This window comes from Giraffa tippelskirchi, chromosome 3, assembly GCF_054371585.1.
Source record: "Giraffa tippelskirchi isolate mGirTip1 chromosome 3, T2T-mGirTip1v1.2.pri, whole genome shotgun sequence".
Lineage (NCBI taxonomy): Eukaryota > Metazoa > Chordata > Mammalia > Artiodactyla > Giraffidae > Giraffa > Giraffa tippelskirchi.
Genome location: NC_137277.1, coordinates 44,019,286 through 44,271,525, shown reverse-complemented (window position 1 = coordinate 44,271,525; position 252,240 = coordinate 44,019,286). Strand labels below are relative to the sequence as shown.

Below are 252,240 nucleotides of genomic sequence, written 5' to 3'. Positions count from 1 at the left end.
TAACTAATGGATTTGAAGACTCCATAAAAGCCAGAGGGCCAGTGCACCAGGGACATAAGTTGTCACACAGATTCCAGGCCCTCCCAGGGGGATAGGGGTGAGATTAATAACGAGCAGCCAACAACCCTCAGTGCACAACCCCCCAGGGCAGATGTAAGCTGTGGAGGGAGCAGGGATAATGGCCCAACAAAGTCTTGCTGGAGATGCCTTTTGAGTGGGGGTAGGTTCTCTTGGACGGAGAAGGCAATGGCACCCCACTCCAGTACTCTTGCCTGGAAAATCCCATGGACGGAGGAGCCTGGTGGGCTACAGTCCATGGGGTCGCTAAGAGTTGGACGACTGAGTGACTTCACTTTCACTTTTCCCTTTCATGCACTGGAGAAGGAAACGGCAACCCACTCCAGTATTCTTGCCTGGAGAATCCCAGGGACGGTAGAGCCTGGTGGGCTGCCGTCTGTGGGGTCGCACAGAGTCGGACACGACTGAAGCGACTTAGCAGCAGCAGCAGCAGCAGGTTCTCTTGGAAGACGAGTTAGGCTTCCCTGGGAGGAACTGGTGTCTGCATAGCACCCCCCTGCCCCAAGAGTACCGTGAGATCCAAAGGGGCAAAACATCCCATTCTCAGGATTCCTGTCGAGGAGAAACTGAACAAATCCGAATCATTGTGAGAGAAGCCACTGAGGCTGGGAATGTGCATGCACAGAGGCCAATAAAGAAGTCCCTCCCACGAGACAGTGATGGGCCTTCAAGGTGCCCTGGGCTTCCCAGGTGGCTCAGTGGTAAAAAAATCTGCCTGCAGACATAGGAGACACGTGTTCAATCCCTGGGTCGGGAAGATCCCCTGGAGAAGGAAATGGCAACCCACTCCAGTATTCTTGCCTGGAAAATTCCATGGACAGAGGAGCCTGGGGGTTACAGTCCATGGGGTCACAAAGAGTAGGACATGACTGATCGTGCGCACGCACACACACACACGACATCTCTATGAGGGTTGTGAGGTTCTCGCTGTGGGTTGAAAATCTCCTCTGTACCTCCCTGTAAAGCCATCAGTAAAGTTTAGAGCAAATGGATGCTTCAGTGGGTAGATGGCGCGAGGCTACGTGTCAGAGTGAGTTCAAATTGACAACAAGAGCAGAAGGAGGGGACTGGCAATGTCTAGGTTACATGTGTAACAGTCCATCATCTCAGTGTTTGTTCTCCCAGCTGAGAAGCTGGGAATGGCTGGAGCTAGACTGGGTTGGTACAGGAGATGGGCCTGAAAAGACAGGTAGGGGTCAAATGATGGCCATATGAATTCTGGCGAGGACCTTGGACTTTGTGTGTTGGTGGTGAGGAGGAGGACTTTAAGTATGCCCTGGCTGCACCTATAATGGGGTAGAGTGTGGTACGCTGGGGACACTGGGTCAGGCTAGGGGACTCTTATAAACAGGCCAAGAAGCTGGGCCCCTGAACAGTCAGGGAGGTGATGAGGATGGTGAAGGAATTTCAGAAAGCACAATCAGTACAATTTGGTGACCATCCAATGTGGTGGTGGGGGTGGGTGGGGAGTAGGAAGGAATTTAGGATAATTCCCAGGTTTCTAATTCAGCTGCATTGTTGGGGGTGGTGGTACCATGGGCCAAGGCAGGGGCCCAGGAGGGAATGCACTGAAATCCTGCGCAGAGATTAAGAGTTGCCGTTAGGTGGTGGGCTATCCAGGTCTGGAGGGGAGGAAGGAGGTGAAGTGGTGAAGATGAACCAGAATCACTTCACACAGTGTAAACAGATGAGAAAATTCAGCAACACAGTTGCAGGGTAAAGAGCTGCAGGTGAAGAGGCAGGTGGACGCAGTGCTGTCAGAGAAGGGGGCAGGAGGAGAATGAGGACGGGGAGCCAGCACCTGAGGGAGATAACAGCACTATGGTCAGTGCACAACCTTCACGAAGTGATGCACACAACTATGCAAATTTATAGGCTCCTTAATAGCCCGAGGTCCAGGACCATTTCCAATCAGCCTTGTTAACTTTGAAAGATTGTAAGCTGTGAGAAGAAATAATAAAGTCACAGTGAAGGGGTGGTGGGCGCCAGCGTGCTCTCTCGGAGTCCATGAAGTCGGCAGGTGCATCCTTGAACCGCTCTGATTCAGGTAGGCAAATATGCCCCTTGGAGGAAAAAATGAACCCAGCTCCCTAGAATCTAAATTAGGTAATAAGCTACCTTTTTGATACAAGGAAAAACACTAAGGTAAAAAGCATAGAAAGGATGGCAGTTGTTAATTTAATACCTGAATAAATTACACTACTACAAATACCTTTTCAGTAGAACTGAAAGTCAGCATTATCTACACCTCTTAAAAACAACTTGACTTTTTAAAGTAATAATAGTCAATGTAAAAGGCACTAAAATATAGAAAAATAAACAAAAACTAACCATAGTTATTTCTTTTCACATTTTTCTTATTTATAACTGTAGTTTCCTATGTGTAAAATACATTGATATTTTACATGATTGGGGATTTACCCTCATATACAGCTTTAAACTCTTGATTCTATTGAAAGTTTCCTCCCAAATTTAAATATTATTCTTTAAATCCATTTTTAAAGGGTGCATAAGGAAGCCCTTTTCATGAAAAGCATCTTTTCATGCAAAGATGGGCTCAATAAAGGACAGAAATGGTATGGGCCTAACAAGCAGAAGATATTAAGAAGAGGTGGCAAGAATACACAGAAGAACTGTACAAAAAAGATCTTCACGACCCAGATAATCATGATGATGTGATCACTCACCTAGAGCCAGACATCCTGGAATGTGAAGTCAAGTGGGCCTTAGAAAGCATCACTATGAACAAAGCTAGTGGAGGTGATGGAATTTCAGTTGAGCTATTTCAAATCCTCAAAGATGATGCTGTGAAAGTGCTGCACTCGATATGCCAGCAAATTTGGAAAACTCAGCAGTGGCCACAGGACTGGAAAAGGTCAGTTTTCATTCTAATCCCAAAAAAAGGCAATGCCAAAGAATGCTCAAACTACCACACAATTGCACTCATCTCACATGCTAGTAAAGTAATGCTCAAAATTCTCCAAGCCAGGCTTCAGCAATACGTGAACCGTGAACTTCCAGATGTTCAAGCTGGTTTTAGAAAAGGCAGAGGAACCAGAGATCAAATTGCCAACATCTGATGGATCATCAAAAAAGCAAGAGAGTTCCAGAAAAACATCTATTTCTGCTTTATTGACTGCACCAAAGCCTTTGACTGTGTGGATCACAATAAACTGTGGAAAATTCTGAAAGAAATGGGAATACCAGACCATCTGACCTGTCTCTTGAGAAACCTGTATGCAGGTCAGGAAGCAACAGTTAGAATTGGACATGGAACAACAGACTGGTTCCAAATAGGAAAAGGAGTACGTCAAGGCTGTATATTGTCACCCTGCTTATTTAACTTATATGCAGAGTACATCATGAGAAACGCTGGGCTGGAAGAAACACAAGCTGGAATCAAGATTGCCGGGAGAAATATCAATAACCTCAGATATGCAGATGACACCACCCTTATGGCAGAAAGCGAAGAAGAACTAAAGAGCCTCTTGATGAAAGTGAAAGAGGAGAGTGAAAAAGTTGGCTTAAAGCTCAACATTCAGAAAACTAAGATCATGGCATCTGGTCCCATCACTTCGTGGCAAATAGATGGGGAAACAGTGGAAACAGTGTCAGACTTTATTTTTTGGGGCTCCAAAATCACTGCTGATGGTGATTGCAGCCATCAAATTAAAAGACGCTTACTCCTTGGAAGAAAGGTTATGACCAACCTAGATAGCATATTGAAAAGCAGAGACATTACTTTGCCAACAAAGGTCCGTCTAGTCAAGGCTATGGTTTTTCCAGTGGTCATGTATGGATGTGAGAGTTGGACTATAAAGAAAGCTGAGCGGCGCAGAATTGATGCTTTTGAACTGTGGTGTTGGAGAAGACTCTTAAGAGTCCCTTGGACTGCAAGGAGATCCAACCAGTCCATCCTAAAGGAGATCAGTCCTGGGTGTTCATTGGAAGGACTGATGTTGAAGCTGAAACTCCAATACTTTGGCCACCTCATGCGAACAGTTGACTCATTGGAAAAGACCCTAATGCTGGGAGGGATTGGTGGCAGGAGGAGAAGGGGACGACAGAGGATGAGATGGCTGGATGGCATCACCGACTCGATGGACATGGGTTTGGGTAGACTCCGGGAGTTGGTGATGGACAAGGAGGCCTAGCGTGCTGTGATTCATGCGGTTGCAGAGTCAGACAAGACTGAGCGACTGAACTGAAAGAAGCCCTGTCAGTTTCCAGAAAGTGCTGAATGACTGTAGATGATTTAGCCAAAAAATCATCCATGTGTTGCCTCCAGGTGTTTTGGTATTATAAACAGCACTTTGATGACAGTCTTAGTTCTCCTATCAATTATTACCTAGACTGGACTCCTACATATAACATTACTGGGGCAAATGGTGTGGACATGTTTAAAGCTAATGATACAGAAAGATGAGGTCAAGTGCAGGAGTGAGTCCATCACACCACACTCTGAACCAGCACTGTACTAAAGATGTATGTACTCAATACACCTTTGCTAATTTGGTAGACGAAGATGGTATTTCCCCGTTTCAAGTTTGCAGTTTTTGTTTGCTTCGTTGTGTGATGACCTTTGCCATCATACAGCAATTAGCTATTGGTACAGCATTTCATTTCTGTGGGCTGGCTGTTCATGTCCTTTTGTCCTTTGCCCATTCCGGGTCGCCCACCCCCACCCCGCCCCCCGGCTTGGATCTTTTCTTAAAATTGACTTTTACGAATCTTTTTAAAGATTGTTTTGATGTGGACCATTTTAATGTCTTTACTGAGTTTTGTTACAACACTGCTTCTGTTTTGTGCTGTGGTTTTTTTGATCACTGAGGCATGTGGGATCTTAATGCCCCCACCAGGAATCGAACCTGCATCCTGTGCAATGGATGGAAGGCAAAGTCTTAACCACTGAACCCCCAGGGAAGCCCCTGAACTCTTTATAATGAGAATAATTTCCCTGTTTTCTTGGCCTTTAAATTTGGGTGTTTTTTTGAGAGGGGAGACAAGGGGATATTTCATGGGTCAGGTAGTGAGAGCGTAACCTTAAGGATTTTTTCCATTGCTTCTAGGTGTACGAAATCCTCCCCTATTGTGGGTAACAGGTTTCCCAGGTAGCGCTAGTGGTAAAGAACCCACCTGCCAGTGCAGGAGACTTAAGAGATGTGGGTTCGATCCCTGGGTCAGGCAGATCCCCTGGAGAAGGGCATAGCAACCCACTCCAGTACTCTTGCCTGGAGAATCCCGTGATCAGAGGAGCCTGGGGGGCTACTGTCCACAGGGTCGCAAGGAGTCAGAGAGGACTGAAGCAACTTAGCATGCACGCGCATTGTGGGAGTCAATGTTCTTGTCAACATTTCCAGCTCTCCTCCTCCTGGATGGAAGAAGACAGCTCTTCCTCACCCTCGAGATTTGTGGAGCTGTGTGATAAGTTCCGGCAAGTGACTGTGAGCAGAAGTGACTGTACATCTGGCCTCAGGCCTTTAATTGCTGATGTGAGATGCTCCAGATGCTGGGCTGTCCAATCCGGTAGCCACTAGCTGCCAGATCTATTTAAATTAGAATTTAAAAGCCAGTTCCTCAGTCTCAGTGTTCGCATTTCAAGGGTCTGACAACCCCGTGTGGCTGTGGTGTGGATATGGAACATCTCAATCACTCCAGGGGCACTGGGCGGTGCTTGTCTAAGCCCTCCTTCCCTCTGTCATTTGCTACGGCGGCTTATCAGTCTTTGGGGCTCAAGAAACTGTGGTGAGCAGAGTCCCCCTGCTGACCAGTGGTGGACATGCAGAGGGGTGAGGAAGCTTTTGAGTCAATGAAATTTGGGGGTTACTGGTGCTTTTTTTTTTTTTTTTAAAACACCATAACATAATCTGGATCTGTCTGTTCCATTCTATTTCTAGTTTAGTTACCATCATCAGTTTTAAATATTTAAAAATATCTTGTTTTATTATCTAGTAAGGAAAGTTTCTATGAATGCTTTTAATTGTATTTCTTAGCTGTGCTTTCTTGTCTATTTTATAAGATAAATCCTAGGATCATTTTGTTTGGATACACACTTTCTTCTGGTAGGGATCTTGACTGGAATTGCATGGGATCGGTAATTAGTTTGGGAATAGCTAGTGGTGGTATAGTCATTAAGTCGTGTCCGACTCTTGTGATGCCATGGACTGTAGCCCTCCAGGCTCCTCTGTCTGTGGGATTCTCCAGGCAAGAGAACTGGAGTGGGTTGCCATTTCCTTCTCCAGGGGATCTTCCCAACCCAGGAATCGAACCCAGTTCTCCTGCATTGCAGGTAGATTCTTTACCTGAGCTACAAGGGAAGCCCAAGGAACAACTGGCACTCTAATATTCATTCTTCCCATCCAGGTCCGTGGTCTGTCTCTCCATTTACTCCTCTCCTTACAGGCCGGGGCCTCACAGGCCTGTCTGCTGAGTTAACTGGGCAGACTGAATCAGCGCCAGCACGAGTGAAATAAAAGACAACACAGTGACTTTCCATAAAGCACAATCAAGTCCTTTTCAAGAACTGTATTTTTCATCTTATGAGTCCCTCTTTCCCTGTTCTGTTGAGGATTGAAATGCCCTATTATAAAGAGACTGTTCCTGCAATTGTTTGTTTTCTAAGTGCATAAATTAACAAAACACATCTTCAAAATTTTACTGGTGTGTGTAATTTCAAAGTCTGGATTTGCTTTCAACAGGTCTTTATATTAATACACAGGACATCTCCATTTTGGTAGGGATTTGTGCATGGGGCTGGCAGTTGTGCATGGCATCTTTCTTCCTATCCTATTTGTATAGTTCCCTGATAACATAGAGCCTTAGGTGTTACTCAGCAACCCCGGCTCCTTCAGCAAGCATTGTCCCTGTACTTGGGAGGCCCAGAGTCTAACGAGGGAGTTAGGAACAGTTGATGACCACAACACTGTAAGGAGAAGCAGTTATAGGACCAAGAGAAGGGTGATGGGGGCTCAGAAAGCATTTCCCAGAGGTGCTGATGCTGGAGTTCCTTGAAAACAAGGGGCCCAATACATGTTATCTGGATGAATGAATGCTGTAAACTCAAAAAGACTCAGTATTTTAATGGAAACTAATTAAGCCCAGATATGAGTATATGGCGAGTGGCCGTACTGTTTTTGCTTAAGGCTTAAATACCTAATCCTTTCTGCCTTCCATCCGCCAATTATCAAGTTGAGGAGGGAGCATCCCTCACCATCAGTTTCTCATCCTACTTTGACTTTGGCCAGGCTCAAAAATAGAAAGTACCTTTATTTTTGCTCTCTGGGGCTACAGCAGGTCTTCATGGGAGCTTTAATATTTTTATTTATTTGGCTGCACCAGGTCTTAGCTGTGGCACAAGGGATCTTTTTTAAGTTGTGTCATGAGAACTCTTAGCTGTGGCCTGTGGGATTCTAGTTCCCCTACCAGGATCGAACCCAGACCTCCTGCATTGGAAGCAACAGAAGCTTAGCTACTGGACCACCAGGGAAGTCCCTTCATGGAGTTATTAAATATGCAACATCAGGGTGCATTTCCCAAAGTGGGATGAAAAGAAAGGAGGAATATAAAAACAGAATGAGCCAGTCTCCTTTCTGGGGCACTGCCTTCTGCCTGGATGCATATCTGCTACACGTGCTCTCCGGGCAGTGTCGTCCCCCAGCCTCAGGGACACCCTATACATAATTCAAGACTTCACAATTCTGTTTTCAACTGCTCAGTGGACATGTCCATTTGGACACACTTCTTGGTCATTTTTCAGGGCCCAACTCCTCAGTCCACATCTTGCCCACTGTGCTCACTGGCTCTGTGGCTGTTGCCCTCTCTAAACTATGATCTCGCATAGGGCACAGACCAAGCTTTCTTCTTCTTTTCTTGGCACCTGCAATGCCTGGCAAAGGGCTTGGTATGATTATAACCAACTAAAAATGTTTCTTTCAACAAATGAATAAATCAGCTGCGGTTACCTCTGTTGACATTTTCTTCCTTGAAACATATTGTTGGGCAATGCTTTCTGAACTTTTGACCAGGAAAGGGCCCTACTAAGATTTCAGTGTGACTTTTCTATTTTATATGGAGGAAGTGGCCCCCTTGGGGGAAGTTCTGAACTACATAACTCCATAGGCTTCTCTTTATCACGACAGCTTGACTCACGGCATAAACACATGCTAAAGACCTAGAAAAATTTTGCAGTACAATCTTTTGGGGATAATATAAAAAAGAATAAAGGTAATTTGACCCAATTTAAATAAAATGTATGATGCTTCTTTGGAAACTTTAGACATACATGTATACACATACATGGTGTATAGAACATGTACATGCTTCCTTGGTGGCTCAGTAGGTAAAGAATCCACCTGCCAATGCAGGAGATGTGCATTCAATCCCTGGGCCCAAAAGATCCCTTGGAGAAGGAAATGGGAACCCACTCCAGTATTCTTGCCTGGGAAATCTCATGGACAGAGGCGCCTGGTGGGCTACAGTCCATGGGGTTGCAAAGGAGTTGGACATGACTTAGCGACTAAACAACAAACAACAATATGTACATACTACAAGGTATAAGTGGATTTTCAGAAGGTCAAAATTTGACTTAAAAGTCAAATCTATTAAAATTACAATTTCACATTATGAAATATCCCCTTCATGAATAGCTAGTACTTTTTAAAAGAACAAAATGTGAGATTCAAATCTACAGGGACTACATTGCTGCAGTGCGGCCTAGTATTTTTAGAAACATAATCAACACTGTAAGAGGGCTTCTTGTAAGCTGACAGCTAAACGGGTCTTACATGGAACTTACTTCAGTAAGAAGGCTGAGTCTCTAATGAAAACAGGCCTGGCAGGTTACTTGGGGCAACCGCCCTTGACAGAGCTGGGACGCTGCTGTGCCGGACAGTGTTCTGACAGGCAATGCGCAGGCCAAGTTTCACTGGTAGAAATCAAGGGAGAACCAGGGGTGAGGGTAAGTGTCATAGATGGGGTATAGGTGGGGGTGGGCTGGGTTATTTTCTGGAAAAAGGAACACTGTGAAGCTACCTCTTTGTTACAGGTTAAGTTTTTACTGCTTTTATTCCGGTACCTTTCCGCCCTTCCCAAACCCCTTTGGGAATCAACTTTTCTGGCCAGACAGTTCAAAACTGGCAGACTAGCCTGAGACTGTCCCAGAAAACAAAGCTTTGCAGACAAAAAGTGAGCATGAGCCCCATGAATGACAGATGATACTGTCAATGTTCTCGAGCAGCTTACTGACCAGGGATGCAGAGGTGTGGTCCAGATGGTCACTACCCAAAGGCATCCCTACTTTTGACTGTGATGCTTTCGTCTGGAGGGAATAGAAAGTTATTTGCTGTACAGCTGACTCTTGAACAAGGCAGCATATAATTTATAGTCGGTCCCCTCTGCATCTGCTGTCCTTCTTCATCCCTGAATTCAACCAACCATGGACCATGAAGCACTGTAGTATTTACTATTAAAAAACATCTGCATGCAAGTGGACGCTTGAAGTTCAAACTCTGTTGTTCAAGGGTCAATTGAACTTGAATTTTCTGGTCTCTACTCCAGTGGTCTTTAAGCCTCAGTGGCCAGAGAACTTACCTGAAGCTTCAAGAGTGCGTACACCTGTGGGTCCCCCTTCCCCCGACCTACCCCCTTCCCCCAACCTACATACAATCTCTCTCTCTCTCTTTCCCTTCCTCCCTCCCAGGACATACCCGGAGACTGCATATACTCTGCCTTGAAGGTTTGGGCCCAGACTGCTAGCAAGTGCTCCAGATGAAATTCCTCTGCTTCTCATATGTCTTCCCATAAACAGACCAGTACTTGCCTCAGACCTAACGTGTCTCCTTCATGGTCTTTTTAGCCCTTTGTCTAATTTAACAGATACTGCTGCCCTCGTAAGGATCAGCTCTGTCTTGGCCACAGGGTCTAGGCTGCGTTCTTTCTCCATCTGGGAGTAGCCTGCATAATGGGGTAAACAAAATGCTAAAACTCGCAGCAGTGGAGCCAAGGAGTGTTTGACAGTGCTTACACATGCTGTGTCTGGGAAGGTTCTGCTGGAGAGAGCTGAGAAGCTGGAGAGAATTGTGGGGTCCCAACATAAGCCCTCTGTTGATCTCAGGGTGTCCTGGCATTTCTGATTGCTCATTTTTAAAGAACTAAAGTCAGCCTAACTCGGAAAGCAGAATTAATCTTCAGTTTGGCAGGCCCTAAAAAAAGCATTTGATAGGGTTCAGGACATGCGATCTCAAAATATGCCACCTTGAAGGAGCTTGAGAAAATGGCAGAAGCAGGAAGGTTTCTCTGACCTTTCTCCTCCCACCCTTTCCTGAAACACACATAAAACCTTCACTTGAGAGGCCAGGCCATCCCTAACCCCAGTGGAAAGGAGCATCCAAATCTCTGAAGACAGAGGGACTTCGAGAACTGGAATAGATCTTGCTAGCTTTCGCAACTTGACTGCACTTACCTCATAGTCTGACCTATGAGATTTCTACGCGAATGCCCACTCTTCATCAAACCTAGGATAGAAATACTCAGGTTTAACTGTTTTTATTTTCGGGGGGGGCTTCCCATCTCTTTTTGAAGGCTTCTGTCATGAAAAATTTATACTAAATAGATGTGTAGGCTTTTCTCCTATCAATTTATCTTTATCAGTCTAATTTTCAGACTCAAGGGAAACTTTTTTCTCCCCTGTGCATTTCACCAAAATTATTTTACCTTTAGTTGAGAGAAGTTCTGGAACTAGAAAGGTCTTTCCCATGGGAGGGTAGGGGGTGGTGGTGGTGGTGATTTAAGAACCCAAGACATCCTTAAAAGAAAGGAAATGGCCTTAATGTTTCAAAAGATCAGGGAGGAGTAGGGGGCAAGTAAGAAAAGAGAGCTGATGCATGTGAAGAAATTAAATAACTCCCCACATCTTAGAGCAGATTGAATTTACATTTTACTTAAAAAAAGGGGGAGGAGTACATACACAGGGAGGAGAATGGGATGGGAACAACAGTGAGCTGAAATGGATTTCTACAGTTCTCCCCTACAATGGTGGATTTTGTCTGTTGGGCAGTATTTCTCCTGCTGGCATACAACTGCTTACAATATTAACGAGGCTGTAGACAAGGGAACTGCCAGAGTTTGGGCCTGAACAGAAAAGAGAGGAAGTTATCATATACAATGTAAGTTTACAATACACAGCATTTTCTTTAAATGATGTAACGCAGTCGCAGGAAGAAGTTAACAATACTAACACGAGAATAATCAAATTTTTTGTTTGTTATCCATGTACAGCAACTAACTGCTTTACAAAAAAGCAAAATAATACAATATATCATCACATGTATTTACAGTGTAGTAAATATACTTTTCTGTCAAATTTTACACAAACTATTTACAGGTGAATATACTGCATTAAAAAAAAAACTGTGTGGCTGACACTAAGAGTGAATTTTTGTATAAGTCCATTGCATTACATTGAATAAGACATGCCTCATTATGCCTGGGTTAGGGGTGGGATGTAAAAACAAAACAAAAAACAAACAGAAAAGCCAAAACGAAACTGAGAACCCTAAAACCCACTAAGCAGGGTGGGTTGCGGCTTTCATTCCGTCTCCCCCAGGACATCCCATGGCTGTTCTCCCCGGAGTCCTCAGCCCTGGCCAAGGACCTGCACGGAGGCGGCCCCCAGTAACGAGAGGTGCTGAGTGGATGCAGGAGAGAGCATTGGCATGTCCCCCAAAGCTAGAGAACCAGGTCTCAAGGCTGGCAAAGTAGTGTACACCTCTGGGACAGTGGGAGTGATAAAGCTGGGAGATCATGATAGAAAAATGGCGAGTTAATGTTTTCCTTTTTAAAAAGTCAGGGGAAACATCTACAAACCCAAAACAAATTACTTTATAGAACTTACATCAGATTATGCAGAATAGGCAACCTGCTGTAAACTTCAGAATTTCTTGTGCACGTTAGAAGTATGAGGCCTAAAAAAAGAGTTTCATTTCTCCAGGGGAAGCATATTGGTGAGATTTACCTCATGTTCATTTTAGTTTCTTGGAAAGCTAAATTTTCCTCAAAAGTCAGAAGTTCTTTAAACAAGGTGAACCTTAAACCTTAATAAGTTTTCAAATTTCCAGGATGTACTGGTCAAAAGTATTTCTGCAATTCAAAGAAGGTTCAGTTCTGATTTATGCAACACAGATCATTTCATGAGGTACTTCAAGTGAATTCACTCCCTTCATTACCCTAGAGGGAAGTTAACGAATAAATTTAAGAAATAACATACCCTGGAAAACTTGTTTATGGAAATATCAATATTTTTTAGTGGTAAAAGCTTTGGAAGTTTCTCTGTTTTGATGGGAGAAGCAAAATAGCATAACACTACCCACGGTCATTGAACCAAACCAACCAACAAAGAGGGAAAAACACAGAACCAAAATTATTAAAGGAGCCACGGTGCCCACCCCAGAGGCTCTGGGTTGTGGGAGGACACGGACCTTACCAGCAGCTTGGCATTCTTGGCACCAGGCTGTTAAAGATCTATTTCTAAACTCAGCTCTGGTCTTACTTCCCTATCATCTTAGTTGCTCTATTACAACATTCTATTCTAATGAAGCCTCTACAATAGTTAAAAGTAAAAGTTTAGCTAATTGCACATATCTTCAATATTTTCCACCAATTCAGGGTCAAAATAACTATCAGCACTAAAGTTTGTTTTTTCATTTTGGCAAATGGTTCTTACTTTTCCCAGGACTGTAAACAAATTAAAAAAATTAAATTCTTGTTATTTCTGAATATCAAAAGCAATTTTATTTACATTAACATATTACATTGTTACTGTGTGGATAAATGTGAAATGTGTTATATTATTAAAATCAGAACACTTAAATGTACCATTGTTTATTGATTTAGCTGTGGAATTTAATTTACTGAAATCCACTCATGAAACAGCACTTTAGGAAACTCCCCCTCCCCTAGGTTTCTTTTCCCCTCCCAAAGCCATTACATCTTAACATATAAAGGGAGCCCAGGAATAGGGGGATAATATCTTCTTGTAATAAATATGGTTTAGTCCTAAATTGGAACATCCAGATACTAATAAAGTCACTGAAGTCAAATTATTTTGCATACTGCAGGTACCACAAAGAAATTGGATCTGCATTACTATGGAAATTCCAATGCCATGATAATCCATACCATTCAGCATAGCAGCAACTCTTAAGGTCCCCTATTGTCATAATAATGCAGGTTGACCAGTCTTTTCACAGTGATTAAATGCAATTCTATCATATAGAACCGAAATGTTTTGCAAAAGAGATTCCTGATTTTTTGGAGGGGAGAGGAAAGATTACAAGACATTTAAAATACATCTCATCAAAAAATTTTTTGATAATATACACCATACTCTATGTTTCTGGGAAAAATATTAAACAAAATAAAAGCATCATCTATTCTAATAGTCACGTACCATTCCATTTTGTATGAAGCTAATGCAACCATCTACGAAATTACCTTCTAGGAACAATTTTCGACACTTTGTTCACTGATTACCCTGCTTGGAATTATTTAGGAAAGAAGAGGAGGAGGGGAAAAATGTATAATTACTATACTTAGTATAGTTTTGGCTTACAAAAACAAAAAAATGACTTTTAGCATATTTAAAGATTAAAAGATAATCAACCGGAGAAAAACATAAACTAGTTTGGATGACTGAGTTTGGATAAAGCCTCAGAACTCATCTCTTTAATTCAGTAATGTTAAGATATATGTGGTTATGTTTATTTCCTGTAATTATTGCTAATACTCAAGTGTTAGTATTTCTTAAGAATCCACTACAAAATTCTAAATCCCTCCCCCCTCCCCCCCACCCCAGAGTACCTTGCCTGTGGCTTTATGGTGTGAAGTCACTGAGGCTTGACCTCTATGGTTCTTCAGTTTTGTAAGGTAAAAAAAAGTCCACAGCTAAAAGTCAGATTAAACATACTGGGGTTATAATATTATTTCTCCCATAAACGTCTATCTTGAAAGTGTGTAAATAAGACTAACACTTTACTTTGTATGTTGAAAAAGGGGAAAACATAGAAGGCAGAGCTCTGTGCAAATGGCTTTCATAGCTGGCCAGTAGTAGCAGTGTTCAAGAATTCATCCTCTCTCACAATTGGGATGTTCTCAGTTCAAGTGTCCTGACTGCCCACTCTCTTTGCAGCTGTTCTGAACACTTGCTTAAACCAGACACACCGAAAGTAAAAACAAAAAACAAAAAACAAAAAAAAACGTTAAAGAAAAAAGCAGCATTAAATTTAGGCAATGCTTCCAAGAGTTGATCATCTGGCAACATGGCAGACTGGATGGGCTCGTTAGAAAACATGAAGTGCAGCATCACAGCACGGTGGTGAGGGGTCACTAGTGAAGAGCCCGTGTCAGTTAAGTCTGTTTGAAAAAGGAAAGAAAGAAAGCTTCACACGATCTTCTTAATGCTATTACGTTTGAAACTGCCAGCACTTCTCTGCTTCTGCACCTGGCTTGCGGATCCATGGCGAGTTCGTCCACTGTTACAGTGCCCAGTGGTGGGGGAGAGTTCAACGTTCTCCTTGTCGATTCCTGGAGAGAAACAAAGCAGCCAGTTACCCACCTTCTCCTCTGGTGTTAAGCTCCAGGATTGAATCTCACAATTTGTAAATGAGATACAACCTGGTCTATTGTTTTTGCATTCATTTTAACAGTCAACTGCTAGAGTGTTTACAAAGATCTTGAGGTTTACACACCTCACACTTTGTTAAGCAAAACTGGCTACCACAGCAGAAAAATAGCATAAGGGGGAAAAAACAAAACAAAAAACAGAGAAGTTGCAAGGAAAAGCCAGAGGCAGGCAGGCTTGAGCTGAATGAAAGAAAGGCTAGCAGTCACCAGACTAGAACACCTTCCTCCAAATCATACCAGAAGTTTCCAGCAGAAGGCCATGTAGCCTTACCAGTTGTTTATACACAGGATATAATCTGTAATTGCAAAAGCTACAGAAATGCGCCATTTCAAAGAAAGGGAGATGCTTTTTCTTCTCAAAATCATAGTGCCTACCCCAAAGGAATTCAAATATTTACTGAGAAAATAATATATCCCAAAGGTCATACAGCAGAATTTTTGCTTTGATCTTTTCAACTCTGCCAAGTCATTTTTTGTTCTACATCTTAACAGTTGCTATTTACTTCTTTCATGGAGATTAAACCTCCCAAAACAGGGCCCTATAATGTATTTTATAAATGATCTGATTAGTAACCTCATAAAGTGACAAGAAGCAAAAAACAGGGTATTTTTTTACTCATCAGATTAGTAAAGATTACAGATTAGGCAGGTCACAGGATAGTGGCTACCTCTGGGGAAGGAGTGACTGGAAGAGGGCATGAGGATGGTTTCTTATGGGTGCTGGTTAAGTTCTGTTTCTTGATCTGGATGCTGGATTTTTAAGTATGTTTACTTCTTAAAAGTTCATTAGGTTGTAAATTTATAATCTGTGTGCTTTTCTGTTATACTTTAATAAAATTTACTAAACTAATTAGACCGATTATACCCACCTTTGGCATAACTACTGGTGGCAAAGCAAAAAGTATTTTAGTCCTTTGTAGCAAAACTTAAGCCATTTGTAGCAAAATGTAACAAAATGTAGCAAATGATTGATATTTACTAATATAGAAAAATGGCCATAATTTAGGAGTAGGGGGAAAAGAAATCCACATACAGGAAGAAAAAAAAAGGCTGGGAAAACATCTGCCAAAATATATTATTACTGGATGGTATGATTTCAGGTAATTTTTAATTTATTCTTTTTATTATTTTGGCTGTACCACGTGACTTTTGGAACTTTAGTTCCTCGAACCCACGTCCCTTGCAATGGAAGTGGGGAGTCCTAACCACTGGAACGCCAGGGAATTCCCTACTTTATTCTTATCTGTACCATCTGAATCTTAAAATAAAGAGTAAATTTGAAAATGGAAAATCTTCTATTTTTGGACAAAAAATAGTACTTCAAGTCAAAAAGTATTTATGTAACTGAAAATATACAAAGATCCATACATCTGTCTGTTGGCTCATGAACAGAAAATGACTCTGTGATGACCTCCTTCTAGGAGTCACAGATCCTTCATTTGGAGTCAGCCTTGAATTCCACTCAGAGTATGAGGCATCTACAGGCACCTGGTCTGATTTACACAGACTCCCTAGAGGGTTGCTGTCTTAGTTTATCAAAGGAACATGGCACATGGAAAAGTGCACTGGGCTGGGAGTGTGAGTGCAGCATTAAAAATATCAGCAACACCTCTCTGGGAGCCAAGGGCAGTGAACCTGCATTGAATCTGTTCTAATCTAATCCTATGGGTAGAAAGATAAATGGAAGAAAATACACCGTGATGTTCAAAGAACTTTTCTCTGGGTAACAGAATTCTGGATAATTTTTATTCTCTTCTGTATATTTATCTGAATCTTCTCCAGAGCTATTTAGAAAAGAAATAACAAAATTGAAAGACGACTGCTTATCATCTTTTGAACGCACCTTGCACTCTGTGATGTGTGTGCAGCTCTTTCAATTGCCTTAGTGATCTCTACAAGATAAAGGGCAACCCGCATTTTTTTTCTCATTTCTGTTTCTTTCATGATGCATTCTCCCTGCTTTTATATGGCATTTATATTTTGTCTATATTGTCACAACTTCTGTATATGTCATATTTTCTCTACTAGAATAAAAGCACCTAGAAGGGCAAAGATAATTTATTACTCATTTTTGTTTTTCTCTAAGATCTAGTTGATGTCTTTTCCAGCAAACATTGGTTGAACAGAATGTTTCCATTTTTAAATGTGATGGCTGGGGACTTCCCTGGTGGTCCAGTGGTTAAGACTCCATGCTCCTCATGCAGGGGGCCTGCGTTCAATCCTTGGTCAGGGAGCTAGATCCCACATGCCACAATCAGAACCCAGCATAGCCAAATAATAAAAAAAAAAAAATGTGATGGCTGCAATTGGGGAGAGTCAAAAAGCATCAACCCCTCTGATCGTCAGTGTGGCTGCACCATATTTTTACTGGAAAAGACAATACTGTTTTCAGCTTCTTCTGTCTGAAAGGATCGTGAACTTGTCTGTGTATTTGACCTTCCCTTTCCTCAAATCTGCATGTGGCCTATAAGTTCAAGTCCAATAGTTCCTTATCTGGGGTTATTTCCTTAATAGGCAATAAGATTCAGGCAAAACTGGAACTTTCAAGATAGGAGTCTGAAACAATCAGGAGATGGTCATCAGGAGGGACACAGTGTCAACCACCAGAGAGCTGGTGGCCCTCTGCCAGCAATCTTCCACCCTGGGGCCCTTTCTTGTGTGACCACCTTTGGTGAAGCCACACCCCTGGCTAGACTATGGCTCTTTCTGGGGGTGGGGATTGGGGGAGCAGTCATCACACTGCAAGGAGGCAAAGCTTCCATCTGAGGACAAGGGCCTGTTCAGTTTAATTCTTAAGAATTAAAGTTATATAAATTATAATCAGAGTAAGTCACTAGGGTGAAGGTTTCTTCAAAGATATACTAAGAATATTTCATTTCCTATTTTGTTAAGCAAATAACCTTCAGACCTCTAAATAAAATTTTAAATGTTAAGGGTAAGAACAAGCAATAAAGTTTTATACCTACTGTGATCTCAACTACATAAAGAAGAGAAATTAGAAGGAGAGGCACTGAAATGTTAATAAACAGTGATTATCTTAGAGTGATGGGATTATAGGTGACTTTTTTCTTCTATTTTGCTGAATTGTCTAATTTTTTCCCTTTACGCAGGTATGTTCCTTTTAATTAAAAAAAATTTTAATAAGACTTAGGACTGTCACTTCTAACCCAAAGTTTCAATGCAATGTGAGAGGTGGATGTCCCGTTTTTACTCTCAAATTCAATTTGCATCTCAATTCATTTCGTGTTTTTGTGTGCGTGTTTTCTTCCTACTGAGTGACCCAACCCTACAAGTCACACACAGGTAAATGTGGCATTATGGTGATTCCTAAGTTCGATTTCACAGCAAAAATGTTTTATTTTAAGGATCAAAGGAGAAGCTGACATAAAAATCTTGGAGGCTTTTTAAAAATCAATTTTAAAAAGCATTATATTTATATCAAAAATAGCATCTTGAAAAAAGCCAAGTTAGTATGAAACAGAATGATCCTAGTATCCTGGTTTCTAAGCTTAATTCTCACTTTTGAGAATTTTGGCAGCATTCTTCTTTTCAAACCTCTTAAATTAAAACTAGAAACCTTTCTAGAAGCTAGTGAAGGATTTGGTCTTGATATTCTATAGGAAAAACTCTCAGATTATCAGCCCAATTGCCTAAATGGAGACAGATCCACTCTGGTTTGGTACACACGACATTTTATATTAGTGAGTAGATCTTGGTCCTGCACTCCCACTCATCAAAGCCTCTCAGAGGCTTTGTATCCTGGTCTCTTATGCTCCTAAGCACTGGCCTTCCCTTCGACTCTCAGTGGGGACAAAAGCAGAAATCCATGAAGCAACAAACTTGGAGGCCACCACTCAGGTGAAACAAAAGGTTAAAAACCCTGTAGTCTTGACTTACTAATTTAAATTCCCTTAGATATGCTGTTCTTAAACATGCAGCCAGTTACAAACATGCATGGCAGAAGAAACTGAAAATTTTTCACAGCAGTCTATTAATAAGCACTGTGCTTCAATGAACTGTAGTGGTTTCAGGTAAAGATGAAATCCTAAGTAAAAGGTGTTATTGGCCAAAATTCACTGAATTGAGTAAGTGGGAAAACAATCATTACACTATAGTTAAATAACATATATCCATTATGTATCTACCTCCTCTGCTCAAACATGAGTTCCTTGAAGGCAGGTATCAGGGTTTACTTTGACAACTAGGGATATAGTTCCGTCCTAACAAATAATAAATACTTAAAGTCACCTATTTTTTAAACACAAAAATGATCTCTCAAACTGGAATCTAATATTTTCATGAAAAAAATAAAAGGATCAAATCCTTTTTAGTTCTTGAGAAACTGAGGAGAAAATGAAAAACTTAATAATAATCCAAATCTCCTGCCACCTGCACAGGGCTCTAGTAAGGTCCTTGAATTTGCACTGCTTAGTTTATCACATGTATCTTATGGCAAACCTGTCAGAAAATTCTTATTCCATCTATGAGAAGGCAAAGGTGTCAGAGGGCTCATTTGTTACATATATAATGAGGCATATCAGAAGACCCAGGGTCCCGTCTGTCTGGATGAGAACTCTTATTTTGTTTCAGTTCTTAATCTGGCAATTAAAATTAACAGTAGATGTGCCTATTTCAAAGGATTGTTAGAAGAATCAGATAAGCTAGGTGAAGATTTTTTGCACATAATTACTACACAAATTAAGATGCTCCTAATAACTGGGCAAAAAAAAGTGAAGTACTGAAAGCAGTTTTACAACAAATGCATAGGACTTGAATTTTATACTGGAATTTTTTACTGAAGCTCATGTAAATAAGCAAGAAATACCATTAAGTATTCCTAGAAAAGATAACTATAGCTTATTCTTGTGTGTGTGCTGTGCTCAGTCGCTTCAGTGTTGCCTGACTCTTTGAGACCCTACAGACTGTAGTTCTCTAGGCTCCCCAGTCCATGCGATTTTCCAAGCAAGAATACTGAAGTGGGTTGCCATGCTCTCCTCCAGGGAATCTTCCCAATCCAGGGATTGAACCTCCATCTCTTATGTCTCCTGCATTGGCAGGGGAGTTCTTCACCACTAGCGCCACTAGTAAATACATTGATGGAGATGTGTTAATTATATATTTAGAATTATTAATCTTTTGAGCTAGATATACAAAAGATTAACTATAGGAACTTTAAAAATATTTGTAATGGATTTTCATCAATTGCTGACACCTCTTTTTCTATACAGGTCTAATCTTTCTGTATATTAATTACTGAAGAGTAAAAGAAAGAAAAGGTATCTTTTATAAATGAGACACAACTGCATCACACTTTTTTCTTCTTAGTCCTTTGAGCCAACTAAGGACCACATTCCTTCCTTTTTTTAGCACAGGTGATTAAAAAAGACAGCCAGCCTTAACTTCTAAGGAAACGCTGGGGTTGGCTTCATATTTAGGGAAAATAAATACTTCCTAAGCTAAAAATTCTTCCCCACACCACATAACCTCCTTGCTACAGTAACTCTCCCTGGAGTTTCCTGTTAACCTGCTTGTGTTAGTTCAGGGCTGGGACAGCATCTTCAGTGTTCAGGGGGAACCTGGGCAGCTCTTCCACCAAGACAAGTCCTGGCCCTGCAGTGCCGGAAGCATTCAGACCTTACAGGAATGGCCATATAAGTCCTTTATGTGCCTAAGCCAGACTCTGCTTACAGGGATTGGTGAATGAAGTCTCATGCCATGTGCCCGGGATGAGCGCAGGGTAAGCAGTAATTCGTGCAAAGATGACAAAAGTAAAGAATACCTTGATGAGGGAACAGCTGCATGAAAACTGCTGATTTAGAGCAAGGCAGAGAAGCTTCACAGATACAGAATGGAAGAGAAAACAAAAGTGAGTGATGTTCATAAGATTTTTAAAGGGTGAAATATGATTAGATACTGGATAATTATTAATTTTCTTGGTTTTTCAGGAGGATTCTAGTTTTAATTATTGAACTAATTTCCTAAATATTACCAGCTCTAAATATTAATAAATGGTAGAACTTACAATTTTACAGATAGATGTGTTTTTACCACCCTTATTAGAAGTAAGGATTTTAGTGTAAATCAAGAACTACATTAAAAAATGAAGTCGGAAATTTGCAGAAATTACACCAACCAGTTGCTCAGTTTAAAATGGTTTTTCTCCCTTAAATAGAAGGTGATAACAAAGAAAAAGAAAAATAAATCAGGAATATATCAAATAAAGGGTCTGTGCTACCATAAGCAGTTTCATAAAACATTAAAAAAAAATGGCTTTGGAGACTTTAAGTAGTCTCATGTCTCTTATGTTTCTTCTAAGAGGGAGACACATTAAACCTGGTAAACACAGCAGAAGTATGACTAAGTCTACTCTTTGCAGAAATGGTTTTGATGAACTGACCCCCTTTGCACACAGCTGTCAGCACTACTGGGGGATTGAAGTCCTTAGAATTCCTAGCTGATCCACCCAGCTTCCTAGGAAGGAGGTCTACCTTCCAGAACCAAATCGACTGAATAACTAACTGACAGTCTTGGACACAGACCCAAAACGAAATGAAAGAAGTGAATTTAAAATAAAGTTCCACTAACTAGGTCTTTGCTCTAAAAATATTCATGCTCTAATACTAACCGTAAAACAAGCTGATCAAAGAAAAAAATTAAGATTTTTTTTTTCAAGTGAAAAAAATATTTAAAATAGATCATAGGTTTATTTTTGCCAAAAAATGTAATATACATCTCACATATTTTTGAGGTAGAAAATATATTATTAAACTTTAGCCATAATTATCACCTGATTTTTCCAAACAGATGTCCCTTTGAATGATCAGAATACTTCATAGTTATAAGGTAAAATATAAGTACAAAAGGTCCCCAAAGAGGTTAAAACAGCACACTGGGCGTGCCCTGCCGTCTTACTGTTCTGAAATCTATCTGAGGGCAGGTCTCACGTCTCATTAGTGCCCCCAGCTCCCCCGGTTTAACAGAGTCCCTTGCATGTGCTAAACAATGAACATCTGTGATAATTCAAGACAAAATCTGGATTTGGGGTTATTTTCTACAGAGTATTGTAGTATTAATCTTGTACTTAAATATCAAAGAACTTGTGTACCCGAAGGACTTGGTAAACATGCCTCGGAAGGAAGTAACAACTTCAGCTGAAACTGAATACTGAGATCCACAGGCAAAAACTGCCAAGTCTCTGGGGAACAGGGTCTCTGTCATCTTTAAATGTTCTGGAGTACCTACTGAATACCTACAATATAGGAATTTGAGTGTTTACTGAATTAAATTACAGTGTGAAAAATATTAGGAGGTCTCAGTAGAGTATAAATTAAATTTTAATATACTGTGCTGCTGCTGCTGCTAAGTCGCTTCAGTCGTGCCCGACTCTGTGCGACCCCATAGACGGCAGCCCACCAGGCTCCGCTGTCCCTGGGATTCTCCAGGCAAGAACACTGGAGTGGGTTGCCATTTCCTTCTCCAATGCATGAAAGTGAAAAGTGAAAGTGAAGTCGCTCAGTTGTGTCCAACTCTTTAGCGACCTCATGGACTGCAGCCCACCAGGCTCCTCCATCCATGGGATTTTCCAGGCAAGAGTACTGGAGTGGGGTGCCATTGCCTTCTCCATAACATACTGTAGATGCATCTATTTAGTTTCTTGTTAATGAATACTATCATCCAGCAACTATTGCTTGTGTGCTCAGTTGTATCCAACTCTGCGGGCCCATGGACTGCAGCCCACCAAATCCATATAATGCCATCTGGATATTTATTTCTAGTATACTTGCTCTTTAACATCTGAAGAGGATACAGGAAGACTGTATTTGAAATGCATACTTAAATGGTTATAAAGCACTCATAACATGGTTTTAAAAAGGCATCTTTGGTTACCCTGTTAGAGAGCCACTTATGGCTTTCTTAAGCAAAAGAAAGTCCCATATACAGCATTTTTAGTAGATATGCTTTAATTTTCTAGCTCTAATCCTGGTTCTTCAATTCATGTCCAGCTCAGCTACACTAGACCAAAGAATGGATCACAATATCAAATTTGAAATATTCTTATTTATCAAAGAGTAAATGTGATAGATTCTCTTCAAGGCTCTGGTAATGGCATGTGGGAAAATCTGAAGAGACAAAGTTCTATGTTTATTTGGCTAAAAGGGCCACAGTTAACACAGTTTCATATGCAACGAACTCTGAGTACACTCCACTGGCTCCATGGATACCAAATTCAATTTCTGTGAAGAGTGGAGTCAGAAGACAGTCATTTATGTATTTTCACATATAAAAATAGAAAACTTATAAAACAATCCTCCTTGTGTTAAGGGGACAGACAAATGGCCTATGATTATCTGTCAAGAAGAATGTATTTTCAGAGATGCTGGCTTTACGTAAATGACTGCCACTTCCTCAGAAGCTGGTGACCTACTGAATTAACACCAAAATTTTTACTTAAATAAGGTTTAATGCTTGATGGGGAAGGCCAGGGAGTTCATGAATTTCTTATGTCGCTAATTTGATGGCAGAGAATATTGGAGACCAAAAGCAGATACAGCTTAGTGGTCAATCCTGCTAAGTACCAAAGATCCAGAAAGCAAAGTCTTAAACTGACGGAAAGTTTGAAGCAAAGTTTGAGCTGTATGCAGATCAGCATCTTTTGCTTTTTGACATAAAGCAACAGAGCTTACACCTGCTTAAAATTCAGTAGACCAGTGTAGGTTGATGTTGGGTAATTAACGGCAAGTAACATTCATGGTCCATTTCAGGGAGTGACACAGGGCTTCTTTAAACACTTCTGCTTAGCACACAGCTGATGAAAGTGGAGACAGGGATATATTCTGGTTTCTATACAGCTAAATACCAAAGTTGAAATGTTGGAGTGAGTTGTGAATCTGGATTAGATTCATTACTTCTTTTAGCCCTTTGATATCAGCAAACTCGGTTCCACAAAGAATTGAGGAGACAGGGATATAAGATTACAAGAACCTAAAGATATAAAACAGCATGCCTAGTTAGAAAGTATAAACTCTTATAAGAGGTATTACCTAAGTACAAATGAAAAAAACAATAATTAGGCAGATAGATAAATCAGGATCCTTTCATGGAGATAAATCCACAATTTAGAGATACAAATGGGCTTCATCAAAGAGTAAAGTGACTATTGAAAAGATAAACTCTTTCTCTAATAAAATGTAGTAAAATAATCTGGCAAACCAAAGGACATACAATTTACAATTTAGAGACAGAAAATGCTGAACACCATTATTCTAAAGAATTAATTCTATCACTTTTAAACTTCAGTTTCATTTCAGAATAGTCAGAGGTTTTCAGGGTTTTATAATCCATTCAAGTAGCCATCTTTGGAGAGCTACTGGAGGTGACACTGTAGGTTTAAAACTGTAACCAAAACCACATACGCTATTCTTTGATTTTTCTAGACAATTCTAAATAAAAGATTGCAGAATAGGACTATTTTTCTAAGAAAATGATATGGTTAATGTCCAATCAACACAGGACATGAACAGTTTATCAGTTACCAGAATGTGTGCTGGTATCTTTATTTTAATCTAATTATTTTATTGTCTCTATCAGAGGGTAAAAATAGGCAGAAATATCCCTGGTAGTCTGGATTAAAAAAACAAAAGTCAATATAAAAACAACTAATCATTCTGACAGCTTTAACATCTCTTTAGTAGTGCAAGAAGCAAAAGGTTGGTCAAAATGAACCAAACTTGAAAAAAAACAAGAGGATCAATACAGGCAGAGGCTACAGATTTTCTAATCGTGATCAACTTCAGTGGTTGACTAACCCAAACGATAGAGAGCTCTACAGAAGAAAAGGTGTGCTGGACTTAGGTAAGGCAGATAGAAATAATGAGACAGACATAAATATATGAAAGAAAAAGGGAAAAGCAAGGAAAGGGAAGGAAGAAAGATGGCAGATATGGAAGGCAATGAATGTGGTAGAAAGAGCACTGGCCTTGGTTCTAGATAAGACTATGTGATAAAGCAACTCACTTGGCTCTTCTAAGCCCAGTCTCCCCTTCATATAGGACATTGTGAGCTCAGAACTAAATTACCTCTGTAATACCCTCTAGCTTCAAAGAGCTAAGATTTTATCATGGGGGGCTGGGTGGGAGAGGGTGGTGAGGAGGGAAAGAGTGAAGTCACTGCAGTATCTACAAGACAGTAAAGTTTTGCCCTGGCTTTAACAGTTGAAATGCTGATAATGGGGCAAGATCCTATGCACACTCTAGTGTGTAAAAATCACCTGACTGTTTGTTAAAATGCTCGCTTGGCCCCCACTCTTGGAGTTTCTTGTGCAGGAGGTCTGGAGTGGGATTCCAGCAACCACATTTCAACAAGGTCCTAAATGACACTGAGGCTGCTGGTCTGGGACCACACTTGGAGAAACATGTCCTAGGGAGTAGGTAACAGAGGTCAAATTAACATGGTTATAGAGGGGAAAAGTTGGCATGATTTCTCTTATATTTTGAGGGGAGGGGAACCTAACTAGCTGCAGTAAGGTGACTGATAAGTAAGTGCTAGATCAAATAATTTGTTTCCTCTGCTGACCAAGGCTTAACAGATCATAGATGAATATAGTTGTTTAATATAATGGTTTATAATATGTATGAACTGGGCACTAGATTTGCCAAGTTCTTTAGAACCTTCAAAACTATGTATGTCTAAATATTCAGGCAAAACCAGGATTATAAACTGGAAATTCTATTTATGGATCTTGAACAATATAAAGTAGTTATAATACATTACTCGGCTTTTTAAAAGAAAATCCACTTAACACTTAACTACATCTAATAACTTTTCCTTATAGCATGAAGTGTTTCATAAGTAAACTTTTCAGATAATGGAAACTTAAAACACAAAATCTTTTTAATTTTAACCACTTTAGAAAGATATCTTTCTGAGTATAAACATGACCACAACGGAAGACTTCCTTCATTATTACTGTCATTATACCATACACAATGGTGTCAGTTCTGTAATGAATTGAGTAACACCTCCAGGGTTGACCGGAGTCATAAGAAATCATCTGCTTTGACACTGAATGAGCCCAGAGTTCTGTACATTTGCTGTTTCTGCCATCTTGCTTATCTTAGCCCCACTCGAGCTATTAGCTGTTTCTCAATGTATCCACTTGTTAGTTGCATATTGAATTGGTGTACTTTCCACACTTGGACCTAAGAGTGACTTCAGAGTAAGGAATATGCTTATGGGCTTTAAGATGTTTTGTTCTTGGTGTAGCTTTTTTGTCTGGTTGCTTGTTTACTCCTAGATTTTCAGGTTGTTGCTGGCAGTAGGGAATAGGGACACTACTATACTTTCCGGATTTTTTGGATCCAGTAGGCTGAATCAGAGACACAGAAACACTAGGGCAAGATTAGTATATCTAGTAAGGGAATTATAATTCTGTTCACTTACAGGGATTACCTGTTTCTGAGGTTACTTTTCCTGCCTAAACTCTTCAAAATGTTTCAACCTTGGATCACTGTGTAAACACTCTATAAACATGTCACTATTTTTGTTGAACTCTTTGAAAGTAGAAAGCTTTACAAAAACCAAAATTCAAATCAGCTACAAGATAAAGAAGAAATGTAAGATGAATTTCATGATAAAAAGGAGCAAAATCTGCTGTAAACTGATAACAAGGGAATTCCTAACGTTGTATAGTAATATTATTGCTCAAATTTATATAAAGAGTACATTTACTGACCTGGGGAATGCTGGGAAGTTGCAAGTGAGGTCATGGAATTAGAAAGGTTAAGGTTAGCAGTAATACTAAGCTGGCTCTGCACTGCAGGAGGATAAGGAGATGTGGGTGTCAGGAGGGACTCCTCACTGGTTTCTTCATCAATTCCAGGCAAATACGTGTCAATCAAGGCATCAAGAAACTTAACAATAAGCTCAGCATAGTCTGGGATTTGTGTTTGCTGTAATGGAAAATACGAAATTATTTTAGCTCTGTTCTTTCTTATTTTTTCTAAATCCCCTTTGAAGCCAAAAAAGAGTAATTCAATTTTTATTTTGGGCTTAATTTACTATTTTTCTTCTTACATACTACAGATCATTAAAAAAGGCAGGGGGAGGGATGAAATAATATTTATAGACTACCATGGGACTTACAACTGGGAATTTTATTCAGCTTACACTTACGGCTTCCAGATGGACCCGCAATTACTGGAGGCCAGTGTAGACAAAGACTGAATTAATCCTGAGACAATCCAATTATCAGGAATGATGTCTAGACTATTTTCCAAAACAGGGAGAATGAGCAGAGCATCATTCCAGCTGCCATTTAGAGATTCAACTAACTAAACACTCTGAAGAGAATGGAGGGTTGCTGGCAATCAAACCACACAAGTTTCTGCATGACACACTTATTTCTGTGACTTCAGGCCCATTTTGTAAATAATAGCCTTTGCATATCAAGAGACATTCAGTAATAATTAAATAAAATAAAACTAAACACTCAATTTTTAAAACAAACTTTACAGTATTTACATTGCTTTAGCACCCCTATCTCTAGAACACTGCACTAGGGGAAGAAATAGAAGTCCTGCCTTCAAGGAACCTCAATGAATTTGGAGAGAGAGCATATACAGAGAGAATCATTAAAAACATATTTATGCCACACTATATCAACTAATGCCAATCAAAGAACAAGCTGAATGGACCACATGAGGATATTTTCAGGGAAGAGTGAATCTAATGCAACAGCTTGGGAGGAAAAAAATGTTTTCACGAGGTAAATTTTTTTTCATTATGTAATTTTAAAAACCGGTTTAATTGACATATAACATTGTATTAATTTCAGGTCATGAGGTAGATTTCAGCCATATGTAATGCTCTGTCCTAATCATAAGATACCTAAGTGTGTGCCTTAAGGTCATCAATTACATGAGGGACTGAGGGCAGAAAAGTTTACAGAGGTTTATTATACCTTTCTGAAAAGAAAACCACAAATTTAGTTGATTTTTTTTTTTTTTGTAAAAGCTAGTATATAAACATATTAAAGGTACTGCCTCTTGGAAAGAATCTTGAGGCAGAAAACTTTTAATAAAAATAACATATGTGTTTGTGTGAATCATTCTGTTTTTCAGCACATTGTGTGTTCTTAAAACAGGTATACTTTTATAAATAAAATTTTCATTTTGTCAGTTGAGAAAAATATATTTTCTTACCTTTGAAAAGGGTCCTGCAAACCTCCATAAGCCATTAAAACCAAAACCTGCAACAAATCAAATGTTAGTCTTATAACAAGCATGATACTCTTTTAATCTTAATAGAAATTAAATAATTTATATAGCTGATGATATATAAAACCTACATGTACAGTAAAATCATTTTTTTTAGGATGAGTATCAAAGTAGACTAAAACTCACTGAAAGTACACTCAGTATAAAAACATACTTTAGTTAAAAAGTTGTCAACCAGTTATCATACTGAACACAACATTAAGAGAGTAAGAAAATGGCACATTAGAGAGCTATGAGCAAGCCTATTCCTCATAAGAAATTCTTCAGCTAGTATATTCTTTAGCAGCACGCCTGTGTCAAGTTCATCAACAATCCTCCTCCTGATACATTTATTTACTTTGCAGGTAAGATGTTTGGTACTGTGGTGGGGATTCTTCATGGTACACCACACTTTGCACAATTCCATGGATCGGATTTAACAAATTTGGATCTTGGCACAATGACAACAGGGTGTTGATCTTAGAGTCCAACAAATTGTGCCTAAAAAAAAAGTCAACAGAGGAACATCTTAAAGGAAAATTAAATGAAAATACATATGGAAAACATATATTCTTTCCTAGAACAACGTGATAAAAATGAAGGGTGATGAGTGCTTTTTTACTTCCTGGTGCTTTTCCAAATTTTCTAATATGAAGGTATTTGCTTTTCTGTTTTTTTTTTTGTTCTGTGTTTATAGTCATCAGGAAAAATATGGTAAAAGCAACCAATTAGTAATGTCACATAACCATGCTTAACTATACATGCTGACTGTTTGCTCAAGACAAGGCTGGCTACTATCAGCCACTCAGCATGCTTTAGGACCATCTCTTCCTGCTGATTACTGATATGTACCCAAGCGTTAAAACTAAATTTAGTATTAGTCAATGTTAATAAATGCTGAATCAGATCAAATAAGGAAAACAAAATTAGCTCGGAGGGGGTGGAATATATGATCCAATTCAAACTTACAAGGAAATTGACTATTTCTAACCCAGCTACACTCCATTAATAAAAATAACCAAGGGCCAAGTACATAAAACTCTGAAATTTATAAATAAGATTAAACAAAAAGAAAGGCTTCTCAGGTGGCTCAGTGGTAAAGAATCTGCCTGTCAATGCAGGAGATTCAAGAGACATGGTTTGATCCCTGGGTCGGGAAGATTCCCTGGAGAGAGAAATGGCAATCCAGTCCACTTGCCTAGAAAATTCCATGGATAGAGGAGCTTGGCGGGTTACAATCTATGGGGTGGCAAAAGAGTTGGACATGACTGAACACGTATGTGCACACATGCAGGGAACTAGATTCCACATTCTGCAACTAAAAGATTCTGTGTGCTGCAACTAAGACCAGACACAGCCAAATAAATATATAAAAATAAATAAAAAACAAAAATAAGGAAATAATGACACTACACAGAAGGCCTACATTAGGAATGGTGGTGGTGGTTTAGTTGCTAAGTCGTGTCCGACTCCTGTGACCCCATGGGCTGTAGCCCACCAGGCTCCTCTGTCCATGGGATTCTCCAAGTAAGAGAATTCTGCCATTTCCTTCTCCAAGGGATCCCAAATTTCTTTGGGTTATTTAGATTTGAACACTTTGAGGCTAATATGATTTCATCCCTTAAGAGAGAATAAAATTCATCTCCCAAATAAGAGGTCAATTTTGCTTTCACTCAACTGTGGATTAAAAAGAAAAGCTCGACTGAAAAAGAAACCATAACAGGTATGCTAATTTAAACACATTAGTAACAATCTAACAGTTTCCTCCTAAGTGAGGAAATAAATGATGCTCATCACAATGAACAATGTATGGAAACAACAAGATAAAAAAAATGTTCGTCCTCATTGACAGGCCAAAACAAATCTTAGGTCTCTAAGCTAAAATCACTATCCACTACCTCATGTTTCCCTCTCTACAATCAGTGAACACTACTGTGTGATACTTTTCCTAAGCTTTTATAAAATATTTGACTTCAAGACAGATACAAAAGTTAAATGCAGGTGGACATACTTACACAACAGGAAAAACTTTGGGGAAAACAACACTGGCTTCTGCTAAGTATTCATAAAGAATTCGCTGATCAAACTCATCTGTGGTGTATTTCACCAGTGTAGCCTGCAAACGAGTAAACAAAAAACATTTTATTTTGTGGCTGAATTGTTATCTGTTTTGGTGAGAAGCTGAATATGAGTTTCCTTTTATGTTTTTAATATTTAAGGGCCTTCTAAGAGTAGATCGGGGGGAAAAAAAACATAAAAAGCAAAAAATATTACCAGAACAGTAAGAAGAAGTGCTTGGATCTTCGGATCAGTAAGTACTTCTTCATCTAAAAGAACATTTGATTCAGAAACTGAAACTTTACGTAAATGTGGGTGCTGCTGTGATGAGGAAATCCTTTGGGTTTCTGTGGTAAGATATGGATTAACACAATCAGCTGTATTAATCGAATACATCACACTATATACTACTTCACCTGCTATATTTTAATGTCACTTCTATAATTCAATAGCTTTTTAATAGACACTTAAAATATCAACATAGACATCATACAAAATTACTGTTCATCTACATATAAAAGTTCTGGCTAGCTGTTTACGATGCTATTTGCAATCCTATGTATGATTACTTTCCACACGTATTTTGGTATATTTGTCATTTTAAGGACTGTACAGTTTATCTTCTGAAAAAGAGCAAATGTTTCTATATTTCATCCTAATGACACTAAGAAATGGCTGGAAAGCAAATATAGCTTTTAATGTACTCTCCTGCCTTACTTTCAATGATCTAGATTAATTATTAACTTTGTTTCTCACCCATTTCATAATCAGTTTCTGCTACTCTCCTCATTTTGGGGGGTGTTGTGATCCCTGATTCCATTTCTTGCCTTTTAGGAGCCTTTGTGTCTGATATCAAGTGATCAAAACTTTTCCTTGTTCCTATAAACAAAAGTTACAGAATATGGAAGTTCATTAACCACAGTGTCTGTGAATAGGAATATACTAAAAAGAAAATGTTTGGGCATAAAGTGTTTGCGTTTTCACTTAGGACCCAAAGCAAGCTCAAACATCCCTGAGGCAGAGTTCCTCTCTTCTCCGTATTTCTTCATCTTCTTAAGGAATTTTGGCTGAACAGCTGTGCTGTTTCAGGACTGGATGTGCCTTATTGGTCCAAATCAAACTGAGATTACATTCACAACACTGGAGGTAAACCAAACTACACCAGCAAGCATAATATTTAATAATAAGTACAGAGATAGGCACTATTTAGTAGCAAAGATCAATTATGTCTGAACCACCTCTTTTCAATTTAAGGCATTCTGCTGGTGCCAAAAATGAGTCATTAATATATGAAGAATTTCCGAATGAAGGCAAAATCAAACTTTGATTTTAGTTCTTCAAGCTCTGAAAAAAGGATCCGCATGTCTGAAAGTACTAAATAATAGATACACTGGGAGATGCTTCAAAAATAGCAAGCGGGACCATTCACTTGGCTTTGAATTTCTCTAATTGTGTTCTCTATCACTGTTGAAAAACTTTCTCTTAAAGTGAAAGTATTGAAATTATGTTATTTGGAACTTACATATTTCTGTTCTTTGTATTATAAGAAATTCTCTTATTTTTCTTGGTGCAGCTCTAAAAATAAACCTGGAATACTTGTGACAGTATTACTTTTTAAAACCCAGAACTGAAGCCACTATAATCACATCTGGACAATTGAACACTTGAGAAATTTAATCTTCTATTAACCTCAAGTTTTACTACTAATAATTATTCACAATAGTCAAAAAATCAAGGTCAAATAATTTAACAGCCCAAAGGATCTAGTCTAACTCTTCATTTTCTGTACTTATAAACTGAGGAAGCCATCACTTAAGAGATTAGCTTGAAGTCACAAGGCTAGACATTCAGTCAGTGACCAGTTAAAATATCAAATATCATCTTTCCTTTTTACTTTACTCTATGCATTCTTCCTGTGAGATCTCCTTTCACTCCCACAGCTTCAGCTCTCTAATGAGCTAATTAATTCTAAATGTGCCACTTGTCCACTTCTTTCTTCCTGATCTCCAGATGTATGTTTTCATTTATCTCTTAGATATACATCCCAAGAATTCTGAAGGTATCCCATACTGGAATGGGTAGCCATTCCCTTCTCCAGGGGATCTTCTGAACCCAGGGTTTGAACCTGGGTCTCTAGCACTGTGGGGGGACTCTTTACCTTCTGAGCCACCAGGGAAGCCCACATATAATATCAACCAACCTGAATTACCTTGTGCTATAAATATATTAGTCTCAATCTCTGCAAATGGAATCACTACCCAGACAGTTTTTGAAGCCAGAAACTTTTGACATCTTTCTCGGCCTTCTCCCGCCCTACCTGGCCCGTATAGTCAGGCCCTAGTAAACTCCAGGAGTTGGTGATGGACAGGGAGGTCTGGCGTGCTGCAGTCCATGGGGTCGCAAAGAATAGGACTGAAGTGAACTAAACTGAAGTCCCAAAGCTGATTCCTTTTCTCCATTCTTTCATTGCTCCTGCCTTAGGGTAGGCCTATGCCATTTTTTGCTTGGACTGCTGTAACAATCTCTTAAATGATTCCCTTGCCAAAAAACTTCCCTTTTTCCATATTGTAGCCAAAAACCTTTCTTAAAAATAAAATTTCGTAATGTCCCTTCCCTATTTAAAGATCCCTGCTGGATACACAATAAGGCTAAATTTCTTAACATGGCACAAAGTCTCCTATAAACTAGTTCCAAGCCTTCTCTAGCTTCATTTCCTACCCTACTGCTTTTCCTGACTTTGCTTTATCCACGCTATTCCCACCTCTCTTGAATGCATACCTTCCTTATCCTGTGTCTACCTGGCAAACAGGTATCAAATCTTCAAGACCCAGTTTAAATGTTACCTCCCCTCTGTAGCTTTTCTTAACTTCCCCCAATCCTCAGTTTTCCCTCATCAAGACATATTTAATGGCACCCAGGGATGCTGTTGCAAATGTATGATTATGTCTTAGCCATCAAACTATGAGCTCCTCCAAGGGCAAAGACTATAGTCTTTTTCATCTAGCTTTTTCATCTAGCACACGGGTTGAATGAATTCAATACTGCATTTTCTCTGAAGTTAGTTTCTTCATTTACAACGTCCTTGGCATGAAAATTGGGAATCACAAAACAGTAAGTAACCAGAAAACTCCTAGAACATTATTTATGGCAAAGTGTAAACAGAAAGAAACTCAAACAAAAGATAACAGTCCTATGTGACTAGTCATAGTGGTTAACATTTACAGTTTCAATTTCTCTCATGGTTTATTGGCAGGTTACTTATTTTACACTTCCTTAGCCAAAGCTGTATAAGAGCACCTTTGTATTCAATCTCTGGTGAGGCGGGATCAGTGGGTTCTCTCATTATTTATTTCAGCTTTTGAAAAGGGAAGGGGTCTCACAGCATTTTAGGTATATTTCTCATGGGCAAATGTTGATATAAAAGAACAGTTTTAATTTTCAAGAATTCTATCTTCTTAGAGTAATTAAAAAAATACAGTAATCAAAAACTCTTACCTTTTTGTTTTTTTAAGAAAAGATGGCAAATAGTATTATTACACTTCATAGCATATTGATGTATTCTGCCCACAGATGATAATTTTGGAAAATATATTGTTAAAGGCCCTGCATCTGAATTCTGTGAGACTCTTCCTTTTCTGTGAGTACCTAATGTCTCTCCTACTCTCATTTACCTGCTGCCTGGCCAAGGCAGAAAAAAACAAGTACAGCCACAATATTTAGTCTAAGAATCCCCCCAAACTGTTTCGAGATCTTATTCTCATTCCTCTGTCTTAACTGATATGGCTTAACTGATCTATCAAACTGTCTTATCATTGGCATTAAAAACTTTGCTGCATCAAAAAGAGAAAATTTTGATAATCTTTAAGAGCCTCAAATAATTTTCCAAGAGTGAAAGTATCTGACCATTTTTAAAAACAACTCTAAAAATTTCTACATAATTTAGATAAACTAACCAAGCAATTTCTTCGTGTTGGCCTGAGAAGGCTGCCCCATATCCAAGCTCATGGATTTCCTGGCTCGGGGACTGGTCTGGCCCGCAGGTGGATAGCTGGCTGCAAGGTACCCTTCAGAAGCTTTGGGAGAGGACCATGGCTGATGCTCCTTCAGTGTCCTGAGAGATTAAAACAATTGAGAATACTCAATAAACATGATGACAAAAACAAGCATTCTTGGCCCTTCTAATTGGCTGTCCTATTTCCCAATGGCAGTGATTAATTATTTTAAAACTGTACTTTTAAGCACTTTGGAGAACAAACTCTTAATTTATCCCCAGGAGGTATCCACTTTCTTGCCATGACATCTTATACATAGCAGGTATTCAACAAATGCTCAACTTAACCACACTGCATTCATTTTTTAATAAGAGAAAATCAAGTGTAAATAGGCAATTGTACCACTGGTTTAAAAACCAAGGGGAATACAGGCAAATTCACTTTTTACTTTCCATAACAAAAAGAGCATTATCTCAAATAAATATAATCATAGGAATGACTAAAGAGTAAGACTACTGAAAACCAAGTATGCCTGGAAAGCTTTTGCATACTTTGTTAACATCTCAGTTGGAAAATGCCAAGGGCTTTTTATTAAAAAGTGGGATGATGATAAATTTAATGATATAAGCTCCACAAATACATGATTATTTTCCTATGTTCAACACTGTACCTAACACTTAAAGGTACCATTAACTGAAAATATAAAAAAATTTCAAATGATGCCAATTTTATGGAATTTCTCTCTGTTTTAGTGAAAAACAAGCTACCCAAAGCCACACATGACAGCGAATATAATTTGATTATCTTATCTAAATCTGCACTATAGCAAAATTTTTAGTAACTTTAGTGTGATATGAGTAAATACATAAATATGTTGGCATGTGTATCTTTTTACAAATCTGTATACCTCAGTTTTCTATCATTAAGCTTGTAATGCTGCTTATATTTCACCTTAGGTTTTCCTAGGCCTTCTCCTACAATCTGATACTTTCAAGATCATCTCTTCATCATTCACCTGACTTGTGCTTAAAAAGAGACAAAGTAATGTTAACTAATTAGCACAATCAGGTAAGAAGAACTTTCTCACTACTAACTCACATAAAATACTGTACATTTATAAAATGAGCTTTGATTTACATTCTTTCTTGATTATCTTTAGTTTCCCTTCTATATTACCTTCTGGATTACTCTGCTGCTTGACTCCATTGGCATGGAAAATCAAAACCTGATGAAAATTACGTAATTATGGGAGGAGAAGCCCACTTACCTATAGCTAGGGTCACCATGATGAATCGGATATGTATCCATAGGAACATTTTCCATTGAAATATCAGTAAGAAGCAGAGACTTTCTATGTTTTAGGCTACAGCGACTTCGAACTTCCTCAGACACTGTAAGTAGAGCTAAAAGAAACAAGAAGGAAGATTTAACAATTTAATAAATCACAAATATGACTTACAATAGGATATACTTCTTACAAGCTCCTAAAGAGAATAACAGCTGTTAAACATGCATGTAAAGAGTCTTGGAGAGTATGAAGTTTAAGGGTATAAACCCTTAGGACAGATTTATCTTAAAGGGTTTACTATCTGTTGTTTTGGAAGGCTGCATGTAAACATTAAACAGAGATTTAAACAGTATCTATATAGTCCAGTGCTTTAATGTATATTTGACCTCAACAAACATAAAAGGTCAGCAGGCCAGGACTATAATGTCCACTTCTTAGGTAAAGAAAAATACTTTGAAATGTTAAATGATTTGCTCAAGGTCAAATGACTCAAAAAAGTTGCTATAAACTGAAGTCTGCTAAACTGAGAATCAGCACTTTCCATCAAATGACTATGTTTATACTCAATATCCTGTAATGACCTATATGGGAAAAGAATCTTAAAAAGAGTGAATATATGTATATGTATGTGATTCACTTTGCTGTACAGCAGAAACTAATACAACACTGTAAATCAACTATACTCCAATTAAAAAAAAAAAGACTATGTTCAAAAACTGTGTTACATGTAAGTGCTAAGTGTTGCTGAGAGGAGAAACACAAACTGGGCAATAGCAAGCGAGGATGGTATAATGGAAGGAGGGGAGGGGGAGACAGTCTAGGTAAAACAAATAGCATCAGGAATGAATATTAAAGAGACATAAAGGCACTTCTAGTAGGTGGCAAGCAGACTAGATTAAAATAGCCCATCCATTTCGAAAGCAAATAAAAAATGAGCCTGCGACATTTAGACAAAGAGGACAGAATCAGGAGGGCCGCTTCAGGGCTCAAGATGCTGCTGCTGCTGCTGCTGCTAAGTCGCTTCAGTCGTGTCCGACTCTGTGCGACCCCATAGATGGCAGCCCACCAGGCTCCTCTGTCCATGGGATTCTCTAGGCAAGAATACTGGAGTGGGTTGCCATTTCCTTCTCCTTCAAGATGCTAGGCTCAGGCATTTAGATTTTATGACAGACAACAGGGAGTTACATAATGTCGTGAACCAAAGATGACAAGAGAACCCATTTCATATACCAATGGAAATTCTTTTATAAGGAAAAATGTTTTGGCAAACTTTCCAAATTTTAACCAATACCACGGGACTGAGTTGTAAACTCTTTACTCTGCCAAGCAATCAGGAGAAGGATTCAAAGGTGTCTGTACCTTTTTTGAGGTCCTTAGATATATATGTGCATGCTAAGTCACTTCAGTCATGTCCTACTCTTTGTGACCTTATGGACTATAGCTCACCAGGTTCCTCTGTCCATGGGATTTCCCAGACAAGAATATTGGAGTGGGTTGTCATGCCTTCCTCCAGGGACCAAACCCCTGTCTCTTACATTTCCTGCACTGGCAGGCAGGTTCTTTACCACTAGCACCACCTGTAAGATTAATTTTGTCTACTTTGTGTTTTTACCTGCCAAGTAAGCCACGCTCTGTGTATTCACCTCAAATTTGTCACAATTTCTATGTTTATTAACCAGAGTTAGTAGTGTATGCAAAATTCTGACTGTTCTTGCGACAATGGCAGGTGAAGGATGCCTGTATCCTAGAAAAAATAAAAACAAACAAGAAGTTAATTCTTTCTTTCAGTAAGCATTTGTTGAATTCTTATTCTGTGCCTAGCAACTGTGCAAAGAAGAGAAGTATATAAGGGGTAACTCCTGCCTTCTGAGATCAGCCACTGGGGAAGGTAAAATATACACATATGTGAACAGTTAATTAATTACATATAGGATTAAGCACCAAAAATGTGCAGAAAAGAATAATGCTCCCTAGAATACTAAGGTACCTCAGGGAGAGGAAAATTAGGAAAGATGCTAAGTGTTTCAGATCTTCTATTCCCTACAACAGCACAAGGATTTTTAAAAAAACCTATTATTGTAGTTTGTCTTAAGATATGCTTTGAAAACATGGTTTTATCACTTAATTTTTTTCTAGTTAAAGGAAAAAGGCTTATGATACTGGGACTATATGCTCTCAAAGGTCAAAGAATTGGGTTGATTAGGGGGTAAGTTTGATCTTTGGACAGCTTTTAATCACTAATGCAACTCCATTAAAAATAGGGGATCTGTACACTGGAAATATTTCATATTCCTTTAGAAATACAGAATAAGCAAGCACTTGATCAGCCTAGTTGCAATTCATCTCTTGGTATCCTGTATTAAGTGTAGTATCTTTTGAGCAATCCCTATTCACTTTAGAGATTAAAACTGTCAACATTTTTTTGCAAAGATTTCATATGGTGGTGAAATAAAATGCATACATTCACACCTGTGTGTGTGTGTGTGTATGTGTGTGTGTGTGTCCCTGGTTAAAAACCTGGGGGAACCTCTATGATCCCTCAAGCCTAACAATCATTTAATTCATACAAAACTGAAGATTCAAGTTCTAGCTTGAGTCTCTAATTTTGGCTAAATCTAAAACCAGCAATTCATGCTAGCTCCTTATCCCAGGCCATACTTTACACTGCTTTTGCTTCTGACTCACCCTATATGCCATTTCTGTTAACTGCAGTTTTGGGCCATGCCTGTACCAGATTAACAAACCAAAGCTAACATTCAGTGAAGTCAGAAGTAGGGAGTAAAGTCAGGTGAGTGAGTGAATGAGCTGACTCTGAGGCATAACTGGAGATCACTGCTGTAAGTAATACGGAAATGTGGAGGTGGGAGAATGGGGACCAGAGGGTGAGGTCCTATGGTATGTAATAACAGGACTGAACAACAGTAAATTAGTAACAAGTTAAGACAATCTCTGGTCAAATCTCAAATTTCTAACATGAGTTACTCAAATAACATTTATTAATTTGTAATCTGTCTTATTTTGATAACCAGAAAGATACTTAAGTATCATTAACTAATAAAACAGCTATTAGAAAGTTCAGTACTTAGAAATTGTGTAACAATCACCTCCTTTGCTTTCTAAAGGAGATTTGGTATTTGATACAGAAATTAGGCTCTATTAAATTAGGCTCTATTAAAATACATACTAAACAAAATATAACTCACTAAGACATATAGTTTGCATTTAAAGTAAGACATATGAGCCAAATTATATCAAGCACTCAATTATTTTAGTTACTTCTGGCTTCTTGATATTATTTCATAAAAATATTTTGACACAAGGCCTCTACCTTTTAAGAGGTGTCCAACCAGTGCGAAGTTAAAGTTAGAGTTGAAATTGAGTCCAACAAAATGATCCATTTGTTTGCAGTGCCATTCCAGAGGGTTCCGGATTGCCATGAACACTTCCTCTGGACTCTATTAAAAATAATCATGAGATAGTTGATGGGGTTCACACAGGAAGGATCACTTAATTGGTTTTTGTTTGCATTCAACAGCTATGACAAGGTAAATAATCCTTTTAGGTTGAGAAAAATTATTTACGGATGACTACAACATACCATAGAACATTTAAGGTACTACAAATAAATTAGTGCAAGACAGTCAAGCATGTAGGGAATAAGGTGATGGAAGATACAACAGCTTTGATTTACAATGCAAAATAAGTGACTGTCAATTGATATCTTGGTGACTTTTAAAAAACTATACTGTTATTTTAAATAAGACCATGCATTGAATTGTAGCTGGAACTTTGTGTACTATGACTGGATATTCAAGAGAATGAAGAGAACTCATATATACTGAGTGCCTGCTGTATACAACAGTGTTAGATACATTATTGTACTGAAACCTTAAATAACAGATATTAGCTCCATTTTACAGATTGATTGATCAGTGAACTAAACAGACAAAAACTACTAGCCCTGGCGAATTTGACATTCTAGTGTGGTAAAACAAGGAACTGAAACTCAAAAATGCTATGTAACTTGACCTCTAAATCAAGGTTTTTAACAGTATTTCCTAAAGTGTGGTTTCAGGAGTATCTCCCTTAAAGTCACTGATGCTGCTTGTTCAAGGGTGGAAAGTACTGGGTTCCATCTCAGAATCATGGGAAGTGGTAAGGCCTAGGAATTTGCATTTTTTAAAAAAGAAGCCCTGTGATTCTCTTATACACAGAGATTTTATTTTAAAGCAAAAACTGAAAGTACTTAGGGTCATGTTCAGGTCTGTCTAGGTTTCTACCTCAAACAAACAAAAACATTAGACTATAAGATAAATGTAGAGAGATATTTAGAGTAGCATTTTCTATAATAAAAAAAAATAACAGACAAATCAAATATTCATTAATGGGCAAATGGTTAAATAAGCTGTGGCTCATGCATTCTATAAAATACTTTGCAGTCATGAGGAAGAATTATACAAACATACACATGAAATTTTGTGTCTGTGCGTGTGTATATATATATATATACTTTAGAAAGATATTCATATTGTTCAAAAGAAAAAAGCAAGGTGCAGATTACATAAATATTAAAGTATTAACTTACTATAAGTTCAATGTATATGTATTTTTTCAGCTTTATTGAGGTATAACTGAAAAAATTGTAAGGTATTTAAAGTGTACAATGTAATGATTTGAATAATGAATGTATATCCTTTCACATATACATTTCCCCCATTAAGTTAATAAACTATCACTTCACATATTTATATCCCATCCCCCTTTTTGGGGGAGAACATTTAAGTTCTCCTCTCTTAGCAAATTTCAATTATAATACAGTGTTATCAACTATAGTCATTAAGTTAAATAATAGATACTCAGACCTTATTCATCTTTCATTCTGGTAACAAGCTTTATTAACTAATTCCTAGTATCCTGAGGCACTGGAGTCAATATTAACTTCTGCTAATGGTCTATTTTGGCAATGAAAATGCCAAGGCAGATATTCCTAGACAAATACTTCACTTACAAATATCCTATATTCACACAAAAGGCCAATAGCTAGCCATCTCTCTGACCACCGCTGTCCCAAGACCACTCCAGAAAAGGGCAATGGGATTAGGAAAGAGAGATTCTAGTTCCAAATCAGATGTACAAACATGAACAAGTTACCTGACTTCTTTGTTCTTTTCTGTCCTATAAAATGGATGATAAAACTTCAGGATAACTTGTACATCTAAAATTCTGTTTCCATATTTCCCAGAGCCCCAGCTGTTCTGGGTCTATACTAAACTACTATTTGGAAGACAAAACAAACAATGTTTAGACCAGGCATCTTCACACATAAAACCATGCTCTGGTCTGTTTCTTTCTTCCCACAAGCTCTGTTAATTTTGCTTTTAGCAAATCTCTTATTATATACATATATCTATCTTAAAATTCCCCTCTTTTCACCTAGACTTTTCTCTTTTTTTCTCCAAAGACAAAACGAATATAATTTCTTACTATTGTATTTCTTTTACTATACTCTGCAAACCAAAATCCAATCTCAATCAAGACTAATAGGTGTTAAGAGGGGTGGTGATGATATTAATATGTTTTAAAGTGGGAGTAAGCAAACAAAAGACTAGCAAAATTAAGCATCCAAAAGTTTCCTTTAGACTCCTCCAAACTCCTTATCTGCTTCTAATTATACCTATTTCTCATTAAGTACCATAATTCAATAAAAGTAAGCTTAATTTTAGATTATTTCTTCACGAAGTGAAGTAGGGGTGGGGAATGCTAAACTTTACCCTTGGGTTATGAAATTACAATTAACGAATGTACAGTGCATAAGACAGCATAGAGCCTAGCAAGGTAGCTATTATTATTACTCAATATTTTTATCCTTATTCTGTTTACCAATATTGGGCAAGTACTGTTTTTTGCTATTTTTATATAAAAAAGTATGCAAAGTTTAAACCATTTTTATGAGCTAGTAAGGAATTATATTCACAACCAGTTGCACAGAAATTCATATTTAAAGATGGATCTCTTCTAATTTTAAAAGATAACAACAAAAAAAAGAAGGAGACGCTCTAACATGCATAATTTAGAAATACCAACCGAAAGCTTGTTTACCTTATCGTTGAATATCCGGAGACTGTCTAAGGTGTGCAGGTTTTGTTCCAGAAGTGCAGTGCCTGCCGAATACAAGTTGACCTCATCGAGCTGCAGCACGGCCACAGCAACCCAAAAGAGGGCTTTGTGCAGAGGGGAGTCCTAGGTAGGGGAGGCGCACTCTAGGTTAGTAAGATACACCACCGTCTCATCAAAACATTGCGGTATACAAGAAATCAAGTGTGTGCGCTCAGTCGTGTCTGACTCTCTGTGACCCCATGGACTGTAGTCCACCAGGCTCCTCTATCCATGTGATCTTCCAGGCAAGAATACTGGAGTGGGCTGCCATTTTCTACTCCAGGGAATTTTCCCGACCCAGGGATCGAACCTGCATCTCCTGCACTGGCAGGCGCTTCTTTACAGCTGAGCCCTTAATGCTGCTGCTGCTGCTGTTAAGTCGCTTCAGTTGTGTCCGACTCTGTGTGACCCCACAGATAGCAACCCACCAGGCTCTGCCATCCCTGGGATTCTCCAGGCAAGAATACTGGAGTGGGTTGCCAGTGCCTTCTCCAGCCCCTTAATAGAATTTATGTAAAAGTTCCTATCTCATTTACACTTTCTGTCCTTAAAAGTTTCTTCAGTTGAGTTACTTTCCTTGCTTACAAATTTGTAACAGATATAACAAGATTTTATTTAACATATTAAACCTAGGCACAATGAAAATATTATGCTTAATATTTTAAGCATGTCTGTATTAATTAGATCAATATTAATACCAGTTACTTAATACTGAATATTTCTTAATTCACGTGAACTTGAAATTCACTTAGGTTAATTTCTCTTGTATTTAGAACTGCTCGATTTGAAAGTGCTTATTTTTCTTTAGGCTGGTTAGGTTAGAGCTCATTTTACAAATTAACCTCAGCAATATTATCCAAAGACAAAGAAACATACTGAGACATACATATATCCAGACAGACACAATGAGAAATATACCTTCCTTTTATAAACTTAGTCATGAATCAGATATGACAATATAAAACAAAATGTAAGTAAGTTGGAATAAGAAAATTTAAAAGGCTTCTTTCCTTTTCCCCCCTCAGTTTCAGCAATTAACAGTCAGTCTAGATAAGTGATCCAGAGAGCTCCGGATCTCAAGGCACAGGGAGCAAAAATCAAGTTCTCCTAGTAGGAGTTATTTCCCTCAGGACAAGAATTCTAAAGAGAGATTTTTTTTCCTTCAAGCTTTCTCTACTGTTTTGAGGATTAAATTGGTTGGGGGTCAGTTAATTTTCTACTGGCATTGGGTAATAAAGTGGTGCAATTAAAGGTTCATAATTTTCATAGATACCCCCCCCTTTTTTTAATGGTTTTGAAAAGTTGATCAGCCAGTGTAACAAGAGTGTTTTGTGTGTAACTCAGACCAACCTAGACTGTCTTTTTGACAAGAGTAGCTAAATCTTCATCTAAGCCTTCTTTAAAGGTGGAGTTAAGCAAAAGGATCATTTTAGTTGTTAGAGAATGATTCAAATGTCAAGCCAGAATATTGCTTAAAACTTTTTTCCCCCAATCTTCCAGAATAGTTTGGATTGATTCATCTGATCTTTGCTTGCACTGTTGAATCTTTGTCCACTTACGGTTTTTGGAGAAAGCTCTGAGATAGGTTTGAGTAATTTCTGAGCTAATTCCTTGTATTTGGTGCAAGCTTCTGGACTATGTGATTCAAAGTCCTTTAAGGGGTATTTTCACCCTGCTTTCTCTAGTCATTCCCTTGTTTTGCTTTCAGAAATTAACAGCTGCATTAGTTGATACAGATCTGAAAACCTGGGCTCTTAGGTCCAGATGGTCAATTAAAATTCCTTAACAAATCCCAATGGATCCTGACTGGGCTTGGGAAATTCCTTAGCTAAAGCCCTAAGTTCTGTTTAGATCCAGGGTATATAGGTAAGCATCGAGGACAATTAATTTCTCCCTGTAATAAGCTTCTCCTTAAGGGAGCTATAATCACTTCTGATTTTTTTTTATCCTCCTTTGCTGGGGAAAGGTGAGAAGCAGGAGGCAGAAGAGCTAGAAGACAAAAAGCATCTGGGCCAGACGCAGTCTATTCAGTTTGACCTTGTGTAGTTAGCAATGCACAGCATCTTTTTCTAACTGTGCACACAAAAATATCAATTTTGGAATATCAAAAGAACCCCAATTTGGCCATTTTAGATTGTTTGTAGAACATATAGCTCAATACCAGGAACATACAGGTCTTTATTTCTCTGTAATCTCTCTCAATCTGGCATATCTTTGTACTCAATTCACAGAATACAACGTTAAGAGTTGGAAGATAATACTATGCCATTACTTAGTCCATTTATTAATGTGGAAACATAATGTCCAGGTGTTATACAGATGACCTGCCTGAGGTCACAAAGCTGAGATGAGCTCAGACCATCCTAAAACAGTGGCTATTATTATCTTATTCCCTTTAAACATTATCTTCACTTAGCACCCAAACTCCTTTAATTATCAGGTGTGCTTTACAGCAGCTTTACATTTCTCCACAATAGTGATCACCAACTAACGTATCATGTATTTTAATTACTTTATTATCTAGCCACTCCTCAACTTTCACATTCATTCCGGGATAAAAGTTCCATGAAGGCAGATAATTTTATTGGCTTTGTTCAGTATTATATCTCTAGCACCTAAAACAGTACTTGGCACATAGCAGATGCTCAGCTGGATGAAAGAATTAAGAATATATATCCATCTTTCCTTTAAGCACTGATCAGACAATACCCAAGCACTTAAGAACGTACCCTCCATGCTTATTCTTCCTCTAATGTAAATACAACAACTGAATTTTAAGGTAAGACGTTCTACTTTAACTATAGCTTTTTCTTTATAATTTCTCTATCCATCTTATTTTCTGAACTCTTTGAAAGAAAATAACATTTAACACCAACACCCAAAATAAATGCACTCATTTTCTACACAGTAATTACCTTATTAAGAAGTGGTTGTAATTTGGTTAGTGCTATTACTGTAGCTTCTATCAGAACTTGACTGTTGTAAGTATCAGGTCCTTTTAAGCAACTCTCAAGAGCCTTTTAGAGAAACAGAATTCTTTATGTTACTTTCATTGAAACAAAACATTTACTCCTAAACTGAATTTCAGAATTATTTCAGGAACAATTCCTTATTTAATAAGTGTGAGAATTATTTCCAATGCTGTGGTGATCTTGGTAGCTAGTAAGCACATTTGGAATCTTTTAAAAAAGTATTTCTATATTATATTCTAATATAGTAACTCAGGCATTATTATAGCAATTACAAATTACATAATTTTATATACGGCTAGTCTTTGTTGTTGTTGTTCAGTCGCTAAGTCGTGTCTGACTCTTTGCGACCCCATGGACTGTAGCCCACCAGGCTTCTCAGTCCATTGGATTTCCCAGATAAGAATACTGGAGTGAGTTGCCATTTCCTTCTCCAGGGGATCTTCTCCATCCGGGATCAAACCCGCCTCTCCTGCGTTGCATGTAGATTCTTTACCACTGAGCCACCTTAGAAAGGTAAGGCTCGTCTTACCATCTAGTTAAATGCTTATAATAAAATATTAAGTACCTTCTGCCAAAAGAAATACTTAATTTTTTTAAGATATATTCTCTAGAGAGGCTTCACTTCAAAGAATTATAATAAATAATCAAAATCCATTTTCAAAGATTCAATAAACAACATACAAGATATTTTATTAAATTCAAATTTAAATGTCCCTTAGAAAAATTCAAGATATACTTTACAACTTGGGAACCACAAATATTTGGGAAGAGAGGGGAAGTACCTTGCTGAGAATACGGATAATCTGCTTTATCTGCCCATGAGATACTCGTTTGCTAATACAGCCAAAGACAACAAGAGCTCTTGGTTGCAGGGATGGGTTATACTGGAATGCAAATCTGCAATTAAAAAATTCAAAGAGCTTATGAAAACCTTTGTGTTTATACATATACATATAAATACATAGAATAATTATTTAAAATATCAATTATGCAGTAATATCTATCTTTTCAACAGTATACATACTTTTGCAACTTAAATTTGGGACATACCTTTGCGCTAGTTCTGTCCATTGGTCCAGCCACTTGCATGTTGGAATATCTCTCATACATGCCTAAAAAAAAGATACTCTGAATATATTTATGTGTATAAATGTTTCTAGAAAGATTCTAAACACATTCTGTGGGAATGTTTTTATTTAAGCATTAGGTACAAAACAGAATAAAACAGTATTTCTTCTATATAGTACCAGTGGATTTTTAAAAATGAGTTTAGCTTCTTATCATTTTGCCTTCTATACCTCCATGATCTCCAACAAAGCCTCTGTGACTGTTTCCAAGGATGTCAAAGCAAAAGTCTCCCTCTCATAGGAGCCAGGAGAGAATGACCTGTCCCGGTAGCTGGAGCGGAAGGCGATGACAGCAGCTGACTTGACTTTGCTAATGCCAAACAGCAGGTAAAATTTGGGTAATGAGAACTCTGTCAAGCTGAGTCTCAAAACTTGCTTGGTCTCTTCTGTAAAAGAGAAAAGGAACAAGTAAAGACTTTAAAGATACAATTTTTAAAAATTTCTGAAGTGTCACATATTTTATTATGAATTTATAAAATTTGAATATCATATCAAATTACCTAACAGTGCTCCCTAGATCAACCCTCTGGATACATTAGCTTCATGCTCATCAATTAACTCCCTATCTACAAATTCGTACTAGGAAAGCAACACTGTCAACCAGTGCTGAGTTTTTAGCTTAGGTGATAACTACTAGAGTTTCCATGAAAAATGTGCATAGAACATCTCAGCTGTGGCTTGAGATGGAATGAAAGTAATTCATTGTTTTTCTTTTTGATTGTATTTCATGTCATTACTATAGATCTAAATAAGCAGCTTGGTGTGAAGGCATTGTAATATTAATAAATAAATAGGTAATCTAGGCTAGTCAGGTGGTGTAAAATGGGGAAAGGACTTGGTAAAAACACACACTGCATTCCTGGAACTTACCACTAAAATGAAGCTGTGAACAAGTACACAGAGAGTGAATGATGTTAATGACCAATCCATGTGTGGAAGCTCTTAAGGAGAGTGGCCCTGTGGCTACTAAGAAAGTAACAACGTGGAAGAGGTAGGGGAGATGAGCTGCCACGTCGAGGGAATTGTTGAAGGACAGCATTAGCATGTATCGAGCCAGAATGGCAATGTCATCCCACATAAGATGTTGCTCTAAAGTAGGAGTTGGAGATAGGCATGTCTTGTCAATTATTTTGCACATCCTTCCAATAACCTGCAAAGAAGCAAAATTTTTTTTAAAAAATGGGAGCTAAAAAGTTTTATCACAAAAAATTTTTTTAAAATGACTTTTATAAAACAAAAAACCTCCTGATAAAAAGACAGATATATCAAACTATAGCCCAGAAGGCAAAGGAGAAGTGATTACCTTGCTTGAAACCAATTTCACATTTCCAGAAGCCAAAGCTACAGCGGTATCTGCCATCACCTCAGCCTTTATTGATCCCAAGCCACCCGTTGCACTGGTTTTGATGAAACTGTCTAGTACAACATCAAGGAGGTCTGTAATCTAGTGGAAGAGGGAAAGATTAATTTATGTTTTAGCCATTCTACCAACTTAATTTTTAACTTAAAAATAATTCAAGGAGCAGTCCAATCAACATGAAAATTCTGTTTTACCTGAGGCCTCCAAAACACTAGGTTTTATTTAGAGACTTGTCAGAAATTTATCATAAAATATCCAGAAAAGGATGAGAACAGTCACTCAATTCCTTCAGAGACTGGTATTCAAAAATTTTAAATCTCTACATATATTATTTTCACTCACTTTTAAAGCACCTCTGTTCTCTAAGAGAATACTGTATCAGCAGTATAAAGTACAATTATTTTAAAATATAAGAAATGACATCAAGTACTGAAATGTTTTGTAGAGCTACAAAACTGGCTCCAAGGTCATTTAAAATAATGTGGAGGACTTGCAGCATTATCTGAATAAGGGTATTGCCTCCTTAAGTGATTAGTTTGAAGAAATGGGAGCATAATTCGTGTCAGATAGAAATTACATTATACTATTTTAATATTGGCATTCTTAAAATAGAACTATAAGTGAGAGCAGGAGGCCCAAATAACATCATTAGCAAACATTTACTGACACCTGTGGTATACAGGATACTGGAATATACTGTAATGTACTGCTTATCAGAAACAATATCAGATTTTCACAGTTAAATTCTACATGCAGCTGTCCCTTGGTGTCCGTGGAGATTAGTTCCAGGACCCCCTGCAGATATCAAAGTCCCTCACTTAAGAGATGGCACAGTACAGTTGGCTCTCAACACCTGTGCGCTCTGCACATCAAGGATTCTGTGGGGCGACTATAATAATGCTATGGAGAAGAGTGCTAGAATAATTAGTTTTTCTCTGGCTCTGAGACACAGACTCCTATAGTTCTGAAGTGGATCAAGGATTAGGTGGGTGTCTGGCATGCTTTTTGAAAAAGGGGACTGTCTTTTCTATAGCTATAGCCCTAGTGCAGTGCTTTGCACAATGTGGGTATCAGATAAATATCTGCACCAAGGAGGTACTAGATAAATATTTGAGCAAACTCAATACCTGCCCAAGGCTCCCCCATATTTTTGCTTGAATAGATGGATACATCTGTTTCTCGTTTATGGTCATTGTTATCAGCTTATCAAGAATTGCAGTAACTCTCTGTCGCTTGGCATCATCGTTGTGCTTACAAAAACGTACTAGATTTGATAGCCATGGAGTCATGTACTCCAAACAAAGGTGTTTCAATTCAATACCTGGGGGAAAAAATTACATTATTAGCACAGATGGTCCATGAAAATGACATCAACAGTTATTTCAAAATAAAAGATTGGGAGGAAAAACGGTAAAAGGTAAAGACCATACCTAGAATCAGGTCTGGAGAAAAGAGACTTGGCAAATGTATTACTGAAGACAGAGATGAAGAAAGAGAACAAGCCTTAAAGAAAGTAATCTCCAAAATCATTAAGCCAATTTTTGAAAAGTTTTATCTTATTTTTCTCCCTTTTAATAGCTTCTCTTCTAGTTAAAACTTTTCTCACTTTTTTCTCATTTAAAAAAAATTAGGGTTATGCTATACACAGAGTATGTTTTTTTTTAATTTATTTTTAATTGGAGGATAACTGCTTTACAACATTGTGTTGGTTTCTGTACACAGTATGTTGAGATTTACTCAACATTAAAAATTTTCCAAGGAAGGACATCTTGTAACTTTTTATTTTGAAGTAACTCCAGACTTACAAAAAGATACAATTAATGCAAAGATTTCTCTATATAACTTCACCAAGAGTACCCAAAGCATTTTTTAATCATGTTTATATATATATGTATATATATATATAGCATAAAACCTGCCATTTTAAAGTGTACAGTTCACAGGAATTAAGTATATTCACACTGCTGTGCATACATCACCACCATCCATTCCAGAACATTTTCATCTTCCCAAATTGAAATTCTGTACCAAAAACATTTTTAATGGCCTCATATTATTTCTTGATATGAATATTACATAGAAGAATAATGTAATTGATTCTTCAGGGTTTACTTTTAGACTGCTTCAGCATTTGGCTATTGTAAGTAATGTTAAGTGAAGCACAAAAGTATGTAAAATAAATCTCTGGCAACAGAGGTGATAACAGTGGTTACTGTGGGTGAGGGAATGGATTGCCTGAGAGGAAATTTCTGGATGCTGTAAAAATTAATCAAATTGTTTATTTAAGATTTTGGCACTTTATTGATAATAAGATACACCTGAATTTTAAAAAACTAAATAAAAAATAATGCTATGATAAACATATGGACATTAATTCCTTAGGATAAACTCTTTAGGAATTATGAGTCCCCAAAGCTGTAAACATCCTTAAGCTTCTCCATATCCATGTCCAAACTACTTTCTAGAAAAGTTGCACCTGTTCACAATTCCAAAGACATCAACACTGAATTTTTTTGTAATCTTTCTTTGCCAACATAGGTCCATATAGTCAAAGCTATGGTTTTTCCAGTAGTCAAGTATGGATGTGAGAGTTGGACCATAAATAAGGCTAAGCACTAAAGAGCTGGTGGTTCTATAACTGTGGTGTTGGAGAAGACTCTTGAGAGTCCCTTGGACTGGAAGGAGATCAAACCAATCAATCCTAAAAGAAATCAGTCCTGAATATTCATTGGAAGGACTGATGCTGAAGGTGAAGCTCCGAGACTTTGGCCACCTGATGTGAAGAACTGACTCATTAAAAAAGTCCCTGATGCTGGGAAAGACTGAAGGCAGGAAGAGAAGGGGATAACAGAGGATGAGATGGTTGGATGGCATCACCAAATTGATGGACACGAGTTTGAGCAGGCTTCGGGAGATGGTGAAGGACAGGGAGACCTGGCGTGCTGCAGTCCATGGGGTTGCAAAGAGTTGGACATGACTGAGTGACTGAACAACAATTCTTTCGGTTTGCATTTCTTCAAATTTGTTAGTGAACTTTCACCATTTCCTTTGTTTCAATCTATTACTTTTTTTGCTTCATAAGTCCTTACTCACCCAGAGAGCAGTTAAATATTATTCCTCTTTCTTAAATGGTTCCAGTTTTTATATTCAATTCTTAAAAATAGTTAGAACTTATTTGGGCATCATCTTGTGGTTTGGGGTTAAGATGAAGACCTAACTTGATTCATTTCTCAGCCTCATTTCTGAAGTGATTTAATCTTCCCCCTATTAGTCTGTGTTACTTCTTTATCAATATGCTTATCTTAAAGTGATCTGATTGCTGATTTTTGAATACTCATTTTAATTACTGTTCAGTTCAGTCACTCAGTTGTGTCCTACTCTTTGCAACCCCATGGACTGCAGCACACCAGGCCTCCCTGTCCATCACCAACCCCTGGAGCTGCTCAAACTCAGGTCCATTGAGTTGGTGATGCCGTTCAATTATCTCATCCTCTGTCCTCCCCTTCTCCTCCCGCCTTCAATCTTTCCCAGCATCATGGTCTTTTCTAATGAGTCAGTTCTTCGCATTAGGTGGCCAAAGTATTGGAGCTTCAGCTTTGGCATCAGTCCGTCCAATGAATATTCAGGACTGATTTCCTTTAGGATTGATTGGTTTGATCTCCTTGCAGTCCAGGGGACTCTCAAGAGTCTTCTCCAACACCACAGTCAAAAGCATGAATTCTTCAGCGTTCAGTTTTCTTGATGGTCCAACTCTCACACATCCATACTTAACTACTGGAAAATCCTTACCTTTGACTATAAGCCCCTCTCAGTTTTTCTTTCCTTTCAATATTTTCTTAGCTATTGTATTTTCAAGTGAAATGCATAGCATAATCATTTAAAGCTCTACCTCATTCTTAATCCTCAACTCTCACAGCTATTTTGAAGGGACTGAATTGAATTATAATAATCTGGTAAGAACTGTTCATCCAGGAACACAATACATGTGTCCATTCACTCAAACCTTTGTTAATATTTTTTTAATAAAGCTTTATACCTGTCTTGTTTTGTCAGTTTTACATGTTTTCTTTTTAGAGTTATAACCCTACATCTCTTGTTGTAAAAATACACAGTGATCTGGTCTTACTGAATTTCCAAAGATTTCAATTAACATAGAAAAGTCAAGAAATGTGTTTGAGTGTATTAAAAAGTTTTATGTATTATGGAGAGAGAAAGGGAAGAGAAGAAAATGTCAGGAAATAAGCTGGGAGAAGAGCACATTTATATTACTACAGGGTCTGAAGATGGATAGACATAAAGAATAGATATTAAATTTACATTTATGAAAGCCAATTCAGGAGTTGACTCTGGACCTTGTATTTTGTGCCACTGCATTCTCCATGAACTATACATAAACAATAAAATCACAGTTCAAAGTCAACCTGAAGTAAAGAGAAAATGACTACTTCCCTAAAATCAAGGAGACAACAAGGATATTTTACACATTTGGAAATAACCTGCTAAGAGAAATACGCTAATCTGAAACACGGTATGAAAAACACTTTGTAAGTGGTGCAGAGACACAGAAGATATCAAAATCTTCCCACTGTGCATCTATTGCCAAAATTTTTGTGGATTTCTCAATGTGATCTACTATGAAGTTTCTTCAGTAAGACAAAAAATAAAAATAAGAAGTTGAAATATACTAAAGATTTCATTGGCAAATTTTCAAATGAAAGGACTGTCTTTGAATCTTCTTAGAATCGTTGTTAGTATTTAAAAAAAAAAATCATTACTTACTAGATTTGCTAAATCCAGAAATACACTCTTCCAAAAATTCTAAGGTGAGGTGTGGCTCATTGGCTGCCAGGGTCTTACTAATAGAGACAATAAAGAGGGTGTTGTTGGCTGGGATACATAAACCTGACGTCTCTAGTAACTGGCCCTCAATTTTTAAATTAAAGGTACAAGTTAAGGCACACAGAAGATTATAGGCAGCTGACCTAGGAGAAAACACAAATTAAGTTGTTTTAAACTTTTTTCTTATAATTTCAAATTTTTCATAACATACAACTTATGATTCTGTTACCAAGCATAGATCAACTATTTTAAAATTTTATGATCAATCAGAGATAAGATTTTGTAATTCTATGGTAAATCCCAAATACCCTGCAATTATATTTTTTTAAAAGAAAATTCTCCATGTAATCAGAAGAGAACTCTGAGGCTCCTAACAACAGTGAATATAAGGGCTTTCTAAAAGACATTCCATTGGGATATAAAATGTAGAATTTTATGGTCTTAAGATCAATCAATATGAAGAAAGTCAGAATAAAGCATACCATATTTTCAGTGAGGCCAAAACTCAAATTGTGGCTTCCCGTCTCACTAGATTCAGTTATAACCAGGAGCACAAGAAATGAGATGGCCCTTATAAAATTAGAATGCTAAAATCTTTCATTAGAATCTACCAAATTTCTTTCTAGGCGTCCTACAATTTATACTACAAACTAGAGGTCAAACAATTTTTTAATATAATTAAGTACCTCCCCCCACGTGCCATTTTTTCCTTAAATGAACTCCTACTATTATACATAAAAGCACTGAATTAAAAAAAATAAAGAACATGCAAACCGTAATATATATCCAGGTTCCATCAGAACCAAAGTCTTCCCTATAAATGTCTAAAAATATACTTAAACAATTTAGGAGACTGCTCAAAAAACTCAATTTTTAGATTTAGATTTTTCTCCCCTATCCAGCAAAACAAATGGTTTGCTCAGTAAATTTCAGGTTTTCCTTACCTTTGAACTTTCATCATGCTAATATATTTACGTAATAACCACACAGGGGAAAGAGCCACTGAAATATAAGTCAGCCTCAAGGCTTTTTGTCTGAACGATAGGCTTCAGCAAAAAGCAGAAGCTGTCAGTTTGGTTTATTCCACAAGAGAAGGATACAGGTTCATTCAAGCTAATAACTGTTAGAAGTCTGCTAGCACTCTTCTATGAGGAATTCTGAACTAGAAATTCAAGACAGACATAGCTCCATTTTCCTAAAATGAAAACATTAATATCATGGTTTCTAAGTTTGTGTATCTTTTATTAACTCCAGGGAATTCTGACTGATGCTATTTTGACAGTGACTTTCACTCTGTTACTTCAACAGCTATAAAGAACTGGGATTCCTCAAACTGGCAGTAGGTGTCACAGGCTCCTCTCAGATAATGAAACGTAAGCATACGTGAAATTCTGTGTGTATTTTCTGGGAATTCATGGACCCCATGAGGACCGTCCAGGTAAAGAAATCTTGCTTTATTTCTTTTCCTCTTAAATTAGGGAGAATTTGGAATTCTAAAAAACCTGGGCTATATTATACCCTAGGGAAGATTTTCCAAAGCCAAGAATTTATATCTGTAAAAACTTGATAGTCCCAAGGTACTTGGGGCAAAAAATTATCTTAACATGAAAAGGAGAGGGGCAGAAGAGGGAAGTGGTGTGGAGACACTGGCAGAGAGGGGAAAAGGTAGCGGGGGGGTGGGGGGGAATTGGGAGGAAATATTTGTTAAGCACAAACTATTTGCTAGATGCTATGCTCTACTACCACACATTTATTAAACTTTTGTAAGTTTACAGGAAGGCAGGGTTACCTTTATTTTTAAAAAGAGGAAACTAGAGCTCGTTTGCAGAACTTCAGTACCTTGACCAAAGTCATACAGATCAGCAGGTCTAGATTTAAACCAGAACTCCTGACGCCATAGGACCTGTCCTTTCCCCATTCATTTAGATACTAAGCCTAACCATATCCAATTATAACTCTGCTCATCTGACACCTGTATTTGTCTTATGCTTTCTTTCAAGAATTTTGTTAAAATTACACAGTCGTGGAAACTATGTAATGTTACTGAATTACTGAACATTAAGCCTTCCTTTTCAAATAATGATAATCTTATTTGACTGTAAGGGAGCTGAATAGTGATGTACTTTTAAATATGGGAAAAATTAGAGAACTCAGAAAAGGAGAAATTTTATTTAGAAGTAGGCTTAAGAAAAGAAAAAACTTTTTTTAAAAAGAAAAACAAACAAAAACACCCCACCAAAATGGCCATGTTATTATGTTTCAGATGAAAGTTGAAAGAACACTGGTTCAACTATTCAGATTTACATAGTCTATGTGTGAACCTGATGACGGCATACTGGTTTACCTACTTAGAATGCTTGCTAATAATATATAGTTTAAGGTCGAGGCTGCCTTAAAAGTTTATTAATTGATCTCATTTTAAAACCAACAAACCTTAAATAAGATTGAAATGAGTTTTTAAAACACCTACCGTAAACTAGGGTCTGAACTGCCTAAATTAAGTAATGCAATATTGAGTAGTGTCCCAGGGACGTCTTTTGGCCGAATCTTGGTGTGCTGGGGAATAGAGTCGGGTTGTGACAGCTCCCAACGTGTCCGGATGTGAATGATAGACTGAACAATGGCATCACACTCCTGGTGCATGAAGGTGAGTGGTGTGCCCTGGTTTGCGATAGTTAAGGTGAACTGATTCTCGTCCACTAGGCAGATCTCTTCAATTTCTGAGGCATAATAGATATCATTTAGAAAGACTGATTGCCCCAGGACTTTTGTTCGCTCTGCTGAGGTCACTTGAACAGCAGTAGAACCAACCTGGAAAATGGTAGCAAGAGGGTAGAGTGGAAAAGGATTAAATTTCATTATGTAGAAATCTGAGAGGTTTCAAAAACCAACCAACCAAACAAAATACCATGTTTGCCATTTAAAGAAGAGTTACCACCATTATATATTCAAACAGGTTCAATAATAATTGTGATAAGTGCTATCAAAAGAGACTGAAAATATCAGAAAAAATTTTTTAGTTTTTAAAAGCTTGAGATCCTATGGATAATTACAAATTTTATCCTGAAGGTTCATGTTCATCCTCTGCTAAAAAGCATGTAATAATCAAAAGAACTCTCAATAGGTAGTTCCCACTCCTCACATATTCCTGCCATTTGACAGATATGCAGCAAACCGCCCACTCCACACTACTCTCCTGCCTCCAATCCAACCCGGAAATTATAGTAAGTGTAACCTCTCCAGCCTTCTGCAGGACCTCCATGAAGATAGAAAGCTTGGTTTTCCTCCATCTGCACTTACTTCACATTTGCTATACAGTACTACAGGGACCCTGGGAAAGCTAGTAGATTGGCTGGTTAGTCAAGCAAGGCAATAAATCACTTACCTAACAGGCAGTGAAACTTACTTTAATAGACACCTTGGTGTCTTTGTGAGCTAGCTTGAGAGCATTGTGGAAAACCTTCAGGTCCTCTTCTAAAGCCAAAGTGGCAGCGGGTAGTTTCTGCTGTTCATGCTCAATGTGCTCAGCCAGTTTCCCAGGACAGTCTATGAAAATGAGTCTTTTGCTGCCTTTGAGGCCAGTCAGCAGCCGCTCATGATACTTGGTATATTCCCTGACCCAGGAGTTACAGTTATAGATATATACTGCAGAGACATTATCATAAGCAAAGCCAGGAAAAACTACAAACCACTTGGAGAGAAAGTCTGTTTTAAAGCGATTGCTAGGCCCAGTATGGGTAAGGTCCACTACAATTTCATATGGCTTTGCATAATATGGCTTTAAAGTCAGCAAGACGTGGTATATCAGCAAATCGCCATTGATTTGACCAGTTTTGAACCTAAGGAAGATAAAAAAAAGGACACAAATCATTAACAGTTCTGAATGAATATACAGATGCTACGAATCTACTTTATTCCTTTATTTTCTGATTAGTTTTCTAGAGAAAACAAGCTATAATATGAAACAATTATACAAAGTCTGGATCCATTTTTTAAATCACTTGTTCTTAAGACAATGAGAAGGCTGAAGTAAAATGGAAGAGACAAATCCCCAGTTCAAAAACTGAGCAACAACAGCAACAACAAACTTATCTACTATAGTCAAGCAAGGAGGAAGGCAATGGACACTGGTTGGTTGCTTCCAGGCCCACCCAAGTTCCCAGGTGAACTATTTGGGTGGGAATGACCCACTTGGAGCCTTTGGAGTAAACTGAACAAATTTAGTCAATTCATTTAATCCACCATGACCAGAGAGAATGGTTCAACAATGATCATGTGACTCAAACCAGGACAGCCAGGGCCAAATAGGCCCAATTCAAAGACTTCAGCTTAAATTGTTGGGAACTGAGATATTTTTCTTCCCTGATGTTTATAATTAAAGGAACATATAGCTCTTAGAGTTGTTAGCTTGCACCTTAAGATATGAATGAAAAGCCTGCCTAAAAACTGAAGAAATGGAGCAGAGAAAGACAAGATAAACTGGGGCCCCAGCCATTTCTTTTGAGTCCTAGATAAAGCCCCTCTCCTGGGATCAAATTTATTCCTGTACTATTCAGTTGTGTGAGCCAATACATTCTATTTTTTGATTAAGTTGTCTATATAATATGTTGTCTACGTTCAAAAGAATGTTCATCAATATGAGTAGTCAAAATAAGGACCATCAGAAAGGCCCCAAATACGGTACCAGAATTTCAAAATAAATCAACCTTATATTAACTTTGGCCCAACGTTCTATACTTGATGATTCTGGTGGTACTACAAAATAAGCTAAAACAAATACCCTTTCCTAAGCGTTTTAAATCTTATTGGGAGAAAATAAGATAAAAATATGACAAGTTAAGTCATCTTAAAATAAAAAAAAGTATTTCAAGAACAAAGAAAAGATATGAGGTAGTATGCAATCACTTGTTAAAGAAACTGTACAGAAAAATAATTTTGAAGTTCAAAATAGGGAGAAATCAACACAAACTGGGTAATCAGTGAAAGCTGCATAGAAGATGCTGAAGTGGGCAGGAGGAATTTCAAACTCAACAAGAGGAGGGAATGGCAGGCCTCATGGAGAGAGGGAAGGAAGGGAAAAAATAGGCAACTAGATGTGCTGAGGCAAGAATCAGCTAGCTGAGCTAGTATGGAGGATTCATGTAGAGAAATTTTAAGAGAGAAAGCTGTAAAAATACAGAATAGCCAAATTGTGAAGGAACCAAAACTGCTCAACTAAGTGGCTCAGATTTTCTCTTAAGAGCTTGGTATTTCTTGGAGGATGTTCTGTGGCACACCAGCGGCAGAATCGACTCTGTGCCTCATTAAAATGCAGTTTCCTGTCCTAGCCCAGATCTACTACATATGAATCTATGCAGTGGGGCCTGGAGATTTTCATCGTTTTTAAACAACCTTTTCATCTGACGTTTATGTGCACAAACATTTCTGAACTGAAGCTGCAGGTGTTAGGGAGTTATTCAACCACATTTTTTTAAAAAGAAAAAGGTGATATAATCACAGGAAGTGATACATACAATATATAAGAAGGAGTTGGGGCAAAAGATATTATAGTAGTCTAGGTATGGTTTAATAAGCATCTAAAATATATACAAGGGTAACAGTGAGAGAACAAACTGATTCAAAAATATGAAGAAAGGATCCACATGATCCAAGGTCTTCATCATGGCTGAAACAAAGGATTGGAATTAAAAGGACTTGCTGTATACCACTACAAAGACTGTTACCACCATGAATAAAAACAGTGATCACAAGGGGCAGTCACTTTGGGGGAAAAAAATGAAGTCCATTTTAGACACATTGAGAATGAGGTCCTGACAGGACATTAGACGAGAGTGTGTATGTGTATATATATACTACATTTAGATTATAAGAGATTTTTTGTCCCTTATAACCTAAGTTTACTAGACATTTTCTCCAAACCATTGTTGCATTTCCATGCTTTGAAATGCTGGTTATATACATTACTGTTTCTATTATCTAACCAATATCCTGAGTCTCCAAACTCATGTCATCAAATCAGTCTGTGGTATACAAATACAATTTTTAGAGAAGATTTTAATGCTCAATCTCAGGGGAAATGCTATTTTCTCTTTTTCTGAAAGATATTAACATAGCATTCGAAAGCATATAGCAGACATACATAATAAGCATAGGGTCAAAAGGCATTTAGCAGAAAACCCTCCCTACCCTGGAGGCGGGGATTTGTCCTACAAAGCCTTCTGTCATGCCAGTGGCCAACTAAACAAGTTGGAGATTTTTTCTTTCCCCGTGACATGTGTTTTAGCTGCAGTGGAAAGGAAATGTGTCATCTGTGGTTAGTGGAAAGCTAGCTGTACATATCCTCTTTTTTTAAACTGCAGATTTACTTTTAGGTTCAGATTCTTCAAGTCTATTTTGCTTTAAATTATTTGGAAGCTGTGCTTCAAGAAAAGAAGTGGCTTATTAAAATCAGGTTATAAGATTTTGACCAAGCATTTTGTAAGGTAGGTCATATATATGGCTTTTCTTATGCCTTTTCATTTATAACTTCTTATAGACTAGCGTTTGAGGAAATACTTTCAAACAGTACTTAAGAATCGTACTAACAAAGTAGAATTAGTAATGGAACACGTATGCTGTTTTCTTCTCTGTTCTATTAAGTAAAATTTAAGTAAGAAATGGCAAGAGTTACCATCAACACAGAGCTTTAAATTAAGATTAAGAAGGATTTGAGTTTAGTCTCTTAAGTGAATTGTAAAATTTTATTTGTTATTAAAATAAGTTTAAAAAACAAATTTCTCATTACTAATGCTTAGGCATTATAAATTTTATTGAAAACTACCAGAGATAAAGGAAAATTTTGATAATATAACCTGGCCTCCATTACATAAATTAGAGATGTAGAGACAGCTCTCTATTCTTAGGCATTTGTAAGGATATCAAAGTCTCATTTTGTTAACAGTTTGTTTATTCGGGGATGACAGTACATCTGGCTGAAGACAATCAACAGTGGGCCTATTATTTATCCTGTGATGAGCACTGTTAAAATGTGTACAAATACTATGATGCATATTACACTACTAATGAACTAATGTGACAAGAATAACGTGCTTTAAATCATTTTTAGCATCTCATGCACAAGTCTAGTCTAGTATAAAAGGCTGGAAATTATTTGCTAATCCAATTTAAAGTTTTTCTCTTTGTGGAACAATCACAAAGTATCCAAAGATTTATGTCATTCAACTTAAAAATTGAATTCAAACACTATTATAGACAAGTCAGTGCACAATATCTTTAATTGTCTATAAAAATTATAATCCAATAAGTAATCTTACCTTTTTTCCCTCCATATTATCAATAGGAAATATTACTTCAGAGGTTAGTTTCTAGTTAGCATTGTTTATTATATGCTACTTTCATTTGTATAACAATATGTCACATTTGTTATTCTCAAATCAACTATACTTCAGTTAAAAAAAAAAAAAAAAGCATGAGTAGCAGCAGTATCTGTGTCACCTGGGAGTTGGTTAAAACTCTCAGGTCCCTCCTAGACCTATGGAATAAATCTGCATTAAAAACAAACTCACATCCATGTACTTTCAAGTTTGAGAAGAACTTATATATACTAGGCAAACAGGCATTTTTATTTGGTATATCTCAGGAGAAGGAAATGGCAACCCACTCCAGTAACCTTGCCTGGAAAATTCCATGGACAGAGGTACCTGGTGGTCTACATACAGTCCATGGTGTCGCAAAGAGTCGCACATGACTGAATGACTAAACAACAGAAGAATAACCTAGTTTTTGCTTCCACTTCCCTGTTCATATAAATGCGAACAATAAAACACTCTTACAAAAGTGGCCCAGACAAACTGGAATACTATTTTAAAAGAGATAGCTCAATAATGGTAATGAATCTTTCCTGCTGGCTTACCAGTATCTAGAACAGATATGCCAGTTGCATTTAAATTTTCAGTCTTATAATGGATAATGAAAATTAGGAACAGAGTTATCCCCTGTGTGGACTGACTTCCAGCGAGCTCAGACCCAAAACGAAAATTCCACTTTTTCATTTATAGGTTGAGACTCTTATGATCTGCACTGACTTCCCACTTGAGTCTGAATCCCATGATCCTGATGTTGTATTTCTATTTTATTGTATAACTTATTTTTAAAGATTATGTCAAAATATTCACAGAAAAATACTAAGCACAAATAATAATGAGAAAGGTCAATATCTTTTGTTGAACTTTTGAGATTATTCAAAAGAAACTTGCCTCTTTTCCTCTGTAAAGCCAGAGGTTTGGGATGAGAAAAGTGGCATGCCTTTGCTTTCAGAAAGCCACAGTAACTCAGGGGCCATATAGGTGAAGGGAGACCCATCATCATAAAAGTGCTTTCATGAATACTGGGAATATATTTCTAAGCACTAGCTTTATTCTAAGCTTTAAGATAAACACCCAGGAAGAAAAAGGAACATCTTGCATTTCTACTTGAGGTTCGTTTTCTCTTGGTTGCTACCACACTTCCCCTTTCCTGAGCCCCTCGCAAAACTATCTGCATTTTCTTCTCATACATGAAGCAAAATGTCACATTTCTCCTTTACTATACAGATGGGTGACTCATTTGTTAGAGGATGGGGAGTTTCTGCAAGGAGTTTCCATAAATGGTCAGGAAAAAAAAAAGGAGGAATCAAAAAAGTAAAAGCAGAAGTACGTGACTCAAAGCTAAATTTTTCTAGCATGCTCAACAGGGAGGAAACTCTTAAACCAGGGTATTCAGTTTACAATGATTAGTACTTATCTGTAAAGCTACCTTCTAGCATTTAAAAAATAAGAGAAATTAAATTGTTTCTTTATATGTAGCCTAGTAGAAAAAAGATCAGTTCAGAAGGAATTCAAACAGGAAAGCAAATGTCAGGCATGAGTATAATTATAGCTAATTATAGCTAAAACTTATCAACTATCTATCTGTCTTTTAATGACAATTACCAAAACTAGGAACCATTATTCTTTCACAAGTTAACAAATTATATTGCTATCCCTACAGGTTACCAGTATGCTCACAGACATGGGACACACAGGACATTACCTGCATCTTGCCTTTCTGATGACAACAGCTTTTTCTTTGTCTCCTGGAACAAAAGCAAACTATACCCATCTGTGGGATAACAATATTACTGTCTTGGATCCAGATACTCACAACAAGATGGACAGAAGCCAAAATGAAAACTTTAACATAAACCCTAAAATTCCTGAAGTAGATAAAAAAGATAATTCTACAAACATGCCTGAAACAGCAGCATCACCTCACACTGCGTTTTTAACTCCTAAATCTGAACTGGAGCTTTATGTATCTTCTGTTGTCAGGAACAGTTCTCCAACAGTACAGAGCATTGAAAACACAAGCAAAAGTCACAGTGAAATTTTCAAAAAGGGTGTCTGTGAGGACAACAACAACAACAAAATGGCTATGCTAGTCTGCTTAATCATAATCGCTGTGCTCTTTCTTATCTGTACCATTCTATTTCTATCAACGGTGGTTCTGGCAAACAAAGTCTCATCTCTCAGACGATCAAAACAAGTAGGCAAGCGTCAGCCTAGGAGCAATGGTGATTTTCTGGCAAGCAGTGGTCTCTGGCCTGCTGAATCAGACACTTGGAAAAGAGCAAAACAGCTCACAGTGCCCAACCTAATGATGCAATCTGCTGGAGTGCTCACAGCTACGAGGGAAAGAAAAGATGAAGAAGGAACTGAAAAACTCACTAACTAATAGATGTTTCTTGAAGAAAAATGCAAAGTAGCATTGAGAAAGTTTCTGGGGTAAAAATGAAGTCAGTTTGACATTTAATGCCAAGGTGTTGGTCTGACGGTCTAAAATTTGACATGGCTGGCCTTGCAATTTATTTTTTATTTTTTTCATTTTTTTGGGGGGGGGCACAGAAGGAGGTGGGTGGAACAAAGTCAGGGAGGCCCCCCCTACCCTGCTCCAGCTTTAAGGCTGGGCACCTAAGTGTTCCTACTCACAAAGGAGTAGTGGCCCCCTCCCCGCCCACGAGGCATCCGCAGTGTGGGGCCCGCACTGTGGCCTTACAATTTAGAATCAAGCAAGTGAGAATGGAAGAAGTATGCCTGCTTACTTAATTATTTAAGCTGTGTCTGACACTGTTTTAAAAAGCAAATAATAAAACGACCAAGCATTCAAGGAAGGTTCTAAAGACAAGTTGAAGGAATTGACTAATAGAGTTAGAAAGAGACCATTTATGAGTTGTTCTTGTTCCGCATTAGTAGCTACATGATCTTTGTCCAAATGTAAGTAAACTTTGAAGAGTTTCAGTGTGTCATTTGAGGAAAGTACATGCTTTAGCATCTAACAGAAGTCACATTCCTAATGCATAGAGTTGAACTGTATAGTTACATGGTACTTTCTTTGCTGAATGTGACAGAATCCATAACAGTTCATCTATAAACACAGCTAATGTTATGCCAGATGGTTTCATCTTTACATGTGGTGTACATAAGAAAGTCGTTTTCTACTATATTTAATTAAAACTTTAAATTTTGTATAACAAATTAAGATGACAGAATAAAAGTAACAATGTATATTTGCATTCACTTTATTATTTTAGAGAATACACAGCAAAGATCAATAAGAAACAGAGTACAACTGAAACAGATGAGATTTATAGCCTCAACAGAATGCTATGTGTAAATGTAAAACATATCTTACTGTTTAAGTGTAACTCTATAAATATTGCTTATGGGATTTTTTATAGCAAATATTCAAAGGCTGATTAGTTTCTGGACTTTGAGAGTGTCAAGTGACCTAATAAACCAGTTTTATTTTTTTACTATCCAATATGACATGAGCAAAGGAAAGATGTGTATATGTGTGTATGTTTGTTCTAATTTGGAAAACAGGATACTCAGATTAATTGTTGAACGTTTAAAGAAATTGAGTTCAAGTAAAATAGTGGCTTACATTTAAGCCAAGATTTTCATATTCAATTTAATATATTGCAAAAATTGCTTTGAGAGACTTTCCAACTGTCTACTAAAACTGACACAGAGCATACTTAATTAAAGACCAGACCACTCTTAAAAATCTCATCCCTTGTCGAGCATTTATTTTGGGAAATATGCTAGACATTTAAGGAAACATTTATATATATATGTATGTGTTTTTATTTTTCGTTTTTACAATTCAATTCACTTTGACAAATGTATACACATGTTAACACCTTTTAACCAACAAATAGAACATTTTCTCAGAAAGTTCCTTTAGGCCTCCTTCTACTTCTACTATCTCCACCCCCTAACAACAGCCATTGTTTTTTTTATAAAATAATCTGAAGTATAACTGCTTTACAATGTTGTGTTTGTTTCTGCTGTACAACAAAATGAGTCATCTATATGCATACATATACAACCCCTCCATCTTGAACCTCCCACTCACACCCTCAATCTCACCCACCTCGGTCATCACAGAGCACCTAGCTGAGGAAACATTTTACATATTTATATATATTTTTTCCAAGTATTACTGCAATCCTATCCTCCTTTCTAGGTTAGTAATTCACATCCTGACTGAGATTCAGAATCACCTGAAGAGTTTAACTCACCAATGCCTAAGTTACACCCCTCCTCCTGATTTAAATGGGGTGAGCTCCAGATAGAGGCATTGATAATTTTTGCATAATTCCCTAGATCATACTGCTCTTGGTCATCAGATTAAATTCGTGAAATTTCCATTGCTCCAAAGATCTAGGTAGGTTACTTTTTTTTTTAAGGTTACATCTTAAAATGAGAGGGGGGAAAAAGAACATTAATTTTATTATCCATTTATTACCAATTTATAAAAAATCCATTTCCCAAATAACAAATCATAGCCATATTATCCAGGAAAAGGTAAACATCAACAAAGGAAGAAGGAAAGCAAGAGAAAGCTCATGCCAATTGTGGTAACATCAGGTTGTCTTTTGATAGGTAAAAATGATCAGCTTTGAAATGAACCTGGGCAGAGCTCCCATTTTGTGCATATCAAAAATCTGAGATTGTGCACTAAAACAAACAGTGATAACACAAAGCAGTCCTTGAATCAAGAAACTGAAAACAAATTACTGTCTTTTTAAAAATAAGAAATTAACTAGGCAACTACTTTCCTATGTAACACATATGTTGAACATTTTCTCACAAAACAGAAAGCTCCTATTGCAGAAATTTTTAAAATTTATCTCTCACTATCTTGGCTATTTAACACACATCCTCAGACTGACAACATCCAATGGTAGCTCACGAAAGTGATTCCTTTCCAAACTTAACCACTGTTTAAAGATGACAGGTTAAGATATGTTTTGAGTTCAAAAGTTACTTTTGAATAAAGACAATTTTCTACCACTGGGTGCTATAGTCCACATGCTTATTAATTTAGGGATTTAAAAATAGTGAAACAAAAGTTTATAGCATATTTAAAAATTCTGTAGCATACTTTATATTATATTGGGTTGACCAAAAAGTTCATTTGGGTTTTTCCATAATATCTTACAGAAAAACCCGAACTTTTTGGCCAATTCAATATATACAGCAAATTATATTCTATAAAATAAGTTTATAGCATATTTTTTGAAAAATCTTCTTTTTCTACCAAGTTATAAGTGCCCTGAAATTAAGCACGAGGTCTTCATTATCTGTGTTCCTCAGCAGTGATCAGGGGAAAGCAGTAAACAGCACACATCATTCATTTGTTATGAAAAGAAATCTCACTATGGGTAGTAATCCGACTGACAGTTTTTCCTTATATAACTTTCTCTCCAAGATTCTATTTTAAGTATTTAAACTATATAATCACATTGCTGTGTGCTGCAGTCCATGGGGTCGCAGAGTCAGACACGGCTGAGCGACTGAACTGACTGAATCACACTATTAGAGAGTCTCAAATGTTTACTTATAAATGTTAATTAAAAGCACTCAAATCATGTAGCTCCAAATTGTGTTTCAAATTAAGTTCTATTAAAGTAGCACTTTCTTAGTCATTTTGTGGCTTATTGCACTTCCGGAACCAACTATTGATAAACTTCCTCTTTCTCTACAGAAACTATTTCAGTGTGCTAGAGGCTCATTTTTAATCTGAACTGAACCACTTTTTGCTTTCTTAGCCAAAGCACCAAAATGTCCAGTTAGAACAAGAATTTAGCCTTCTGCAAAAGAAGTTAACAGCCAAGGTAAGACAATTTCACACAGGCAATCTGGTTTGATCTTTGTTTTATATAAAATTTACTTTTGTCCGACTCTTTGTGACCCCATGGACTGTAGCCAGTCAGGCTCCTCTGTCCATGGGATTTTCCAGGCAAGAATACTGGACTGGGCTGCCATTTCCTTCTCCCGTTTTTAAAACTAAAATGTTATTATTGTTTTAAACTTAAAGTCTGATAGTCTAAAGATATCTATAACAGGTATTGTGGTTTTGCTGCATGGGATTTTAAAAATTCAGTGTTGAGCTTGCCTTGGGGAAAAATTTTCACCTAGGTTTATATAATGTAAACCCTTTAAAGTTTATTCAATCACTATGTTTGTTGACTTCAGTTCTGTAATTAAAAGAAATAAAACTACAGCCATGGCAGATAAAGCTAAGGAATGGAAATAAAACTAGAATTCATGAGCTATGGCTGAATCTACAACCCCAAAATATCAACTGTTAAAAAATTTTGATTTTCTTTGTATGAAAATTTCCTATATATAACATAATCCATAGGTTTAAATTATTTTTATTTTTTAATCCCCTTCAGTTTTCATAGTAAGAATGGTCACCTTCACTTAATTTAAAATAAACAAAGGTGATTAGATGAGACGCTCAATGATCATTATTAAATATGCTTTTTTACACAAATAGAATTTTAGTAATAATGATGACATGAAAATATTATCACTAATTTTTAAAGCTAAGAAAAAAACTGCTATGGTAAAATGTGTGGACATATACTCATCACTACATATTTATGTCACATATTATCTGAGTCTTTAGTAAGCAGTATAAAATAGATATGGAAAATAAAACTCATAGAACAGAAAGTTGCTAACATGGAGAAAAGATGTTTTCTTTGAGTAACTTGGACAATTACAAAGCGAATATCCTCCAAAATAAAAACTGCCAAGACTTTATTTACATAGACTCGTAATATCATAGAATGGTAAATTCATAGTGGGTAATATCCTACTTCAACATTTCATAAAGTACTTATGATTTTCTCTTATAGAAGTCCACTTTGGATTTCCTCTAAGTAACTATTACAGAAATTAATACAGAAAGATTTTTATCTTTTTTTGGACAACGCTTGTCTATATATTTTTAAAGAATCTGTTCCAAATGTAGGGTTTAATAGTGCCTGTGTTTTCCAACTAATCCCTATATAATTCCCCTCAGAGGGAAATTATGAATTCTGAGTAAGTCTAAATTTTTAAAATGAAAATCTGATGCCTGTCAATGTCCAGTCTTTAAAAGCCATCCCAGTTATCCCAGTTTACAGGCTAACTAAGCAAAACTCCCATAATTGTTTTCCTAGTCACAGGACTAAAATGGTTTTCTGGAAGTTCTTGTCCAACCTTTTAAAAAGCTAACTCCAAAAGTTACTTACATTATCTATTTCCAGAGAGTTCACATCTCTTTTCCTCTTAAAGTACTCCTATTTCAGAATTTTACTATGAATGTAATGGAAGGAAAGAGACCTTATACAGGACTGACTGATTTCTGTATCAGTGCCACTACTTAGAGCTGTGACACTTTGGCAAATTATCCAACTTCTCTGTGTCTCAGTTTTATCTGTAAAGTGACAATAACATCACCTTCCTCATTAAAACAGGACAGTGCCAAACATCTGGCATGTACTTAGTAAATGGTAGCTATTTTTGATAAAAGATAGTCATCAAATAATTCCTATCATAGTTCAAAGTTAATTTCCCCTTGCTGCTTTTCATCAAAATATGGAATTGCTGTATTCTTCTTTTTCTGGTTTCATAACTTTACTAGTGGGAGATACAATAACACTAAATTTTAATCTGTTATATCTGTATTATAACAAAGTAACTGAAACTCAGATGTAATTTTTTGATACTGCTACCTATATTTGCCTTATCTAGGATATGCCTGCCAAATCTCCTTGATTCCTCTTTAAAAGACAATGACATCTCTCTTATCATATCCAGCTTAGCATCAGTTTTACATGCTAAACTCTTTATGTACTTATGCATTAAGGGGACTCCTACTTCACTATAACTGCCTCTCAAATGCTTAGTTAAAACAGCTTATTTTTTTTTCTTTCTAAAATTTTTTCAATATTCAGGAAAAACAAAGAACCAAAATCTGAGTTAAACCTCACGAGTCCCAACCTAAAATAATGAGCAAAATACTGCCATACAAAGGTAGACAAATTCAGGGTTTGCCTGAGCAGCAGACTAAGGAAATTCTAGAAAAAATGTTATATAGATTGTTCATAGGTTATTTAGAGTAATTAACAAGTACCTTCTGAGTGCCAAAAAAAGGCAGCGGTGGGGGTGGGGGGTGGGGGTGGGGGAAGTAGGGAATCTTAAGGATGCTTAGAGCAGATAGGAGTCCTGAAATGAAAGGTGAATGAGTTTGAGAAGATGGGTGATCTAAGGTCTGTCCTCTATTTTGGGAACACTGTTCCTCTGCTGATTCCTGCATCTGCAAAGACAGAAAGCAGCATTCTGTGGTTCCTTCTTTCATCTACTCTGGTCTTCTTCCCCAACTTCTAATTTGGTTCGTTTTAACCTTCTATCCTAACTTCTTGCTAAATACATAATCACTATTTGTTCTTCAGCCTTTTATTAACTTTTCTTTATTTCAGTACCTTCTCTAATCAATTTACCTCCCCATTCCATGTACTTGCTGTTTATCCTAAGTTTGGCTTTATTTTTCTCTTTTGTGTTATTTGTATTTCTTTGCATTTCTTTTTCATTTCACCTTATCCAACATTTTCTCCCCCTTTTTACTCCCTTGCCCCCCTTATGGTTCTTTCTTTCTACGTTCTTCTCCTGCAGAAATAATGTTGGTATTTCAGGTACACATGGCCTATATATATATATATAACACATATGTTAAATAACTTTCTGCACTGGTAATAACATTGGCCTCACTGTCACTGAACTAGGAAAAAAAAAAAAGTCAGTTTCTTCACTACTATACCTCTCCCCCTCATTTACTCTTCTTTTAAATCCTATTCCTTTTCTCTGGACTATTCTGAGTTGCTGTAGAGGAATTCTAAGACAGATTTGAGCATTCCGATGTAGCAGACCCTAGGAGGGTATAGCTAACTGAGGAGCTGGAGAAAGGGGTAGGATAGGTAAAAAACAGAATTTGGTTTTAATACTGCTGTAACCCTTAAATGACAAGTGGAAAATCTCACACACTTAAAGGTCCTATGACATTCCTATTAACAAAAGAGGCTATGCCCTATCAAAATTGACCATACAAACTCAACTGGGCTTATAATTATGTTCTTATCTGGGTTCTTTCTTTCTCTAATGCCTTTTTCAGCTAACTGAAAAAAGGAACTGTGAAGGTTTTTTAAAAATTTTAAGAAAAGTCACAAGACACATTCTTGGCTGAAGATAATTCATGGCCTATGTTTTCTGTTGCTCTGGATGGCGTTTTTTAGAAAACTAAAGTGAATCTCTAAAGAGTAACACTTTCTAATAAGGCCTTCTTTGGGGAAAGGGGTAATCTGTAAGAACAGCAGGTAGGAACTGCATAGATGATAACCATGTACAGATGATTTAAATTTCCATATTTATGCCAAAAGTTTCAAAATTTTCCCTATTAAACCCTTTACAAAATGAATAGAAGGCATAATTTAATAAATCAGATTTTACCTCTCTGCTTACATTCTAACCATCTGAATAAGATGGTTAGATAATTTCACTGACTCAATGAACATTTTGAGTAAACTCTGGAAGACAGAGGAGGACAGAGGAGCCTCGCGTGCTACACAGTCCATGCGGTTGCAAAGAGTCAGACATGACTTAGCAACTGAACAGTAACAATTACATTCTGGAAGAAGTATTAATAAATGGCAAAAAACTGAAATGGAAAAGAACCAAGAAGCCCAATATAGGTTAACTGTTTACTGAGCTGCTAACACATACAGCATTCTGCTGTAAAGAAATCAACATACAAAAACGAGACAATTTGGAGTAGCAGAAACAGCATATGCTCTGAAATCAGATGGGTCTGTGGGTATAAATTCCCTATCTGTCACTAATAGTGACATAACATTTGGCAAATTGCTTAACACATTTAAATTTGTCTCTTTATCTGTAAATCAAAGATTCCTCCATCTTTCTCACAAAATTATGTAAAAGTTAAATGAAATGAAGTATGTAAAACACCTGAGACGGTACAGCACTTAGGATGTTCTAGATAAGGATTTTTCTTTGTTACTTTCTGCCTTCTTCAAAGTCCTTTATAATCTTTGCGGTGATGGGGACAACAAAAAGAAAATGTGAAAAGTTAAGAAATAAAAAATAGACACAACTGTTTGAGAGAAAAGAAGTGTGAGTGAGGTACATACATGAAGAATTATCCAAGAAGAGAACAAGAACAAGGGGGAATTCAGGGAACGGCTGAGCTCTCTGGGCTGTGCTCAGTCACTGAGAATTTGGTCTAAGAAGGGAATTTAAGCTGATGTCTGACAGATGATGATAGATTCACACTTAGGCAACCAGAACAGGGAAGAGACTAGGTTTAGAAAAAAGAACACACTCTCAGAGGGTGAAGAACAGCATAATTAAAAGTGTCTGTTAAGGGGAGAAAAAGCAGGTGTTTAGGAAGTATGTAAGATGAGGAATAGGCTAAATGAGAAGTTTCAGTCATGAGATAGGAGTCTGGACTGGTAAACTCAGGCCAGAAACAGAAAACTCAGTTTAGATTTTTACCTTGATACCAATGGGGAACCCTCAAGCAAGGGAGATGGTGAAGGACAGGGAAGCCTGGAGTGCCGCGGTCCATGGGGTCACAAAGAGTCAGACATGACTGAGCAACTGAACAATAAGCAAGGGAGCAATGACTTGATCAAACTTGGTTGTCAGAAGATTAATTCATCAGTAGTGTGCAGGGGAATTTAAAGGAGAAATATTTTAAAATTAAAGCTTCAAGTATTACAGAGAAAATAAAAAGCAGGAGACTACAAAGGAAAAAAAAATCACATTCCTTCTCCTCTACTAAAATAGGGTAATTTATCATCATTGTGTACCAAGTGGTAGAGGAATAGCAATGAAAACCACTCAAATATGCTAAAAGTCTATTTCTTTGCAAACTTGAGGGAGTTCCTCGCCTGTTATTGTACCTTGCCATCAAGGCTTGTACAGACCATCAAACCTCTCTCAGATTGGCTTAAAAAATCACAGAGAAACTATAGTTTCAAATCATACTGACCAGGATTTAAAACCCAGAGATTTTCCTTTCCCTAATATTAAGAAGTAACCAAATAGTTACCATTGTGTTTAAAGGTGTATGAAACAAGTATATTACATACAGAGCTGAAAACTAGCCTTACTTTAGAGATAAGACATTTGAGACCAGGAGAGATTAAGTGACTAGTTATGGTTAGATAGATCGTTAGGCCTCAGAAATAGAAATGAAACTTGAAAAAACACTTCAAGTTTTAGCATCTGCCACATCCCACAGGTAACCCTACCCCACAAACTTAAAACACATGCCTCGTTTTCCTATGCCTGCATGTTGTTCCCCTGGCTGGAATATTTTATTTACTTAGTTCTTACAGACCTTTCAAGATTCAGTTCAAGTTTTACTTCTCTGAGAAACCTTCTCTGAAGCTCTCCCAGGCTAGCTTAGTTCCTCTGTGCATCTCCTGCATACCTTTCTGTGAAAACTTATCAAATTAGATTTATTGTTTCTACTACTAGAAAAATTTTTTTAAATTTTGGTATCTCCTAAACCAGAACAGAGCCTGACAAAAACATGGTGCTTATCAATAAATAAATGAAGTAGCAGCAAGACTACTTCCCTCAACCAGACTCGAAGAGCATTTTAGGATTGTCAAGTATGAGTTGAATTGAATCCTTTAGAAATATGAGATTCTAATATAAAGACACTGTCCTGGACACTAATATAGTTGCAAAGGTTACTTAATAGGTTGTGGGCATGAGAAACTCACAAAGGTAATACCATTAGCAAAAACAGAAGTCAGGAGAAGGGTCACTTTTAAGATGAAGATGAATTCTGACTTAAATACGCTGAATTTGCTGATAGTGAGATATATACATGGCAATGTCCACCAAGAAGTCATACAAATGGAACAAGAATTAAGGAAATTAGGCTAGATGCACAGGTTTGGGAGCTAGAGGTAAAAGGTGAGAGCTGAAACCTGACAGATTCAGGATTAAGAAAAGCAGTGAAGAGTGAAGACAGAATACATATCAAGTACCGTGTTTAGGATGCAAGAGAAAAACAGGAGCTAGTGAGATGAATATGAAAGGAAAATGACTCCAAAGAGCTACTCGAATAGCAGTGAAGGAATAATCAACAGGGTCAAATGTGATCAAGAGAGAAAAAAAAGAAAACAAACCACTGGATTAAGTAATAGATGGTTACTGGCGCCCTTTGAGGCAGCAGGATCAATGTATTTCTAGTAGTAAACAGGAAAAAGTAGTGTGCACATGGTACCAGCATACAGAGCCTATGCATTTGAGATGTATGACTATGAAATGAAGGACTGTAATGTAATAAACCTACAGGGGAACAGGACCAAGTATAAATCATATGAAAGAATTAAGAGAGATCACTGCCTTTGGGGTCCAAATGTCATATGATAAGTTATAGTATAGTTAAGAGCTGTTCATGTTAGCTTGGAGTGTTATTAAGTCTAAATTAGGAATGATAAATACTTATCAAGTACCTACCTACTTTATGCCAGATACTAAATGATACCTAATTATCTTTCTTTCTTTTATTATAAAACTACTGGTAAAAAGGAAACATTCTGAAATGGATCTCAAGTATTTCATCTTAATTTTGTTTTGCGGACACCTGAATGATACTTTTTTCTCAGAGACAGAAGCAACTACAACAGAGAAGCAACCACAGTCTACTTTATTTAGACCATCAATGCCATATATCTTGGCAAATTCTCAGGTCACGATAAAGAATCCTTCAAGTCAACCAACACAATTCAATAACCTATCTTCTGGACAACCAATAACAACTGCCAAAGTTGCTGCTGGACAACCAACACCAGTTGCCTATGCTTCTTCTGGGAAACCAGCAGCACATACTTCTGCTGGACAACTACTTGTCTATAATGTCACCAGAAAAACAATACAAATAGCCAACACCTCCTCCCAAGGAACAGCACTGCCTGTGTTTACCTCTGCCAGACAGCTATCACCATCTGCCTATTCTTCTACCAGACAATCACCACCATCAGTTTATACTCCTACTCAACAACCATCATCTACCCACACCTCTTCCAGGAAATCAATACCCCCGACTGTTCATAATATATCCATACAACCAACACCAACTGTCAAAAGTTCACCTAGGAAGACACCAGGATTCAACTTCGAATTTAGCAGTACAACAAATATCCCAAAGGAAGCCAATTATGAAAATTCAATAGCAGCCATATTAATTGGTGCAATTCTGACTACTATGTTGGTAATTATACTCATGATTGTATTATGGAAATGTTTGCGAAAACCAGTGTTAAATGATCAAAATTGGGCAGGAAGGTCTCCGTTTGCTGATGGTGAAACACCTGACGTATGCTTGGGTAACATTAGAGAAAATGAAGCATTCCCAAAACGTTCATCAATTATTTCACTTATGGTCTGGAAACCAAGCAAAAGTGCACTTTTAGCAGATGATTTAGAAATTAAGTTGTTTGAATCAAATGAAAACACTGAAGATTCTAACAATCCCAAAACAGAGAGAATAAAAGATCAGGTAAATGGTACATCAGAAGACAGTGGTGATGGATCAACAATCGGCACGGCTGTTTCCTCTTCAGATGATGCAGATCTGCCTCCACCACCTGCTTCCCTTCTTGATACCGAAGGACAGGAGGGGAACAAATCCGACAAATCCACAATGATAACTGAAGCTCCTCTTCCAAACGATTCCACCATTCTCCCACCATCTCTAGACTGTCTCAATCAAATCTCTGAACATCATAATTCTGAGTCCGAACAGTCATTTCCACCTCCCCCTGACTCATTTAACTTGACCGTGCCACCAGGAGATTTTATGAACAACCAGGAAGATTCCAACAATGAGATCCAATTTCAGGAATTTCCTATTCCTCCTGACTTTGATCAAGATCTCAATGAATCTCTGCCACCCCCACCTGCAGAACTGTAATAAATATTACTACTTGCTTTAAAACTGATCTTCTATTCTTCTCAAAGAACTCCAATATTTTGTTTTTCTTTGCGTGATAAGATATATTAAATGGCAATTGGTAGTCAATTTTGATTTTTATTCAGGAACTACCTGAAATCTGCACAAAGCCTATGTATATAGGTGGAACTTATTTATGCCTGTAGGACCTAACTTTAATGTATGGCATATTTTACAAATGTGGAGGGTATGTGTATCAATAACTTAACCATTTTGGAAACAAGCAACATACATACACTTATTATTACCCAATAGATATGTTTTTCCTGAAAAGCTGTGTACAAAGTTACCTTGGTTAAACTTTATTTTTCCATTTCAAAATTTGAGGAGGAGTGTGTCTGAGAATTTAAATGCATACACCATGTTTTAAACAAAACTTTAAGTTTTAAATTAATACCTCAGATATTAAATAAATATTCCAAGGTTGTGGGGATGAGAGATTAAAATGCATGTGTTTGAGAATAAATTTCCTTTTAGCTCTCATTGGAAACTGAAAGACAAACATATTAAAACATCATACTGGGAAGTTGAGCTGGGGACACTTACCCTGAAAAAAATACAAGCAGGCCCATAAAATGTAGATGTAGACATTTTCCTATCTTGTTGAGGGAGCACAAATTTTAAAACTAGCCTGTTTAAAAAGTTTCCTCTTTTTTTTGGCCAGGCTACATAGCTTGCAGGATCTTAGTGCTCCCCAACCAGGGAATGAACCCAGGCCTCTGGCAGTGAAAGCATGGAGCACTAACCACTGAATCACCAGGGAATTCCCAGTTGATTTTGTATATGCCTCAAGCACCCAAACAAACTGAAATCTTATTTAAAAAACAAAAAAAACCTCTATGGCTTCATTCCAAAAAACTCTTAAACCACCTTTCTCACACAGAATTTCATCTTTTATTCACTACCTGACAAGTGATAATGAGTTATCAGAGTAGGGGGTAGGCCCAATCTTTGTTAAAGTCAAGGTATAGCTTCACTGGCTTACTCATGTGGAGATGCCAGCCCATGCCTGCAAAGTGCTTCTCTGCCGAAAAGTGCGAATTCCTCCTTATCCGTGCCTGAACTCCCGAGGGAAACACTCACTTAGAATGAAAGATGGTGGCTTTAATGGTAACTTACCCTTTGTGAACTGCTCATAGTTCTGGAATTTTCCAGAATAATGCATTCACTAGTAGCACTGGTGTTCAAGAAACCAACAAAGCTTCATCTTAATAAAAACTAGCAGACTTTTGGACATTGAATGTTTCTTTACTAGTAAAACCTTTTTATCTGCAGAAACATTACCTTGAACTTATTTTTCTTGAATAAGCATGATATTAATTGTCAATACTATGTTGGTTTTCCTCTGTCTTCCACACTAAAAAGTTTCTTTCATGTGCTTTTCAAACTTACCATTTTTAAGGTTAACTTATTCAGCAACAATTAGGAGTTTAAGAATTTCCAATTATTCTTTTGAATTTTAAGCATTCTAGTTAGGGTAAGAAAGGTATAAAGTTTTTATAGCTGGTAAAGAGTTTGACATGCCTTAAACCATCATAACCTGTATTGTTTTATATGTAAGATTGTTACCTAATGAGCTCTTTCCACAATTCTGCTCTTCTTTTTTTTATCACTTTCTTCCTGACCTTTTGAAGGAAGTGTATTGGGAAATACCAACCCTCATAGATAAATCAAGAGCTGATGACCTGGTCATAGGCTTGTCTGATTGCTTCAAACACCAAAGAGGAAGCTTTCCTTGTTCTGTTCTTTGTATAACAGAAGAACAGACTACTGTCAGCAGCTGCTTTTTGTTTTTTTAAGAAATTCTCTGCCAGGGGGAAAGTAATTCCCATTTACTGCATGCAATTTTTCCCTACTGAGGTCAGTGGAAGCTGAGCAGCCAAACAGTGGCAATCCTTGCCTAATCAGCAGAAAGAAATGCAAGCTAATATAACTATATGCGAGACAGAATAAGAGACACAGATGCATAGAACAATTTTAGGGACTCTGAGGGAGAAGGTGAGGGTGGGACGTTCTGGGAGAATAGCATTGAAACATGTATATTATCATATGTGAAACAGAACACCATTCCATGTTCGATGCATGAGACAAGGGCTCAGGGCCGGGGCAATGGGATGACCCAGAGGGATGGGATGGGGAGGGAGGTGGGTGGGGGGTCCAGGAAGGGGAACACATGTAAACCCATGGCTGATTCATGTCAATGTATGGCAAAAACTATTACAATATTGTAAAGTAATTAGCCCCCAACTAAAATAAATAAATTTATTAAAAAAAAAGAAAAGAAAAGAAATGCAAGCTAATAAAAGAAACACAGGAGAAAAGAAAATGCTGGAACAAAGAAAAACATACTGAAAAGATTAAAGAAGCAGGATCCAGAAGAGAAAGTTTATTTCATGACTATGGTAAAAGGATAAGGCACAGGGGAATAAAAAGTAGAACTACATACTACATATCAGTAGTTCTCTTACCAGATCAGTATTAACGAGATTCAGGACAACTCTCAAGACCATGTAGTTCAACTCTTTTTATTTGTTAAATGCTGAGAAAATGGGCTCAGAGAGAATAGGTGACTTGCTTACAAGTGGTACTGAAAGCAGAGTTTGTTTCCTGACTCCTGGTTCAGAATTCTTTTCACTAACATAGGACCAAAAAGCATCTACTTCATGCACTGCAACACACATGTATCACATGTGTATTCCATTTGGTGTTGGTAGTGGGCAACACAATGAATTAGATGAGAATGACTAATTGTTGTTATCAACTAGTTCTGAACAAAAAGTAGAAGTAGCAAAATATATGATCACCTCTAAGTAAAACACTGTAATACTAGTACATGATTAGATAAACACATCAATGGAATAGAATGGAAAGTCCAATAACAGACCTAAATCTCAAATCATTATTGGGACAACTGGATAGATGTTTGGAAAATAATGAAATTGGATCTATACTTCATATTACATTAGAATAAACACCAAATAGATCCAAAAACTAAATATAAAACATGAAATTATACAAATAATCGAAGAAATATGAGTGAATTCCTTTATTATCTGAAAGTAGGACAAATCTTTCTACTTGAGACTCGAAATCCAAAAGTACTACTTAAAAAAAAGGAAACCCATTACATAAAACTTTTAGATGTAAAATAAAACAAACACCATAAAAAAAACCCTTTGTCAAAAGACAAAGGGCAAACTGGGGAAAAATGTGCAACTTAAATTAAGACAAAGGGCTAATAACCCCTAAATTTTAAAAAACCTAAACACAGATGTGGCCGGAGAGGAATACCCACAACACACTAGAAAAAATATGCAAAACATATAAAAGACAGTTACAGAAGAAAAATTTAAAATGATCCTTGAAAACAAATACAATATGCAACTTTTCTCATAGTAAGAAAAAAAATACAAAAGTTCAGCAACAGAGTCTCTAGGTCTCCAGAACCAGACACCTTGACACACTGCTGGTAAGACTGCAAAATGGTACCATCTACAGAGAGAAATCTGGTAATACCCAGGAAATTTTCACATGCACTTTTCCTTTCACTCAGCAATCCTACTTATAGGAATTTTTTTCAAAGACTTGTTGGACAAAATATCAAATTACTTAGGTGCAAGGGTATTCACTGTGGCATTATTTGTAATAGCAAAAGTCTAGAAACAATCCAGATGCCCATCCGGGCTCTGGTTAAATAAACCATGGTACACTCCCGAATGCAGCACTATGAATCATGAAATGAATGTGAAAGACCACTACATGCAGACATGAGGTGATCTTCAAGATATATTATTAAGGAAAAAAGAACAAGATATGTAGTAACCTTTTATATAAGGAGGGGGTAAGAACATATGATACATACATACATATTTTTGTTGGGTTTTCAAAAAGAAATACTGTTAAGATACAATCAAAAGCTATCAACAATAAAAACAGTCACTGATAGGAAGAGGAAAGGAATAGGGTGGAGGGGAAAGAGAAGCAAAATTTTCCTGAAAGTACCTTGTTTTGACTTACACAGTCCCTAAAAACTGCTAAGCAACTGAAACAAACGAACTTCACGTAATTTTGGTGATATAAAAACATAGAGAAGACAATTATTTCTTTCAAGTTGCATTAGGACACAGAATTGACTATATATCCTTAGTGAAATACATTCTAAAACAAAGAAGGCTGCAACAAACCTTAAACTTTATTCAGTAGTCTGTAAACTAATTGTCTGTAGCAATACTTGATATTATTTTGAAACTACTGTAGGATGATATAAATAAGCAGCTATGTAATGCTGTTAGAAACCATTTATAGGAAATATGAGGATACAGGAACAAATTAAATCTTCACAAGGAAGCAAACAGATAAATTCAGATGAGGGATATCCTAGGGAACAAGTGACTGAGTTTTGGCAACAAGCCAGTGGCATGGGGGGAAAAGGGTGGTGAGGTAAGAGAAAGGTCCTTTCTGAATTTTGACTTGATAATTTCTATCTTGTCAGTCCTTCCATACTTTTATAATACTTTATTCAGTACTCTTAGCTGTTTTCAGCAGTAAATTCAGTCTGTATTACTAAAAAATAGAGAATATAACACTTTCACTCTCAAATAAGCACAATAAATGCTATCAACTTAAGTAACAAAGATAAATGGATTGGGTTGCCAAACTGTTGATTAACATAGGCGAGTTGTTCCTTGGCAGGTAATTTGTTATACTTTTCACAATGTTGGGGTAATATATCCTAGAACAGCATGTTTCACAAAAGAACATGTAAATTAATTTACTGCTTAGTCTAGAATTTAACAGTTGCATAAACAACTGTGGTTCTTGACAGACTTTTATAAAATGTAATGTGTCTGAATGACATCTAAAATAATTTGTAACAAACACTTCAGCCTGCAAAAAATTATTTTTTGGAGTAATACACTATTATTTTATTTCATGAGAATTTCTAAAATCATAAGGAGAGATGGTTTCAATTCGAGTGCATTAAAATGTACTTCCTGGACTTCCCTGGTGGTTCAGCGGTTAAGAATCCGCCTTGCAATGCAACGGACGCCGGTTTGATCCCTGGTCTGGGAAGATGCCACATGCAGTGGACCAACCAAATCTGTGTGCCGTAACTACTAAGCCCTCACTCTGGAGTCTGTGAGCTGCAACTACTGAAGCCCATATGCCCTAGAGTCTGTGCCCTCTAACAAGAGAAGCCACTGCAATGAGAAGCCTGTACCGCAAATAAAGAGTAGCCCCTACTTGTCACAACTAGAGAAAGCATGCACACAGTAATGAAGTCCTAGCACAGCCAAAATATATAAATATTTTTTAAATAAATTTAAAAAAAAAATAAAATGTACTTCCCTTTTTCTCCCATCTAAGTACTAACCAGGCCTGATTCCGCTTAGCTTCTGGATTAGACACATTCAGGGTGGTATGCCTATAAATAGTACTTCCACCCTCTTTTTCTTTTTGAGAATTTTACAATAATCTCTGAATAATAGAAACAACCTCATATGTCCCCAAACTTAAAATAAGAAACATTGCTAATACTATTATATTGGAATTTTCTATCATATGTGGCAAAATATGATCTCAATATAGCCTAAACAAAAATTCATATGATCCTCTAGCTACTGAAATAACATGTTATTTCTTTCAAAAAAAAAAGTACTAATAAGTATAATGGAACTGGAGAACTCTACTTCCACATAGATATAATGAGACTTCCTAAAATTAAAAGGAGAGATTTAAGTGTTTGGTAAACTGACCCCCAGGGCTTCCGTGGTGGCTCAGTGGTAAAGAATCTGCCTGCCAATGCAGGAGATGCGGGTTTGATCCCTGGGTTGGGAAGATCCCCGGAGAAGGAAATGGTAACCCACTCCAGTATTCCATCCTGGGAAACCCCATGGTCAAAAGAGCCTGGTGGGCTATAGTCCATGGGGTTGCAGAGCCAGACACAACTTAGTGACTAAACAACAACAAACTGACCCTCAGTCGCTTCCTGTGAACTTTAACATACATACATACACAGAAGCTGAAATAGAAGAAACCTAAATGTCAAAACTCTCACTCCTTATTTCTACAATATTGTTGAACATAGTATTTTTAAAACATTATTATTAAGCACTAAGATTGATGAGTGGCTTCTCAAATCCACAGAAAGAATCTTAAAGAGTTCAAGGCTGAACCCTCAAAGTAAAGTGGGAATAAAGTACCTAATCAATAATAAATTTTGAACACCACAGACTTTTAAAATGTAGGTACTTTTCAAAAAAAAAAAATGTAGGTACTTTTCGAGGAACATTAATCTCATACAAAACATGACTCCTAGAGTATAGTTTCTTCTCTAAGAAAACAAGCTTCAATTTTTAATACAGTAAATTCTATTTAAGGTAAAATTAGGGGTAAAAGAATGGCAAATGTAATTTAGAGAAAAACGAAGGATTTAGTAAATAGATATAAAGAGATTTTCTTTATATGTAATATGCTAATGAGTGAGTGAGTGAAAGTCACTCAGTCGTGTCCAACTCTTTACGACCCCATGGAATTCTCCAGGCCACAATACTGGAGTGGGTAGCCTTTCCCTTCTCCAGGGGATCTTCCCAACCCAGGGATCGAACCGGGATCTCCTGCATTGCAGGCAGATTCTTTACCAGCTGAGCCACAAAGGAAGCCTAAGAATACTGGAGTGGGTAGCCTTTCCCTTCTCCAGGGCATCTTCCCAACCCAGGGATCAAACCCAAGTCTCCCACATTGCAGGTGGATTCTTTATCAGCTGAGCCACAAGGGAAGCCCAATAACTGCTGGGTTTTATTACCTTTAAATTTTATTTTATTTTTGGCTGTGCCAGGTCTTCACTGCTGTGAAGGTTTTTCTTCAGTTGTGGTTAGCAGAGGCTACTTTCAAGGTGAGGTGCTCGGGCTTTTCAATGAAGTAGCTTGTCTTGTTGTGGAACACAGGATCTAGAGTGTGTGGGTTTCAGTAGTTGGGATTCCCAGGCTCTAGATCACAGGCTCAGTAGTTGTGGCATGTGGGCTCAGCTGCTCCAGGGCTTGTGGGATCTTCCCCAACTAGGGATCACACCTGTGGAACCCGTGGTTCCTACATTGGCAGGTGGATTCTTCACTACTGAGTCACCAGGGAAGCCCCATATCTTCTGGTTTTTAAATGGTAACAATTTGGCAAAGAAAATGTCATTACCTTGTTTTCTTTTCTAAGGTAAATTGGCTCTTCTAGAAATTAGATTCAACTTTTAACAGATTATTTACACAATTGGTCCACTAAAGAGTAGAGCTATCATAAATCTCATTTTATACAGTCCCTAATGAAAAACTTCGCTTTTACATTAGTTCATGTAATTTAAGAACTACAAACTGTTTTCTCAGTAAGACAAAATGTAAAACATTCTGAAGAAATCATCTAAAATTTATGCTATTATTTTTACGACATAAAATCAAATAAATGGTCATTCATATATTACCAAAGATGTCTCTGGAGAAAATAATATTCATATTCACTCACCAAAGTAACTTCATAAAGGAAAAAAATCCTTAATCCAAAAGACATAAAATAACACACATTTACATTACCACATGAACTGATAATTTAAAAAAATGAGACGTTCATTACAAAACATAGCCTCGTTTGTGCATAGTCTGGGTAAAATAATCCTTTGTATCAAAAAGATGAAGATAAAATAATCATTTTTAAGTACTTTTGTACTTCCCCCAAAGATGAACAGTTAAGTGGCTGATAAATTTGAAAAGCTGATTGTACATAATAATCACCATACTGGGGGAGCACATAAAAAATCAGATGTTATTTTTTAAAGTGACATGACAATTGTAACATTTTAGAAAAAAAAAACAAAACATGAGAAGGAAGAGTTAAAAAACAGTTAAACTAATATCTTGGAAAACCATCCACAAGGAAGGTCAAATTCATTTTCAGCATTTTTCAATGTATAAAAAGCAAGAAAAGTAGGAGCATTAAAAAGAACCACGAATTCTCCACGAGGTAAATGTTATTCAAATGTGGAGCCAAAGCTCAGACAAATACACAGAAATGAGTAGGGCCAGGTCTAAAGTCCACGAGGTTTTCCTTCCTATGGCAAATCTGAGATATATGGGTACACTCAATGCTGTAAATTAAAAAAAAGATTTTTTCGGGGTTCATTCTGTTGCGTGTGCACCTCCTGCAATAAATTTGAGTCAGCACCAATGACAGCTCTGCAGTCCTCCTATGTGGTACTGATCAGGTGGTTGCAGAGCTTCAGCTCACAGCAACACAATGCAGCTGAGCAGGCAAGCACAGCCCACAGCCAGAAGCGGTTCCTACTTTCCAGAACCAGGCGACCTTTAAGCTTAAGTTTCCCGGAGAAAATGAGATGCTGATGTTGAAGACGACACTATGGTAAGCTGTTATTTAAATCAGTAAAAAAATCGACTTCAGAATTTTTTTCTTTTTTTAAGAGAAAGTCAACGTTAGGATTGAATATATATTCAATAGCAAGTGCATGCACCAGAAATTTGCTGCAGTGTCAGTTGAGGGATTTCTTTCTAATATTCATTCACTTTGTAAATATACACATTGTTTTCCTTTAGATTCAGCACTGAAATATACAGAAATCACTTTATAAAATGTGAGATTTTAAGGTATGGGGTTAGTCAGATTTTTCAAGTGCCTTAAAATGTTTTGCAAGGATATATTTATCCTGAGAAGACGAAGGTGAATTTCAAAGTACTGTCTTAATATCTAAATAAAATCCATCTTATATATACACACTGACTATTTCATTACTGCAGAAATCTTAAGAAAAAAAAAAAACCAAAACAGACACGACAGCCATTTTTCCCCATTTGAATAAGGAAGAATAACATAAAAAAATAGTAACAGCTTAAGATTCTTTGGAATTTTTATTTGCCAAGAATGCAATTTTATCAAGTCTCAAGGAAGATAAATAAGCCAGATTATGGTAAAAAGAAAGGAGAAAATACAGAAGAGAGTAAGGGGAGAGAGTCTGTCTCTACCACATAGCCCCAGTTGAAGGATTAAGCATTTGGACTATAAATGAAGGGGAGCTTTGTTAGTTTAATCACTGGAACAATTATAAAAGAACTCAACAACAACGAGGTTTATTGAAAATTTTGCCTAATGCTAACTGACCCATGCAGATGCCTAATTGTATTTGCATATTAAAAGAAGGGTGTATCTGTTTGTTTCCAGGCTTTGATGGAATATCAGATATTGAAAATGTCTCCCAGCCTGTTCATCCTTCTGTTTCTCACACCTGGTATTTCATGCATTTGTCCTCTCCAATGTATATGCACCGAGAGGCACAGGCATGTGGACTGTTCAGGCAGAAACTTGACTACATTACCATCTGGACTACAAGAGAATATTATCCATTTAAATTTGTCTTATAACCACTTTACTGATCTGCATAACCAGTTAACCCAGTACACCAATCTGAGGACCCTGGACATTTCAAATAACAGGCTTGAAAGCTTGCCTGCTCAGTTACCTAGGTCCCTCTGGAATATGTCTGCTGCTAACAACAACATTAAACTACTTGAAAAATCTGATACTGCTTATCAGTGGAACCTTAAATATCTGGATGTTTCTAAGAATATGCTGGAAAAGGTTGTCCTCATTAAAAATACATTAAGAAGTCTCGAGGTTCTCAACCTCAGTAGTAACAAACTCTGGACAGTTCCAACCAACATGCCCTCCAAACTACATATCGTGGACCTGTCTAACAATTCCTTGACACAAATCCTTCCAGGAACATTAATAAACCTGACAAATCTCACACATCTTTACCTGCACAACAATAAGTTCACATTCATTCCAGATCAAGCTTTTGACCAACTCTTTCAGTTGCAAGAGATAACCCTTTACAATAACAGGTGGTCATGTGACCACCAACAAAACATTACTTATTTACTTAAGTGGATGATGGAAACAAAAGCCCATGTAATAGGGACTCCCTGTTCTAGCCAAATATCATCTTTGAAGGAACATAACATATACCCCACACCTTCTGGATTTACCTCAAGCTTGTTCACTGTAAGTGGGATGCAGACAGTGGACACCATTAACTCTCTGAGTATGGTAACTCAGTCCAAAGTGACCAAAATACCCAAACAATATCGAACAAAGGAAACAACGTTTGGTGCCACTCTAAGCAAAGACACCACCTTGACTAGCACTGACAAGGCTTTTGTACCCTATCCAGAAGATACATCCACAGAAACCATCAATTCACGTGAAGCAGCTGCTGCAACTCTAACTATTCATCTCCAAGATGGAATGGTTACAAACACAAGCCTCACTAGCTCAGCAAAATCATCCCCAACACCCATGACCCTAAGTATTACTAGTGGCATGCCAAATGATTTCTCTGAAATGCCTCAACAAAGCACAACCCTTAACTTACGGAGGGAAGAGACAACCACAGACGGAAAGACACGCTTACCTTCTGTGGCAAGTGCTTGGAAAGTAAATGCTTCGTTTCTCTTAATGCTCAATGCTGTGGCCATGCTGGCTGTCTGAGGGTCTGCACTTTTCTGAAATTAATGAATGAACTCCTCCCTGATGTACAGCTGGGAAAATATTCCCCTATCTAACCAGTGACTCAAGCTATATTAAGTATTTAAGAAAGCCAGTCTTACCATTTCTGACTCGGATGTAAATGAAGTAACTTGTCTTAAATAAAAGAAGTGCACAATGTCTTGGTACTTGCTGCTATTTTACTGTCTTAATGAAGTAAAACTAATGAGTTTCTTTTTTTAAAAAATGAAGTGTTTTCTTTTTAAGGCTTCAATTTACTGCACAAAATATAAAGCATCTAAACTTTAATATGTATTTTATGTATGTTTACACTGTCAAACATCTGGGAAAAAATAAAAGGTCTATGCTCATAACTGTGTCACTTGGCTTTCTAGTCATACCAACTTAATCTACTTACTAGAAATGACATGACAAACTTTTTTGCTCTAAGATACTTTGGTAAAGTCTTTATGGCAAATATAATACTGGAGGTATCCAAGCGTTCTGCCACTGAAGTAAAATTGTGGTTGCCTCCCCGTGAATGGTAACGTCACATCATTATTTTACACACAAGCCATAATTGTTTTAAATCTAAATGATGTCCTGCTTCTGAGGAACTCTTGGCTACTTTACAGATTATATAATGGACAAAAGCTCTTCAAAAAGCTAGAGGACACTAGGCTTTGCATTTTAATAAAGAAAGTTTAGTGGCTTTGTTTTTTTGCACTGTAGAAAAGTATTAAAAATGCAATAAAAATTTAAACTTAAAGACATATAAAGAAGGAACAGTTTTAATGCATATTTAACAAACTGTTCATTAGTAGAAAATTAACATAATTATATAATTAAAAGTCTTCCATGAGCAGGAGACAGAAATTTATCTTTTGTACATCAGAAGTTACAATCTGATTTACCTAAGTTAAAATAAAGATTAGTTTCAGGATAAGATCATGGGGGTCTAACGAACACCAGCAGTACTAACCGAGGGAGAAGAAAAGGAGAAAAGCCAAAGAAGGCTGAATTCATTTCGTGCTACAACCAGGTGATGAATCCAATAAAACAAACAACAGGACTAGAGTTGGGCATGAGACAGATCTGGACACTCCAAGTGAAACTGTACTGGGACTTCAACTAGAAGAAAACTGCGAATTGTCTACTAATATAAAGTAAGCCATTGTTTGAATTAAGAGACAAACATAAGTAATAGCCAAGAGTCAGAAAAAGAAGCCCTGAAAACAAGGCTAGATTAAAATGCAAGACAGCATAATTGAAATCGGTGAGCCACAAATGAGGAATATAATTTGTGCCATAAGGAGGAATCTATTTCAAGCATTCTTAGAGTTGGGAAAAGAGTACAGAAAGAAATTTTAAAATTAAGATAGTTTTCTTTCCATGTTTGGGAACATTTCTATTCAGAGACACAGAAAAGTAACAATCTTACTCACTCTTCGTTTTTTCTTTCTTTTAAGGGGCAAGCTTATGGAAAAATTACTTTTAAGCTTCAGTAAAGCAATTCTTCTCCTATACTGACTTATTAGTACAATGACTCTGAGACATTTTTCTGCCCTGGCAAACCTACTTGGTTCACTATCGTCAGGAGGGAATTTCACCTCACTATCGTCAGGAGGGAATTTCACCATGAAGAAAACGAGTTATCTGAGATAGTCCCCTAAATGATTTTAAAATGGGCAAGCTGTCTCCACTCCCTCCCAATACTGATCTAGTATCTTCACCATCAATGGTAGAGGCTAATTGCTTAGGTATTTCCTACTCTACCATACACTTGAATCTTGTTTTAAAAAATACACACACACTGAACTCCACAGAAAGTAGGTTTCTTAAGAGTTAATTGTCTTTCACTCTGAGGGTGCCAAAAATTCAACGTTGTCTTAGAAATCCTATGAGAAAAAATGACCAAAAAGTGAAATTTATATATTATAGCATTAGCAGCACCTATAAATTATGCCAATCTTATTGACATGTCTGCAAAATGCAGGAAAAAAATACAGTAAATTTACCAGCACAACACATGTCAACCACACAGACTCTAAGTCCTCAGAAAGAAGTACAGTAATTAGATAGTAATTATATACCTACATGGAAATTGTGTTCTTATCATTAATGATGGAGGAGGGATCATTACTTGCCATTACAATAAGAACTACCATATTATCAGGCTCCATAAACATTCAAAATGCATTAGTCCTCAGCATCTATCTCTCAAACTCATAATAAGGAATATATCCATCCATCCATACTGAAGGTTTGATTTTATTTTACAAGTAACTTTTGTTTCTCACCAGTCAAGAGAACCCATATAAGAGAACAAACACAAAAGCAAATGTAATAAGGGATAAAGTCATGGTGAAGAATATGTGCTTTGACGTCAAATCTTCTAGCCTTAAATCCTGTCTCTGACACTTCTCAGCTATATAACCCTGGACAAGTTACCACTGTTCCAAGTCACAGTTTCATAACCCATAAAATGGGCTAGCAGAACTTATTCATAGAGGGTAGTTATTCCTAAGGAATAAATGGCATAATTCATATATAGTCTTATCACAGTGTCTTGGCTCCCCACGTTCTACATGCAGTAATGTGGCTATTACATGTCTATGTCCAAGCTCAGTGTGTTGAGAAATTCCCATGTATATCAACACCCAAGCTCTAAGAGCAAGAGAACGAAGCGGTACATTTGCTTCAGTCCTGCTCCTCCACCCTCCAGGGTTCAAGTTCAGATGTTAATGAGATGGGACCCAGAAGAGAGAAGAGAGACATTCACTCACGAGAGCAGAATGATAAAATGTCTCCTACTGCTAACTTAAAAGATCTCAAACATGTGTTCTTCAATGACCATCATCATCAACCATCTTTTAAATATTATTTGGGAAATTCCAGAACAAAAACAACAGGTAAAATTATCGAAAAAAAACAAAATGTTTATTATTAACAGGTGAAATAATTATTGTCTATCTAAAGGATCCCTCAGGAATGCCTTCAGAAGAACAACTTTAATAACAAATATACAAACATTAGTGGTTTTCTCATATGCTGGCAACAAATAAGTAGAAAATTATAGGAAAAGGATACTATATTCATGACAACAACTAAGAAACCAAAATGTATAATGCCAAGAAAAACATTCACATGAATGCAGGACCAAATGGAAAAAAGTTAAAAAAAAATTAATGAGATGTATAAACCAAGACTTGATGGAGATGATAAACAAAGGTGTCCCATTCGTTTATTCTTTCACTCAAGTATTTTTTTTAGTGCCTGGAATGTACTAGGAACAAAGGTTAACCAAAGGAGACACACCTTAATTGATGTCGTAAAGATGGATTAATTCCAGATAATTTATGGATTAAACCAACTCTGATAAAACATTCCAATGAGATTCTTTTTAGAATAAAATACTCAAGTCCATCTGGAAAAATAAACAGGAAAGAATAGAAAAAGGAAGAAATAGATCTTAGCCTTTCTACGAGAGCTATAATAATTAAGACAGAGTGGTAGTGGCATAAAAATAAAAAAGAAGATAAATGACAGCACAATTAGAGCACACAACAATTAGGAACTCTTTGTGCCTCCATTTCCTCAAAGGGTTGTTGTGAGGGAAAAAATGAGTTAACACACGTAAAGTGCTTAGAACAGTGCCTACCACGTAGTACATTCTCAAACACTGGAAAAAGTCAAAAATCAAAGGGGAAAGTAAAGATTCAAAAGGCAATGCTGGGAAAATCTGAAAAGAGTCCAATTCAATACTCACTTCATGTGATACACCTACATAGTGAACTAAAAAAGATAACATAAAAAAGGAAGTCTTAAAACCAACAGAAGAATAAAAAAGAATATGAATCTCTCAGTGGAAGGCTTTTATTTTAAATTAGAAAAAGAAACACAAAGAAATCATCAATAGTTTATATAAAACCCCAAATTTCTTATGTTGGAAATAATAAGCCTGATGAAAAATACTCAGAGAAAAACATAAAGGAGATTGCTAATCAAATGCTCATAAAATTGATAAGAAAAATGCTTAGATTTCCCGATGGATAAGTGGGTGAAGGACACAAACAGAAATGTTTAAAAGATAGGAAGCATGGGGACTGACAAATATATGGGGAATATGGCAATCACATAATAACTGACAAATAAAAATAAAACGTGATACCCAGCTCATTACTAAATCAGCAAGCAATTTTTTTTAAGTAATAAAAATCAATGTTGGGGAAGACAATAAAACAGCCACATTCACATATTGGTATAACTCTCTTGGAACGTAACTGGCAACTGTGATGAGAAAATAGCTATTTTGAGTTGCTGCCTAAGCATTTTACAGTATGACAACACTACACATGTCCAGTGGCTGGACATTTAGATAAGGACTCAAGTTGGGATTCCCACCACAATTTCCCACTTTGCTTTTCCTGGAGCACCTTTTAAAATAACCATATAGAATTGAGCCTGTAAAAAGTTAAGGGACTGTCATACAGGAGGTGTTTACTACCCTGTGCTCTATCTCTTCTTCTTTTGACCTGGGGCAGAGGACTGCTCTTCCATCCCCCCAATTCACTGTGCATGCTCACCCCCACCCCTCGCCACCCCACGTTTCTAGAATCTCTAAGTAATAAAATCCTGTGACTTTCTTTGTCTGAATGTACTGAAACTGAGCCTTCAGTCAAAATAACCCCAGGGGTTTTCACTTTCCTCAGAAATTGAGGGCGCTACTTGCCAACCTTGAGTTGGTGGCTTGCTGCTGCTGCTGCTAAGTCGCTTCAGTCGCGTCCAACTCTGTGCGACCCCAGAGACAGCAGCCCACTGGGCTCCTCCGTCCCTAGGATTCTCCAGGCAAGAACACTGGAGTGGGTTGCCATTGCCTTCTCCTGGTGGCTTGTGCTTCATTCAAAAAGTCATAATCTGCATACTTTTAACTTAATATACCAATTATGGGGGGTGGGGTGGGGCAAAAAAACAGTGATCAAAAACCTAAAATATTTTAACCTTTAATCTAGTAAATTCTAGGTAAATATCAGCATTCTTTCAAACAGCAAGAAAAACCAGAATGCTAAGTACCTACCATTAGGAAAGTGGTTAATTAAATGATGACCCACTGGCCAGAATATTACATGACCAATACAAATATTTATGTAGTTTCTTTTTTAACTTTGAAATGTAGAAAATGCAAATACTAGAAAGATAAGTGAAAACTATATAAAGGTATTATAGAACTATGTATTAAAACAAAAAACATAAATATGCTACAATGCTTATATGTATACCAAGTATCTTTTATTACCTGTTTTGTCTTTGAAAAATATAAGAGGTATAAGAAAGTTCAGTTCAGTTCAGTCGCTCAGTTGTGTCCGACTCTTTGTGACCCCATGAATCACAGCACGCCAGGCCTCCCTGTCCATCACCAACTCCTGGAGTCTACCCAAACCCATGTCCATCGAGTCGGTGATGCCATCCAACCATCTCATCCTCTGTCGTCCCCTTCTCCTCCTGCTCCCAATCCTTCCCAGCATTAGGGTCTTTTCCAATGACTGATCTCCTTTAGGATGGACTGGTTGGATCTCCTTGCAGTCCAAGGGACTCTCAAGAGTCTTCTCCAACACCACAGTTCAAAAGCATCAATTCTGCAGCGCTCAGCTTTCTTCACCATCCAACTCTCACATCCATACATGACCACTGGAAAAAACATAGCCTTGACTAGACAGACCTTTGTTGGCAAAGTAATGTCTCTGCTTTTCAATATGCTATCTAGGTTGGTCATAACCTTTCTTCCAAGGAGTAAGCGTCTTCTAATTTCATGGCTGCAATCACCATCAGCAGTGATTTTGGAGCCCCAAAAAAGAAAGTCTGACACTGTTTCCACAGTTTCCCCATCTATTTCCCATGAAGTGATGGGACCAGACGCCATGATCTTAGTTTTCTGAATGTTGAGCTTTAAGCCAACTTTTTCACTCTCCTTTTTCACTTTCATCAAGAGGCTCTTTAGTTCTTCTTCATTTTCTGCCATAAGGGCGGGGTCATCGTGTATCTGAGATTATTGATATTTCTCCCGGCAATCTTGATTTCGGCTTGTGCTTCATCCAGCCCAGCATTTCTCCTGATGTACTCTGCATTTAAGTTAAATAAGTAGGGTGAAAATATACAACCTTGACGTACCCCTTTCCCTATTTGGAACCAGTCTGTTGTTCCATGTCCAATTCTAACCATTGCTTCTTGACCTGCATACAGGTTTCTCAGGAGTCAGGTCAGGTAGTCTGGTATTCCCATCTCTTCAAGAATTTTCCAAAGTTTGTTGTGATCCACACAGTCAAAGGCTTTGGTGTAGTCAATAAAGCAGATGTTTTTCTGGAACTCTCTTGCTTTTTCGATGATCCAACGGATGTTGGCAATTTGATCTCTGGTTCCTTTGCCTTTTCTAAATCCAGCTTGAATATCTGGAAGTTCATGGTTCATGTACTGTTGAAGTTGTGTCTCAGAATAAAATCTAAATTCTTAATCGCTTACTAATATGTATGATCAAGCCCTAGCTGCCCTTTACAGTGCCATCTTAAAAATTTCCAACTCCATCGCACTGTATAGTTCAAACAAAACATCTTTCTATCCCTGTAATTCACCATACTCTCTCTTGCCACTGGGCTCTCAGAAATTCTGCATGTCCTCACTGCCACACTCCTTTTCCTCTCCTTCCCCTGGCAAACCTTATTCATCCTTTTTATTTCAGTTTAGATATTACCTCCTGCTAGGAGTTTTTTTGGGGGATCTTGCTCTGAATTTATTAAATAAAAGAATTAACAGAGAACAAAGATATGACTAGTGGGCTAACAATAACCTTCTTAAGACAGACCAAGTCAAACCTCCAAGTCTTTCTTATTCTAGAGCCTAAGTTTCTTCCAACAGGTCAAAGTCACAGCTTCAAAGTCCAGACAAAACAGAGATTAAAGAAGTTACAAATGAAGGATGATTTGCCTAGGCTGCTATTTGTCACATAAGAAATTAGTTCTAGGTAGTGGGGAGTTACCTCTGGAATAATTCCAGAGAAAGGTTAATTCTGTTACCTGTGAACAATTTAGTACAAGCAGATTGCTCAAGGGAAATCAAGAAAATAGAAAAAAAAAAAAAAAAAGCCACCTCAAGGTGTTAATAATGTGTTAAGCAGGTTAGTTTCCTTCACACTTTTAAAACTGATACAAGTGAGATTTTTTTAAGAAGCTGGTCTTTCAAGAAATGTCATTTTGGTTCAACAGTCCCAACTCTGTTAAGCAGGTTCAGGAACCAATTGAGACATGTGTTCAATACATCCATTTATCTTTTCTATAAATCATGGCCTGATATTGTGAATTTGATGGAAGTTATTGATGAAATCAAAGTATAGGACTTAAACATACCCATACAAACACTCATAAAAACAGCAAAACTGTTTAGTTTTTTCCTGACTAAAACAATTCTAAGAGTATTTAAAGTACATTGTGATTTAGTAGAAAGAGCATGAGTTAAGACTGTCACCAACAGTCTTATCTTGGGTAAATGATTAAATGTGTCCTCTGGTGAAAATCTAAATAACATGTATTCCATATGGGTATTTTAAAGAACAGATTAAATCATGTACATTAAAGCATTTTGTAGGTGCTACATAAATATTTTAAATATTACTCCTATGCCTTGTATAAGAGCTTCTTGGTAATTAAAAAGGTTAGAGATGGAGACGACTGAACCCAGAGTGGCATATAATTCCTTATATATCTATCTTCTTTAATTACACTTTAAATAATTTATAAGGTTTGTTATTTATTCATTCATTTATATATGGAAAATATAGTTTATCAGTAAAAAAGAATTAGATATCTGAATTTCAAATGAGTATCTCAAAGCCAAACATGGAATAAATATGATGAAATACTCAATACCAGGAAACGCAGTTTTTCACTTTGTGTTATTATTCTGTTGCCCATAGTCACAGTTCAAACAAACAAAGAGAATACTTCTGGAAGGCTGAGGGAATTCAAATGCCTGTCAAATGCTTGCCTCAAGAGAAAATAAACTAAGAGTAAATGGTTTTTCATTGACAAAGTAAAAAAAACAAAACATCACTAAGGAAAAATAAAGATGCCATACACCGCAATAACCACTGAGAAGGCCTTTGCTTGCCAACCAAAGCCTCAGTGACCACTACTGCACCTGAAACACTGTATAGTGTAAGAGTAACTGGCACACAGCCACAGTTAGCTACCTACCAGTCCTATTCCTTAACCATGAGATGCTCCATTGTTTTTCCTCATGCCAAGGACAAATAATTAAAGAAAGCTGATACATGTTCAAAAATAATTTCATCTATTTACAGGCTCTAGTATTCTTCTTCATGTTATGGCTTTTCTACAACTGGAAATCTTTCTTGCTTAACAAAGTATACTTTGATAATGTGTTATAAGTCTCTTGCCCTGATATTAAATTTTTTTTAAAAAGCTGTAGGACATTAAATATGAACTTAGAAACACACTGTGAAGGCTAAAGCCTCTTTAAAACATAGGAAAAGTAATCAAAGAATGAAGGAGTCACCTGAAACTAATAAAACATCTTCCTATATTAACTATGATAATATGATAAACTGATTTTAATTCTAAATATAAATAACATATACCTAAATTTCTCTATATTTTTCTTCAAAGCAGTCATGTTTGAGTCTTTAAGCTGTTATTCCAATGAGGTTGTCATTAGTGAAAACACCTTTGGGGGCCTTTCTTTCAAATATTACTACAAGCCAGTTTATATTTAACACAAGAAAAAAATCATTTTAAGCAAAAATATTACTAAATGACATTTTGCTTTACCAACAACTTTCAAGAAAGAAGATTGTCCTACCACATTTACACAGAACATACTACACTTCCAAAAATGTACTTCTCTTAAAATGTGTGCTCAAAAGCATCAGGGTTTAAAGTAAGTACCTCACCTCCAACAGTGACTCTTCTGAAGGGAACCAAAGCCTTGTTTCCTAACGCCCAAGGCCACTATACTTCTATAAACTAAGGATCACAGAAAACAAAACCACTCGAGAAATCTTCTGGCTCAGTTCTGGACTCCAACTCTAATCACTATCATTAAATCAAGTCTTCTCCCTTTAAACTATAGTCATGTGTATCCATAATTAAAACTGGAGATTAGCCTTAACACTATCACTGAATGATTACATATATGTAATATTTATATTATATTGTCAACATCCTAGATTAGACTACAGCAAACTAGTGTCCAATGACATGCTACTTGCAGCCTGTTTCTGTACGACCTGCAAGGTAAGAATGGTTCTTTATGGTTAAAAAACCAAAATGAAAACAAAACAAAAACAAGAAAAAAAGAAAAGCTTTATGTGGCTTGTAAAGCCTAAAATATTTACTACCCGGTCTTTTGACAAATAAGCTTGCTAACCCCCACTTGGATAACTGATAAAGCTACCCACTCAGTCTGTAAGGTAAGGATCAGTTCAGTTCAGTCGCTCAGTTGTGTCTGACTCTTTGCGACCCCATGGACTACAGCACGTCAGGCTTCCCTGTCCATCACCAACTCACAGAGCTTGCTCAAACTCATGTCCATCGAGTCGGTGATGCCATCCAGACATCTCATCCTCTGTCACCCCTTTTCCTCCTGCCTTCAATCTTTCCCAGCATAAGGAAAGATTTTTCAATGAGTCAGTTCTTTGCATCAGGTGGCCAAAGGATTGGAGTTTCAGTTTCAGCGTCAGTCCTTCCAATGAATATTCAGGACTGATTTCCTTTAGGATTGACTGGTTGGATGTCCTTGCAGTCCAAGGGACTCTGAAGAGTCTTCTCCAACACCACAGTTCAAAAACATCAATTCTTTGGCGCTCAGCTTTCTTTATATATCCAACTCCCACATCCATACATGACTACTGGAAAAACCACAGCCTTGACTAAACAGACCTCTGTGGACATAGTAATGTCTCTTTTTTTTAATATGCTGTCTAGGTTGGTCATAGCTTTTCTTCCAAGAAGCAAGCATCTTTTAATTTCATGGCTACAGTCACCACCTGCAGTGATTTTGGAGCCCCCCAAAAATCAAGTCTGTCACTGTGCCCATTGTTTTCTCACCTATTTGCCATGAAGTGATGGCACTGGATGCCATTATCTTCGTTTTCTGAATGTTGAGTTTTAAGCCAGCTTTTTCACTTTCCTCTTTCACTTTCATCAAGAGGATCTTTAGTTCTTTGCTTTCTGCCATAAGGGTGGTGTCTTCGCGTATCTGAGGTTATTGATATCTCTCCTGGCAATCTTGATTTCAGTTTGTGCTTCATCCAGCCTGGCATTTCGCAAGATATACTCTGCATGTAAGTTAAATAAGCAGGGTGACAATAGACAGCCTTGATGTACTCCTTTCCCGACTTGGAACCAGTCTGTTGTTCCATGTCTGGTTCTAACTGTTGCTTCTTGACCTGCATACAGATTTCTCAAGAGGCAGTTAAGGTGGTCTGGTATTCCCATCTCTTTAAGAATTTTCCACAGTTTGTTGTGATCCACACAGTCAAAGGATAAGTATAACAATGTAAGGATAAAGTATAACAATGTAAGGATAAAGTACAATTTTTTTTGAAGCAGAATCAACAAGACTTCGTGATTAATCAGATGTATGTGGTTACAAACAGGCAGAAATGAAGACTGATGTTTAGCTTTCTATTTAATAAAGAGGAGGGAATATTGGGAGACAGACATGTCTCAAAACATGTATTTTGCAACTAAGGAGAAATGTGTTCTTTTTCTTGTATTAGATTCCTACAGTGAAGAGACTGATATTCTACTGTAGAAGTACTTACGTACAATTCTAAGATACTCACATTTAAGTCTAACATAACAATAGTCTGTTTTTTCCACATGTGCATATACACTTTCTCAGGAAGCTTCCAAATATCTTTTTGAAACAATTGTCCACACTGAAAAGTCACTTGCTACTACACACTACTGGGGGAAAAAAAGAAACAAGCAGCCCAAAATGGAGTCACTTGTGTTAAAATCAAGACTAAATACAAAATCTAACTGCAGTTACAACCTTCTCCAGGAATGTAATCCTAACCAGTAGAATCTTCCGATCAGCACCAATGAGGTAATCATTTCCATCCTCAAAAGGAAGATGAGATAATCTGCCACACAGACAGACCCTTTTCACCCCCCAAGTAAGTTACTTAAGCTTGAAATAATTTTTTATGATTTCCTTGTCTTGCCTTTAAAAACTTTCTCTTTCCATAATCTTCTGGAGCTCCTCTCTACTTATTAGAAGGGATGCTGTCCAATTCATGCACTCTTCAATAATACCAATTAGATCTTAAACTTACTTGGTTGAATTTCTGTTACTTTACATAGGTAAAGGATGTGAATGCACTTTTTTTTAAATTAGTTTATTTTCTATTTTTTAACTTTACAATATTGTATTTGTTTTGCCATACATTGACATGAATCCACCATGGGTGTACATGTTTTCCCCTTCCAGAACCCCCCTTCCACCTCCCTCCCCATCCCATCCCTCTGCGTCATCCCGGTGCACCAGCCCCGAGCACTCTGTATCATGCATTGAACCTGGACTGGCGATTCGTTTCACATATGATAATTTACATGCTTCCATGCCATTCTCCCATATCATCCCGCCCTCACCCTCTCCCATAGAGTCCATAATACTGTTCTATTTATCTGTGTCTCTTCTGATGTCTCATATACAGGGTTATCTTTACCAGTTGACTAAATACCATATATATGTGTTAGTATACTGTATTGGTGTTTTTCTTTCTGGCTTACTTCACTCGGCATAATAGGCTCCAGTTTCATCCACCTCATTAGAACTGACTCGAATGTATTTTTTTTAATGGCTGAGTAATATTCCATTGTGTATATGTGGTACCACAGCTTCCTGATCCATTCGTCTGCTGATGGGCATCTAGGCTGCTTCCATGTCCTGGCTATTATAAACAGTGCTGCGATCAACATTGGGGTACACGTGTCTCTTTCAAGTCTGGTTTCCTCAGTGTGTATGCCCAGCAGTGGGATTGCTGGGTCATATGGCAGTTCAGTTTCCAGTTTTTTGAGGGATCTCCACACTGTTTTCCACAGTGGCTGTACTAGTTTGCATTCCCACCAACAGTGTAAGAGGGTTCCCTTTTCTCCACACCCTCTCCAGCATTTATTGCTTGTAGTCTTTTGGATAGCAGCCATTCTGACAGGCGTGAAATGGTACTTCATTGTGGTTTTGATTTGCGTTTCTCTGATAATGAGTGATGCTGAGCATCTTTTCATGTGTTTGTTAGCCATCTGTATGTCTTCTTTGGAGAAGTGTCTGTTTAGTTCTTTTGACCCACATTATACAAGTGAAAAATCCTCTCAAAAGAGAAGCCAGAAAGTGGAGACAGGACTTAAACTCAGGCCTCTGAGTTGCAAATTTATGCTTATGGTGCAGGAAAAGCTGTAAATGACCAAATGTCTATTATTTTAGACATCACTAATGATATCAGCCCTCCCCCATGAAGAAACAAAGATGAGATATTTCAATAAATTCCAGTGTTTTTTGTACACTACTCTGTACAAGTACTCACTGTGCCAGAAGGTACAAAGAAGAGGTTGTACCTGATCACAAGAAAGCCAGAGGATACATTAGAGTAAACAGAGTCTGATATATGCTCTAGTCAAATGTCTGATGTGGAAGTATAGAATTAAGAAAGGCTCACATAAAAAGATGCTGCCATCAGAGTTAGACCCTGAAGGAAGAATGCAATTTTGAATGAGGAAGAAATACTCTGGGCAGATGGGGGAGACTGCACAAAGATAAAGAAGTGGGGGTATTTAAAGGCATGAATAACGACAAATGATTTCTTTTTTGGGGGGGAGCATTTAAGTGCTGGAGAGTTCAGAAATTTTAATTTTACTTAATTATCATCAAAGGCTTGGGCAGCTTAAGATCAATAAGAAGAAAATAAGAAATCAAAGGTAATGATGCAGTTAATTTGAGAAAGATCTATCTGTGTCTAAGAACAGGAAAAGAAAAAAATGTTGAATTTAAAATTTTAAGTAAGTTGAGATTGAGGCGTTTGAAGCATCAATAACAACTTACATGTGCATTATTTTAGTGCTCTGATTTATGATATCTACTCTGGTTGCTAAGAGGCTTTTTATGTTTACTTCTTAGGTCTGATCATACAAACTTTCAATTTAATAGAGGTTTATACCTAATATAAATAGGGTTTATACTCTTTATACTATACCCTACACACCTAATATAAATAAGATTTAGCAAGCACTGGTTCTATTTATTCAGGAGGAAAAAGAAACCTTCACAGCAAAGTAAAACAAGACAGAAAACATGTACTGACTTGTACTTCTGCCATTTATGAAGCAATTTCCTTGTATGTCAACACAATTGTTCATGGCCCTGCAATTTTTAAAAAGAGACAGCTAATGTGATGAAAACATTAGCACAGTACAACCCAACTTCCCTGTGTGCCACTCATTAAGGAAAAACAGTGACCAAAAGATGAAATTCCTTTGAAGAATTTACTCCACGTGCTTCAATGTGAGCAATTTAATGTACTAAAAACAAAACCTCTGCAAACTCAATATGAAAAGTATCACTTTCATATGCAATTCTTTTCTATTTAGTTTTATATTAATAAAGTTTAACCTCTTTTCTAATAGAATAATTATTTACTAGAACTCTAGAACCTCTAGAAAGCTATATTCCTGAAAAAAGCTATATTCCTAAAAGCTATATTATATTTCCAATATAATCCTAGCCAAAAACTACCCTCTAAACATATATACAATATATTTTAAGAAAAGAAATCTGTCTCTTAATATACTTACTCAATTTTAAGTCATGATAATCACAGTAGGCAAAGAGTATATTCCTGTAGTTAGTTCAATCCAATGAAGACATTCACTAATGCAAAACATGGTTAAGAGGAATAACAAAGTAGTATTCACAGGATTCTTTATGTAAGTGACTAGATTTTAGAAAGACTTTATTTGCATTTCTCCATCTCTGCCACAGTCTGTTTGCACCAGTTTGGAAAGCACTCAATAGGTTATTTCCAAAGCGCAAATACCAGGTCAAGTTTATAACACGTGACTTACTCACTAATTCTACTTAAATAGCACACAGTGAGTAAGAAATTAGATTCCCCATAGGACACTGCAGAAAGCCTGAAGCCTTATTCTTCAAAGAAAAAAACGTCAAAAGGTAATATTAAATTGAAATTTTCTCAGTTACACATTAGAACCAAATGTAAATTTAGCATATACTAGATTTCAAAGTTTGAGCTTTAAGTTAAAAAAAAAAAAGAACAGTTAACTATGTTCAGCATGGGCTAGCTGCTTTTTCTCAATCGTGGGAAGCCATCAGATTTGAAGATAGGATAAAAAAAAATTAGCCTTACTTTAAAAATGGTTTACTAGTAAACTTTTTGTATATGTCTATAACATGTCTTCATAGTCTCCATCTACTAAAGAACACTAGACTAAGACTCAGACTCAAGTTCTAGTTCTGGTCATTTTCAGATATGCATCCTCAGGCAAATTATGCCCTTTGTCTGAGCCCACCTGTAAAATGAAAGAGTTGATATTGATCATTTCTGAATTTCCTTTTATCTTAAAAACTATGAAATTTGTTAAACCAAGGTTGGCCTTTTCCTGGTACTGAGGTAAGATTTTCTTCATTCCCCCTTCCCTCCTCACCATCACTTTTATAAATGCAAGTTCTTATATTTGTTTATGATCCAAGTGTTAGATTCATTTTCTATAATTATTTTGAAACAGGAAAATGATGTTCAAGTTATTATTCATTCTGCTCCTACTGTTTGCTGATGACACTTTTGGGGAAACCAAAGCAATACCAAAGGGTATCACCCAAAGTTCTCAGATAACCACAAATTCCAACACAACTCCAAAGCTCCAAACATCTCTGGATCCCAAGGCAACTTCCACTTCCAAGGCAACAAAGAATAAGGAAGTGACCTCAACGACAGCCACAACCATGAATACAAAAAATGTAGCCACAACCAAGAATATGAAAAGTGCAGCCACAACCATGAGCACAAAAAGTGTAGCTACAACCAAGAATGCGAAAAATGGTGGCACCAAATTGAATCCAATGGACAGCACTCACGTTGTTTTCTATGTCATATTTTGGTTGTTTTTTGTACACTTAGGCTGAAGTGGACTTGGACTATCTGCATTGTTATCTCAGTTCGTTATATCTGCTGAATGGCAACAAGCACACTAGGAAAATCAAATTTATTTCAACCTGCTGCTGCTGCTGCTGCTAAGTCACTTCAGTCGTGTCCGACTCTGTGCGACTCCATAGACGGCAGCCCACCAGGCTCCGCCGTCCCTGGGATTCTCCAGGCAAGAATACTGGAGTGGGTTGCCATTTCCTTCTCCAGTGCATGAAAGGGAAAAGTGAAAGCGAAGTCATTCAGTCGTGTCCGACTCTTAGCGACCCCATGGACTGCAGCCTACCAGGCTCCTCCATCCATGGGATTTTCCAGGCAAGAGTACTGGAGTGGGGTGCCATTGCCTTCTCCGTATTTCAACTTACTTCTGAGTAAATTATCATTATCCTAGTTTAATTTGGTTATTTGCAAATTTTAATTGTGTAAGTTTAATCATTACCTTAATATGATGGCTTCCTTCCTTATTAATGCTAAAAAAGGCAAAATACTCTGTTTGCCTTTTAAATGTTTGCAAAACTGATTAGCAACTTGGGTTTTTACATTAAAGGTGTAAGAGAAGAAATTATGTTGGTGACATTTAACCAAAGTACGCTTCTGTATGTGTGTGCGTGTGTGTGTGCATGCGTGCGTGCATGTGTGTGTGTGTGAAAAGGACAGGGGATTGGAGATAGGTGTTGAGGAGTGGCATGTGTTGTTCTGCATTTATTTTTTATTAAATAGACAACAGGATAAACTATAGTGCTCTACAAAACAATACACCTATCTGTCACCATATTCCATAAATGTGTAATAGTAATACGTTGTTACAATAAAAAAGACTCCAATTCTGCTAACCTTTGGAGTACAGACTACAGCTGCTTCAATGACAAAGTCATCTTATCTTACTTTGTATAAACTTCTGTCTTTTACTGCAAATGGTCATTTGTTAATTTGATGCCTAGAATTCAGAATTCTTCCTTACAGAAATATACCCCATAATTACTGGTGAGATTTTCATGCTGGTCTACAAAGATTTATTTAACCTAAAAACCTAGTATTTAATTTTAACAGTGATAATAACCATGTATGAACAACTCTGATTCTTACTAGTTGTGCTACCTTCAATACCCAATGCAGTGAAACTCCCAAACAAACTGGTAATAAACCTACTTCAAATGAATCACTTGGGGTGTCTGTTAGATAGATTAGGCTCTACCCTGAAATGTTGATTTAGCAGCCCATGTAGGGTCTGGAGATATGTTTGTTTGATAGCTAGATTTGTGAATGACTAACAGTGTCTCTAAATTTCAGTTAATAAATAAGTCAGTCATTGGCAGTAATAATACCTCAGCAGGTTATTTTAAGGGTTAAATGAAAAAGTATATAATATGTACAGTCTGCCTAAGGCAGAGAAAGCTCTCAGTAAATTTTAGCTGTTATCATTATTACTACTAACACCCAAAAAGCAATTGCCAGGTATCACAAGATACCTAAGAGGAAAACTCTTCATTGCACTTTTGAGTTTTATAGTTTTAATTATTCTGACAAAAATAATGTGTTCCTGGCAACAAGTCAAACAACAGAGATAGATAATAGAAATACTGTAACTGATCCTCTACGTACTCCAGTCATACTCCCCTGAGAACACCAATGTGAACAGTTTAATGTGTACTTTCAGACTTGTCAGTCTGTACATATCATATGCCTGTGAACAAACACACCCATATTCCTCTTCATCTTGCATGATAAATGTCAAGAGTCATCTTTCTGGATATTTTAAAAGCTGCATTAGAGGACCTTCTGTTACTTTCGCCAGCTCAGAATCCACTTTTCCTCATTCTGATATTGGCAGTCCAATTTCCCTTCAGGTATCCCTGCTCCCATCCCCTTCCCTCACCCCTTTCAGTTCATGCAGTTTAAACTGCCTTCACCAGTGAGCTCCAGGGATGGGCGTATGACTCAGACCTAGATACCAAGAAATTCCATTCCCCTTGCCATAGCGAATGCCTCAGGAATTGGCAGGTGACTCAGGCCAATAAGACTAGTACTTTTGCTGTTACTACTGGGAAAGAAGCATTTTTCCACTGGGTTGTTAAGCTAGGAGAACATAAATCACCATTGGGTATAGCTTAGGAAGAGCTGCCTGGGAATAAAATCAACACAAAGAAAGTAGAATCAAGACACAGAGAAGACAGATGTTCTCCAGATGACATTGTTCAAAGCCCTACATACAGTCATGCAAGAAGCCAGTCCATCTCTTGATCTCCTTGGGTACATCTACCAACTGATATGCTTTCTGGTTTACACAAGTGTAAATTTCGTTTCTGTTACATGTAACAAGCAAAAACAGACTTAACACATTGCATATTATTCCATAATACAGATGTATCATTATTTATTCAACAATTTCCTTTTGACACAAAGCTATATATATATATATATATATTTTTTTTTTTTTTTTTTTTTGCCACTATAAATAATGCTGCAACAATGGACATGAACTTGGGCAAACTCCGGGAGATGGTGAGGGACAGGGAGGCCTGATGTGCTGCAGTCCATGGGGTCGCGAAGAATCAGGCATGACTGGGTGACTGAACAGCAACAACAACTGCCCTTGTATTTATGGGACTTTATTACAGGTTAGGTTCAAAGGTATACAGGAGAGAATAGAAGGAAAAGACTAAAAACTAAATTAGGTCAAAGTTACGAAGCAATCATCATGCCTGACTTGACATGAATCTGGACTTTACTCAGGGACTCAATGGTGCTACGTAACAAATCGAGACATAATTAGATTTGAACTGGAACTGCCTCCAGAAGCAATGTTAAGATGACCTGGAAGTAGTTACGTGGGGTTTAGGGAGTAGGAGAACAATGCTGCATTAGTACTGGTTAAAGCTAATAAGAGAGTCTCAGTAATGGCAGTGGGGGAAAATGAATTCAAAAGACATTTCCAAAGTACCTAAAATTAAGCCATTAAGAATCAATTAAAAAAAATAAAAACACATACCTTTGGACATCCCCTGATAAACAAACAGCACTAGAAGGTTATTTCAAATCACATGACTACTGGGCTAGGAGAAGTACATGACTTAGGGGCAGCCAGGAATTCACTGGCTGTCCAGGACATAGCATTAAGGGTTTTGCCAAACAGGTATCTGTAGCTGAACCATGTTCTCTTTCTGGAATTTGAACTGTGAAGTACTGTACTGAGGTAACGAAGGACTGACTAGCTAGGGCAAATGCTAAAGACATACAGAAAGAGGAAAGATCATGAGATAGAGCTGAGAGTAAAGCCTAGAAAGAGGCAACAAGTTAGTTCCAGGACTCACGGACACCTAAGTGCTGTCTACACCTGCTCTAACTCATGTTTTTCCTGAGGGCTACCTTCTTGAGAAAGTAAGAATGATTTCTCTGTAGAAACTGAGCCCTGACTAAAACAGCTTTATTGATTTGCCTAGATGGCACAACTAAAATCAAGACATGGTAACTGATAATGAGGAGGATAAATGAAAAAGGGAAGAATTTTAAATGATTAGGGTTTCTTGAGTGAGAAGGGATGGTGATGCTATTGAGAAAGAGAATAGGGTGCAAAGAGGAGGCTGATCTGAATATACACTGAATTAAATTTTGGACATTTCAAGTCTAAAAAGTCTGTGGACTATCTGTAAGGAGGCTGGAATCCATAGTTCAAAAGACATAAACTAATACATGGCAGTCTAAGCCACAAAAACAAAGGCATATCAAAAAGTCAAACCTAAGTGTTCTCTGACAAAGTTCACTGAATAGAGACAAGGCCTTTACTACCTTCTCCTACTTTTGCACTCCTCCATAGTAGAGTGGGTCGCTCTACTCTGAGTGATCATGTGCTCAACTGTCCTGGACCTGAGGCTTCACACCAGGTGACAGTGAAGCCAAGAGGCACTCTCATACGTCTAAATAAGAAACTGAAATGTAGAAAGTCTGAAGCTGGCAGAGTCACACCCCAAAACAAATAAACAAAAAAGAAAACCTTAAACATACTTTGTATGTTTATAGAACTTTATAGGTCACAAAATACTTTATGGGAGAGGTAGGCAGGATAGTTTTTCTAAGCAACTCCCCCTCTTTAACATATGAAGAAGCAGATACATAAAAACTAACTCGTCTAAGCAGCAGCAGAGCTGGGAACCCTCAGCATACTCAAGTCACCCTATTACATAGGTCTCTTGGAAATCACACTGATTTAATCTCACAGGTGTCTGCATCAGGCCCAAGCTACTTTCCTTTGGCCCTGTATAGTATACAGACCACCACAGAAAAGGAATATAATCTTACACTCTGATCCTGGAGAAAAAACCCAGCTTTAAGGTTTTCCAGAAATCTTTGAAACTTGTAAACTAACAAGAATTTAAAGGGGGAGGAGGACACATGTCTACCTACCTCTCTTGCCAATGTTTCACTTTTAATCACTTAGACAAAATAGGGAAAATCAAAATACACTGGTGGTATTAAAGATTGGGATTGGTATACAAGGATGGTTCATCTCAATTGCAAAAGAAAACTAAAATCTTAGGCAATTTAGAAACAGCATCTGAGGTAAAAGTTGGAAAGAAGACTTACGGGAAGGTGAAGAGATGTTCCTCAGAACTGCTGAAGAGGAAGGCTAAGAATAAATGCAAGTTTCTATGCCCTCTTGATCCCATAACACCCAGTTCTGGGACTTCTTGGTTTAACGTGGTCTGCATTATCTCATTAAATGAGCTTCCCACCTCCCACCCTCCTTTTATCACTCCACTGCCACTCCTCCTCAACCTCCACTTATTTCTTATGTACTGCCAATTGTTTATGCCATTCATGATTATTAAAAGTCTACTAACGTAATTCCTCAATTTACATTAAATTCAGGAAACTCAGAAAGAATAATTCCTACAGCCTAGTGGAATAGCAGAACGAAGACAAAACATAGCCCCTGAGATTCCAAAGCCAGCGGTCTATTATATAACACTGTCCCTAAGGTTCAATTACCAAGAGTTTATATCACACTAAATGGGAAGAAGGAAAACTGACCAAATAATACCACAGACAAGCTCTCCAATGGAACGCAGAATAAGGGAAGAAAGAAAAGACAACGGCAGGGAAAGCAACGTGAGCATTAGACCTATTGTGAAGGAAGAACATTTCCAGAAAGGTTTCCTGGGAACTAGCCTTGACTGAAGACAGCACAACTAAATACAATCAATTTTTCAGGCTGTCACTTGTGCCATATCTTTATAGACATTTCCCACAGCGTCTCTGAATTATTTGTTAAATCACCCTGATGCTGCCTTACAAGGCCTATTATAAAAAGTTGTCAGATTCTTCAAGTTTTATTTCCATTTAAAAAAAGGTTTCTCTGTATCATATTGCAGATATTATTTAAACAGAACACACCAGAAAACAAAAGACTGTGATATTTTTTTTACTCTTTGTAATTAATTCATTGTAGGTGGCATAAAAAAACTGATGTAATAAGGGAAGCAAATATGAAACAGGTAGTATGAAAAGCAATTTATAATAGATGGAGCACCATTTGGAGACAAGATGGCTGTTTTCCAGCTACATTCTCCTAGAAAAACTTGTCTCCAACCCTGGTAAAGTCAAACAGGAAAAATCAAACTTGCTGTCTCTCTACATTTTCTACCATTTTAAAAACTCTGGTAAGAGAAACTAAAACAGTGTTCCTTACCTCCGTGCGACATAATAAAATATAGGATTCCCAGCTTTGGAAGTCCCAGCTTGGTAGAAAATACTTAATGTTTTCAAAGCCTTGAACTCTTCTTTTTCATGTACTTGATGCCTGAAAGAAAAAAGAGCACAGTAACTCACAGACTTTATATTGTTCATTGATATCTACAAAAATCCACAATTGAACAATGATAAAATATACAAAATGACAAAATATCTTAAAAGCAACATACTTTCTGAAGGGCAATGTGGTAACAAGCACTAAAAATTTCAAGGAGCTATTATTTGAACCTTGGACTGCAAGGAGATCCAACCAGTCCATCCTAAAGGAAATCAGTCCTGAATATTCATTGGAAGGACTGATGCTGAAGCTGAAGCTCCAATACTTTGACCACCTGATGTAAAGAACTGACTCATTTGAAAAGACCCTGATGCTGGGAAAGATTGAAGGCAGGAGGAGAAGGGGATGACAGAGGATGAGATGGTAGGATGGCATCACCAACTCAATGAACATGAGTTTGAGTAAACTCCGGGAGTTGGTGATGGACAGGGAGGCCTGGCGTGCTGCAGTCCATGGGGTCGCAGAGAGTCTGACACGACTGAGCGACTGAATTGATTATCTGAACCACAAAAGTGGTTCTTAGGATAACACTAAGAAAACTAACGGACAGGGATATTAATCATAGAATTGTTTTTAACCATTTTTCTTTCTAAACAGAAGTTTTTGAGTTTTGATTGATTTGTTTTTTAAGAGTTCCGTTTATGAACCTTTCCTTTCCCTGGTTTACTGATTTTGAATGAGTGAGAAAGGTCCATATGTTCTTCTTTATGGGAGTTTATCCTCACAAATAGTGTTATCTTTTTCCAGATGGTTGCTTACTGGTACAGTTTTACCAATACAATTTATTAAAAGGCCATTCTAATCTCCTTGATTCTGAGTATCACTTTTATACTTATACACTTATATATATTTAAATACATTCCAAAAACAGGCATGGTTTAATTATTATATATTCTGCTCAACACAGTGTGTGTCTTTAACCTGAAAATTTATGTCATTTACCAGCCTTGGAAAATTCTCATCTGTTGTCTCTTCAAATATTACCTCTTCACTACTCTTTAAGCTCTATTTATTCGATATGTTGGAACTTCTCATTCTATAACCGCCATCTCTTAACTCTTTCATATTTTCCATTTCTTTATCTCTGTGTATAACAGCCCATGGAATTCTTCAGGCCAGAACACTGGAGTGGGTAACCTTTCCCTTCTCCAGGGGATCTTCCCAACTCAGGGACTGAACCCAGGTCTCCAGCATTGCAGGCGTTTTCTTTACCAGCTGAGCCACAAGGGAAGCCCAAGAATACTGGAGTGGGTAGCCTATCCCTTCTCCAGTGGATCTTCCTCACCCAGGAATCTAACTGGGGTCTCCTGCATTGCAGGCGGATTCTTTACCAAATGAGCTATCAGGAAAGCCCACATACTAAATAATTTGCTCCAAAATTCTCTTCTAGCTATTTATGTGTTTAAAAATATTTTTAATATACATTTTCTTTTACCTAATATTTCTATGTGTCTTGGGGGGTGAGAGAAGAGGCTATATTACCTCAGTTCATCATACTGCTGCTACCAAGTGAGCATTTGCTTAATATTAACAGAAACAACATATAGCATTTGAGAAGGAAAATAGGTACACATGTGTATGGATAAATGACTAGGAGGCTATCTGCCAAATGTTAACTGAATTATCTCTAAGAGGTGAAATAACTGAACATTTTTTACTTCCCTTTTTAGATTTCTATGTTTTGACTAATTTAACAATTATTAGTTTTACAGTTGACAACATTATAAAGCTACTTCCATTTTTTAAAAGAAAAATGAGTCTCAGGGAGCATCAGTGGAAACTTAGAACAAAAATATCACTTAATGCTTATGAAACACTTTATATATACACCAGATATTGTTCTAAGTATCTTACACATATTATATCATTTAGTGTTCAAAAGCACAGAGGATTGTTTTACAGGAAGGTGGGGCCTTAGGTTACAAGGACTAATACAGAAGTTTTCTTTGAAAAATGGAAAAATGGCAAGGACATCCTTAGTAATGCTGAATAAAACATAGTTTTATATGTTTATGTAATTTTCAACTAAGTAACATGAAAATTTTGTACTGAAAATATTCCTTTAATTACATAGGAATAAATATCTGTTACACAGGAAAATGTAACAGAACTAAAGATAACAACTAAGCTTGAAAGAAGATTGTTACATATTCCTACATTTTTTTAACAGTATCAAAAAATTGGAGTCATGTGTATAAAACTATCATCTGTATGTAATATGATTAGTAACAGGCATTCACAATCCATGGAACATTATATACAAATCATTAATGTGAATTAAACTTTAGAATGTCATATTCTGTTCTTTCCTTTCTGCTTCTGGCACATACTATGAACAAAACACTTAACCCACACTCACTATGAAGTACTAAGTGACTAAGTATAAAGTACTATGAAAGGTACTTTAAAAGACTAAATAATTCTGCAAACTATCTTCACTGTAACAACACAGGGGTGAATGTCTAACGATGAGGATCCAAATCTCAATGAGATTCAAAACAAATGTCCACAGAAAGAAATTTCATAGCAGTATTACCATATTTCTGACCCTCAGTCTAAAAGTTGTATAATTAACTTCCAGGAGACTTATGAAAAATTTTATAATGTGGTAGAAAGAGTTCAGCACTAGAACCAAAGAACCTAAGACTTAGGATGGAATCTTAGGCAAATTATTCACTTTGAACTCTATTTTCCCTAATAATTATAATCTGAAAATAATGTTATCTACCTTCCTTTTAACTATTAAGTGCAAAAACAACTCAAAACAACATGACACAGTACTATTCAACAAGATGTTATTACTTTTTACAAGAAAATCAACCACGAAACAAAGCATATTTCAATAATACATAGGGTAAGAGAAAAGTGGGACCCCAAAATATGGCAATGTGATTATGAAGTACATCTTTCCCAATCAGTTCAGTTCAGTCGCTCAGTCATGTCCGACTCTTTGCGACCCCATGAATTGCAGCACACCAGGCCTCCCTGTCCATCACCAACTCCCAGAGTTTACCCAAACTCATGTCCATCGAGTCGGTGATTCCATCCAACTATCTCATCCTCTGTCATCCCCTTCTCCTCCTGCCCCCAATCCTTCCCAGCATTAGGGTCTTTTCCAATGAGTCATCTCTTCGCATGAGGTGGCCAAAGTATTGGAGTTTCAGCTTCAACATCAGTCCTTCCAATGAACACCCAGGGCTGATCTCCTTTAGGATGGACTGGTTGGATCTCCTTGCAGTCCCGGGGACTCTCAAGAGTCTTCTCCAACACCACAGTTCAAAAGCATCAATTCTTCGGCACTCAGCTTTCTTCACCGTCCAACTCTCACATCCATACATGACCACTGGAAAAACCACAGCCTTGACTAGACGGACCTCTGTTGGCAAAGTAATGTCTCTGCTTTTTAATATGCTATCTAGGTTGGTCATAACCTTCCTTTCCCAATAATCCTCTGTCAAATATACAAGCATATCTAACAAGTGACCTGGAGGTAAAGCTTGCAGCTCAATGAAAAAGACAGCAATTATCATGTCAAGGTGGTACTTTACCTAGTCATAAATTCCTCAAATTTTGAACTGGTAAGGTTAAGGCTGGACCAGTGCGTATCTGCCACAGGTTTGTGCTCTGGAGGACCCAGGTATGCAAGAAGTGTTGCCATCTTATCAAAAGGTCGTCTTCCAACAGCTTTGTGATCCCTAGATATAGGAAACTACTTAGGAAAAAAGTAGCAGTTCACATGTAGCAGAACACATTTCTTTATTTTTTTTTAAATTGGAGTATAATTGCCTTGTAATATTGTGTTAGTTTCTGCTGTACAACGAAGTCAATCAGCAAGATGTATACATATCCCTCTTGAACCTCCGCATCCCACCTCTGGAGGTCATCAGAGCACCGAGCTGAGCTCCCTGTGCCCTACAGGAGCTTCCCACTAGCTATTTTCCACACACAGTAGTGTATATAAAAACACATTTTAGATTGTTATTGGCTGCTTTTCTTTTTACTGTCAGGTGGTGGTTCCTGCTCATTTGTAAAAAGCACCCAAAAGACCTCAGGGGTTTTAAGTTTAACTGAGATATCTTAGAAATAGGACCACTCCTCAAACTACAAAATTTACATAAAATTTCATTATGTTCTAGTATTCTTAATCTATTACCATTAAATAGGCAACCAGTAAGTAAAAATAACATTCTGATCCACTTTTTCTCAGGATGAAAAGAACTCATTTTGAGAGACCACTGTTTAGGAAGTGGACATATTGTCCCTGATATCAGATTTCTGCTTAACCAGGGTAAATATGAATTTTCAACAACTATTAAACATTTAAAACTAAAAGATAACAAGATACTATTTCACAAACATCAAACTAACAAAAAAAAATTATGACATTTGCTAATGCCAATTTTGGTGAAGAAATGTACACTGTTCTCTCACAAAGTACTGTCAAAGCATAAATCAGTATGTACACTATGAAAAATCATGTGGTGACATCTAGTAAAGTTGAGGCTGTGTATACCCCAGAACTCAGCAATTACGCATTTAGGTAACCCACAAGGAGACAAATTTGAAGAATATTTATTACATTACTATTTAAAAAAATGAAAAACAGGAAACCGTAAATATCCATCAATTAGGAAGTACGAAAATAAACTGTGATATAGTCATTCAATAAAATACTAAGATAAGTTAAATAAATGATAAATATCAAAAAGAATATTACATGAAGAGACTATATTCAGTGTATCATTGCTATAAAGTTTTAAAACACACAAAACTGTTTTATATGTACCTATGTTATACCTGTACTTTCCTTTTTCTTGTCAGTTACACAAGAGAGAAGTTGTATCTTTTTCTCTCCCAGAAATAAAATGTTATAAATATCTGAAGTAATTCAGCAAAATAAAAACTGTTAAAACTAGGCAGTAGACATGAGTCTATAACTATTATGGTCAATACTTTTTTGTATGTTTGAAATGTGTCTTCTTTAAAAAAACATTGAAAAAAAAATTGGTATTAAAGTACATGAATATGTACATAAGTCATAAGTTTGTATTTTAAAAAATGCATGTAAAAGAATGTTTGCATTTAAAAGTTCCACATTAAGTGCCACACAGATAAAGCATCTCCCTCCTTATGGTCTTCTACCTCTCCTATGAATAAGCAAACCATTTTTATTGGGATTTAAAAATAATCTGGACTTGTTTGACTTTGTAAGAGAATTCATACATAAGAATATGGGCCACTGTATACATATGTAACTATTATAGAAAGGACAGCAAATGATTCAGGCTACAAGAGACTTTAACTAAAAACAGCTAATGAAACAATTCCAAAATTAATAATTTTCAATTATTAAGTACTGCCTATGTAAAACTTCATTTGCATGTACTTCAGAGTATCATAAATGGGATTACTATAGAATTGCAATAGAATAGCAGTGTTTTTAATTATTAACTTCCTAAGAATTAAGCTGCTCTTCAAATTCAGATGCCAAGACTCATTTGGCCTAGTAAAATTAAACTTCTCTGTGGCTTGTTGTATATTATGTTTGCAAGCCAGAAAAAATCCAAAAGGCTAATTTGTGATTTCTCAGTTTAATTTCTTGTTTCTTTGGCTGGATTCTTAGTTTCCCCACAGGGATCAAACCCAGGCCCCGGCAATGAAAGTGCGGAGTATTTCATAACCACTAGACTGCAAGGGAATTCCCTCTTAGCTTCAGTATTTTTTTAAAAAGGCTACAACACCTACATAGGTTTGCTGATTAATTAATATGACTTAAGCTTTGGCCTACATATTTTTAAAGGTCTACATTACTCTTTAAAAATCATAATTCTTATTCTAAGAAGATACAAAGTAAAAAGCATTATTCATGACCAATAATTTTATCAATTTAAATTTAAACTGAGAGTTTTCAATATCCCCATGACTGAGATATCTTACCTGTTGCTGGAAAGATACTGGCCAATTTTCTCTTGATTATTCCACAGTAGGCGATGTAAAGCAAGCACATTGCCATCACTGATGAAGGAAAGACTATGATTTACTGCGTCACTTGTAGGACAATCAGATGCTATATCAAGGAAAAACCTTCAAAAATGCAAAGTTATTAGAATTTCAAAAACCAGATATACTCATATCTATGTATGAATGAAATTTATGTGAAGTAACTTTGTGAAATTACTGGTATTGCAAATATGGAGGTTTTATTCACATGTGACTATCATTAAACAAAACAAGAAGAGACAAGGAGAAACTTGGTTTTCCATTTGATACCTGGCTTCAGCTTTAAAGTAGGCTCTGAAGTCAGACAACAAAATTTAGATAGATGAGACTCTATAGAGAAGCCAGTATTTTATAGATAAAGAAGTGGAGGCCCAGACAAGACAAAAGACCTCCCCAAAGTTATACAGCCAGTTAGGTCAAAGTCAGGATCAGAACCTTTGTTCTTTTAACTTTCTATGGGTAGTCAATCTTTCTGTGGATAGTCATAGAATGTGAATCCTATGCTGACGTTCACTTCCTTTTCCAGTATGATTTACAGTCCAATAATATACCTTTTAAATTCCAATCAGAAAGAAGTTAATATGAACTATAATGAAAAATTAAAAGAGTTGTAGAAGTATAGCTTAGACTATAAGTCAAATCAATCAGATTCATTGTATGAAAAGTAGAATTCTTGATGTTAACTTACATTTACAGACACTTTCTCATAAGTTATTTCATTTGTTTCTCTAAAATCAACTCATAGGTAAGTACAGTATTATACCTACTTTATCAAATCAACAACTCAGAGATAAAAAGAAGCAACTAGCTAGTTATGGGTACTGAGCAGAACTCAAGTTTTCTAAAATCACAAAACTTCCAACAGTTGTCCAGCTACTCATGAACAAAATCTTATGCATTTGCTTTACTTGGTTTAAAGAGTAACTTTTTAGTTTACATACACTTCCAAATTAAAGTATCAAAAATATTCTAACATCAAAAAATTGTGATTATACACTATAATGCATTATCTGTACCAGTTTGGTTTTAGTTTTTACTGAAAGAAATCTTTTTCCTTCTACCTCTCCTCCATCTTGTGGTAAACTCAAATCCTTTATTTTAGTAGCTATGTCAAACATCTCTCTTGGTTTTTAAATATGGAAATCACTACCAAATTACAAAGAATATCACTTTACTTCATTAATGTCTTTTATAGTGCTGCTGCTGCTGCTGCTGCTGCTAAGTCGCTTCAGTCGTGTCCGACTCTGTGCGACCCCATAGACGGCAGCCCACCAGGCTCCGCCGTCCCTGGGATTCTCCAGGCAAGAATACTGGAGTGGGTTGCCACTTCCTTCTCCAGTGCATGAACAGGAAAAGTGAAAGTGAAGTCACTCAGTCGTGTCCGACTCGTAGCGACCCCATGGACTGTAGCCTACCAGGCTCCTCCATCCATGGGATTTTCTAGGCAAGAGGACTGGAGTGGGGTGCCATTGCCTTCTCCGCTTTTATAGTGAAATAAGATTAACTACGTTCTTGACCTCAAGAGAAAAAAACCTACACAGGAGTTCCATCTAGATCAAGTACATGGACTTAAGTGAAACTCAAAGTATCTGATCCAAACAGAGCAACTGGCTAAGTAGCAGGCTGCTCACCTTCGTGCTGCATCAAAGTTGCTTTTCACAAAGTCATTAAAAGGCCGCATATGCTCTTCTTTTGTGAAAAGGACATGATTGGCAATACTCTGAAGTATCTAAACAATAAAATAAGGTTATAAAGGACCTGATTATTTATGAAATCTACATATTTGTGTAACTCTAAAAAATATTTTCTCACTGGTACAATTTCTATTGGTGATTAAAATCAGTTACTGATCATTCTGTTTCTATTTTTCCTAAATATGAGTATAATTATATAAACACAAATATATTTATACATATAAAAATAGACATTAAAAATTTAATGTATTTTTTAAAATCTTATACTATACATTTTGTTTCCTATTTCAGAATTTCCAAAATGATTACACAGAAAACCATCTTCAGAAGACATCTGCTAAAATATTTTCAAATGTTAAGATGTTTCATCAGTATCAGCCTCATGAATTTCTTTATCATATAAAGAAATAAAACAAAAGCATGTAAGGGAAAACCACAGGGCATTCCAAAAATTAAGAGCGAGTACAGTGAATAAAAAAATTGAAAATTTATGGAAGAGAAATTTTAAATAGTTATATTATTAAAATGATTCTTCACCTTTGACATTAACTTCAAGCCCCTTTCGATTCTAGGCGGTGGCTTTTTATCTAAAATCCCTGCTTCATATGGTGAGACAATGGCAGGATTGATAAATCTGAGAAACATGGCACTTCCTACTGCACCGATGCTGTTCTGAGGGAAACGCTGGCTAACCACCTAAAAACAAGGAGTTGAGGATTGAGTACATGGTTTGAATTAAAACAAGAAAATGGGAAGAAAGAGTTCAAAAGTCAAATTTTGCACAAAATATCTGAATAGACCAGTCCTTGTAAACAATACATTTGTAACTTTTCCTACTCCCAAAACATCAGTTAACAAAAATTTATCCTCAATTCTTGCCCTCTATCATTTAAAATCACAATGAAGGTCTAATGGAAAAAAAAAAAGTCTCATAGATGAGTTCTGTAGAAGAGATCTGAAAAAAGATCTTAATTTTATCATTGTTGTTTATACTGCAGGTTTGTTGAGCAATAAAAACAGAATAACTTTTCACACAAAATTTATCGTATTTTACTAAGATTAAGAGACACGAGAGTGTGGGCAACTCTTGTAAGGCAGAGCTAAGTTTTCAACAGCATACCACTGAAAAATCCAATACCTAATAGTAAATACTTACATTTTGTTGTATACCAGGTACAACTGAATTTCTTGAGCAAAATGCTTGCCATACACAAAATAAAACTTAGTTTTCTTAGATTCCTATCAAGAGAAAAAACTTACTTACAAGTAACGTTATTGCCAGTTCTTTTTCTTCATCAGAATGCTTTAAAATATAAGGACCTACTTATTATTTAAACCATGGAGGAGTGGGAATTCTTGGGGACTTAAAAGAAAAAAGGATCCCACCAGCCTAAAAGAGAGAATCCCCATGAGTACCTCAATTTGTAATTCTGTCAAATAAAAAAAGTTAAAGATATAAGAAATGGTTGCCCACACTGAAAAATAATGTGAGCCCAACATTTCACAAGAATTTGTGTTCTTTTTATAAGATATTCCACTTTCACAGTAGACTGGGAAAGTGCTATGAAGCCAGCTCAGCTCCCATCTCTCCTAGTAGGTCCTGTTTTAAATTAATATATGAAAATTGTATTATTCTGAAATTCACTTTTTTTTTTTTTAACAGATAACACACATATTCACTTTTAAAGAACACTCATGTAACATCTAAACCTCTACAACTATTCATGCTTAGCGTGGCTAACTGCTGCTTAAAGCAATGCTGACTAACACAGTACACCAACTCAATGTTCTGGGATTCTGAGGATAAAACTGCATTTCAAAGGCTATTGTGGGGAAATGAGAAAATAGGGCTTAGGTGCAGAATCTCACAGAGCTCTAGTTTTCTTCACACTGCCTCAATAAAGTAACACTTCTTTTCATGAATTCACACGGCTCATTGAGTCCAGATTATAACTCTGGAAAAGAGTAAGAATTATTTCACTTCATTCTATTTTCTTTAGTGCTTCATGTGGTATACATTTAAAATGTGTTCTTATTCACTGTCTAAAATCTCAAAATAATTTTCCATTATATTTGACAGGAAGTCAGTAAAATTAAGACTTTAGAGAATGATTTTCTAAGCTGAGAAAATCTTTGTAAGAGGTGATAGTAGGGGTGAGCTATAACTAATACATTCTCATCTTCCTGTGTACTGCATAGCTCAGGAAGCTTTCTTGGTGTTACAGTACCCTGAGTGCTATGCTACTGCAAGGACGATGACCTTACACTTCAGTCAGAGGAAATTGGTGAAAAGTGGTTAAATACAGCAGCCTTAGCAGACTGGCTTTAAAACCTAAATACTGTTTTATAGCTATTTTTAGCTAAAATACAGTTTTAGAAACAGAATTAAGAAGAAAACTCAAGTGCTTTTACTACTGTCGTACTTTGTTTAACCTTCTGGGGAGTAGGAACAGAAAAAATAATGTTTATTTTCGCACACATAAAATTCTTCATCTAATTTCAGAACGTTCACAGACCACCACTGCTACTGTTTCCTTTAGAACTCACAAATTTTAATCTTCAAACATAAAAAACAGATCAACAAACCTAGAAATTCTTAAAGCCTTTCAGGAGTGAGCTAGCCAAAAAGGAAAGGAATTAAAAACTGCTTTATATTTCATTGCAAAAGGGTTGTTTTAAAAGAATAGCTTATGTTCAGTTTAATCCATTAAAATCCTGAAATGGTTTTTAAAGCAGTGAAAGTCAAGAGTTTGGAAGAACTGACTAATTATAAAATACTAACCTGCTGAGAAAGAGTCTCAAAAAAAAAATCAATTACTTATATGCCCATGGAGAACTCTTTTCAAATGCATTTTTAGAGTAGCTATTTACTGGCCTTTTCCAGGAGAGAGAAGTTTTTAAAGTGTGACTCACATTTATACCTGATGTTTACTCAATATTATTCAATCTCAGAATTTAATGAGTATCTGAGTGAATCATTTCCCAAAAGAAATATTGTGAAACATGAAAGGTACTACACCTTCACTATCTTCCACATCTTCAAAAATCATTCATGTCAGAACTCAGAGTATCCACATACAAGAACACACCTTATTTCATGTGTCACATAATTATGTATCTCATCAATGACAGTATATTTTGGGAACTAAAATCTGATAAATCAATATCTATAAAAATGCTCAACAAGTTTTATGAATTTATTAAAAAACTTCTTTTCCTTTCACCACTAATTAACATCAGTGTAATTTTACCTCATAACATATACATACTCAAACTGTTTTTATTTTTAACCTGTAAAAATCTAATTTATATCCAAAAAACTTTCAGCATAAATGGTCAAAGTAGAGCCAGTCTGTATGCAGAAGCCAATTATCAGTCAAATGGCCCTTTTATTTTCCCCCTACTCATAAAAGGTGAACTACAGGTTACAAATAAATGTAGTCATACACTATACATCAGCAACAGGATCACAACCTATCCATCTTTAATTATCTAAGTGAGTTAGGTTAATAGCTTCAAAGGAGATCGAATTATACAGTACATGTTTGAGTTTAATAAAGAGAATTATCTATGACTACACAGGTACATAATAGAAGCCAGAACCTTCTCTATATATTTTAAATATTCTAATCTATGGTACATAGATCCCAAAAGAAAGTTAACTTGCTTTTAAAAAGATCATTAGATTCTGTTAAGCCAACAACTCCATAAACCAACATTTTAGATTTATAATAACTACACAGTCTTCACACTGCAGAATGTGTTCTAAAATATCCACAAGGTCCTCATATCACTTGTGCTGAGAAATACATTCCAACACTTGGTGTTACCCAGAAACATTTTTTTGAAATCTGAAAATAACACTAGTAGAAAAAAACATTTCAAGGAACAACTGTAGATAAAATCTTAATAAATAAAGCAATGTTAGGAAGGCTAGAAAACATGCTCCAGAAACAGAGAAAGCCTGAATTTTAATTTATGTAATATACTACAAAATGGCATTAGTAAACACCAAACAAGAGTGTTAGAAACAGTAAATTAATTTCAACAGTGATGGTGTATATTATGTTAAATCCACATACGCTGAGAATTAGAAGGCTGAAGCATTAGAAAGAAATGTTTTCATTAAGCAAGATGGCCATCCAATCCAATCCATTTGCTCACAGCTGACCAAATTTACGTAACATACCCAAAAAAGAATCTCTTGAATGGACATAAAAGCATATGTCTCTAAATTTTAATTTAGTTCTGAATTTAAAACAGAAATTTACTGAAGGTAAAGCTCAGACGAAAATGAAAGGTGAAACCAGATGAATACTATACACTAAATTTTACCTTTTAAAGTAAACTATCAATGTGACTCCTGCAGGTTTTCTTTACATCTTTCTCTAAATTCATTTGGATTATATGAACAAAGGTAATACTAAACCTGATAAGGATCAGTCATACTGACAGATAATGGCAAATTTAAAATGAATGCATGTTAATATTTTGGACAAATTTCATTCTCCAGAAGAAAATAATTATGACTACCATAATTTTCTTCCTTTTAAATTAGGGCAAGTTTACAGAAGCAGGTAGTACATGCATATCATGTTTGCAAATAAGGTGTTTCTCTATAAATATAGACTCACTGCTTTTCTTTATTTCAAAAGTACTATATTCTCAGTCCCAATAGTTCACAAAGATTTTCTCTAAGGTAAAAGTGGTTTTGTTTCACCATAAGAATTTTTATAAGCTAAGAACAATTATCTAAATCCTGGCTGAGACTGTCCAGATAAAAATCTAAGTAAAAAATAAAATTTAGCTACTTTTAGTTAAGATTTAGAAAGTGACAGTTTCCTTCCATGTACTTCTAGCAATCAAGAAAAACTTTCATCTTTAGGAAAAGAAATTACTCACATTACCTGCAAACAAGAAGCAAGAATGAAGAGAGTCAGCATCTCCTAAGGCCTTGAAATTAAGTTTCTTTTGCATTCATTTATAATTTTTAAAATAACAATAATAAAATTAGACCAGGGATATCCAATGCACCAAATGCCCCCAAAATGCCTTTGGGATAAATCAAACCAAAGGAACACAGAGATGTTTCAATGTAACTTAATTCCAGGGTTAATTGAAATGAAAGCTATTTTGTGCCAGAATTAGTAGAATGATTTTACAGTGAAGGTCAAATAGGCTGAAGTGAAGATGTTCTTAACAAACAGCAAAAGATTTTTTGTTTTGCTTTGAAAGAAACAGCTAAAAAAAAGTTCTCCAAACTTACTGATTTTTTGTTTTCCTTTTTTTCTTTTACTGTAGCTTTATTCAGTAGGGAGTGGCAAGTTGCCTACAGAACAGAGATGAGCACAAACAAGTCACAGCACCAACTACATACAGCAACAAAAACAATGTTGGCTTGTACATAAAATTACACGATCAAAATGTAACACAAATGGAATCAACAAAAAATTAGAAATCAACTGAATTTTGAGGGACAAATTTTATTTCTAGATTTTAATCTTTATTACATCTTTAAGCCAAAGCACTAAATAAATAGCAAGAAATGTTGAGACAATCATATCTACTATTTCTGGCTATAAATCGCAGAAAATTTCTCCTCAAATGAACTGAGGATATTTAATATTTACATTTCAGTTAATTCCTAGCTTTTGATAAATTTTATATAAAATTTTCATTACAAGTAGATCATACTCTAAAAATACTTCTATGTGTCTACATAATTTTTCTTGATTTACATATATTTATATATACTTCTCTGTGTATCCTTCAATTGACTTAAAAGCTGTTTTTTCAATAGTTGATACTGAACTCATATTCCTACTGATTAAAAAATAAACATTAAATGGATAAATATAATAGAAAAATACACTTTAGAGATTCTGAGTTAAAAGTCTCTCTCTTTTAAGAAAGATTACTCTTAAAATTTCACTTATTTTTGTTTGCAGGCTGCTTCCTGAAAAAGTTCTAACCAGAGGAGGTTAAAAGCTCTGCAACATTTGGGAAAAGAATGTTATCAGCTCAACTAGAAATAAGCATTAATATCAAAGTGAAGAAACTGCAGAGAAAATCATAGAATAAAACTGTAAGCCTGCTTAAAGTTTTTCACAGATTTGACCATTTATCAGAATGTCTTAAACAAAAAACCATCACCAAAAAGCCTCTCAAATCCAGAGACATATTGGTTTCACCTCTCAGAGTCACTTCTAGGCCAAGGAGCTCTATTAAAATTAAAAGATGGGACACATACACACAGCTATATTTGAAATGGATACCCAACAAGGACCTACTGTACAGCACATGGAACTCTGCTCAGTGTTCTGTGGCAGCCTGGATGGGAGGGGGGTTTAGGGCAGATGGGTACATGTACACGTATGGCTGAGTCCCCTCACTGTTCACCAGAAACCATCATAACATTGTTAATCGCTTCTCTTCCAATAAAAATTAAAAGTTTAAAAAAAATTACTTTTAAAATATTTTGAAAACAAATTAGAATTCTTCAATCTACCATACAAGGCATTTTATTCTAGGATTTCTGTGATTCAGCACCATAACTTGAGATTAATGTTAGTTTGACTTATACATCCATCCATCCATCCATTCATCCAAGTAGTTACTGCGCACCTAATTGCTAGATACCACTCTAAGCACTGGAAGATAGCAAACAAGAAGACACAGTCCTTATCTCAAAGAGCTTTGACTCAAACTTTAGACTAAAAGCACTAGTAACCCAATTTATCACAAAAATGCAGTTTTATGCACTTTTTGTTTTCAATCATGGTATACAACCATCAATTATAGCCTTAAAATTTTTCTGTAAGCTACTTCTGTTTGGAGAAGCAGATTTGCCAGGAAAAGATGACATTTATTTAGAACTGTATTTAGCTCTTTCTCAGAATTCTCTCACCACAACTTAGGAGAATATCCACTCTGGGAATACTTTCTCATTATTCCAAAACTATCAGGATGAAAGTGGAAATAAACACATGAAAAAATGTCTCAGTTATAAATCTAACACATGGCCTTTCCGATATAACCTTAACCCAGACCGCTAAGTAAGGAGGCATATAAAATGAAACAGCTAGGTAAAGCATGATTTTAAAAAAGTTTAACAGTCAAAAAAGTACTAACTCTAGTAAAAAGATCTAAAGCTCAGAGAAATTTATTAGCTAGCAATGTACTGACATAGCTTTCAAATTTTCCCTAGCAGGTCCCAAAGCAGGAGACATATTTACTGGAGGGAAGAAAAACAATGGACTACTATCCCTCCCAGTAGAACATAAAAGTACAAAGGTACCATTATGTTACTGCCGAAGTCAAAAGGGCAAAGGAAAGCCAGAAGGTGGAAGATGAATAAAAATAAAAGAGCAAGCTAAGCGAAAAACTACATTTGCAAGGAGACTCAATGAAAGAATATCTTGAGATACAAGTTTATTTTTCTTTTTTAATTAGTAAATGTAAAATTTCCCATCATCAGTCACTTATTAAAAAACCCTTATTTATAAATAACATAGCCTATCTATCCGCTATAGTACTGTACATTCCAATAATAAGTTTATCCAACAGTTCCAAAAAATGCACTAACATTTAAATAATATTCTTAAGAATAATAATTATATGTGAAATTTTAATATAATAATTCGGGTCTGTTGTAATATGGGATACTGTATTATGGAATGTTTTAAAAAGCACAACACATAGTGGTTAATAAGCCACCAATTATCATCTGGCTTTATTTTCTGCATTATTTTTACTACCTCTTTCCCTGCCTAACTATGAAAGTTGGCAAGAATCTTGTTTACTTGGGTGGGAGGAATTGGGTAATTTATTCCTTCACTAAATATTTCCTAAGTACTTACAAAGTGCCAAGCACTTAGTTCTTTTTTCCTTTTCCAAGGTTGCTAATGATACAAAATTTTTTTTCTCTTAGGGAGACACCTACATGAAGAATTTCTGCTAAAATCTACTAGACCATGTATGTAACCAGGTAGTCAGTACTGAATCCCTTTTAACCAACTAAAGTCAAAGCCACCGCCACTTCAGAAATTCATTTGCTCTCTGAAAAGTTATTTTTAGGCTAACCAAGAAGTTGGTCCAGACTATTTTTAACAGTGGGCTTACCATTTCTTGTCTGCCTAGTTTTATGAACAGAAGAAGGACTGAACTGGACTTAAAGAGAAACCTGAATAATGCCCCAACTTAAGATGTTATTTACTGAATTAGATTTCATACTATAAACTACCCTCTGGTCTCATATTTAACTACCTGCAAAACTCATATGGGGCTCTCCTAAGCTTCCTCAAGCTATTTTGAAAAAGGTAGGAAAAGTCATGATAAATTAAATTAAGAGAGTTTTAATGCTAAGTATGCTTTTCATCACCTATGAATATGATGAAACATTTTTTTTATAGATACAGCAGATATATCTTTATAAATAGCAATGGGGGAAAAATTCACACAGAGCAGCCTGAAACAGCTTTTTAAAATGATGATTTCACTGATCTTGCTAATGTCTCCAAGCAACTGAAGTCCTGTGCTAAAAACAAATGGCTGGGCATAACTTTGCAGAGAAAAAGACACAAAAGGCATGGGTTTTAGTAAATGCATAAATTCTTTCTCCTACACCTGACCTTGTCCCAAACTCCAGACCCATTAATGTTTCTTCCAGAATCACAGTTTTAACAAGCTAATGTGGATTTGCACTAATCTCCCTTGGAGTGATTAAACCATTTCTGAAGCTGCATATGCCAATCAAAAACATTGTGGAAGCCAAAATAGAATACAGGTGTAATTTCCTCAGCAAGTAGGGGATGACTGTGAACATCTGAACTCAGAAGCATTACTTGCAATTCTAGTGTTGGAAAGTCTAATAATTGGATGTGAATGATGATGCGATATAAGTAGCATTCTATATATAATAAACATCAGCTTGTCCGGGGGAAACCTGATACAAACCCAATAGATTTTAATTTAAGAGAAGAAATTAATTAAAGAAATTAATTTAAGAGAAGAAATCAAAATCAGAGATTAAGCATTTCACAAAACAAAAAGCAAGGAAGAGATTGACCTCGTATGTGAAAGACCCCATGAGTAATTCAGGTAAAAGATAAAATCAGCAACAAAAATTGTGTAACATGTCTAACTTCAATCACATCTACTATACGCAGTAGATTGGTGCATTTTAAACTTGTTCTCAATGCAAGGAAAATGTATTATTTTTAAAGTACCCCATTAAACTACTTTATATTTTTAAAGCCAATTTAAACAATTCTTAATGTATCATTCATCCAAACTGATTCAGTATTATCAATCACCACTATCAGCAGCTGGTTTAGCAGCTAAACCCCTCTTTGGTAAAGCATTCTTTTAAATGTAGCTGTGGATTAATAATGGTAATCTCTAACCTTAAGCATACCTGGTACAAACAGTGGCACACACTTCGTAGTTGAGGGGGAAATTCGGACGAGGAACTGATGATGGCATGGAAGAACTTTTCAGTCATTTGAAGGAGGTTCCGCTGGTTTTCCTCAAGGCTCTCTGACTGTTCTAACCTACCAAGAGGAAAAAAAAAAGCAAAACCAGTTAAAAGCAAACAAACTAACAGACATACTCTTTAAAACAGACTCCTTAAAGAGATATTCAGCTAAATCCAATGTTGAGACTTTTCTGGAATCCTGATTTGAAGAAACCAATTATTAAAAAAAAAAAAAAGGCAATTTTGAGAACTGTGTATAAAAACTCTTGCTGTTGTTTAGCCACTAAGTTACGTCCGAATCTCTGCAACTCCATGGACAGCAGCCTGCCAGGCTCCTCTGTCCATTGGATTCTTCAGGCAAGAATACTGGAGTGGATTGCCATTTCCTCTTTCAGGGGATCTTCCCCACCAAGGGATCAAACCCATGTCTCCTGCATCTCCTGCATTGGCGTGGATTCTTTACCACTGTGTCACCTGGGAAGCCCAATTATCCTCCTACATTTTCACAAATTTAATATATGATTTTTAATTTAAAAAAATTTTTTTGTCCATCTATTAGGAGAGAGCATCTCACATTTTAAACTTTTATTTCCCATGACTTCAGTAAAGTTGCTGCTGCTGCTGCTAAGTCGCTTCAGTCGTGTCCGACTCTGTGCGACCCCATAGACGACAGCCCACCAGGCTCCTCCGTCCCTGGGATTCTCCAGGCAAGAACACTGGAGTGGGTTGCCATTTCCTTCTCCAGCGCATGAAAGGGAAAAGTGAAAGTAAAGTCACATGCTTTCAATATTTTGGGACCATTCAGGCCTTATTTTGAACCTCCTTTCATATCCAGCCTGATATCTCTAACTTCCAGGTATTTCTCCTGTCTGTACCTAAAACTTAGTTTGCTCAAAATTAGCTGATTTTTTCCTTCTACTTATATGTCTTATTCTGTGTTCCCCATGTTGTCAATGGTACCAATCACGTCATTCAGGAACTGCTGATGTCGTTATTGTCTACAGTAGTCCACTACTCCCCACATCCAATTAGTGTTGCTAATTCTTCTGTCAGACTGTTTTTTTAAGGTAATTTATTTATTTATTATTATTTATTTAAGGTAATTTATTTAGAAAAGGCAGAGGAACCAGAGATCAAATTGCCAACATCTGTTGGATCATCAAAAAAGCAAGAGAGTTCCAGAAAAACATCTATTTCTGCTTTATTGACTATGCCAAGTCTTTGACTGTGTGGACCACAACAAACTCTGGAAAATTCTTAAAGAGATGGGAATACCAGACCACCTGATCTGCCTCTTGAGAAATCTGTATGCAGGTCAGGAAGCAACAGTTAGAACTGGACATAGAACAATAGACTGGTTCCAAATAGGGAAAGGAGTACATCAAGGCTGTATCTTGTCACCCTGCTTATTTAACTTACGTGCAGAGTACATCATGAGAAATGCTGGGCTGGATGAAGCACAAGCTGGAATCAAGATTGCCGGGAGTAATATCAATAACCTCAGATATGCAGATGACACCACCCTTCTGGCAGAAAATGAAGAAGAACTAGAGAGTTTCTTGATGAAAGTGAAAGAGAAGAGTGAAAAAGTTGGCTTAAAACTCAACATTCAGAAAACTAAGATCATGGCATCCGGTCTCATCACTTCATGGCAAATAGATGGGGAAACAGTGGAAACAGTGACAGGCTTTATCTTTTTGGGCTCCAAAATCACTGCTGATGGTGACTGCAACCATGAATTTAAAAGACACTTGCTCCTTGGAAGGAAAGTTATGACCAACCTAGACAGCATATTAAAAAAGCAGAGAGATTACTTTGCCGACAAAGGTCCATCTAGTCAAAGCTATGGTTTTTCCAGTGGTCACGTATGGATGTGAAGAGTTGGACTGTAAACAAAGCTGAGCCAAAGAATTGATGCTTTTGAACTGTGGTGTTGGAGAAGACCCTTGAGAGTCCCTTGGACAGCAAGAAGATCCAACCAGTCCATCCTAAAGGAAATCAGTCCTGAATATTCATTGGAAGGACTGATGCTGAAGCTGAAGCTCCAATACTTTGGCCACCTGATGCGAAGAACTGATTCATTTGAAAAGACCCTTATGCTGGGAAAGATTGAAGGCAGGAGGAGAAGGGGACAACAGAGGATGAGATGGTTGGATGGCATCACCGACTCAATGGCATGAGTCTGAGCAAGCTCCGGGAGTCGGTGATGGACAGGGAGGCCTGGCGTGCTGCCGTCCATGGATTTGCAAAGAGTTGGACATGACTGAGCGACTGAACTGAATTAATTTTATTTGGCCACTCCATGCAGCATGTGAGATCTTAGTTCCCTCACCCCAAACTCATGCCCCCTGCAATGCAAGTATGGAGTAACCACTGCACTGCCAGGGAAATCCCTCTTCTGCATGATTCTAACGTTTTGGTGCTGTGATTAAAGGTAGATGTTCAGAAGGCAGACTTACTAGGTTTAAATTTCAGCTCTACCACTTATTGACCTTGATCAAGGTACTTAATCTCTCTGAAGCTCAATTGTTTTCATCAATTAGATAGAATAATTACAATGCCTATTTCATGAGGTTTAAATTGGGAAGATTTATGGTAGCTCAGTTGGTAAAGAATCCACCTGCAATGCAGGAGACCCCAGTTAGATTCCTGGGTTGGGAAGATCCATTGGAGAAGGGATAGGCTACCCACTCCAGTATTTCTGGGCTTCCTTGGTGGCTCAGCTGGTAAAGAATCCAGAGAGGGAGACTTGGGTTCCATCCCTGGGTTGGGAACATCTCCTGGAGAAGGCAAAGGCTACCCACCCCAGCATTCTGGCCTGGAGAATTCCACAGACTCTATAGTCCATGGGGTCGCAAAGAGTTGGACACAACTGAGCGACTTTCACTTGCCGTGAAGGAGGGCATGGCAACCTACTCCAGTATTCTTGCCTGGAGAATCCCCCTGAACAGAAGAGCCTGGCGGGCTACGGTCCATGGGGTCGCAGAGTTGGACACAACTGAGCAACTAAGCACAGCACCACAGCAGAGCAAATTTAACCCAGTGGCTGTCAAATCCACAAACCTTTACTAGAGCTGCCCAACTGGCTTAATCTGAACTCTTCAAAATACATTCTCTATGAAAGTCAGTACTTAACTACTTGTTACATGCCTTATCTCCCCTACAAAACAGTAAGCTCCTTGAAGGATGTATTCATCTTTGTCCTCTTAAAAACTAGCAAGGTACCTTACCAAAACAATCATTGAGTAAATACTTGTTGTCACTCTCTTAACTAGTAATGTCCTATTTCTGTACTATGTATTACATAAAAGTTTGGGAGACTGAAATCACCACTCCAGATTCCCTGCAGCTCACCATGTAGTGCAGCATATGGATACAGTAAGAGTCTGGAAATGAATGTAGACTATGGGCAGGAAAGATTTCAGGGACTAGGTGAGTTCTAAAGGAGGGAGAGAATTTGCACAGGCAAAAAGAAGTAAGGGCAGTTCAGAAAGAAGAAGGCAGGGCAAGCACTCAATTCAATCCAATAAACATTTACCACGAATCTACTATTTGCCATCTTAAGGCCACATGCTGAGGATTCAACAGTAATTGCCCTTTGAGTTTCTCAAAGAGGGGTAAGACAAGCACACACCAAGTAACAAGTACAATTATTCAAGGATCTAAAATACAAAAATAGCAAACCAGAGAGAGACATGATTTATTCACATGGCAAAGGTTGCCAGGAAGCCAGAGGCAGAAAATGAATTGGGATACATGAGAACTAAAAAGAGATTGCTTTTAATATGGGGGCTTTTATGCAGGGAGATCACTTAAGAAGCTATAACAATAAGTCGAATCTGAAATATGGAGAGCATAGGAGCTTTGTAGTATGAAAGAAAAAATTCACAATGTATTAACAGGGCCAGAAGAGATTCTTAGAAACCTTGACAGTTCTTGTCTAGTTCTTGTCTTTGTGGGAACTTTTTCTTAAAAAAAAAAAAAAAAAGCATACCAGCAGCAGGTATGCTTCAGATTCTTTCAAATGTCCCTCTAAACGATCTAAGCTCTCCCGCTTCTCACATGCCAATGATAACTCACTGGCTATTCCATTAATTCTGATCTATAATGAAGCTTTGTATTCAATTATTTAAGTGTTTGTGTGTATAAAAAAATTTTCCCTCTGATTTTCAAACAATCAGCTTTTTTTTATCCTATTGTTTTCCTATTTTTAATTTCATTGATTTCTAACCTAATTTTTATTTCTTTCCTTCTGCTTGCTTTAGGTTTAAACTGAACTTTCTCTAGTTTTTTAAGGTGAAAGTTTAGGCCACTCATTTTAAATCTTCCTTTTCTAATATATGCATTTAATGCTCTAAATATTACATTTCACTACCTTCCACACATTCTAATAAGATGTACTTTCATTTTTCTTTTTCTTTGCATTTCAGTTTTCAAAATTTCTATTGACATAACTTTAAGTTCACTAATTCTTTTCTCAGTTGTGTTCAATCTACTGATAAAGCCGACCTGAAGGCATTTTTTCCTTTCTATTATAATGTTCTTGATTTCCAGCATTTCCTTTTGACTCTTTCTTAGTCTCCATCTCTCTATTTAAATCACCTACCTGTTCTTGCATGTTGTCCACTTTTTTCTGTTAGAGCCCTTAATATATTAATTAGAGTTATTCTAGATTCCTAATCTGATAATTCCAAAATCTGTTACATCGGAATCTAGTTCTTATGCTTGCTTTGTCTCTCCAGACTATGATTTTTATTGCTTTTTAGTATGCTTTGTAATTTTTTGTTAAAAGATCCAAGACATATTGGGTAGCAGGAACAGAGATAAAGAGGTCCTTTAGTGGAAGGTTCTATGTTAATCTGGCTAGGACTTGGGTTGTGTTTTATGTTTCATGTTTGCTGTAGGTGTTGATTTCTTCCAATGTCCTTATTTTTATCTACCTAACTGTCTGGGTTTCCTTAGAAATTCTTCCTAGAGTGTCTGTTTTGCAGCTCTCTATTGTAACCCACTATTAATACTTTGGAGTCCTATTGATGTAGTAGTGAGGTCCTGGGGAGGAGAAGCAGTCTACAATCTTATGCTGTAGCTCCATTATTTTCTTGGGCCAGAGTCACTGAGCTGTGACCCTCAGAAGAATTTCTTGGCTATTTTTCTCCTCTTATGTGAGTTAGGAAGGCTAGAGGAGGCTGGAGTTGAGTAGCTGCCCATCCTACAGGTCAGACTAGGCTCTGGTAGTTTCCCTCGAAGGCAGGCCTTTGTAAGAGAGAAGAGAACACTATGGGCATATTTCAAAATGGTTACTTTTCTGCCTTCCTGCCCAGAGCACAAAGGGACTTTTCTCCCATCGTCAGCATGAGAATCTGGAAGAGTTTCTCGAGACCAAACTCACCAAGTGGGTGCCTCAGACAGAGGGTGCCCTAGAGTTTTCATTCTCAAGCTAATCCACACTCAACCTCAAGCAATTTGTCAATTACAGTCTAAGCATTCCTACCAGTTACTGACTCCGGCAGTAGTTTCTTCCTGTAAGATGGGATTCTCTGAATTTGGCTGTCACTCTAGTGTTTTTCCCTTTATTGGAGGGGGTGGGGGTGGAGGGTTGCCCTTCAATTCTCTGATGAATCTAAGAAGACTTGCTGATTTTCTGTTTTCAACTTTTTCTTGTTGTGAACATAGGAGTGTCAACTTCCAAGCTCTCCACATGTCAGAAAAACATCACTTTGATCTTTAAGTAACTTGAATATAGGAAGTTTGTAATTTACTTCTCTTCTCTGTACTGAAACATTTATCTAGTAAATGCATTTACCTAGAAGATTTCTTTCAGCAGTTAGTTCACTCTCTAAGTAATTTTTTACCCTTTAGAAAGTAAAATTGCTTAATGGTAACAAAATACAAGATGACATTAAAAGAACATTGCTTTGAAGTTTTAAACTACAACTACTGAAATATTTCAACAATAACTGGTTAATTTACGTGCCAGAGCTGATTAGTTACTATAGCTGACACTTCAGCAGAGGCAAAGCCCAAAACACCAACTGATACAAAACTGCCAAATAAAACTATTTAGGAAGAGAAACCATCATGAAGCTCCAAACCTGAAAATAAAAAATAAAACAATTTTTAGGGTCCTAACTGAAAGATAAGAGATGTGGCTTAGAAAAAGCAAGCATAACATAACAGTCTAAAATTTCATTCAACAAATATTTATGAAATGTCAACTATAAGCCAGATACGTTAAATACTCATAGAAAGACATAAAGACATATGAAATGTAAAAGAGCCAACAGTCCAGGGGAAGATAAATTCATAAAACACATCATCACAACTCAATGTTACAATGATGGTGCAGAACATGAAAGAGAGATTGTTTCTTTGTTCACTAGTGTAGTCTGTGTATAGGGGTGGCACTTGGGAACAGGTAGAAAGCTTCACAGAGATGGTGGTTTTTAAAATGCACCTTGCATTAACCCTTGGCCTCTTTCCCTTCTCCCAAGTCACTCCTCATTACAGGAGGAATGGTGAGATGGATTTAAAGAAAAAAAAGAGTCAAGTATGTGCAGTTCAGTGCCACCCACCCACTCCATTCTAATTATGTCTGCCTACAGAAAAGATATGTTCTGGTCTTCTCTCCACTTACGATAAAAAGCTTGCCAGCCTCTGTGATGGATGCCTGTAGTTATCCAGCTGTGCAAGAGATGGGGAAGATGATTCTAATTCAAGGTGAAGTATTAGCAAGCCTATATGTGTCTTGTGCATACAAGATCTAAAGCCCCACTGTTTAATCATTTTTATCAGAAATAAAGGAAAGAGTTGATTGCTGGGTGCGTCCCTCCCACCTTTTCTCTCCCTCTGCCCTTCTGGTTTTGAACTTGGGTGGGGAAAAGGGAATATTACTTATTAGGCAACTCTAATCCCAACGAGCCCCACGTGTCAAGTCACTTTAAAAATGTATAACATGTGCATATTTCACTGGAGTTAAAGAACAGAGATGACATGAAAGAATGACAAGCAGTGATATAGATTACAGTCAGATGACTGTATTTTTTCTTGCAGTCAGTTGGGAACTGATGGTTTCTGAGAAAAAAGTGACCAAAAAAATTTAGGTTTCAGAATAGTTCCTGTAGCAAATGACCTGCAAATAAAAGAAAAATAATAATGCTAGGACAATAATTAGAAAGTTACTACAAAAGTCAATGGAATTAATATGGCATTGGCTAAATAAATTATGGTATTGCCAAACCAAACAAAATATTACAGAGCAGTTAAAAAGAATAAGATTCATAATCTGTCTACACGGACAAACAACAATCTGTTAATAAGACATAAGGTTATGTTAAAAAAAATTTGCAAAACCATATATATAATGTTACATTTATATTAAGTGCTCACATTATAACATAGTTTCTACAACTAGAAATACATACATGCAAACACACAATAAAAAAGATAGAACAGCCTAACTAGTAACAGTGCTGTCTCTAGAGATGATAGTCAAAGATACCTTAAATGTTATTAGTGATTTTCTTTAAGAAAAATGTATTTGTGTGTAACTTTTAAAGAATCAAGGGGAGAAATTACGAGGGCTTTGCCTCAGGTGGCGGTAATGAAAAAAATGGAGAGCTGTTACAGATGAAAGGATGACAAACCTGGTAGGATCCACTTCAAAGCTAACATGCTGCCAATCAGAGGATGTGATCACAATCCGTAATAAAGGATCCAGGAGTTTCTGTAGGTAGGTAGCACCATATACCTAAAGAAATACACAGGTAGGAATTTATTATGCCTGCTCCAAACATTTTGCATTAAAAAAGACATTCTGCTCTGTACATTCTGTACATAATCACTGTTTGGCATACCTCTGCATTCACCCTACCACACTCAAAAGATAAATGGATACAAACCTTGAAACAGAAGGTCATTATTTTACTGGCCAAGCTGTTGCCTCGGAAAAGAGTCTGCATGGAGTCTGCCAATTCTACTTCCTTAGAAAACATGTTCCAGAGCAGTTGGTAGAGTAAATGCCGAGAGTCAAACAGAGTCACTAAAACCCGAGCAAGTTCATCCTGACAACAGAGCAAGATTGTATTAGTGTAAACAGTTCTGTTTTTCCTTAAGCAGGAAACTGAAGGCAAATTCAAAGCTGATAACCACCTGTTGAATTGAGGTATATGGTGACTGACTAAGTTTTCCCCTGGGATTTATCCATGTACATCTGTCTATGATAAATGACTACTTCTGTACACCTACAGTAGCTATTAATTCTAAAGATTAAATGATAAGAAGGTAAGAGGGGCCAAAGATTTACTACCGGACAGAAAAAATTCAGGATTCAGCTCAAATTCTATGACATAATGAAGGAAAAGTAGAAATAGAAGATGATGACAGAGAATTTGATATGAACAGATCATTTTCCTAGAAAATCAGTAAGAGTGAATAAGACTGTGGTGACCATGGAGCTCTACTCTTTTCTCCTATGGTCAGGGAAACTCAGTAAATATTTATCATGGGTTAGGCAAGAAACAACAAAAATGGAAAAACTACAGGATTTATAGCAAGACAGGAAAAAGACCTAAGCAGTGCATTCAGAACCAAGAGATTAGCCAGACATATATACAAAGTGGGGATGCATAACTAATTTCCATCTAGTACCTAAATGATAACCCTCAAAATTCCCCACAGTAAAGAATTTTTTGCACACTTAAGAAAAATGAATTGATTGTAAATCATTGTTTAACCACACAAGTTGGGAAGATTTACAGAGAATGAGGTAGCCAGAATAAGATGGCATAACAACAAAGTCAGGATCATGGCCTGTAGCTCCTCTAATTCTTGTCTGGTCTCAGGATTACTATCATCTGGTATTTAAGTAAAGGAGAAAAATTTAACATTCTTAACCACAGATAACTGGAAGCCAAATAAGACCCAATATTCTGCTATACTTCCCATAGTTACATAATACATAATTGACTAGATTCCATTTTAAAGCCAAGTATAATTATGACAGATAATTTAGTTACAAAACAGAACTATTTTTAGACTGCTGTGCTAAATGTTTTTTCCATTCTAATCCCTCCCCTGTAAAATTCTACAAACCTTTAAGCATCAGAATTTAAATTTACAAAATAGACTTAAAATTTTTTACAGTTATCTTTCATTTTGTTCTCCTTTAGCTATAGCTCTAATAGATCTGACTTAATATAAAAGTCCCGTTTTTAAAAAAGTCCATTTAACATAACACACATAGATAACCGATGAGAATCTAAAAAATACATATATAAAAGATGTAAGAAACTATTTACTGAAAGAAAACAAAATGATTAAAGCTTCTTGGACTTTGACTCTTTTTTATTGAAAAAATTACTGAGAATTTTCAGTGCTAATTATAGGTAGGTGCTAAAAGGTAATTTAGAATAGCCATTTTCAAAATATATATTAAGATTTGTGAACTAATGTTAGCCTTCAAGAGGATTTCAATACCTTCCTTTTTCTAACTCCCTACAAGTAAGATTCCATCTTTATTCATTAAACAATCACTTACTAAGTCACAGTTATACTTCAGGCTCTACTCCAAGGCCTAGAACTACTGCAGTAAACAACACAGACACGGGCTCTGCTCTCATGTACTTCACGTTGTGGTGGAATGAGAACAAGCAATCAAATAAACAATATAGTTTCACACAGTAAATAAATGCTGTAAAGGAAATATAACAAAGAATTGAATAAAATGACTGCGGGTGTGGTTTTGATTGGATGACCAGAAAAATCCTCAGTAGAAAGGAAATCTGACCTGAAACTTGAATAACAAAAGGGCAGGGAATAAGCACTGTAGGCCGCAGCACCAGCAGCAAGGGTGCTCAAGGGAAGAAATAAGCTTAACCTGTTTGATGGCCAGTGTGGTTCAAATTTGGTGAGCCAAAAGGAAAACGGCCCAAGATGATGTGAGAGAAGAGGCAGGGCCCAGGCTGGATAGAGTCTTGTAGATCAAAGTAAAGAGTCTGAGTTCCACTATAAGTATGAAGAGTAAGATCCTATAGCTTTTAAGCAGAAACACATTTACAGGCAACAACAGATTACCTTACTAGATATAATTTACTAAGCTGAAATCACTTTTGGTACAGTATAAACTAACCAGCTTTTTAACGTGAAAAGGGACAACCCTTCTCAAATGTTTAGCATGAAGTGAAAGTGTTAGTTGCTCAGTCATGTCCAACTCTTTGCAACCCCATGGACTGTGGCCCGCTAGGCTTCTCTGTCCACAGAATTCTCCAGGCAATACTGGAGCCATTCCCTTCTCCAGGGGATCCTGCCAACCAAGGGATCAAAGCTGGGTGTCTTGCATTGCAGGCACATTCTTTACCGTCTGAGCCAGCAGCGAAGCCCAAACTCAATGTTCAGCATGTCTGTTACCAAAAAAGATATGGTTTTAGAAAAATCTTTATTAAGAGATGCCAAATAGCCATATTATGTCTTTTGTATTTAAAACAAGCAAAGTCATAATTTCAAATGCAAATAAGAGTGGTTAAAGTTTTTCAAAATTGTGTAACACATTCAAAAAAGAAAAAAAGAGTTCTGAACTAGAGGGAGTAAGCAGGCACAAGCCTTGAATTCTAGTTCTAGCATTACTAACAACTGAATATGAGACTTAACTCTAATTATCTCATTTACCAAATGAAGACACCAGATCAGATCAGTGATTTTAATTTTATTTTGATGAGTGTTCAGACAGAATTTTTCAGTGGGTCAGATAAGGAGTTTCAGTTTTACTTTAAATATGAGAAGTTAAGATCCTCATAATTAAGAAATCTTGTGAGGGCTAGAAGAGCCAACCACTTTCCACAGCTGAAAATCACTCAAATAATATCTGAAGCTTTTCTAGCTCTAAAAGTTTTAGCAATTAATTCAATTCACTGATACACATTACTATATATAAAATAGATAAACAACAAAGACCTACTGTATAGCACCAGGAACTATATTTAGTATCTTATAATAACCTATAATAGAAAGGAATCTGAGAAAGATATATGAATCACACACACACACGCACGCACGCACGCACACGCACGCACGCACGCACACACACACACACACACACGACTCAATCACTTTGCTGTATACCCGAAACATTATAAATCAACTATACTTCAATTTATCCCTGGGTTGGGAAGATCCTCTGAAGGAGGGCATGGCAACCCACTCCAGTATTCCTGCTGGGAGAATCCCACGGACAGAGGAGCCTAGCAGGCTACTGCCCACAGTCACAAGGACTTGGACATGACTGAGCATACATACTTCAATTTACAAATAATTTACCGAATGAATTCTGAAGCATCTATTTTATGCCAGGCACTTCTCTTCTCCTCTTAACTCAATAAACTTACCCACTGAGAACAGGGAACCACATTGGCCAGAGCCATAGCTATAGGGAGCTCTCCTTGATCACCCATCATCGTGACCAACTCCACCAGTCTCTCAAAACGATCTGCCAATACCGTTTCTGCAAGTGTGTCAAACTCTGTGCCTTGTTGAAGGATTTTTGTCAGAACTTCCATAAACGTAGCTCTTGTCTGGAGATCTTTGTGATAACCTAAACCTGATGTGGACAGACAGATGCAAATTTACTAACATGGTCTTTTTGAAGTAATTTCACTTTTCTTATATTCCAATTCTCTAGGTTTTAAATTTCTCTATGAACCTTTCATTTTATCTCACCTATGGAGTGCATGAGGCCGCTGTCCACATTAGCATTGAGTAAGTTTGACATTGCCAGGACTGTGCAGTGCCTCAGTGATGCCAGCCTCCGAGACATGCCACGTTTCCTGCCACCTGTTTGTGCATTTTCATCTTCGACTTCACTACAGTCGTTCAAAAGGTTCATAAACAATGTAAAATACCTGAGAAATAAAAAGACTGACCCTTACCCCGTGAAGGCCACACACATCAACTAGAAAGCTAATCAGACATTCTGAAACCATCACATGTGCATCACGAGTGGCTCTGGTATCTGCTTCTCTCTAGTCTTAGGGGTAATCAGCCAGCATGGCACATTAGGTAGTGTTCTATGTTGAATATGATTTTATCCTGATAAAGCCCAGTATATATTTCATAACATAAGTACCAAATAGATGCAATGTTTCCTGGTTAAATGCGTCACTTTTAATTTTCAGAATATAAAAATTAGTGGTCCAAATAATTAAAACAATGACTTAATGAGGTGATCTGGGTTTTATTGTCTATAAAAATTCACTGATCAAATTATATTTTCTAGAAAAACCACAAAACACAGCTGTTTTCCTATACTGGTCCTAAAATAGGGACTATTGCTTCAAGAAAGTGCTGTATTTTGTGAGACAGCAGCTGATGGTCATAATAATGAGGCAATGAGGTCCATTTTCTAAATATAAGCATTTGCTATTTCGATTACACTTCGTTTTGTTGCGTGTGGGGCTTTGTTTTTTGCTTTTTATTTCTGGCAACTGAAATTTACTTAAGAAACAACTGTGATTTGGCTTCCATCAACTCCACACCATCTCCTTCCTCAGGCTGCAGCGGCAGACCAGCCAGGAGTGAAACTACTGCTTCCATGCTTGCCTGGTCCAAATCTCTGAAGAAAGAAATAATTTTAAGACCACAAATCTCTCAAGTTCTTACATTCACCTTCTCTTCAAATAATGTCTTCCTAACAGACATGATCTTTAATAATTACCTATTTCATTAAACAAATTACTCTCTCTCTCTCTCTCTTTTTAGTCGCTAAGTCGTGTCCGACTCTCGTGACCCCATGGACTGTAGTCTGCCAGGTTCCTCTGTCCATGGGATTCTCCAAGCAAGAACACTGGAGTGAGTTGCCATTTCCTTTTCCAGGGGATCTTCCCGATCCAGGAATTGAACCCAGGTCTCCTGCACTGCAGGCAGATTCTTTACCAACTAAGCTTTAAGGCAAGCCCTAAACAAATTACTGCTGCTGCTGCTAAGTTGCTTCAGTCGTGTCCGACTCTGTGCGACCCCATAGACGGCAGTCCACCAGGCGCCCCTGTCCCTGAGATTCTCCAAGCAAGAACACTGGAGTGAGTTGCCATTTCCTTCTCCAAAACAAATTACTATGAGAACCCAAATAATCGATTAGCTAATATGCAGAGCCCAGAATACAAAGACACTTCAAGTTAGGCAGAGGGAAATAATAACTTTCTACAAAGTAATCTTGGCAAAATGACTACCTTAAATTAAAAGCATGTACTGTGGAACCAAGCCTGGCCAAAGTAATATATGTGAATAGTTATTATGTAATTCATAATGTTTAAATATTTCTGATATATGGCAGTTAAGTATTTATCATTAGAGCAAACTTAAGCAATTACATTTCAGAAAGATGCAAAACAATTAAGTTCTTCAAATAATATCTTTATCCAGTCAAAAAATAATAACAATCTAAGGCCTTATATATCTTATTTTCCAATTATAGACTATCCTTCCTAAATATACAACATAAACTTTCCCAACAACACTCTCTCACTTTTTACTGAAAATCTTTCAGTTAAAAAGAAACAATAAAGAGTAATATCTTTAAATAATCCAAATGTAAGAGCTTGATATCCCAAATAACAATTTCAATATAAATTAATATGTACACAAACTATAATAAGTAGTACTAAGAGTAAACCTGCTAATATGTAAAAGTCTTTTTCTTTCCTCTCTCTCTCTTTTTTTTTTACCTTGTAAGACATTTTACATCGTCATCTGCTGCTTGGTTTGATGTTCCCATAACCCAATCTGTCAAGTATTCTACCATCTTATTCCTAAAGAATGGGAGAGAAAAAGAAAAAAAGGAAACTGCTTTTTCAAAGTCACACACAAAAATTCTTGTATGACTAAGAGTGTAATAATTCAAGTAATTTGCCAAATCACTAGGCAATAAGACAATTTCATAAAAGAGATACTGCTCCTACAAATCTAACAACAAGGACACAAACACCAACTGGTATACTGATCTACCACCTCAGCCCTTAGCTAAAGACTTTGAAAGAAGAAGGGAGCAGCAGAAGATGAGATGATTAGATAGCATCACCAACTCAATGGACAAGGATGTGAGCAAACTCCAGGAGATAGTTAAGGACAGAGGAGCCTGGCATGCTGCAGTCCATGGGGTTGCAGAGTCAGACAAGACTTAGAGACTGAACAACAAAAATGCTGTCAGTTGGACACAGAATCAAATTCTTAGTTCAAGGGTAGTGTAATTTTAGAAAAAGGGAACACTGTCATGGGCACAAAGCCTTGGGAAATTTAAAATGATCTGAAGGGAAAAAACACATAAAATACTTCTTTTCCACCTCTCTCGCTTCCCATGATAACCAGGTACCACTATTTTTCTGTACTTCACTAAAAAGTAAAATTTATTTTGCTCTTTGAGAACTCACCTGAATTTCATCTCTTGACAAAATGAGAGGTCATCTCTCCTTGCCATCATTACCTCGACTAACTGACACAGTTTCGTTTTTATTTGAATTGCATGGACCATATTTCCAAGTACACGAACATATCTATTTAGATACAGAAGCATTAAAAAAAAAAGTGATCAGATATAAATGAAGGAAAAGGTTTTCTAAATGCTTTCACCACTAAGTAAAATGATTAAATGTAACCATAAAAGTTATAAGATTTTCATTTTGTTCATATGAGAAGATATATAACTTCTAATTACCTTATTATCACACCCTGATTTGGGTGCAAAAAAGAAAAGGATGGCAAATTCTTTTATTGCTAACTACCAATGCCAATGTGTGTCTGCTACACTTCAATACAATGCCTACCTGACCAGATTTAACATCATTGTTTCAATGCTGGCTTGCCCCAGATGTTCAGAGCTGCCTTCAGTATGATTATCTAGTAAGTTCTTCATTATAGCTATGGTCTGCTCCACAAACTGAGTATTGGTGTCAGTCAATAAAACCTATACAAAGAACAAAACATTGGGAATTGATTTGGGAATCCATGCACAGCAGACAGACCATAGATAAATGTCATACACATGCAGAAATACACCCATGGGCACATATTTAAAAAGGCACGTAGATACACACAGATGCTCATATCCATGCCCAAGACATTGTTAACCCCAGGCACACCCACACACCAGAGTCCCTACAAAGCAAACTGATTCCTGAATTAGATGATTCTCCTTTTTGCAATGTTTATTATCTATTTTTTTAAAATTATAAGTGAAAGTCCATACCAGTATCAAAATTAAATAACCTAAAAGAAAAAGGCTTCATTATTTCAAATGAGTAACTGTTTACAGGAAAGCATAAAAAATAAAAGAGAGAACACTTTACCTGTCCTTGGGAGTCAAAAAACTTGCTGATGGTATTCTTCAGTTTGTTAAAAAGCATTGGATAAAGAGCAGGACTCAATTCTAGACCCACCAGATCCTTAACATTGGTCCGTATTTGAAGTCCCACTTTCTCATGGTTACAGACCATTAAGGACAGCAGCCGATCCATAAATTTGCTGACAGGTGTATCTGCATTTCCTTCTGAGGACATCACTGAAATCATGGAACCCTTGCGTTCACTGACAGGGCCCATGGGTGGGCTATAGGTTGCTAAGCCAGAATTGCTTCTCTGCTGCAGGCACACTCCCCCAAGGGCACAAAGGAAGCCAGTCATGTTGATCCATTCTTGTAGCGAGTCCGTGTCAGACAAATCTATGGATCCTCCTCCACTCACATGAGACATTCGCCTCTTAACAATGGTCTTGTGAAGGCTTTCAGCAGCCTAAACACAAAATGTTTATGGAAAGCATGAAATCAACCTAAATTGGTTGAGATATGTGACAAATTACTTTTTATCCAACATTTCTTCTATGACAAGAGAACATGTTTTTACATTTAAAAAAATCCAAGTCTTTGCTCTGCAATTTCTAGTCACATCAAGGTATCTCACTGCTTGAGGACAGATGAGTCTTAACTTACAGAACTGAAGGTAGTAATACATGGATCCAGTATCAGATACAGAAGGTGGTGATGGACTGCAGTTCAGAAAGGAACATACTTTTGAAATATTTGCTTATATCAATTTCCAGACACAGAGGCAATATCTGTGCTGCTTCAAGGAATACAAGCATTTGAAGGTTTTTAACCCAGTAGGGTGTGCATTTCATAACTTAGTGACTGCCCAAGTTCAAAAACTCTGGATCCAGCTGTGTGAACGTTGTACTACTATTAACATAGATTCCCACATGACAAGATGAGAGTAACCAAGTGGAAAAACCATTGAATATAGAAAAGAATGTAATGAAAGTATAGAATGATAAAATCAATAGAAAAAAATAATTAAGAATTTGTAATCTGACAGAGGAGGAATCTTCTAGGAATTCTGATCCTTTTAGTTGATGGAGTAGAGGTGAGAAAGAAAAACTCTATGTGTGGCATAAAGTTTTCAAATTCAATTTCCCTTATATACTGCCTACAAGCATAATAGTCATCTTACTATAGGGGATATATCAACCTAAGAAAGCAACATATTAGGGACAATCTGTGATATGAATGATGTAGAAGTACCACTGCATTTGCTTCATTGTGTTTATTCTGTGGGGAAAATGACCTCTCATGTATGATTGCTTTGAATGTGGAACTCTTAAAACTCTGCCATTTCTTATAGCACATGGATTTACTACAGTTGTATCTAGTATTAGGATATGGCTACATATCTCTGCTGTCAAGCAGCACAATGTCCGTTTTAGGCCCTGCATTATTAGATATTTATGCAAGCTCCCTGGTCAGGAATTAAGACAGAGTGGGGTTCACAGGATGGATGATTTAACGTGTAGCACAGTTTAAGAACCATTGGATACAACATTATGCTTTGATAAAATAAAGTAAGCCTAGATCTTGCATTTAAGTACTTTATGTGATCTAGTTTGACGAAGAGGTTGGTTGGGCTCAAGATAATGAATCAACTTCACACCATCAACAATATATGCAATAATGAGTCATTGGTATCAGACACAGAAAGTCCACTGAAGAACTTGCAGACTGGCTTATACGCAACAGTAGGGTAGAGCATATATATGGACCGAATTTACATAGTGAGATTATCAAACCCTGTCAAGTGACTTTGACTTTTTAGCAGCAGGATGACTGAATCCTTAGCATATTGGCTACATATGGCTTGCAGCACAGCTGAAACACTGTGGTTGGTATATACATGACTTATTTCCTTTACTCATCAAGCATTTGGATCCAGGTCCACTTAGACATCTTCTTAATCTGGTTTCAGGTCTTCAGCCAAGTGTTTGTACTGAAGAGACACTGTACTTGGCACTGATGTTAATTAAAGCATTATGGAATAGCATATTAGCAGCTAAGGCTCAGCTAACTAAGCAGCTCTTTTGCATCTTTATAAAATGCTTATCTTCCCACTGAAAATAAGAAAGAGGAAGAAAAGCTCAGAAGACCAGCTCTATCATCTTGGACACCTGCATCTGGTCTTCAAATAACACTGAAACTCATCAAAATGGAGGCAGTGATACTGAAATGGATAAGCAACTTACACAAAGAATGAAATATATACAACAGCGGCTTTCACACACAAAGAAATCCAAACAAAGAAGTTCTGACAAAACTGCCAATAGTCATGAAGATGGAAGCAGTGGTCCTGGAAGCAACAGTGAGCATAGTAATGGATCTACCAATGAGGTGATTTCTAGAAACGCAAGACAGTCAGCTGGCAGCTCTGTCAAGAGGTCAATCAGAAGACACTGCAGAGCTGAAGCCCTTAAAGAAGATCATGGGCAAAATCCTCTTAAAAGTAGTTGTGATACAGATCTTTGAAACAGAAAGTCAAGCAGGCCTTTGCTTAAGGGAATTCCCAAGGCCTATTAGCAAGCAATGAAACAGGAAAAGACCTGCTTTTTAACAGAGTCAATGCCATCAGTAGATAATCAAATACAAATGCTGCATGCTTATTCACACTCTGAAGATCCAGAACATATTTCAGAGGAAATGAATGCTGCCCAACAGCACAAGCATCCCAGGAATCTTTACACACACTGGGGACTTTCTTGGGAGACTACTGGAAATGAATTATTTGCTTGTTGGCAATCCAGCATCACTAAATTCAGCTTCACTACAATGACGGGCACCTGGCTGATGATAAGCTAAGTGCAGATGATGTCAGCTATGGTAGATCCCAGATTAGTGCAAAATCCAAAAAAAAAATGACTGATTTTGATAGTGAAGAATCTGGATGTGAAGAGGAGCTACCTCAAATTAATTCATAGGCAGAGCTAACATCTCACCCCTAACAACATCTTGCCACTGTAGTATCCATTTACCATAAACATCTTAGTCAAGGAACTATAATTCATAAACATCAATTCAACAGTTACCCTTTTAATTAACTATTAGTTAATTTGGATATTGTCTGCAAGAAAGGAAACATTTTGTTATGGAATACAATCCAAGATGATGATGCAGCTAATCTTTCTGAAGGATTAATAAATAAAGCAAAGAAACTTCCTAGGTATGTTGGTTTACCAATAGACAGATCTAAATGAGATTCATTGAAGGTTGCTCAAAAATTTAGGAAACAACAGATAAATAGCAATTTAAAAAACTTTCATGCAATAGTCAAAGTACAGTTTATGTACTCTTTTCAACTAGCAGCTAATTCATAGCATTTAATGTGCCATTATCAACCTATTTTATTTTAATTGTGATTTTCATATTACATTTAAAGTTTTCCCTTACAGGGTTCATATTTTATTGCCATCTTGTTTTTAAACAGTACTTTTTGGCACTTTTTTTGATCAGATCATCTCCAACAGAAACAAAGGAGTAACAGTAATATTTATTCCCTTCTTGACTCCGGGAACACAGTAGTGACTACTCTGTTTTCAAATTACAGTTAAACGTTCTTAAATTGCATCACAGTGTGTGTGTGTGTGTATATATATATATATATATATGAAACAAAATATTAATAAGTGACATTAAAATGAAGCTAATACAACATTTTGATAACAGTACTGTTTTTTCATCTGAGGAATCTTTTGTACCTTGACTTTTATACTGCATAAAGAATCAGGTTAGTGTTTTTTTCTCTAGGTTGAATTCTTCTGTATATTTACATACTTCTTATTGGGGCTCAAGTTTCTTGGTCTTTAATTGTTCCACTGATTCATTTTCATGTTTCCTTTGTCTAACAATGCTTTGATAATATGGTTCCATTCTCTGACACAGAGAATTCACTTATTAACTGAATATATTACACCATATTATATTATATATTTTCAGCTTAGCTCTCCCCAGGCTTGATATAAATGTCTAATTTTATTGAACATTTAAGTGCTTCAAAGTATTTTTTAGTAATTGAATTAGAAAAAGTATGTACAATATTTTATTTCCTACTTCTAGTCTTTAAAGGGTTATAATTTGAAGAATTCCAATGAAAAAACTGCTTGTTCATGCAGGTATGTATGTGCTCAGTCACATCTAACTCTTTGTGACCCCATGGACTGTAGCCCACCAGGCTCCTCTGTCCGTGGAATTTTCCAGGCAAGAATACTGAAGCAGGTTACCATTTCCTTCTCCAGGGGATCTTCTGGGCTCAGGGACTGAACTGGCATCTTTTATGTCTCCTGCATTGGCATGTGGACTCTATACCACTGCCATTTGGGAAGCCCTCATGCAAGCATAAGAAACCATTAATAGACCTCTGTTAGTGGATCCATTGCCTCATTTGTTATACATTCTTTAAGAGGAAAGCTTTCAATGGTTAGGTGATATTTGATCATTTACACAGATATTATGACAGTTCATTTTATTTATTTATCTGGCTGCACTGGGTCTTAGTTGTGTTGTGACACGAGGTATTTTTGATCTTCACTGCAAGATCTTTAGTTGCGGGAAACGGGATCTTTAGTTGTAGCAGTTCATTTTAAAATGTTAGTTGTCTTCTAAAAGTTTTTATAAAACTATCAAACAGTTTTTTAATGTGATTATATCCGTTTACATTTCCCATAGGTGCATCACATATCCTGTGACTCAGAATTCTACTGTAAGTGTGTGCCTTACAGAAATACATCTATAAGATCAGCAAAAGACACATTCAAGAATGTTCATAGCACTATTCAAAATAACAATATTGTAATATCTTTCAATTAAAATAAATAAACAAATTAAAAAAAAACCCAAACTAGTCTTTATATAACTGTGTGATGCCAAAAAGGTACAGAAAGGAAAAATTAAATTCAGGACTGTTGAATGAATAATATATTGCAATAACAAAAAATGAACTAGAACTGCACAGAATAGTGTGGCTGAATCTCACAAACATAATGTTGAGTGAAAGAAGCCAGATATTATAGTTCTACTGTTCTGTTCACATATGTTTAACAACAGGAAAATGACTGTATTCAATCAGGATAATGGTTAGTTACTCTTGGTCATTAGTGACTGGAAGGAGCACATGAAAGCTTCTGGGATGCTGGTAATGATTTCTTTCTTGATGTGGGTGCTGACTGCACAAGTATGTTCATCTCCTAATATTTTGTACTGTCACTTCAATTTACAGATTTTTTTTTAATGTATGTTATCCTACAATTTAAAAAAACTAAGCGAAAGATGCAAAGCAAATTTAACTAAAAAAACCCCAACTTAAGATTATCATATACATTTTTAAGGCACTACTAACATATTTTTATCATAGACTAATACAGTCAACACGGAATATCAGATTTCTTTTTAAAAGCTTTGATTTACGTGAATCAACCTTGTAAGCATTATGCCAAGTGAAAGAAACCAGTCACTACTGAACACACATTGCATTATGTTATTTATATGAAATGTCCAGAACCGGCAAGTCTACTCAGAAAGTAGCTTAACGGCTGCTGAGGGCCAGGGGCAGAGGCATAGAGGGAGGTTAGGGAATATGACAGCTAAAGGGCATGGGTTTTTATTAAATTGTGGTGAGGGCTACACAACTTTGAATACATTAAAATCCACTGAAGTCTACATTTTTAAACAGGTGAATTTTACAGTATGTGAATTATATCTCAACAAAACAGCCACAAAAAAAGAAAGCTTTCATTCTAAAGCCACATGTCCCTCTTCAAATAATGATACTTAGGTGCAGATCTTTGCTTCACAAAAATGTAACTTTTCTTATTCTAATTAAGCATGACAAGAAGACAATGGGAGACTAATGAATTTTTCTAAAACGTGTAATAATGCGAACAATATGACCATTACAAAACAAACATACAGAAATATCGATTGTTAATTTCCAGGGTAACATATGATAACAGATGATGAGTGAAACGTTCAAATTTTAAAATTTCATTTAACCTATGGCTCAATCTTCTGGCCACCAGATCCCTTAATTAGAATATCTAAGACCTATTGTTTCAATTTTAATTATTTTTCTCTACTTTTGTCACTCCTTTCCTGAAAATTCTATGAAATACTCTTATGGAAAAAGAGAAAGAAAAGAGGGGAAAGGAATGGTCTCTATCATAAATCATCTCTAGCTCAGAATTGTCCAGTATTTCTGCAATGATGGAAACATTTAATATCTGTACTGTCCAAGATATCAGTCAATTTCCACACATGGCTACTGTATGACAGAGAAATTTAATTATAAGTGAAGTTTTAATTTGACTAGTGTCTAGTGGCTACCATTTTAGTGCAGGTTCAGATAAACCACAACTAAACCATCAGTCTTAAGACATCTACATACTTATTACACTAAGAGTCACTCACAAAATATTAGTAAAGTGTATGCAGTACACATGTTTAGCAGATCAATCAATAGACAAAATCAACTCCACAAACTCACCTGGCCATCTTCCATTTTGGCTTTTGGGTAGTTGAGGATTAGTTTTGTAGCTTGTTCCCACTTTGCATGCGTATCTTCCCAAGCCTAAAATGAAAGCAATTACCACTTGAAAGCAAATTGAACCTAGAGCTAAAAATCAATCAGTAATAGACAGGTCTCAAACTTGGGGTATATTATAATATTCCTACTTGTAATATGCACACATCTTAAATTTGCTTCAAAAGCTATTCCTGGTCACATGCACAAAACATAAGGCTTCTAAAATTGCAGGAAGGGACCTGGAAAGGATATTTCTGTTGCTAAGGACATACCTCAGTGTTTCCTGCAGTGGGATGCTCAATTCGCCGTAGTAGCGCCATCACTCTTTTCTGAAGTGCTGCTCTTCCTAAGCAAAGACAACAGCAAATCAGCCTATTGCACTTAAGACCCCTGCTTGCCAGTGGAAAATGTGGCAAGCCCAACCCAAAAGGCAGAGGAGGAGGAGGGGAACGAATACTTCAAATGGTAAAGCTGCACACTTCCTTTTACCAGCCTCACAGGAAAGGGGTATTTAACTTGGTCTCCACAATGTCCTTGGCCTAAAATTGCTATTTCTACCTATACTTGCTCATAACATGTGCTAATGTTTTTAAAACTTCACTATATACAGTTCAGGCAGAGTAAATTGTATAATATATAACTGAAAGCAATTTTAAACAAATGCATATGGCATATTAAAAATTGAGTGAGAAAATAACTTATTCCAAATACTATTTACTTTCACCTTACCTTGTGAAAAAAAGGACTTCAGGAAAGGTATTTGAATGAGCCCTGTTAACTTAAAGAAGTATTGATCTTAAATACATTCCTGTGTTCCTAGAGTAATCAGCTATGTGACTCAAGGTAGACTGAGCAAAAAAAAAAAAAAAAAAAATTATGCATGATTTACCTGTTGACATCATATTGCTAACAGAGGCAAATTCCATGAATGTGTTATAGTTGGGCAAGAAGTTGTGTACTGACACTTCATCCACCCCACACCGGATATCTGCTTCCTCACACAGGTGACGAAAACAGGACATGGCAACCAGAACAGCTTCAGTGTCAGGGCTCCACAGGAACATATACAGGGCCACTTCTAGTTTGGTCTGGGCTTGTCGGCATATTGGTGGGGTTCCACTGCACCCTGTGGCACTATCCTGGGATCAAGAGAGGGAGGCAAATATTTGCAACTTACATAATTTTATTCACAAAATCCAATAATTCAACAAGCTGTGTACCAAAGATGTCTGCATACAATAACCCACAAGAGCTTTTTCCCTTTAACCATGACAGAATTTTGACACCTCAAAATATCTTGACTGGATGAGAACTCAAATTATTTGGACCAACATAATACTAGTATCTGTTCAATTTTTTCAGATTCCATAAATATAGATTAAGTCTAATATGAACACAAAGAAAATATGCACAGTATAAATCTACTCAATGAAAAGTATACCCCACTTCTCAGTCACTCAAAAATGACAAAAGAAGAGGACGTAACAAGAAATTCTATCCACCCAGAGGGAAGAAATTAAATAACTGTACTGCAAACTGACTGAAATGAGGACATGAATAAGAACTAAACATTACTGTATAAGGTATATTGGGTTCTGGATAACATATTCTCAAAACACAAAATAGAGAAATTCTCATTTATAAAACGAAAATGAAAATTCTGTAGTTAAGACCAATAGAAAATACCACACTATTGAGCAGTTGTTTTCCTTTGACTGAAGATTATATGGTAAAACAGGGATTAAAAAAAGCTTTGGTCTGCAAAAGAAATTCTTCTATAATGATCTGACATTTTCAGTAGTATTATGATTTATTTTTAAAGGAAACTATGGACACAAAAGTCATGAAAACACTTAATGCATAACATTAAGCAAAACACTTTTTTTCCCTGGTAAATCTGTACTTTTTTTAGTTGATAGAACTTTTAAACTTCTGGGGTATGAATGGTCTTTCTTATGGGATAGAGAGTTATAATAATTATAGCTATCAGTTACAGCTTATAAATGTCAAATACTCAATCCAGTGCTATTTACACATAATCTCACTTAATTCTCACAACAATTCTGCAGCAGAAATTATTATCCCCTTTCAAAGTTGTGGAACTGAGAGACAGATAAGTTAGGAACTTGCCTGAGTGTCCACAAAAAGCAGTAACAAAACTAAAAGGTAAGCAGTTCTTTATTATGCTGTACTACCTAGCTGAAATGTACCCAAGTTAATTCAGAAAAAAAGTACAGAACACAGATGATGATACAAGAAAACTACAAAAGAAGTTCCTTACCATGGATGAATTTCCTTTCCCTTTCCTGAGAGAGGTTCCAGGAGCACAAGTACGTAGTAATTCGTCATGATCCATGGACATTTGACTGGTATTTCCACTTGAAGGAACATCACATCCTACTCCATAAAGGAAGAGAAAGTGACAGGAACTTCTATCTGCCTGCTAGAAAGGAAAAATAAGTAAACATTTTCAAAGCACTGATAGCCAAGAAAAATAAATACTTATATGAGTTGCCTTTCTGTTTGAGATTATCTTGGAAAACCCCTCCTTCCAATTCCTACTTCTCTCACACTGAAAAACATCCTCTAGAAACCCAGTAGAAGAAATAATGTTTCCTCAATATCTCTGAAACTCCTCTCAGGTTTCCACTCTTCAAATACTCAGAATCAACAGATTCTAGAAATGTAAATTAAGATTTCTAGGTCTAACATGGACACAAGTTAAACATCAACAACATAAATCACCACACGAAAAATATAATGTACTTCTTAGTCAGTTAAAAACAACAAAGATTTCCTCTCATACAATACGGTCAGGATAACTGGAAGTTGACTCTTTTGAGATTAAATTTCTCTGGACCAGAATTAACACTGGTATATATGCTAAGTATGAGTGACTTCACTGACCAGAGGACAAGATTCACTACTGGACTGCTAATGCTTGCACTCTGGAAAATTACGTACCATAGGCAAGGGCATGAAACGCTGAAGTCCAATCTTGTTCCTATCTTTGGCATAATGCCAAATTCTACTATATTAACAGATGAAGGTAAGCCAGATATGAAAAAAATCCAACTCACCATTAGCTCATTTCTAAACAAAGGAAATTTAACAAGCTGCATGGCACACTGAAAAGCATATGTATTAGATACATTTAAGATTTCCCATAGATTTTATCCATTCCAGAAATGGATAAAAATTTATTGAATCAAGTACTCCTAAAACTATGCCATAACAGAACTTTTTAATTGACTGATCATAGAAACTTTATGTTAAAAGAAACTTAAGGCTCTTCTCTAGCCCCCAAAATCTTGTCACCAGGCTTCAATAGTTCAGAATCAAAACTTTTCACTCAACCCTAGGGAAGAAGACTTCTGATATCTTCAACAGGTAAAAACTTTCTCACAGAAACATAATTAAACCTAGATTGATGGCCCTCAATCTCTTTCTTTCAGCTTCTTTATATATATAGATAGATACCACTCTCTGGACTAGCCTAGCCATCGGATTCAAGTCTTACGTATGAACTTGAGAGCAGAGACAGCAAATGTTGTTTCTTAATCTTCTTTGGTTACAGAGGCCCCACTCCTCCTAGGTCTGCCCCCACAGAATCCTGCTTAACTCATCTAGACTTTATCAGGATTGTGGCTTTAAGGGTAATGGCTCAAAACAATTTTTACTTAAAGTGCTGATTTGTCAGCCATTGTCTTCTGCGTGTACATTTCTCTTAAAGACTTTGCAGGAGAGAGGAGCTGAATAAGGACTTGATTTGGCTAATAAACATTTCCTTAATCTCTTTTCATTACCATTCCAAATATTCTTCCATTTCAAAAGATGTCATTTTGCTTACCTTATTTTTAAGAAGAAATTTATTCCTGCAGATCAAAATTTCCCGCAACCATTTGAGAATTTCTGTGCTACTAAGCATTTGATGACTAGTTAATTTCTTGCAAATGTAAAAAAGCATTTGTGAGCTGCAGAAACAAAGTTCACTGTTACCAGCATTGCCAATAAACTAACACAGATAAAGTCAGTACAAAAGAATGGCATTCTTCAATAATGGACAAAGTTTAGAGAAGCTTATCTTCCTCTCCAGGATTTATTTTAGAGAAATGGTTATCAAAATGTTAATAGCACTATAATCAAAGGAAGTATACAGATTACATTAAAAAAAAAAAAAGTACGTCTAAGTCTCCTACTCCCCCAACCACTTCATCCATGCATCTCATCCTCAAAGAGGACTCAAGAAAAATTATAGATCAGGTGCACAGCACAGACAGTATGTAAACCTAGTGCTCTATCGCAGGGGTAGGCAATCAACTGCCGGCAGGCCAAATCCAGTCCATCATTTGCCTTTGCAAAAAAGTTTCAGTGGAACATGGTCACATTCCACTCATCCATTGTCTATGGTTACCTTCATGTCCCAAGAGCAGAAGGAAATAGTTATAAAAGAGACTATCTGGCCCACAAAAACTAAAATATTGACTACCTGGCCCTTTAAAGAAAAAGTTTGCTTATTTCTACTCTAGAGCTGCACTGTCCAACACAGTAACCACAAGTCAGCCACAGGTGGCTACTGTGCACTTGAAATGTGACTTGTCTAAACTGAGATGTCTTGTAAGTATGAAACATCCCAAATTTTGAAGACTTTAGAAAAAAGAACATAAAATATCTTATTAATAACTTTTATATTGATCAACATATTAAAAATATAATATATATATTGGATTTAAAAATACATTATTAAAATTAATTTTACTTGTTTATTTTTTTAATGTGGCAACTAGAAAAATTTAAATTACATATGTGGTTCACATTACATTTCTATCAAAGAGCACTGCTCCAGAATCTAGGATTTAACTCAGCTGCCAAGTGACTTGGTGTACCCACTCCTACAAGATAATAACAAAACCTGAGGCTTACACACTTACATTTTCCTCAGTGTGTTACCTCTGTGCTCACTGAAAGGTAATAATTCATATAACCAAAGAAACAAGTTATAAAATTATATATACATATAGTTTTGCCTTCTAAGCAGATATTCATTATATTAATTCATCCACAAAAAACACCAGTATTATTGAAAACATGAAAGATTACAGTTTAAAAAACTGAAATAAACTATTAATATTTTAAACTTTAACACTCTAAGCTTATAAATGATAAAAATCAATTTAAAACACAGTTTAACCATATAAAAATCTGAAGTAGCAGAAGACATACCAAACAACAGCATTTATGGTGGGTAATGAAATTTAGCACAATTTTTATTTCTTTTTTCTTTTAGCATTTTAGCACAATTTTTAAAAATTTATTTTCTAATTTGTTGTGATAATATTATCACAGTTAAAACAAGAAATAACCTAATAATTTCAAGTCAAATAAAATACAAAATCATAAAACATCTGGCAGTATAAGTGAATAAAGTTAATAAACCAAGTATATAAATTAATATTTGAAGACAAAAAAATTAAAAATTTAAGTTGAATTAAAAAATAAGGGTGCATATACCTAATTTCCCAAAATGTTTCTACAGGAGCATCAGGATTCCACAAATCAATGCTATCTAACTGATGAAGAACCAGCAGAGCCTGAATTTTTAAAAAAAAGAGAGAGAGAAGACTTACTCAAAAAAAAAAAATTTGGTAAACATAACACTGGAGTATTTATTTTACAAATACTAACAAACTGAGCTACTTAATTGTAGCCTCAACATGCAATATAAGGCATAAGAGAAAAGCTCTGAAGAACCCAAATCTCTAGGGATTATATATACAAAATGAAGTCACTTTATTCCTCTCATTCTTACTTTAAATGGCATATACACATAAGTTAAATACTGATGAATTCAGAATAGCAATATACATATGTAAAAACTGCTTTAAGACACAAATAATATGATTTCAATAAGTATCAAAGAAATCTATGGAAAATAAAATTAACCCCCAAATAAGGATGGCAATCCACTCCAGTACTCTTGCCTTGAAAATCCCATGGACAGAGGAGCCTGGTAGACTACAGTCCATGGGGTCGCAAAGAGTTGGACACGACTGAGCGACTTCATTTTCACTTTCCCCAACACTTTCCCCAAAACTAATACACACAACATTTTACTTCTAGGTCACAAGTTAAAAGTAGAAGTCTTCTTGTTTGTCACAAATTCTTGGAACAGAAAGGTCAAATTATTTTTCAAAAAGGGGAAAGGGGGAGGAAAACAGATTTTGCATTGCATAGAGATTATTCATCCTAAAATATTTCAATTGACCATAGAACTGAAATGGATTTGGCTCACAGAACATTAACAGGAATATACAACGAATACACAAAAACACTACTATTAAATAAATCAATGGCATCAAAAGTACAGAGAGTAGAACTAGACTCTTCCTTCAAACCAACACTATCTTAACTTCAATAGGTTAAGTTCACAATGCTTCCCTCAGACACACGTTACAGAGCTCTGCACATTCCTCTCAGTCCTTGATCAGCAGATTTGGAGATTCTTTACTCCTCTTTAAAGCTCTGTATTAAAACTCCAATGAAACACTGCTTGGAACACATAATGAGAACTGATTTCTTCTCTTAAAATCAAATCAAATGAATAAACTGCAAATAGAGCTGCAATGATAACTTGCCTTAAATTAGGAAAAAAATATGTAAATTTCTAACCTTGGACAACTTTATAACTCCAAAAGCTATAAATGGTATAAAGATCAGACCTATATTATCTTATTTCAAATACTTTCACTGTAATTATTTTGAGATATTTACTGAAAACTGCAATGCACTGTGAGAATCTTCAAAAATTATATAGGTTATACCTCTCATATCAAGGAAAAACAGCACATATTAACATTCAATTTTTGTCACTAATGTGCAAAAACTTAGTACTATTTACTGACATTTTTAGAAGTGGCAAATTCTCTAACATTTTGTTTTAACAAAACATTTTTTTTTAATATTCAAAGAAAATCTATTAGCCTTTACTCTCCCTCAGTGGTTATTTTCTTTTTCATGTTCCTTTCTATTTTAAAACTTTCCACATATAATTTTAACAAAACTGTATACACACTATACTCATTTGACATTTCATAATTTTCCATATTGCTATGTGACCTGCATGGTTTAAAGGATGCTTAATAGTTCACCAAGTTGAAATATCATTCCCTTGTTATTGAATATGAACATATTCTCTTACTAGTGAATATTTAAATTTCCCCTTATGTTCTATTATAACTAAGAGCAGTAACCATATATGTGTACAGCTTTTTTCCTTTTCATTTATATTCATAGGATTAAAAAATTACAGGAATGGAATTATCTGGACCAAAAAATGGACATTTGTATGGCTCCTGTGAAATACTGTCAAAGAGCTTTCCAAAAAGAATGCAAAGAATATACTTGTTTATAGAACCAACAGCAATGCACACAAATATTAGTTTGGTGCAAAAGTAACTGTGGTTTTTACATTGTTGAACTTTGTTGTTTGACATTAGAATACATTCCTAAATAAATGTGGTTATGTTACACATCATTTTAATGTGCATTTCTTGCTTCATGTTTTTTTGCTAATGACATTACTTGCTGTTGATATTTATTTTAGACTACAGAAATGATGTTAGACAAAAAGCAAATTTGAGTTATTGTTTTATTCACATTCAAAATGGGTTGTAAAGAAGCAGAGACAACTTGCAACATTAACAATGCATTTGGCCCAGGAACTGCTAATGAATGTACAGTGCAGGGTGGAGTTTTGCAAAGGAGACAAGAGCCTTGAAGATGAAGAGTGCAGTGGCGGGCCATCAGAAGTTGACAATGACCAACTGAGAGCAATCATCAAAACTGATCCTCTTATAACTACATGAGGAATTGCCAAAGAACTCAACTACTTTATGACTGATTGGCATATAAAGCAAATTGGAAAAGTGAAAAAGCTCTATAAGTGGGTGCCTCATGAGCTGACTGCAAACCAAAAAATCGTTTTGAAGTGTCGTCTTCCCTTATTCTATGCAACAACAATGAACCACTTCACAATCGGATTGTGACATGTGATGAAAAGTGGATTTTATACGACAACTGGTAGTGATGAGCTCAGTGGTTGGACCAAGAAGCTCTCAAGCACTTCCCAAAGCCAAACTTGCACCAAAAATAGGTCATGGTCACTGTGCGGTGGGCTGCTCCCTATCTGATCCACACAGCTTTCTGAATCCTTGTGAAACCATTACATCTGAGAAGAATGCTCAGTAAGTTGATGAGATGCACCAAAAACCACAACATCTGTAGCCAGTATTGGTCAACAGAATGGGCCCAATTCTCTACTACAATGCCTAAACACACGCTGCACAACCAACGCTTCAAAAGTTGAACAAATTAGGCTAAGAAGTTTTGCCTCATCCAACATATTCACCTGACCTCTTGCCAACCAACTACCACTTCTTGAAGCAACTCAACAACTTTTTGCAGGGAAAATGCTTCCACAACCAGCAGGAGGCAGAAAATGCTTTCTAAGAGTTCATCAAATCCCAAAGCAAAAATTTTTATGCTACAGGAATAAAAAAACGTATTTCTCACTGGCAAACGAGATTGTAATGGTTCCTATTTTGATTAATAACAATGACTTTAAGCCTCATTTTGACAGGGAAGCCTGCTATGCTGCAAGCCATGGGGTTGCAAACAATCAGACATGCCTTAGTGACCAAACAACAATGATTTAAAATTCACAATCTGAAACCACAGTTATTTTTATAACAACTGAATACAAGCAATGAGTGTCTAACAATGAGTGCTGAAACATTTTTGGAAAAATAAAGCATGATAAATAATGAAGTAATAAATCTTAAATATATAGTTTGATGAGTTTTCACAATAGTATATATCCCATATAACCAATGCTGAGACCGACAGTATCAACACTCAGAAGAAGCCTTTTGCACATTCCTTTCCAGTCATCAGCTCTTGACAAAAGCAGCCACTGTTCTGACTTCTATCACCATAGATACTTCTGCCTGTTTCTGAACTTTATATAAAGGGAATCATACAGCACGTTCTCTTTTATGTTTGGCTGCTTTCACTTAATATCATGTCTGTGAGATTCACTCATGCTTTGCACTTAGCAGTAGCTCATTCTTTTTGCATTGCTGTAATCAATGGAATGGAATAACCCAATTTATCTCTTCTACTGTTCATAAATGTCTGAGCTGTTTACAGCTTTTTGGGATATTATAAATTATGTTATTAATTTTTATATGTGTTTTTTGGTAAACATACTTGTTTACTAGGATACATACCTAGGAGGAGAATTGCTAAGGTGTATGTTTAGCTTTTGTAGATACTGCAAGACAATTTTTAATGATGGCTATACTAATTTATTCTTTTACTAGCCGAATATGAATAAAAACAAAGTACAGTTGACCCCTGAACAATGAAGAGGTTAGGGGTGCTGACCCCACATGCAGTAAAAAAATTTACATATAACTTTTGACTGCCTAACAAGTTAACTACTGATTGTCTACTACTGACTGGAAGCCTCACCAATAACAGAGTTGTTAACACATATTTTTGTATGTCATATGTGTCATATATTATATTTTTACAATAAAGCTAGTAAAAACAAAATGCTACTAAGAAATCATAAAGAAAATACATTTTAAGTGCAGAACAGTATTTATCAATATTGTAAGTTTACTTCATGTTTATAAGATGTGTCAACTTTTTCTATAACAATGATGGCATCTTCGATAGTGTAATCCTTCTGGGCTTTCATGATGTTCTCTTTACTGGGGTTCTCTTCCATAGTGTCAACAATCCTTTCCATAGAATACCATGTGTAATGAGCCTAAAAAGTCCTTATGAACCCCTGATCTAGAAGCTGAATTAGAGACATGTTTTGGGCAATGAGACCACTTTGACATTTTCAGTGTTAAACTCATGGGGTTCTGGGTAGCCAGGGGCACAGTCCAGTATCAAAAGAACTTTAAAAGGCAGTCCATTACTGGCAAGATACTTCCTCACTCCAGCAACAAGTATTGATGGAACTAATCCAAAAACGATCCTCACTGTGCAGGCTTTCTTGGTGTACAACCAAAAGACTAGCAACTGGTATCTATCTTTTCCTTTCCAGCCTTGGAAGTTAGAAGCCTTATATTATAGATTAGGACAGTTTTGATCATACTGTATTTGCACAAAGCAGTAGAGGTAAGCCTATCCCTTCCTACCTTAAATCCCGGTGCTTGCTTCTCTTCCTAATAAATGTCCTTTGTGGCATTTTTTTCCCCCTAGAATTAAGGGCACTTTCATCCACATTATAAACCTGTTCAGGCTGCTATCCTTTTCCATCAATAATTTTCTTAATGGAGTCTAGGAACTCATCTGCTGCCTCATGGTCAGAAGCTGCTTCTCCTTTATCCTGACATTTTTAAAGCCAAACCTCTTTCTAAAACTATCAAGCCATTCTCTGCAGGCATTACATTCTCCAGCTTTAGATCCTCCACTTCGCTTTTGCTTCAAGTTGTCACATAAAGACTTCACTTTTTATCAAATCACACTGAAGTCAATAGGTATACCTTTCTTACAGCAATCTTGCATCCACATAAAAGTTGTCTTTTGAATATGAGAAAGACATTTAATTAAAAGGACAAGGTTTCATGCCTACTGGAGTAGTTGCAGCAACAGCTTCATGAATTTCCATTTTTCTCCCTCAACAGTCTGTACGTTGGATTTATTTATCTTGAAATGGCAGACAACCACAGCTGCAGATCTCAATCTACAGCACATATCAAACAATTCAACTTCTTATAATGTCATGACTTTTCTCTGCTTTCATCACTAGTGCACTTTGTGTTAAGTCACAAGGTATTATTCCAGGTTTGGTACTGCACTAAACATGATGAAAAATACATGAGAACCCAAGAGATCACTTTTTGCTAATATACAATTTAGTGGGAGAGATAAACTTCTCAGAGAACATTTTAAGCAGATACTCAGGACACTTGAGCTCACCGAAATAGTAACAAAACACAGATATGAAGTTATTACAGTAGTATAGTATGTACTACAGTTAATGTTATGCAGCTAGGATTTTTTATTTTTTGGCCACAGCAGGTGGCACATGGGATCTTAAACTCCCCGATTAGGGACCGAACCCAAGACCCTGCAGTAGAAGGGCAGACTCTCAACCACTAAATCACCAGGGAAGTCCTCTATGCAATTATGATTTAATACTGCATCTTTATATTTGCTTACATTTCTTTTGACTGTGAAGGACACCATGTACAGTCTGTAAGCTTTTGTAAATCTCAACTTTTTATAGTAGATTTATATATATATTATGTAATAAATGATAATATTTGAATAAACAACAAGGTTTACTGTATAGCACAGGAAACTATATTCAATATTCTGTGATAAAACATAACGGAAAAGAATATTAGAAGAAGAATGCATATATATAAATTGAATCACTCTGCTGTAAAGCAGAGATTAACATATTATAAATCAAATATATTTCAATTAGTCAAAGTCAGTCAGTTGTGTCTGACTCTTTGTGACCCCCATGGACTATACAGTCCATGTAATTCTCCAGGCCAGAATACTGGAGTGGGTAGCCATTCCCTTCTCCAGGGGGTCTTCCCAACCTAGGGATTGAACCCAGGTCTCGCGTTGTAAGCAGATTCTTTACCACCTGAGCCACAAGGGAAGCCTAAGAATACTGGAGTGGGTAGCCTATCCCTTTTCCAGCAGATCTTCCCAACCCAGGAATCGAACCAGGGTCTCCTGCATTGCAGGTGGATTCTTCACCAACTGAGCCATCAGGGAAGCCAAACAAAAATTTTTTTTTTAATTTTTGTAATATTTCAATTAAAAAAAGTAAAAAGGTGTAATAAATGATCCCCCAAAAATGATAATATAGACTGGTATCCAGATATATTATATGCCATGACATATCTTTTCTTAATTGTTTTGATATTGCTAGGCTAGCAATTCACCTGCATGTTTTTTCAAACTGTCACAAATACACAAAAATGTTTCCAATATGTCCAAAAAATCTGCATATAACTGGACCCGCACAGTTCACACCCATGTTGTTCAAGGGTCAACTATATCATCACTTGATGTTTCATAAAGCTTTCTATTATTTGCTATCTAGCTTAATTTCAATATAGTCATAAAAAAATTCTGAATAATTTGAATCCTTCAGAATTTGTATGACACCTACTCAAGATATACTAAATGTCCCATACGTACTTGAAAAGAAAATGCGCTTATTGAATGTAGTTCTCCATATGTGTCAAATAGGTCAAATTTGATAATCATGTTTTTCAAATCTCCTATCCTTACTACTTGTTTGCTGGCTTACTCTATCAGATATTGAGAAAGGTATACTTAAGTATCTCACTATAACTATGTATGTCTATCTGTCCTTTCACATGTTTTTATATTATATATTTAGAAATTTTATGTATTTTTGCTTTGTATATTTTAAATCTTTGTTATCAGACTCACAAAGTTTTATTTTCTGGATGGATTGGACCTCTTTGTAATAATAAGATGTGTCTCTTTATAATCCAACAGAGACTAACCTAAATACATAAAGCAAATATCAACAGATATAAAGGGAGAAACTGACAGTAACACAACAATAGTAGGTGATTTTGACACACCATTTACATCAGTGGACAGATCATCCACACAGAAAGCCAATGAGGAAACACTGGCCTTAAACGACACATTAGACTAGATCAACTAACAGGTATACAGAAAACATTCCATCCAAAAGCAGCAGAATACACACTCTTTTCCAGGCATACGTGGAACATTCTCCAGGATAGATCACAAGCTAGGCCACAAAACAAGTCTCAATAAATTTAAGACTGAAATCATATCAAGTGTCTTTTCCAACCACAACATTATGAGACTAGACATCAAGGAAAAAAATATGGAAAGCACAAACATATGGAAGTTAAACAATATGCTACTAAACAACCAATGGGTTACTGAAGAAATCAAAGAAATAAAAAGATACCTGCAGACAAATGAAAATGAAAACACAATGATCCAAAATCTATAGGATGCAGCATAAGCAGTTCTAAGAGGGAAGATCCCCCTAGTTCTAAGAGGAAGCCTGGCCCAAGAAACTAGAAAAACCTGAAATAAACAAGTTAAACTTAAACCTAAAGGAACAAGAAAAAGAACAAACAAAACCCAAAGTTAGTAGAAGAAAATCATCAAGATTAGAGCAGAAATATTTAAATAGAGACTAAAAAAAAAAAAAAGATCATGAATCTAAGAGCAATTCCTTGAAAAGATAAAACTGATAAACTTTTAGCCAGACTCATCAAGAAAAAAAGCGAGAGGGCCTAAAATATAAAATCAGAAATGAAAAAGGTGAAGTTGCATTTCTGGCACCACAGAAATACAAAAGATCATAAGTGATTACTATGAACAGTTACATATTAATAAAATGGATACTCTAGAAAAAAAACCAAACTCCTAGAAAGGTACAATCTTCAAGACTGACTCAAGAAGAAATAGAAAATATGAACAGACCAATCACCAGTAATGAAATTTAATCAACAACAAAAATATTCTCAACAAACAAAAGCTCAGGACCAGATGGTTTCACAGGTGAATTCTACCATTTAGTGAAGAGCTAACACCTATTCTTCCCAAACTATTGCATAGGAAGGACCGCTTCCTCCCTCATTCTACGAAACTACCATCACCTTGATACCAAAATGAGACAAATATGTCACAAAAAAATTGTAGGCCAATATCACTGATGAACATAGATGCAAAAATTCTCAACAAAGTATTAGCAAAATATTAGCAAAATACATTAAAAGGATCACACACCATGATCAAGTGGGATTTATTACAGGGATGCAAGAATGCTTTAATATCTACAAATCAGCCAATGTGATACACCACATTAACAAACTGAAAAATAAAAATTCTATGACCATCTCAATTGACGCAGAAAAAGCTTTTGATAAAATTCAATATCCATTTGTGATCAAAACAACTCTCTGGAAAGTGGGCATAGAAGGAACATACCTTGACAAAGGCCATTTACAACAGACCCACAGCTAACATCATATTCAATGGTGAAAACCTGAAAGCATTTCCTTGTAAAATCAAGGGAACAAGACAAGGATGCTCATTCTTGCCACTTTTATTCAACACAGTTTTGGAAGTCCTAGTCACAGCAATCAGAGAAGAAAACAAAAGAAATCCAAATTGGAAAGGAAGATGAAAACTGTCACTGTTCACAGATGACATGATACTATACACAGAAAATCCTAAAGACAACTACCAAAAAACTATTAGAACTCATCAATAAATTCAGTAAAGTTACAGGGTGCAAAATTAACATACAGAAATCTGCCACATTTCTTTACACTAATTATGAAATACTAGAAAGAGAAATTGATGAAACAATCCCATTTACCATTGCATCAAAAAAAAAAAAGTTATATACCTTGGAATAAACCTACGTAAGGAGGCAAAAGACCTATACTCCAAAAGACTGAAAGACACTGATCAAAGAAATTGAAGATAACACACAGATTGATAGATACACTATGTTCTTGGGTTGGAAGAATCAATATTGTTGGAATGACAATACTACCCAAGGCACTCTATGGATTTAATGCAATCCCTATCAAAACACCAATGGTATTTTTCAGAGAATCAGAAAAAAATAATTTTAAAATTTGTACAGAAACATAAAGGATCCAAAAAAGCCAAAACAAACTTGAGAAAGAACAGACCCGGAGGAATCATGCTCCCTGAACTTAGACTGTACTACAAAACTACAGTCATCAAAACAGTACGGTACTAGCACAAAACCAGATGCACTGATCAACAGAACAGGATAGAGAACCCGAAAATAAATCCACGCACTTACGGTCGAACTATGACAAAGTGAGCAAGAATACACAATGGAGAAAAGACAGGCTCTTCAATAAGTGGTGCTGAGAAAACTGGACAGCTATTTTCCTTATGTAAAATAAGGAAATTAGAACATTCTATAACACAATACATAAAAATAAACTCAAAATGGATTAAAGACTTAAATGCAAGACCAGAAACCATAAAACTCCCAGAGGAAATATAAGCAGAACGCTCTTTGACATAAATGGTAGCAGTATTTTTTAGATCTGTCTCCTAATGCAAGGGAAGCAAAAGCAAAAGTAAACAAATTGGACCTAATTAAACTTAAAAGCTTTTGCATAGCAAAGGAAACCACTGACAAAATGCAAAAACAGCCTACTGAATGGGAGAAAAAATTTGCAAATTATATGACTGATAAGAGATTAATATTCAACATACATAAATAACTCCTACAATTCAACATAAAAAAAAACCCAATTTTTAAAAAATGGGCAAAAGAACTGAATACACATGTTTTCAAAGAAGATACACAAATAGACAACAGGCATATGAAAAGATGCTCAACATCACTAATCACCAGAGAAATGAAAATCAAAACCACATGAGATGTTACTTCACACCTGTCAGTATGGCTATCATCAAAAAGAACACAAATAACAAATGATGGCGAGAGTATGGAGAAAAGGGAATCCTTGTACATTGTTGGCAGGAATGTAAATTGGTACAGCCACTGTAGAGCACAGTATGGAGGTTCTTTAAAAAACTAAAAATAGAACTACCATATGACCCAGCAATTCCACTTCTGGGTACATATCCATAAAAACTAAAGATAGTAATTAGAAAAGACACATACACCCCAATGTTTATAACATTATTTACAATTCCCAAGATATGGAAACAACCTAAATGTCCATCAATGGACATATGAATGTGTCTTTATATACACGAATGTATAAAGATGTGGTGTGTGTGTGTACATATATATATATACACATACATACATACAATAGAATACTACTCAGTCATAAAAAAGAAATTTTGCCATTTGCAGCAACATGGATGGACTTGGTAGACATTATGCTATATGAAGTCAGTCAGAGAAAGACAAGTACCATATGATATCACTTATATGTGGAAACTGAAACATCCACAAACTAGTGAATATAACAAAAAAGAAGCAGACTCACAAATATAGAGAACAAACTAGTGGTTACCAGTGGAGGGAGTTCCAAGGGTGGACAATACAGGTATTGGGGAGTGAAAGGTACGAACTGCTGGGTGTAAGGTAGGCTCAAGGATGTATTGTACAACATGGGGAACACAGGCAATATTTTGTAGTAACTATAAATGGAAAGTAACCATTAAAAATTGGATAAAAAATTCTTAAGGAAAAAAGTCTTAAGGAATAAATTTTAAAAAATGAGAATCTACATAGTTACAATGGTACATTCAAGAGCTTAGAATTCATTCTCCCCTTACCTCCATTGCTTCCTGAGCAATCTCTGGCATGTGTGACTGAGGGACCAGTTGGACAAGCCCTGTAATTAATTCTGCAGTACTGCCTTGGGTTTCAGGCCCCTGTTTTCTTGGATTCTGCAAAGAAAAAAGCAAATTTCAATTAAAAACAAAATCACAGGACAGGGGCCGAAGGGTGGAGGGAATGGAGACTGACTGCTAATGGGTTTTAGGTTTATTTTTGAGGTGATAAAAATGTTCTAGACCTAGATAGCGGTGATGGCTACACAACCTTGTATACATACCAAAACCCAGTGAATTGTCACTTTAAAAAGGCAAATTTCATCATATGTGAATTTTACCTCAAAAATAAACATCATGAGATTTCTTTAAATTAAAAAGCTGCTGGGAGGGAGATGGGAGTGGGGTTCATGATGGAGGGACACATGTGTACCTGTAGCTGATTCATTTCGATGTATAGCAAAAACCACCACAATATTGTAAAGTAATTATCCTCCAATTAAAATAAATTAATTTAAAAAACTGCTTTTGTTAAGAATTCTCTTAATCTATATCTATAGTTCTTCATTAATGTAAATAATATCCAGAGAAAATTCTAATTAAAACAAAAAACTAGGTACTAGCTTTTCAATTAAGAAATTATATCAATAATAGGAGAAATAAATTATTTTTTTTCAGCAACACTACACTGACTAAATAATGTATCTCTGATTTGAACTTATGGTTTTGGATCTCAAAACTACTGCAATGAAAGGCAAAGTACATGCATGCTTGATGAGAATGACACAGTTATCCTGTGTTGCCGCTTTGTTCAATACAAGGACCTAACCACATTCACATAACACTAGTAATATTAGTGTTAATGTTAATCCACACCTCCAGACACCCATACTTCAGGGTTTTTCACTGTAGAAAGACATTGTATACAAAGCAAAATGGTATATATAAATATGAATGTCTACCTACTTAAAGAGACTAAATTGCTTCCTTGTAACTTGGAAGAATCTATTTCCATTTCAAGCATATATGGTTCATTTAAGTGAAGCCAATACAACTAGTGCCCCTACTTTATTTTGCTAATTCCCTGGCCCCTGTGTGTGTGTGTGTATATATATGTATCAGAAAATAGGCCATTTTAAATTATATATATATGTATATATATAATTTCAATTAAAAACAAAAGGTATAAAGGACAGCATCAATAAAATAATCAGATCAACAAGTTTAAACTGCAAATGAAAAAGAACTATGAAGCTACAGGCTGGTATGAGCACCTGTAACAGGAAAATGTGGTATAACCAGGAATGCTTCCTTAGGGCTGTGGTAACAGCTCAGAATTAGTAGGAATTACTATGTGAAGAGGAGAGGGAAGCATACTGTAGGCAGAGGAATTGCAAGTGCATGGACAAGCAGGAAGAAATGTAGTAAGAGGGAGCGAAAGACAGGCCATCATAACTAAAGTAAAGAAGACAAATATAACTCTAGATGTTGCAGAGGTGATTGGTGGGAGTGAAAAGTTGCATGACCTAATAGGTCTATTAGGAGTTTAGTCTCTATCCTCAAAGCTATTTCAACCAAAAGGTTTTAAGCTGGGCAGAAAGCATATTTGCTTTTTGAAGAGATTAGTGTAACTTTAGTTACTGATCTTTAGTGGAGAGAAATGATTAAAAGAAAACAGGAAATGATGTAAGCTGAACAACTAGGAGGCTTGAAAAATTGAGAGTAGTATGATTTAGGGTAGAGACAGAAGACAATAAAATCACATTACTTTAAAATATCATGATTGAGATCATTTAATAGTTATTCCTGTATTTATCCTACTTACAAAGATTTAGGTTTTTTATAAGTAAAAATATAAAATAATCAAATATTTACAATGAATCTTTCACTATTTTAACTTACCTTTCATTACTCTGAGAAAAGTTGTTTAACCACTAGATGGCAGCAAAGAAAATAATATCAACTTTGATCTGTTTCTGCCTGCTAATTTCAAACTTGGAAAATAGTATGTTTTGCTTAAATTCTTGCTCCTTGACAATAAGATATTTAACATAGAAAGCACTGGTGACTTTGGTGCATTCTTTGATCCTGAATTACAGCCATGCAAACAGAGTCATGCTAATATATGACATGCATGATGAAATAACACCTCAAGTAATGTGTGCTACATAACAAAGAAATGAGGGGAAAGGGTATTTCATTCCTTTTATAAAGTCTTAATAATAGATTTTAAGATTTTTTCCATACCAAAGTTCTAACAATTTCTTCTATCAGACTTCCAAATTTGAATGGACTTTTCAAAGAGTTCAAAACAACATAGGCCATTCTGGGGGTCATTAATCCTTTTGGGAATTGTTTCTCTTCCCTCTCTCAGAAAAAAATATTTACAAGTACACATTTTTTAAATTCAGGGGGCTCAAAGAAGTCTTGAAACTATGGGCATCAGTTTATAGACTTCTACAGTATAGTAATTTGAAAAATATACCATCAAAATTAAAAGTATACTTAGCACTTAAGCCTGTTACTCAAAGCAACAGGAAATTGTTTTAGATACTGTTTTCCCAGGACTGGAGAAATTCCACAGAGGTTAAATATGCTATGCTGTGAGCGTCAAAATATATTTCTGCTATGTTTGGGGCATTAATAATATTAATGTTAATTGTATTTTAATAATAGTAATAAAATCCTAACATTTATGTAGTACTCATTATGCATTTATTCTGCATTGTTCCTAAGAGCATGACATGTAATATCTCAGTCTGCTTAACAATATGAATTATTATCATTATCACAATATTTCAAATAAGAAAACTAAAGCACATGGATTTCCCTGGTGGTCCAGTGGTTAAGGCTCCACACTTCCAAAGCAAGGGGCACGGGTTCAAACCCTGATTGGGGAACTGGTTCAATCCTTGGTCAGGGAACTAAGATCCTGCATGACCCATGCTGTGGTCAAGAAAAAAAAGAAAACTAAAGCATAGAGAGGTTAAGTCACCCTAATCACATAGCTAATAAGTCTCCAGAGCCCATGCTTTTCAGCATTTCATATAACTACCACTCATTTTCATTTGTTAGTTCCTAATCATCTTGTGTATTACAGTAATGATCTCAGGAATCTAATACCATCTCAGGCTATAAGAGAAGAGTAACCACAATATTTGAGTGCTAACCATACACATTTTTATCTCCTTTTCCTCCCAATACATGTATAGGCAGGCAAAGTCAGTGATAATAAAAGGCTGATGATAGGAAGAAATAAAGATAGAAGAGCTCAATTTTTAGGCAAGAGCAACTGGAGACTTAAAAAACAACTGAACAGATACAGGAAGCACTTGATTTATGGTTGCTTCATTACATCCAAACCCCATCCAAGGATTATATCTGAATAATACATAATCTGGTAGCGGGGTATGGACAGAAGATCTCACGAAAATATATTAGTTTAATGATAAGAAAAAATAAGACAAAAGAGTAAGATCTGATCTAATCATATTAGTAATCTCTATAAGTTCACTTTCTTAGGAATGTCAAGTTTCATGTACAATCAGGAAGGTTCAGTAAGTGTTCTTGAGCTAACAATCACCTTCAAGGTTTTGGCATTTCAGTTAAACCAAATTAAGTTAGTATAATTTCAAGGCATTTTATAAAAACTACTCACACAAAGCAAGAGCTTCGGATCTGCATGAATTAATTTCACCATGGACAAGAGAAGATACTTATAGCTTCTTGTCTCCAGGTCTGTAGGTTTTTCTTTAAATTTAAGGCTTGTTACTTTTTCTTTAAATGTAAGACTCTAAAAACAAAAACATGACATTCACCTTCTGAGTATCAGACATCAGAATCATGATAATAGCTATTCAACATTTTCAAATAAATCTATTTTTTAAAAACTTTGAAAAATAAAAGGACATATTTTATAGTACCAAATGTGTGGTATTAGTAGAAACACTCAATAGAAAGTATAAGACTGACACAATCAAGCTTAAAAAGCAAATAAAAAATATTTTTGCAACGTCTATATTATTCCTATTTTTGTTGTCATTGTTCAGTCACTAAGTTGTATCCAACTCTTTGCAACCCCATGGACTATAGCACACCAGGCTCCCTGGTCCTCCATTATCTCTCTGAGTTTGCTCAAATTCATGCCCACTGAGTCAGTGATGCTATCTAACATCTCATCCTCTGGCACCCCTTTCTCCTTCTGCCTTCCATCTTTCCCAGCATCATAGTCTTTTCCAATGAGTCGGCTCTTCATATCAGGTTGCCAAAGTACTGGAGCTTCAGCTTTAGCAATAGTCCTTCCAATGAATATTCAGGGTTGATTTCCTTTAGCACTGACTGATTTGATCTCCTTGCTGACCAAAGGATTCTCAAGTCTTTTCCAGCACCACAACTTGAAAGCATCAATTCTTCAGTGCTCAGCCTTCCTCTTACATTATTCTTATATAAGCTTATATATATTCTTATATAATCTTGCAAAAAGTTTAAGTGAAAATCTGCTAAAATACTAAAATCTTTAAAATAAGATTGGTTGACTCCTATAAGTGTTAAAACAGGGATAAAATATTTATTCTATAGCTTTCACAGATACAGTAACTATGTAATAAAATGTCTCATATACATATATATATAAACATTTCATAGAAACAATGACATTATCAACTGTAAGATGCATCATTATTTTATGTTTTGAAAATTGTCAACTGCAAGACATCATACAAATAAGATCCACCCCCAAATTCAGAAATGTTAAATAGGTGCTTCTTAGAATTGATGCAATATGCTATATAGGCAATCTCTGTATTTAATAGTTTAACTTTTTCTTTTTCCTTTAATGGCATTCCATCTCTCAAGTTACAGAATGCATGTATTTTGCCAAAAGAACACTGATAGAACAAAGAAAGCTTTCTTTGAGAAAAATTAAATCATGGAAAATGTGTTTCAATTACAGAGATACTATTGTAGAATACTATAATTATGGATGTTGTTCAACCAAAAATCCAACATTATAATCTGGATTCAATAATACCTTTTAATCTATGCTTATTAAACATCTCCTCCTTTTCCTTTAAAAGGAAACAAAAAACACATGCTTTTGACATGTATGCTTTTATATGTGCATATATGCATATACACAGATGGGAGATTATCCAGCATCTATGGACTCTTAATAAAAAATGTCCATGTAAACAAGCTGTCTTTCAAAGGTAAAAAGGAGAGATGCGTATCTATAACATGCAGCAATTATTCCCAATGTTTACGTGTGAGAAAAGCGTTTGGTATAATGCCCAAGAGCACTGAAGGTTTTTGTCCTTTTGTTTAATGAAATATGAGATACTTTTAAATATAAACTTTGAATTTTATTTCTAATTTCTTGTGTGCAATATCTAGCATCCAGTGGGCAAAACAGTGCGTTAGCAGGAACATTTACTCTAGCCCAGGAGTCAGTTTCCCCTGCTACTGCTGCTAAGTCACTTCAGTCGTGTCCGACTCTGTGTGACCCCATAGACAGCAGCCCACCAGGCTCCCCCGTCCCTGGGATTCTCCAGGCAAGAACACTGGAGTGGGTTGCCATTTCCTTCTCCAGTGCATGAAAGGGAAAAGTGAAAGTGAAGTCGCTCAGTCATATCTGACTCTTAGCGACCCCACAGGCTGCAGCCTACCAGCCTCCTCCGTCCATGGGATTTTCCAGGCAAGAGTACTGGAGTGGGATGCCATTGCCTTCCCCTATTCATCCCCAAAAGATAAGGAGCTAATCAAAGTATTTTGATTCGTAAGGAAAAATTAAAGGAAAAAGAAACAACAAAAAAGAAAAGGTGACATTCACTAAGATTTTAACAGCATTTTGTTAGAAAATATCTCTAAGAAAAATAAGTTTAACCCACTAAAATAGTGGAAAACGTACATCATTAACCAGCATTGCAACAATATTGCAGTATTTGACATACCACAATTCTTACTGAAAAGTCTCATTTGATTTTCTAAAATAATCAAAACATCAAGAATGGGATAAAGACACTGAATAAATGCAATCTCAGGAATTCAAAACTCATGATTAATCTTACCGGTGCCATTCGTATCGCTGGGTGTGCTCCACAACCCTGGACTGCTTTATGAAGTGTTTCACCAAACATATTTCGAAGTTCAACTGAGTGGCAATACACAGCATCAATCTTAGGCCACCAATCCAATGCAGACTGGAGGAAAACAGACCATACGAAAGAAAAAGCCAAATTTGCATGAGTTATATGCTCTGGTTATCACTGTGGTTTTATGATTGATCACTTCATAAGAAACTTTCTAAGACCATGCAAACACACACTATGATTTCCAAAGTCTTCAAGTAATGTCTTTAATTCAAACACTAAACCATACATCTATTTTAAAATATCATAATGAACATGAGACAAATAGCCCACTGCATGAGCATGAACATATGAGACTGTCTTTTCTCACTGATAATCTAATGAATCTGGAAAACAAAGATTTAGAGAGCTAATTCTGTAGCCAATCTTTTTTTTGTAACTTTAATGTTTTACACATTTCAGAAATGTATGCATATATAATATATATTTTCCCAAAGCAAGAATGCTATTATCAGTTTTAAAAGAGATCAGTGGTTCAACACGGTGTTGAAGGAATATGTGGTAAAGTATTACTTTTACACCTACAGACAAACAGCAATGATAATTACAACATGAAATTAGTAAATGACATAAAGCTATTAGTAAACCTATAATCTTAAATTGATTTGCAATGATGGCACAATACATGAGAAGACTAATGATCACCACAAAGACAAAATGATCATAGCTAAATATTTTTAAAGGTAACTGGTTTTTTTTATGTAAATATTTTTCTGTAGTTCAACTTGTTTAGCTTCGGTTCTAGTTTTTAGTGCCTATTTTACTTGAAAGTGTATCTTTAACTTTTAAATGAAGTAATAACTATATTATGAAAAATGACAACTATGAAAATCACTAAAACTATTAAGTTTGTCTCTCTGTGAATACAAAAATGACTGGATGAATTTTTCACTACATAATGGAGAGTATGCAAGGAATAGGATTACTTAAAATACAGGCTTTATAATACTCCTGTAATAAAAAATATCTGAAAGAACAATTTGAAACAGTAGATAAGGGGATATATAATAGCTTCATATCCCGTTCCCAAGTTCCTTCTAATTCAAAACTAAGCTAATTAAATTCTCAGCATTTAATTTTTTTAGCCCTAACCGTCAGAATATTTTGAGGAGCATCGGGTTATATTACCTAAACCTCAGATTTTGGATTATGAACTCTATTTACTGGATTGTTGTTGTTATTTAGTCACTACATCGTGTCTGACTCTTTTGTGACCCCACAGACTATAACCCACCAGGTTCCTTCTGTCCAAGAGATTTTCCAGGCAAGAATACTGGAGTGGGTTGCCATTTTCTACTCCAGGGAATCTTCTGGACTCAAAGATCAACCCACGTTTCCTGCTTGGCAGGCGGATTCTCCACTTGGCAGGTGGAGCCACATCTATGAATGTGTGTGCGCATGCTCAGTCCTATCCAACTCTCTGTGACCCCAATCGACTGCAGCCCACCTACATCCCCTGTCTACGGGATTTTTCAGGCAAGAATTCTGAAGTGGGTTGCCATTTCCTACTTCAGGGGATCTTCACAACCCAGGGATTGAACCTATGTCTCTTGCATCTCCTGTACTGGCAGGCAGATTCTTTACCATCAGTGCCACCTAGGAAGCCGAGCCACATCTACAGTGTAGTATAAAACCAATTTACAAAATAAAATCAATACTTAATTCCATTCACAAAAAAACTTCAAAGCTATGAGGGAAGAAATACTTTTATTTGGACAGTATGGTTGTCTCCATTTTTCTTTCAAATTTTTTATTTACTTCCTAACAAATGATTACGTTTTATTAGTTTAGTTATATAGTGAATTCCTTAAACTTTAGTCAATTTGGTCACCTGACTTTCCCAGGGCAATCAATACTCCTTGATTTCCATATACTTACTAATTTATACAGCTTGTGTTAATCAACTTAAAGTAACAAAAGCTGAATAATCACAAAATGCATTGAGATAAGGGTCCTCTGACTATACTGAATTCATAATGTCAGAAACTGCTTAAAGACATATGCATCCCATGTAACATTCTATCCAAATTATTATGTCATTGTGATAGCTGCTGAAACTGTCTCATGGTACCAGGTGTACCCTATGTGATTTGAACTTAAGATGTAGTTACTGTCATAATTGCTATTTTATATAACAAATAAAGTCATTCATTTTAAAGTAAAAGATACACTTTCAAATAAAACAGGCACTAAAACCTGGACATCATGTAGCTGGTAAAAATTTTAGTGTTCCAAGCGATTATTAAATGTGTCCTTTCAGAAACTAGTCAATTAAAGTAGACTTATTCTTTTTTGTCGTTGAAAATCCTAAGTTTATTGTCAAGTAAATGGCAATACTTTTATTATATAAGCAAATCATATGGCAATTCTTCAAGATTATTTCAATAAATTTCACATGCCTTGGAAATAATTTCTCTCAGCAGAAAGAGATCATCTCATTCTCAATATGTGAACTATCCATAAGTAAACTACAGCAAATTGCTATAAGGAAAAAACAATAGTAAGTATTAAGTACTATACCAGCTATAGCATGTTGCACTGATGGGTGAAATATTTGGTTCCTACTGTGTATATTATTTTATTTCCCAATGATAACACTATATCTAAACTAACCTAAAGGAAGCCTATAAAGATTAAGCACATAACAAAGATTTTATAGCTATAATTCATCACTTATGGCATTCCATAATAAAAAAGATGACAGAACTACCCGTACCATTTTAGAAATGGATAAAAAGCTTAAATTATAAACAAATTCAAACAGTAACTAGATTTTCAAATTTCTTAAGAAGAAACGGGGGGACTCTTTTCGACCTAAGAACAGTACTTACGAACTGAATATGAGTATGTGTCATGAAAGCAAAACAAAACTGCAAACATTATTACTACTTCTATATAAACCTTAAAACCACATCAGTAAAATTTTATCTTATTTGAGAATGTGGTAATTTTTAAACATCTGTGAACTGGCTAAAGAACCAAGGAAGAAGAGAGCTCATGAGGTGTATGGAACCAAGAATCATTTAAAAGGAAATCTTTTACTATGAATGAATTTAAGATTAGGAGTTCAAATACCTAAGAAAAACTTTATGTGATTTCCAGACAAAATATTTCTATAATAACTACATTCAGTGAATTCCATAATAGTCACTTCTATAAATGTGCGTATGTACACATAGTCCTTTTCACTCAGAAAATACTTTAGATTCAGTATCTATCAGCCTCAAACCAAAGGAAAGAAAAACCCTAACAAGAAACAATTTATCAATCTACTATGTTATGATAAAGTATCATTATCTAAGGTCCAACTTTAAAACATATTTTATAGACTCAAATTTATGCTCCTTTTCAAGCTATTCACTAAAATGTTACTGATGCTTACTTAATATTTTAAAAGTTTAGTCAATACAGGTTTTTCTTTATAAAAATAAGATTTCTTAGACGTGGCTGATACAGACACACTCCACCTTCACACATGCAGTACGCATTAGAGTATAGGAGGATGCACAACCACTTCACCATATACACTGAGGCATGCATGAAGTACTCCAGGCATGCTTTAAACCCACAAAGGAGCAGCTCAGCCACTTACAGCAGTGCCAAGTCCATGCTTGAAAGTGCTCTATATATTCAATTGTAGACAAAAATATTTCACAATTAAAGTAACTAGCCACAGAGTATCAAAAAAGTATATATTTGGGTTTATTAAATACAAGCTTTAAGCATTTATGTAAACCATCCACTCTAATAAATGGAATGTTTTTAGTATTATAAGCCAAAGGATAAAAAAGCAGTGATAATTTATTTCCGAATTACACATAAAATTGAAAGGTAAAAATCACTGTTGGTTTTTTTTTTTTTTAAGTAATGGCCTTGAAAGTAAACCTTAAGGGAACAATGTCCTGGCTCATTACACTGGCAAAAGTAAAGTATAAAATTTTCTAAGTTTTTACTACAAATATACCTTGTCTGCCATATCAGATTCATTAAACTTTCCCTTTTGGAAGAAATAGTAGTTAATGTTACTTCTACTTATAACTGATCCTCAACTGAGAGAGGAATCATTCCCTCGGGCATTTTTAGTTATTCATAAAGTCTGGGGGCAGAGATGGGAGAGGAAGGAAGTGGCACAAACGGTACTTAATGAAATGAGGACCAAGGATACCAAATGTCCTACAATACACAAAGCAGTTCTGCATAACAAAGACTGTCCTGACCAAAAATGCTACTAGCATCCCACTGAGAAAAACAAATGTGTCACTAAATAGTTTTATTAATAGTTATTACTCTTCTGCAGGAATGGATAAAAGAAAATGTGGCAGAATTTGGTATAATTCAATACATCCAAGGCAATGAAGGTGGGAAGGACATCTTTAACTTCCTAGGGAAACACTCTTAAAGTGAAATGTGATTATAAAGAGGACAAATATACCTAAGTTAACAATGATTAAAGTCTTTTTTTAAGGGAGGAAAAAAGGAAAAAGTTGAACAATTTACATATACATGTGAATGTCTAAAAATGGATGAAAGTGGAGCTACTGTAAATAATACCTGAAAACCCTCAAAATATGATTCAGAAGAACAGAATTTTTTAAATCCGTGGTCCAAATGTGGTAAGGTTACTATCTTTCCACTTAACATACTCACATCAGAGTTGAAGCCTTTTAATGAGTTTACTTATTTTGTCTGATATGCTTTTGTATCATGTAAACACCTCGAAGTATTGTTTTCATTTGTTTAAGGAAGAAAAGTACAAAAATGATCTCACCATTTTTCTTTAATGTACATAATGGGCTACAACATAAGTACTGCTACTTTTAACTTAAACAGTAAGGGATAATTCAGAATGTATCAAATACTGGGAAAGAGCTGAGTATTAATACGTAGGGCTTTAGGATGAAAATGTTAAATTATATTTTCAGTGACACTGTTCTCAAGGGTTTTGATCCAAAAATCTTTTAAGTTTAATCTTTCCAAAGGATCCTATTAATTCCACCTTCCTCAGTAAGGGTCTTGGGATCCAGATTAAATATGAAAAATACAATTGTATATCAGTTATTAGATAGAATCATGTATGAGAAATCTTCCTGTATCACACATTTAAATTCAAAATCTTTTGTAAACCAGAAACACCTTTCTTAAAAAGAAATAAGAAAGGAAGAAAGAAAAAACTTTAAGCAATTTAGCAATACCTTTTGGACTTACATTGGTGATGATTCGATGGAGTGAATTTACCAGCACATAGTGAAATGTAGAAGGGGAATTCTGAGCCAGGCAGATCTACAGAGGAAAGAAAAACAGTAAACTATTTCTATGAGAAAAATATATAGTAACATACACAAGGACAAAAGGAACAACAAAAAGGAAATTTTTTAAAAAATAAAATACATTTTTTAGGATCTTGAGATTAACATATAAAAAGAAATACTGATAAAGGTGCAACCTGTCATCTTTCTACTCATTTCACATTTATAAAGGATCAACAGCATCAGTAAATAAAAATGGATCAAAACCAATGCTCTCACCTTAAAGTGTTGGTTGTTGTGAGGGCTTATACGAAAGCAAGAAACAAGGCAGTCAATCATGAGATCCACATCTGCAGGCTGACTGCCTCTTGAGAATGGTTTACTTGGATTAAAAAGCAGGTTCTATGAAAATTCCAAGAGAAAACAAAAGCTTTTAAACAGTCATACAGTATTTTTTCTACTAGTATTTAATAACAACACATCATCCACACAGATGGCAGTAACGTAGTTGCCAGAAGAAACATAAAGTGCTAATATTGTGGTTCATGATAAAATGCTTACTAGACCACATATGGTTCCTTTCAGGCCCAAATTTCTACATTATTTTAAACCCAAGTCTGAATATTTATGGTAATTTAAGAAAACTGGTTAATTCTGTGTTTTCTTCATATTCTAAGCCACTTAATGTAGCCTGAGGAGCAGTAGTAAAAGCAGGTCCTATGAATTTAATAAAGTGAAAGTGAAAGTCACTTAATCATGTCCAACTCTTTGCAATCCCATGGACTATACAGTCCATGGAATTCTCCAGGCCAGAATACTGGAGTGGGTAGCCGTTCCCTTCTCCAGGGGATCTTTCGAACCCAGGTCTCCCGCACTGCAGGTGGATTCTTTACCAGCTTAGCCACAAGGAAGAAGACTCAGAACTTTTGTGTTAGCAATGATCTTCGAAATAAACTAGTATAGTATTTATACTAGAGATTTATTTTTCATTTAACATTTTTAAGTTTGTATAAGAGAAATAAAAAGCATGTTACCTTAAGATCAACCACCATGGACTGAACCAGTAGAAAGATGACAGAGTTATCTTCCCAATTGATGTATGTACTTGCTTTACACAGTTTGACGCAGGCGATTGCAGCGCTTTCAGTGAGCTGCCTGCTTCCTCCATGGCCAGCAAGTGCTTTTCGCAGACTGTCCAGAAACAACTTCTACAAAATTCAAATACAGCAATGAGAAAATATGTGAAGTTTCTTGGATTGCAGTCTGATCTAATAAAGTAGCAAATTATCAGCCACTAAAAACTGTACTCTCTATAGAAATACTGATACATAATTGATACTTGTGGTTTTAAATTTCATAATTTTAAGTAGTTGTCATAATTTAAACGATTCTTGAATCCAAAAAAAAAAGAATCTGTTCTTCCCTTTCTTTGCTGAATTATTAAAGGAACATGAGAAACAGTCCTTCCCAAACAATGTAGTTGACTTCTCAACCCTGAATTTAGCCAATCAAATTCTCTTTTTATATTACCTTTAATTTCTAAACACTATTCTTTCTTGGTTATGGTCTATCTCACACTGTTTCAACTTTACCTAAAACTCCAGGCTATATTCAACCTTCAGCCTTCTAACTAAGGACATATTGAAAGCTGTTCTATTGCTCTAAATTCCATTCTCCACAGAAAATTATGCAGCTTGTAGAATACAGGTCCCTGACCTGGGATCAGACTGGGGTCCTCTGCATTGGGAGCACAGAGTCTTAGCCACTGGACCACCAGGGAAGTTCCTAATACTAATCTTTAGATTTGTCCTAGTTGCCTAAAGAATAAAGTTGAAACTCAAACTGGCTCACAATGTCTTCCAGATTACTCACTATCTGCTCTTCATCTTCACTTATAACTGCCTGTGGGAACCTTCCACTTTCTAGCTAACTTTTCTGAGTATACCTTCAACATTTTTACATCTATTTTCTTGATTTCCCTAGCTTGAATAACACTCATCTTTCTCTAATCTAAATTCCTTTCTTATTTCAAGTTCAACTAAGGTTCCACACCTCTTCCATAAAACTTTCCTCACTATTCAAGCTTCACCTGAATTAGTATAGTACATACAGACTGTATTATTATCCTAGTAAACAGGTATTCTTGAAAAATAATTTTTTATCCATAAAGAAATAACTTGGAATTCTAGGGAGACAGCAGTCTAAGCTATCCCTGACTCCCGGTTTTTTCCCTAGTTCCTTTATTCCTTGGTCTCCTTGTTCATTTCTTGTTTCTGGAGTTACAGCCATATTTCTCAGCCTCTCTTACAGTTAAATATGGCTATATGAATAAGTTCAATCAATGGAATGTGAATGAAAGTGATCCATGCCATTTAAGGGCCTGGTCCATAAAAATCCTCAGCATGCTTTTTTCTATGCTATCTTTTTTCCTTCTGGCTGGCAGAATGGAAACAATTCCTATAAAAGCCATGTATGAAAAAAAATGGCAGAATCTTTGCTGGCCAAGGTCCTAAGAAATCACAAAGAGGGTGATTGTCCTGCAGAGCTACTCAGTACTATTTCATTAAGTATAAGAAAGTTCTATTGTGTTGAGTTGTTATACTACCTACCCTAATACAGATAGTAATACAACTAAAAATAATAATAAAATTTAGAAGTTGAAAAAAGAGAACTGCTTTTCACATATAATCTGTAGTCTAGGATTGGTGTAAATGAAAGCCTAATCTGATCTGTTTAGGGTTCTATTTGTTTGTTGTTTACTACCTTGCTTCTTTTATACTGAAGTGCTAAGCATGACTACCAAAGCCTGGGAGGAGCTCTGCCACTCTGCCAAAAGGCTACCTGTGGGAGCCTGGCCAGCAAAACCAAGCATTTCTCACAGGAAACTATCTCAAGCCACCTATAGGGTAGTTCCAAGAGTGGTTTTTAAAGATTTATATTAAATTCTGTGCCCTACTGAAATGATACATATTCTACTCTATGACTGTAGGGCACTTTTTTTAAACAAATATGTACCACTATTTTCTAACCACAATTAAATTTTTTAAATCACCCAAAAACTAACAATTTGGAAACTATAAAACATTCCTCTAAGTCAAATATGGCATCATTAAGAGAAATCAGATTTAAAACTACTAAAACTAAGAACACTTCACCTGAAAACCATGATCGCTGCAAAAAAGTAAAATCAAAGCCTTATAGAAAGTTCTACAATTTTTTAAAAAGCTGAAACAAGATGAACTAAACTATTGCCTCAAAAAATAAATGCTAGAAAATATAAAGTTATAAGACCAAGTTTTTAAAGGCCAGCAGTATAAATAAACTCTAGTAAACATGAATAAGGAAAAATGAGACATATTAGAAATGAGGAAACAGTCATAAACATGGATATTGAAGAAAACAATTAGAAGGTAATATATAAATATTATAAACATTGTCTACATATTTCTATATTATAAATAAAATATGCAGACATAGATATACATAATTCTTTATTGATAAAACTGAAAAATGTATCTCCTAGCAAAGAATAAACTGTTAAAAGTTACCTTAAAAGAGACAAAAATTCCTCAAAAAAAAAAGAAAAAAAAACAAGCTAACTATTCACACTGAAATGGTTGAGTAAATGAGGCTCATTAGTGTAACAGACTATTACCAAATACTTATATGAAAGTGGTAGATCTCTATCAACTATTTTGAGGAACAGATAAAACTGGCTTTTAAGTAAATACAGTAAGATGCAGAGTAATATGTATAAAATTACTTCATTTTAAAGTATAACAACCATCATATATGTGTATGTATTTTCATGTAAATGTTTGTATGTAAGGATAACCATTAACACTTGTTAGCACATTAGAAATATGACTAGAAAAGAGAATAAATTAAAAATAATACATTTTTGAAACCAGAAAGATTTAAGATCTAAATTTTTTAACCTAGCAAAGTACTAAAAAAATATTATACATGCTAAGTTGCTTCAGAATACTGGAGTGGGTTGCCATGCCCTCCTCCAGGGGATCTTCCCAAAACAGGGATTGAACCCAGGTCTCCTGCATTGCAGGTGGATTCTTTACTGTTTGAGCCAGCAGGGAAGCCCAAGAATACTGGAGTGGGTTGCCATGCTCTCCTCCTGAATTGCACGCACACACACATGTGTGCATGCTTCCTGGTGGCACTAGTGGTAAAGAACCCGCCTGCCAATGCGGAACACATAGAAGATGTGGGTACGATCCCTGGGTTGGGAAGATCCCCTGGAGGAGGGCATGGCAACCCACTCCAGTATTCTTGCCTGGAGAGCCCCATGGACAGAGAAGCCTGGAGGTTACAGTCCAAAGGGTTGCAAAGAGTCGGACACGACTGAAGCTCCTTAGAACAGCACAGCACATATAAATATATGCCTATTCAAAACTCTTGGGTAGTGCCAGACACAAAGGTCACATAGTGTATGATTCCATTTATAAGAAATGTCCAGAACAAGCAAATACAGAGACAGAACATAGATGAGTGGCTGCCAGGGACTGGGGTGAAAGGGGAATAATGAATAACTGTTAACAGGCATAAGGTTTTTTGTGAAGATGGTGAAAATTTTCTGGAATTAGATAGTGGTAATGATTATACAACTTTGGGTTAAGTATACTAAAAACTACTGAATTATACACTTTAAAAGGTAAATCTTATAGTATGTGAATTATATCTCAATAAAATGAATAAATAAATCTTGGGGAGGGAGAACTGACCCAAAAAGCTAGGCGAAAAAAGATCAAAACTGAGTGGACTTCACAGACATTTTAAATACCTAAATAGCAAAAACAAAAACCCATAAACAAATTTAAAAGAGAAACTAAGTAAAAAATGTACGCACACTCTACAAATCAATAAAAGACAAATAATTCAATAGAAAAATGAGTGATAAACAAATAACCAATAAGCATTTGGAAAGATGTAGCTGTGATTATTAAAATACAAATTCACTTACGAGAACTAGTGTACTCAGAACAGCTTTTTACCTATGTGTATTTTCCCAATAAACACAAACAAAAAACAAAATATTAGTTTAAAGGAGTCCAAAACAATGAAACATGAAAAATAGTGTCCTCATAATGGGAAAGTTGGAATATAAACCTAAGGAGAGCACCAAAGCATCACAGACTCCCAAGGATTATCCAGTTCATTTATTTACCAGGCAATGCATAAATTCCCTACACAATATTTCTACAAAGTGTTAAATTCATTCAGCTGATTTTGAACATCTCCATCTACAGGCAACTCATGCAGAAGTCCATTTCATGTTTAGTCAGCTAAGGGTATTTCTCCCAGTGTCAAAAATATATAAATTTTAAATATTTATATTACAAAGAACGTATTCTCAAAACAAACTGCATAAAGAAATTCAAATAAAACAATAAGATTAAGTGCCCAGTTCTTATTTTAAGAAAATTATGAGCCCCTGAGAATTATCAGTTGTTACAGTGCCAATTCGACTACAGATGGTGTATGTGGTACCCTACTTTCCTAATAAAATGCTGTGAAAACTGTTCTAGAATGCCTAAAATGAGTTACTAGACAATTTCATTAGCAACAAGTGGACAAAAACCTAAGTACATGCAAAGACACCATAAAACTGATAAATTTTAGTATGGTAACCCTTGCAGTGATTATTACAGAAAACTATGTTTAATACTATGTTTAATATTATCCTTTCTGGCAAAAGAATGCAACTACGGGATCGTTTTAAATCTTTAATCAATGAGGGTTATCATTAATATCATATTTTTCCTCCAACTAAATTTATGTCCAAGTATGTCTCTGCTAAGGCCAGCAAAAAAAAAATACCTACAACGATGCAACTAGAAATGGACAGAAAGCTAAGCTTAAAGAAGTATACCTTGAGTAAAAGTAAATTGCTTCATGTGAACTTTCTGGCCATCTAGTGGATAGGACTTGGCACTTTCACTGCCAGGGCCCAGGTTCAGTCCCTGGTCGGGGAACTAAGATCCTGCAAGCCGCACGGCACCGCCAAATGAAAAGTTTTTAAAAATATCATTGCACATCTGAACATAGTGGAAAGAACTTTTCCCTCCTCACCTTATTCATGTTGTTTTCATCAACCACATCCTTGGATATATCCTGGATTATTTCTGGACACAAGATAAGCAGAATGATTTGTAGTGGCCAAACTGCTGCTTTACGTTTGGTGCTTTCAGCAAAACCATCCACTAAGTCAAACAGTTTTTCGGCACACTCTATGCAAAAAATACAAATATTAAATGATACTATTATATGAGAAGAAAATCTCTGGCATTAAATTAAAAGCTGGCACTATTCAAAAACTAGCAAAGGCCACATTTTAAAAAGATAATCCTGGAAGATCACTTAACTCTCAACAAATTCCTTCAGGTAATCAAACAAGTAATGTTATACTGTCTGTGTATCACACGAGCCATCTTGATCCACCCTGTTGTTGTTCAGTCACTCAGTAGTATCTGATTCTTTGCGACCCCATGGACGGCAGCATGCCAGGCTTCCCTGTCCTTCACCATCTCCCGGAGCTTGCTCAAATGCATGTCTATCGAGTCAGTGATGCCATGCAACCATCCTGTCCTCTATCGTCCCCTTCTTCTCCTGATTTCAGTCTTTCCCAGCATCAAGGTCTTTTCCAATGAGTTGGCTCTTCACATCAGGTGGTCAAAGTACTGGAGCTTCAGCTTCAGTATCAGTCCTTCCAATGACTATTCAGGACTGATTTCCTTTAGGATGGACTGGTTGGACCTCCTTGCAGGCCAAGAGACTCTCAAGAGTCTTCTCCAATACCACACTTCAAAAGCATCAATTCTTTGGCACTCAGCTTACTTTATGGTCCAACTCTCACATCCATACATGACTACTGGAAAAACCATAGCTTTGACTAGACAGACCTTTGTTGGCAAAATAATGTCTCTGCTTTTTAATATGCTGTCTAGGTTGGTCATAGCTTTTCTTCCAAGGAGCAAGCATCTTTTAATTTCATGGCTACAGTCACCATCTGCAGTGATTTTGGAGCCCAAGAAAATAAAGTCTGTCACTGTTTCCATTGTTTCCCAATCTATCTGACATGAAGTGATGGAACCAGATGCCATGATCTTAGCTTTTTGAAATGTTGAGTTTTAAGCCAGCTGTTCCCCTCTCTTCTTTCCCCTTCATCAAGAGGCTCTTTAGTTTCTCTTCGCTTTCTGCCATAAGGGTGGTATCATCTACATATCTGAGGTTATTGATATTTCTTCCAGCAATGTTGATTCCAGCTTGTGCTTCATCCAGCCCGGCATTTCACATGATGTACTCTGCATATAAGTTAAATAAGCAGGGTGACAATGTACAGCCTTGAGGTACTCTTTTCCCAATTTTGAACTAGTCCGTTGTTCCATGTCTGGTTCTAACTGTTGCTTCTTTATCTGTATACGGGTTTCTCAGGAAGCAAGTAAGGTGGTCTGGTATTCCCATCTTTTTAAGAATTTTCCACAGTTTTTTTTTTATCCATGCAGTCAAAGGCTTTAGCATAGTAAATGAAGCAGAAGCAGACGTTTTCCTGCAATTCTTGTGCTTTTTCTATGATCCAACGGATGACAGCAGTTTGACCTCTGATTCCTCTGCCTTTTCTAAATCCAGCTTGAACATCTGGAAGTTCTTGCCTACTTCCTAGTTCTCGCCTACTAAGGTGATGAAGTTGATCCATCCTAGTAAAGTCCAAATTTTACAATGGCCAGACTGGTATTTAGTCTCAATGTGGAGGGCCCTAGGGAAAGTGTGATTATATCCAAGAAACAAAGACTAAATAGCGTCTCAAACGGAATTACTGAAGTTCTTCAGGAGTCTATTCTCCTTCTTGAAGTTGTGTCTTGAGAATTCTGAGTGAGGGTATTCTTACTTAATACCCCACTCTCCAAATAGGAAATAAAACCTCAGAGCACAAAAAAGGGCTTCTCTACTACAAAATGCCACCAGTATCCAATCTACAACTAATTAAAGATCAGAGCTTCATTTCAAAACTTCCTTATCTATTTGCTCAAAGGAAAAAGGTTGAGGGTAATTCAGAAGTATAAGAAAAAAATAATATTTCCTATTTGACATAAGTTGAAAAGACTAAAGGCACAATAATAACAAAAATAAGTTGGAAAATGATAGGTTTTTATCTATTAAGTAAGAGTTTTTAAAAGACAAAAAAAAAAAGGCAATCTTATCCTTACCAGCCATATCAGTCTGTGGAATCTGGTACAGCTTTGTAAATTCATCTGGATAATTTTCTACCCAGTTCCAAAATGCCTACAAATAGCAAAACATATGTTTTATGTGATACATTCTTAATACAGAAAATAAAATATCATACTGCTCCAATTATATCACAAAATTCTAATTTCCTCCAGAAGAATATTACAATGCATTCTTTCTAAAAATTGATGTGAAATTATTACTCTTTGACTCAAAATACTGAAGACAGTAACACTTAGAACCAAAAATTAACAAAACTTTAATACCAAAGAGGTTATTACTTACTTTCTCCAGGCTATTTATAACTGCTAACTGTGCAACTTTCTTTAGGGCTTTAAATTTAAATGCTGTTTCTGGGGGGAAAAAAAAATGTTCTACAATTACTAATTAGTTAACACAAATGCAATTCAGAAATACCAGCAGAAATAACTTTCCTCTTACACACCAACTTTTGTTCCAGTATTATTTATTAAGCCATGTAAAGGTAAACACAACTAGAATAAACTAAAAACCTTACTGGTTACGTCCACTAAAGGCAAAACTCAACCTTGAACTTCAAAGGTTGTAGTAAGTTTTTTCCTTCGTTTCTAATAATAAGTACATTTAAAAAAAAAGTATAAAATACACCATCATTGTAGAAAATTCAAAAAACACACAACAATCTAGGGGAAATTGAAAACATTATCTATGATTCTACCATTCAGAGACAATCACAATTTACAGTTTGGTTAATTTTTTTCTTTCCCTTTTCCTATGCACGTATATAAGACAAATATATTTACCATAACTGAGAAAATCTGTTCATATCAAACCTGTTCAAACTATTCTACTGTTAGCATCATATCCCCAACTTTTTCCATATTATTAAAAGTTCCACAGGGGTATATCTAATGGCTTTATTACAAGAATATTCAATATTTAAGTCAATGTATCAAGACACTGGTTATTCAAACATTTTCCAATTTTGTATATTTGAATATTATTAATATAAGTAACATTAATACTTTATATCCAGATCTTTTCCACATTCTGATTATTCCTTTAAGGCACATAAGTATGTAGAGAAAGAACTGTCCAGCTCAAGAGACGAATATTTTTAAGGCTCTTGATCATTACCACCAACTTGATTTTTGGAAGGACTGGGCCAAAGGCCACTCCCACCAAGCAGTATGTGAAAATGTCTTTATCACATCCTTGCTATCATTAAATATGTTCATTTCTTTTATTCTACTAATTTGATTGTTCAAAACAATACAATGCATTTTTAAAATAAGACTAAACATTTCTCCATGTAAATACATTATGTATTTTAATTTTTTTCCTCTTCTATGAAATTACTGTCCACATCTGTAAAAAAGATAACTTTTAATGAAGGGATGCAGATACTTATTACATAAACATCTTTACAAGATAAAGATGAGTCTTCAAGTTATAAAATTGTCTAAAAAATCTTCTAAAAGTCGCTTTTTTTTCTGGACTTTCAAATGAGTAACTTGCTCTCCATGTCAGTTTTTTTTTTTTCCTTTAAAGAGATAGCCTTTATTTGAAGGATTTTTACACTGAAGAATTCAAAAAGTGGTAGGTTTTTGGAACTTATTGACCTGTATTGAAAAGGAACTGTTGACAAAGATTCACCAGAAATAATCTGAACAAGCAAGAAAATATAGTTACTACTACTGCTGAAACCTACTAAAAAAGTTTCAGGATATATGGTTTCTCTGACACAACAATACCTCTAAGTGCTGTCATGGATACAAAACTGACTGCCTGCTACTTTACTAAACACACAGTGGTATAGTTAACAATATTCAATCACTTCTGTTATTTCCTGAATATATAAAAATTAAAATACCAATTAAAAAACTAATGTATTCTTCCTTTAAATGTTTCTTAGAGATACAATTTCCATATTTTTAGGCAACAGTGGTGTGGTTTAAGAGATACTTCATTCATGAGTCTAACAACAATCTACCCAAAGGGAACAGATAGTCTATGGGCTTATAATGCAAATGAAGAGTTTGGGAATGCAGCAACTGACATTTCTAAACTACAAAACAGGAGATACATGCAATAAGCTCTTAGGAGATACATGCAGTAAGCTCTACTAAGCAGCTGGCCACAGAACGAGAACACTGGATCATGTCACTGGTGATTTCAATGGGACGCCAGGTGCTTCCAAACACAACTCGAACTCTCATATTAGGCTTTGTATTTTGCTTTTCCAGTTTCGCTAATGATACACATGTGATTCAAGTCCCTGAAGTATTCATTATAGTCAAGGGCATATCCCTACAGTCAAGGGCATTATAGTCAAGGGTATATATACCAACATAGCTCAGTTGGTAAAGAAACCACCTGCAATGCAGGAGACCCCGGTTCAATTCCTGGGTCAGGAAGATCTGCAAGAGAAGGGATAGGCTACCCACACCAGTATTCTTGGGATTCCCTGTGGCTCAGCTGGTGAAAGAATCTGCCTGCAATGCAGGAGACCTGGGTTCAATCCCTGGGTTGGGAAGATCCCCTGGAGAAGGGAATGGCTATCCACTCCAGTATTCCGGCCTAGAGAATTCCATGGACTGTGTAAGTCCAAGGGGTCGCAAAGAGTTGGACATGACTGAGCGACTTTCACTCACTCACTCACTTACTCACTTAATTAATCACCAAAAGCTATGCAATGTAGTCTACTCAAAGATTATGTATTCTTCATTCTAAATACCATATCAAATTGGTCCCCACCCTATCCCATTCCATCCAGACCTCCACTATCCTTATTTCAACGTCACATCACTACACAACCAAGTCCCAGAAGTTCATGCAACTTTCTATCAAATCATCCTTCAAATTTCAAACAAAGTAGCATATCTAAAATAAAACACTGATCAAGGTAATTCCCACCCAAAAACCTTTGCATCACTTCCCATAGCCACTAAAACGAAGCCTCATTACCCATAAGCAAAATAATACAAAAGGTAAGTACTTTGGCTCTAGAGATGCAGATGTGAACTGAATCTTTATCCTGCCACTCAACAGATGTATGGTCTTGGAAATGTCACTTAGGCCTCAGTTTCTTCATCAATATAAAGGATGATAATAGTAACATCTGTTTCACAGGGTTCTTGTGATTATGGATGAGAAAAAGCACGTAAACTGCACAGGGTTATGTATGGCACATACTTAAAATGTAACAAATGTTACTATTTTTTATTAATATGATATGATGTACTGTTGTACCTTTGTATCTTGCTTTTAACATCTCCTGCCCCTAAACACATACACACTTCTTTTCTCATGTTATACTCACTCTATTTAGCTTTGCCACACTGCTTTGCAAATAATCTGGTAATATATTTGTCTCATAAACCAGGTCATGAGCTCCAAAGGGAGAGACTCAATATTTTATTAATATTTGTAAGCCCAGCAATTAGCATCGTTTCTTAAATATAGTTTCTCAACAAAAGCTGATAAATTGAATTTAAAACACATTATTAATTTTACTATTCATATTACAGGAAGTTTCCATTCCTTTCACCATGACTGTGTAGAACCATCTTTTGCTGGTCTGTTTAATATTGGCTTTATATGTCATATTTATCAGCAAAAATTCTATAAATTTATGCTAAGGAAGCTGTATTCAATGGAGATAACTTACCACACTATAAAGAAAGTAATTTATCCATACACTTAGTTTCTCTCATTGTGCATGGAAACCCATCAATTGAACCATCAATTAATTATTATGTATTAAACATTTCTAGGAAAACTGATCTTTTAAACAAACACCTATCCACAAACACTCTGGACTAGATTTCCCAAATATCACTGAACAGCTATGAAAAAAAATCACAAAAACTCACATTTCTTAAATTTTATACATAGAGGAAATATCTAAATATTATCATTCCTTAACTTTTCAATGCTTAATAATAAATATTAAAATCCTGAAATTTAAACTGAATTGCGTGGTTGTTTATTCTAATCTAAAATAACTACTGTCCATCTGTCTATGCTGTACTTAGTCACTCAGTTGTGTCCAACTCTCTGCAACCCCGTGGACTGCAGCCCACCAGGCACCTCTGTCCATGGGGATTCTCCAAGCAAGAATACTGGAGTACACTGCCATGCCCTCCTCCAGGGGATCTTCCCAACCCAGGGATCGAACCCAGGTCTGCTGCATTGCAGGCAGAATTCTTTATCGTCTGAACCACCAGGGATATAATAGCTAAAATGATTCATTTCTCTTTAATTAAAGCTATTGAAAAGTGAAATAAGCATTGCTTGGTTTTATCATGGTAATGGCCTAAAATCATAAATTCTGAACAATGGCAATATAGCTGGAACACAGCCTTATAGTACCCATCTATATAGATACAATTTTTTTTACATGTTTGGTGAAATAGTTGTTGAGTTTAAAGCAAACGTTAAGAAAACTAAACATGGTTATTTTGAAAACTGCACTGCAGAACTGCTGAAGTTTTCAAAGTTAGTATAACTAAATCTCCTTCCAGGTCAAACATTAAAAAACACTGTTGACAATTCCTTAATCAATATACAAAGTGAAATAAAAATAAGTATGAATCATACTATTAAGGTTTCACATTTAAATTAGCCAGAATCCAATATTACATAAAATTAAAAAACAATTTCTGTGAAATGAATTTAGGCATTTATACTCAGTATATTAATAATACTCAGTGATATTTGATTTATATTAACACATTCCTGCTTACCACAAAAACCTTCTCAATTCCTTCTGATAGTTAATTTCAGTCAACATAATAATAGAAAGCACTCTTCAAAGCTTTAAAATTACACATTAGGCATTACACATTACACATTAGGCATATTCCCAAGTGTGACTACTATTGATATGTTCTACAAGGAAGCAAAACTAAGCAATGAAAGAATAAAAGACTTTGAAATGCTATAAAGTCGGTCAGTAAGGCAATAACAAGAGTTGAAAACAGAATATCAGAAATGAGATTCCTGACTCAATTTCTCCTCTCATCATAAGAGCACAATCTTTTGGTTCCATCTGCAATGAAACTTTTATACTTTGCTAAACTATCTGCTTTTAGCACTACAACAGATAAACAAATAACTTCTATAACACATAACTATCCTTGAGATGAAATTCTAGAAAAATTAAATTACAGTATCCTCACATTGTCTTTATTAAAAGCAAAAACTGTAATTGAACAAAAACTTTACATTGCCAAGACTTCAGTTCAGTTCAGTTCAGTTGCTCAGTTGTGTCCGAGTCGTTGCAACCCCATGAATCGCAGCACGCCAGGCCTCCCTGTCCATCACCAACTCCCAGAGTTTACCCAAACTTATGTCCATTGAGTCGGTGATGCCATTCAGCCATCTCATCCTCTGTCATCCCCTTCTCCTCCTGCCCCTAATCCTTCCCAGCATCAGGGTCTTTCCCAATGAGTCAACTCTTCACATGAGGTGGCCAAAGTACTGGAGTTTCAGCTTCAACATCAGTCCTTCCAATGAACACCCAGGACTGATCTTAAGATACTCATTAACGTATTACTTGCCAAGGTTCAAAAATTACCGAACCATAAAGTATCACTTTCCATTTCTCAAGGACATTTGCATTATAAAATCCACTTTAATGTTCTAGCTCAACATAATTAGTTCAATTAGTACATTCAAAATACTTATTTTTCACCCACAGTGATTAATTTCACACACATCATTCATTTAAACTTACCCTTCAGGAGTCGTTTTAATTTTGCACAATCCACATTAATATACTGTAACAATTCTATATCGTGAACATCCACATTGTCTTCTGAACAAACAGTCAATTCCTGTAACCTGAAAAGTAAAAAAACAAAAGTAATTTATCAACTAAAGTTTTAGGATAGTTCAAAACTCTGAATTTAACAAATTGAATTGATTGATGGTAAAAAAGCACAAATACTACATGATTTAAAATATTAGCTTAAATTGTAACCAGTGCAAAATAATATAAAATTGACATTATCATAGCACTAAACCTTCAGTTGCTAAAAAATGAAATCAACGCTATTTCTTCCTTCTCAAATTCTTCTATCACTCGCTTCAGCCTACAGGTGGATAGCTAACAGTAAAATTATTCTAAGCACTTACACTAATGTTCTTCTTATCATCAGGGTGAGAAAAGCTTAGCAGTTCACATTGGGAATGAGAAGGTCCTCAAAACTGATTTACATGCTACAAATTCCACAGCTGCTGCAAAGAGCCTAAAAATATGGAATATGACTCCTTAGGAAACACAACTTAACAAATCAGCAACACCAACTTTTGAAAAGCTAACTCTTGTGGTGTTTGTGAAAAATGGAAGAAAGTTTAATTCCTTTTGCAGTTGTTATTACCATAAGGAAGGGGCATTTCGGGAATTTATAAGGCAGAGAAATCAAATAAAAAGGTATTATGGTCAAAAGAAATGAACTGGAAAACCTATTGCTAAAACATCTAAAAAGACTAGATAAATTGAACAACAACCAACAGATATTTTAAATGTACAGAAATAAAGCAAAACAAATGCTATTTACCCACCCAAGTCCAGAAATGGAAAGGAAACTGAAAACCAGAGATGGTTTTGAAGGGATGATCTGGCAACAAATGGGTGAGAGTTGGTTAAGTTTTTTCTCTCCTTAACCTAGGGGTGTGGGGCTAAACATCCACATGAGACTGGATACAAAGCCCTGTACCCTAACAACGCAGGAAGTAGAACCAGGGCCTTGCATAAAACATGGCTAGAAAGAGCTATGCACGTCCTGAAAACAGAGAAAGATAGAGACACTTAAAGGGAGACAGGGAGAAAAAAAAAGGTGGGGGGGAGGTATCTACTAGCACAAGAAGTCTGTCTGCTCTGCCTAAGCTGTGGGTAGAGGAAAAAGTCACCCAGGGATGTCACCTTACAAGGATTTGAGGTCCACATTTGTACTACCCATACAATCTGGGACTGAGAAATTAACAAAAACATGGGTCCAAAACTGGGCACTTGGCAAATTCAAAACCATCATTAGGATACTCTCAGAGCCCCAGGTCACAAGAGAGTCCCAAAGAAAATACACACTGCACTAAAGATAAATCAGAGTTTACAAAACTGAGAGAAACAATTCACTGTGAATGAGAGTTGGCATATACAAACAAATGAGATCATTTAACAATCTTAAAGAGAATATAAATAAGAATGTTTTAAATAATTAGACATATAAGAAGAAAATTTAAACTATGAACAGAATAATAAACTACTGAAAAAAAAAACAAACCAGCAGACTTGTAAAAGAATCAAATAGAACTTTCAGAGACATTGAGTCTTCTGCTTCTGGTGATATGTCAGATCAGACATAATTTGGGTCTTTAGCACCCTCCAAACATAATACAGGCAACTGGGTGGAGAAAGCAGCTAATGGTCTACATAAAAGAGTACTATGAGCCACAGAACATGATATATACTTCAGCAGAATAAAAAAGTTATCTTAAGATCTGTAACTCATATTATTTTCTGAAAGAAAAGCAATGACAGAAATATCAAAAGCTAATATTAATCCTAAAAGAGAAACATCCATAGATAGGTAGAATGGTCAAACACAACAAATTCTCATGACAATGATTCATCTATCAATAGTACAGAGTATAAAATCAATCTTCAGAAAGAACTCTCATTACAATTCCTTGCATATGTTAAGTCACCTAATGGTATGACACTAGAGTATCACAGGATAACCCCATCTGAGTTAAACCATCATAATGGTCTTTTTAGGTAAGTGACCCTCTAATGAGATCAGCTCCTATTTCTAGCATAAGCTAGATTAAACAGCAAATGCAGTTGTCTGAAACATAAATTTCACAGATTCCATTTCTGATCAGTCTGTGTCCCCTGAAAGCTAAAGAAACTAGCTTATTCTGGAGACTTACTAACTTCTATTCTGGAAAGAGTGAACTAGATTCAGGAAATACACAAAAGTTGCCTATTTTTACATGTGCTAACGCTGCAAAATAAAACCTTTGGAGACCATAAGATTTTTAAAGTTTTCAGAGGTGGGGCATTTGCTGTGTTTTATTAAAGCAATTCATGCTTGGATAGACTAAAAACATTTTACTCTTTTGATCATTTTCTACCTTCAGTCCAAGATGATTTCAAAAAGTAGGATTGGTCTAGTATCACCTAAACAAAGAAGGGGTTTTGTTTTTTATACTTTTAATGCCTCCTATTACCTAGGTGTTTGCTACCTTGCTCTTCAACCAGTATTACTCAGAATATGAAATGTTAGTGCATGAAGACATTGTTCCATTACATAAATCATATTGTAACATTAAATAAAGTTTTTCTCTGCACCAGAATTCTGATGAAAGGTTGAAGAATATTGTTGCCTAGAATCATGGTTACATAAATGCCATCTTTTAATAAAAAGACTGCAGCATTTTGAAATTAGCTGATTTCCCCTTAAAACCATACCAGAAATTCTCAAACTATGATGTATATTCTCACTCACACCTATTGTAAAACAATATAAGAATGAACTAAGCCTGACTCATGGAAATCCAGTGCTCACACAACACAAAGTAAAGCTGTAGGTATCATTAAGCAAGGAAGATTGCTTTACTCTATTATGTATTAGTCTCTGATTCATTTAAGCACTAAGTGATTTATGTTATGCTTCCTGCTGCTGCTGCTGCTAAGTCGCTTCAGTCGTGTCCGACTCTGTGCGACCCCATAGACGGCAGCGCACCAGGCTCCGCCGTCCCTAGGATTCTCCAGGCAAGAATACTGCAGTGGGTTGCCATTTTTTTCTCCAGTGCATGAAAGGGAAAAGTGAAAGTGAAGTCGCTCAGTCGTGTCCGACTCTTAGCGACCCCATGGACTGTAGCCTACCAGGCTCCTCCGTCCATGGGATTTTCCAGGCAAGAGTACTGGAGTGGGGTGCCATTGCCTTCTCCGGGGATTCTCCTACTTGGTCATAATTAAGGACCCGTTTGACTCTACTTGCATAAGAAAGGCAAATCATCTGCATGAAATTAAGTTCCAGAGAAACTTGCTACCATCAGTTACAATTCTATACCCACTTCTCCATTTGTAGCATATCACAACAAATGATCATATGATGACTTCTAATTTTCAATAAAAGCTTCAATTATATTTATCATACAATTTTAAAGTACAGCAGTGTATATTATAAAAAAGGATTTCATCAAAATAGGCTAAAGTAGAAGTATAGGAAAGCAGCCTAGTACAATGGAACAAATAGACTGTGAAGGCAGTCTGACTTAGAAATTTTGGGACCTCCGTTATTGAGCACACTGCCTTGATTACTTCTTTAGTATTAGTTTGCTTACCTGTAAAATGGGGTAATTACCACCTACATTTCAGGAATACTGTGAGGATAAAATAGCATAGCATATGCTGTAAATGTTCAACAAATGGGAGCTTTTACAGTTCACTCACTTAAAACAGTTCACTTTCTAGAAAATTCTACTCTGTGATTACTCATTTTCTTGTGCTTCCCACATTGCTGGTCTGGTTTTCTGGTTTTTGTTTTTGGTAACTTAGGCTTTGGTGATAAGGACCAGAGCTTTAATATCATTAGAATTCTGACTACTCATCAATTATTCTGATTTGACTAATTTAATTAAAAGGAATAACATGCTTAAAAAGCCACACTAAAAATTCATACTTATTATTAAAAAAAAAAATTTGATCATAGGTGATATTTTCTTCCTAAAATTTATACTTTCAAGCTTATAACAGTACTCACATTTAATTGTGATTTATTTGGGCTTCCCTGGTGGCTCAGATGTTAAAGAATCTACCTGCAATGCGGGAGACCCAGCTTCGATCCCTAGGTCAGGAATATCTCCTGGAGAAGGGAATGGTTACCCACTCCAGTATTCTTGCCTGGAGAACTCCATGGACAGAAGCAACAGTCCATGGGGTAGCAAAGAGTCGACACGACTGAGCAACTAACATTTTCATTTTCACATTTAATTGTACCCACCAAGATCACAATATTACATGATAAAAATTCCAAAAAAAATCAATGCACAAAATTTCAACAAAAGCCCACATTAAACTTTTTCCTGTCAACCTTTTTTTTTTATGAAGACAAAACTTATATTAGTTACTTATATTACTTATTCCTGTGAAAATTTACACACTAACCTGGTAGAAATTCGACTAAAGACTGCATTGAAGTTGTTGCAGCTAAGAGAAAATAACACCCCAGAGGCAGAATTCCGAAGTTCAGCTGCATGTTGGTTTCCTTCACGACAAGTATGAAGAAAATGGCAGATTTCTGGCAGCAACTGTTTGACTAGCATCGTTTCATCTAATCTCATTGTGTCCTTTGGTTGCTAAAATAGAAACAATCACATAATTCTAAAACTTTCTTAAACTTACATGTAAATATTTTCTATAATGAAAAATTTCAAACATACGTAAGAATTGAAATAGAATAATGAACGCCCATATACTTATCACCTAGGTTCCACAATTGTTAATATTTCATCATGTTTGCTCTATTTATCTACAGTTGGTTTAATAAAAAAAAAGATGGCTCCATCTTTCACCTCTTAATCACAATAAAAGTTGAGGTAGCCCATCTATTCCCCTCAGGACCTGCATTTCTGCTTGTTCCCTTATTTGTTCCCCTTAGTAAGCTCTCCCACTCCTGGGAATCCTAGTTTACTAGGAGTCCTAAATAAACTTTATTCATATACACTGGTGAGCGCATTTAGTCATCTGTCTCAACACCCAAATTAATTCCAGGATGGACAATCACATCTACCTTTGGGCAGACTGACCAAAACAGATACTACTTACTACAAATAATTTTATTTTGGTTTAACCATTTCAAAGTAAATTACAAACACCATAACTTCACTACTACCTTACATTAGTATCCCTTAAATACAAGAAAATTGTCCAACTTCAACGCAATCATCACACTAGGAAAAGTAAAAAATTCCCTCATATCAGCTAATACCCAATTCATATCCAAATTTCCCCACTGCCCTCCTGAATGTCTTTCATAGCTGTTCAAGTTTTACTCAACCAGAATCCAAAAAAGGTTTGACTGCAACCTGACTGTTACATTCCTTTAGTCTCTTTATCCTAAAAGTATTTCCCCTCACACTCTACGTACATCATTTTTATTTTCCATAACGTTGACCTTTTTTTAAGAAAACAGATCAGCTGCCTCATAAAATGTTCTATATTATTGATCTGATTATGTCTTAGTGATTAACTTGCTCTTCTAGTTGCTACATTTCCTGTTAAGCTGGAATCTAAACCTAATGGTCTTTAAAATTAGAGTCACGTTAAACACTAAGCAAAATTCATTACAGTTCATATTACATCATATCAGGAGTATATATGCCAGGTAGTCCCTCTGTTAATGATATCTTTGGTGTTAGAACACTAAGATCTCTACTTTGCAAAGTAAATCTACTCTACAATTAACAAAACAATCAATGAATAAGCTACCCTGAAAATATACTATTCCACACCAGTATTTTACATAATGGCTTAGTATCCTTATATGAATGACAATTTTGATAATGCCAAGCAAGACAAAGAACAAATTTCTATAACTGTGCTATGCTCAAACCTGTAATTGCATTCCAAAAGCTTTCAGATGCAAATACATTGAAATACATGAAAGGTAAATAGATATCAAAAAATATTTTTTAAAAAACTGCAAAATTTGAGTTACAATGCTTTTTCTTATTTATACGCTAAGCAAACCAACCAGATGTTGAAACTAAGTCCAATTAATAAACAAATAAAAGGTATGTGAAGTGAAGTAGAAGTTGCTCACTCTTTGCGACCCCATGGACTATATAGTCCATGGAATTCTCCAGGTCAGAATACTGGAGTGGGAAGCCTTTCCCTTCTCCAGGGGATCTTCCCAATCCAGGGATTGAACCCAGGTCTCCCACGTTGGAGGCAGATTCTTGACCAGCTGAGCCACAAGGGAAGTCCATTGATAATGGAGTGGGTAGTCTACCCCTTCTCCAGCGGATCTTCCCAACCCAGGAATTGAACCAGGCTCTCCTGTATTGCAGGTGGATTCTTTACCAACTGAGCTATCAGGGAAGCCCTAGAAGCATTCAAGTTTTGAATAATGGTCATATGCATGCATGTGTCGGAGAAGGCAATGGCACCCCACTCCAGTACTCTTGCCTGGAAAACCCCATGGACGGCGGAGCCTGGTAGGCTGCAGTCCATGGGGTTGCTAAGAGTTGGACACAATCGAGCGACTTCACTTTCACTTTTCACTTTCATGCATTGGAGAAGGAAATGGCAACCCACTCCAGTGTTCTTGCCTGGAGAATCCCAGGGACGGAGGAGCCCAGTGGGCTGCCGTCTATGGGGTTGCACAGAGTCGGACACGACTGATACGACTTAGCAGCAGCAGCAGCAGCAGCATGCATGTATACGAGTGTGCTGTCGCCTCAGGCTGACTCTTTATGACCCTATGAACTATAGCCTGGCAGGCTCTTCTGTCCGTGGGATTCTCCAGGCAAGAATACTGGAGTGGGTTGCCATGCCCTCTTCCAGGGCATCTTCCCAGCCCAGGGATTGAACCCGTGTCTCTTACGTCTCCTGCATTGGCAGGAGAGTATCACTAGAGCCATCTGGGAAATCCAATGGTCATATATACAGGAACAAAAATACTTAAGATTCTTCAAAGTCTACAAAATTTTACTCATGAAATTTTGGTTTTAATCATAATATTGTTAAGTATCTGTTCACTTTCATTTAGCTATTTCAACTACTAATATGATAAACATGTACTTATAGGGCTCAGTTCTTCTTAAGCCTCAACTTACTTTGATCTAAAAAGGAAAATAAATAACCAGCAAGGACCTACTTTAAAAAAAAAAAATTAAGAATTAAAAAGAAAATCAAGAGAGTCAATGAAGGCAATCCAGAAAAACACAACTGTTCAATAACATGAACAATACTATTTTTAATTATAAATTTAATGAAAAATTATACATTTTCAATAGTAGGCCAAAGCAAAATAATATCTATTTTATGGATTATATAAGTTATACCATGTCCACTTACTAGAGCTTCATTCTGGCTATCTCCAAAGAGTATCAAATTAAACTGGGGCCAATGATATCAGTGATATCATCTCCAAAATACATTTACCAGTACCTCTTGATTACAAATGTTAACGGAGAAAAGATGTAGAACTGAAGAGGCAATAAACCAGCCTACTCCCATTCAAACATGAGTGTTAGAGATGTATTGGTAACTACAAAGTAGTACGACCACTACAAAAAATTGAATTCAAGAGAAGTTAAAAAAAATAATCATGTACCTTCAAAATTCCATCATCCTATTAAACATTTAACAGGTTTTTTGCTCTTCCACCCTATTTTACAAATGAATGACAGCTCATCACAAATTAACAGACAACACAAAGCTCAAACAAAATTAGCTCACCCTCAATTCAAGTAGAAAATTTATAAGCATTGTCTCACAATTTAAGAATATGGATAAGGGTCAATAAAAGAATTTAAAACATCACGCTTAGGTTTTGTAGCCTATCGTCTAAAATAGTTCTCTTCCCTAAGGATCCATTGTTGTGTGAAGTGTATGTATTGTCCAGTTCCCTGCCCTACACATTCCTTAAACACTTGTGACCGTTTTCTCTCTTCTCAACTGATCAGTGCTCATATGTCAAAGTCCTTTCTTATCTAGGTTTACTATAGAGAACAACTTTAACATGTGAAAGAGAGAAGCAATTTAGAATAAAAGCAAAAGATAGGTCAAAGGAAGGGAGATTATAATCTTCTAAGAAATAAGTTAACCCCAATACATATTGAAGAGACAGATCTTTAAAATGGGTGTATTAAAGTATTAATATAAAATTTAATATGAATAAATATAAAATAATTTTAAAAATAAATATAAAATTTGTATGTTTATATCAACTCCTACTGTTTTCCAAGAACAATTAAAGCTGCTGAAATATAGAAACATTATGCTCTATACAACCAATTTTCTTGAAAAAATTCTAATTAAGTCATGGTTGAAAACTCTGAGATAACTATTTAGAGGAAACATGACAAACAACTGTTTTGTATTCAACTATTCCTCCACATGGGCTTCCCTGGTAGCTCAGATGGTGAAGAATCTGCCTACAATGCAGGAGACCAGGGTTCAATCACTGGGTTGGGAAGATCCCTTGGAGAAGGGAATGGCAACCCATTCCAGTATTCTTGCCTGGAGAATTCCACGGACAAAGGAGCCTGGTGGACTACAGTCTATGTGGTCGCAAAGAGTTGGACACAACTGAGTGACTAACACACACATACACACTCCTCCATGTATCTATTTTATATGTTTATATTTACATAAAAAGTGTTTTTAAGGTAGGATCTATCAACAATATAACAGCTTAAATTTAAGTTCTCTTTAACATAAACTTGAAAAGTAAAATATTAAAATCAGATTTATACAGGGTGAAATAAGATTCTCTTGGTCTTTAACATTACACTCTTTGATACACAAGCAATGCCACAGGCCTAACCACTGGAGAAATTAATTAAATGAAATAGTGACTTTTCTATAAAATCTTTTCTAAAAAACCTGAGAGATATGACTCCAACTTAACTTTATACTTTATAAATATAAACGTTATTACTTATAAGTAAACTTAATATTTAACTTACAAAAGATGAGAATATAATTTTTTCTTGAAAACTTCTCTGTGCTACCCTGTCAGCTCTAACAAAATTCATTTTCATATGTCTTAGTCCATGACTCTTCTCCTTGTCCACATCTATGCTTCAGTACATCAGATCATTCTCAAAACTGAATTCATAAAACATGCCTATTCAAGAATAGACTCACTTACCCCGGCAAGACATTTTTCCAGTGTATCCAATATAATCAACTGAGAGAGATACAAATTTTTTTCAGCAGCTTCTCCAAATATTCTCTAAAAGAAAAGATATTCAGAACACAAAAGTTGGTTATTACTCCCCACTACAAATCAGCACACATCTGAAAAATGAGGGACTAAGGATCAAGAAAATCAACAGTCTGCTATTTTATCTCCCAGATTATCCTATATTTAAATCTATTATTTCTGATTTTATCCTAATGCTCACACAAAATAAATTCCCAGGCAAACAAAAATGCTGAAACTTACTACAATCTGCCATTAGTCTGCCACAGAAAAAGATACTCTGGTTTATACTTTTAAAATATGTAGTAAATGTACTTTGAAATGAACACCATTAAAGAGACGGTAACATTAGGAAAATCCCATGTTCTGCTAGTTTTTAAGTACAATTTAGGTTTGAACAATATTTTTTAAATACATAGGATTTAGATATATAGCTCTTTACTAGAATGTTAAACATTTAACCACACTTCGATGCCACAAAATAATCAAAACATCAAAGCCTAAAACTCTGATAGCAACAAAATGCTGTAACATCAATTACAGTAAGTCTTAAGCATTCACTATGCTATTTACCAACAAGAGATTATGGCTTCCACAAATTAACTTACTCAATAAGCACGAAATGAATGCCAATATCACAATATTGTTTTTGTTTTTAAACGAAGGGTCCAAATACTAAAACATTTTCCATCTAACTGGAAATACGTCCACTTATTTATATAAGCAAAATCCTACCGCTATGACCCCCACACAGTGTGTAACAGAACAGCTCCATAAAATCTTAAATGTATTTCTGTAAAGCACTATATATGTTTATAAAAGGTTCTGCTTTTTTCAGAAAATCTTAATTTTTTTCCATAAAGAGAAAATATCTTTGTAAAGCAAATGACTGACCACACCTCTAGTTTACCAATTTTGTAAGTCTGGGATATCTTCCAATCAACTTTTTAGAAAGAAAACACACCAAAGATGATATGACTATGAAAATGGTACTTACTGATTTTCACAATCTACAACCAGAAATCAGTTTCATTGCTCAATACAAACAATAAAAATTGTGGTTTTAAGTGCTCAAAACAAGCTGAGCAGTTTGGAGTTAATCAAGATATATCCAGATCGGTTGTTCTGAACTGAGTATGAAGGAGATTTTAGATAGGAATTGACACAGAGGAAAGAATCACCTGTCAGAGACAGGAAAAATATTGATAGTATGTTCAAAGGTACACAGAGAAAACAGCAGGAGTATGCTGAAGTCTAGGGAATGTAAACAAATTTTATAAAACAAGGAATAAAAGAAGCAATTATGAGCTTTTGACAATGGAAATACTTGATGAAATTGGTATCTGAGGAAACCCGTTTCAACATAGACTCTCTACAATGGAATCTGCCACAGGTAACAGGAGGAAGGAAATAAACAGTATCTTCACAAAAGCAATCTCACATTTTAGGACTACAAAGTCATATTTTATTTACCAACTCCTTGGTACTAGGACAATCTGATATGTAAATATTCAAACAACAAGCTAAGGAAAAGATTTGAATAGATTACTATAGTCAATTCATATGAATTGAAAATCTGTATGAAAATCTGTATGAAATTCTGATTTCAGAAAAATGGAACAGTAGATAGAGTCACAAATAAGACAAGTATCTAAAACAAAAAAATTAAAATCTAAAAAGAAAGTTAAAAGGTTATCTGCACTTATCCACAAATTAAGATAAATCTTTACATCGAGAGTCCACAGAAAATGACTTTACATACTTCAAAATATGCTGCTCCAAATTTTAAAACAGAAAACAAAGCAAATTCCCCCATAAAACGGTAATGCAAATACTCACCATATTGTTAACATTCTTTAAGATAGTGGTGAGGCCACTTATAACCAAAGAAAACTTGTATTTGGAAATATTGATAAGACATTCCTTGTTGTGTTCAGTACTGACTTTGGTATGTGTGTTCTGCTGTCCTGTTTTTATTGGAAGCTGAGAAAAAAAAAAAAAACATGTAAACTTACATTTTAAAATGACCAACAAGAAATCTATTTCTCACTGAAAAATCATGAGATTTTAGGAACATTTTATCAACCACAATTACATGTATTTGTAGCTTAAGCTCCAATTTTCAATACATAAAGAAATTTATAGCAAATCCAAAATTCTGTAGAAATTCCTATTTTTTCAGCTTTATAGAAGTCATAAATCTTTATCTAAAAAATTAAATCTTTACCCAGCACTATATAAGACAGAATGATGACTCACAGAAATAGAGATACTTCCTTGAAGCTAAAAATTATTTCAGAGAAAAACGTCTGCAATAAAATGCAAACAATCTTTTCCCTTATATATTGAACTCGAGAATTAAAAAAACAATAGATCAAGAAAATCTATGCCTTAGACCTCTAGTCAATAATGGCAAATAACTGCAGATTGTTTAGAAAACAAAACAAACTGTATAGCCTGAAATATACATAGTAAAACTGACTCAGGTAAGATAATCATCCTCAGGTACACAGTTGAGGGAGTAACAGAATGACAAAAAGATAAATCTCATGGAAAAAAATATCCTTTAAGGGGACCACACTTATCTGAGAATGAACTAATTTGCACTACAAAGTTCATTTCTACTCAGTTTAAGAGCAGCATTCTGTATTGAAAGCATCACAAATATATTTACCGTTTAAATATTAGATCCTGCTAACACTAACAGAGAATACTGATGAAGTTCCTCTGTGAAAAAACAAACTTAAATCCAGCTTCCTCCTTTTTAAAACGGTGCAACAAAAAGTGGAAAGAGACCAAGTAGCATGTGCAAATTTTCTTAGTCAGTTAATAGTTTGACTAACTTGACAGTAAAGAAATACTAAATAATGTTTGAAGAGATAATAGCTGAAAACTTCCCTAACATGGGAAAGGAAATAGTCAACCAAGTCCAGGAAGCACAGAGAGTTGCAGGCAGGATAATGCCAAGGAGGAACACACGGAGACACACAGTAATCAAACTGACAAGAAATTAAAGACAAAGACAATATTAAAAGCAACAAGGGAAAAACAACAAATAACATACAAGGAAACTCCCATCAGGTTATCAGCCAATTTTTCAACAACCCAGAAGGGAATGGCACAATATATTTAAAGTGATGAAAAGGAAGAACCTACAACCAAGAATACTCTACCCAACAAGACTCTCCTTCAGATTTGATGGAGAAATCAAAACCTTTCCAGACAAGCAAAAGTTAAGAGAATTCAGCAGCACCAAATCAGCTTTACTACAAGTGCTAAAGGAACTTCTCTAGGCAGGAAACACAAGAGAAGGGAAAGACATATAGAAAATAAACCCAGAACAATTAAGAAAATGGTAATAGGATCATACATATTGATAATGCAAAAAGGCAAAATGGTTGTCTGAGGAGGCCTTACAAATAGCTATGAAAAGAAGAGAAGTGAAAGGCAAAGGAGAAAAGAAAGATATACCCATTTGAATGCAGAGTTCCAAAGAATAGCAAGGAGAGATAAGAAAGCCTTCCTCAGCGATCAACGCAAAGGAATAGAGGAAAATGAGCGAATGGGAAAGACTAGAGATCTCTTCAAGAAAATGAGAGATACAAGGGAACATTTCATGCAAAGATGGGTACAATAAAGGACAGAAATGGTATGGGCCTAACAGAAGCAGAAGATATTAAGAAGAGGTGGCAAGAACACACAGAAGCTATACAAAACAGATCTTCATGACCCAGATAATCACACTGGTGTGATCACTCACCTAGAGCCAGACATCCTGGAATGTGAAGTCAAGTGGGCCTTAGGAAGCATCACTATGAACAAAGATAGTGGAGGTGATGAAATTGCAGTTGAGCTATTTCAAATCCTAAAAGATGATGCTGTGAAAGTACTGCACGCAATATGCCAGCAGATCTGGAAAGCTCAGCAGTGGCCACAGGACTGGAAAAGGTCAGTTTTCATTCCAATCCCAAAGAAAGGCAATGCCAAAGAATGCTCAAACTACCACACAATTGCACTCATCTCACATATAAGCAAAGTAATGCTCAAAATTCTCCAAGCAAGGCTTCAACAGTACGTGAACCATGAACTTCCAGATGTTCAAGCTGGATTTAGAAAAGGTAGAGGAACCAGAGATCAAATTGCCAACATCTACTGGATCATTGAGAAAGCAAGAGAGTTCCAGAAAAACATCTACTTCTGCTTTATTGATTATGGCAAAGCCTTTAACTGTGTGGATCACAATAAACTGTGGAAAGTTCTTAAAGAGATGGGAATACCAGACCACCTGACCTGCCTCCTGAGAAATCTGTTCTGGTCAAGAAGCAATACTTAACAAGTGGACATGAAACAACAGACTGGTTCCAAATAGGGAAAGGAGTATGTCAAGGCTGTATACTGTCACCCTGCTTATTTAATGTATATGCAGAGTGTATCATGAGAAATGCTGGACTGGATGAAGCACAAGCTGGAATCAAGATTGCTGGGGGAAATATCAATAACCTCAGATATGCAGATGACACCACCCTTATGGCAGAAAGTGAAGAACTAAAGAGTCTCTTGATGAAAGTGAAAGAGGAGAGTGAAAAAGTTGGCCTAAAACTCAACATTCAGAAAACTAAGATTATGGCATCTGGTCCCATCACTTCATGGCAAATAGATGGGGAAACAATGTTAACAGTGAGAGACTTTATTTTGGGGGGCTCCAAAATCACTGCAGATGGTAACTGCAGCCATGAAATTAAAAGATGTTTGCTCCTTGGAAGAAAAGTTATGACCAACCTAGACAGCATATTAAAAAGCAGAGACATTACTTTGCCAACAAAGGTCCGTCTAGTCAAAGCTATGGTTTTTCCAGTAGTCATGTATGGATGTGAGAGTTGGACTATAAAGAAAACTGAGTGCCAAAGAATTAATGCTTTTGAACTATGGTGTTGGAGAAGACTCTTGAGAATCCCTTGGACAGCAAAGAGATCCAATCAGTTCATCCTAAAGGAGATCAGTTCTGAATAGTTATTGGAAGGACTGATGCTGAAACTGAAACTCCAATACTTTGGCCACCTGATGCGAAGAACTGATTCATTTGAAAAGACCCTGATGCTGGGAAAGATTGAAGGCAGGAGGAGAAGGGGATGACAGAGAATGAGAAGGTTGGATGGCATCACTGACTGAATGGACATGAGTTTAAGTAAGCTCCAGGAGTTGGTGATGGACAGGGAAGCCTGGCCATCACCAGGCTTGCAAAGAGTCAGACACGACTGAGCGATTGAACTGAACTGATAATGATAATTACCTTAAATGTAAATGTATTAAATACACCAACCAGGAGTGAGTGTCTGGGCCCGGCCGACTGTCCGTGGGGTGGCGGAGAGGGTCGGGCCGGGGGGACCCCCACATTAAAAAAAGAAATAAATAAATACACCAACCAAAAGACATAGATCGGCTGGGCAGATAGAAACACGTGCACGTACGCACTCCCACTTACCGCAGCACTGTTTGACCCCTCCAAATTGTATTTAATTATTTTATATTGTTAGATTAATCATGTTCCCATTTTGGTTTGCAATTATAATTATCGTTTATTTTTTGTCTGGCTACTGATTGTGAAAACTGATAAACATCCCTATTATGAAAAAACATAAAGTAAAGCTAATCATTAAAAAACAATGCTAAATAAAAGAAGGGAAGTATGTTCAGGGTCTAGAAGATGAAGCAGAACAGAAGTTACAGGATTACATGATGTTAATTATAAAGATTATGGAGAGAAAAAAAACTCTGAAAGACCATAAAAAGAGGATTTTAGAAGATGGCAGTGGCTGCACCAAGAGGAAACTGGAATGTAAACTGTGGACTCTGGGTGATTATGATATCTCAATGTAGGTTCATCAATTGTAACCAATATACCACTCTAGTGGGAGATGCTGATAATGACAAAGTATGTGCATGTGTAGAGGGAAAACTCCACCTTCCAATCAGTTTTGCTGTGACTCTATAACTGTTCTAAAAACTAAATATTAAAAAGGCAAATAAATACTCATAAGATCTTTCACATTTGATATTAAGAAAATTAAAAGTTGTTAATATACTTAAAAAGAGAAGAAAAAAGATCATGACAGTGGCTGCAATGTAGCTTGTTAAGTCTCCCCAAATCCCTCTGTGAGGGTTAATTTTATGTGCCAACTTGACTGGATCACAGACCACACAGATATTTGGCTAAACATTATTTCTGGGTGTGTCTCTGAGGGTGTTTCCAGATGAAATTATTCAGCATTTAAATAAGTGGACTCCTTAAAGCACTTTGCACCCTCTCCAAGGTGGGTGGGCATCAGCCAAAAATCCACTGAGGGCCTGAATACAATAAAAAAAAAAGCAGAAGAAGGAAGAACTGGTCCCTTCTGTCTATTTGAGCTGAGACATTCATCTCCTGCCTGCAGTGCTCCTAGTTCTCAGACCTTCAGACCCTGCTATTTCCCCTCTACTGGTTCTGACTAACACACCCTTTCATAAAATAACAAAGAAAACCAGAATGGCAAAACCCATACACAACATCTACATCAAAATTAGGGGACAAGGCAACCCACAAAAATCAAAACACAGGCAGCAAATAGGAACAAATCATGTACAGCTACAGAACTTATGTGGTATATGTATTTGTGCAAGACAGAGCAGAGGGAAGCAGACTATATGATGAATCTGACAAGAGGAAAACTCCAAAATTGTATTATATCCTCAATGAGATGTACAGCAGGACAAGTTTAGAGCTTAGCTGAAACACAGGGGAGTTTTTGCACACAGCAATTGGCACTTGTGTGCAAAAAGTCTATAATAAACTTTGAAAAGAAGAAAGCACACTTTAAACCATCACTGTCTAATAGAACTTTCTGTGGTGAGGCTATTACACTGTATCAACAATGCTCATTACAGTAGTCACTAGCCACATATGGCTATTAAGCTTAAGCATTTGTTACATGGCTAATGCAAATAAGGAATCAAATATTTAATTTTATTTAAATTTATTTTACTTAAACTTAACATTAAGTAGCCATTGTACTCACTGAACAGCACAGTTCTAAACTAACCAGCTAAAGAAACACCCCCTTCCAGGATGAAGACCACATTGAGAAGAAATTGCTGAGATATACTCCAAATTGAAAACAATAAGAATAACAGGGGCAAAGGAAAAAGATCCCAATCAAAGCTGGAAAAGAGAAGAAAGCCAAGAGAGCTTACAAAGAATGAGATGATGTATTTATTTAATTCCATGAAAGCAATAGGAGCACTCCAGAGCCATGAAGATAGAAAGCTATCCTGGCCCACATTTCTCTCCTAACAATTCAGGAAAATTAATTTCACATAAAAATGAGCAACAGAAAACACTGTAGTCAAGTCATATGTGAAACTATTTTGAGAAAAAAGAATAAGAGACAGAATAGCATTGCTACAGAAAATGAAAACATGCCAAAAAGATACGTTCACCAACAGATGAAACTGTAAATTATTAATTCAAAATGAGCCAAGAAAAGTTTTTAAATGACTAAAGATATGAAATAAATTAGAATTACAAATAAGTTGACAAAACTCAGGAAAGAATTGGAAAAAAAATCATTTCAGAAGTGAAGACTAACCAGAAGATATTAAAGAGTAAATAAAACAAAATATGCTTAAAGAAAAAAAGGTATCAGGAGGAAAATTCTAATATTCAAAAAAATAAGAAGGAAAATGAGATGGGGATTTACAATAAAGTGACAGAGAAAACGGGCAAACAAGATCCAACATATGTATAACAGGAGTCCTCAAAGAAGGAAATGAAATAAATGGCGTAGAATGGATATTACAAACGAATTCAAGAAAAGTTTGCTGATAATTTTTTAAAATATTTCAAACTATATAAAGGGCACACCACATACCTGGAAAAACTAACCCAGAATGACCAATACCAGGTCATATTTTAGTAAAACTATTGATCTTCTGTGAATAACAAACAAACAAACAAAAAATCCTTTGAACATTCAGCCAGAAAGAGAAAGTCACTTACACAAAAAACAAAAGTTAGACTGTCCTCAGACTTTGACAATATTATATGCTAATAAAAAAATGAAATAACATTTTAAGATTCTCAAGAGAAGATAAAGTAAACCAAGGATTTTACATGCAGGCAAACTCACTTCCAAGTAAAATGGTGATAATCAAACTGTTATGAATCGCATGAACCCAGGAAATATTGTTCCCTTGAGCCTTTCCTGAGAAATCTACTAGACAATATGCTTCAGTCAACCAAAATAACATAAGACACAGCTACACTATGACACAGCTACACTATGAGGGACCATTAAATATATGTTTACTAAAAGAACTGAAAATAATGATAATAAGGGTGAAAACATACTATGTAACTGCTAAATGTAATGACAGTATAGATATGGTACAGTTATCGAAACTGGGAAAGGGTAGTGACAATATACAAAAAAGTATACTCTTGGTATATGGACTGCCTTATGGTACTAAGAGTAAAAGGACATTATTTTAAACCAAATGCTGGCTGAGAAGGAGATGAGAATAGGTTACTAGCTAACTTCAATGCTACTTATAGAAGAAAACCACTGTGTAACAATTTCCCCTCCCAAAAAAGGGAGGAAATTAGAGTACTATACAAAGACATCAATATAAAAATAACCAACAGGAAAAAAAAAATTGCTGGTTTGTGTTGGGTGAGCAGTGGCACAAGCCTACCACCAGATGCTTAGGTGAAAATCTACACAGTGGGTAACTAAACACAGCAAGAGCTTTCCATGTGGCTCACCTTAAGTTTCTCCCACACAGTCCCACTGCAGCGGCTTCTCAGATTTCCCTAAAATCTCCAACTGGTCTATCCATTGCCACTGATTTTAGAGGATCTGGTTAGTGATTTCTTTTCTCTGATCTTCCAACTCCTCCTTCCAGATTTTCACCTCATGAGTCCTCTCAAAATTGTACATGGTCTAATTTCCATAATAAGTCCCTTACCCCATCACACAATCGGCTTCCCTGACTGAACCCTAATATACAAACCTCCTGAAACACCAAAATATATGCTGAGAGAGCAAATAACATAGACCACACAATTTTAAATGACTTAAATAAAAGACTTGAATAAATGTAACATTTAAAAAATGACAAAAATGAGTCAAAATTCATCAAACTATGGAACAGTCTCCAGGATATATCTTTAAATTGAAAAAACAGGATGAAGAAAAGGATATACCGTATGCTATCACTCATCTAGGAAGGGGGAGGAGAAATAAATACACACACACAAACCTTCACACATACAATAACTGAACAATGAAATATAAAAGCTTTTAAGTGGTTATCTTTAGGAAATGAAAGAAAATAAAAGTGACAAGGATAGAATCTACATTCCTTGGTTTTTGTACATTTTATTTTAAAATTATGTAATTTATGTAAACTTAAAATTAAAATACTGAAAAATAAAAGAATAAAAATATAAACAACTAAAATTTATATCTAAGCTTTTATTGGCATAATCATGAAAAGAAGAACTATTCTAAGTTATTTTAAATCATACTAGGTTGATTATACATTCATAATGGAATATACTCTTGGGACAAAAAAATGAAGATAACTCTTGATTCTGTACATATTGTGAGATCAAGGAAATGAGTCATTAGGTGATATTTTAATTCTATCACTACTGGTGTTATTAAAAACTGAGACTCTCAGCATGGGAGAGTAAAAACCCTGTAGTCTTGAACTGGAATTGAAAGTATCTATTAATATATCAATTCTTACTATAGTTTATCTTGTATGAAGAAAATGAAATATATTTTTCTACCTTTGTTTGCTAAAAATGCCTAGAAACAATGTTCAACCCTGCAGTAATGATCTTGAGATACCATCTCCTGGTCAAAGAAATCGGGACCCCTTCAGAAAACAGCTGATTCCACATCTGAAGCAAAAAGGTACATGGTAAACCTGGAATACCTTGTCATACCAGATAGCAAGAAAGCTGCCAAAGAAAGCTATTAAAAGGTCGAGTCAAAAAAGACTCAGGAATATATTTTGAGAAGGCTCCCACTGGTCAAAAAGGGAATAATTTGAACACTAAGGACAACAATTTTAAATTATTTAGACATCAAATATGTTTTAATTCATACTTCTGCTTCCATGTAAGGTAGAGTACTTCAAAGCAAAATAAACCCTCCCTCCCCCTAACTCACACACACAAAAAGATAAAATACAAAAATCAACTGTTTCAAGATTTTAGAGAGCTACTGAAGGAATGAGGTCTAGAGAGGCTAAGCTTCAAAAAAACAGTGAACTATGTGGAAGTAAGGTGATCTTTTGCAGCTGTTTCCACAGCCCCTCACCACCTCCTACTGGGGTATTCACAGAATCTGGGCCAAAAAAAAAAAAAGAGAGAGACTCAGAAATATGCCTTTCCCAAGCAAGTACCTCTGTGGAAGGAAGGAAAGAGGAACCATCAGAGATTTCGGTTGTCACTGAGAGCTGGAGTGACAAAACTGAAAACATGAGGGAGTCTCAAATGCGTAATTGGGTGGAAAAGGGTGAAAAAGCTAAGCCAGAACTTCTGAAAAACAGAATAGAAATTCAAAATCTCACAGCTTCAGAAGACAAAAAATTAGAGTACAGAACCTGCTAAAAGAAAGAGGAACCCTCTTAAGTACAGCCAGTTCTTAATTATACAGCCAAGAAGGTAACATCCTAAATAAACAAGGAAAACCACAGCAACTGGAACTTTTGTACATTAAATATATGAGTGTAAATCAGTAATTACTTTGGAAGACTGACATTATCTACTAAAATGGAACATATATATACAGTCATTCCTCCATATCTACAGGACACTGGTTTGGAAGTCCAGAGGACACAAAAATTTGTGATGTTCAAGTCCCTTATATAAAACACACTACTTGCACATAACCTATGTATATCCTTTGTTGTTGTTTAGTCACTCAATCGTGTCAGAGTCTTTGCAACCCCATGGACTGTGGCCTACCAGGCTCCTCTGTCCATGGGATTCTCCAGGCGAGAATACTACGGTGGGTTGCCATTTCCTACTCCAGGAGATCTTCTCGACCCAGGGATCAAACCCTCATCTCCTACAGGACTCCTGTACTTCAGGCAGATTCTTTACTGCTGAGCCACCAGGGAAGCCCAGGTAACTTTGCACATCCTTACATATACTTTAATTCATCTCTAGATTACTTATACTACTTAATATGATATAAATGCCATGTAAATACAATGCAATGCTATGTAAATAGTTGCCAGTTGCCTGGCAAATTCAAGTTTTGCTTTTTGGAACTTTCTGGAATTTTTTCCCCAAAAAATTATCTCCATTGGTTGAATCCACAAATGTGGAACGCATGGATACGGAGACCAACTGTACTCAATAACTTCAACAGATATATACTCAATAGAAATGTGTACACATGTCCACCAAAAGGTATGTTCAGCAACGTTTATAGCCATGATTTCATAATTTCCAAAAACTGGAAACACTCCAAATGTCTATCAACAACAGAAATGGTTTTCAAAAAGGGTATATTCAAACAAAGAAAAACTCTATAGCAAAGGGAATAAATGACTTACAATTATAAGCTTAAATTCAAAAATACTGAAAGAAGTCAAAACAAAAGATCTCTTATGGACGAATGTTACACAAATTCAAAAATATGTTAAATTCAAGTCAGGATAATAGAGACCCTTGGAAAGAGCAAGGAAGGAAAAGGAGGGGGAAGGAGGAACTCCTGGATTGCTAGCATTGTTTTAGTTCCTGATCTGTGTAGTGGTTACACTAGTGTGTTTACTTGGCAAAGACTTATTGAGCTGTATATTTACGTACATTTGTGCATCCTCCCATACATATTTAAGTCAACGGAAATTTTGCTAAATATATACATATTTAAATCCATGGGTTAATGATACTAAAAAAACAAAAACAAACTGTTCACTCCTTGTGGATACAAGGGAATTTTTGGTCGATACTGAGGCACTGCTCAGCTCCGCCTTCAGGAAGGACTTAACCGTCAGTCAGTCCCACAGGACTCACCTCACCTGCAGAGAATGATGCTGCCCAGATGATACTCTTCCTATACTAAATAATCCAACTAACTGGTATGGCAATATAAAGGCCTGAACACCTCAGCCCGATTCTGGGAAACTCAAAAGTGCCCATTCTAGTGCCAAAGCTCCCCAAAGGGGTTGGCCAAATCTGATGCCAGGCGTGCACTGCACCATGAATTTTTCATCTGCCCAATTCTCCCTCCTCACAGGTGTTGATCCCAAAGGAACGTCTTAATGAACATCCTGCACTAGGCTCTCAGCTAGGGCAGATGGAGTAGGTGCTAAGACGGGAATTTAAAGCTGGTAATGAAGGAGAAAAAGTAACCTTGAAAACAACTGATTTGGAAGAATATTACTAAACTATTTGAGTTCTGCAAGAAAAGATAACAAAAAGCTAACTGACTGCTAACTGGAATCTAAGCATGAAAGCCAGAAGGCCTCTCTGAAAGTATACAAAGATGCCCTCGTCTCTTCTCCAAGAGGAAGGCAAAGAAATCTAGACCAGAACAGTTACTGGGCTCCAAAAGTTAAACTTCCAAACAAGGCAGGCCTGCTATGCCAAGATCAGAGCTGTGTTTGACAAAGAACAGTAAGACTCTGACAGGTATAATGGAAACATCTGGGTTGGTGCTCCCCCAAATCTTTTATCTCCAAATTCTCCTGAACCCTCTAAGTCTACAGGAGTGGCCCATTACTGCTTACTAAGAGCAAGCACTCCTCATGCTTGTTTGAAGACAATTCAGAGGCATCTCCTCTGCAAGACAACAGATGTCCTCTCACCTTCCCTCATGGCCAAAGCGGTACAAGAGAATTTTGGAGGATAATGAAACTTCCTGTATCTTGACCATGGTGACAATTACATGAATCTGTGCATTTGTCAAAACTCAGAGAGTTTTATAACAAATAAGTGTTATAACATTAGGGTATTAAATGTAATCCCCCTGGTAACCACAAAGAAAATAGCCACAGAATATACAAGAAGAAAACAAGAAAGAAATTTAAACATTTCACTATAAAAAGTAAACACAAAAGAAGATAGTAATGTAGGAAATGTGGGACTAAAAACGCTACAGGGCATATAGAGAACAAACAGCATGATGACAACAGTAAGTCCCCTCTTATGAGTAATTACTTAAATGTAATTAGATTAAACCCTCCAATCAAAAAACAGAGATTTGGCAAAATGGATAAAAACACATGATCCAATCATCAGCTGCCTAAAGGAGACCCACTCGACATTCAAAGACACAAATAGGCTGAAGATGAAGGACTGGAAAATAATATTCCATACAGTTATCAAGAGTGTAGGCTTTAAAAAAATAAAAGGGGTAGGCTAGACTAATAAAACACTGAGTGAAAGTCAAAGTGTTAGTTGCTCAGTTGTGTCCAACTCTCAGCAATTCCATGGACTGTAGCCCAAGAATACTGGAGTGGGTTGCCATTTCTTTCTCCAGGGGATCTTCCAAACCCAGAGATCGAACCCAGGTCTCAGGCATTGCAGGCAGATTCTTTACCATCTGAGCCACGAGGGAAACCCAATATAACACAAAGTAGACTTTAAAAAGTTATGAATACAGAGGAGAACATCATAAGTTAATACATGGTTCAATACAGCAAGAAGACAGATTATAAACATTTATACAGCTGACAAACCATCAAAATACATGAAGCAAAAACTGACAGAATTGAAAGAAATAGACAGGAATAGACTATTCTTCCCAACAGGAATGGTTGGGAGACTTCAATATTCCACTCACAATAGTGGAGAAAACAACCAGACAGAAAGTAAGCCAGGAAATAGAGGACTCAAACAACATAATAAACCAATTAGACCAAATATGCACATACAAAACGCTCTACCCAACAACAGAATACACAGTCTTCTCCAAGTATACATGGGACATTTTCCAGGTTAAACTATAGGTAAGGCCACAACTGTTGTTGTTGTTTAGGCATAAGTCATGTCTAACTTCTTTGCAACCTCATGGACTGTATAGCATGCCAGGCTCCTCTGCCCATGAGATTTCCCAGGTAAAGTAGGTTGCCATTTCTTTCTAAAGGAGATCTTTCCGACCCAGGGATCCAAACCCGCATCTCCTGCACTGGCTGATTCTTTACCACGGAGCCACCACTGCTGTGCTGCGCTTACTCACTCAGTCGTAGCCTATCAGGCTCCCCTGTCCATGGGATTCTCCAGGCAAGAATACTGGAGTGGGTGGCCATGCCCTCCTCCAGGGGATCTTCCCAATCCAGGGATCGAACCCAGGTCTCCCGCATTGCAGGTGGATTCTTTACCATCTGAGCCACCAGGGAAGCCCACAAATAACATCTCAATAAATTAAAAGAGAGATATACAAGGTATCTTCTCTGACTACAATGGAATGAAATTGGAAATCTGGAAAAGTAAAACTGGAAAATTCACCAAACTGTGAAAATCAAACGTACATTTTTAAACAACCAATGCTTCAAAGACGAACTCACAAGGGACATTAGAAAATACTTAAAGACAAGTAAAAATGAAAACACAACATACCAAAGCTTATGGGATGCAGTGAAAGCAGTGCTAAGGGGAAATTTGTAGCTATAAATGCTTACAATTAAAACAAGGAAAATTTCCAATTAACAACCTAACTTTACAATTAAAGGAACTAGATAGAAAAATAAGAACAAATGAAACCCAAAGCTAGAAGGAAAGAAATAATAAGATGACAGCACAGATAAACAAAATAATAATAGAAAAACAACAGAGGAAAATCAATGAAATCAAGTTAGGTTCTTCAAAAAGATCAATAAAATCGACAAACTTATAGTTCAATGAATCAAGATAAAAGACAAAAGACTCAAAGTACTAAAATCAGAAATGAAAATGGGGACATTTACTACTAATTCTACAGAACTGAAAAGGATTTAAAGAGAGTACTATCAACAACTGCATGCCAAAAAATTGGATAACCTAGATGAAATGGAAAAATTTCCAGAAATACAAAACTTACCAAGACTTTATAGGATCAATTCATAATGGAACCTGGATGAAGATGGTTAAAAAAAAAAAAAACTTACAAAGACTAAATCACTAAATAAACAGTAAACCTGAATAGACCTATAACTGGTAAGGAGAGATTGACTCAATAATCAAAAATCTCCCAAAAATAAAACTGAAATTACAGAAACAATTACATAGATAGCATCAAAAAGAATAAAATACTTAGGAATTAATGAAAGCAGTGAAAAACTTGTACCATGAAAACTACAAAACACTGCTGAAACAAATTAAAGAAGACATAAATAAATGGAAACAATTCATGTTCATGGATTAGCGGACTTAATCTGTTAAAATGTCAGTACTACACAAAATGATCTACAGAGTCAATACAGTCTTTATCAAAAATTCTAAGGATATTTTTGCAAAAACAGAAAAACAAATTCTAAAATTCATATGTATCTCAAGGGATCCTGAATAGCCAAAACAATATTGAAAAAGATGCACAATCTGGAAGATAACAAATTCCTTGATTACAAAACTTTACACAAACAAGACCTAGAAGGACATGTCAAATGGTAAACTGCTTGTGATTATGAATGACTTTGTTTTTTGCTTATGTTTTTTGGTTTCCTATTATGCACATGTTAACTTTTAAGAAATAAATAGTATTTAAAAAACTTAAAAAAAAACTTTACTATAAACTTACAGTCATCAAAGCAACATGGTACTGGCATGAAGACAGACATGTAGACCAATGGAATAGACAGCCCAGAAATAAACCTTCTTGTATACAATCATATGATTTTTGACAAAGTTGTCAAGACCAATTAAAGGAAAAAGGTCAGTCTTTTCAACAAATGGTACTGGGAAAATGATCTCCATATGCAAAAGAATGAAATTAGACCTTTACCTATCCCATATACAAAAAATAACTCAAAATGGATCAAGGAACTAAATGTTAGACCTAAAACGAACACTTAGAAGAAAACATAGGACAAAAGCTTCCTGCCATTGAATCATATGACATCAAAGGTACAGGTTACAAAAAATAAACAAACTGGACTTCAAGAAAACTTTAAAACTTTATGCATCAAAAGACACTATCCACAGAGCAAAAAGGTGAACCACAGAATGGGAGAAAACCTGCAAATCATGTATCTGATAAGGGATTAATCCAAACTATACAGAGAGCTCCTAAAATACAATAATAACAAAAATAACTCAATTCAAAAATAAGCAAAGGACTTCAGAGAAGATATACAAATGGTCAATAACCACATGAAAAGATGCTCAACATCACTAGCCATTAGGGAAACACAAATCAAAACCCATTAACTTGGATAATATCAAAACACACACACACAAAACCAACAAGTGTTGGTGAGGATGTGGAGAAATTGGAACATCTGTACACTACTAACAAGAATATCAAACGGCACAGTCAATATGGAAAACAGTATGAAATTTCCTCTAAAAAATTAAAAATAGAATTACAACACGATCAGCAACTCCACTTCTTGGTATATATTCAAAAAAAGGGAAAGTAGGATTCAAACGGATATGTGTATACCCATGTTTGTAGCTCTTAAGTCCCTTGGACAGCAAGGAGATCAAACCAGTCAATCCTAAGGAAAACCAACCCTGAATATTCATTGGAAGGACTAATGCCAAAGCTCCAATACTTGAGCCACATGATGCAAAGAGTTGACTCACTGGAAAAGACACTGACGCTGAAAAAGACTGAAGGAAGGAGAAGCAGGTAACAGAGGATGAGATGGTTGTGTAACAGAGCACAACTTTTGAAAGAATGACATAGCCCAAGGACACAACATAAAATGGATTAGAATCAAATGGGACCAAGATGGCAGATAAGACTAGACCTTGATCCTCAATCAGCAAGTGAAATGACACACAGAGAGGTGCCATGACAGTTCTAAGGCACTATTAAAAGAGCAAGGAGTGGGCAGTGGCCCAAATCCTGGAAATCTCCACCCCTTCCCAAAAATAGCTGAAATAATCCTTCCACTCATTAGCATGTGAAATTACCCAGCCTATAAAACCTAACCACCCCAAATTTCAGGGCTGCACTTGCCTTCTGGGATGGCCCACATTCTGTCTGTGGAACGTGCTTCTCTACCTAAATAAATCCACTTCTTACCTATCACTTTGTCTCGCACTGAATTCTTTCTGCGATGAGACATCAATAACCTGAGCTCATTAGATCCTGAAACCAGGTACCATGGGTTTTGGCTGGGTTTGAGTCCCAGCCATGGGGGTTCAAATCCCAAGCAGAGTTTTAGTTTGGTTTGAGTCCCAGCCAACACGGGTTCAAGTCCCAAGCAGGGTTTTGGCTGGGTTCGAGTCCGAGCCACATGGGTTCAAGTCCCAAGCAGGGTTTTAGCTGGGTTTGAGTCCCAGCATATGGGTTCGAGTCCCAATCTGTGGTAAACAGTTTCAGTTGGATGGCATCACTGATGCAATGGACATGAGTTTGAGCAAACTCTGGGAGATAGTGAAGGACAGGGAAGCCTGGTGCACCGCAGTGCATGGGGTCGCAAAGAGTCGACTAAACAACACATTCATATCAGTATTATTCATAACAGCTAAAACATGGAAGGAATCCAAGTGCCCACTGACAGATGAGAGAATAAGTAAAATATGATATATACAAACAATGGAATATTATTCAGCCTTAAAAAGAAAAGAAATTCTCCAATATGCTACAACATGAATGAATTTTGGAGACATTATGCTAAGTGAAGTAAACCAGTCAGAAAAAGACAAATACTGTATGATTCCACTTAGACAAGGTACTTAAGGTAGTCAAAATAAAAAAACAGAAAGTATAGTGGTGGTTGCCAGGAGCTGGAGGGAAAGGAGAATGCTGAATTATTGTTTACTAGGTATAGAATTTCCGTTTTATAAGATAGAAAGTTTCGGGGATGGATGGTAGTAACAGCTGCACAACAATGTTAATGTAAAAAAAAACTACACACATAAAAGGGCACATAATGTAAATTTACATATTTTTCAAAATCTGAGATCAGGGAAGAATTCTAACAAATATTTATTGAATATCCACTATGTACCAAATGAGCCCAGGTGCTCAGATGGTAAAGAATCTGCCCAAAATGCGGGAGACCTGAGTTCAATCCCTTGGTCAGGAAGATCCCCTGGAGTAAGAAATGGCAACCCACTCCAGTATGCTTGCCTGGAGAATTCTATGGACAGAGGAGCCTGGTGGTCTACTGCCCATGTGGTCACAAAGAGTCAGACACAACTGATCGACTAACAGTTCCACTTTTCATGTACCAAATAGCAGCGTAGGCACTATAAATACAAGATATATAAATGTACCCAGTTTTTACCAATAATTGTGAAATTATTTCCTAATCTCTCTATTCTCTCTTCTTGGGTAATCTTGTGTATACATTGACTATCCTACTGATTACTACTATGATGACTAATAATGACTAAGTTTGCCCCAAGAGTCCCATTCCTTGGTGGACACATACTCTTTCTTAAGAGTGAGGACTTGCAAATCTGAAGGGATATCTCTTTCATGACTGTTACATGTCATGGCACAAGGGACTATGCAGATGCAATTAAGGTCCCTAATAAGTTGACAATCAAAAAGGGTATTATCCTGGAGGAATCTGTCCTAAACAAGGAAACCATAAAAGAGATTTGAAGTAAAAACACTTTCTGTTGGCCTTGAAGAAACAAACTACCATGCTGTGGAGAAGGCCACATGGCAGGGATCAGCAACAGGACTCTCAGAGCAGAAGGCCTCACTCAGTCCTACAACTATAAGGACCTAAATTCTATCAACAACCAGTGTGAGCTTGGAAGAGGAGCCCAAGTCTCAGATGAGATAACAGCCCTGATCAATACCCTGATTTCAGCCTGGTGAAAACCTAAGAAGAGAACCCAACTAACCAATGCCCAGATTCCTGACCCACAGAAATTGAGATAATAATTTTGAATTGTTTTAAGCCACTATATTTCCAGTAGTTTGTTACACAGTAATAGAAAACTAACACAACTACCAAATCCGAATGTTCAAATGTGTTATCCAAATGCCTATTTGGTTTTCCCACATGGGTTTCATATAGGCACTTCAAAGTCAGTGCTTCTAAAATGCAATTTGTAATCTTCCTACCATGCTTCCTATCTTAGTAAACAGTACCACAATACACCAAATTTCTCAAATCTGAGATCTGAGACTCATCTCTGACACTTCCTTTATTCCCTTCCTTTCATCCTCATTTAGTCAGTCAGATTGATAAAAGTGAGAATAATAACTGGACATACACAACTCAACTCTACCTTCTTTACTTGGGAACAGGCTTGTTACAGAGTACAAGAATTTTCCTCTATATTAACATGCCAAGTGTTGATCAGGGGCCTCCTTTGCAGATGGCAGTAACCAACACTGCCTGGCACTGGGGGGGGGGGCGGTGGGGGGGGGGTTGGGGGCGGTGGTGGCGGTGGTGGTAGTAGTGTGTGTGTGCTCAGTCATGTCCAACTCTTTGTGACCCCATGCACTGTAGCCCATCAGGCTCCTCTGTCCATGGGATTTTCCAGGCAAGAATACTGGAGTGGGTTGCCATTTCCTACTCCCAGAGATCTTTCCAACCCAGGGATCAAATCAGAGTCTCTTGTGTTCCCTGCACTGCAGGCATATTTGTCACTGAGCCAACGGGGAAGCCTAATTCTGAGATTCAGAAAGCAAGCTCCTTGAGTCTCCAACCTCACACTGTGAATACAGACATACATTTACACACAAACATTTATATATTTCCTAAACAGTCTGGTCTCTACCTTTCCTCTTCTATTTCTCAAGTTGCTCAGAAAACAAGGAGGGAAGAAAAGTGTATTCATGCCCCCCCAGGGCTCTCATACCAACACTAAAATCTAGGTAGAAGAAAAAACAAGATTAGGAGTACTAAGTGACCAAGATTAGTCTTATCAGATAAGGTCCTCGTCAGGGTGAGTTGTCTGCAGACATTTGAACATTTGACATTTGAACAGAGACCTAAATGAAGAGCACTGGGAAGACCCATGCAAAGATCTAAAGAGCATTCAAGGCAGCAGAGGCAGGTAAAATGGATCTATTGTTGGAATAAATATGGCATATTCAAAGCCTAGCAAAGAGGCCATTGTGGATAAACCAAAAGGAACAAAAGAAGAAAATATAGAGGATGAGGTCAAAGAGAAGGAGGAACGGGTCTGATCATGAAAAGCCTTGTGGGCCATTTTAAAAGCTTTGAATTTATTTTGAGTTTGATGGTGTGGTAGAATAATTTTCCAAAATACAGAGAGGTCATGGTATCTCTCAACCCACGTGCTCTCCTGCAATAAGACCTTGCCATTCCCACATCAGAAAGTCTAATCTTTTCATTTTCTTGCAACTAGGCAGATTTTGTGACTGTTCTGACCAATAAAATATGGCAGAAGGGACACTCTGCCAGTTCTAGGCACAGCCTTAATTGGTTTGACAAGTTTTTCTTTCCCTCCTCCTTGGAAGCCAGCTGCCATGTAAAAAGCGTGGTTATTCTGAGACCACCATGCTGTGAAAAGCCCAGGTCACACGGAGATATTCTGAAGAATGAGATGCCATGTGGAGAGACAGACCAAGAAGCAATGAAGTGTCAGACATGTGACTGAAGAACTTTGTGAAATACAGTTGAACCCATCATGAATTCCTGACTTCCAAATCATGAGCTACAATTTTTTACAAAAAGGCATTTTAAGCTATAAAGCTTTAGAGTACTTTTCTATGCAGCAGTAGATAATGAAAAAGAAGGAAAGAGGATATTGAAGGGATGTAAACAAGGGAGCAACATGATCCGGATGTAAACAAGGGAACAACATGATCTATGTTTTCTAAAGAGTCTTCTTGGTGCTGGAGTTAGAAGTTAGCCTAGGCAAGAGAAAATGGTAGCTTAAATTAGGCTAATAAGAGTAGAAGAGAAGTAGTGAGAAGACATTATAATAGATTTGAAAGATGGGGGCTTGTTTAAAATGGTAAGTTGATTCTGAAGGTCACTTGAAAGAACAAATTTGTGAGAATACCAAATAACTTTCTGAAAAACAAGAATCGGAGGAGACTTACATTATCAGGTACTTTAAACATACTATTAAGCTCTCTAACAAAACCAAAATATTATAACCATAAACAAATTATAATCATAGAACAGATTTAATATGTACACAGAAAGTTAACATGATAAAAGTTAATATTTCAAATCAGTGTTCAAAGAAAGGTTATCAATAGAACATTACTAGATTAACTGGCTATCTAAAAAAAAAAACAAACTTATACCAAATTTTAAAATACGTGTGTGTGTGTGAGATAGACAGAGAAAGAGAGAAACAGAAAGAAAGGAGAGAGAGATTAAGAACCTAATACTAAAAAAAGAAAAAAAAGTCATAAAACTACTAGGAAAAATACTAAAGAATAATCTCATAATATTTGGATAGAACAGATTTTTCCTAAATAAGAAAATCCAGAAGCCATTAAGAAAAAAACACCAATATATTTACCTACAGGAAAATACTGAAATTCTGCTTTTAAAAGAAAAGACACTACTGATAAAGAAAAAGACAAGTAACAGGAAGTAAAAGAATGTGCAACAACTAGCCACTAAAAGGTTTACATACTAATATAGCATAAGACTGTACTATATATAAATTAATAAGACTATTCAATGGAAAAACCAAAGAAATATGAAGCAATCATAGAAGATGAGTAGTCAATACATATACAAAAATTTGTGTTCATTTCACTAATAATTTTAAAAGTGTAAAATAAAATGAAACTATTTTTGTGACTCTGTATTTTTCCAAAATAAAGTTACATACTACTGGAACACATAATAAAGAAATGACTATGTCTGGTGTGGGTGTACTTTTTAAAAAATTTTTAAAAGATAAATTGTATTTGAGAGGTAAAAATGAGTTAATTTTTTCCTTTCTTTTACTTTTTGAGTTTCTCTTACTTTCAATTGGCAAGTATCACTTTCCCAATTGGGGAAAAAATAAACTTTTTTTGAACACTTCATGCTACCTTATATAAAATGTTAGATATAAATAATTGCAGAAATGTAAAGGGTCTAAACTACATGAAAAATAATAACCTTTTAATATGATCTGTATTAAACTGTTAGCTATTTAAGATAGAAGATTTAAACAAGAGGATTTAGAAGGCATAACATTAAGCAAAGTACTGTGAAAAATAGATAATTTGTTTCTAGTTGCACTCAGAAAATTCTTCAAAAGGTCATAGGCTAAAATCTTTGCCTTTGTGTACATTTTAACCACTTTCCAAAAGGGCCCTCAGACCATGATGGGGTTGGGGTTGACATTAGAATTCACTTAATGTAAGCCATCTAAATGAGAAAAAAGCAAAGAAAAAATCATACTGGGGGAAAGCATCTAGAAAAGAATCATGCTATGAAAAGTTAAATTAGCTCTAGGTACCAAGTAATAAACATAAATCAGGAAAATCTATCAAACATTTATACTGATTATATTAACATATTTCCCAAAGTGGACTCTGCACCACTGGGATATAATATGACTTTATATGGCACCTAATAAACTTTGAAATCTTAAGTTCTACATTCACTTTGAAAGTGAAAGTGTTAGTCGCTCAGTCATGTCCAAATCTTTGCGACCCCATGGACTATAGCCTGCCAGGCTCCTTTGTCCATGGGATTCTCCAGGCAAGAATACTGGAGTGGGTTGCCATTTCCTTCTCCAGGGGATCGTCCCAACCCAGGGATTGAACCCAGTTTCCTGCACACGACAGATTCTTTACCGCTGAGCCACCAGGGAGAGGCATTCACTTTAACATGTGATATAAAATATATAATTAGCACAATGCTCACAAAGACACCATTCCTTTGATAAGGCTAAGTGAACAAGGTAAGCCAATTTAAAGTTAAGAAAGGACACTAATAGTGTCCTAAAGATATGGCTAAACTAATAATACATAAATGATTAATAAAGGTAGGAAAATACTGTAATAACATTCTGAAATTTAATACTGAGTTCATAAAACAGTATTAAATAATTAACTGTTTTGTTTTTTTTAACAGACATTATAAGACTATACGGCCACTTGGGAGCAAGATTAACATGGAGCTACACCAATTTTACCAAGAAGTGAGTTCCAAATCATCCTTCCTCCTAAGCACTTTAGCTTCCCTGGTGGCTCAGTCAGTAAAGAATCTGCCTGCAAAGCAGGAGATCTGGGTTCGATCCCTGGATCAGGAAGATCCCCTGGAGAAGGAAATGGCAACCCACAGAGGAGCCTGGTGGGCTACAGTTCATGGGCTCGCAAAGAGTCAGACACAACTGAGCTACGAAACCACCAAACACTTCTGGCTCTCGGTTTCTTCCTCCCTCCTTACTACTCTGAACTTACAGACTACCCAAGTATTTCCATACATAGAAGTCTCTGATTCACAAATAAAGAACCTGTTTATACCAGTAATTCCAAATACTAACGAAGTTCCAAAAGCAGATTTCCAAATGCCCTTTCCAGATTCTCCAGATCTACTACCAAGGCAGGGGAAGATTTACTTCTGTCAAACATAAACTTGGATCACACTGTTCCCATAAAATATGTTGGCTCTTCCTTTCCCTTCCACTCCCTTCACTTCAGTAAATAATTCAGTACGAAAGCAATTAGGAGGGGTAGAGCAAGGCAGGCATCTTTGTTTGGGGGAGGAGAAGCAGGAGTCCGAGCAGGATGAGTAAGGGATTTGTGTAGGGGAAATGGAGTATAAGCAGGGTGAAGAGGGTGTCAACCTGTAGAAAGCAGCCCAGCAGAGGGTGTCAGAGCATGAATGGAGAAAGGAAAGACTCTTATTGAGAGGGTAGCCAGGCATAGGATATTAGAATCTAAACAGAGTGAGAAGGGTGAGAGCAGGCCGCAGAGGATGTCAGAGCTGCAATGGGATGGGGGGGGGGGGGGCAGGGCATAAGGAGGATAGCCCAAAGCTGGGTTTCAAAGCCTGAGTGAGACAAAGAGACAAGAGAGTGGGGACCAGCAAGGGGTGCTGGGCTTCTACTTGATGAGGAAGTATTCTAGTGCAGTCTGAGTGGGGTGAGAAGGATGACCACACAGAGAAGCAGCACAGGGTAGGCAATATGAGCTTGAGCAAGGAAAGCAGGGCACCTGCATAAAGTGAGGGTTGAGGATTGAAAATAAGGGGTGTTGGAGCCCAAGGAGAGTGAGAAGGGCATCTGTGCTTGGGAGCAAATGGTGACAGAGAATGACAGTGATGGGAGATTGGTTACATAAAAGGGGAATAATAAAAGAAGCAGGTATATTAAAAATAATGAAAGCCAAGTTTCTATCAGAGAAAGAAATTACAAATAAAGAAAGGGAGAAAACTACAAAAAGCCTTCATGTTGAAATAAAATTAGAGGCAACACAAACAGACTTTTCAATAGAGAGATAGATGGAAATAAATATTGATATAAATATACACACACACAAACACCCAGAATGTGTGGACAGGAACTTATCTATTCCCTAACTCCGTCCACTAAGAATACTCAGAAACAATGAAAACTCAGTAGTAATGAGTCCACCTAGCCTTGTATCTTGGTTTCTAAGGAACTTTCTCCTCTAAAAGGAACCAGGGCTCCTTAGGGAAACAGCTGATGATTCCAGCTCTGAAACACAAGGAAGATCCAAAGAAGTCTGGAACATCATGTTATTTTAGAAAGAAAGGAAATGCTCAAAGAATGATGGAGACATGTCAAAAGGACACAGAAGCCAGACTAAGGAGGCTCTCCCTGGCCAAATCTGTAATAATGTGAGCAAAAAATAATGATAAACCTATTATCATCCACTGGATAAGAGAAACAATTAGTCTGTACTCACAGGAATCCTTGAATAAACTAAAAGCTTGATGAAGAATGGGCTATTTACAGTTTCTAAGCACACCCATACAGTGTGTGTGTGTTTATAAGGGCAAAGAGTAACTTTATAATGAAGAAGCTTGGCTCACATCTTAATCAAATTACCAAAGTTAGCATCATCAACAGCTAGACCATCTAAACTGTGTCATTTGATGGATATACGGGTACAGCATTGCATCTGAATGCCTGTCAAGTATGTATAATATAAAGTTAACCATGAGGAAATGCTAACAAATCCAAACTGAGAAATAGTCTACAAAAATTAACCGGATGATATTTCAGAGTGAAAGAGACAAAAGAGACACAACAACTAATTGTAACGTGATTCTGGATTGGATCCTTCTGATATAAAGGGCATTACTGGGAAAAAGATAAAATTCAAATGCGGCCTCAGAATTAGGTGGTAGTAATAAGGCATCAATGTTAATTTCCTGATTTGGATAGGTGTATTATGGGTAGTGCAATAACATTTTAATTTGCAGGAAAGGCAGTGAAGTCTTCAGGGGTGATGGGATATCATCAGCAACTTACACTTAAATGGTTCAAGATAAAGACTCTGTGCTTTACTCATAGTTTTTCTGTAAGCTTATGACTGCTTCAAGATTTTGAAAAAAGATTTAAAATCTGACTGAGCTCTGATTCAATATAGGCTAAACTTCAGGTTTGAAAGGGGCAGGAGGAGAATCCAATACATTTACAACAGCATTTCCATAAGGACCAAGTATCTGAATTTCACACAGACTTACAAGTGTCCGCATATAATCTAGTCACAGGCTGAGGACTGTACTGCCCCTAGTAAAAATTCAGCTTTCTGAAATCTGATGCTCAAACTCAGGATTTAGGAAGGAAAAATACCTCTGAAACCTACAAAATTATTTTGTTCCTAAAGTGAAAGTGAAGTCACTCAGTCGTGTCCAACTCTTTGCGACCCCATGGACTGTAGCCTACCAGGCTTCTCCGTCCATGGGATTTTCCAGGCAAGAGTACTAGAGTGGGTTGCCATTTCCTTCTCCAGGGGATCTTCCCAATCCAGGGATCAAACCCAGGTCTCCCACACTGCAGGGAGACGCTTTACCCTCTAAGCCACCAGGGCATACTTTGTTCCCAAACTCAAACAAAAATCTCCTGGCTCTTAATTTATAGAGAAGGCCCATGTTCTCTATGCATAAGTCCTAAAGCCCAGCAATCATATATTTTTTAATGAAAGATATAACTAATAACCACATACAAGTAAAGTCAAATATGTCTACAAATAATACCTTTTATTTACTTTATTCACTTTTCTTTGAAGACTTAAAATCACAAAATTAGTATTATTATACGCATGAGGAAAATCATAAATTTCTCTATAGCAGGAAACATCAAACTAAGAATTAAATCACACATAACATGCCCCAACACACCCCCATCTGTGACGGGCCTTTCCTAATGTGCATTTCCTCTACACATTAATCAGGCCTCCTCTAGGCAGGAGGATATAATAATCAACCTTTGAGAAAAACGGTCCCTTTCTTCTGACACCAGCACTGTAATTTTAAGATTAAGATTTCTTTCTCATCCTATATAGGGGGTCGCACTGACCTGAAGGCTCACTTTGTACACGCATATCTGACCAAAACATCTCTGGTGAACTTTATGTATATGGATCCATAATCCTTTGTCTCAAAAATGCGTAATACTACATTTCTAGCTCTTAACCTGTTCAGTTCAGTTCAGTCGTTCAGTCGTGTCTGACTCTTTGCAACCCCATGGACTGGAGCACGCCAGGCCGCCCTGTCCATCATCAACTCCCGGAGTTTACTCAAACTCGTGTCCACTGAGTCAATGATGCCATCCAACCATCATCCTCTGTCGACCCCTTCTCCTCCTGCCTTCAATCTTTCCCAGCATCAGGGTCTTTTCAAATGAGTCAGTTCTTCACATCAGGTGGCCAAAGTACTGGAGTTTCAGCTTCAGCATCAGTCCTTCCAATGAATATTCAGGACTGATTGCCTTTAGGATGGATTGATTGGATCTCCTTGCAGTCCAAGGGACTCTCAAGAGTCTTCTCCAACATCACAGTTCAAAAGCGTCAATTCTTTGGCGCTCAACCTTTTTTATAGTCCAACTCTCACACCCATACATGACCACTGGAAAAACCATAGCCTTGACTAGAAGGACCTTTGCTGGCAAAGTAATGTCTCTGCTTTTTAATACGCTGTCTAGGTTGGTCATAACTTTTCTTCCAAGGAGTAAGCGTCATTTAATTTCATGACTGCAGTCACCATCTGCAGTGATTTTGGAGCCCCAAAAAATAAAGTCTCTCACTGTTTCCACTGTTTCCCTATCTATTTGCCATGAAGTGATGGGACCGGGTGTCATGATCTTAGTTTTCTGAATGTTGAGCTTTAAGCCAACTTTTTCACTCTCCTCTTTCACTTTCATCAAGAGGCTCTTTAGTAGTTCTTTGCTTTCTGCCATAAGGGTGGTGTCATCTGCATATCTGAGGTTATTGATATTTCTCCCAGCAATCTTGATTCCAGCTTGTGCTCATCCAGCCCAGCGTTTCTCATGATGTACTCCGCATGTAAGTTAAATAAGCAGGGTGACAATATGCAGCCTTGACGTACTCCTTTCCTTATTTGGAACCAGTCTGTTGTTCCAAGTCCAGTTCTGTTGCTTCCTGACCTGCATACAGATTTCTTAACCGGTAGAACCTCAGAAAGCTTCTAAGTGTCTGTCTCCTGGGTTATAATCCTCAGTTGGCTTGAATAAAATTTTCTTTTGTTCTCCGCTTGACTGTTAACTGAATTTTCATCTATATGCATCATTACAACAGTTTGAGATTTATAATCTAATGGGAACTACAATCTAAAAGTATCTAATCCAATATCCTCTAGCATCCCCAACTTTTAAATAATTTTATCTGTTTCTGGCTGCGTGGGTCTTCACTGCTGCTCACGGGCGTTCTCCTGCTGCGGCATGCAGGTTTCTCACTGCCGAGGCTTCGCCTGCTGCGAAGCATGGGCTCCAGGGCCCATGGGCTCAGTAGCTGTGGCGCACGGGCTTATTTTCCCTGTAGCATGTGGAATCTTCCTGGACCAGGGATCGAACTCATGTCCCCTGCATTGCAAGACGGATTCTTAACCACCTAACCACCAGGGAAATCCCTCTAGTACCCCCAACTTTAACTTGAAAGTAGAAAACATTGAGCTATTATTTTCTGATTAAATATGAAAAATATAAAAAGGACAAAGAAAGTGGGGAAAGTGAAAAAAAGAAAGAAGCATTAAAAATGCCAAACTAACAAGCTCAAATGTGGGAAATCTCAACTTACAATAGAAACAATGTACAAATATTAATCAAGTACTAGCGTAATTAACCTATACTTCTAAATATATTCGATATACTGGGCTGGAAGAAGTTGATCCCACTGATTGAGTTTGGGGCAGTCAGTGTCTGAAACGGGTCCCAAGGAGCCACACCTCCTAACATTCACACCTCCTACATTCCTACCAGGGTTGGTCATTCTATCCACTAGAATACAGCAGACATGATAATGTCTCTCGTCTGATATTTTTAATAGGTTATCAACGATGGAGGATTTCATATCCAACGGGCTTGTTTTATCCATCCCTCACGTCCCCCAATCCCCACTTCTTCTTCATTGTTTGCTCTACAGGAAGCCAAAAGCCATGTCATGAGGACACTCAGGAAGCCTACAGAGAGGTCCACATGGCAAAGAACTAAGGTCTCCTGCCAACAATCAGGGGAGTGAACTGAGAAGCACATCCTCCTGCCAGTATTTCAGATGCCTGCAACTGCAGCCAACAGCTTGTCTGCAACCTCATGAGAGACACTGAACCAGAGGCACCAAGGCACCCAGCTAAGTCACTCTCAGTCCTGACCCACAGAAATGGTGATATAATAAATGTCTGTTGTTTTAAGCTGCTAAGTTTTGAGGTAATTTGTTTTGCGGCAATAGATAATGAATGTATTATAGATCTAAGTGCTGGAGGGTTAAAGAGCACCAATCACAGTTCCTCAAGAGTATAAAACTAAAGACTTTGTCCTAACAGATCACTGCTGGCTAGAGAAAAGGTATATGAAAAGGAGAATATTCAAATTCTAATCAAAAGACCACTCACAATTCCCCTGAAGGAGCACAACCAAACAAATGCCTTAGTAAGGAAAAAAGTAGACTATTTCTTGTATATGAAATCCCACATCCTTCCTAGCTTCTAGGTTACCTGGAATTTCTAGTACCCATTTCAGACTTCTTTTTTTTAAGACTACGTAAGTATTTTCTATGTGTCAAACACTATGCTGGGTGCTAAAGATAAAAGCATTAAGAAGTTAAGCATGATCTCCACCTTAGCAATAGTTTTCAAACAGCAACATTTCTGTGCTGTGAGGGAAATTTTTAGTAATAAAAGAGTCTATGGACATATTGTCTTATTGTACCGTTAACACAAAACTTTTACTTTTATAAATTAAATGCTAATAATCAAATGTCTTCTTTTTTATCATCCAACATATCAATATTCTACAAACAACAGAACTACTAGTTAACACTTATCAGGCACAAGTATCATGCACTAAACATATTCTACACTTAATTTAATCTCATAATTATTTTTATCCTGATTAAGATCTTTAGCCTCTCTCTTTGCCACTCTCTCATTTCCCCACCACTTTCCTCATTCATACTTTCAGAGGTATCATCCCTGAACCCCAGAGCAGGTGTCCCATATATGAATGCTCTGTGAGCCTTCAACAACTATAATTAAACAACTAAATGATAAGTTGTTTAATATCCATCCTTATGTAAGAATGCAAGTCCCATGAGAGCAGAGAAGTCTCTTTCTTATACCCTATGTTATTCCCTGGGATTAAAAGTTTTAAAAGGCAATTAATAGGACTTCCCTGGTGGCTCGGCGGATAAGAATCCACCTAACTAACTCAGGAGACATGATTCGACCCCTGGTCCAGGAAGATTCCACGTGCCACAGAGCAACTAAGCCCGTGGGCCACAACTTCTGAGTCTACTCTCTAGAGTCTGAGAGCTGTAACTACCGAGCCTGTGTGCTGCAACTACTGAAGCCCATGTGCCTAGAGCTCATGCTCCACAACAAAAGAAGCCACTGCAATGAGAATCCCACACACTGCACCTATAGAGTAGCCTCTACTCTCCACAACTAGAGCAACAGAGACCCAATGCAAACAAAAATAAAATATATACTTTTAAAAGACATTTAATAAACACTTGCTGAATAAAAGAATAAACCAGTGTGTTAACACTCCTGTCTCCCTTAGCAACAATCTCTTTATTACTTAATGCAGTGTTCTTCAAATTATGGTCCAAGAACAACAGGTGGTTTCTGCTAGTCTATTACCCAGTCAACAGATAGTTAAGGGACTTCAGAGGAAAACCCAATTAACCATTTCCTTCACCTATATTTTACAAATTTGAACCATAAAATAATATTGCCACAATAATCCTATTACTTCCTAGTTGAATGAAAACCTCCACACCATAAACCACCAGCCCTCTTCATCTGGCTGTCAGAATCCTGGAACCAGACATATATCTTCCCAAGTAAGCAACTGGGCAGTATTTTTCTGGAGAAACTGAATGCCCAAAGAAAATACTTGCATTTGGAGGGCTTCCAACAATGAGCTAGTTTGCCACCAACTCACCCTATAGTAAAGATGATATGCGTGAGCTTCCAATTGTCACACATTTAAGAATAAATATTTAAAGTGGGAACAGACAACCTGGAATCACCAGACACAAAGTGGTCTTGCTAGCAAGAAAGAAAGGCGATCAAGTAAACACACACAAATTATTCTTAGGGGAAAAAAACAAAAGAGGAATGAGAAGAAAACTTCATACACAAAGAAAGTTAATCATTGACATCTTAAAAGACATTAGGAAAGATTTTAAAGGATGCAATTTTAAAAAGAGAGAGCAAGCAAGAATAAAAAAAGAACATTGGGAAAGTTAAATATGAGAGTGTGTCATGAGTCCCCAGGACTAACCCCAGGTTCGGTAGTATGCTAAAAGGACTCACAGGACTTGACACAGTCACATTCACAGCTGTGATTTATTACAGCAGAAGGACACAAAGCAAAACCAGTAAAAGGAAAAGGTATAAAACCTAGAGGAAATCAGATGCAAGCTTCCAAGGGACTTCTCCCAGTGCAGTCAGATAAAGCAGGCTAAACTGCTCCAGCAATGGGATGTGACTACATATGTAAAATATTGTCCACCGGGGAAGTTCATTAGAGGCCCAGTGCTCACGGTTTTTACTGGGCGTACCTTCTCCCTACCCATACTAAATTACAGACACTCAGATGGAAAGCAGGTGTTCAGCATAAATCTTGTTTTGAACAGTTTAAGCACAGTGAATCACTCTTATTGAGGAATGGTGGGAACCCTTCCAAATCCAAGGTACCAGACACCAGCCAAGGGCCAATCTTGAATCAGATCTTTCTAAGGATAATAGTTCTCAGGCTTCCTATGTTAACTCTGTACAAATAGAAAAAATAAAAAGGTAAAGAGTTGGAAGATATAGTCAAGATATATTGAAGATATACTCTTTTTCCTCTCCAGGAAAAAGAATAAAAGAAAACATGAGAGAAAAACAGTTTTTTTAAAAATCACATGATCAATCAATTCCAAAATGTGAGAAAAGGCGGGAGGAAAAAAGAAATGAACACGGAAGAAAGAAATTACCAAAGAAATATCTCAGATCTGAAGAACATGAGTCTCCAAACTGAAAAAGACCCATTAGGTATCCAACTATGTTATTACTGAACTACAGAATAGCAAGGACTAAGGAAAAAAATCCCAAGGACTTCTAGAAAAGAAAAAATTTTTAAAGTAGATCAAACATTATGGGAACCAGAATGTCATTAGATTTAGCAATAATTTCCATGATAAACCAGAAGACAATGAAGAAATGATTTCAAAATTCTGAGAAAATTTATTTTCCTTCTAGAACTTAATATTCAGATAAATTATCAAATAATAAAAAGGTAGGATAAAGGTATTCTCAAACATTCAGGATCTTAAAATTGATCTCTTCTTCACCTTTTTATTCAGCAAGCTGTGGAAGATGTGCTACAAACTAATGGGATCCACAAAACAGGGAAACCAACATAGGAGAGGAGCATGGGCATTTCCAAAAGGAAAATGAAGGAAGAATCTCAGGCTGAGAGCTACACACCTGGCCCAACAAGCAGTCAATCCTAAACAGGAGAATGAGAGGAAGTCCTCTGGAAAAACAATTTCAATGGATAGATTAATAGAGTTCACTGTGTGAAAAACAGTACTGAAAGCATGTTAATAATATGAAGAATGAACAACAGGTAAACCAAAAACACCAGGGCTTCCCTGATGGCTCAGACGGTAAAGAATCCACCCACAGCGCAAAGAATTGGATTGGATCCCTCGGTTGGGATGATCCCCTGGAGGAGGGCATGGCAAGCCACTCCACTGTTCTTGCCTACAGAATCCCCATGGATAGAGGAGCCTGGCAGGCTACAGTCCATGGAGTCACAAAGAGTCAGACACAACTGAGCGACTAAGCACAGCACACAGCACTGGTAGAGCTCCAAGAAGGTAGTTAAATGATACATTTAACATACTGAAAGAAAAACAAATGCCTAGAATTCTATACATCCAGTAAAACTATCATTCAAGAATAAGGGAGAAACAAAGACACTGACATTGAAAGACACTGAATGAAAGGAAAATAAGAGCAATTACCACAAGAAACTCTCATCAAAGGAAATTCTTAAAAATATGCTTCAAGCAGAAAAAAAATGAACCCAGAAAGAAAGTCTGAGATAAAAGAAAAAAGGAAAAGTTGAACAAATAACAGCCACATAGTAAAATGACAAGTGATTCCAAATATATAGGTAATCACAATGACTACCAATGGTCCAAACTTTCCACTTAGAAGGAAAAATATTCAGACTGGTTACATATGTGCTGTTTTTAAGAGATGGACTAACATAAGGGGAAAAAAAGATGAGTGATCAAAGAATGGGAAAAGATTTACCAAGCAAAAATAAAACAAAACTAGAGCAAACGAAGACAAAAAGCACTAAAAATAAAGAGGATCGCGACATAATTATAAAGTGAAAGAGGAGAGCAAAAAAGCTGGCTTAAAGCTGAACATTCAGAAAACTAAGATCATGGCATCTGGTCCCATCACTTCATGGCAAATACATGGGGAAACAGTGTCAGACTATTTTTTTGGGCTCCAGAATCACTGCAGATTGTGACTGCAGCCATGAAATCAAAAGACGCTTACTCCTTGGAAGGAAAGTTATGACCAACCTAGATAGCATATTAAAAAGCAGAGACATTACTTTGCCAACAAAGGTCCGTCTAGTCAAGGCTATGGTTTTGCCAGTAGTCATGTATGGATGTGAGAATTGGACTGTGAAGAAAGCTGAGCACCAAAGAATTGATGCTTCTGAACTGTGGTGTTGGAGAAGACTCTTGAGAGAGTCCCTTGGACTGCAAGGAGATCCAACCAGTTCATCCTAAAGGAGATCAGTCCTGGGTGTTCACTGGAAGGATTGATGTTGAAGCTGAAAGTCCAATACTTTGGCCACCTCATGCGAAGAGTTGACTCATTGGAAAAGACCCTGATGCTGGGAAGGAATGGGGGCAGGAGGAGAAGGGGACGACAGAGGATGAGATGGCTGGATGGCATCACGGACTCGATGGACATGAGTTTGGGCAAACTTTGGGAGCTGGTGATGGACAGGGAAGCCTGGTTTGCTGCGATTCATAGGGTCGCAAAGAGTCGGACACGACTAAGCGACTGAACTGAACTGATACAGAGAGCAAAATATAAACATTCAGTTGTTGTTGTTGTTCAGTCACTAAGTCATGTCTGACTCTGCAACCCCATGAACTGCAGCAACCCAGGATTCCCTGTCTTTCACTATCTCCTGGAGTTTGCTCAAACTCATGTCCACTGAGCCAGTGATTTTATCTAACCATCTCATCTGGGTAAAGAGCACATGGGACTTTTTATACTACTGTTGCAACTTTTCTGTAAGTTTTAAATTATTCAAAATTCTAAAAGTGTATAGGTAACACTGGCAGCCCCAGAATTTCAATGTTGTATTTACGTACCAGAACAATTTGCCTCCAGGTCATCACTTTAGCTAGTATCTAAATTATATTCACTTGTAAAAATTATTTTCCTAATACAATTATTTTCAATCACCAACCAAATTTCTAAATCAACCTATTTTTCTCGTTATATGACACATGCAGTTGGTGTTAAAAATGAAGACAGAGTCCAAACAGAGTCCAAATAGGCACAGATAAATGTTTAAGATGTTTACCTCTGGTGGTCAAATTTTTAAAGAACATATTAACAAAATGTTAATGAGTTTGTTAACTCATTATGGATATGAGTTTGAGCAAGCTCCAGGAGTTGGTGATGGACAGGGAAGACTGGCATGCTACAGTCCATGGGGTCGCAAAGAGTCAGACACGACTGAGCAACTGAACTGATTAACAAAACATTCTTCTACAATTCACAAATTATAAATTTTAATAAATTTTAAATTGTGGAAGATAAGTCAGAACAGTCTGAAGAATCCAATCCAGGTTTCACCTTTTTCCTGAGGCTGAGAAAAGATTTTTTGAATGCCAACAATTCTGTGTGTTGGTTATAACAAGACATTTAAAATAATCCTAAATTCATTCCAGGGAAGGAGAGGCTTTTCAAATAACTGAGTTCAAGAACCTGGCACTGTGCTGAGCTTACTACTTAGTTCAAACCAGAAGCCTGAGCTCTTTAGTCATGTACCAATGGCCATTTGTTACTACCAGGCTGAATGAAAGAGAAATTTCATTCATAAAAATAGAAACCAAAAGATCAAAATAAACTTGGAATCACCACAAAGAGGCAAAGAGGAGGGTCATTCTACTAGCTGTTGTAATTCATCTGAGTTACCTAGGAGATAAAGGACTACTGATACAGAAGGACAGGGAGGACTCTGTCTGGAAGCCCAAGGATTCTCTGATATATCTCTTATACATGTATAATAGTAAAAGTTAATGGAAAATACACACACACAAAGTGACATGTGAAGAATCGTGAGGAAGATTTGGGTTACCTCACCAGCTGAGGTCCTGTATGAGGGCAAAAGAAATATGGAAAGAGCAATAGAAGAAACTAGTTGTAAAGATGAATTTACTATCATTCAACTAGTTAACAAAAGCAAAGTCTACAGCAGTTACATATATATTCTTTTCTTACTACAAAAGATTTTGCATGAATGTATAAATCAACTTCTCTCTTCTTAATATGTTATACAAATTTTATTAGTAAAATTTAACTGGCTCAGTGGTAAAGAATCCACCTGCCAACGCAGGAGACATGGGTTCGATCCCTAGATCAGGAAGATTCCATGAAGAAGGAAATGGCAACCAACTCCAGTATTCCTGCCTGGGAAATCCCATGGACAGAGCCTGGCAGGCAATACTCCACAGGGTCGCCAAAGAGTCGGACACGACTTAGGAACTAAGCAACTTTACAATTTAGCCTTTCAGTTCAGTTGCTCAGTCGTGTCTGACTCTGAGACCCCACAGACTGCAGCATGCCAGGCTTCCCTGTCCATCACCAACTCCCAGAACTTGCTCAAACTCATGTCCATCGAGTCGGTAATGCCATCCAACCATCTCATCCTGTCATCCCCTTCTCCTCCCGCCTTCAATCTTTTCCAGCATCAGGGTCTTTTCCAGTGAGTCAGTTCTTCGCATCAGGTGGCCAGAGTATTGGAGTTTCAGCTTCAGCATCAGTCCTTCCAATGAATATTCAGGACTGATTTCCTTTAGGATTGACTGGTTTGACCTCCTTTCAGTCCAACAGACTCTCAAGAGTCTTCTCCAACACCTAGTTCAAAAGCATCAATTCTTTGGCACTCAACTTTCTTTATAGTCCAACTCTCACATCCATACATGACTACTGGAAAAACCATAGCCTTGACTAGAAGGACCTTTGTCGGCAAAGTAATGTCTCTGTTTTTTAACATGCTATCTAGGTTAGTCATAGCTTTTCTTCCAAGGAGCAAGCATCTTTTAATTTCATGGCTGCAGTTACCATCTGCAGTGATTTTGGAGCCCAAAAAAATAAAGTCTCTCACTCTTTTCACTGTTTCCTCATCCATCTGTCATGAAGTGATGGGACCGGATGCCATGATCTTAGTTTTTTGAATGTTAAGCTTTAAGCCAGTTTTTTCACTCTCCTCTTTTCACTTTCATCAAGAGGCTCTTCAGTTCCTCTTCACTTTCTGCCATAAGGGTGGTGTCATCTACATATCTGAGGTTATTGATATTTCTCCCAGCAATCTTGATTCCAGCTTGTTTTTCATGATGTACTCTGCATATAAGTTAAATAAGCAGGGTAACAATATACAGCCTTGACGTACTCCTTTCCCAATTTGGAACCAGTCTATTGTTCCATGTCTGGTTCTAACTGTTGCTTCTTGACCTGCATACAGGTTTCTCAGGAGGCAGGTGGTCTGGTATTCCCATCTCTTGAAGAATTTTCCACAGTTTATTGTGAACCACACAGTCAAAGGCATTGGTGTAGTCAATAAAGCAGAAGTAGATGTTTAGTCTTTATTTATTTAGTCTTTGGGTAGCATGATATTCAGATAGGACTACAAATCTGAGATATAATTAACATAGCCTAAATGTGGAATGTGTGAATGTCACCCACAGATGGATACAACAAGTATTGGGATTTTGCTTCCCACTTTAGGAAGAAGATAAGAACATCTTCATTTTTAAAAAGAAGACTTCCATCTGATTAGGCAAAAGAACAGAGTATATTTGTCTTCAGTACACAAGATCAAATATCTGTATAAAGGCATATATGGCTGCTGAGTAGCCAAAGGAGTGGACTGTGCCAATTGCTAAGTTGCTGCCTCTCATGTTCACATCTATCCTTCTGTACCTTGTTTTCTGATGGTGGAGCTACTGTGCAAACTACATTCCTCCTTTGCCACCTGGCTTCTTGTTTAAGGCTCTACTGAGCATACACTGAAGAAATCCTGTCAAGACTAGAGGAGGGACAAAGCTCTTGATTCTTCCTCTTTGCAAAGTATTTATACCAACTGATTCCTGAGAAAAAACAACAAACTTGGAGGATTTACCATACCTGATTTCAAATTTACTATAAAGCTACAATAATCAAGACTGTAGACTGGCAAGACAATAGGCATACAGAATCACACCAAGTACAAAAATTAACTAAAAGTGAGTCATAGACCTAAGCGTCAAATCTAAAATAAGAAGAAAACACAGGAGAAAAATCCTGGTGAACTTACATTAGACAGAGGTTTCTTAGATACACCATCAACAACATAATCCTTTCTTTTATTTAGAAAAATTGATAATTTGGACTTTAGCAAAATTAAGAACACCTGCTTTCAAGACTGAGAAGAAAAAAAACCAAAAAACAAAGCAAGTCAGAAACTGGGAGAAAATATTTGCAAATTACATATCTTGTCGAAGACTTACATTTAGTTTATATTACAAGCTCTAAAAAATTCTGTAATTTAAAAGAAACAATTTTTAAAAACTAGGCAAAAGATCCAAATATATACTTCATCAAAGAAAATATTCAGTTGGTAAATAAGTGCATGAAAAGATGCTCATTAGTCCTTAGGGAAATGCAAATCAAAACCAGAATGATACATCATTTCATACCAACTGGATGGGTGTAATTAAAAATTTTTTTAGTTAAAAAAAAATTATTTTAAGAAAACAAATGTTGGCAAGAATGTGGAACAACTGGAATCCTCATAGACTGCTGTAAAATGACAATCACTTTGGGAAAGAAAAATTGGAAGCTTCTTAAAAAGTTAAATATATGTGACTTCCCTGGTGATCCAGCAGTTAAAAATCCACCTACCAATGCAGGGGACATGGGTTCAATCCTTGGTCTGGGAAGATCCCACCTAACATGGAACAACTAAGCCCATGTTTCACAACTACCAAGCCCAAGCTCTAAAGCCTGTCCTCTACAACAAGAGAAGCCGCCGCCAACAGAAGCCAGCACACCACAAAGACAATACACCCCCAACCCCCACCGGCTACAACAAGAGAAAGCCCAGGGGCAGGAATCAGAGCAGTCAAAAATAAATTTCAAAAATAATAATAACAAATTTTAAAAAATATAAGTGAAATATATACCCATCATATGACCCAGCCATTCTACTTCTCTGTATTTATTTACTCAAGACATCCACACAAAGTCATATACAGGAATCTTCAGGACATCATTTGCAGTAGCTAAAACTGGAGCAACCCAAGTATCTACCACAAGTGAATGAATAAATGTTGAGCAAAACAGCTCAGTAGTTGCCCAGAAATGGGATGGAGGTAGAGAATGAACTATGGAGGCCAGAGGAAACTTTTGCAGGAGACATATACATTCATTATCCTGATCATGGTACTGTTAACACAAGCTTATAAATATAGCAAAAGTCATCAAATTGTACATTTTTAATATATGAAGTTTATTTGCTTATTGTATGGTAAGTTACTTTAATAAAGCTATAGAATTTCTATCATTCTAGAATAAAAAAAATAAAAAATAAAATTCCTAAAATAAAGTTCCTAAGAACAGGGGGGAAAAAAAAAGAGGCAGTTTTTGCATATTTATTCATAGTGGGTGTATATCTACTAATTTCACACCCAACTGGGTGCCCTTTATATTTCCTATAGTTTTTTCCTTCCACTTGAGATGTTTCCTCTCTATGTAAAGAAACTTCTTTAGTAAGTGTTACAGAGCAAGTCTGCTGGTGGTTAATTCTCTCAGCTTTTGTCTAAAAACGTCTTTATTTCACCTTCACTTCTGATGGATATTTCTGCAGGGAATAGAATTTTAACTTGGCAGCTTTTTTGTTCAACAGAAAAAATGTCATTCCATAATTTTCCAGTTTCCTCGGTTGTGTTCAAAATTCGGCCATCCTTTATATTAGTTTCTTTGAAAGTAATGTTATCTTTTTTTCCATCTGGTTGCTTCTGAGAGTTTCTCTGTCTCTGTAGTTTTCAACAGTTCAGTTAAGATATATCTGAGTGTACTTTTCTTTGTATTTATTCCGCCTGGAGTTTGCTAAACTACTTAAATTTATGGGTTGATGTCCTTCATCAATCTTGGAAAATGCCTTACCATATCTCTTCAAATATCTGCTCCCACGCTAAGTCTCTACTTCTGGATCTCCAAACACATCATTCAACATTTTTTTTTCTTTTCTGGGGGCTGTACCACACAGCATGTGGGATCTTAGTTCCCCAACCAGGAATCAAACCCTGCAGTTGAAGGACAGAGTTTTAACTACTGGATCACTAGGGAAGTCCCATACCTTATTCAAATTTTCACTACTACTCTTTTGTTCTGTCCCACTTTTTCCATTTTTTTTTCCTGTGTTTCAAACTGGATACTTTCTATTGTCTTTATTCTTGTCTTTTATTGGTATAGCCTGCTATTAAATCCACCCAATGAATAATTAATTTCAGTTACTGTGGGCTTTTTGTCATGCTTTTTTTGTTTTATTTTTAATGTGCCAGGCACTGTACTAAGTGCTGGGAACACAGCAGTGAAAAGACAGCCACAATCCCTGCTTCTCACAGAACTTCAATGGTTTATATTCAGTTGACCTGCTTTCCCTCTTTTAGGTAAATGAAGAGTAAGGCAAGGGGTAGATTGAGAGTCTAGGGTTCTGCACCAAAGTTGGCTCATTAACATATAAATGACAGACTTCAGCGACTGATGTATTTTTCATTCCCAGAATATCCATTTAATTCCTTTTCATGAATTCTAATTCTCTATAGATTCTCCAACTTTTCCTATATTTTCTTTAGAATATTACAGTTATTTTAAAGTCCCCATCTGATAATTTCAATTACCAGGCAGTGCCAGGAAGCTCCATGGTAAAGAACCTGCCTGCTAATGCCAGAGATGCAAGGGATGCGGGTTCAATTTCTGGCTCTAGAAGACCCCCTGGAGAAGGAAATGGCAACCCACTCCAGTATTCTTGCCTGGAGAATCCCACGGACAGAAGAGTCTGGCGGGCAACAGTCCAAGGGGTCGCAAAGAGTTGGACACGACTGAGTGACTAACACTTTCTTTCACTTTCTACTTCTGTCATTTATTTTTCTTCTTGATTATGGATCACAGTTTTTCACCTTTTCAAATTTTTAGAAACGGCTCATTGTACACTGGGTATGGTAAATGAAAGAGCCTCAGAAACCCCAGAATGTACCTTCCCAGTGAGCACTCTCCATCTACTCTATTACACAAAAGGGATGAGAGAGAAGACCCATTACAATCTATTTCACGAACTGAAATGTGTCAGGACTATGCTGAAGTTTTAGCAAGACTCAGTTCACCTCTGGTTTATTCTTTTTCTTCAGTCTGTGTCCAGAATCAGCAAATGTTAGTAATTCTCTTCTCACCTTACAAAAGGAAAAGGGAAAGTGAAGTCGCTCAGTCGTGTCCGACTCTTAGCGACCCCATGGACTGCAGCCTACCAGGCTCCTCCGTTCATGGGATTTTCCAGGCAAGCGTACTGGAGTGGGTTGCCATTTCCTTCTCCAGGGGAACTTCCCAACCCAGGGATCAAACCTGGGTCTCCTGCATTGCAGGCAGATTCTTTACCACTGAGCCACTAGGAAAGCCCTTACAAAGGGCTCTTCTATATCTGGAATTTTTTAATTAATTAATTAATCTAGTCATCATTACTTCTACAGTCCTCCAATATTTTTTAAAATACGATTGTAAAAGTTCAGTTTTTTCTACTTGTTGCAGTGGTATAGATGACTGTACCATGACCTACTAAATACTACCCAGCAGCTGAAGTCTCCCTGCAATATCATAATAGTCATTCACAAGCCCAGCTATACATCAGAATGACTTGGGGAGAGTTTTTAAACTATAACTCACTGTCAATATCTCTAGAACTCATAGATAATCAGTTGTTGTCATTGTTGTTGTTCAGTTGCTAAGTTGTGTCCGACTCTTTGCGACCTCACGAACTGCAGCACGCCAGGTCTCCCTTAGATGTTCAGTGTGGTTGGGAAATCTGTACTTTTAACAAAAGTCTTAAGTGATCCCAGTAAAGCTGACATTTCTAAAGAAGCTAATGTGGCAGTTCCATGGTGGCCTAGTGGTAAGAATTCCAGACTTTCACTGCCATGGCATGGGTTCAATGCCTGGCTGGGGAACTAAAATCCTGCAAGTTGCCCAACATGGCCAAAAAAATAAAAATAAAGAAACTAATGTACCTGTTCCTCCTCTCCTCTATCCCCAGCAGAGTAGTGATAAGGACATTTGACAAAGAACATAGGCTACACATAAAAGACAAACCAGTACATGAATATAAAAAGTTAAAAGTTCAGAATCACTTAAGACTTTGAAGATGTTAAAATAAATGTGTAAAGGCTTCATATATTAAATATATTATAAATATATTTTGTATATTTATATATTATAAATACATTATTAAATGTATTAAATATACTTAATATGTTGAGCATATTAAATATATATAAAAATATATTAAGATCAAGACGACAAGGAAGGAAAGACAAGAATCATTAGTTAAGAGTACATGGTATAATACCAATTGGGCTTCACTGGTGGCTCAGTGGTAAAGAATCTGCCTGCCAATGCAGGAGACATGGGTTTGACCCCTGGGTCTGGAAGATCCCCTGGAGAAGGAAATGGCAACCCATTCCAGTATTCCTGCCTGGGAAATCCCCACAGTCCATGGGGTTGCAAAAGAGTCAGACACGACTGAGCGACTAAACAACAACAACAACATAACACCAATAGGAGACTGAAAATAGAACTATACAATTCAATTTCACTTCTGTTTTAGCAGAAAACAATATTATTTTCAAATTTAAAAAGAGCATTTTTGCCAGCCATCAGAACACCTAAAATACAGCATAAACTCCACCTACCTGCTTTATCTGAATTCAAGTCTATATGAATTAATCTGAGGGTAGAGATGAAAATTCTGAAATGTGACAAGGGGAGTGCTGTCAGTGAACTTTGAGAACTCACGAAAAATAAGGAGTCAGACTAGGAATGAGAAGATGGTGCCTCAAAATGCAGGGATGGATAAAGGTGAAAAGGTCATTTCAGGACTATGACCTTAATTTAATGTCAACATCCAAATAATTCTAGGACTGATTACCATGCAGATGACTTTTAAGCACTTAAGAGAAGGAAGCAGCGTTTACTAATAACGAAATCTTACCTTCATGAAGCAAGTTTACAGACTACCTTCACATACATTACTTCAAATCTTTGGTTTGCAAAGCCCTGTGAGAAAGGGCAGGCAGCATCATGTCTCCTCCCCAACCCTCACATTCACCCTTCAAAACACTCAGCTTGACTCTCACCCAGGTTAACTCATTCCTCAGCAATCAGGACTCAAACTAAAGTCTTTCCCGTTGAGAACTGTTTTTCAATCACACAGCTCTTAAAGTCAGACTGAGTTAAGAATAAGTCATGCAGAAATGACAATTGGGATTGCTTCAAAATAATGAAGAGAAGCTGAGCAGGAAATGGGTAGGAGGATGAATGAAACAAAACTAAGTAGAAGCCGGGTAATGGGTACATAGGGCTTCATTTATAATCATCTATTTTTGTACATGTTTAAAACTTTGCATAAAAAAGCTTTTTAAAAAAAATACACATGCACATGCACGCTCTTTGATAGGTTAACTGTACCAGTAATCAGATGAGTAACAAAAATACAGAGCACCTGAAGCTCAGCATTTTTTAAGCCTTCTTTTTTAAAGACTCTAATAACACCCTCAGATACAAAAATACTTAGAAAAAAGATGACAAATGATATGCCTAAATACTGACCACCAACTGCACCAAGAGAAAAAAGCACCATGACAGTGAAATACTTAACGGTGTGTTCTGTAAAAAATAATTGAATGAATAATATATTGGGGGGGGGACAACCCTGAGGAATACTTAAGATTTGTCTTCAAACATTTTTAAAGTAAAAAGACAAACACTCAGAAGCGTTACAGAGAAGACAATTAGGAACAATGAATAGAAGACTTTAGGAGGCCAAACTTTTCTACTCTCCCCACTCTTCCTTGAGGCTCATGACTCATGTGCTACTCATTAACAAACCTTGTCACCATCACCTACCAATTTTCTAGATACTTCCCCTATCATCAAAACAATTGGACTCCTGGCTCAGTTTTTCCTCAACTTCACACATCGACCACCATCCAGGTTAGTGTTGCTTGATAAAATACAGGACTCCCAATTAAACCTGAATTTTCAAAAAAACATGAGTAGTATTTTTAGTATATCCCATGCAATAATTGGGAAATATTTATACTAAATATTTATTGTTTATCTGAAATTCACATTTAACTGGGCATCCATTATTTCTATTGGCTAAATCTGGGAATCCGGATCTAGGTGACTTCAATGTCAAGGTGGACCACCTATCCAACATCTGGTCCTCAACATTCCTTGATCTCTTCAATTCTAGTGACTATGACCATAACAAAGACATTGTCTCCAAATCCAGCTGAATCCGTAATACTGCCCAGTACTGCTAAACGTCCTTAAACTGCACTCTCTCTCTCATTTACTCCAACAGCTATTATAAACCAAATCCACTGTTTCCTTCTCTGCCATCTCAGTCTCTAAATTCACCACCTGAATTTAGATCCCTTTCTTCTTCTACCTCTTATGGTACTTTACTGAATATTTCCCTTTATTACATTCTTCAACCGCTCCTACTAAAGCATAAGCCATTAGATGAAATTACATTCACCCAAAACCTTCAAACGAGGGTTTAAACATTTTAATAAGGCATGCAAGAACCGACATGACTGACAACTCAGTCCAGGCTTCACTTTCTGTCAAGTTCTCCCTGACTGTCCAGGCTAAATTAAGGGCTCCTCTTACCCACTCCCATTGTATCCTATGCATTCATCGTAACAGTCACCATAATTTTCTTTTCATCCTTCTCTCTTACTAGACTTTAAGGTGTGAGAGTTGACGGATGTGAGAGTTGGACTATGAAGAAAGCTGAGCGCCGAAGAATTGATGCTTTTGAACTGTGTTGTTGGAGAAGACTCTTGAGAGTCCCTTGGACTGCAAGGAGATTCAACCAGTCCATCCTAAAGGAGATCGGTCCTGAATATTCATTGGAAGGATGGATGCTGAAGCTGAAGCTCCAATACTTTGACCACCTGATGCGAAGAACTGACTCACTGGAAAAGACCCTGATGCTGGGAAAGACTGAAGGTGGGTGGAGAAGGGGACAACAGAAGATGAGATGGTTGGATGGCATCACCGACACAATGGACATGAGTTTGAGCAAGCTCTGGGAGTTGGTGATGGACAGGGAAGCCTGGCGTGCTGCAGTCCATGGGGTCGCAAAGAGTCAGACACGACTGAGCAACTGAACTGACTGAGAGATTGAACAGTCATCTGTCAGGGCTATTGCAGAAGTGGATTTAAATAATCTCAGATTCCTTCTAACTAACTATCTGTAACTAATCAATTAGTGACTGGAATTATTTTTTCAGTCAGAGGACTGGCTTTAAAAAAAAAAAGAAACAAATCAATCCATTTTAAGAATTAGAAAAGTTTTAGACAGTCAGATTATATTTTTCCTGTTTAACAGATAAATGAAATAGCTCAGAATTGAGATTTACATAATATAGCAAAGGTAGTTTGTGTCAGGGCAGAAACCAGAGCACAGGTCTTCACTGATCTCTGTTGCCAACATCTGACCAAAACAACACCTTCTCTCTCTCCCATTCCCTACCTCAAATTCAGTTATCAGAGGCCAAAAATTGAAACGTAACAGGAAACACAAATGCTTCTTGTCTTTTCCCCTTAGTCCATTACCCAAAAGGAAGATGATCTGCCTAGAAGATAAAGGCAAAACATCTTCCCAGCCCTTAGCTGGGACAGAAGCAAAAGGCACTGATAAAGACAAAAGATTTGGAAAGGTACTCTAAAAGACAAAATGAATGATTTCAAAGTTGTTGCTGGGGGTGAGGGGTTTCAAAAAGCAGACAAAGGAAGGAAAACAGATGGGCAAAGAGAAAGACAGACTCAGGAATCCAACAGAACAAGGCACTCAAATCCAACCAAAGGTTAAAAGGGTGCCTCAAATTTGATCAAATCCTCAATGGAATGTTCTTAAGAGTATGAAAACCAACTTTACAAAACTTCACTGTGAAATACCAGATAAAAGAATCAAAAACATAATCTCATATTTATAACTATACATTCCTATTGGTATTCTCACAAATTCTACATTCTCACCTTCAAAATTCAACTCTCTTCACCTAAAAATCTGCGGTGTTATAAAATGTTATAAAACTAAAAAGGGGAACAATGTTACAACTTCCACTAACAGCCTGAGAAGTTTTGATAAGGTGAAAATAATGATAAACAATGAAATCAGTATACAATGCTTAAAAGGTATGTCTAACACATGACCAATTGAAAAAAGATTTCCTTACAAACTCTCTTATGAACATAAAAGACTGTCTCTTAAGAACATAAAAGACAAAATGTAACATGTTATTTTTGAGTGAAGAAGCAATAATACTTTCCTCTCTTTACATATTTGTGCTATCTGTTCACAAAATTTAGACCTTTTTTGTAATGCTCTATTTATTGAAAGTTACTGCTCTAAGGATTAAGACGCCCACACTCCAGTTTAAACTCAATCACATGTCATATGATAATGAACAAGTTGCTTTGCTTCTCTAGCTTGTTTTTCCACAAGCATTATAGAAATAATAATAATCACCAAACTATAAAGAGAAAAAATGCTGCACAGGATAATAATTATGATAACACATTTTTATGATTATTTACAGCTTCCTTGCACATAAAAGATTCATACCCAAGACACTAAGCAAGCCCAAGATGTAAGTAAAGCCAGGTATTATCCCCAACTTACAGATGCAAACAGAAAACTCAAGTTCAGAGAGGCTGACTTGCCCAAGGTCACACTGAAAACTGCTCAATATACTGTGTAGTAAGAGAAAGAGCTCTTGACTGTCATCACAAATTTGAGACAGTAAGAGGGGTTTTCTCATGCCCAAATTACTGTGAGGACTATCCAAGGTAAGCTGTCAACAATTAGATGGAAAAGGGTTGCTTGAGGTCGTTATGACCCATAATTACCCACAAGGCCATCATCTGGATATAAAACTATGATTGAAAATAAATTAAAGTCCTTTAAAGTAAATTTCTAAACGTCCTGCTATTTAGTAAATATTATAATATTTAGTAAATTAACTTCATGCCTCTTGCACTAGACACAACACCCTGCTTGGGGGATGTGAAGTGGAAGAGGTAAGGATATCACAAGAAAAAGTTTAAGTTCTCTGAAATTCAACCGGCTAAGACACTCCAAACTATAAAATATGAATAGGGGCAGGCAACAGCTTGTAGACTGTAGTGGCAACCCTAAGCCAAACCAAAAGAGTGCCAGGCTGTGGTTTAAAGAAAATATGCAATCTGGAAGTCTGCACCTCAAGTTACTGCTACTGCAAAATAATCAGTACCATTTATGGCAACCCACTCTAGTATTCTTGCCTGGAGAATCCCAGGGATGGCGGAGCCTGGTGGGCTGCCGTCTATGGGGTCGCAGAGAGTCAGACACGACTGAAGCGACTTAGCAGCAGCAGCAGCATAGCAAAAATATGTAAAGTTTAGAGGATAATTCCAATTCTTCATTATAACAGGATGGCATTCCATATTAGCTTGGGGCTTTCTTGTCTTAACAGAAGCCCTTTTGATGATATAGTCAATGGTTCAAAAGCCCCTCCTGAATGTAACTATACCTCAGCCATATAACATCTGAAGTGGTCAAATCTGCCATCGACTGCAGGTACCTGAAGAGAGTTTATTGGAGGCACTATCAATTCTAGTTATTTATATTCTACAATGTTAAAATTTTCTTCAGCACAACCTCTGAGTGTGCTCTGTTTACTAAGGCTCTACCACACAGCATGAAACAGAAATTTTACTGCTGAAACCTTAAACTTCATTCACAGTCATCACAATGTAAAAACACTTTAACTTTTCTCTTCTTCAAGGTCAAAACAAACTTTGTCTCATTGTTCCCTCTCCACTCCCAAGAAAATGGGGTATTCTAAAAGATGTCAGACAGAATAAGCCAATGCTTTTTATAAATTCAAGTCAATCCTCAGCAAAGAAAGAGCTTAAGATGCCTATATTCTACTTCAGTATTGATTCTAAGCATTTTAACAGTTTAAGCTGACCACAAACCTCCCCTTCTACTTCTTCTATAGAACATTTTTCTCTTTAAACTTCCTTTAAATAATGAGCCTTCCTATCCCTCCCCGTCCATTGTCTTATATACACACAGATAAACACAAAACCCCCAATGATGAGTAGACTGAGACCTAGGGAACACATGTGCAAAGCACCTGTTTTTAATTAATACAAGGCTCACTCTGCAAAGTATGTTGCTATAATGCAACAACAGAGAGTCTACACAGGACCTCATAACACCAAATTTGAAAATAAAACAAAAATGCCCTACAGCAGTCTGAGTAAAGAATAAAGATGCAAAAATAAGGCATGCTTACCGTTTCTATCTGTAACCTTTTAAGGACAAAATTCTCCAGGCTAAACACATTCAAAAAAAAAAAAAAACCAGCAGATTTAAGACTAACTTCCTATTGGCCAAAAGTGTCAAACAAAAAGTGTAGCAATATTTAAAATCTAATAAAACAATATTAAATCTAATATAACAAGCCACACAACACCTTATGACATTTTTCTATTACACTTTCCAAACTTGAACAGCCATCTATTATGTATGCCACAAATAGATGATAAAGCAAGAAAACAGATTAGTCATTCATGGTAGGTTACCTAAGGACCCTCTCAGTACCCTAAGCATTTGTCAGTGAACACTAAACTGAGGAATATATTGGACAAGGTACATAAGGGGGAACATCCAGAGACTAGTCAACCTCCTTTATTTGGTAAATACACAATCATCAGTCAGCTATACAGAAAATGTATAAATTTTACATTTGAACAGTCTTTTCGAAGCATTTCACATTCATTATCCTATCAGTTCAGTTCAATTCAGTCGCTCAGTCGTGTCCAACTCTTTGCAACCCCATGGACTGCAGCACGCCAGGCCTTCCTATCCATCACCAACTCCCAGAGCTTGCTCAAACTCATGTCCTTCGAGTCAGTGATCCCATCCAACCATCTCATCCTGTTGTCCCCTTCTCCTCCCACCTTCAATCTTTCCCAGCATCAGGGTCGTTTCCAATGAATTGGTTCTTCGCATCAGGTGGTCAAAGTATTGGAGCTTCAGCTTCAGCATCAGTCCTTCCAATGAATATTCAGGACTGATTTCCTTTAGGATGAACTGGTTGGATCTCCTTGCAGGCCAAGGGACTCTCAAGACTAGGCTAAGGCTAAGTCGCTTCAGTCGTGTCCGACTCTGTGCGACCCCATAGATGGCAGCCCACCAGGCTCCCCCGTCCCTGGGATTCTCCAGGCAAGAGTACTGGAGTGGGGTGCCATTGCCTTCTCCGTAAAGGGACTCTCAAGAGTCTTCTCCAATACCACAGTTTAAAAGCATCAATTCTTAAGCGCTCAGCTTTCTTTATGGCCAACCCTCACATCCATACATGACTACTGTAAAAACCATTGCTTTGACTAGACAGAGCTTTGTTGGCAAAGTAATGCCTCTGCTTTTTAATATGCTGTCTAGGTTGGTCATAGCTTTTCTTCCAAGGAGCAAATGTCTTTTAAGTTATCCTATCAGATCACTGCAAAAAAATTTCCTTATGCAGACGTGCCACTAAAAGTAAGTGACAAATTCAAGATTACAAAGGTAGTCAATCGGATCTGAAACTTGATTCAAAAATGTTAGCTCTGTTGGAGGAAATATAAATAGGTACAAGTTCCTCCTTAAAGCTTTCTTTTGTTAAAAACCTATTCCTAGTTAAAATTTCACTTATTCGATGGAGGCCACCATAAACACTAAATTATTAATAAAATTCAGTTATTTACATTTAAAATAAAGCCAATATTACCACTCCTGTTAGCCAGTCTACCTGTGAACCAAGAATCATATGAAAAACATTCCATCAATGATTCAACGTGTGCTTATAATTCTGCTGGGCCCTGGGATGACTATTAGTAGAATTCTCACAGAGAGTTCTTGCTTTTCAGAAAGTTTACACTCCATTTGATAAAAAAAGCTAAGAGAAAAGAAAATAATGCTAAGCTATGTTCAATCAACCCTTCCAAGGGGAGACACCTTAAAGAGTGTTTCTGTAGAACCTGAGGTGACAAGCACATGAAGAAGTGAGGATGCAGTGAGTTCAGTCTATAAAGACTCCATGCGAAAAATGAAGCTTGAGCTGCCCATTTAAGTGTGGACAGGAATTAGAAAAAGATAAAAGGAATTAAAGCATTTAGGCAAGGGCTGGTATAAACAGAGGCAGACAAGCAGGAATAAGCTTGACATACACGGAAGAGACTGAGCCAGCTTGCCTGCAACATAGGTGCACACCAAGACATAATGAGAAAATGTTAGGTAAATTAAGTGGGGTCAGCTCCCCACAGACCATTGTGGCACAGGGAGATACTGTTAAAAGAATTAAGATCATCAAATATTTAAACTAGAAAGAAATCTTACAGATTTTTCTAGTCAATTTCAACAAAAAAGGAAATACAGGATCCACAGAGATCTAATGGCTAGCATGAGCACTGAGACTGTGAAGAGCAGGACAAAACTCACACCCTCATTTAGGAACCGCAGTTCAACGGTGGGCAGCACGGTATGACAAAAAATGCACATCTGTCCAAGGGGTGAAGGATCTGCAAGCGTACATACAAGACAGCATTGTGTCTTGGGAATTTGAGACTGGTTTCCAGGGGTAATGGACCACCACAGTGGCATTACAGTTGATCAAAAAACCACTGTTTTGCCAGAAGGCATCACTTTCAAGAAAGCAGCAATCCAGAAGGAAAGCAAGAGGCAGGAGCTAGTTTTTTCAGAGTTACAGAGGACATAGGTGGATAAACAAGAGAGGTGGCAGGTATGTGGCAACAAAAGGAAGAAAAAGACTGACCTATACAGAGGAAGCTACAAGACCAAGCAAATGTTTAAGAGAAAAGAAATCTTAGTAAGTTTGAAGGCAAAAAGGAAGGAGCTCACATAAAGAAAAACTCAATTAGATGCTAGATAAAGGTGGGAAGAGTGAGGGAGCACAGAGAACTAATTGAGGACCAGTTAGAAATCGTTTTTAAAAGATGAGTTCCAGAATAAATAAGTGATTTTTTCTCACTCACCATACCCCTTGCCAAAAGAATATTCATTTTCAACTACTTATAAGGCCTTACAACAATGGCAGACCAGAACAAGGCTAAGGAGTTTTTGTGTTTTTTTAAATCCAAAGCAACTTCAAAGTTTTACAAATCTATCTGGCCAATTAACATGTAGCTTGTTACTTCAAAGATGCTCGCCAATCATTTTATAACATAAGTTTTATACCACATATTCAAAGAACATTCCGATTAGCATTCAATTTACAACCACCAATGAGCTAGTACTAAAATTTTTAAAATCCGTGTTTACTCTCTAGTATGTTCTTTAAAATGTTATTTTTTGGCTTTTTATATATCGCTTTTACTTGACCAGATGTGGAAAATGTATATGTACAACAAATCATTTGATGGTATCTTTCTCAACTTCTTAAAACAAAAACCTTCATATAACCAGTTTTTCTATACTCCCTTTCAGGAACAAAGTCCTACAGAAATTGATTGGGCATATGAAGCTAGGTGAGGCAGGTAAGAAGGTTCTCTCTAATTTAAGTAACCTGACTAATGAGCCACAAATTAAAGCTACACACCCACACTTAAAATTTGCTAATTTCAATTTAGAAACTTACTATTTAGTACCATACAACAGGCAGGTTAAGGAGCAGCAGAAGATATAACTTACACATTCAGCTTTCTGGCTGTCCACCTTCACAAGTTCCATTCCTAATCAAAGAAGTACTCACTTTTTAAATTGTTAGGAATTGCTCAGTTGCCATAAATACTAGGTTTAGGTGCAATGCCAGCAGGCTACAGGAATGTTATTTTACCCACTTAAAAACAATGACTTGAGCTCACAATGTCAAGATGGAACACTACCACTGTTTAATCTGGGTCTACTGCACCAAGCTGCTGAGCAATACCCATCAGAGTACAATAGGTAATCAGCAGTGGCTAGTAAGGCATTTCTGCTTTTATCACCACATATATTAGAAGTCCAACTAAAACATCAATTCAATCATAAACAGAGTTGCCATCTTTAGACATACACAGGCTCTCTGGTTCAACATAAGTCTTAGCTGTAATAAAAAGCAGCAGCTTGACTCCCCCAAGACCCAGTGAAACAAAGTATAGACAATATATTCAAAATTTAAAACTTTTAGACAAAGTTAAAATGTTGAAGACTCTCAAATATCTCTCACTACATGTAGCTTGTTTTCCTCCCTCAATATAAATGTAAACTCTTCCCTCCTAACTATACTTTTGGATTATTAAAACAAATCCTATGGGATACTCACAAGAAAAAAAATATTCCTGATTGTCCAGCATTCAATACTTTTCATACTGAGGCTCTTATTATTTAGGTCTGCTATGCAACATTGAAAAGTCACTTAACCACTCTGAGCCTCAGTTTTTCCCGCTTTTCAAACTCAAAGTAAACTCTGATTTAAATTAAACGTTTACTAATTCCATAATAAGTTAATGTCTACAAGTGCCTTACATTGAACACCGAAACCCTTATACTTTTACATCTCAAAGTCAGTGGGCTTTAACCTTATAAGAGAAAAATGTGAGGAATAATTTGTCCTATGGATCTTTCTCTTTAATAACATTACAAAAGTATAGTTTTTCAATGCTTGTTTAAAATTATTATGTTCTTAATTGTTAACAGATGGTGTGAGTTTGATTCCACAATATTCATAACAAAGCAAACAACAAAGTCTAAGGTCTTTCAACACTGGGGACAAAAAAAGGAAACATTTACTTGCATTATTGGGCATATAATCAAAATCATTCTTCTTTTAAAATTTAGAAAACTATGTTTTCAATATGTGGCAGATAAACCTAGAGATCAACAGGTAAGAAGCAAAGAAATAAAGTTTAAAAACTGAAAAAAAAACTTTTAAAAAAAATTGGGAGGGAGGGGACATGGGTGTACCTATGGCTGATTCTTGCTAATGTATGACAGAAAACCACAAAATTCTATAAAGCAATTATCCTTCAATTAAAAAATTTTTTTAAAATTGGAAACAATAGTTGTGGTGTGAATCCATCAAATTCCTGCATCCAGATTAAAGTATCCACACAGTCCACCTTTGGGAACTGTGTGCCTTTTAAACCCTTTTTTAAAATTACACAGAGAAAGTCTTTTCTATCAGGTTTTAAACCTAAGGCTCTATCAATAATACAATCCAATATATGTGGTCACATTTCACTTCCTCAAATAGATTAGCAGTACAGTGGTTTAGATACTTTTTGGTCTGGAAGCATAAGGATGGGTGAAAGAACTTCAAGTCTCTGACAGCTTTGTGATTCTCTTTTATCTAAGTAGTTTCTTCTCAAATTTCTTCTCAATTCCTCTGCCTATTCCCAAGTATCTTTCAGATAGGTCAGAAACTGTTTATGGATCCATTCGACTCCCAAAATCAGTTTCACGATTATATTCGGTAAACAAAATAGATTGACTCAATCTTAGGCAGTTCCTCATCACAGGAAGTTCATCCCAGAATTGCAGCTACAAAGAGCATTCTTCTAAGCGATCCCCAACTACTCAACAGCAACACAAAGTTAAACTAAATCCTACTGACAAAAGGCTTCGGGTGCATTCATTCTGATCAACCCCAGGAGTCTGTGGCTCAGGCAATAAAAAGGCACCACCTCAAGCTAGGTAACTTTTTTTCTCCATCTCAAATATTCTCAATGCAAGTTCTCTTGTCAACTAAGAAGTGAGTTAAAAAAAGAAAAAACAACAAAACACTAGCAGAATTAACGGCTTCAGCACCACTTCCCAGCTGTCTTCGCTCTCTGTTGTCAATGGTTCTGATGCAGTTTCCCACTTTCCTTTCACTCTGCTCCCCTTAATCCTCAAGATTCCCACTCCAGAAAGCAATATTCACATTCTCAGACCGCTGGGCAAAACATAAAAGGGGAAACTGCAACTACCAAGGAAGGGGAAAAAAAAAAAAAAAGGAAAAATATTTCAGAAGCAGGAGGGAACCAGAACCATGGTTTCCATTGCAAAGGGCAATGTAAAAGCCAGTCTGATCTTATCAGGATATTGGGGGGGGGGGTGAACGCCCGTGTGGGGCATCAGAAAGATGTGCAGTGTGTGTGCACTTGGAGCTCTCCGAGCGGGCTGAAACGATGGAGCAGAAAGTAAGAAAACCTGTGTTTCCCTGCTTTCTTCTACTCTTCCCCCTCCAAGAGAGGAAGCAGAACAAACTGGGGGAGGGGCGGGATGTTATCTTTCTCCTATCGGGGGTACACAAAAAGGGCCTTTGGGGTTCGTTCAGTTACTCCCGTTTAAGAGGTCCACTGAGGGAAGAGGAAACCCCTAAATGTTACCCACCTCCGTTCACAAATAAAAAAGTAAGGGGGGGGATGATTAAATCCAGATGGAGAGCCCCTGAAAGCGCCCCCAGGTCACTCATCCCTATTAGCAAGCGGAAGCGCTGGGATAAAGGGGATGGAGGGTCGGAGGGGTGGTCAGGGAAAAGGCCCCACCCCCCGACTGAGGAGGGAGAGGGGAGCCCAAGACACCAGCCGTCCCCTCCTGGCCCGCACCTCCCCCCCAGGCCACCCCCACTTATCCCCCCAAGCCTTTCCTCCAGAGCCCGAGGCAGCTGCGGGGGAGGCGGCCGCTCCTTCCTCCCCTCACCCACTCCGTCCCCACCCCCACTCCGCTCCCACCTCCCGCCCGCCCCGGGCCCGTTACCTGCTCGTCGAAGCGGCTGACCACGGCCTGGACCCATTCCACCGGCCTGTGCGCGGCCATGTCCTCCCCGCAGCCGGGGGGCGGCGGAGGGACCGGGCGGCCGGCGCCCAGGGCCGGGAAGAGGGCGGGGAGCGGGGGCTGAGGTGAAGGAACAGGCGAGGAGAGGGTCTGAGGAGTGCAGGCTCCGAACGTTCCCACGGGGGTGGGGATGGGTGGCCTGTGCCCGGTCGGGAGGGGGAGAGGGGAAGGGGGCGTTGGCGAGGAGGCTGGGGGAAGGGGGGCGGGGGAGGGGGGCCCGGGGAGGGGAGGGGGCCTCCTGGTCGCTCTCCCCACTAGCGCCGTCTCCCCACAGCCATCACAGTCCGAGACGCCGCCATGACACCCCACCGGAAGTGGGATCCTTTCCACGGCCCGGGGAGAGGGAGAGCGAGCGAGCTCGAGATTGAGAGCGCGGCTGGGAAAGGGGAGGGGGAAGCGAGAGGGAAGGGGGCCTGCGGCGCATGCGCCCGCGCCGGCCGGTTTCATTAATGAAAAAGCGAGTCCTCCTGGAGGTGACGTCACCTAACTCCTCCGGGCCCGGAGGCGCACGTCCCTCATCGCCGCCGGGCTCACCTCCGCTCGGGCTCTAGTTGCAGCCGGCCAGAGTCCGAGCCCACCCGGCAGCATCCGCTCCCATCTCACCACCGCCTTAAGCTCCCGGTCCCCCGCCGGCCTCCGGGTTTGGATTGCTCCCGGATTGGAAGTTAGGGCGCCCTGGGGCTAGCATATCTCCCTGCACGCAGATCTCTGCCGCTGATTTCTGGGGAGCTGTGCTTTGCCTTAAGTCCTCGCAAAAAATAAGGCACATAACGTCAGGTTTCCAGGTCTTCCGTAGCTACTATAGCCTGCTGAGTAACAGGAAAAAGTAAGGCCAGGGGAGATTAGGTGGGTTTGTTTTTTTTAAAAAAAAACGTCCTCTTAAATCCCAGTGGTAGACCCAGTGGCAGTCAAAGTACTCAAGACTCCGGAATCCCAGTCCACACTTCCTCTGCTGAATTGATGGGCACCCAAGTTAAAACTTTTGTGCATTTGATAATAGAAAGATATAGTTTTCCACTATCCTCAAAAAAACCTTTAAGGGCTTGGCATACATTACTAGTTGAACACATTCATCATCTCATTTAACTCTTTCAACTAGCCTTTCCAGTAGCTCTCATAACTCTCATGTAATGAAACTGGGTCGCAAGAGGTTGGTGATATGCCTTAAGTCATAGAGTTGGTTGGTGGGTGGCAGTCAGAATGCAAACCCAGGTGGTTTGACCCCAAAGACAATAGAGACAGATTGTGGCTCTTCTGAAACAAAGGCCTTTCCTGTGCCCCCAGTACCAGAGTTGAAATGATTTCGTGTGGAATTGGGTCATGACAGTTTTCCAGGTAGAGGATTACATCCAAAACGGTGGATGATCTATCCATATCTGACATGAGCTTCGGAGTGAGTTATTTTTAAATTCATCTTCCTAAATACACTTTACTTAGGCTAATGTTAAAGTGAGTTTACACATTCTGAGCACATCCTGATTAAGAGCCAGTGAGGCCACACAGCAGGATACTAACTGGGTGACAAGGTAGAGTGAAACCAGAATTTTACTTTTACCATAGAAAACCCACAAAGCCAATAGCACGTATACAGAGAGATACATCTGTAAGAGAAGTTTCCAATCTCTACCAGCTGGTGACTGTCCAAAATACGTATTAAGTTAATTAATGTTTCATTCCAATAGAACAAGAGGACAGGGTCTGGATGTTTCTTTTGTCCATTCTTTAAGGATACATCATGAATACTGACTATTTTAGATGATGTCACAAATGATGCTGACAGTGTGGACGAAAACAATGAATATTAAAAATGTCCATCTATGGCTTCCCCAATTAGGACCCTGGAGAAAGCTCTCACTTATACTCCCAAGAACTATCCCAGTGCCTCCACATCAGTGCCAAACTTCCAGACCCACAATTTATTTTTCCTTTTCTCATTTGTTGTTGTCCGACTCTTGCGACCCCATGGGCTGTAGCCAGCCAGGCTTTTCTGACCATAAAGTTTTCCAGGCAAGAATTCTAAAGTGGGTTGCCATCTCCTTCTTCAGGGGATCTTCCTAACCCGGGGATGGAACCCATGTCTGCTGCACTGGCAGGTGGATTCTTTACCTCTGAGCCACCAGGGAAGCCTCCTTTTCTCATGCTGCTGCTGCTAAGTTGCATCAGTTACGTCCTACTCTGTGTGACCCCATAGATGGCAGCCCACCAGGCTCCCATGTCCCTGGGATTCTCCAGGCAGGAATACTGGACTGGGTTGCCATTTCCTTCTCCAATGCATGAAAGTGAAAAGTGAAAGTGAAGTTGCTCAGTCGTGTCCAATTCTTCGAGACCCCATGGACTGTAGCCCACCAGGCCCCTCTGTCCATGGGATCTTCCAGGCAAGAGTACTGAAGTGGGTTGCCATTGCCTTCTCTGAAAGTCCCTGATTACTTTCCTGTTAGCGTGGCTTTTTGCCTGTCCATTACTCTCATCTTTGCTAGACTGGGTATAAGTGTCCGAACTCTTGACTACCTTGCTCTCTGTGACATTCCATTGCTAAGATCCCTCTATATTTCCCTTTCCCCTTCTTTGGTTCCCCTAACTCCCCATTCCTCTCTAACTCTATAATAAGACACCCAAACTTCAGACCTTTGCCCTCTGCTCATTTTGCTTTACGGGCTCCAGCCAGCATGTCTTTGGGCTTAGTCACTCAGCCATGTCTTTGCAACCCCATGGATTGTATCCCACCAGGTTCCTCTGTCCATGGGGATTCTCCAGGCAAGAATACTGAGGTGGGTTGCAATGCCCTTCTCCAGAGTATGTCATTAATTTTTCTGAATCAACACTTGTTATGCTGGTGCCTCCTATGAGCACCAAACCACTCATTACACTTGGAGGTCTAAAAAACTTCCTCTCCAATCAAATTCATTCAATGCCACTGAACCAATATTAAGTGTCCAACTGTCTATTATATGTACCATGCATAGTATAGTAGGAGCTCTAAACAAAAATGCCAAGGAAGGTCATACATAGATATTGTGGAGAACTATAGAGCACCTCCCCTTCTGTAAAGGAGCAGCAGTCGCTCAACTCCAGTCAATCCCTGCCCTGCAACAATGTTGACACAGTGTTGCTAGATCTTCTGGTTACTCAAGAGAAACCGAGCTCTAAATTTACATATGCTGCTGCTGCTGCTGCTAAGTCGCTTCAGTCGTGTCCAACTCTGTGCGACCCCATAGACAGCAGCCCACCAGGCTCCCCCGTCCTTGGGATTCTCCAGGCAAGAACATTGGAGTGGGTTGCCATTTCCTTCTCCAGTGAATGAAAGTGAAAAATGAAAGGGAA

General features: G+C 36.8%; 4 protein-coding genes and 1 long non-coding RNA gene across 7 annotated transcripts; 4 read left to right on the top strand and 1 right to left on the bottom strand.

Moving 5' to 3' along the window:
• Window positions 1–10,991: 10,991 nt before the first annotated feature.
• On the bottom strand, window positions 10,992–249,235 carry NF1 (neurofibromin 1). Of its 3 annotated transcripts, XM_081579690.1 has the most exons (59): window positions 248,842–249,235; window positions 196,587–196,730; window positions 194,694–194,777; window positions 189,980–190,170; window positions 185,540–185,646; window positions 180,106–180,173; window positions 179,799–179,874; window positions 177,664–177,821; window positions 172,611–172,784; window positions 171,856–171,978; window positions 171,536–171,610; window positions 166,250–166,381; window positions 163,843–163,977; window positions 160,188–160,301; window positions 149,328–149,407; window positions 147,667–147,790; window positions 146,098–146,259; window positions 144,706–144,955; window positions 144,089–144,162; window positions 143,778–143,861; window positions 137,274–137,714; window positions 136,752–136,891; window positions 136,359–136,481; window positions 135,657–135,740; window positions 134,432–134,548; window positions 133,657–133,838; window positions 133,326–133,537; window positions 129,846–130,007; window positions 129,591–129,694; window positions 121,888–122,023; window positions 117,739–117,801; window positions 113,010–113,168; window positions 112,410–112,507; window positions 110,716–110,862; window positions 108,327–108,473; window positions 104,659–104,769; window positions 55,206–55,638; window positions 54,270–54,610; window positions 51,740–51,942; window positions 48,088–48,281; window positions 46,904–47,044; window positions 46,471–46,750; window positions 45,772–45,986; window positions 45,524–45,585; window positions 45,256–45,370; window positions 44,417–44,518; window positions 41,445–41,585; window positions 38,674–38,800; window positions 36,958–37,089; window positions 35,325–35,460; window positions 34,019–34,176; window positions 30,822–30,944; window positions 30,282–30,412; window positions 30,023–30,123; window positions 28,366–28,508; window positions 27,954–28,000; window positions 26,486–26,702; window positions 14,539–14,655; window positions 10,992–11,205 (listed from the first exon to the last, which is right to left on the bottom strand). In XM_081579690.1, the coding sequence occupies exons 1-59, from the start codon at window positions 248,899–248,901 to the stop codon at window positions 11,102–11,104; spliced, it is 8,604 nt and encodes a 2,867-aa protein (XP_081435816.1). In that variant the 5' UTR covers window positions 248,902–249,235; the 3' UTR covers window positions 10,992–11,101. The 3 variants fall into 3 exon arrangements, with proteins under 3 accessions (XP_081435816.1, XP_081435817.1, XP_081435818.1); XM_081579691.1 differs by lacking the exon at window positions 10,992–11,205 and having other exon boundaries at window positions 13,770–14,655; XM_081579692.1 differs by lacking the exon at window positions 10,992–11,205 and having other exon boundaries at window positions 14,027–14,655; window positions 26,482–26,702.
• On the top strand, window positions 58,106–63,140 carry EVI2A (ecotropic viral integration site 2A). Its single transcript, XM_081579695.1, has 2 exons — window positions 58,106–58,281; window positions 60,827–63,140. Exon 2 carries the CDS (start codon window positions 60,836–60,838, stop codon window positions 61,547–61,549), a length of 714 nt encoding a protein of 237 aa, XP_081435821.1. The 5' UTR covers window positions 58,106–58,281; window positions 60,827–60,835; the 3' UTR covers window positions 61,550–63,140.
• EVI2B (ecotropic viral integration site 2B) lies at window positions 64,878–74,438 on the top strand. The gene is made up of 2 exons (XM_081579693.1): window positions 64,878–64,997; window positions 71,782–74,438. Exon 2 carries the CDS (start codon window positions 71,795–71,797, stop codon window positions 73,163–73,165), a length of 1,371 nt encoding a protein of 456 aa, XP_081435819.1. The 5' UTR covers window positions 64,878–64,997; window positions 71,782–71,794; the 3' UTR covers window positions 73,166–74,438.
• Window positions 81,198–84,114, top strand: OMG (oligodendrocyte myelin glycoprotein). Its single transcript, XM_081579694.1, has 2 exons — window positions 81,198–81,604; window positions 82,418–84,114. Exons 1-2 carry the CDS (start codon window positions 81,602–81,604, stop codon window positions 83,744–83,746), a joined length of 1,332 nt encoding a protein of 443 aa, XP_081435820.1. The 5' UTR covers window positions 81,198–81,601; the 3' UTR covers window positions 83,747–84,114.
• Window positions 97,917–99,805, top strand: LOC145541938 (uncharacterized). The gene is made up of 2 exons (XR_014079423.1): window positions 97,917–97,981; window positions 98,557–99,805. It is a non-coding gene; the product is annotated as an uncharacterized LOC145541938 (long non-coding RNA).
• Window positions 249,236–252,240: the final 3,005 nt, after the last annotated feature.

What these genes read in the sequence shown, in the direction of transcription:
- EVI2B (XM_081579693.1), top strand. Translation starts at nt 71,795, where the DNA reads ATGGATCTCAAGTATTTCATCTTAATTTTGTTTTGCGGACACCTGAAT.
- NF1 (XM_081579690.1), bottom strand. Translation starts at nt 248,901, where the DNA reads ATGGCCGCGCACAGGCCGGTGGAATGGGTCCAGGCCGTGGTCAGCCGC. An exon ending in GGAAAGGAAATTCATCCATG is followed by an intron (nt 144,956 to 146,097) that starts GTAAGGAACTTC and finishes TCTTGATCCCAG; the next exon opens with GATAGTGCCACAGGGTGCAG. An exon ending in AAAAGGAAAACAAAAAATCA is followed by an intron (nt 113,169 to 117,738) that starts GTAAGTTTGGAG and finishes CCTTGTTTTTAG; the next exon opens with GTGGTTAGCCAGCGTTTCCC.
- EVI2A (XM_081579695.1), top strand. Translation starts at nt 60,836, where the DNA reads ATGCTCACAGACATGGGACACACAGGACATTACCTGCATCTTGCCTTT.